The sequence below is a fragment of the Dromaius novaehollandiae genome, chromosome 6 (genome assembly GCF_036370855.1).
Source record: "Dromaius novaehollandiae isolate bDroNov1 chromosome 6, bDroNov1.hap1, whole genome shotgun sequence".
In the NCBI taxonomy this organism is placed as follows: Eukaryota; Metazoa; Chordata; class Aves; order Casuariiformes; family Dromaiidae; genus Dromaius; species Dromaius novaehollandiae.
The window spans coordinates 24,366,109-24,612,530 of NC_088103.1; the positions used below are offsets into that span (position 1 = coordinate 24,366,109).

Genomic DNA, 246,422 nt, shown 5'->3' on the forward strand with positions numbered 1-246,422 from the left:
CAGCAGTTCATTTACTTCTCCGACCCCATTAATCATTCCCATGTGTGCTTCATTTTGCAGCGCATACTTTGGGGCACGCATGGCTGTTGAGCAGATGTGACAGACACACATGAGTTGCTGGTCATACTTCACAGGGTGAACAGACCACACACAGACACAACCTTCGAAAGCTGAGAAGTCGAAGGGGCCTGTTAATTTAATATGGAGCAGGTTTTTAAAGTCAGAGGAGGAGGGGGAATACTGACTTTGTTTTTGCCCAGCAACTGATTACACGGTGATTTATTTTAAGGGGAGACAGTGGTCAGATCTCTATTGATAATGTATCCCTAGGAATTCATTTTAGTATGTATCCAGCATGAGGCTAACCTCATCAGTTTAACTGGAGTTTCACAAGACAGGGGTTTAGTCTGTTGTTCTTTAAATAAAATGTGCTTCACATAAGTAAATGTGAATCTATTTGCACATTCCAAGACATGTGTAAATAACGTGTAGCTGCTTTGAGCTGTTCGGTTGGTTCCAAGAGCCAGGTTGCTTAATTGTATGGTTCTTCTAGGTTTCTAACGTGTCTTCCTGCTGCAACAAAGATGAAACAACAACAAAACCCTACGTAATGTGCTGATGTAGCAGTAAAAGAAATACTTTTTCACATAGCATGTAATTAAGCAGTAGAATTTATTGTTGATGAATGTCATTGAAGCCAAGAGTTTAGCAAGATTCAGTGACAGTGAATTTTTATATGCCACTCCTATAATTACTGTGGCTAAGCAAAATAAAAAAGACAGAGACACCTGTGAAAGGTTCTGGGTTTCATGATGAAGCCCAAAATTTGCTACATTTTTAGGGTGTGAGCTATAGAAGACATTAAGTTATGAGGCTTCTGCCAAAGCATTCTGTGTTGCTGATGGCGGCCTGTCTGAAATCTGAGTCCTAGTGTTTTTCCAGTACTGACTATTACGCTGTTAATGCATCCCAATTACTTTTCGTGTATTTATATTCTTATCTAAAAACTAAAGCAATGAATTGTAGTGGATTAAGTTTTATAAAAATAGTAGAATTAAAATGTTGTGTGGCATGTCACCAGTAAGTATTTATCATGATATTTCTTTATATAATCATTATTTTATAAGCTTTTTTCTTCTTTTCTCATAGTAATAATCCAAATTGATGCATGTGTAAGAAGATATTGTTGTGTTTCAGGAATATACACAATGTTATAAACATTTAGAAATGTTAGGAAAAGGGGTTTACTGAAGTGTGCAGCATAAAACCAATAAGAAACAATAAAGACTTTCCCAATCATCTGTGTATGCTTTGCATGTCCTGCCAGGGCCCCTGGGGGCGTGCAGTTCAGTGCTGCTGGGTGCTTACTTATGGAGGGGCCTTTCTCAGTGTGCTCTCGATCCATCCATGCTCTGAGGGTGAAGGAAGCTCTGGTGTAGGTACCAAGTGCATAAATGCATCAGCGCCCTGTTCAGTGTGCAGCTTGCTTAATGTGTGGAGACAGAGCAGTTTTGCCCAATGTGAGGAGGTCCAGAACTTTGTTCTTCTGTGGTGTCTCCTTAATACTGCTTATGGTACTGGTACAGAGGTATCGCCAGGTCTCCAGCAAAGATTGAATTGCATCATCTGTGGATTATGTTGAAGAAAATGTGGTCTTTTTCATTCTCCAAGCAAAGGCAGCTGTGTTGCAGTCAGTTCTGCCATGGCACACTTGTACAGCCCTTCATTTTCTTGGGCCAAGTAAAAAAGACGTATCTTAACCTAGTGTCCCAAGTTCTCTCTACATCTCAGGAACCTGGGTGTTTGTCTATATGCAGCTGCCCAAACTGCTTTGTGTGTGCCAGCTATGCATGAGAACTTCCATGCAGGTGAACATGTGCAACGTCATTCTGGCATCTCCTTCTTCATGGTAGTGGAAGGAAAGGCAGGCCTTAATGCATGTGGGTCTGCAGCATGCATCTTGACCATCCGCAGTAATTGTGTGTTCACCTTCTACAGCCAGTTTTGCGATATTTTTTTGGAGCAAGTAGCAGAGTTCAAATTCTTTGGTGGTAGAGGTTTGAAAAGCTTCTTAGCTCCCTCATCTCTCCTGCTTCTGGTCTGACCCTTGAGACTTTTGGCAGCATGAAGAGCTCAGTCTACAATCCTGCTGCTCTGGCTCAAAGGTGTGACAGAAAACATAGCATAGTCATTACATGTGTAATCAAGTTTCAATGTGTTCACTAATGTTGCTCCATCAAAAATGCTGGCCTCAATGGCAGGAGTTATACCTTGAGGTTGAAAGTTGCTCTCCAGAGTAGTCATCAGATCACCTCTCTTTTTGCCAAGGTGAACTTTTTCCATCCTGTTTTCTTCCGTGGACCTTTGAAGTTTAATCTCATAAAGCTTGTTGTAGCAGGGTTTCTGTCAGTGACAATTGTTCTTATAAAGTCTTTTTCTAAATCATTACCATTTAGTCTCGCAATTTCAGTGTACATGAACAGGACATTGAAATTGTGTTTAAATCTGATATTTTCTGCAAAACACATTCAGTATGATCCCTTTTTGATTCTAGTAGAGTAGTCTCTACTGCACTTTTGTCCTCCTGATGATGAGTATGTTTACCCAGGCAGTGGCGGCATGGAATGACTCTGTTGATGTACCTGGCTCATGAAGAGATATGCATCTTTTTATTTGTTTGAAGCCCTAGTAAAGTAGTAATAGTCTTTCTCTACTATATGCAGTTAATTTTCCCCAGCCACCGATCACCTTTTACAGACTCAAAGCTGCAATAAATATAAAAGAGAAAGGTATTAAATTTTCCAAGGCACCATTCATTTTAATCTGTTTATCATAATAGCTAACACTCAGGCAAATTAAACAATGGACGGCAGAATGATTTTTTTAATCAGTGTAGCTTCAAGCATCACCAGAGGATGATTTTTATGAAGTGTAATGATTTTCACATAATATGTTGTGTGGCATGGGCACGAGAATATGCATACATACATACACAGATTTTCAAAAAAGAATATACCCGTGGGGTTATTTCTTCATATTTTGGATTGTGACTGTGCCCGACTGTCAAAATTACTAGCGAACGTGTCTGTATATTAATCACAGTGAAGTTCTTGTTAAAGAAAAAACACGAGTGCCTTCCTTGTACAAAATGCTATAAAATGACACATGGCAAGGTGTTTAAAATGGTTGCCACAGCCAATGTGGCATGAGTGGTACTGATGCCATATCTGAGTATATTTATTAAGCCAAGCTGTATGACTGATGATTTTCATGCCTGTTACATTTGCATATATGAGCTTAGTTAATATGCAGAGGCAAAAATCAGTCCCCAAGTTTCTGGGTAATAATGGCAAAAAGATTGACTCGGCACATGAGATTCAGCATTGTAGCCCAGCACCTAACTTCAGTACCCGCCGGCTTTGCTCAGTAGTCTTCAACATTGTTACCCTCATTTCTGGAGTATAAATGTGAAATGATAATCAGTTTGGTTTCCTTTGTCGATCCCATCAGGGTCAGCATAGCAAGGTGACAGCTAAATAAGGAAGGGGCTTATTTGTTATGAATAGTCTTGAAACAGCCTGAGTGCAGAGACAGAGTTCCAAACCCACCACTGAGATACTGTGATGGCAACAGTCTGTCGCTGTTTGACCTTATATGGTTTCAGATCCATGACCCTTAGGTGGAAGCTCTATACTTTCCTCCTTCAGCTGTGTCTTATTTCCTGTTTGAAATATGTATTGATTTATTTCCCTTAGATGTAGTTTATATTGATAAAAGTTCTCAGACAAGGGCTTTTGTGCAGGCAGATTTCCTTAAACACTGTGCAGTCCCAAAGGAAAGCATTAGTTTAGTAACTAATGGAAGTGCTGGGATTGTGGAATGATTCTGAGTTTATACTAATGACTTGGAGATAATGAAGGGAGTTTCCTGGGTAGTTCATAGGTATGAAAGGACAGGTTTCTATTCTGGAATACAAAATGTATCTTAGTTTGAGTAAGAGAAATAGTTATACTTTGCAGTCAGTGTCCAGTGATGAATATTTTGATACAGAAGGCCTCAGACTGGAAGTCCGAATGTCATGATTTCTGTCCCAGATCCATGGCTTGATTTTAACTGTGCTAGGCATTTAATTTTCTGGATCTCAGGAACAGTGAGCTTTATTTCCACCTGAAACTGTTTTGAAAGCTACATAGCAAAGATGCTGACTTTCAACCCCAAATAAGTCGGAAGACTATAGTCTGAGTCTCTGCTTGGTAATTCAGTGTTCCCAAATTATACAGCAGAAGCATCTCTATATGCTTCTAAGGTATATGTCATAGAAATGTGCCTCTTTGATCCTTTGTGTGTACAGTGTAAAGCACTGACGCTCCCAGAGTGGAAAAGTTTTTTCAGTAAACAAATAACAGTGAAAGCCCAGTGACTCAGGGTATGTCTTTCAGTAATTCTCTGTAATTTGTGTATGTTTATTTCAAACAAATGGTAGCACAGTGACTTTATATAGTTTAAATATTTCAGACCATTAGGGATTCCATATACACAGCTTAATTCTCACTCAGCATTTTTAAGCCTCAGACTGAGACAGGTACTGATTGTGTAGCCAAACACAAATATGATAGCATAGAGCTTTGGTGGATTAGTTGTGATAGCTTAAAACATCACTGCTTCCAGTTGTCCCTTCTGCCTTTTAATTGGAGTTAACCACCCTTTAAAAGGGGCAGCAGAGCAGGATGTGTGCTCTGTATATGTAATACCTCATGTACCCTGGTTCAGTCCTGGGACTTTAATACTGCCATCTTAGCTTAAGCCATTTGGTAGATAAGCTGATGGGAAACAAGTCCATGTCTAAGGTTTGTAGATAGTACTTAATTTATCTCAGTGGGATTGTGGCTACTTAGGAGACTAGAAAATCCTGATTTTTAGAGTCTGGATTGCAAAAATGGTTTGGGGAACTGGGAAGAGAAAGTGGATGAGTCAGCAGGGCGTTACACTGGAATTTGCCAGGTCTACCATGAGGAACACACAGGCGCAGAACTCATACGGGTCCTGAGAACAGGCCAACTATGGCCGCTTGGGACTCAGCAGGAGGTAGCTTACCCGGCTTCAGATGACTTTACCAAAGGACAAATATCTGCAGTTACTACTTTACCCTGTCCCTGGCATTATACAGGTTTTGTGTTAGATGTCAACCCACGGGGTTAAGAGGCTGCCCTGGAGGGGAGGGGAGCATTTGAGAGCTTGGGAATGGAGGAGGACTCTGCAGCATCTTCAGTGTGGGAGTAATAATTTCTGTCTATGTAACAGGTGAAAATCAGTTCATTGATGCCCCCAAAATACCTTCAGAGCCTTTGATGGAAGCAATAATAATTACTGATAATTTCAAAAGTCTGAATGTTAAACTTGCCATTATTTATTATGATTCTTATGCAAGGCAAATCTAAACCCTAGATTAATCTAACATTTTTACAAGCTTAAATCTCCCCGAAGAAGGAGAGATAAAGGCATCTGATTCAGCTAAAACTAATTTCTTCTCAACCTTAGCTTTATTTCTGGTTTTCCAGTCTGTTCAGTGTTGTTGCACTCAGTTCTTTTACACTGCAAATGTTTTAGGTTTGCTGTGGGTGGATGAAGATTCATTTCTAGTTGATGGAAATACAGGCAGAAAACAAATTAACTCCCAGCAGAGGATAAGCACTTTGCTGCTCTCCCAAATTGCTTTCAGGACTTAGTTTTACAAGTGAAGATACCAAGAAGTAAACCTGGCTGTCAGTGGTGCTGAGTGAGAATCTACAGGTCAGAGATGAGATGATAGGCTTTGGTCTAAAGAATTATAAGCTTAGGTTCTCTTGCATTATTCATTTCTAAAGATGTTTGGATTCAGCATGTCTCTTGGGTTGTTTCTCTACCTACCTTTTCATTAAAACCAGGCATAAAGAAAAGCAAAGAAGGTGAAATCCTAAAAGAAATAAGACAACAGGACTTTTCCAGACCTGTTCAGTTTAATTTGCATTTAAAATGAAAATTTGGGCTGGATGAGTTGAATTGGCATTTTTTCCAAAGCAATCTGCCTTAAATTGTTCTGACTGAAGTAGAAGGGAGAATCCATCATCAACCTCACTTTTGCTTATCTGTTTGTCCATGCCGACAATTAATGCGTCTCTAAAGCTACATTGTTCCAGCAATTCTACTTTTCACATCTGTCCCCAACAACCACAGCTCACCTTTTTCCTACAGATTTTTTAGATTTTTCATTTCTTCACTCTCCTTTCCCAGGGTAGATGGAGCAAGAATGGGCAGAAGAGCCCTGACACTTCTTCCATGAGTGGAGGGGAAGAAACTGGCCTGAGCTGCAGACTATTTTGACTCCTGTGGTAGGAATAGCAACTCTTGGAAAGAGGGGAGCTGGGATCATAGGAAAGGCAGCCAATCTGAGGAAGGTATTTTTTATAGCCAGCCATGAACATTGCACAGTTTTATTGATCGTTTAAGGGTTTCCAGAACTGTTGACTTTTGGTATCTGGTACACTTTATCTGTTGCCCAGTTTTAGTTTCCAGCTAGAAGAAGGTATGTTGCTACCTGTAGAAGCAGAGGGCAAGAGTCTGCCTACTGGTGAGGGCAAAACTTGCTGTTCACTATGTTAGATCCGATCACTCGTTAGGGCTAACGTCTCTATGGATTCTGATTAGAGAGGAACAAACATCAGTGGAAAAAATACATAGATTTAGATTTGCTCAGACCGAAACCTGAATTGCACTTGGACTCTGTTCATGCTCTTTTAATGTTATTTAATATTATTTGCTCACAAACATTCTAGTCTGTTGTCAGAACCATTCTTCAAAACAAAAGCTTGAACCATTATCATGTATTTGTGGAAAGCATTTTAGATTCATAAATTATGTATGGAAAACCTTATTCTAAGGCTTATCTATATTTTACCAGGGAGTACAATATTACTTGTTTAAATAATAAGCTGTTTTAAACTGTGTATATGTACATGTGTGTGCTTATATTCATATACATATGAATGCCCCTGCACAGCCTGCCAAAGAAGAATTGTTTGTTGAAATGGTTTAATGATTGACTAGGCCAGACAAAAACATATGCCCAAACACCCTGCCACAACAGTGCCTTTGGGGAAGCATGGATTTCTTGTACGTGTAGTCTGCAGAAGACTCAAACACAAACTTTATTGACCTTGTACCTGGACAGTGTTAGGGACAGGGAGCATGTCTGTGGAAACTTGTGTGTCTAGCAGCCCTTACCTGAACTGAAGAGGCTAGAAAAACAGGCAATGTCACAGAGTGGACAAGTGCTTTGTATAGGGCTGAATGCAGAGGTAGTGCCAAAGCTGTCAATAGACCCAGGTCTTTCGATGGCTAGGGCTGTACATCCTCCTCCATATTACCCTGTGTCGCAGGCAGAAGAAAGAAATAGGCTGCGATGTTGGAAGAGAGTGAAGGACAAGTCAATCTGCATCTTTGCTCGGAAGAAAACTGCCTTGATTCACAGGGCGTGCTGCTTCCCTTTACATAGTTTTCAGCAGTAGAAGTGTTAAAACTAGCATTGTGAGCTCTCATTTCTCCTGGGATTCAATATAAAACAACAGATATCAATGTTATCGTTGTCCTCTCTCTCCAATAAGGCTGTAGAGCAAGCACAAACAGAATGCTGCTTTCTTCCCTTTTTACTGTCAATATTAATAAGAATTACAGTTCTTTGATGCCATTTGTATTATGAAGAATAAAGGTAGTGGGACTCTCTGGAGACTCTAAAATGCTTTAAAAGTAACTGAGTCTTTTGGGGAGCAGATAAAGGCTGCCCACTGAATGAATGCAAATTTTGTTTTAGAAGGATTTCTAGAAGATGGTGCCTTCTTGACATCTCCCATATCAGCTTGGAGCCTGCAGAATTTACCACAGCCAGCCCTTCACATGACAAAGGTTGAAACCTGTGATACAAAATCCCTGAACAGCTGTTCAAGATCACTTCATGGCTGAACCTTTCCGGAGTCTAACTCCTCTGCTTCCCTTGTTTGTGTGTACAAAGTTGGTAGAAATTGCTGTCATCCTAGTTTAAACATTTGTAGTGGTTCTGATGCAAAAAACAAGGCAGTGCTGCCTAGTGGACACATGATGAAATTAGGACTTAGAAAGACTGGGACCTCTGCTTTGCTCTGCCACCAGTTTGCTGGGTGACCTTGGTCATGTTACCACTCTCTGCCTCAGTTTCTCCATTTATAAAATGGAGGCAGGATTGTTCCCTTCGCATTTGCTGACCACGGATGTGTATGGTGGGAGGTAAACCAGATGGAATCTGGTTTTTAGTCTGTTTTACGTATTTGGGCCCCGATCCTCCACAGCTTTGTACTTCATCTTGTCACTTCCAGCCTGCACTTTCATTCAAGACTAAATGGGAGAGGACTCCTTCCCTGGTAGTAGCTGGTGCTCATTAGCCGAGATACAGTGTGGACAGAAAAAGCAGGGCAGTGGAGATCCAGGCTGTTCATCCTGACAGCAGAGACATACGTATCTCACTTTTGCCCTACCATTTACTCAAGCGTAAAGCAGCATAATAGAGGTGGGAAAAGGTCTGAAAGAGCTGCCACAGAGCAAGTGCACCATGCCAATAATTTGAAGGATTAAGGACCCCAAGCTGTATGTACTGACACAATAGTTGGGGCCATCCTGTTCACTGGGCTCATGGATTAGAGGGACGCTTCATATAATTCTGGTTTTCTTTTCAACTCTGGTTGAACAAACATAGCCTGTGTGCTCGCAAATCCCTTGTTAGCAATGCAGAAAGTCAATACAATTTCTCTTTCACTACATGCTATGATTTTGCTTTTGGAAAATGTTGCAGTTGTTCTGTCTGGGTGCCTTCCCAGAATCAGCATGACTTTGTGTCTGGTTTAAACAGTGTGATGCTGAATGGGGGGAGCCCTCAGTGGTGCTTGGAGCTAGTATACCTGTGTTATGGCTGTGACAGTGAGAGACTGACCTTGGCTACATCACTTGACTTGTTCGTCTAAGCTGCTGTCTATAAAGTGAGGTAATTCACCCTTGAAGTGCACTTCTGCTCAGGCCTGTACCTATGGAAGTGGCAGGGTTTGGGATTAGTGGTGTGACAGATTTTATTTTAAAAATTTGTATATTTTGCAAATAAAGTGTTGCTTCTAAAGCTGTGTAAAGTTGGTCTGGGTTTGAGTCAAGCAGAGATTTTTCTTCCTCGCACATCACTGCCAGCATTAGGAGTGCCGCTAGCTGGGCTGGGTCGCATGCAGTGCTTGTGCCATCTTGCTCAGGGGAGCAGCCCTCTGCTGTTACGCAGGAAATGCTGGCTTCTCCTAGACAGCCTGAGTATATGTTTTGATATATGTTCTTTTATCTGTATGAACTAAATGTTGCAGGCTTATTTTCTGACTTTTTTTTGAAAGATCTCTGTTCTTATTTAGGTACAGAAATCAGTGGCTGGATCTTCAGAAGAGCTCACCAAGTTTTGAAAATTGGGCCATGTATGTAAGTATGCATACATTTAGTATCATAGTTTCTCCACCATTTGGCTTACAGTTTCCTGCTGCTGTGCATGGGATTAGACTGGTGACCATGTTTCGGATTTAAAAGCTAAACTTAAATCATACCAGACCTGACTCCTCTGTTGCAAGAAGAAAAGAGCTTCATTCATGCTTTCCCTGTGATCCCATTAAGTCATTTATACTGATGCAGAGGCTCCATAAGGCAACTATAGGATCTTTCTAAGGATAGCAGGGTTGGTACCTTAGCAGTGTAGATATAAATATGGTTCAGCGCTTCTTGCGCTGAGCAGCACTAAGGGGGGAGGAGGGTACAGCCTGCTTTGCGTCCCTGGTAGATCTGTCTCTCATTTATAGACCTATCCTGCTAAGCACCTGTCTCCCTTCCCCACGCAAGAGCCTGTAACAGAACAGTTACTCTAGACTGGCTGACTGACATTCCTGTGTCCAGGGATGAACTAGCAAACCCCTAATCTGCTTAAGAAATTAAAGGTTGTTGAGCTGGTCCTTAGAAGCCCTCTTACAGGAGCAGAGACATGCAAACAGCCCTTCCAGTCCCTGGACAGGTCATGGGAGATCAAGGCTACACTGATTATCTGGCTGTCTGCTATGTGTTGGTCCTGAGCTCTGCCTCTTTTGCATGGAGATACATCTACACACGCACACTTGCACACATTTTGCACTTCAGTAAATCTCTAAATTGAAAATGAGCCTTTCAGATATTAGGTCAACCTAATAGCCTTAGGCCTTGCTTTGAATTCTTCTCACAGACTGCCATGCTTACAATGCAGAGAATCTTTTTGGGGGGGGAGGGGATGGGGGGGAATCCGTGAATAAAATGCCAATATTTTTCTTCCCCCGATGATATTCAGCATGAGTAGGATGAGATTTTGTGCCTGCGCTGGCTCGGTGGTTTTGGCAGGATGCCACAAATTTTATCCGCCTTCTCTCCATTAGGTGGGTGAGAAATGTGCAGGTGTGGCAAGTTATCTCATTTATTTTCCGCCCAAGCTGGATTTCAGATTTGAGATGTCCCGGCTGCCAGTTCTGCTCCTAGATGACTGTCACTCTCCTCTCCTGGGGGCTCCAGGAGGCAGAGGGCTGCCCGGGATCATCGCGCGAGCTTCCGGTTCCCATCTGGAAAGCAGACAGCCTGCCTTGGGTATGTATTCATCTCTCTTTATTAAGGAGGTTTTCCCAGCTGCCCGTGAGAGGTTTGTGCCCTCTTAAATGGAGCGAAGTTTGGTGCTTAACTTCCTTAGCATCTTTTGGCAAATGCAGCCAAAATATGTTTTGATCTTTTTCAAACTAATTGCCGGATTGGTATCTAATTCATTTCCTTTGGCAACTGCTTTGAATTATTTTGGAATATTTTTGGTTTGTGGGTAGTATTGAAGTGAAGAAGAATGCATCAGATTTATATGGCTGTCAGTACGTTAAAGAGAATTTTGAAGGTGAAAGAGAGAGCTGTGACTGCTGAAGAAAAGGGCACAAAATGTCACGATAGTCTGAGAAAGACAGAACTCCCTTTATGTTTGCTGTGTTTTCTCTTTACACGAAGGAGGTAAAACCAGACCTTGCTTGGATCGGTTCATTTATGTGCTTTGTGCACATGTTCTTGTGAGTATAGACTGCGTGTTCCTTCGCTTTCGGTAGGGCACCGGAGCCGGTGCAGGAGCAGTGCTCCTAGGCGTTACTGAAACCTGAATGGTGATGATAATCCCATGTAATGCAGGGCGAATGAGGCAGGGATTTGTGAGGATTTCCCCTCTCCTCTATTCGATCCTTTTTTCCAGATGAAGCCGTCACCGTCAGTACGTTACCAGTCAGTATATCGCTTCAGCTCCTCCTCCTCGTTTTCCTGCGAGTTGCATTACATAAAATAGACACAGCGGCGGATGCTCTGCACATCCCTCCGTTTACCACTTGCTGCATGTTCTGACCCAGCGCGTCCCCCCTGCGCGCCGCGCAGCGGAGCCCCCCGGCCCCGGCCCCGGCAGCACCGCCAGCGCCCGCCGCACGCAACAAGTCCCGGGGCGCCGCCGCCGGGCCCCGCCGCGCCCGCGCGCGCCGCCGCCGCCGGGGAGGCGCCGCGCGCGCGCTTTCCCGCGGGGCCGGGGCCGGGGCCGGGGCCGGGGCGGGCGCTGGCGCGGCGGCGGCGGCGGGGCGGATGCTTGCAGAGCCATTGTAATGAGGGGGGAGGCACCGGCGCCCATTGGGCGGCCGCCGCCGGCCGGGGAAGTCGGGGCTTCGCGGCGCAGAAAAACAGAGCTGCGGAGCCGCAGCATGTAGTGCGCGCAGGGCAGGGACGCGGCCGCCTCGCCTCGCCTCCGAGGTAAGCTCGTCCGGGCGTTTAACTTTGCAGGGCTGCCAGAGCTTGTGCAGCCGCGGCAGCTGGTAGCACCCCCCCCCCCCCCCCCCCCAATGAAGAGCTCTTTGGCTCCATTTTATTTTGGGGATTATTTGTATCCATAAGGACTAGGCGTTTTTTAAAGGACCATTATGCTGTAGGATAAGAGCTCATATATGTGTGTGTGTGTATATATATATACACACAAATATAGATATATGAAGGTCTGGTTAGCGTTAAGCTACAGTTTTGTGTAAGCCTTCGTTCAAGCGTTGTTGTTTGCAGGTGAAAAAGACTGCAGATGCAGAGAAGTAGATTTAGGAAGGACTTTCTCGCGGTCGTAAATAGACACGTTTTTCCTCCCTCTGGGGGAAGGGAGAGGACGTAACATTGCTTTTAAATGAGAGGAAACGCGCACAGGCATATTGTTCGTGTGCCGTTGGACTCGGCGGACTCAATCTGCTGCGGGGAGCCTGCGCCCCCGTGTCCCGGGGGGCCGGACGCAGGACGGGTGCGTTACCGCTGCTCATTCATCAGCGGCCGCACATAATGCAATTACCGAGTCAGCAGCGCCGAGCGCTGCCCCGCGTGCGGGGTTGTCCTGGTTGTCCCTGGTTGGGATAGGGCAGGAGCTGGGACCGGGGCGGGGGGGAAGATACAGTTGCCTCTCTAGGTGAAGAAGAGGCTGTTCGTTAGTCTCGGCCACGCCATCGTTTCTGAGGACTTGTATTTTGTGTGCTTCTCTGCCGAGGTGTAAATAGCTTGTGTAATTTGTTTATAAAAAATTCAGGAGTGAAAAATAATCAGCGACAGCTTCGGGTATCCCCGTTGCCTGATGAATGGTGGATGGTTCAGATGCCTGAGAATTCTCAGTAGCTTTAATTAAATCCTATCGCAGAAAGAGCTTCATTTAGGTTTTTTTTTTTTTTTTTTTTTTTTTTTTTTTTTAATTTACATATCAGATTCTGCAGCTCTGGTATGGTTACCTTTCTCCTAAGGTGTCTTGGAAAAGAAAGGAAAAAAAAAATCACCAGCAGATTACCATGGACACAACTATTCCTTATTTATTTATTAGGCTATTAGGATAATGAAGAAAAGCCATGCATGCCCTGCTGTGCAGATCTCATTTCAGCAAAACTGCCTGTGCTCCTGCTGCTACCCACGTTTGATTTTTAACCAGTAAGTGCCCTGTACTTGTGTCAGTGCCGTGGCTGCTACACTACCACGTTATGGCTGTTGACTGTAGCCCCCAAAGCAAAAGGATCAGAGTGGAGCCCAGAAGGCTGTTAGCAGGATTTGTGTTAAGCAAAATGTGCTCTTGAGCCTTTCACCCAAAGGACAACGTTTGCTTACTTGTGGTGTCTGCCTCTGTACTCTGCCTAGTAATGCTTTTTGTACTGCTGTTCCAGTGCAGCATTTGGTACGGTATTAGTGTTTCATTTTATATGACTTAGGCTACTGAAAGATTGATCTCTTCTTGTATTGGTTGCTACCGTGTAATAAAAAGAAACAATAACTGTCCCAAACAGCTTCTCTACTGGGAAGCTACAGCTAAAGCAAGGGGATATTTAGCTCTCTCAAGGTTACCAGCAGAGCTGGTACCTCCTGAGCTCTAGGCTAAGGACAGGACCATACTGGTTCTGTAACACATACACACACGCATATCTACATGTATGTGTGTATATATCAAATTAGTGTTTCTCATGACTTCTGTTTCTCTTGCACTCCTTTTCTGATTCAGTAAGAGTGCTTATTATCTTAAAATAGGAATACTCTTTTTAAAGATAATGCTGCTCTATAAAGGCAATACTGATGCATAATACCATAAAGGCAGACAGAAGTAGTGATATTTAGGCAGTCAAAACACAGTAATTGTGCCTCCTTTGGAACATACCAGATTTTTTGCAAACATAAGTGTGCACATCCACCCCATCTACAAGAAGGAAGAAATGGTGCCTAATAAATTTCACGTGTCCAGAAGGCTAAGCTAAGAGTCGGGAAGGTAAGAATTATTATGTGCTCCTTGTGAATACGATTTGTAGCTTTCTTTTTCCTCAGCACATAGGTGATTCAGAGAATACAAATGTAAGGATTCCTCCAGTGGAAAATCATGTGATAAACAGGTCTCTTGTGTTTTCTCTGTTTGCAGGGGATGGAAGTTATTTGGGATAGGGGGAAAAGGAGAGCTCAGTGAAACTTTGAAGCACTTTGCAGATGTCGAATGACTGAGTTTACTGTTTTTGCTAAGAATGAATCTGGAGAAAAGACGGCAATGTTAACCCTTCATGTAAATTACATTTCCTATTTTTGAGAGTGTGCCCTGTGTATTGGTACTCGGGTGTACATGTGTGTGCACAGACATGCTGGTCTCTGTTCAGAGATGACAAGAGGTGCTGGTCATAGATGATGTATCCTGATGTGTTACTGTATCTAATTTGCTAATCAATTGATGAAAGTGATTTGTCTCAAAGGTATCCCGCAGCAGTGAACTCCACTGGTTAACTACTTGTTCCTGTGTGCTTCTCTGGGGCTTTTTCAGTTTTCTGGTCCTTAACTCACTAAATGCCTCTCTGTTCTGTTACAGAACAGGGCAGATGCGGGTACCGAATTAGTGCTGTTGACTTTTGTTTGTTTTGTTTTGAATTGAGACTACAGCCTATATTTCCTAGGATGGATGAGCTGTCATTGTGCTTTAGCCCAGTGCTCTGCAATGTGTGAGAGAGGTTCTGTTGGTCTGATCCTGAAGTCTTCAATCCCGTCCATAATCCCATTAACTTCAGTGGAGCCGTACCTGTGAATGAGGCTGCGGAATTAGGTTGTACAGCATGTGTTGTTTGTGGTGCACGTGTTAAGACAGGGTCAGCACTTTCATTGCTTAGTGTAATTTATATCATAGAAGAAGCCACCTACATGATTATGGGAAACTGCTTGCACCTTTAAAAGGGGACAAGAAGTTTTCAACAGAGAAGCTTTTTTTGCAAGATGTCTTGCTTTGGGCTTAGCCAGCATTGGGAAATGAACTAGCAGCAAAGAATAATGCTCAGTGTTCTTTGAAAATTGTTTTTAATTCAAGCCTTTGAAGTTCTTAGTCATGGGTAGGTTGTTTTATTCATTGCCATTGTTGTGCAGAAGAATATGCTGGGGCTTTTGCTTGCAGCTCAGGATTTCTGAAGGAGGATCCTAACAAAAGACTGGGTTTTCAACAATGCTGAGTATCCAGAAGCTTCTCTTTACTTCTTTCCTTTCCCGTGGGTGACTGGCACTTAATTTGTATACCTAAATAGGGACTTGTGAACCTGACCTTGGGCTTAGATATAATTTCAGCCTTTCTTCCTGTGCAGACTATTCTATGACCCTTCTCCATGCAGCAATTTAAGCATGTTTTTGGCCAATCTGGCATTTGGATCAGTTGGGGGAGAGGGTTCAGGAAGTGACAATGTCCTGTGCTCACACTCAGCTGAGGTATTACCCACTCAAGCATGGCTGGAAAGGCAAATGTGCTCCTTGAGATGTCTTTCAAAGACGATGTTGTGCTGATGTCCTGCATGCTCTGGTTCCTCAGGACTCTGCTGTTCGTTTTGCGTGAGAACTGATCCATGCCAAACTGCAGTTTGGGTAATTATGATCAGCCATTTTGTCATATCCCTGCTAACTAGATATAGTTATGCCTCACTTGCTCTCCTTGTTGTTGTGTACTGTTGCTGAGCACTGCTAAAACAGGCACTACTCAGAGGTAAATGCTTTTAAAATAAATACTAGCAGGAATAATGCCTTTATATAAGTCTTCTCTTGGTCTGACAAAGATGTCACGAAGCACAATTAATTTTGGATCCCTGCATCATAGATGCTGTTCACTGGAATGTGTTTAAAAGAACAAATGGTATTAGATGAGAATAGTCAGGAGGCAGAGGAACTGGTTTCGTGAAGCGCTTCTCAGATCAGACGCTTCATGTCTGAACCTGGGTGTGTGAATGCCTATATGTCAGTTGGTGTCGTCTTCTCTCTCTTCTTCCTTTACTTTTACACCTGTCTGAAGTGTACAGTATAAACCTGCATGTTTGGATTTGCCACCCATTCACAGTGAGAGGAGACAATATGGATTGATTTATAGGCAAGTTTGTTCCATATCCTGTATGCAGTCTCCCTAGCAGCAGGATTATAACGTAGCACTAAATCTAAGGGGTTTCTTATCTGCAGGTGCCAGCATGGGCAGACGGTTTTTCCACCATTTTACGGCTGAGCGAAATAAGATGTGGAGAGGTGAAGCAGTTTCTACAAGAAATGGTCTTTTATATCCATAGCCTATCTTGTAACAGTTCGTTGATGTTTGCCCTCTTTATAAACAATACAGGCTTTGAAGTGAGTGGCCTTATCTTAGAAAGCAAACTGTTGCTTTAACTATTTTTGGTTGGGATGACTACTGGAATAATTCCACTTCCTTGTATCCTGAGAACCAAGAGAAAATTATTCAGTACTACAACGACTGGGGATTTTCACTGACCCTATAGGAAGGGCTAAACAGGAAACACGGTAGCATAGGTAAAAACGTAGTTTGCCTACAGGTTTGATTTATAGCTGTTCTGCTCTTTCAAAGAATTATTTACACTATAGCAATGAAACTTGCATTCCCCTAAAACCAGAAGGCTATTCAGATCTTGAATAAATACTGCATCACTCACTCACACAAGGAGTAAAAGTTACCTTTTTTTCCTACAACGAGATGAACACAGGATGAAGCTAATTGTGTGGAAAGGGAGACTGATAACAGAATATGGGTCTATTTTTCTTTGTTTCTATGTCTGTATTGATCTTAGCATGTAAAGGGCAAAAGTAGCTCCTGTTTAGTTGTTATTCTGAGCTTTGTGAGTTTGAGCCCGTTTTCTAGAGCCTCCAACGGCGCCCTTGCAGGAAAGCCAAGCCTAATGGTCCTCACAGCCCAGGTCCTTTTATAATCATAGGCTTGGTTCTTCCAAATCAAGCAGGGCCTGTTAGGTGTGTGGTGAAACCCTAGGGCAGAAGAGAAGAAGAGGCCAGATTTAGGGACTGCATACTTGGAATTTTGCCCAGCTATGTCAATAGCAGAAATAACATGAAGGGGAGAGTTAGCTCTTGCTTAGCTAAACTCAAGCCCATAGATTAGAAAAGCTGTGGAAAAGTTATTTGAGCCCTGGGATGGAATAGCATCTTATTTGATGTGATGTGGGATTTTAGCTGTCATTATTGGCGGGGGGAGGAAATCAGATCAGCTTGTCCGAGAGTTTAAATATACAACCTTAATGGTAGATCATGATATATGCATAAAACTGTCCTGTCTAGGTAAATTTGTAGATCATTCTCCATTTATCGTTGGTGGTATTTAAACTAAGGATAGTACTAGATTGTGGTAGATCTGTTTTTCTTATAAAGGCAACAACTGTTTCCTACTGCTTCTGTTCTTTTTTTGCAGTATGCTCTGTGTGAGCTCTGTAAATGCCATGACAAAATATTTGCAAGCAGTTGTTCAAATAAGACATGTCTATGCAATGGTGGTATCTGTACTTTCCTTTTATTGGCTAAATTTTGTAGCAAGTTAGGGAATACAGTTTTGCTCTTACGAATGGTTGTTTTTCTGAAAGCTTGGGTGTAAATTATTTGCGCATGAAGTACCTGTCATCCTCGTCAAAGGCCATTCCTGTGTTTTGAGGATAAGCCAGTCAAAGAGTACAAGTTGTCCTAACAGAGTTACCAGCCATGCAGTACTGAGCTCACAGGCACTTGGTGGATGTTGAAGTGCAGTTGGCAGTCTTTCACTCAACTCCTAGTTGAGACCTCTATGGCTGTGATAGGAGGCAGCCCAGTCAGTGCTAGGTAGGGGTGAAAAAGTCAGATAGACTAATGTGATCCCTCTGTGTCCACGTTGTGCCTTAGAGGATGGCCCAGGTTCTGGATTCCAGGTAGCCCACCAGCATCTGGGGTCTGATGTTGTAGCATCCCTCGCAAGGAGTCTGAATTCAATGTGAGTTCAGGTAACTTGAAAATCCTACCTGTCCTTGCATCAGGTGATGTGAAGCTCTTTTTAGAAAGGACTGTGGGGTATTTTCAAAGGAAGATTCCCGCTTCATCTTGCCTGCCTGAAGTGATCGCTATAAGGACAGGTGGTGTGCCTAGAGGCTGTACAGTGTAGGGTCTCCTCACAACGCTGGCAGTTTTCCCTGGGAATACCAGTAGAGTTCCTTAACCCCCATCCCAGGGTTCCTGCGAGGAAGTAAGCAGAGAGGCTGCTCTATACAGCTGTGAGGATACAGCCTCTGTCCCCCGAAGCTTTAGAGAAGATCTTTGTATTAATTACGAGGAGTCCCCTGCCTTGTGTCCTGAGAGAGATATTGCACATAGTATTCTGTATATCCATTTAGAGTTACTGGTCGAGTCTTTTGTTGCAAAGAGAGTTGCAGTGAATTACTGCTTGGCACCCTGTACCAGTATAATGTGTATCTCAAGAAGAAATCTCAGAAACCTGTTGCATACAAGACATCATCGCAAACTGGGAAAAAATACATCACATGTTAGATGGCAGTGAAAAGCTATATATGCTCCAGAGTTAGAGCTTCGGGAAAAATATGATTGGGTATCACTGTTTCTCCTGATGCAGTGTGACATTCTGAGGACTGGAAATAGCACTCTTATAACACATTTTAATAGGTGACTAGATACTTAGTTTTGTTTCTTCTCTTGCGGGCACAGCCAGACCTTTCAGTACAGCTAGACTGAAAGCTCTTGGGCTGATGAATTATTAAAAGAGCATGCTAAATATTTTACACTTTCTTTTTACTTTTTTATTTATTGATTCTTTTTTCTTCCTCTTTTAAGAGCTTACAACAGCAGAGGAAAAAACTAATCACAATATATGCTAAGAATCTATATGGCTTCCTATAAAAGGTTCAAAAAGAACAAAGCTTGTGTAAAACACTTGTTTCTTCACTGTAACCATGTTTCAATTTCCTCTTTCTCACTTTCCCTGCAGTATCTCTCCTAATCTGTTTTATTGATTAACTGTCACCAAGGAAATTTTTTGGTGGGTTTGTTTTTTTGTTTGTTTTTTAATAGAGATTTCTTTTGTTCATCCATATGTCCAGCAAATCTGAGCTTTTCTTATGCAGGGTGTTATATGAACGTAAAGTAAATGCAAATCCATGTGCCAAAGGGTTATTCTCTAGAAGATGAGACATAATAAGCAAGGCTAGTATGGTGTGGTAAGATGAGGGTAGGCATACATTTATTGAGAATTCATAATTTGTCTCTTCCCTGGCCATATTCTTAGGCATATCTGTGAGTTGGGAGCCTTTACAGCCAACTACACAGGTGTACCGAAAATCATAGAATCAGAGAACCCAATCCTGAGAATCACATTTCCTCAGACACTGAAGACGCTTGGATCTGAACTTAGTGCCTTAACCACATTAACAGAATGCTTGTATGGTCTTTGCTTGCCGTTCTAACGTGGATGTTTCAAAGCTCTGTACAAACTGTGTTGCTGTTCCTTCAAGGTGGTGCTTAATTACACACACCATGGCACTGCTATAATACCTACAATCTATCAGAGTAACTCTTAGGTCTTCATGACTTTTTTGCAGCAGGTTCTATTTAATTGCTTGGATTCAAACAGCACTGATACTAACTAAGATCAAAGTCCCCATGACACTAGGCCTTGTGCAAATATGCCAGAGACAGCATTGACCCAACATGCTTTTAGCCTAAATAAGAAAGGAGACCAGAACTGGGAGAGCTAGAAGAAGGACAGAGGCAATGGGGTATAGTGCTGTTGTCAGGGACTCTTGTGTGAAGAATAAAATATGACCTTGTAGACTGGTGGCCACCTCTTCCTTCCCTTGGCTCAGTAGCTAGGTATTTGGCCCCTTTGGCCTGCGGTCTGGCATAGTTGGACAGTTTGCATATTCAGTAGTGAGCGTGGTCCTACCTCAGGTAGGTATGAGACAAAACTAGCCGTAGAAAAAAACACAGCTTTCTAACATCTTTTTCTTAGCAAGCTGTATAGTTTTATGAGACTTCCACTGTAGAACTAATATTTTCATAAATAATACACTGCTCATTCAATCCTGAGATATATTATCTATAGCAAAAATGCCAGAAAGTACTTAAAAAGAAGACAAAACTATTGATATCTTAACAGACGCTAATAGCTATCTTATTGTCTGTAAGGTTGATACTCATGATAGAACAGATCTTCAAGCCTGACTATCCTTTCTCTTTATTAAGAGTAAGTTTGTATTAGGAGTGTTCTTAAAATAAAATATGTATCATTTATAGCTTCAATTTGCTAGGCACTTTCTGGAACACTGTTCTATAAACAGTGTCAATATTTTTATCATAGGGCCATGCTTATTTTCTTAAAAATTATTTATACATAGAAAAATGAAACAAAGAAAATCCCAAAGACTGTTTTATATTATAATTCCTGGGTCACTGGGCCTGTCTATATAGCAAATGGATATGAATGGGGGCAACAGCTGGCAATCAATCTTTGTGCTTATGATACTGAACAAGAGATTATTATGCTTAAATTATGCTGTTCATGTTTTATTTCTAATTAGCAGAGAAATGTGAGGAATAGATCTTGATGCTATGGTTATGATCATCTATAAAGATGCCAGTCTGTTTGTTAGTGCTAAAAATAAAAAAAACTCATAAGAGAAATGATATATTGAGCAAATAAATTAGCTGGAGGTTCTTGTGCTGGAAGTGATGGAGGGACAGAAGGGAATCTTTTCATTTAGCTCTGAATGATGGAAAATGAGATAGCCGTAGGTCACATATTCCATATAAAATCATTCTGTTCAGTGTAGGAAAGGAATGAGGCAGAGGTGTTCCTTCTCACTGCAGCTGGCTAGAGCTTGTGGCACTCCTACCAGCAAGTTTTTTCCTTGATTTACGTATTTTTTTTGTATCTTTGCATGGAATTTTAATGAACAAGAACCTAGGTCTCTTGTTTTGCAGTCAGATTGCTGGCAGGAGTAGAAGCACCTCCGTATCTCCCCTTGCATGTGGACGGAAGGGTCGTAGGATTAATGTCTCTGTGTACAGTCTAAAGTTGGGAGATTGCCTCTGGAGAAGCAGCTGCTGTTTTGTAAGGCAGTGCTGCAGCATCATTAAAGAGAGGACAGCAACCCCTTGTCATCTTGCAGCCTTCGTGTTTGTTCTTTCTTGCTCTTTTGGTTTGTCTTTTACTAGAACATATAAACTATTAGAGCACTCAAATTTGCATATTTGTGCTTATTGAAAAGCATAGTGCGTGAACTATGAAAAGCATAGGCATGAACTCACTGTGGTGACCCAAGCAAACGTCGTGCTGCTGGTATTGCAGTCAGTAGGGCTCAGACACAGTGTGAGCTGTGGTATTTTGTGACTCATGCTTCTCGGCGTTCTTCCTCAGATTCTCCTTGCCAGAGCAAGATCTAATCCAAACTTACTGGAGTTGATGGAAACAATGTCGTTGGCTTCAGTAGACTAGATTCATCCAGGAAGGTTTTGGGCTCAGTTGTCAGGACTGGATGTTAAATAAATTCTCTCTTTTGGTTTTTAAATTGAAATAATTTGGCCTGGAGTTAAAAAAAAGAGTGAGAAAGAATGTGGAAATTCTGCAATAGCATTTTAGTTCTTTATTGCTTTTAGCAACACTTCAGGCTCAAAAGACAGAATAGTCTCTTGCTGCCTTACCACAAGCCGCATGATTCACAGCAGGTGCCAAAAAGTCCTGTCAAACACCCAGCTGTTTGCCCTGTGACTCTCCCTGCCACTGCAGAGATTGTCTACTCTAAGGAGGAGCTGTTGGGACCTTCCGGAGGCCATTCCCTGGGGAAGGCCAGGCCACTGGCCACTGAACAAACTATTCAGTGTTTCCTGTTAGCCCAGGGCTTGTACAAGTTCCTTAAAGGCAATTCTTATGGAGAGTTCAAAGAGGGCCTAGGACATTCCCAGCTCAGAGCCCTGTAAGTGAAGACAACGTCGCATTCCCTATCTCTCTCTCCCAAACCAGAGCTTGTGGAATTTTTCCAATCTTAACTTGCTTGCACAAACATTTTAATTAACTTTTTGATTGCCACTGAAGCTGGGTGGTTACTTTTTTTAAAAATTAAATATGACATTTTTGCAATTTTTTGTCGAACTTTGGTCTGCTGCTGCCTTAAGTGAGAATGTGTGGCAAGAGAAATAGTGTGTTTTTTCTTTTTCTTTCTTTTTTTTTTTTTAAAGCTAATTATCATCTAACTTACACACTGTCATACTCATAAAGGCTTGCAGTTCAGCCATGTGAAATCCTTGATATGTCCTTCTGTTAAGAGTATAAGCCTTTGGTCAAGATATATCATGGATGCTTCTACATATATAGTTTATTTTATTTTCCAATAAATAATTAAAAAAACCTAAGACTAAAAATTAAAGACAAAAGACTAAAATTTTATGATAAATGATTTCATGCCTGCCTGTTGTAGCTTTTAGTCCTCTGCTAGGATTTTCCAGTACTCTAACAGTTCTAGGCTGTTAGGTTGTCCACCTTTGTGATGAAGATGGAGAAGTCTGTGGGAACTTCAGGCTCATTACCAGCTTTAATTAAGACCCTTGTGCTCTGATAGGTTTCCACCATGTAAGCTAATGGAAAGTCATTATCAGTAGCTCACTGCTCAGCAGTTGCACTCCACCAGGTTATGTACGCACATAAGCCAATTCAGTGAAGTTTTTACAAATGAAATCTAGCTGTTCCATAAAAGGAAATCAACCATAGTAATTTTTATGTAGACCCATGACCTTCAAGAATATCACACTGCTTCTCTGGCACATCAGCTAAGACAATAATTCAGTCACCTGGCAATCAGTGTCCTTTGTGAATCCCAAAATATGAGTACAAGGACACGCTGGAGCCTTCTGATAGCCCAGTAACGCTGACTGACAAGAAATTCTGGCTTCTTGAACTACTGGACATGACAGACCTCCATATCCTAGGTGACTCCTTGATGCTGAGCTAGTTACTGGTTGGTCATTAGCTTCTCAGACAAGGCTTAATCCTGTGAAAAGTCTGTTTCATTTGATACCTTGCCAAACTCTGGTCTGGCCTAATATTAATTCAGAATTAATTAATTCTTTCTTATGGCTTAGTAAAGTAAGGCAAAATCTGAGAGTGCAGTTCATTTTGTATTTGGGAAGACTCCACTGAAATGAAGACCAGTTTGCTTGAATAAAGAGCCTTGGGATTATGGCCTTTCATTACTAAGGCTCTATTACAGATAAGGAGGTGAGTCACTGTTCTGTTGCCTCTCCTTGCCATCATGTAGTGCAGATGGTATGATAAGAATTGGCCTCCTGCAGCCTGCTGACTGCATGCAGGGTGGATGCAGGGGAAAGCATTCACCAGCAAGCTGGCTGAGCCTGCTTCAGCACACATCCTTGCCTCTCTCTGACATTATGGCCATGCTCTAGTTTACATGTGCCTTGGAGCAGGGCTCTGTGAAGCACCTGTCATACCACTTGATGTGGTATCTCTAATAGGGGAGGTTTCTATTTCCAGCTCTGTGACTGATTTAGTGCATGGTGACAGGTAAATTGCACAACATTCTTTTATGTTTCCCTTTTCCCATTTATGACATGGCTGGAGAATTCTTGCTTGCTGGTCAGGGTTGTTTTCTGTTGTACAGTAAGGACCTTATTTTTCTGTGCTAGTGCTCAAGGCAATTGTTCTCATTTTGTAGAGGAAGGGGATGTTGCTTCTGCATCTAATATTTGAATTTACATGAAAACATAAATGATGCAGGAAGCAGTGTTAATGGCTTAGAGCAGGGCGCTCCTGCTAGATACGTGCTGAGAGTGGTACTGTCCAGTACAAGTAGTTAGTGGACTCATGAGTGAAAATGTGAAAGAGAGGTCTGACCATCTCTGCCTGGCACTTTGCAAGTGTACAGATGCATCAGCTTAGGCTTTACCCCCTGATTTTGGACATGACACAGAGACACAGTTCCAAGCATCTGTCGAGACCTACCCCAGAAGTGTCTAGGTTCCTGCAGTGGGCACAGGAACTTTCACTGCCTGTGATTTGCAGGAGTAGTTTTGAGTCATTATGAGTGGAAAGTACAATAGATGTGTGAGAAACAGATCTTTGTGGAAACAAGACATTGCTGGAGTTGACTTGATGATCTTCACTACCATAAGCTTCAGCTCTAAATACTGGAGCTTTCTTCATTTTCTTTGTTCCATATTTTGTGTGAGTTCTGTGCAAGTGAAAGGATTTCTGTTTCCATAAACCATTCTGCATGTGTACTGCATACCTGCTGACTTGAAGTGCTGTGTTGTAACCCTGGCTGGGTACAGTGTTGATACCTGATGTTGAGAACCAAACCAAAATGCACAGCTGGAATATCTGGAGCCAAACCTGAGTGCAGATCTGGATCTGAGTGAGGAAAATGATTTAATTGTATATAACAGAGAACACATGCTGGAAGTGTCCTGGAATTTTCAAGGATAGAGGACCTTTATTTATGGTCTTGGATCATCTAACTGCACAGTAGGGACTCTAAGGCAGATACATGGTGTAATAAAAGGGCATCCATTCAAGCTGCTGGATACCCAGGACAGTAAAAGAAAAGAACTAAAATAATGAACTGTCACTTTTCCCAAGCCATCGTATACTTCAGAACACTCCTCTGCTATGTCACATAAATAACTTAAATTAAAAAGTCCCATATACCATCCCCAGGGTCTCAAATGGTTCCTATATTTATCATAGAGCCACTGTTTCCTGAATTTCAGACAGGGTGATGCTGAGTTCACCCAATACGCACACAGCAGTCACATCCTTGGGTATAAATTACATGCTTGAGCCTGTTCCAAGGTCCCAATATAAGGTTACTCCATTATTTGCATTATTCTAATGAGGGATGTCCCTGTGGCTTGTAGGGTATTTAGGTCTATCAGTTTGCTTGGGGCCTTTTTTAAGGGCTAACACAGGATTAAACTGGGATGTGGATGTGGCAAAATTAACTGTTTTTGCTGTGGTAGCTACTCTTATAGCATGCATCATAGATCTGTGCTTATATCAAGAGAAGGGCTGTGCACAAAGCCCACTGCTGCTATTAAAATAATGTGTGTAGCCTCCGTGCTGGCGAAGTTGGGTTCTCATGACCAGGGGCCCCAACTGTAGACCAGGAGACTATTGTGCTTTGTGCTGTCCCAACCAGAACAAAAGGATAACCCCTCTTCAAAGAGTTCAGTCCATATATTACAATGTGGAACAACAGAATGGTAAAAACGGGTGTGTTGCTGCTTACTGCGCTGCAGCCTTCTGTGGCAGCGCCAACTGATGGGTTATCCCAACTCCATTTACTATAGAAGGAATCTACATGACTAGTCCTTGGCTAACTTTTGGATGCCCAAATTAGGAAAACTGGATCCATGTAAGTGAAGGAGCGCAAGGAGGCAGAAAACAAGTGTCAGTTATCATAAGGTATTGGAGATTCAGTACACAAACTGCTGTCAGCTGGACTCTCAAACAGCAACTGTTTTTCCTTCCTTCATCCAAAAAACCCACTAGATTTAAAAATGATATGTTTTTAACCCAAAGAAACTTAATTTGTTATGCAAATCTTATGATTTTCTTTCCTGCCATTTTAATATTTTATAATAATGTAATTTTGAATCTAAGAATTCTGTTTATGATCTAATAGCAGAGTAGCTAACTTCCTGCTACACTGTCATCCTCAAGCAGAGAGAAGTTTTATTTCTGTACCCAACATATGCAAAGTAGATGAAATGAATGCAAGATTTGCTGTCTCTGTGGGGACTTTTGCAAACTATTATCAAGTGATCTACAAAAGATAAAAAGTAGCCTTATGACTTTTGTGGGTTTTTTTCCTCTTCTGTAGAAAAAAGAAAAAAAAAGGCCCAGAGGGCCTCTCTTTTTCCTACCTCTAGTTTTCTTGTGTATGAGAAGCATGTCTTGTTTTCTCCTTTTCATTTATTTATTTATTTATTTATTTATTTATTTATTTATGCCAGATTGGATGCATAACTGATGATCTGGTAGAATTATCTCAGGGATACCATGAGAGTGAAAACAGGTTCTCTGTTGGGGGAAGTGATATTTTTAATAAGATTGCTTAAAAGTCTTAAAACCCCCCGAAGCTCACACACCTGAATAAATAATGGGAGAAAAGTTGTTTTCTAGAATTGAACGCCTTGCTCAGATGATGCCTGAAGCAGCTCTAAGTCTATACTGAAGACCTCTAAAGAACCACGAAGCTCAAAATGGAGACAAGTAATATTTTAGATGAGAAGAACATGCAGCAAAAAAGTCCCACATAACTCTGTCTCTCTTTTTAGACAGCTTTCAGGCTGTTAGGAACTAGAAAAAGAGGGTACAATATTCAAAAGGTCATCTTTTGTGTATTTTACCATAGAAGTCAATGTTGGATACATCAGACTGATAAGCAAGATGTTATTTGTAGTAGTAAATATTAACTAAATGAGTTGAACAAGACTTTTTGTATCAAATTAGCTAAGCTGCCACTGTTTGCTATGAGTAAAAATGAGTGACAAAATTTTTTCCTCACCAGTCTTGCTGATCTCTTTGCAATTTCTGTGGCATTGGAAACAGTTGAGTATAGAAAACTCTTCTTTTTTTTGTTATTGATTAGTTTTTATTCTGGTTTTAGGGAATGATTACATTTGTGTGTGTTGTTTTTATCGGGTCCTCATCATGCCACAGTGGCTTCTTTATAAAAGCTGGCGTTGATAAGGGGTTTGTGTGTATGTGGGTGTGCTTGTGTGCCTGGGGGGTGAGTGGGATGCACAAGGCTGAGGTGGGAAGGGCAGGCTGGCGGGGCTGCGAGGCAGAATCTGTCTGGGGATACAGAGCAGGGTTGTTTTCCCTTCATAGGAAACAAGTCATAAAGTCGCACCCTGTCCTTCAGTTCCAGACAGAAAACAAACTCTAGACTCCTGATTCTCTCTTACTGACTCTACGTATCTTGTTAATCCTGTGAATATATGTCCTCTGGGAAATGTTTTAAAAATGCCTGAAATTAGATATCCAGGTGAATTGATTTGATTCACTGAGAGGCTTAGGAGAAGTATTAAAACATTAGATTTCTTTCTTAAGCTAATTCATATAAACCTGAAAGCCTTTCTCATTAGATATTATTTGGGATTATGCTTATTCTGCTCTGCAGGATAAATGGGACTATTTAACCGTGTATCCTAACTCCTCTCCTGCCTTTGGAGTAGCTGTTAGAGAATGTTCATTATCTCTCAGTTTAGGAGCAAGAGGGATGCTTGCTTGCTTCCTTAGGGGACTTCAAATGATACGTGTACTGTGTCATCAGTGAACACATGGGTAACTCTTGTGTTGCTTCTATAGGTGAGGATGTCGCACAGTGTTAGTGCTTATTCTTTACACAAGTTCTTTGGTTTACAAATACCATGGGGAACATGTCTCACTGTGCTTTGTTATTTCTGTTTTGTCTGTGGGAAGACGAGGAGGAGAACGTAGAAGTGGGGGAGCAGAATCCTAACTGAGACTTTCCAGCCTCAGCGCTTCCCCAGATTGTTGCTGCTTTCTTTTAGGGAATGGATGAGGAGGTGATGCTTTTTCCTGGACCTAGTTCTCTTTAAACTGAGGCTTAAATTCAAGTCTAGATTAGGAATAAGTTTTTGATCTGGATTTGAACAAACTGGTATCACTAGAGTTGCTTGTGTAATAGCAGTAAAATAGGCTGTTACTAACACTGCTAGTACTGTCCCAGGGAGACATGAAGCTAAATTTCCTTTCCGTCTGAGTTTGAACTGGAGGCATCTGGTCTAGTTTTTCACCTTTATAATGCTGTGGGTGTAAGTACACACTGTGTGTGATGTGGTATGTCCTAGGGCATCAGTTTTTGAACGTACACAGAGAAGACCAGAGACTGCAAACTGCTGGTGTAAATTATCATAGTTCCTCTGAGCCAATGGAGAGTGTCAATAGATGTGAATAGGCAGATGAGAAATCTGGCCCCAGTTAATTAGGTAGAATAAAAACCAATATTAACACAGAACAAGAAAAGATGGGCCTATCATGGGCAATACACCCATCCTTGATTTCTGTCCCTCATGCTGTTACTAGAGCATGCAAATTCTTTGTTCACTGTTACTGATGAAACTCTGCTTTAGGACTTGGAAAGGGGTCCTGTTACGTCCTCTTTCTTAGAGGACCAGACTTCTTCCTAGTGACGGCTTACCCAGTTCTTGCTACTTTCTGCAGAACCAAACAGTATAATTGTGGCCAGTGGTTTGATAGACTAAGTAAGGAAATAAAAAATGTGATTGTAGGTAATTGCATTTGATTACCCTAGTGGCACCTTTCAGATCTGTGGTTCTGGGGGTCACTGATGCCAAACTGGATGAGACCACCTTGAAAAGCTAATGCAAGAGGACAGCAATGCCTTCTCTGTATGAAATGCGTGATACTGGTGTGTTGATCTGTTAAATCACTATAGCTCAGAGGAAAGGAAAATATTTGAAGGGAAAGCAATGTTCTGAAACAAGTACTGCGGTGTGTATCGTGTTGCTGGAATGCCATTAAGACTGATAACTAGCAAGTTGTTTCTTATGTATGCTGCGCTGTCTTTCTATGTACTCCAAGATAGGCAGGAATTCCAGCTCCCTCTGGTCAAGAAGCGTAGGAACAGCGGAAAGGAGCTGTGGGTTTAGTTCATTCTTTCTCCTCAGCCTTAAGGACATCATCATCGTGAGTCTGGAATGATCATTAGCGTGTGTTTTCCTGAAGAGTACTTCGGCTGTCCATTTTCTCTGAGGGAAATGCCTTTGGTTATTTTTAGCTTCTGCTTCAAGGAACCTCAGTGTTCTATGTAGGAATAATATTTTGTCCTTTCTCTTTCTGAGCCATCTCAGGGCTACTAAAGCCCTGTCTTTATACCTGTACAGAAATTTGCATTCTTCTCTTTGCCATTAGTTTTCTAGGGCAAGCTCAGATGAGGCTGTGTGAGGCTCTCATGAAAGGCCTGCCTAGAATATGGTTCTGAGAGACTCAGTCACACAATAATTCCATTTGAGTAGCAGTGCTGCTGTAATTGTAGTATGTAAGTAAGGTATTATTACAGAGCCGTGTTACTCACAAATGCCATCTTTCACTGGGGATGTATGACTATTTAAATTTTCAGATGAGATAATCTAGCATAGCCACTGACACCTGCGACTGAGGCAAAAATGCATCAAAGGTCAAAAGACTATATTCTTGGTTCTCTTTGCCTGACACCATTTCATTCTAATGTGTCTACCACTCTACTCAGAATTCATGTTAGACTTTAAATTGAATGGATTATTTAAATATCAACATATTATGTTCACAGCCTTAGACATTGGTCTTTTTATTTCCCCTCCTAAGCAGCATGATGGTAAGCAAGGAAGAGCTGAGTGGCAGAGAGAAATCGTTGAATGGTTGTGTAAAGTAAATCCAAAAGTTCTTTTATATGCGGGTATCTTCAGAGTCAATCCCCCCCAAACAGTATCCAAACAGTATCCAAACAATGTGGTTGCTCTCAGAATTTCTTTGTCTTCTCTCTTCTTTTGCTAGTAGGGGCTGAACCAGAATCCCTCATCCGAGTATCCTTGAAGATTGCATATATGTGGCATTTTAAAACTAAGATCAATGCTGGATGGCTCAGGCTCAAATGATCAGATTAAAATTGATCTATTTGATGACTTTCAGGTACTTAAAATAATTTATTAGGTACTTCAGCTGATTTCAATATGGTCTTTTTCTCCTTTCCTACCTCCCTCTTGACTTCCTTAGAAAAGGAAAAATGAAGAGTTATTTTCATGACAATACTGAGGTGTTCTAGGGCAGGATTATTATTTCTTTGCAAAAATGACTAGATAAGGAGAAGAAATTCTTAGAAGCTTCTGTAACCCAAGTGAATGAGCACAAGGGCTCACAGAAGTGCTGACTCCCTGACTGTATTGCCAATGTCACAAACGTCTTTTTTTAAAGCTTTCTTCCTTTCTTTTGTCTTTCCTTCCTTCCTGTCAGCAAAATTTACAGTCCTACTGGTTGCAGAGGAAAGCATCAAAATGTGATTTCTAAGAACTTGGAACCCAAGAGGTAAAAATAAACTATAAAAATTCAAAATGTATTGTTTATGAGGTCATCTAAAAACAAAGCAAAACCTCATGATTTAAAAAAATTCAGATGACCTGAGGGGACCCACTCTCCTCATTTCTGAATGTTTAGCCGTAGCCCAGATTTCAAAGTGGTCGTCTTCTAAGATAGGTGAACTCTGCAATTTGAAGTCTGGAATCTCTCATGGTACATAAATCTTGATTCAGAGCTCACTGCCATAGCTCTTGCAGCTTTAATGAGCTTTAGGTCAAGCCCAGACAGCAGGTACTGCCTTGAATGTCTTTTGTGAAGTGAAAAAATCATTAACTAAAATTATATAATAATGATAAAATGTGTATCAGACCAAGTCTGTGGGCCGCATACCAGTGGTTACACTTGCCATCTCCAAATGTTTTGCATGCAGTTTGTCTTCTAAAATACTACGGTTGTGTTCTCTAGTCCACACACTGGAAATCAAAATTTCCTGCCTTTGTAATTCTTTGCTGGCACAAATGTACCTGTATGTGTTTGCTATTATTCTGAGTTTTTATTCAAGATAATATTTAGCAACAGTTTCTTGGTATTTCTTGCTATCGTGCTGGCTAAGCTTAGGCGTTCCGTTTCTCCCAAACTCGTGCCTGTCCTGATGTAGCATTTAACCATCTGCTAATTTTTCTCTTTCATCACCCTCGTTCTGTTTTTTTTTTTTTTTTTTTTTTTTTTTTTTTTTTTTTCCCCTCTCCAGACAGGCTTTTTCAGTCTCTTAGTCCTCTGATGGATCTGAGGTGCACGTTGCTGATGAACAGACCCTGTTAAACATTTCTGCGCTTGCAGATAATAGGCTTTGGCAGAAAAGATCCACGTGCTCCCTGTCACGTTCTGGTGTACTGTAGCATGTGATGTACAGTTTACTGTCACATATATTTCACACGTGACAGTAGAGAAAGAAAGTGGTCTGATGCTTAGAGAAAGGAGCTGCGCATCAGTGTTTGGTTCTGAGACTTGCTCTGGGAGTCCGGCTGCGTCGCGTTGGGCAGCTTCCCTCATTCGCACGCCTCCCCGGTTGCGAGCACTGGTGCCGCGGCAGGCAGCGATGGGCAGGGGCGGTTGCCCGCGGCCGCTCCGCTGCCTGTGCAGTGACTTGCCAGCCTCGCGGGGCTGTCGGGCGCCCCGTGCTGAGCTGCGCTCCCTCTGAGGGGTGCCGTGTGTTCACCAGTGCTGCCTCCTGCGTTATGCCTCGGTTACACGTGCAAAACAGAGGAATATGACTTATCCCACCAAATCCACCCACGCGTGTAGAACACGAGTTGAAACATGCTTTGATGAATGTCTGTAACGTGCTGTGGTGTCTTCAGCTATACAATGCTGTGCCGGACCAGTGCAAGAAGACAACAGAATATACCTGTCTCCCAGACAAAGGTGTCAGAGGTAGGCGAAAGCCACCGCTGAGGACTGTGTTTCAGATGGTTTTGGTCCTGCATATTAAATCCATGCAGTTCTAGCAGTTCTTGTTTAGACTTTTATTTTCAGATGTTCCGGAAGAATTATGAAGTAGAACTAAAAGATGCTGTTGTTATCTACAGTCTGAGGTTGTGCTGCGTGTTTCGTATCACATGAGTTCTTTTGTTCTCCGCTCTGCTCCCAGATAAAATGAGAATCGTTATATATAGTGCAGCAGGAAGTTGAGAGGGTTAATTAGGCATTCCCCAGTGCTTTGAGAACGTATAGAGTTCTTGAAAGGGTTTATACTTTTAAATACAAACTCGGACTTTTTGATTTAAGCTAGAGGATACAAGCAAGTATTTTGAAAAGCATTAGTCTGCATCTAAGTCATGCATTCTAAGAGTTTTATATATCTATTGTTAGGAAGTTTATTGGAACAGCAGTGGGAGGACTTATGGCACCAGCTAAGTTGCTTGAACAGTAGAAAGGACAACGCTTTTGCGCTCTTTTTCAGATGGGTAGGGCTGAAATTCTGCCTTTGCTTTTACTGGGCCTGGCATTGTTTGGTGAAATCTAAAATAGGTTATGAAAGTGTTTGTCATGAGAGATAAATTTATAACTGTTGTATTCAATATATTTCCTTTTTAAGTAGAAACAATATAAAGAGTTTAATTCAGCACAGAATAAATCTCATTTTTGTTGCATTGATTGTATAAAACTAGGCAGCTCTGCTCTCCATTTGCCACAAACTGTTTATGTTACCTAAAATGTCATTCCAGAGGAGAGCTTGGCTTAGGACTGCAGTGAAAGCCATTTTATTCCATGTATGGGCCTGGTCTCCCAAAGCTATTTTAGTGGGTAGCTAGAAAATATGTTTTAGTGAGCCATAATTTCATTTGTGTTTATGTGCATTGGCCAATTTAATGAGGGAGCTACATTGCTCTGCAGTTCTGCCCTGTGCTGTTTCAGGGAAAAGACAGGAATTTTCAGGTGCAGGCTGGGGTTGTGTTTTTTAAATGTTTCGTTTAAAACTACATCTTGAAGTCACTGTGTTCTCAGTTTAGCTACTGAGGAATAAAACCCTTCTGTGTCTAGCAAAGGCTCTGTTAAAAAAAAAAAAAAAAAAAATCACATCTCGTGTTGGTGTTAATCAACGCTGGCTTTAGCAGAAGCAGACCAGTCTTGCGCGTTTGCCACTGCTCGCTCCAGCTTTCACGTTTCAGCCTTCCGAGACTCATTAATTCCTGTTGTTAGAACTCAGTCATGGAGGGGGGAAGATCAGCTGGTTCAGCAGTGGAATTGGAAGTCTGTATTTGAATTTTTGTCCTTGGGACTACATTGCAGTAATTCTCCAGAAACCCAGTGTAAGGATATGGTAGCACTGTGCTGCTCTGGGAATGGCAGCTGCGCATTTGTTTGCAGGACTGCTTCTCTTAGAGTGGATCCCCTGTGAGTGGTTAGGGAGGTATATTTCCTCCACTGTGGTTTTAATTTGGCATTATTCCATACTAAAGAAATCATTTTGAATCTTTTCACATCAGAGATACCATTTGGTGCTTGTTCAGAATACTCCCTGATAATAATTAATGCAATGTAACCTTTTGGTTTAGGGGAAATATAAAAATGATATTTATAAGAATATGTGTAACTAGAAACAATAGTCTTCCATGCCATTGAATACTCATTTGAAAGCACAGAACCAGTACCTTCTTCCTCTTCTATAAGTAGCAAACAGTTGTTCCAATATGGCTGCCTAGTATCCTCCATATATAAGGCCCTTATTACTCTTCCAGGGGATTTATCTCTGGAGTTAAAAGGCAAATTACACCTCTGACTATGCATGCAGCCTTTACATTGAGGCTACCAACTGCTGTCATCTGTTATTATAATCTTTATACTTTCAGTGACCTGGAGCCAGATTTTCAAAGGTATTTATTTGCTTAAGAGCCATTAGACTCTAAATGGGATTTCAGAATTGCCTAAGTAAGTTAGCCACCTAATTCACACTGTAAATCTGATTAGGAGGCTTCATGTATCTCAGGGTGCCTAAATACCTTTGCATAGCTTTCTGCTGGAGACTAGTGAATAGCCTGAACGCCTTATTGCATTCCCTCAAGGCCACAAAAACAATAATCAGAACACAATGTTTTTTGATAGCTTTTGAAATGAGTAGGACTTAAATTGCTGAAGAAGAGGTGAAAGCTTTGGATTTTGTTACTGATCTTTGTCTTCCAGAGCACTATGAGTCACCAACTTGACCGAGTCTGTAGTGTAGGGCTGGGCTGTAGTGGCATTGGCGCTGACAGAACATGTTGTCCATGCCACTTTCACCACTAGCTGGGCTACAGTCTGAAGCCATTTCATGCTCCTTCCTTTGGATAAAAATAAAGATTTACAAGAGACATTAGTAACTGTCAGAGAATTTGCAGTAGCTGTCTCATCAGTTTGAACCTTAGTGTCTCCTTAGAATATCACCATTCCTTGCATTGCTTTCAGTCAACTTTAAGTTCTTGCAAAAGTAAGTTTGCCTTTCAGGCATGTGTTCTGTAGTAGACTAATTACTCAGGACCTTCTGTTTGTTTCCAAACAAGTTCTGTTCAAATGTGTATAAGTTTATCCATTTGACTGGGTACTTATGTTGATTTGTCTCCTAGTGGAGAAACGAGAAAAGATTCAAAAACTTCAGAGGTTGCAGGACTGGGGCCTGTAAATCCTGAACATATCTTCAAAAGGTCAATCATGTAGCAGTCTCATCTTAGATATTTGGAGTTATTATGAGCATTATTGATTTCATGTGTCTCAGAGCGTTACTAAGTTCTTAACAATTAACTGAGAAGGTTCTTGCACAAGAGAGAAGTTTCTTTTCAAGCATATGGTTATATTAAACTAAGCTGTAAGTTGATCCAACTGATCTACCCTTCAATTTACACTCACATATATCAGAGTTGAAATTCATATACATTACATATTTTGGGAATCTTATGACCTACCTGGATATTACTTATGGCCGTGTTCAGATGCCAGCTATAGTTGTGTAAGGTAGACATTATGTTTACTCTTTTCCATTGATGGTGTGAAGAGTGAGGCTTTGGCGATCCTGAATTTTAGGCAGTTTAAATTGCTTATTGCTGTCTTGAGCTTAACTGCTGTAGTAGTCCCAACACCAAAGTTACGCACCTACAGTGAGCAGTCTGAATAATGGCCTTTGTCTGAAAGCTCGTGAAGCATAAGTTTGAGAGAGACTGATCCATCCCTAGTCTGTGTGTGTGCGTATTCACCAAGACTGTTTAAGGTGGGCATTGAATTCCCCAGGGAAAGTTTTGGAACTTGTCTTTCGCATCAGTTTGGGTTTTTTTGTTGTTGTTTTCAGGAATTCAGGACAATTGCACCAGCTCTGTTCAGCTCACTGTGTGAGTGGTCTGTCTAGGTCTTATCTATTCTAGCATCACATAATGGCCACAGTTTTTCATTTTCTTGTTAAAAATTCTCTGGAGATGAATGCAAAACTATTCATCAAAACCCCACTATTTAGAGGTTTTTTCCTCATCTAATTTTAAATGTCAAGTATTGGGCTTTCCTCTGCAACCCTTGGGAATTATTTCACTGTCACATAAACCTAGGATTCACTGGGTACTAAAGAACACAACTATGACTACCATTAAAAGGGATTAAGATAGTGCAGCCAATGAAACCTTTATTAGCACATAATAATGTTATGCTAGAATAGCCCTCAGTAGTAAATGGTGGCTCTACACAGCCCAAAGCTAGACCACATATATAGATTTTGGTATTTGCTGCTGCCTCTGAGCTTATGGACAAAGTTTTCTAACCTGAAACGGGAGAGGTTCCTACTTTTAAGCAAAGGGTTCCAAGCTTCAGTTTCTATGTGGACAATACTCCCAGAGATTTTTTGGGGTTTTGCACAAGGAGAGGGATAATGAATAGCAAAATAGCAGCAAAAAGTTGTTACACAGAAGCACAGTGATGTTGAAAGAAATTTACCATGCCATAAAATTTAAACCTCAAATTTCAAAGAGCTATTTTGCCTCCCAAACTAACTTTTCAAAGTCAAGACAAATTTCCTTGTTTATGACTGGGAATTTCACAGGTACTGAAAGGCATGAAATTCTTAAGAACAGTTGGATTCCCAAGTATCTTAGGACTCTCTGAACATCATGAATAGAAAAAGTCAATAACCTCTTCTGAAAATGCACCATATGGAGAGGACAAAACACCTTTTTTTTGAACAGTGGTATGCAAAAGGCTATAAATACAGCCAGGAAAATATGATTATATTCACAGTTATAAAAGCACACTTCTGTCGTTTGAAAATGCTGAAACTCTGGTGTAAGCTGTTAAGTGAAAGTCCATTAATACACATCTTAAAGTATTCCACTGCAGCTTCTTGAATGCATCTGCTTCCTTTTTTGCTACAATAGGCAGTTTTGGTTTGTGCTAGGTTGCATACCAAGTGCAGTCAGTTAATGCATATTTAATCGCCGTTAATGCAGAGATTCTTGTTACATAACAAAACTATATTGTACAAGAAAAGCCCTTAAGACCTTCTCTCGCACTAGAAGTAGAATTCTGAATATTTACTTTAAGTCCACTTTTGGCAAGTTTGCCAGTTTACTCTAGTTTGAGTTATCTTTGAAATGGCTTGATGTGGAAGCTCCATGTTTACTTGGTTTTCCTTGTTAGCCTTTATAGGGCAAAGTGCTGCTAAATTCTTGAGCATGCTGAAAGGGGATCAAACACAATGAAAAAGGTTGAGGTGTTTGATTCTTAGGTTGTAACTCCTTCAGGCAGGACATGTTATGTGTTTGCACAGTGTTTCTCAGTACTGTGATAATACAAACAATGAATAACTCATTCCAGCCTTTATTACTGTCTAGAGACTCACGGAAGCAGGAGAGGAACTAAACATTAAAGGTTTGGAAATTAAGACGTAATAGTCCACCTCAATCCTCGTTGCAATGTCAGGATTTGGAGCAAGTGTATGAACAGGAAACACACTCAAACCATTGGAAATGGGTTGTACATCTTTAATGCCTAAACCCCCAAATGAATGTGTCCTTGAAGATGGCCTTTCTCTCCTGCATGCTGCTTGACTTTCATCCTCTTGCCAGATGAGAGGGCATTGCAACAACAGGTTGTGCTGTAGTCTAACCAGCCTGGCCCACTGCTTAACAGGCATCAGGTTGCCTGTGGCTGTGGATCCTGAATTAGTCCAAAGTCCCAACAAATAGGGCATTCAGTGTTCAGACTAACAAGGTGTTTTAGTGAATGACATTGCAGCTTGAGAACAGAGTAACTCCTGTGTCTGTTAGATGTAGTGATCTGTACAATGTAGTGATCTGTCTGTTTGATAGCATGCTTAGACTGTCCGGAATATCACATTTATTTGTTTGACAGGTGTTGTGCTTTCCTGTCAAGAGCTCGAATGGTTCATCAACAGTAGCAATCAGTCTATAATAATCTACCTGCAATAGTTTGTTCATTAAACATGACCTAAAATGTTGGGGAATCAGAATGAAAAGCCATTTATATTTAAAACACTGGGAGCAAAATTGCTTTTCACACAAGTTCCTTCGTAGTGTCTTCCTCCTTTGAGCGCTTTTTGTAGTGCTATTCCCAGAGAGATGAGCTCACTAACAAGAGGCAGGGACTGTAAGATTAGAGTCTAAAGCCTTGATCAGATACCTCAGTGTGTGCTGTGGGAAATCTGTGTATCATGGAAAAAACAGCTTAAAAAAAATCCCAAAAAAACTATTGTGATGAAGATCCGTGGATATTATTCTTTGTGTAATGCCAAGAACAAGATCCAGACTCAGGAAATGGTATTTAATTTTATTTGTTATCTTGGAGTTTAAAGTCCTTGAGCTTTTCTCTGTAGAGACTGAGTCAAAGCAAAAGAGCAGTTTTCTCAGTAGATACAGTAGCTTGCAGAGTTCTCCAAGAGGCTTTTTTCCCACGTCATTCAATTTATCTGGCCTTTGACTGCTAGCAGCGAAATGATGAACTGTCTTTTACTGCAGCCTGGATGTCAACAAGGGTGGTAAAGATGAAAGGGTGTTATATCTCCAATTTCCATATGTCTGCTTCTGAAAGATGCAGCACCTCGTAGTTAGGAAGAACAGTTGAAGCTAGTTTTGACATACTGTAATAAATAAAAGTAAAGACCCATTTGCATCATTGGTCTCCTTTCTGTCCATCTGTCTGTCTTTTTACCAGATCAATGAATTTACATGGCACAGCCAAAGGTTATAAGGACAAATTCGGATCCTTCAGTAGAAGTGTTCCCGTCTCTGACATCAAATTCTTGCATCTGATTCTGTGGGTCTGAAGAGGCAGGCAAGTTTAATTAGGGAAACTGTCCCATCATCCTGTTACCCTGTAGAGAGCACTACCTAGCTGCATTTCAAATTCCCATCATTAACTGACTTCTCAGCCAAAGTTAACACTGCCAGAATTTCCCCTCTGTGGGGTGTCAGGAACTTATCTAATGAACTAGCTGGAGCATTAGGCTAATGGTATCTTTCTGCCCCCAGTGCGCTGTCCTGTTGCATCTCAGCAATCTGTAGCAGGGTTGCTTCCATCATACAGTGCGGTTGAATATGTCTGTAAGGGAGTCTTTCTAAAACTTGAGTGTAAATAAGTTAAATGAGTACTAGTAAAGATACTGGGATGGCATCTGAGCTAGGGTAAATCTGCATGGTTCAGAGAGCGATAAAGTTCCTAGGAAAATATGGGTTACTTCTCTGTTGACATAAGTACAGATTCATCAAACCAGACTGTACTTTACTTGGCTGTCTTTTATGCATTGTTCCTCCAGGTTCTCTGGAACTGTATTATGACTTTTGGGCAGTGAACAACTTTTAGCACGTAGTCCCAGAGTTTTAGTATGTAGCCTGCTGTGACTCAATTTCAATTGAACAGGAGGCAATCTTAATATTTTATTATTTGTATCGCAGTGGTGCCTGCAGGACAGTCAGGATCAGAACCTCCATTTCCTAGGCTCTACACAAAAGTAAATTCATCTTCTGCCCCAAATAGCTTACAGTCCAACCAGACATTGTAGTGCACACACACTTTTTATTTGTGGCCAAAAGAAACTGTCTTTGTTTATCTGCCTAGCTGTAGAATAGTATAATGAAGTGCAAAGTTGAGAAGAAATGGAAAGCAATTTTCACTTGGCCTGAAACAATACTACGTAGGTTCTTCCTGACGTTGTCGTTGAATGGTTTTCATACACTCTTGAACTGTAGTAATGACTGCTACGCAGTTTATCCAGTTTTGGCTCAGAAACATTTTTCAGATAATTTATTCTCATTTAATTTGACATCTACATCCTGAATCTAAGCCTATCTACCTGTTACAGTCAACAAGCTTGTTATTAAAGTAAAATGTTTTATTGGCTCAGTTCATAACTTAGCAATGGAAGTTGGATATATTGTGAATTTGAAGAAAAACTTATTTGAAAGTTTTTCATCTTCTCTTGTTATCTTGGCTCACTCTGCAGTATATTTTGAGCAAACGTTTTACAGTGTGTGCAGGGCCACAGTATAGATAAAATGAAAATAGTATAGATAAAATGAAAATATGGGTTGAAATATGGTTGTGCTATTAGCATCACTTTTGCATGGCATTTTTCAGTGTGTCATTACAGGAAGAAGATTTAATTTCAGTCGTGCAGTAGGTCTGCTTGACTTGGGCATACCTTGAAATACATGTAGTGAAACAAATTGATTTCAGTCACTCATGGCTTTGAGAGCTTTCGGAGCAAGTATAACATTCCAGGTATTTGATGAAACAGTATACACTGAAACAAATATTGTAAAGAGATAGACAGGGGAGGGTATTTTTTTTGCATATTGAATTCACTCAGCAAACTACATAGACTTTGTTTTTTGGCAAATGACCAAACCTCTGCAATGATATAAATAATGGGAACAAATATTTTGTTAGGATGACAGAATTATAATGTCTTAGGTGGTTAGTAAAAAGCATATTAGTGTTGCCTAATGTTGCGTTTTCTAGTACTGCTACAGTACGTTCTTCATTTTCACTAAAATTTGGTTTAGCAAAATGCTGAACGTTTTTCCATAAGGAATATATTGTCATCCCAACATTGAAGAAGCTTGCTTTTTTTTATGGCGTAACTGGGTTGGTTGTGGTTTAAATCCTATGAATTGGTTGAAGCCTTTTTGTCTGAGATATTGAACAGTATTAAATGGCCTCTGTTATTTACGTGTTGCCAAACATGGGAAGCATTCTAGCTCTGATGGACTTCTGCCAAGCAAAATGTGCACTAGCAGCTTAAAAAAACCAGTATAAATCCCAAATTCACTCACCAGAATGAACATTCTCAGCCTGTGCATGAAACTAAGAAATATCCTGCTCATCAAAGGGCTCATAATGTTAAATCTACAAATGCTATCTGAAACTTAGCGAATGTTGATGCACATGAAAGTTCAGTACAGTTTGGTTCCAATGACTAGAACGGGTTGGAAAAATTCCAGTGCAGTATTTTTAGCAAGTCACAAATTCACCGAAAATGAAATATGCTTCTGAGATGGCTCGACTTTGACAAAACGTTGACAGGATCCTAACTGCCAGGCACACTTCCTGTCTGGGTCCCTGTCTGGTTCTTTGGTAGCTCGTTTGCTGAATTATGCTGTCTCCGAGTCGCTACCTATGCGAGATGCTGAGCGAGCTGCCTCTGAGCTGGAGACTCCAGGCATCCAGGATCCATGGCTTGTCCTGGGCAGTACTCTACCCTTTTGCAGCGAATGGACAAAGATTTGATACTTTTTCAAGAGACAAAAATAATTCAAGATAGAAAAATTCCCCACGAGTCAGGACTGCCTTTCAGCGCACTGTTCTAGAGTGTGCATCATGCTGGCAATAAACAGACAACTTAAGTTGTTCTGTTGATTTAGAGACTTGGATCACCGTTGCCTTGCAGAATCAGGTATCATATCCCTGCAAGACAGAAGATTAATGCTATCCCTGCATTTTAGATGAGAGGAGAGAGGCTCCAAGAGATTAAATGATTTGTCCAAGTCGTTCAGGAGCTTCCCTCAAAGGAAGCTGAACTCAACTCTTCAGCCTTCACCACTGGGTCAGCCTGCTTTCCCATATGAAACAAAAAGAGCGTGGTCTTCAGCACTGAAACCTTTCCACTCCTCCCTGCCAGTAGTCACAGTGTGTTTGGTGGTATCTTCAGCTGTAATGGAATCGCTCATGTTACAAAATGGAACCTTATTTTTGCACTTGAATGCTGGCTCCAGGTGCTTGTGTGGGTGTGATGACATGGTTTTGGGTGATGGTCTGAACTGTAGCTGAATTAGAAGCTCTGTTCCTGTGTGCTTCAGCTATAAAAATAGGGGTCTTCTCTTGTTATGCAGGAGCCGCTCTGTGCTTTGTTTCAGGCACAAAATGCTAGAGGGGGTAAGCATGTGGGTGCAACTGTGGGAGACTTTTTCTTTCTTGGTTTTTAAACTAAAAAAGAGTAGAGTAGAAGATCACAGTTTTTCTTTAATATTATATTTTTATTTAGCTTTACCAGAGCTTGGCAAAATCAGGAGATATCCTTAGAAGATGCTGGCTTCTACCGTAGCATTTCCCTTCTCTCAGCTGTACTAGGGCTCTCAGCAATGATAGCTACTAGTGTTTGAGTTGCTGCCTAGTATCTTCTCGCTGTCAGCATTCTTGGATTATTTGGTGGTCCCAGCTGGTGACTGTGGGCCACTAGCATTAAGAGGAATGCAAGCACAGCTGGTCTGGGTCAAATCCCTGCAGGCTTCAGTGTGTGAAAATTTCCGATGGCCTCCAGTATGTGGTAGAAAGGATATAGCAGTTAAAAAGTATGTTTCATTATCATAGACTAATTAGGGCTGTCCTAACTTCCTGAAGGAATGTGTAGTAATACCCAGTAGTTAAAGGAGATTAAAACAGGACAGGAGTTATTAGGCCGAGGAGGAGAAAATGTGCTTGTTTCTGCTTCTCTGTCCTTTGGCACCTGCTTATACCTTAATGAAACGTAAACTGGATGAAAAGCAAAGCTGAGGAAAAAATGAGAAAACATTCTCCGTTCTTTTGAGCCTGTATAGTGAATCTGTAAAGGAAGCTAGAAGTGTTTGCTTTCTCTGTCACTGTAGAAGGCTGATTGCACATCAGCTTTACTTTTTAAAATTTGGGGATTTTGTTTTTTCTGCTTGTTCATTTTTATTTTGCTTTTCACTTGCACTGCTGAGGTTGGTGGTATTTTGCCTGCATCTCTAAAGAGTGAAAACAGGCTTTGCATTCATGAGCTCCTAATCAGAAGTGATGACAAGCCCTTCAGCGCAGCACTGTTGCCCTTGTCCTTGTGAAATATTTTATCCTCTCTGATATCACTGGACATGTTAACTGTAATGAAGGCAGGATTCTGCCACTGGATATGCACAGAAGTTGATCCCTATTATCTTTGTGCAGGAACACCTCACAGTGACATCTGTGGCTGTGCTGAGCATTATTTCCTCCATTTCATGGGAATAAGATGATGCTTGTACATTATTAAAAGGGCCTAACAGGCTTGCTGGGGAGAGACTGTGAAATGCAGTGTATAACAGTATTTATGTAATTAACTCCTTGGGATTTTAATGAAAAATGCTGCTATTTTGCAACCATAACTTTTCTGGCAGCCTTTGTGTACCAAGGAACCTGTAAACTGCACAGGGTTCCTAAACTGTATGGGAAAGGCAGACAATTTTGCTATCTCGAAGTGATGATGAGCTGGGATCTAATCATGATATTAATGTATAATCAAAAATATTTAGTGTAATGTCACCAAAGAGTCATTCCAAGGATGAGATGTAGTAGAAAACTACCCCCCCCCCCAAAAGGTTTTTATTTGGGGAACAGAAAACAGGCAGCAACAGGTGAAACAAAGTATGTATATGACCTCTGATTTCCCACTAAACTCCATTTAATGTGGAGTTAACTTGGGCACCAGTAACTGTCAAGTTGAGGCAGCCTGGCCCTCCAGCTGGACTAACTGCTTGGATATTCACGTCACCTCTCAGGCTGGACTGGCAGCTTTCTCCAAGCTCACTGCTGTCAACACCTGTGCTAGCCGAGTGAAAGCTGTCCTATGCATATCAGTCGCGTTAGTGCCTGAAGGGCATATGTACATACAACTCCCTCTCATTTGATCTTCAGAAATGCAGTCTCCAGCAACGTTGTCCCCAAGCTTTGTTGAGAAGCTGTGAAAGCTCTGAGATACTGCCAGGCTCTCTACTCAGCCTGAGTCATCAAAAGATGTGTAATCCTAAAATTGACAAGTACAATAGAAAAGCACAAAGCCAAGTAGATCTTACGCTCATTTTCCACACCTAACCCGTTATGTCTTTAGACTGTAATTTCTATGGGATGTGATTTGTTCTTTCCACAATAGAGCTGTGCTGAATTTAGTGCCCTGGACCTGACTTCATTTAGTGCTATTGTTGTAAAAAGAAAAAAAAAAAAAGAGAGACTGACAAAACCATCTTCAGTCTGTAGCTAATCTTTAGTTAGGGACCTGAACATGGTGTCTCTTCCTACTGTGATATTCTCATGACAGTAGGAGTTTTTTATGTGGAAGCAAGCTTATGTTATAATGGTATACTTGACATTTGACAACAGACTGGTTGTGGGGTCTTTTAGGAGAGCCCTGGTATTTGGCTTCCTTACAGAAAGAGGTAAGGGAAGATGAGGGGAAGAACTAGTTAGCTGATGGCTAACCAGGAAGGTAACCAGGCCTGCCCAGAAACTAGGGCTGCATGGACCATGGGCTGGTAGGGCTAGAGCAGCCAGCTTAGGAGAGCCATGGTCTGGTAGAAAATAAATTGTGCAGGCTTTTTTCTATGGAGGATGACATTAAGGAAGGTATGTTTAGTCCTAGGCAGACATGTCCAGATGATCTTTACAGATCTTACAGTATGCCTTGCGTACAGTGCTTATTGTATTTATTCCATGTGCATTTCAAATGCTGTGTGCAATTCATTCCAGGATGTTTTTCCTTCAAAACAAATTTTCAGGGGGCTGCCCATCGCATGGTGATAATGTGCAGCACAGGCTGAAAGAGGTGGTCTGGAAGGACTCAAGAGATTCAGCTAAAACCTGCCTGGAAGCGTTCCATTTCTTGACAAAGTTCTGCCTCTTTCTGTCCTCCAAAGAAACTGGAACTGTGGTCTCGTTTTGTGATGATAGGTCTGTTTTTTTGAGTTGCAGCTTTCTTACTCTTCAGAACAGCTTAAATCCTTTCAGTCCCCAGAGAATTTCTGGGAGAGTTTCTCAAGTGAATGATTTACTGTCTCTTGCCCTCTTTCTTCTCCAGGAGCAGAAGTTTTCTAGTGACCTCAAGGCTAATGCACTCCAGTGGCTCTGGTTAGAGAAAGCAGCATTTTTGGCAATGTAGTTTTGGAACATTATTCTCCTTTTCATTCTTAATGTTTTGGGGGATGTCTCCTGGAAGTATCTGCTAGAAGCTAACACCTCCAGACACATTAGAGAGACTAGTTTTGCTCTTCAAACCATGGTACCCCCAGTGAAGTCGAAGCAGTTTCCTGTGGAAAGCATGTCATTTTCCAGCTAATTATGAACTTTATCTGTATTGTTTTAATCAGACCTCTGAAGTTCATGTTTGTTTACTGAACTATTTCATAGTATGTGATTAACATATGCCTGAAGGTTTAGCAGCAAGTTTTGTTGTGTCACTTCAGATCTGAAACTTTCAAAAATTCTTCTGTAGCGAAAAAATATTTGGCTTAAATTCCTATGCTTTTTGTTGTAGTCTTACCTTCCCAAATCTCCTTTGGATGTAACTATTTATTTGCCAGGTCTTGCTCACACAAATGTAAACTTTGAGCTGAGTATCCCAGTGTTGTGAGTAAAAGGACTCTACGTTATTGAGATAGATACAACCCATAAGGCTTGTTGAAATGACGAATAGTTGAGTCTACTGAGACGGACAAGGAAATGGGTCAGTCACTGGCACTGGTACAGTACCAGTGTGTGCTGAAGAGTCAAATCTATAGGTTTAAGATTTGAATTCTGTGATCTGCGCAGTGCTTCTGTGGTACTTTTGTATGGAGGATTGTTTTACCTGGAGTCATTTAAGGAATTAAACTAGTTACAGTGCTTCATGTATTAATGATATTGCATCAGATTCTCAGTTACACTGTTGTAAATCTGAAGTCGTGTTATTTAGAGTGAAGATGGTGGATTCAGTGCAGTGAAGATCAGAAGCTTGATCTATAGTTAACAAACTCAGCTATTCAAGGGCTTGAAATTCTGATGTTGGCAAATAAAAGCAGGAGGAAGAGAAGTAAAAATATATATTAGTATTGATATTACCGATATAAACTGGTGTAACTCCACTGACTTCAGCAGATATTCTCATTGTACCAGCTGAGGATCTGGTCTTTCAAGCCTATATATACTCCAATTAATGCTGTTAAGATCATAATAAATTTTCTTAATTACTTCTAAAAGTGTTCCCTTCATTTTCCAGATGGTACCCTGGTTGTGATGGGAACTTGCCCAGTAAATTTTGCCTTTCATGGAATAATAACAATCTGTTTATAAGAGAGGTTTAAAATCCTCTCCTCCAACATTCATATTCTGCTTTGGCCTTGTTTATTCACATCTGAATGCTTCTGATTATTTTAGCTGTCATGTGCTCAGTATTTGATGCTTTGCATAGCAGAACTGGAATAAGCTGGCTGTGCTGTAAAGATGTTCAGTGTATATTTAAGATAGCTAAATGATCATTGTTTTATTTTGTCAGCAACGTTTTAAAGATTAATCATAGAGGGTAGTGTAAGCCAAGAGAGGGATATTTGGAGTAGATCAGAAATTAAGTGTTTTTTCATAGTGTTTGTTTGGACTTACTATTTTGATAACTTGCTGCAGAATTCACAACAATAACTTGGTTTTGTGCCTAAAATTTTGATGTGTAGTGATAGAGCAATTCTCAAATGTGGAAGGCTAAAAGTAGCTGAGCCCGTGTCTTGGTCTTTGATTTGCCTGCTGTAAGGGAGACACATAGTACCAGTGGCAGAAGTGGATATGTTTCCCTTGGGAACTGGAGGGGTGGCCACTCGTTTAATAAACCCTGGACTGAGTCCAGTGATTTGCTGGAGTATGGACTTCTGTGCAGCTGAAGCAGCACCCTCCTTAGTGTAGGGGAGAATGTTGTTGCAGTCCCTGTATACAAGACCCCCTGCTTTTTCCATTTAGCAGCATTTTAAAAAGTAAGATGGCTTTAAAGTATCTAGCTGTGGTGTTTTGTTTTGTTTTTTAAATACTGCTAAGTGCAAAAGTATCCTTGCAAATCTTCGCCACTGGAGTTTGGTTTCTGAACTGGTTTGATTGTCATATCACCAATTTCATGAGAATCATTTTGGAGCCCAACTTTTCTATTAAAACTCAGTAAGAACAGCCTCAATGCTAAAACCTTATTGCCTATGTCAAAACCACACTAAACCTTACTGCCCATGTCAAAAGGGCATTAAGTGTTCTCTCTTTCCTTCACCCAGGGAAACAGGTATAGGCCCTGCTGGGAGAGATGCCTCATAGTGAGTCATGACTCACTTTTGCAGGTTGTTTACTAATTCCACTGTAAATGTGAGAATGGGGAATGGTTTCTGCTCTCTTGCCTCTGAAATAATAGATTGTTTCTCTTTTTTTTTTTCCCTCCAGGCTGTCAATTAGTCTTAACTGAGTAGCTTTAAGGGGAGGGATCCTGGGATCAGCTAAAAGGAGGAAGATGGTTTAGGCTGTAGTTCATACAGTTTGTCTTATGTTTAATTGCTTAGTAATACAGCAAGGGAAGATGGAGGGAATTTTGGTCTTGCCTGGTGTGCACTTGGCTGTGTTTTCAGGAGAGATAGCATGCCATAGGGCATGTTAGCTGTTTTTAATCTGAAGGCCATGTATTCAGTTCCTGAGCGAAGGAGACATCCGGGAGAAATCTCTAAAGTTCAGTGAGGCCTGGATTGCCTATCTGTGGCTAAAGACAGCTCCTTTGAAAAGTCTACCTGGTCACCACATTAGGGAACAGACCTCTGCCTGGTTTCTTGACAGGTATGCCTCAGCTGACTACATGGACCCTTTGAGCAAGGCAGAAACTTGACAACTAAAATGGTGCTTTTCATGCTTCAAATCCAAGCTCAAGCACAGATGAAGTCTTAAACTCACATCTGAGAAGACATGAGCAAATCAGTCTTCTTCCTGAATGAATGGGTTTTATATTCTGGCCTACTTTCAATATCCTCTATATAATGTTACATTTTTGGATATATATATATATACATTTTTACTTAATTTCTAGGATGTATTTCACATTGCTTGGTGCTTTATACATCAACATAAAGAAGATATTAAATTCTTTATTCTCACTAGGTGTCACTTTATGCTCATTTTGCTCCCACTGGGACTCTCCAGAAACGTACTGGTGTTGTACTAGATAGGGCAGAACCAAAGTCAAGGACTGTTACCTTTGAGGATGTGGCCACTGTCTTGTTTCAGCGCTAAGCTTAGGAATGTGGGACCCATGTGGCATCTCTGCTTTCATTGCCCGATTTTGTAGTGCTGAGCCTCCTTGGGATTGCAAAGTTTTACAAATAGGTGGGGTAGTTCCCTTCAAAGCTTTTCAAGTGATTGTTTCAGCCTGTCTGCAAACTCAAGTAGGGATCAGTTACACCATTCACACTGTTGTTTGCCATTGTACCTAGGGGTGTGTAACACTCTTTCATGGAAAGCTGTATTTATTTTCACATTGTGTTACTCCCGGTGCTTAGGCTTTAGGTATTGATGTTTTGTGTTCAACCCAACTCTCTGTTTGGTGATGGAACATATGGTCAGAGTTGCTGGGGCAGAAACAGTAAATAGTTTGTAGCTGTCACTTCATTCCAGTGACTGCTATTTTGCACATGATAAACTGTTTCTTAGTTATCTTTAATTACATATAATCCTTCTATATTATCATTCAATTGTCTGCATTATGATGGAGTCTAGAGATATCTTAGCCTTGAGTCAAGATCTCCTAATTCTAGGATTTCCACAAATGCCAAAAAAATAAAATAAAATAAAAAAAAAGACGTGGACTGACTTTGACCTGTCCTGCTCTTCATGTAGAACTAATATGAAATTACTATAAGGTACAGCTCCATCAGTTTCGAAAGTGGATTTTAGTGCTAGCATCTGAGAGTCGGAGAATCCATGGTCTGTCTGCTTTGTTATTCAGCTGTTTGATACTGCAGTTGGGGATGCGGAGGCCATATACAATGTACTCTCCACAGGTGAGACAGAAGATTTTGTTCATCTGGGGGCTGTCTCAAGCTGTCACAGGTGTTCTTCTTTCAATTAAAATAGCTCCCTTAAAATATAAATGACTGCATTTATTACATCAGCTCTTTCTCCTTCTTTGGAATATCCCAGCTTGAGTTACATTACACATAGCAAATGTTCTTGCTCCCTAGAGAATTAGTTTAATTACTGATGTAGGTGGGTAAAGGATATATCGTGTCTGAGATACTAATTTTACCATGCTTTAATTAAGAGGACAAGTATGAAAGGCTGCAGAATACCACCCACTTAAAACATGCTGAACAGAATGGTAGTAGGAAAGAAGGCTGTGACATTAGGAGGGTTTTATGCTGTCCTTAGGAATATTGACCTTTCCTTCTGCATTTCATTACACTGAAACTTACATCTGGAAATACATGTCATCCTTTATTCAGTCATTGTGTTTTCTAACATTAAAGGATTTTTTTAGTCTGGTTTGATCTAAGCACCAAAATAATGTGTCTCACCTTTCAAATGTGATGGTCGCCCCTAGGTTTCCCGGGTTTCCAACAGAGTGGTCAGCACCGTGTCCTCTTGGCCAGCGTGTTTGAAGAATGAGGCTGCAACTCGTAGATGACAGTGGTGCGGTGGGGGGCATGGAGGAGGACGTGGAATGCCTGTTTCCTGGCGGGTCAGAGGGGCTGCCCCCTCTGAACACCCACTTCTTGCTGCCTTGTGTCTTACTGTGAGTGTGAGGGGAGTCCTTCCAGCATTTAATTGGAAAATCTTGTTTCTGGCTAACTCAAAATCAAGGAAATGGACCTGGAAAACATTCAAGAAGAAATCAGCAAAAAAATGGGCAGGCATCAGGAAGGACTGTCTCATAACAAGATTACAGAGAACTAGACAATAGCAGTGCTTTGCAGTAGGGTAGCCTGGGCATCCCCGAAGAAGCGCCAGGTATGCTTGCCCTGGAACTAGAGGCAACATCCCTATAGATATGTAGCTATAGAAATAAACAGATATTCATTGGCTGATAGTTGAAGGTCTAGCCAAGATTACCTGTTGCACTTTCAGAAAGACTAAATGACTAAGTAGATCAGTGCTGTTTCCCTTCAAATGGCTCTGAGGAGAGGAGCTGATATTTTAATTTGCATCTTTTTCATCATTTATTGTCTGTGTGAATTGCTGACTCGCTAAGATGTTCTCTTGATGTGTGAAACAAAAGTTTCTTCTCAGAAATGTCTTTACTTTTGTTGTGTATTTTCTGTAGCCGTTGTCTCTCTCTTTCTGAATTCTTTTCTTTTCCCTTCTTGCTTTTAAAGGAGTGTAACAGTTCAGCTATGGTGTTGCCTTCCTCAGTGCCATTGGAGGAAGAATGGTGTAATACTGGGAAAACACAGAGTTAAAAATTAACAAGTACTACTGAATGTTCCCACTGAAAAAATCAGGAACATTTCCAAGCAGTGAAAGCAGACTTTCCTTCCTTGCAGTTAAGTTTTGCTGCTTAACTTTTAAAACTACCGCTTATTGGTCGTTATTTTAACATGATTAAAAGTTAGAAATCTGGAGTGCTCAGTTTCTGAACTGCTGTGACCTAGGCTGCTTCGCTTTTCCAGGTGATAGACTTAAGGGAAAAAAATCTCATGTGGTGAATTAATTCTGAAACATGCAGTAGGAGTTTTTCTGTACTTTGACTTAGAAGTGAAAGCTCCACTATTTGTTTGTTTAGTCAGAGAGGTGGTGGTAATAGTAATAACTGTTGTGATTTGATATTGATGCTACAGTAACTCCCTAAGGCCTAATCAGAATAGGGGTTTCCATTGTGTTATGAACACATATAGCAAGCCCTTTTATATTAGTTGAGGAGCTGATCCAGGGGCAAGACTATCAGCTTTTTAACAAATCTCTTCCTTGTGTGTCCTCAAAGCTGTGTTTGCTTTTTTCTTTTTTTCTTTTTCTTTTTTTACTGACAGTAGTAGGATTTTATATTATATAATCTTGTTGGACTTTGAGTGTTGGAAATAGGAACTAAATTGCACTGGCATCTTACATCATTAGCAGCTTTTCACCAAGTTTTAATTGCAGCCTGTTCTGTAAGAGTGCATGAACCAAACAATCAATCTCCACTCTGAGAGTAGTTTCTTGAAATGAAAATACCATTCTTCTGGTGATACTGCACATACATGATTTGAAATCTCTGAGGAAAAGTAAAATGGGATCCCGTGGGGTTATTTCCCTGCAGTCACTCTGCAGTGTAGCTCAAGTAGGAGTAAAATGCTTAAGAACTTGCCCCAGGTTTTCAATTTAGAGTTCGTTACTGTTTTAGGGTGCACAATACCCATCCTAAAAATGATAGTTATGTGTCTGAATCTGATGTGTGTCCCTGAATTGCTTTGCTGATTATATATGTTTTTCAAGCACAGAAATATATTTGTGATGGGACCTGGTAGGATCAACAAATGCTCTCTTCATGCTTTTTTTGTTTCCTCGGTGTGCTTTCAGAGAGGATTTTGTGTTTTAATCTAATTCAAGGAATGCAGTTCTGTAAAACTAGTAGTTCTTTCCTTAAAAGTGACCCATAATTTGCTTAGAAATCAACCCCTCACATGGAAAGCCCGTAAGTGTAACGCACACTCTCTGTTGTGTACTTATTTCTCATTATCTCTCCTTGCTCTTACAGTAGTAAGCAAAACAAATCTATCTAGACAAAGCTGTAGGTACTCCCTAGGGCAGGGTTTGTTACTCGGCTCTGAGTTAACCGTACCAAAGTACCGTCCCTAACTGCTGCTGTAAATGGGCTCTCAGCAAACATGTCATTTTCTTCTGCTCTCTTGAAATGTCACTGCCAGTCTCTGCAGAGAAAGAAGGGGTATGAAGGAAATAGTTTTGGTGAAGAGGGGGTTTTCCACTCTGACGGCGTACTGTATTCGGGACGCGTGTTCATCACTCTTGCTGGCTGTCTCAGGTGTTGAGACGTCGGCCTCGGTGCCCTGGGAGTCCCTGCCCACGCTGTCGGAGCTCGGATCTTTGCAAAGCAGCTCAGATATCAGCTGTGCTGAGGGAGGAGCTGTCAAGCCTTTGACTCTGAACTGGAAGGGCTGAATCGTTTAATGTGATATTTCTGAGGTGGTATTGCTGAAACTTCTCTCTGTATATGTAAATATTATGCATTTTGATATGGAGTTGATTCTTCATGAGGAAAATACTGGGTTTTGTTTTAATTCTGATTACTTGCATTTGCACAATAGCATCGCAAATAAAGAGAGATCTTGGCATTCGTGTGAGGCATGTGCTTCTGCCCACAAACAGCCAGTAAGATAGGGCCATACAAACAAGCCATGCAAGGCGTGAATTGCTTAGAGGTGGAAGAGACCTATGAGGCTGTCTGGCCCTCCTGCACCCTGGCAAAGAATTGTTTCAGTTCAATTTGTTTAGAGGATCCCATTTTCTGTGTAATATGGTACCAGCCTCTCTGTGCTTCACTTCTTACATTTGCGTCTAGCTTCGAACCACATATGCAAACATTTCCAACAGAAATTTTCCAAGGGCATCTCATGTGAAGTGTAACAACAGTCTGAAAAGAAACTGTCCTGATTGCACAGATGCAGCAGTTTCGCTCTGTGGTGATTTTTATTTTGTGAAGGAGAACAAGCAAAAAAGGCAAAAATTCATGAGTACGGGCATCTATGAGAGCGTGAGTATGTGCGGGGGGGTGCGTGTCTGTCTGACAGAGATCTGTCTGTATTATATCAATTGCGAGAGCAAAATGGCTGCTCTGCCTGGCTACAGGGAGGGAATTCTGCAAGGGCAACGCGTTGCAGGAGAACAAAGGCCTCGCCGCGTTATGGCGATGTGCAACACACTGTTAATGCTAAAGCGAGCTACCATTTCCTATTAAAGTAGCGTCTCTCCCGCTCATGAAAAAGAGGCTGTCATGCAAAGTGATTTAGCTTCCTGGGAGCTGATGCATCTCGTTTTGGCACGGACATGAGAGGTCCCTGTGGTCAGAGGCAAACAAGCATGTTGGTGCTGGTGTCTTAAGCAGCTTCATCTGGTGACTGGACGGGGAATTGCAGGCACATTTGTTTCATTGCATTAATTTCTTACATTATTCCCCTTTTGACTGTTATTGTTTCTTTACCAGTTTGTATTTGAATAGAAAGAGTTCTGTGGTAATGAAAAAATTATGGGCAATGTCCTGCTTCTTTCCAGGCCTGACATGTTTATATATACAAAGAATTATGGAGGAATTAGAGAGGACCAAAGAAGCTCAGAAATTCTTTGGAAAAGCTTTTCAGATTTTTAATTAATGGGCATATAGCAGAGGGAGTGAAATCTGTTGCTCAATACCATAATAGGCAGTGCAGTGCTTCTGCTTCTCTCTGTCATCCTTAACAGACGGATTTATTTTTGGTAATGAGACATTTATCTCCTTTGCATCTATTAAAAGCCAGTTCCAATGTCAAAAAATCAGTTGGAAATGACATGAAAAAGTTAAATGGTGAAATGTGTTTCTTTTGGATGCTTGCCCATCAATTCCTGGGGATCCTTTTTCACTTTATTTTAGTATATTTTTGCCTTGTTGCTGTTTGTGTTTCTAGATTATTTAGGTGTTGTTCTGATGGCACCAAATGATGGTGTTGATGTACAGATTGTGTCAAGAGGCTTAATGGAATTACTTTCAGGGGCAGTAATTAGTATACTAAGAGTGAAAATAAGCGTTTTTCAGTATTTTTCTACGTATAGACTCTTTAATTTTTTTTCAGTTAGTCCCAGATCCCTGCCTACCCAAATCAAGCATAATGATAGCAGACTTGCTTCTGCTAACTGTCTTTCATGGGCATCCTTGAAGCAGTGATGCGTACCAGTGGGTGAGCGGCAGCCTGGTTCAGCTTGCCTAGTGCCATAGAGAAGGAGTCCACACAGAGATAATTGGGAGAAAGATGCCTATGAGTCAAAAAATATGGATTCTGCGTGTAGTTCTTGCCCTGAGATTTGAAGCAATTCAGTTAGAAAGTATCTTCACACTTGCAGACCAGGTAAATTAATTTCATATTTAAGCAGGTCAACAAGCAGGCCACTTTTCGTAATGCTGTCCATAGAGGAGCTTGCGTGGGTTTTAATACAGATGAATGTAATGCTTTTTGTAGACATTTGGTTGAAATCCTGTGGGATTTATACAGTGCTTCTTAATGGGTTTTCAAATTGTTCTATAGCATTTTGCAGGTGGGATGTAATTTTCCCAGTGAGATCTGCAGGAGCTTGACAACTGAGAAAAAACCAACTGCTTTCTTTTAGATTTGTAAATAAGTCAGTTTAAAAAAGAAAAAAAACACAACAAAATGTCTCATGCTTTTGTTTACCTCCATTTTGCTAGCTATAAAAGAGGAAACAGCCACGATTTCAGGAAGGCGTAGTAATACGAAATGACCCAGAAGCTTATTCCAGAAAGTATATTTTCAGAGCGTTGCGTATTCATACTCTGAGAACTCTTAAAGGTATTTGTGATTCACACCAGGCAGTTCTTTCAGTCTTGCTTGATACCCATCTCAGAAAGGTGACGTAAGGCTAAATGGATTGATGAGCACTCTGACTTTTTTTAGCCCATGAAGCGCTAATTATGAGTAAGAACTGCAACTGCTCTGGTAACAGAACTACAAATAACATTAAAAGGTTACTTTTCCAGATGAGTTATTTCATCCAACTCCTGTCTTTTCCGTGGAAGAAATTGCATATCACATAGAAGGGGTTCTCTTCCGTACAGTACAAATCCTACAATTGTCCTTACCTAGCCATTTCCTTTAATTCTTCCGTTCTTGCATGAAAGTTATTCTCCTCGTCTGGCTACTGCTGCAGCCTCTATTTCTATGTACTATAAACAATGCTACCCTTTCTTTCCCCCATCCTCCTACGTATGCTTTTGAAAAACTCTGGTTGCTAGGATTGTAGCCCTCATAAAGCTAGAGGGGGGTGGAAATAGTGTCCCTTCGTCATCAGCTTCCTTTTGAGATCTTCTCTTCTTCTTTGCATTAGTTAAGTCATTTTTTCCAAAGGCATGTTTGTTGTACAACCTTTTAGCAGCAGTGCTGTTGCTGCTGCTGTGCTTCTCAATGCTTTTCCTGGCTCTTTGCTTGACAAGCATTAGAAAATCAGTCTGACTAAGTTGGGGAGAATAATTCAAATTCATTTTACGGTGTGAGTTAAATCTTCAGTATGTTGCATGGGGAGTACTTCCGCTTGTGATGAAAAGGGACGAGTGCCCCACAGTGAGGGGACAGTGGCATCGTGCTCTGTTCCCTCTCCGGCTCCCTTTCCCTGGTGCTCCGGTTTTGCAGACATGGATGCTGACTCTGTGATGCATCACGTACAGTGCAGAACGGGGCATGTTTCTCCTTCACGAGAGGTGTGTGGAAAATGACAGCCTTCATTTTATTACAAGTGGCACAGCAGCCATCCTATGATGTGCCAGACTAATTTTTGCAGGCAAGAGGTGACACTGAGTTAGATTCTTGTGGGTGAAAGAATGGATATACGTATTCTGTACTTTCTGATAAATGTGTGTGCTTCTGTACACCGTGGGCGCTTTTTTCCTTATGTGGAGCCTCTTTATCAGCATGCTTAACAGAGAACAGGAGCCACATAGTTCAGCTCCAGAAAGTTGCAGTGCCTATTCCAAGCATCTTACTATAGTCTTTTCCTGAAGGAAAAAAATACAGTCAATGCAGGAGCCATCTAGAACCTTAAGCCTGATATGCCTTCACGGTGGTCAAAATAGTACAGGATAGTCCTCAGGTCTCTGGAGCCCACTGGATGTATTTCACATGTCAGGAGCTCCTTTGGGAGAAATCTGAGCCCCTGGGGGTCTTAATGCTTTGCCTGAGATATGCAGAAGGGGCTTGCTTAATAACAGTGCTAGGGTCAAGTGATCCCTCTTGGTCAAAAGGCCCAACATACAGCTGCTACAAGGAGTGAAGTTTTGAAGAGCTTGACACCATTCCCAGCATCCCACCAGCCTGGCTGATCCACATCACCTGTGGCAACCTGTGACAGTGGGCACTGCTGAAGTCCTGCCTCTGTATCACAGAGCCATGTACTCTGTGGAAGGAAAGGACAAGGGGCAAGATAACATGTGGCATGCTTGGAGATATGCTGTGGTTAGAGAGTGGCAGACATTCAGCAGTTGACACTTGGTGCAGTAGATTCAGGACAATGTTCACTGCTCATCAAAATCCAAGAAGCTCAGGGAAATGTTGCTACCCTTTCTGTCACACAATATAGCTCATATTAGGGATACAAAACATCACTGTTCAAGCTCACTGTTCTCCGGGGCACATTCAGGACATACATACATACAGAAGGCTTTGTCCAGATTTGTCGAATACATTCTCTCTGTCAGATCTGACTTGTTTCTGCTTAAATGCTTAACAGCTGTGGCAGAAGTGTGTGGACTGAAAGGTTGAGTAGAGCATGAGTGAATGCTCATGGCGAGAAGTAATTAAAAAGTACTGCAGAGGGCGGTTTGAGAGGAGGCAATGAAGTGGAATGGTTATGAATGGGATTTCTATTCATGAGATGCAGGAAAGATTGCCCAGAATGTCTCCTTCCAGCACCTTTATTGTTGGTACCTAGGATATGCACTTTAAAAATTGCTACTCGCACCTGGAGATCCAAATATTTCCACAGTTTAGTCACTTAGAAAATTTACATGAGCCCTAGAGTAGTGCCCCAGTCAGAACATATGTTGTATATGTTTTGCATGATATTTAATATAAAAGATAATCATTCTGCTATTGTACTCCCATCTTTCTCAAGCTGTCTGGAAGCTGCATGGCTGCTACCAAAGCAAAAATTAGACCGTTATAGTTGCAAGAAAGGAAATCTTTGTATACTTTGTCCTCACCAGGCCATTCTGCAGGAATTGGGCAGCACCCTGGATGTTGTTTCTTCAGGCTGTAAATCAGCAGTTTAAAAGCAGAATTTTGTTTTGTTGTGCTTGACTTTCTGTTAGGAATGTAGTAGGGCAATGTGTGTCTGATCCTTGGGGATATCCGTAGGAAGCATGTGCTAGTGATTGAACTTAACTGGGCTCTCAAAGAATTTCTGCTCCATGGCAAACTCATAGAAACAACAGTCCTTTGGCAGTCTGAATTAACATTAGATAAGAATGGTTCATGTCCGAGTTACTTATCTAATGGTAATATTTACTGTTTTTGCTATTCATAAGAATGTGTGTTCCAGTATACTGAGGCATTCCAGTATAATTGCTGTCTTCTCACATATGGAAAGTCTATCATTTTCCTTGAGTATTGTTCTTGGAATCAGGGTATACCTAGATCACTTCATGTTCTCAGCCTTTGTCTACATTTTAGCCAAAAATGTTCAGATGTTTTTATTTATTTATTTTTGAAAAGAGGTCTGGCTTCTCTTTTTTGTTTCTTGCTTTACTAAGGCAGTTATTGTTGAAATGCAGCTGTGGATAGGGCATGATGTGATTAAAGCAGTTTTTGTGTAAGTAAACAATTCAAGTTTGACACGTTATAGGCAGCCTGTATTCAGCATTTCCTTTGGATAAATTAATACAGGAAAAAAAAAGTATACTTCCGTATTTTCCAGTTGACTTGCCTCTGTGTCCAGAAGATAGGTGTTCAATGTGGGATTTGACCAAGAGTAAGTAGAAGACAGAAAGGAAAGATACAGCTGTGCCACTGCTAGCATGTTGTCTCTTTTTTTATCAGAGGCTTTTCTGTAGGGATCTCAGCACCTCACAGCACCCAGATGGATTAGAACAGTGTTACTGGCAGTGTTTTTACCAGCAGCAACTGGGAAATGAAGAGTTGAATACCATGGTCTCTTTTTTCCTCCACAGGAAGACAGCCAAACAAAAATGCATCTGTTGGTGAAAGAGGCTTTGGGGTGTCAGTGATACCAATATGGTATCTTACTGGAGTACTCAACAGCGTTATGGCATGGCTGTGTGTTGTACCACCCAATGCGGTGTACTTTATATATAGAGTAACAGTGAAAATGAGCGTCAGAACCTGAGGAGATGGGGACAAAAGGGATGAAGCATGCCTGGAGCCTTAGTCCTTACTCCTAGATTACAATAACTAGTGAGGTAGATTGGTTAGTGAGAGGGAAGAGTAGGTAGGAAAGGCAAAGGGAATTTTACTTAGGCAGTTTAGTGAGAAGGGAAAAATTCATCACCAACTGAGGTACCCACAAGAACACATCAACACGTACCTGAATGTTATGACTGAGAAAGGAACACTAAGACAGAAAAGGAGCGATGCACTAGTGTAGAGTAGCTCCCTATAAGGTCGTCTAGTGCACAAGATGGTGGAATAACATTTGACGTTGGGGGTTACCTGCCAATGGAGGTGAGAGCCCTCCCAGTGATGGAAGGTGTGTTGGAGAGACAGGGGCACTCTTCTTCTGTTCCAAGACTATACCTGTCCGACTCAGATAAAACTTCTAGGATCAGAAAAGGAGGTTTGGACATAATATACGCAGCAAATGAATACTTTCTAGTGCTTTTCGCATAGGGGAGAAGCTGGCACCTTTTCACCACTTAGCATCCAGAGGTGCCTGCTGAGCTACTGTTTGAGAAGCAAACAAAAAAGTAGGGAGGGATTTTGCAGTTTTGAAAAGCTTCTGCTTCTATATTGCAACCTGACAGCTTTACACTCGGAGTTTATAGAGGGCATACATGTTCCCTGCTCACGATCTAAATACGATGATGCAGAACTGTCAGCTCTAACCAAGGTGAGGCTCTGTAGCAAGGAGCAACAGGTGACTTGGAGCACAGGCCTTACTTGTATCATCCACATTGGGCTTGGAGAGTAGGAGGTGAGTTCTGCTACTCGCTGGTGGGTCTGGTTCCTGGTCTTCGGTGGCAGCAGCGTAGAATGAATCCTCCAGAAGAGACTTTTCTGTTCATGGATCTTTTTGTTCTAGTTCTGACTCGCATATGACTTTGTATTGAATGCAGCATAGTAAGAGTAGTGTTAAAATGTTTGTATACATCAATCAAGCTGTCATTTCTGTGACAAACCAGGAGAATTTAACTGCTATTTACTAACTTTTATGGTGTTTTTAGGATGCTTAGAAGACTCTTGAAAATTTTCAATGATGATGAATAGGAGTTATCCTGTACAAGTTGCATAAGGTGTTTTCATATTTTGCACTATTTTAACCTGTTATGAAGCTGAGTTTCTTCTTGTTACCAAGTGTGCCTGTGTCTGATATATTAGATCAAAACATATTCCTGTTTTGAAATGCTAACAGCAGCACATTCAGTCCTCTGGATTTCGGCAGCTGAAGTGGGTGTTGCAGGAAGTTTGGCACCATTTCCCTTTACAGAATAATAAACACAGATGATATTGCTTTGGGTTTCATATAGACATGGATGCTGTTGCCTCATAAAAGCTGCTTCATAGACAAATGGTTACTATTAGCTTTTGAAAATAACAATACTAGTTGAAGTAGGTAGGCTAGAAATAATTGTCAGATTTCCTACCAGACCTCAGGGCAGTGGTTTCTTCTATTTAACACTGAGAGAACGTTTTGTAGCTTGTTTTTCTAACAGCTGCATTAGACTATTATATTCTACAACATTTATTGCTCTTCTCTCTTCCAGGAGGCCAGAGCATACCTGTAGAGTTGTGGCTTCTCTTTCTCCAAGCTCTGCCAAAGGTACATACTTTACGGCCTATTACTCTCTCCAGTATTCATGTTAAATGCAGTATGGAAACTTTCAAACTTGGGAAAAGTGAGATGCAAAGCTATTGGCAGAAGAAGAATACTTGATGACTTTCAATGCAATATTTTAAACACATTACAAAGCTCTTCCCCAGTAAGTTGCACTGAATTAGAACTAAGCTTGAAAAGTCAGGCTAATGCATACAGCAGTGACCATTTTGTGGGTACTGCCTGCTGCTAGTAGTGTTCAAGACTGGGCTCTCTGGTAATGGATAAACCTTTTGTTGGCTCCAGGACAAGAACAAAGCTCTTTAATAGCAGGTCTGCACTGACTTCAGAATCATGGCCAGTATCTGTTGTTTAGTATGATTCCTCAAGGTCGTGCCCTAACTCAGTTATCTCGCCTGGGCGAACATATGACCTGCTGGAAGCAGTGCCTCCTTCACTGACTGGCTGAATCTGAGAGTCTTCCTAGCTCTCTGTAAGGAGATCTTGTTTTCTAATCAAGCACTGAATCAAGGTTGTATCTTTCCTCAGTAGCTTGGTACCTGAACCAGTGTTCACTAGGAGAATTGCCTCAGCAGGAGAAAGCACTTTCAGCAGATGTGTAAAATCTTGGCCTAAAGATAGGATAACAAAGTAAATAAGAAACTGATGTTCAAAGCTGTCCCTGCTGTCTAGTTTGTTGTATAACTTGGAAGAACTGAAACAGCTTTTGTGATGATAATTGTTAACATATGATTGCAGTGTACTTAAAGAATAGTGTTTTTTCTATAAATGTTACTATAAAGGCTGTAATATAAGATGGTATTTCCACAATTTTTCTGAACTAATGCAGAGAACTGTAGCCTGCTGATCAGTTTCTACATAATTCTATAGAATGCTCCAAAATTTTGAGTAAAATTCTGTTGTTTCTAATGAACTCTGCTTAGCTTTCCACGTCAGCTTGGCAGGGTCTGTGGGGTAGCACAGAAAACAGTGGATGATGAGGAGCAATAGCACTGATTACCCCGCAGCCCCCTCTCAGTAGAGGGCAGGAAGTGGTTCCTTGAACCGTAACACAGGTACCCCTGAGTACTGCAGTTTGTACTCCCCTCTGTACCAGCCCCCCATCCTGAGTTGGATCTGATGGTGTCCCGGTTTCTTAATGAACCATGGACAGGGAAGATGCTAGTTCTCTGTGTGAGTGTTTCGGCAATCATAAACACTTTCTAGTTCTGCAGTTGGAAAGCCAGATTCCCTGGCCCTGTGTGAACTCCCCAGCGTTTCTCATGCTGCCTAATCCCTCGCGTTTCCATGTGGAAGAAAGAACTGAGAATATTTCTGAATGAATTTACACAGTTTTCCCAAGTAATTCTCAGCCTCCCATGGGTTTTCTTGGAGGAGTAATATACAATAGGCCTTTGTCTCCAAATGGATTTATTTATTATTTTTGAGTCTAAATGCCTAGTTTGACCCCAGTCTTAAAGAGCTTTTTATTTCCTGAGGCTTATCAGTTCATCCTTGAAACCTTTTGAAGATGTGACTCCTCTGTGAATATACAAGGTGTCATAAATCTGTTCAGTACTAGAATTAATTCAATTATTCTAGTTATATCTGAGTCAGTTTGTTATATTTTAAAGAAACTAGAGACAAAGCAAAATGACTGTAAAAGAAAAAAGTTTTATAGTTTCTACAGAAAGATGCGTTGGTGAAATAGGTTTGGGTTCCTTGACAAAACCAACTTTGATTTTTGCACTGTTTAAAAAAAAAAAAAAAGAGGAAAAAAAAAGACATATTCTAAGCTACAGGTTTGTGGTTCCTACAGGATGTTGCATATCTGTGGCTCTAAATTAGTTGTGTCGGATTAATTCAGTTAACTTTGTTTAGATACTTGAAACCCTGATCTTTAGAGGTAGAAACAACAGTCAACAGATCTCGTTCTCCTCTTCTTTGCTTCTAATTAGTTTGAGATAAACACTGAAGGCACTGAACCACTTTGTCCAGCTGGTGATGCAAGAGCTATTTTAATTTGAAAGTAATGTTGCTCAGGTAATGAGGACTTCACCAAGAGCTTTGCAGTCTTCTACTTAAAAGTCTTTTCTGCTGGACCCTGACTAGGCAGAATAAGAGAGCATGGTTTTAACTTAGTCCGTTTAAAAGGAACTAAAGTCCTCAAGCTTTTATCAGTTTTAGTTTGGCTCTAGTAAGTAGTTTGGCCTTGTGGAGCACAGCTTTCCCTTGAAAATCCTCTTGTATGTGAGCTCTGGTATTTGATGAGCTGCAAAGTTCATGAAAATTATTATAGATCCAGGGGAAGTGTTTCTGACACTAGTTATAGTAGGTAGAGAGCTGGGGTCAGGCTTTTTCAAGAGCTGAGCGATCACAACTGAATGGGAATTTATGAAAGGGTTCAGCTTTCCAGTCATATGAGGGCAGATTTTCTAAAATGTTTCTGATCCTTCTGAAAGTCTTGGTCCCTAATTCTTCAGTAGTAATTAGCTTTACCTTTGCCACCTGGAACTGTACTACTCTTCACTGGGTAAATGGTGTACACCTTTCCTCCCAAAGAGACATTAATTGCACAGAACTGGCAGTAAATCCAAACTTTGAGAAGTGTGTTTGTCACAGGTAAATAAACTTTTACAAGTACTGAAATCCTGTCATGTGCACTCCTAATAATGAGAGAAGAATGAGAGTTAATAATGAGTCATCCATTTTACTGCCATGTTGATATAACACTTATTCCCCTGGGATATAGCTCCTTTTCTTTTTTAATGCATATTGCATACCCTCACTATTACAGATGCAAGAATGCAGAAATATGCACACTGACAATCATCAAAATCATCTTAATTCATTGCTTGGCCAAATCTCTTTTAGGGATAAAATATCAAGGGTGCTGTTAGCCAAACTGCATTAGAACTTACCAGAGAGCTCCAGATCCCATGCTGCAATGTTGGAGGTAGATGGCTAGACAGGGGCCCCAATTCACTCCTTGTTTCAGAGCCCCTACGAGCATACTGCACCATCATTTCTTAATGTACCTCTGGATTTCATATCAACAATGGATGAAATTTTGAGATTATGGGTTAAGACTTGTCATCACCAGCTTTACCAGTAAGAACAACTAGATATGGAGAGAAAATGGACAGAACAAACCATAAAGATTTCTGTCTGGACAAGTTGTGGAAATTTCTGATGTGGTTTGTTGATGTCCATCAGTGTTAACCTGAGGCTAGATGATATAAAGGCCTGAGTCTCTAGCTCCTACACTGGATTTTCTCCATTAGCATCACCATATTTTATTCGTTGACCCTGAGGCCAAGACATCATACGTTCCCTGTTTACTTGGGCAATCACTACTTCTGTGGTGCCAGTGATGAATCATCCAACTTCTATTTAGTCCCTGAAATAAAAACTATGCTTCTTTATCTGCTGCTGGTTTTTCTTTCAGAATTAATACCAACACAGGACTTGATGCAACCAAAACCAGAGAAAAATCATGTCTAGGGCAGTACAATAAATGGACAGGACCCTTCTAGAGTCCCCAGCCAACATTAAAAAGAAAGCAGAGATTTGACATATTTGTTTAAAATTATGTTAACTGGAGGTAGATAACATAGAAGAGGTGAGGGACGTTGTAGCTAGGCATAGCCCCATACCTTTAGTGTTGAGCTCCCAAACTTCCTGCTGGTTCAACAATGGTAAGAGTAGATGTTGCCATTCCAGTGCTCTGATGGAAGTTTGTTAGATGACTTTAACTTACTTCCTTTAAGACTGCAGTGTCACCGAATACCTACTTTTTTTTAATTCCAGAAAATTCTTATAATCAGCAAGGATTGTATCCAAACAGTCTCATTGAGTAGGACTGCACAGCTTGTTCCAGGAAATGCATTATTACCTATTAAACATTTATATGGCAGCATAAAGTTAGACACAGATTCTCAAACATAAATAAGACCTATTCCTTGCTCTGTAGAGCCTCCAGCCTAAATGATTCCTAGGTGATGATATACAGCACAGCTGCTCGTAGGAGGAGGAGTGCGAGATTGTTGAAAGAAGAGTGATTTCTGAGAAGACGATGACTGCAGAAGGGAATTTGCAGGTCTAAGAACCAGCAAAAGTTGTAAAACAGAGTGGAAATAGGAAAAGAAGTAATATAGCAAGAAACTTAGCAGGTAAGTATAAAAGGGAAAAGCTGTTGTTAGCTGAGAGAGAAGTCTGAGTGCAAAAATAGCCGGGAATGAATAGGAGAATTCTGTTTTTGCCACCTTGTGAACATTCAAGCAGAGATGGCTGCAGCACCCAGATCTGCTTACAAGGTTCTGCAGATTTTGAGGATGGGACACTTCAGTTTCCTGCTACGGTTCTCTGCATCCCAGCAAAATGGAAACAAGTCTGTGAAAGTCTGTCTTGAAAAGCAGTAAATATAACTCCTCCAGTCTGCACTGATCAAAATGCAACGACGGTTCCTCCAATACCCTTTTATCTTCTGAGTGCTGTGCACATTCTCTCTCTTCTGAACAAGAGTTTAAAAAACTGAGTGGATTGATTCTCTCTAGGTTAGTACTGAATTCTTTAGGCTTTTCTCAGTTTTTCCTCTTTTTTTAAAAACAATATCAAGGAATTAAAAAAAGAGTTGTACAGATGGTTGTATCTGTTGCCTGGAGTCCATGTCCTACATAGGAACTGCATAATGAGCTTCCATCCAAATGGAGTCTCATTAAATCCCTAAGTGCAGTTGACTGTATGGGAAAAGTGAAATAATGATATTATCTGGGGCTGGCTCTAAGCAAAGTTATCTAGGGCACTAGATTGCCTATGGCTTAAAAAAAAAAAAAAAAAAAAAAAAAAGTCAGAGCCTCTCTTGGTCTGTATGTGAGCCCTGGAAAACCAAGCTGACCCCACTGCTGAGGGCAAGAGTGCATAAAACAGCAAGATCGTTGGTGTTGCAAAAGGAGTGGCACCTCCCACCTCCTCTTCCTCCTTGCCATCTCTTGACGGTAGCAGGAACAACAGGGCTCCACAGGACTTTCCTTCCACTTGTGTTCATCTTGGAACCGCTTTGTGTTCCTGCCTCTCCTTTCTGTGGCATGAGTGGTTTTGGTGCAGCCAGATCCGGCCTTTGTGTATGCATTCAATTTTGCCTCTATTGCTGGGAAACTGTGAGCCTACTAAAAACCAACTAGTGCAGGTTCTTAGTACCCTCTACAAATAGTTATATGGTGGTGCTACCAAATTCCATACAAATAATTACATGGCATTTCCAAAACATTTTGTAGGTTTCTGCCAATTTTGTTTGTATCACAGTGGTGCCTTGAGGTTTTGTCTGAGATCTGGACACAGAGTAAAACACAATCGCCATTGTGAGGAGTGTGCGTGCATTCTTGGTATACATCCTTGGTATATGTAGCATTAAGGTAAACTTCTTCCTGTTTTTGAAAGACCAGAAGATGAAGGGACTCAGCTGAAGTCATGGAGAGACCCTCTGTGTAAGGCTGAGAATGAAACTCAGGTTTTTGCCCATGGCTTTTTAGTGCCTACAGGCCCATCCCATTCCTGTAACAAATTTGTATGTGACATTTGGAAAGCAAAATCTTTCTTTTGCCCAGCACTGCACTTAAAGTTCTCAGGCCATTACATTTCTTCCTTTCCTTTCCTTCACCACTGCAGTCATTTTTAATGCACAGCTATCAGAAGAGTTACTCAACATTTGGCTGAATTCAGCAATTGTTATCAGAACGCTCGTGGAATGTGAGAAATCACACGTTGGAGAGCTACTTGCATGGAGATCACAAATTCAAGAGTAAGCTGTCAGGAAAGGGACGTCCTGTCACCAGCTTTTGTTTTCTGACACAGCTACCAGTGAAGCGTGGGGGCTAGTTGCACCATCCTGCCTGGGTGAGTCTGCCAGCTCACGTCCATTTGTGAGCACTTCCACAGGGTAATGAGTTTCTTGGCTGCAGGACACCGAGAAGCAGCACAGCTACTCACTGCTAGTGTCTGGTGTGAAGCCTCCAAAGAATGAAATCCCTGTCAACAAGTACTTTGTGGATTGTCTTCCTGTAAGCTTCTCCCCATCAGAGGGCTTTGACCTTGATTTAGGCAAAATCTGCATGATTTGAATCCTTGACTTCATATTCGTGGGTGCTTGGGTTCTTCTGTTGATCTGATCTATTGGCAGCTGTTAGAGCTTCACCCTCTACTGCTCGCCCCTCCGTGTTCATTGCGGCAGGGCTGGCCAGCCAGCCCTGGGGATGTGGCCGTGCGTTCCTTCTGCAGAATGATGAGAAGATTCAGGACTTGGCCTAAACTAAGTAGTCTTGCTCAGAGTAACCTTATAGTCAATGGGAGGGGACAGAAGTTCTGTACCCATCCATCTCCCCCCAAAACCTAGCTCTTCATAACAGTGAGCAGAAGTTGTAACACCCTAAAATTGGAGTTGCAGTATCATTGTTCCAGTGGAGTGCTTGCTTTTTAGATTTGATGTACACTCAGCACTACCTTGTGAAACTGGCCTGAATTGGCTTGATATGGAAACTGATTTTGGAAACATGAAGCAGGGGAAAGGTAATTTGCATAGAGTCTAGTGGGCACTGGTGCCAAGGAAAGGCAGCTGGAGAGAGGCAAATGTCACAGAGAAGGAGATGGGGCCAATGAAGTTGTGGCAAATAAGGCACATGTTAATCCTGCTTAGCAGAATATTGCCAAGAAATAAAATTTCATCTCTGGAAGGAAAACAAACAATGCCAGAGCAAAAGCTTATGATCTGAAGGTGGAATGGGAACTGAAAGCTATGCCAGAGTTAAACCTTGTTTTCTCCCCCAACGTGATATCGCAGGCAGAAGGACAGGTACTGCCATTTTTTGCCTGCCCCAGAACCAATCTGGGTAGCTTGATTAAAGGACGTTTGTTCTATTTCAGGTTTGGATCTGAAAGATCAAGGAAGTAAATTGTTACTTGCATTGGAACAAGAAGGGGTGTGGGATGACAATAAAGGGGAAACACATGGGAAACATCTGCTACAAGGAGGTGTTTTAGAAATAAGCTTCAGCAAGAGGGAAGGAGAAGCAGCTGTGTTGCATGCAATGGACCGCCAGAGCTGTAGAGAGAAAGAGGGGAGGAGAGGAGGCAGAGTTAGTGATAAGGCTTCAGCCAAATCCCAGGAACAGACAGCATGGGGACCCAAATTGCAACTTTGTGGCTGGGACCCATCTCTACTCTAGACTGAAAGTGAAAATTTAGATCCTCCATGGCTGACCTTTAACCTAAACCTAACTCAGGGGAGGGAACAACATGCTTTGGATTCAGGCAGAGTAGTCAGTAAGCCTGAAGAATGATTTACTGGAAGCATAGGGTCCTTCATGGAGGAGAGCCTATTGCCCTGTAATCAGGGAGGATTCATAATTGCTATAAACTGATCCAAGTCCTGGTTGCTACTGAGAGATGTTCCACTTTACTCCTACCCCAACTTCACCCTTACCTTGTGTTAGCTCTAGTGTTGATGGGACATGGTGAGATGCATTGGGAACTGATCCAACTAAAACCTTACCCAGCAAAGACAAAATACTAACTTTTTGACCTGAGGAAGCTGCTTTCTATCTTTTTATCTCATGGAGAGATACCCAGCTGCAGCTTCCCCAAAACTGCTTTCTGATAGGTTTCTTTTGTGTGACCCTGAGGCTTCTGGTATTAAGTAAATCAATGATCTGATCAACTGTGGTATATCCCAGATCCTTTTTCTGGAAGATAATGATTTTCCCATAAATTGCTAAAATGAGGCAGTCCCTTGTTTCTCTAGATATGTGACTTCATATCCTTTTTCACATTGCTCCTTGGGAGACTGATCCAAAGCCCATTGAAAGCAATAATAGGATTCATGTTAGTGATAGCAGACTTTGGATTAGAAATAAATTCTGTTACTGTGCCTGGGGGTTGTACTATTTATACTTCACAGCTCAGGCTCTATGCCATAAAATATACATTAAAGAGAAGAAGTCGGAATAAAATTCATCCTGTATATCCAATTGTCTTTATTACCCTTTGAATTTATAGCAAGTCTTCCTACACTTAGAGACCATGATTGCCCTAGAATGGATCTAGTCACCGTTTTCATGAAACCCTTTTTTGGATAAAAGTGCCTCAATGGCTCTACAGTAACTTTGCTCAAACTATTCTAGTACAACTGCACCGTCATTTCCACATGGACTACAAGAAACTGCAGTTGTGGGATTGCTTCTTAGTGAGTTGAAAAGAACTATCTGCAGGTGGACAGAGTCATTAACATTGGCGTTTGGTTGGGACTAATATTTTTTTCCAGCCTAGGTGGGCTGGAGAAAGAAAAACAGCAAAATTTTCCATTAGGCACAGTAAAAGGAAGTTTTGCTTCCCTGGTGAAAAAAGCCACTCCCAAAGCAGAGCACTTTCAGGGTGGATGGCAAAGTTAGGTGGGAGGGAGAGGCTTAATGATCCAAACAGATTCAGACTGTCAAGATTTTGTTCAGTGTCTCTGAAGCTTGACAATGTTGGTTCAGGCCTCCAGACTTCAGAGTTAGGTCAGGCCCAGTTCGGTTCTGTAAAATATGTACATTTTTTGAATGGTCCTGAGAAACTAGGGCCCTCTGTGCTCAGGATGGGTATTGAAACATCCAGTTGGACATCTGTGTAAAAATGGTAGTTTGTTTTGACCTCAGTCAAAATGAGCCTTATCCTCTATGGTCATGAAAAATGCTGGACATGGGCAACATGTTGGTCTCTGTTGAGGAAATGCTTTTTTTTTTTTTTTTTATTGTGAGACAAGAAGAAAACTCTGAGGAGCTGGACCGAAAATCCTGTTGAGTTGCAACTGCTGCAGTAAACTACATTAAAGCTGTTCCAGCTTGTGCAGTTGTAACTCCTGTTGTCACCTGGGCATGCTAAGGGCTGTCTGACTGGACACGTGGACCTTGTAGTGACGCTCCTGATGTGTACCACACTGTGTGTGAAGGCTTTATGCTAAGGCACTTATTCAGAGAAAAGCATCGCTTACTGAGTCACCATCTCTCTCCATAGCACCTGAGGGACTTCCTATCCAGCTATTGAATTATCTCAGTCTGCTTATTTTAGGAAATTTTGACAGAGCTGCTGCACAAGGAGGGATACCCATGGGCAAAGAAGCTTTCCAGAACATGTCCCATTAGTGTATTGACCTCTCTGTCTACTCAACAGAATATCTGATTGCCCCCTGGCAGTTTTTTGGATAACTAAGGTTTCACTGCATCATATCTACATGAGTTACTCCATCAGTAATTTTCTTAATGTTTTCCAACCTTTGAACAGTAAGAGCTTTAATTTTAAATATGTACCTGCAACTAAGGGAAGAGAACAAGATTTCCTCTAAAACCCTCTTGATTTACCATGCAGCTCTTAACTAACAGAAGGAAAGAAAGGGGTGGGGGGAAGATCAGTTTCAGTCTTGAGCTGGAAGAAGGGAAGATGAGACTGCATCTAGGAAAGGATAATTGTCCCAAAATGACTTTTAATTCTGCTGATTCTCTGGCAGTAGGTACCTGGAAAAGTGAAAGAGAGAAAGGATGGATCTGTCAGTCAACAGCGGTGAAGGAGCCTCAGGATCACAGTTTGCTGCCATGATTGGATCAAAGATCAGGATTATCAACTAGGGCCTGTGCAGGAGGAAGGAGCATGTCTGCTCTGGCTGTGTTGTCCCCTCCACTTGCTAAGCGTCCTGTCTAGGATGTGTGCCATGAGAGAGGGGAGAGGAGTAGCAAACAAATCCTGTTTACATCCATGTCTTCATCTTTTCTCATGTTGGTAACAGTTGAATACCCAGAATTTTCCAAAGGGCTCTTTCAGTGTTGATTTGAAGTTTTTCACAGGAAGGAGGCACTTTTTCAGCTAAATCAAAAGGTCGGTGATTTGATTACCTCTGGTGATTGCACCTCTTGCACAGATAGCATAAGGTCTCTACCAGCCCAGGATTTATAAATCAGGTTTCTCTTTGTGAGGCTCTTTTGCAGCTTAAAGGAACTATATGGCAAAAATGGTATCAGGACTTTCTTTTTAACATGGAAAAAAAGAATTCTGACAAAGAGAACGGTACCAGGCTTTAGCCTGGATTGCTTGAAAGAGAGGTAACCAAAAATAGGCAGCATCTGTACTCTAAAATATGTACAGAGGGCAGTAAATATTTATCTGTCCTTTCCTTCCCTTTGAAATAAACACTGAAGACACTGCTGTCATTCAGATAGAAGCTCTGTTTCTATACTAACGCAGCTCTTCAAAGGAGACATCCATTTCCTATTACAACTGCATAGAGACCCTGAACTAAAATACTTTGCATACTTTCACAGGTCTGCAGGAAACATTAAACACACAAAGGCAGAAAAACAGCTATTTATTAAGGCCCGGTTTAAAATTAGGAGTGGAGAGGGAAGGGAGTTTGTGGCTGCTTTTCTCAGACTCAGTCTGAAAAGGATATCAACTTATTTTGCATAAAAGTATTTTGTTTCTGAATACTAATTAACACCAGCTGTTGAACCAGCAGGGCTATCGGGCAGTTATGTTTTTTGCCACACAGTGAATGCTTGGCCACTCTAACGGTATTTTTAAAAATATGTCTCTTATTTAAAACAAAACAAATCTTGACTGTACAACTATTTGCTAATTGCTGCTAGGAGAACAGTCATTACCCAGTGACTGTCTACTTGCCTTACACTGAAAAATGCTATTTGACAATATATAAAAGCAAGTATTTAAAATAGCTTTGTTACGATCAGATTTCACTACCAGAATGCATTAGCTTTTGTAATTGTAGGCAAAGTGGGAACAGGGTGAGAGAGCATGAAATAGGAGTAATACCTCCTGAAATCTGATTATGGAAAAACTCCTGTTGGTGAGTAATTTTGCTCATGAAAGTAGTTATACTGGAATGAACAGGACTGTGTCTCAGTGAACAGTCATGTATGCAGGGATTTGAAGAACAGGCAGACTCAGGTGCTGCCCTTGAGAAAATCCAGAGTCATTTCTTGGCCACAAGCATGGCTCAAAGATCCTTCTAGTCCCATCTTTTGTCTCTACTGGTGTCCAGCGTCAGAGATTTGGGGAAAGGGTTAATGCAGGGGGCAAATGTAACTTGTTACTTCCCCTGAGATATTCCTGCCTTCCAGTAACTTGCGGTTCACTACTTCCCAAGCTAAGACTTTTAGCTACATGGTTTCTGTTAAGAGCCTGCAAAGGATCTCTCTTTCATTTTCTGAATTACATTTTTTGAACTTGCATACACACTTCACCACCACAAAATCCTGTAGCAATGAGTTCTGCAATGCAATTATGTATTATATGAAAAAGTACTTCCTTTGGTTTGTTTTAAAAATTCTGTCTAATGATTTCTTTCAGTGCCCCTTAGTTCCCGTGTTACCAGAAGCAATGAACCATCTTTTCCAGGTTAGGGGTTTTGATGCACTTCAAGATTTAATAACACACTTTTATTTCCTCTCTGTTAATGCATACCCAGACTGAGGAATCCTTCCTTGTCTGCTCTCTGTCTCCTTGTAAAGAAACAGTTCTGGAGCTCTCATCGTTCTTACCGCTCTCATCTGTTCCTTCTCTAGTTTTATCTTTGAGGCGCTAATCTAGAAGAGGCATGATATCAATTCTAAATCTTGCTATTCATGAAATACTTTGAGGGGTTTTGGGACTTTTTGGTGGGCAGTCATTCTGTGGAGTATCACATTACATGTAGATTTAAGTCTTGTAAAGCACGTGCATATTCCTCGTAGTCCTTGCAAGGAGGGGAGGGAAGATCTTTTAGGGTTCTGTTTTCCCTAATAAAATGTAATGATTTAGAAAATGAAGAATTGACTGTCCAGCATGTTAAGTTAATTCATTTCTGAGTTGAGTTAGAGCCATTTTTTTAAGAGCAATGCAGAGGAAGAATATAATTCAGAAGAAAAACCGTTGGGTTTTCTGCCTATTCAGATTCCAGAATGAAACCATTTTACACCCAAGGAACTTAATCAAAAATTGCCTGGACATCCTTTTCCTTTCTGTAGCAGCTGTTTCCACTCAGTATTTTAATGAGTGGGCTGAACTAAAACCTTTGGGGAAGGGCTTCCCCCCTTGGCATCGCTGCATAAAAGCCTGTGCTACAGTATCATGCTCTGTGCTGGTGTTGAATGAGTAAATGCCTGTGGCTGGACAGTCCAGAGGAAGGGCTACATCATGTTCTCAGCTGGCTGATCTCCTTAATGCAAGCCTTTAAAAATTTCCCTGGATATTAATCTGATGTGATTTTGGCCACAAGAAGTAAGTATGCTCTGAAGATTTAAGACTTCTCCAGTTTCTTTTGTTTCCCACTGTAAATAATTTGTGGAGTGTCTGTCGTCTTTGGAGGTAGATTCTATTTGAATTATTTCATTTTATGTTTCTTGTTAACTGTTCATATATTTTCTGAATGATTTATAGACTCAGAGCTAATGTTGCACACAGATTCTTGGAGGAAGGTAACTCAATTGGTGGTGTGCATGATGTCTAGTGGAGAGTATTATAACTAAATGGGACTTACTTATCGCTACAGATGTTTTTTTGGAACTGTTTGAGTCTCCTTTTTCTTGACTTAGCCCTGTCTGCTTTTTTTTTTTTTTTTTGGTTGTATAGTTTTTTTGATGTCTAATCAGTCCCTCTTATTTGTGCTGAGCACATCTGTTTTGCAAGTTTCTGTCTGCTTTCACAGTAATGTAATAATTTCTCTGTCCTTTGTGTGCTGTCTCATGCTAAGCAGAACTGAGAAAATGGTGAAAGCGGCAGTGCTTTTTTTGCTAGTTTTCCTTCGGCACTAGATTACATTCACTAAACTCAGCAAATAGCAGAATTCCCTCTAGAGTACTGGGAAGCAGCCCAAACGCTCTACAGTCGCGTTTTGCTGGACTGTTCTTGTAGCAGGGTTTTCTTTCTTCCTTTTTGCTCTCTCTCTGCCGCCCCTGCCCCCCACCCTCGCCATGGTCTGGTGAAATACTTTCTGTTGGAGCTGCATTCCTGATTGATTCCACTCTCAGATAGGCATCTCTGATTGTTAAATTTCCCCAAATGAACATCCCAGAACAAAAGAGGTGCCCAGTGGCTAACTGCAAGTTCAAGTTAAGAAATACTTGACTAACTGGGGAATAAGATGGGCTCAGCTTCAAGTTTTCTCGATAGCTAATAATTTGGGGCTGAAATTACTGTCTGTCTTTAATAGAAAATTGAGACTGACATTAAGCCTTGGACGCTTAATGTTTGGGTGTGGTCTTGGACTTCTCTGCTACAACTGGAATCATCTAGTGCCAGACTCCAACTTGATGATTTAACTCAATTAGTAGTAGTAGACTTAAAATATTTCGAGAGACTTACGGCTAGATTCTTCCCATGGTTACACTGGCATAAATACGAGATAATTCCTTTCATTTAAAAACTTCCGGTCTCTGTAAGGATGCAGACACTTCGACTTTCAGACAAGTAATGTGGTTCTGGATCTTCAGTGTCATATTCCAGTTTTGTGCTACTCTGGCAGCCACCTGCATCTGTCCTAGTACTATTCACCTTGCCTAATTTTGCATGGCAGTAGTAGCCTGTCCTTCCCCAAAGGAGAGCACAAGTACTGTGTTTGAGCATTCTTACGGCCATAGGTGGCCATGCGTTGCATAGAGCAGCCCAGCAACTGCTGTCAGCTACTAAAATTCTTCTGTGGGCTTTGATTTAAGAAATGAAAACTGCACCTAGTCTGGTTTTCATTATAATTTAACTCCAGGTTGTGAGCATGTCTCTTTTTGTTTGGGAAAGCCAGGCTTAAATTAAGCCAGCTAAGAGAATAACTTCAAGACCATCTAAATAGCACATTTTTAATTTAGGTACACTTGGGTGATAGCTGAAGATTATAACCCTGTCTCTTTCTCAACACTGACCTCAATTTTAGTATTTCTATTAGGTAATAGCCCCTCTGAAAGGCTGGAACTATGTTATATGTTGTTGTAAATAAATGCCTACCTGCTGCTGCTTCCAAGTGAGGAGCAGTCCTGCTCCTCAGAGCTGTGTCAAGCATGCTGTGGAGAGCCTTCCCCGTTCTCCCATCAGTGACCAGAAATACCTATCATTGCCTGACCTCGGAGACTGAACAGAATGAGCGCTGTGCCTCAGCTTCCTGTTTAGTTTTTCCAAATGATTTGCTAGAGATAGTTTGCTATTCCACAACTTCCCGAGGTAAACAGTCTAACAGAAGCAGTCTGTTTAGAGGAACAATTAAAATAAAAACGCTCCTTTCCGAATCATCCTCATGTCTGTAAGAGTTTCCAGAGTGTCCCAGAAAAGCTCTTGCAAGTCCATTCAGTCATTTTCTTGGGACAGCAGTTCTTGGCTCTTTCCTTCCAAGTGCTTTTGGACAGGAGATCTGGAGTAGTCCAACTCCAAACTCTAGGTCTCTTCTCAGAGACTTCTTTTTGTTATTCCCAACATCTTTTCCCACCATGTGGTTGTTTAATAACTTTTAAACCACCCAGTAAAGAGCTTCCTATTTATTCTACAGGCAACTTCTGCAAGACTCTTTGGAGATGACTGAACAGTCTCTCCTTATAGGAAAATTCCTCTCTGTGCTACCGTGGTACGATAGTTTACCATCCTGCGCAGCCATCAGGCCATGGTCAGCAAGGGAGAATACAAGCAACTAATCACAGGCATAAGTGGGCACAACAACCTTGAAAGTCCAGCCTGCCCTGTGACAGATGAAAATTAGTTTTCGTGCTGAACTGGGGCTTACTGGCAGGAGTAAGTTTAATGCCTAACTCTGTTATACAGGCTCTGTGTGATCTTTGGCATGTTAGTTACTCTGTCTACATTAAATTTCCATACTTGTGAATGTGGATAATACTTTGTCCATTTTTGTCTGTGTAGGTTTTGAGCTACTCTGGTAGGGACTATATCCTTAAACACACCTAGCACATTAGGGCCAGGATTTATCTGGACCATTAGATACTGCTGTAATAGAAGTACTGAAATATGGAAACAGATTCTTTCAGGTAATTCCATCACCCTTGTTTATTTGCATGTAAAGCACTTCCTGAAGTACTTAAGGATCTCCTGAAAACTTTATTAGGAAAGAGTCACATCTGTCAAACACAGCGTGTCAGTTTTACTTCACTTTATTGCTAAAAATCCATAAAAGTGAGATCTTTGTGTGTGTGTATCTCTTCTTTTTTTTTCTCCCCCCCCCCCTTTTTTCCCTCTCTCTCCTTATTTTTGATTTTAAGTTCTGTTAACCTCTGAATGGAGGCAAGCATAGATTTCTGTTGAATGTCCCCTACTAGGCAGACTGCAACAATGTTTAGCACATGAATATGTTTTAACTTACTTTTATAAATTATTTTTAGATTCCATTAAAATCTGCTGGCTCCATCTGTATGCACTAAAGATTCCCCAGGGCTGAAAGTACATAACTCGGGGATGTCCTGTCATTTGAGAAATCCCATGTAGCAACTGACTTGATTAGTTTCTGAATTCCAACAATTATACATTCAGAGCTCCCAAGACTCTTAAGGGACCTACTAAATTTTCACAGAGAATGAATCCCGAAGCCTGTTTATTTTGTTTACTTCTTATCATCTTGCCAGGCTATGAGAAGCTTTTGGCACTGAAATCTGCACTAACCTGTTTTGCAGCGCACTCTCAGATACCTCTTCAGAGTCTTTATTCTCACTCAGTGTCCCAGTATCTTTTTTGTGACATATTAATCATTTTCATTATTGCTGATTGTGATGTTGCAAGCAAAAAAAAAAAGAAAAGAAAGAAAGAAAAAAAAGTTGAAGAAATAATAGGTAAACAGCAAATTTGAGTTCTCCTTAATGGAAAAGGAGAGGAAGTGAAACAGGAAAATATTTGTAGGGAACATTGTTTAAACATAGGATTTTCTGCATGATGTGTGAGTGGTTCTTTAAAGATTATATGAAATTAGTATACCTTATGAAGAATAGAGTACTACTTAGCTGTAAATGTTTTCTTGTGGGTAGTATGCTTGGAAAGATTGTTAGCTATGAAATAATTAAAAGGTGTAGGTGGATTTTGCTTTCCCTGTACTCAATATTTCCCTTCCCAACTTCTTGATGTTGTGGATCAGAGAAAGGTTTGGGGAGGGGGAAGTGGGATTCTTGGAAGTAAAGTAATTATTAGTGATGTTTTCGGAAATCAAGCAGTGCTAGGAATCACTTTGGGCCTGTCTTTAAGTCTGAGTTACTCAGTTTTGCAGTTGGTCAGCTGAAGACACTCTGTCTGCAAATACTGACATGGATCAGGTTCCATGATGAGGATGATAACTAGGATTTACACCAATACAACTGAAATTTGTGGCAACTGGTTTTGGAAGCAGTTACTCTGGATTGACACAGCAAGTGAGAGCTGTGCTCTTGAAAAATGCTGTTGGGATCAAATTGGTGTGAATGTTGGCTGAGATTTTCCAGTGTCATACAGCAAATGAATGCCAAAATCCTATCATTTTTGGAATGGAGGGGCTGAGTACCTAACACACAGATAAAAGTAGGTAGCTCTTATGTAGTATCAGTTAATTTTAGAGTGCTTGAAAAATAGACTGGTATTACTCCCATTTTTAAATTCAGAAAGCTGAGGCATAGTGCAGTCAGAATGCAGAAGGTCAGGGCTGGTCTGGGAATAAAGCTCAGGTTTCCTGTGTCCCACTTCCTCAATGATCTTTTTGAGATGTGAACCCCACTGAATGGTCATTAGGGAGGAAACATCATGCTGAATTGCATTCTCTTAGCAACACTTTGACTGGGAGCATCCTAAAAGGTTTGAAAGTTGAATATTGCCAGCAAGTCTGTTTTGCATAAAAGCAAATCTGGTATATCTGTGGATAAACATCATCTTAAAAAAACTTCAAAACCTGTTATCTCCTAATTATATTTGTATATTACAGTATTACCAAGAGCAAGATATTCACCCTTATAAGTCCCCCCTATGCTTACGGGTAACGTCACGTTCTAGTGTAAGTTTCCACACATTTCCTATATCCTGGATCTTTCCTCAAAGTGTTCTTTATTCCAAAATGCCTGCTTGTTATAGGGAAGAGGAAGCCTGCTGTAATCTTCTCTCCAATAAGGCACGTGCTGGGAGAAGAGATTGTAACTTTAAGTTGTGTTAGTTTTTCATGTGATCGACTACTCCTAAAAATGGCAAAACATTACTGTTTCATGCACACTGAAGGGTTGTAAATAAGAAACTATCCAAAAATACCATAATCTTTGGCTCGGACAAGAATATTTGGCAGAAAGTTTGCAGATAACACACAAGCCTGCTACTTTAAAACTTTGGTTTCTTCTTTTTTTAGTAATATCAAAAGGATTCCTACAGTTTTTGGCGTGATAATTTGTATTTGAACTGATTTGGGGCACACCGCATGTAATTAAAGTTTATAGACTTACCCAAAACCTCAAATCATCAGCTCCTACGCATAAATGGTAACTCATCTATCACATCCTCAGTAGTAAGGGGGAGCAGGCTGTCTCAGAGCCATTTAAAATGCTCTGCTTTCATATTTGCCAAGTTCTTCTATTCTCTGTAGATTTTAGTGACTCAGACCTCTGAAATCTCTTCCATACATGGTTAAAATGTAACCACCGATCCGGGGCGGAGGGGGAGGATGGAGGGAATAACTTGCTGAACCGATAGAGTTTTAAACAAACTTGGGTGGTTTTCTTAAAACAGCATTTCAGTCCTCTCTAAGTCATATATGTATATTCACACACAGGGCATCTCCCAATCTTAATGGTGCTGGAAGCTAATGAAAATAAGTAGTCCATGTATACAGTGCATGCAGTGTGTTCACATCTAGCCCAAACCACCATCCAGGCCCATTGTCGTAGCAGGATTCTTCTCTGAGGTCAGATTTCTACAGGTTTCCTTCAGCCTTTTACTCTTTGTGTCTGTCTGTTATTCATACTGATGAAATAACTTGGCTGGCATCATTGACTTTGTACAATGTACCCCAGCTGGTGATTCATCTGGTTCTCCCTTTACAATAGCTCCGCGCAGACAGCACTTACTGTTGAGCAGGTTGGTAATAGACGTGCAGCAGAACTATCAGAGCTCTTGCTGTCCCTTAAGTTTTTGCATCTTCAGACTTATATTTTAAAAATATCCTCTAGAATAATTTAAAATTTAGAGTAAGCTTTCCTCCAAGCAAGAAATATTCAAAGCAGGTGATTTGGTCTAGTGCTTGCTAATGTCAGACAGACTGAGTTATCATGCTGTTTGTGCCGCTAACCTCTTGTGTCATATTGGTCAAATCATCTAGCGGCTGTGGGTAGGATTTTCAGAAGTGTACAGCACTTATGTAAATCTGTTCCAGTGCAAGCTGATAGAGGCCTAATTCTTCTTTCCACTAGGGCTTCATTACACTGCTTGGCAGGGTAAAGATCCTCAAAACTAGGCTTTTTGTGCTGCCAAAGTGGTATAAAGTAGCTCCATGCAAATGCAAATCAGGCCCTGACAGTTCTTCCATTGACTTCAATGGAAGAAAAATTAAATAAACACAGTTAGCCTTTTAAAAAAATTCATCTTGTGCATCTTCATTTCCCAGTTGTTAAAATAGGCCTGATACCTACCTCATACAACTGCAGCACAGCTTAATTAATGTTTGCACAGCCATTTGAAGATGTCCGGTACTGTGTGAATGCCAGCTCTCATCATTAACTTGACCGAATTTGTTTAGCTGATGAGTGAAAGACTTGTAAGGTATTTCATATCTCTCTGAGGAACAGCTCTAAATTCAAGTAATTTAGTTTTATGCAGAAAATTAATGTATTGATTATAAATTTAAGAGCCCCATACGTGGTGTAGACTTCTGATGTGCAGGGTTGCATCGTTATAGGAGGTTGTTTTGTCCTGTGTTAACTCTGCTGTAGACCACAAGACTGTTAATCAGAGCTGATTTCTTTCTGTCACAACACTACAACTATTTAGCAGTTGCTCATGGCATTTTGTAACAGATCCTTGCTAAAGTTCACAAGGATATGAGGATCACTGTCCTCTAAATACCACATGTATTTTGTGGATTGATAATGGCCCAAAATGAACGGCCTTTTCTTCTCCTGTTGATGTTCTAAAGCTCAAATTAATACCACACCCTGTAGCTCAGGATAACCTCTCTCAATTTGTATTAAAGTGCTAACAGAAGTAAATAAAAAATATATTTTAGGGTGTTCTTGTTACATGATCTGAGACAGTTGTTAGATAAATTAAGAAACTGCTATATTAAGTGTCAATTTAATATAAACCCAGATTGCCCTACAAACACGTACTAACAGACGCCTGACCCTGCAAACGCTTGCTTGCAAGAGAGATCCCTGCTTACATGAGTAAATGCCTTGCTGCTCATGGACTTGCTCATGGAAAGGCTCATGGAATTGTTGTACGACATTGCAAAAATCAGATCCTCAATAAAGAATGCAGCATAGGTTTTCTGTGGAAGTGATGGGTTACCTTGAGGCATAGGGCTGGAGGCATGTTTCTCCTGCCTCCTCCTTAAATAAATTAATATGGTACAAAAATAATGATGTTCTGAAATGTAGCTTGAGGAAATATCTCATTCCATTTCCATTCTCTAGTGCTGTCTCTGAATTTACACAATCAATAATGTACATAAATCTTTCATGGACTTAATCTATATTTCCTTCTTTGTTGTATATTTTATCTCTGTTAACACTGGAATGAACAGGATCTGCCAGAACAGATTATTAAATATAGCTAATAATATTGACCATTTCTGGAATGCAAGCTGACTTACAATTAGAAAAGATCACTGTGGTTTGTCAACACAGGAATAGTAAAGCAGGCTAGAATTGAATAAATCAGCACTTTTCCAGTAACTGTGTAGATCTCTTGAGTTACTCCAGCTGAGAGAACTCCTTACTACCTCCATGTCCAATGCAGCATATATTAAGCATCTGATTTAATTGCATTATATTTTATCAGCTACAGCATTTTATAGTTGATACAGTTGTTCAGATCCCCCAGTGCTCCACAGAGGTGGTATCAGAGAACACCAGAGATGAATCCACTGTTTTTAGGAGTCAGGGTGCAGATACCTGCTGAGGGATCTAGACCCAAACCCTTTCTTTTTGTGAAAAAGGCCCTGACCTCCTTTGTGTTGGAGTAGAGAGGGTTGCCAGGATTTTAGAGCCACGCAACCTGCATGGCACCTTTGGGAAGGTGAAAGTGTGGCTGTGTTATGAAATTGCTATTTCAGTGCCAGACCTAACACTTTCACCACTGAACTATGCCATCTGGCATTTTATTAGTAATCTTAATATCATGGGATCCTAAGTATTCCATCATAGCCTTGTTTATCTTTTAAGAACAACCACATTTACAATCTGCAGTTGACACCTTCAGCGTTGGTATTTGTGGTTGGGTCCAAACAATGTCTATGCCAATACACAAACCACAATTTAAAGAACCACAGCTGTTAATTCTATTACAAGCTGACACTACCTACCTACATATTTGCTGTCCTGGGGAGAGAGGGGAGGAAATCTGCATGTCTAGTCTACTCTGGTTGCTTCCATCCATTTTGTAAAGGTTTTAACATCTGCATGTAGCAATGCATGAGAGAAGTCTTGTAAGTAGGGGCTCCTGCCTGTATGTTGTGCTCTAGTTAGTGTTAATTATTACCAGCTGAGATTTTGACAGAGGGTTGGTAGCTTTATTTGCTAAGGTGAGGTAAATCTCGCTCCTCCTTCCTGTGAAAAATAGGTTTCCAGGCTCTTTCTGTAGTAGATAGAGAAAGAAAAGCACTGCCGTATGGTGATTTATTCTCCCTGGCATACCTTGGGGCAGGCGGACTTGTTCTCTTGAAGCCCCTGTCACACTCTGTTGACTGCAGAGGTAGCTGTCTGAATGCCTAGTGTTCAGTTATCTCCAGTTAGGTGAAGTGGATCATGTTACTACTATTTATCCTTAATATTTGTGCAAGTGGAAATGTTCATGTTTAGAATCAATGGCATCACTAATTGTTATCCTGACTGAGGATCATGTTTTGCAAAGCCCCTCTATGTGTATGCTGGTTTGCAAGCCAAACTTTGCAACATTTCTGTGGGAGATTCTCCTTGCTAGAAAGCACCAAATAGCCAATGTTGATGGGAATTAGAAAATACAGAGGGCCATAAAGAGATAATTAAACCTGCAGCTGTCAGCAAGATCTAAAACTTCTGAAAAATCAAAAAGCTGAGAGTTTCAAGTTTCAAGCTATAAATACTTCAGGTGCATGGTGCATTTAGTGGTAATTTAGATCTGAATGGGATTTCACCTTTTTCCGTTTGTGAAGTTTTTAATTAGAAATAGACAGTTCTGCTCTGAACATTTCCCAGAATTATTACAGAAACCTGTTCTGAATTTGTGTCTCTGAGGTCTGTAGTACTCTTATCACTGTATTACTGTATTCCATGTAGCTCTAAAACTATCCTACAAATATTCTTATTATAGAGAGGGCCATCCCATGAGGTTAGTATAGTTACTGAATTTAATATTAATATTGCAATAGCATCTAAAAGATCTGATGCCAAGTCTGTTGCATAAGGTGTTGTGCAAACAACACCAGTGCTTGAAGAACATGTTCAATAACAGACTGCTTTACAAATTAGGTTTTTTTACCTGTGTGTCTTAACACAGAGGGTGGAAAAAACTTTCTAGACTTACCTATTTGTCTTTGTCTTTACTAAATACTGTTTAGTTTGAAAAGAAAAATTACAGATCTGTGTGAAGATGAAAACTGAAGATACATAATGTGAATGTGGCTCTGTTCTAGCAAAGAATGTAAGTATCCCCAGGAAGTTAGGTATGAAGTAAAAGCATTGTTTAGCAAAGTTCATAGTCACTTACACAAGTTGTTTGCTGCTTTGGAATCCATCTCTCTAAATTGCATCTCTCTTGAAATTGTTCACATGTTTAAAGTGATGTTCACACATAATTCTGTTTATTTTAGTGAAAGCCATCATATGCACAGAATTAAATAGCTGCAGGGATAAATCCTAGTTTTGTGGTTTCTTTGAAAAGTGGACTTGCTGGAATCCAAGCTGTACCTGGGATTCCTTAACAAATTTTACATAGAGAGACCTGATTTTTCACTCTGACATAAGGGCTGGAATTCTTTGTGTAATCATTGTGCTAAGGGTGTGAGAAAAGAGTTGTAACAAAATACTGCCTGTGTATTTCTTCTCCTTTTGGATTGGTGAAAAAGATTGGTTTGATTGCCAGGGATATTGAATCCTTGAGTCATGAGCCTGGTGCACCATGAGTAGTGGTAATGTCAGATGCCACTCTGCCATCTGCTGAGCTCTTCACTCTGACGTGACCTGAGCCATGAAGTTGTCTCTGTCTTTCAATCCCTCACGTCTATGCCAATGTAGGGTCAGTTTGGATAGAAGGTGCTTTCATGCCTGTGAGACAAGGGTTCCTTTTCATAACACACTGGGCAGCTAACTTGTTTTGCACAATCCAACAAATAGTTATGACATGGTGGTGACTTCTGTTCACTCCTGGACTAGTTTCAAGCTAATGTTCTAGTGGAGTGGTATTATATAGAGAGCTGTTCCCCTCTGAGTCATCCAGTTTCTTCATTATGTTGTTTATATGCTTCTCTAGGCACATTTGTGGAACATATCTGTTGAAGGGTGTCGACACTTCACTGTATGAGCATATTAATTAACTCTTAATATCTTGATTGTAGACATGAAGCCTGAAATTGTATGGGTTATTTAGAGAAACAGTATCTGGAGAGAGCTTGCTGTATTGTTAAGGATTCCTCTTGTTATTCTAGGAGTCTACTGGCAAATGATTGCACTGTAGGCTCAGTTCATCAGACTGCTTGTGACTTCCTTTGGGACTTTAGACAGATCACATCCTGCTGTGCTTCAGTTCTCTGTCAGCAGTGGGGACAACACTCACATAGTCACAGTAATAGGGACTCCTCAGCTTAGAGTTGCTATTAAGCTGTTGAGATGATATGCTATAGAAATGTATAATTTTTTGTTCTGATTGAAATGCAACGTTTCCATTTCCCTCAAACTTCTCTTTATGAAGAGTGTGCCAGGGCTTTAGTACTGATAGCAGTTCTCTTACTGCATCACAGGGCAAGTTCTTGCTGTTTGTAACAGCATAGTTTCCATTTGCCACAACAGACTATTTCTAAGCTTTGCTCATTATTTAGGACTGGATTATATCACTTTATTTGTTTCTGTAGATACTTTCTTCAGAAACCAAATCCAGATGCAGTGGGTTGGCAGTAAATCAGGTTGAACTACCCAAGGTTTTACTGAGACTAAATAAGGCTTAAATATTTTCATTCTGTTTCCTCTTCACCTTACTTATCATGCTGGCATTGACAGAAGCAAGGCTGCTTTCCTGAGTGTTGATCACCCTTCTGCATAGTCAGTAAGTTCTGTTAGCAGTGTTTAAAATACAAGTGACTTGTTGATGCAAGAGAGAGACAGGGGTTTGAATTGCTACCTCTCATTGTTTTGGCAAGCCTATTAAGATGTCAAGTAGCTCCTATGGTGCACATGATTTTGGGCCTGCAGCGGCCCAGCCCTGCTGTTTGGAACTGGCAGCCAGCCCTGAAGGTAACTATGAATTCTGCCTTCACAGTTATTCTCCTAACAGGTCTATATCTGGCAATAGGCTGCCGCTGACAATTTGCATGGCAATTTGGACTAATTGCCAACAATGCTGTCACCTGTCACTAACAATTCATAATCAAACAATGCCTCTCTGCAGCTCTGGGCAATTATCATATGTGTTACAAGATGTGCTATAACTTACCATGTTCAGTAAACAACAGTGCTGTACTGACTTTTGCCTTCTGCTTCCTAAGGAATGCCAATCGAAGCCAACTTGATGCAAGACATGGCTACCTCTGGCCCATGGAAGAAATTTTTTGTTTTCTGAGCACTGGAGCCAAAAATAAAGGATGGCTTATACTAGGGTTTGTGACAAACTGCCCTTTTAGGGGCACTGGTACCCCCTAAAAGGGCCTTAGGGTGAGGCAGTTTGACTTTGTATCATCCTCTGTAAATTAAAACCACAATCTTTAACCCCTTTAACTAAGATCTTACAGCAATGTGGGCATTACAGAAAGTGCTATTCTGATTTCTAGCAGTTGAGTCAGTAGAACAGTATGACTTCGCATCTGATTATAGAACAGGTTGGGGAAGGGTATTGCTTGCCAAGTATGCAAAGTGCTTGCATGATTTACTTCAGCTAAGATGTGAAATACATCCTACTCAGTCTGGGCTAAGAAGGAACCCTGGGGCTAGCAAAGTGCAGAGCTTCAAAAGGCAGATGGAGACTGGAAGAGCTGTGAGATCCCCAAGGAGATGCCTTGTCTCCTGTGTGCTTGAGGCCATCCTATGGTGATGAAAGACCTACCTCTGAATTGAGCCCCTAGGAAAGGTCTGTATGTGACACAGTGGAAAGATGGAGTTCATCAGGAGATGAATGTGAGCTTAGGGTCCTCTGGCAGAAGAGCTTGTGTGGTGTTTTGTCCAGTGCCGAGTGCTATTGGAACTTCCTGATGTGGTTGGGGACAGAGCTCCTTTCTTGCTGATAGGAAGGTCTCTAATATGTAATACAGTTTAGCTATGCATGATGATAAAATGTGAATGGTTCAGGCCTTGCTTCTTTCCTTAAAGCTGTTACAGGAAGCATCTCAAACACTGCAAGCTAATTAACTGCAGACATTATTTAGTTACCAGTATCAAATCTGTTGTATCCTCTTGTATATAACTTCTGAAAGTTGTTAGTCAGACTTTTTCCTTTGACTTATTTGGGCTTTGGCAATGAGCTGTTAGCATCATAGGACTGCTGAATACTTTCTCATAAATTATGCAAATGAGAATAAAACAAACCAGTGTATGTCCAAATTTGGTTCACAGAAGCTACTGGAGTGGAGTTTCCTTCCATTTCAGAATTCTGTCTCCTTCCAGGAAACACACTCATCAGTGATCTCTGCAAATCAGTCAGTGTCTTCTACAGAAGATCCCATTCTGTACAATTGAGACAAATGCTCTCAGATACATAACCTAAACTGCAGTAAAACATTTTTAGCCACCCACCTCTTCCCTGAGTGCATGCAGCATTCCTCTTGACTTTTTCCTACATAACAACTTCCCGATAGCTAAGCAAGGGGGGATTAATTTGTACAAGAATGCAGGCCAGGTCCATGTGAAGAATGTGTCACTAGTATACTGTGATAGAAATGTTTATATATCATAAATGCAAGTTACAGGAAAAACTGCACGTTTTGGATAGAAATCACTCCACCTCTCATTCTCTAAAAAGTAGCAGCAGGATCCCAGTGCATGGGTATAACTGTACTAACATAAGCACAGTAATGTCGGTCATGGGTCATAATTCTTCATGTCAGCATCTCGGCAGACTTCCTTTCCCTTCATCTGTTCCCTCCCTTTTCAAGAGCCCAGGTTAACAGATTTTCTGTTAAGCAAAGAGTTTTATCTTTATTGCCTTTTACATGGGGCTCAAGAATCCACTTACACATGCCTAAAAGCTTTGCTGCAATGAAGCTTTGGGGATGTGCTACTATTTCCCTTGAAATCGACGGATGTTTTACCACAGGGTATGCAGGTTCAAGTCTTGAAGTTCATCATCATTTCATCATTGACAAGCCAAAGAGGTGTGATAATTGCTGGCTCGAAGGGGCTGTAGAAAGCTGTGGGCCTGGCTCAAGCATTCTCCCATTATGCGGGTGACTCTGGGGTGGAGAATATAAAGCTCATTAGGCAGAGACCACTAATGTAGTTAGTTCCATGGTACAGATGTACCTTGGCCGTCAAAATAGTACATAGTTATTTTTACTATTAATGCGCCTCCATAGACCTGCCCTATTGAGCCCTAGTTGAAAAACCACAGGTAAGAAGTGACTGACCCAATAAAAGTGGGAAATTGGGAGAAAAGGTTAATAATTACTATGAAGGTTTATTTAGCTTCTCTTGACACTTAACACAGCTGGGAGCTTGTATACCATATGTGAGCCATGGAGAGTTTAGAATGAAATAGTTTTCCTTCTAAGGTTTGAACATGTTTCATGGCTAAAATATGATAGTCATGAAAACATAATACAAATGTATAACAATTAAGTGGTCACTGTCGCTGCTTACATGTCTTGCAGATTTAAGCAAAGGAATAGCAAAGAACTAATGCTGCACGTCTTTTGATACTGATCTTTGGGATGGGGATATCTACCTAACTCATTGCCATCCTGTCATGCTGAGAGCAGCTCTGTTTGCCCTGATTAAAAGGAATGTGCAGAACAATGCCGACTTACATTTGTTGAGAATAGGAATACAATGCAATGGACGCTCCCAAGATCTTAGCAGCTAAGCTAATGGACATTGCATGTCTTTGTTAGCGTTTGAACATCTGTGAAAGAGTTTAGTTAGTAAAACCCAAGACAAGTAAGTACCTTGCTCTTTTTAGGACAAAACTGATCATGTTTGAACAATCTGTTGAAAATATTTTGGCTCAGCAGGATTATAACTAGCCCAGCTGTGTTAAAATAAAGCCAAGCTCTTTATTGCTTGAATGGATGGAAGGGGGAAAAAGCATTTCTCACCGTGTTACAGGCTAAGTAGGAAGCAGCTGAGTTACTGGTCTTCTGAAACATGGTCACTTTTGCTGTCAAGTCATGGACAAAAGGCCTTTCCAGCATTTACTGTCCAAAGCACATTGTCTGCTTGAGCCGAAGCATTCTCCACTTTCAAATTCATGGCCAGACTCTGTCTATCAGGTGCTTGGCTAGAGCAAGCAAGCTGCTTATATGGGAGATTACTGCTAAATTCCCTACCTTGGTTAGAAGGATGCAGGTGTGATGGATGATGGATGGATGAAGGAAATGAGAAGAGAGTTCATCCTTTTTCCATTAGCATGCTTGTCTGTACAGCACTGATTTTTATCTAGCCTGTGAAGTTCCAAGAAATTGAGAGAGTCACATCAGGTATAAATTTCCATCCCTAAGTCTGAAGGAGAAGAGCATCTACCAATATCTGGCATGGATAATAGAGAATTCTCTAATTAAGCTGTGGCCTTCTAAATGTCAGCACTGTCTCAGATTGGAAATTTTGACTTGGATTAAATATATAAATGTTTGCAAAGACATTAGCAAGAGCAGCTAGAATTATATGGAGCACTGAATAAGAAGTGAGCTGAGTTTGATCTGGACATTTAATGCCAGCTAAGTTAGACTCACAAGTGCTTCTCACAGATTTTAATATATTTTCTTGTTTTAAAAATGGAAAAAAGGAGCAATGTCAGCTCAGAACCATTTTAAAAATCACAAGGGTACTGGAGATAATTTTGTCTTAGTCAGCCCTACAACTATATCCTTCCTCCCTTTGAAATTCTCCCACCATATTTGACTGTTCTCTCTGAGCTATTCTAGACATCTTTGCTGCTTTTGTCAAGCATATGGCATAGCTGTCTCTTGGCTCCAATTTGTAATCTGCCGTATCTTTTGTCTCCGAGTTCTTTTTTTTAATGATAAGTCTGAAGAGTTTATAGTTCATTTGAATATTTGTGAGGTGTCCTCATCTCTCAGATTGTTTAATGACCATATTAGGGAAGCTATGAAAGCCCAGAGAATCTAGTTTATAGGATTAGTCCTGAAAGTTTAGTGTCCTTAGAGAAACTGAAAAACAACTTGACTTGATGGCTTGCATTTTATGCAAAGCTGTAAACAAGAGGAGACTAGTCAAAACTTGGCTGATTCACAGACCTGAATACTTAATAATTTCTCATAGGAAATACATGAAAAGCTGAATTGTTCAGGTGCATGGATAGCACCTATTCTGGTGAATGATCTCTCTGAGTAGGTGCAAGGATATGTAGGTCATGCTATTGTACTACCCTTTCACATTCACACGTGATACCTCTAAAATTCGGGGGACCAGTGCACTGTTGCAGGATGAAGAAGCACTGATGATGTCTTTATAGCGCTTTTCCTATAGATGGAAAAAATCTGTGAGACATCCTGCACCACCTGAACAGCTGTGCTTCAGTCTTGTTTGGGTTACCATTATATTTCATATCCCATGGGGTATTTAGCTGTGAAATGTATCTGCTATTGCATTTTGATAGAATCCCAATGAATAGCAGCACCTTCGATGGAATAATGAGATTGTCATGGTTAATCTGTCAAGAAGTAATTAAGTTTTTAAAAAGTATACCGTAATCTTTCTATGCCACTCGGGTGGGTGGGGCAGGTGTTTTCTGCGGTGTTGTTTGGTTGGTTGGGTTTTTTGAGCCTTTGATATATTTTTCAGGCTTTTTTTTTCTGTAGCCACAAGCAAAGCTGAGGTTCTTATATACTCACATGGTTCCAAGAAGTGAGGATTTAACAGGAAGACTCACAGCAGAACTGTGACAACAGGCAAAAAGTTGTTTAAAAAAATGAAGGATGGTTACATCTACCCTGGAAGGAGATGGAGCTGTTCCAGTGCTCCCCTGCAGCGGGAGGACAGTGCTCACTTTTCCGGGAGGTGCAGGCAGTTGGTCAGCTCTGGAGGGGGATGCTGACAGCCTGCACCTTCAAAGGCAATAGGGCCTCGCAAGGGAAGTCTTTAGGAATGTGAGAAGTAAACACTGCCTAGGCCTAGTGTGTATTTGCAGTAGAAATATCCACGTGAACGTTTAATTGATCTCACCTGGGGAGCAGGGGAAGTCTGTCTTGTGTCCTGGGGTGCAACGTTACCACAGATACCTAGCAGCTAGCTCAGGGCTTGCACGTGTATCTCTGTATAGCCCTGCACTGTGGTGTGTAGATATTCCCAGCCTATTTTTTTTTCTTTAGTAGAAATCTAAGGTTACTGCATGATTTAACAGCAGCTCAGATTTTATGAAAAACCCCAGCTATCACAGGAGTTGCAGTCGAAGTGCAGGAGTTGACGTTGCTGAACTGGGCCTTCTGAAGAGTTCTGAAGAGTGAAGAGCAACCTCTGTAGCGACCTTAGGCTCACAGGGGGTGAAACCCTCCTGGGAGGTGGGATTGAATTCTGGTTCGTGCCTGCTGCTGTGCACTGCGAAGGGAGCTGGCCCTGAGGAGAGCAGCTCTCTTGAGCGCTCTGCCTGCTTGTCACCCAGCTCAATACGTTCTGTTTTCAGGTTTCTCCAATTATGGCTTGAACAAAGGCACGCTTTCCTCGCGTCGGGAGGAGAGGGCACAACTTCCCGTCAAATACGCATGTGAGAGAGAGATGGGAAAACAATGTCACCTGCCAAATTTAACTCTCCCTTCCTTGAGCTTTGGGATTGCTGGACACATTAGGTCTCGGTGCTAAGAGACTGCATGAAATTCCCGAGTTTGTCCAGGTTTGGCTCTTTCTCAGCTATGTCCGATGCCAGGCAGAGCTTGGTGGTGCTGGGAGGCACCGGTTGCTCTGGTCTCTGCGTGCGTGGCCAGAAGGGACTGAGCCTTGCTGGGGCTCCTAACCCAAGCACAGCTGGCTGAGCTGGCATCGCCCTGCCTCTGCACACGGAGCACCCGGGCAGCCACCAAAGCGCCTTCTCAGAAATGCGGCTGGGTATTTTGAAAACGATTCTACTTGGCAGTATTTCAGCTTCTTGCTTTATGACTGTCCCTTCCCCTGTCTTTTGCTACTATATGCCTTTGCGTTAAAATAGGATCCGTGCTTGCCAAGACAGCATGCCTGGAGGATGGTACAAAGTCATGTGCTGTGTAATCAGACTACTGCCGCTTGAAATGTTCCTGAATCTCCCTTTGGCCCTCCCCCCCCCCCCCCCCCCAAATTAAGAGATTTCACTTAAAGAATCATGAGGGGTTTTTGGTTGTTATGTTAAGAATACAGGTTAGTGGTTCTTTTATTTGCCCTCTGGTTTCTGATCTGTTCTGGTGTTCAAGTTTCTATTTACTGTGAGGGTCAGTAACTCTCGGTATTGTTTTGTTTTGAGGGGGGTGTCTTTATTTGAGATGGAAGCTGAGATTCTCATGCAATCTTCTGTTTCCATCAGCTCAGACTCCCTGTGAACATCGCGCATTGCACGAGCTGCTAATACCATACGAGGTTTGCAGTGCCCGGGGGTGCATCGGGCTGGGAGAGGGCATTTTGCGCTCTGCCTCTTCCGCACCGGCTGGGAGGCTCTGTGCAGTTTCGAGCAGCTCCGTAATTGATTGTGGGCAATTCTGGAGAGATTCAAGCTTAAAAAATCCCCCTGGGAGATTCTTTGGTTAAAGACTGAATGTTATTATATGGCTAGAGCTATGTGAGAAGACTTTTTTTTTTTTTTTTTTTTTTAACAGTAACATTTTGGAACTATTTCAATTATTAAAACAAGGAATGTTCAAAGTTTGGGCTGGGATTTTAGCACCAACACTTTGATAAAGTGGCTTCTCATCCTGTCTTCATGAGAAATGAATCTATGTCAATTTGTGCACTTCATGGAAGTATGAGTAGGAAGACTGAAGATAGAGTTTTTTGGTCCTCATCTTCATTTGTAGGGTGGGCTGAGTCATAGTTGGGGCAGACCCTCGAGGGGAAAGATTGCGATTTATGGTAAGCAACTCGCTGCTGTGCTCATTAGCTTTCCAGCTCACTAAAGGCATGGAAATAGCAGTGGTTGTACCAGACAAAACTGTGGGCTTTCCCACTGGCATTGGCACAGCCCGAACCTTTTGAGAAGAGAACTTGAATCGCTGCTCCCCCAGAGTTTGAACTCCCTTCACAGACAAGACCATTTAAGGGCCAAATGGGAATTTCACAGCCTCTGTAATTCAAACTGTGACTCAGAAAAGGCAGACCCTGCCTGAAGGTGCAAGTGCAGAGCTGCAGATGGCAGAGAGAAGAATGCCTTGGGGCTGATTATTCTTGTAACTCTTCATGTAGCTCTCCCAGCTGTGGGTATTATTTATGTTAATATAATTGTCTGATCCTTTTTAAAATCCAGTACAGCTATTAGTACCCTACAGAATCTTCCTCCTCCTTGCCCTGTGGTGATAAATTCCTCAGGCTGATTTCATGCCACTTTTTTTTATTTTTTTTTTTTTTATAAAATAGTGTCCTCCTATTACATTTATTGCCTTTTTATAGCATAGAGTAGGATAAATCAGCACATCCCAGTCTCGCTTCAGAGTTATTCATTCATTATTTCACTTGCAGCTCTGACATCAATCAGCTTTTCCCCTTTGCTTCTATCTTTTCCAGTTAAATATTCCTCTAATCTTTCCTTGTAACCTCAACATATGTTTGCCATTTTTTGGTCTCACACATTAATTTGACTTTGCTCTCTAACCTTTCAAGGTTCCTTGATATTATTTAATTATGCATTGGTTAGCGAGTCAGATTTTCTGAGTGGCTGGTGTAAGAGTCTATTCTTTTCTCCGCTGCTCATCTGGAGACAGCACTGCAGGTTGCAGACCAGGTAATGGTGTGGCGCCCAGGTCTCCAACAGCTTCCGTGTTCCTGGTCCAGGGCTGCTCCTGCCGTTGTCATAGGTGGCTTAATTTTCCGTTACTCTCTTTCTGTGCCTGAGGCAGGCAGGAATTATGCGTTTTGCATAATGTTTGCATTGCCCTTATTCTGGGCTTAGACAGGCTGCTACATGGTCCAGTAGCAATCACAGCAGCCTTGAGACAGCTGCCTGTGTTCCCCCCTTCAGTGTCCTCGAGCAGTGCCTTACCTGCAGTACGCAGTAGCTGTCAGCCAGCATGCTCTGGCCAGACAGTCGTTCTCTGAGAGCTGTATTTGGTCATCTTTAAACTCCTAGAAAGGCCTCCTGAGCAGGAAAAGTTTCCTGGGGAGTTGGTTTCACCTGTTTTAAGGCTCTCTTGCCATTATTGTAACTGCAATCATACCTGATGTAACTTTGCCAGCTACTTTTGTTGCTTGCAGGATTCAAGCATGAGATACAGAGCTGGCAGGGGGTCTCATGAGAATTTTTCTCAGAGTGATTACAATCAGTTTTCTTTCATTCTGTTCTGTATAAAGACATCAAAACAGCATGAGGTTTAAAGAAATATGAAACATGAATTTGTTCTTTACAACAGGAAACACTTTGCTTTTCCTGTAGTCCTGGTCTAGACCTTTAGCATTTGCCCTTTGTTTCGCCAAGAACAGTGTGTTTTTTCAGCATCTGAGACCAACTTTTGAATTGGGAGAATAACAAAGAAAGAAAGAACTCTTAGTAAGTCTTACTGCAAAAAAAGACACATGCACAAGCACAGATATGTAACTGTGTGTAAACACGTGCACACACCTGGATGGAAGCATACAATACGAATCTCTTCCCTGAGACGCACTTCCATCTTGGGACGAAACTGCAACTTCTGCACAGAAGAAGCAGAGGGACATTTCCTATCGGTTGCACAGCTCAAATAGACTGTATTCATATTAGCTTTTCTGTGATCCAGTAGTGACCCCATGCAGTGCACACTGTTCCTCTTCTCATTTTCATCAGTTTGTCATTCTGCAGCTTCTCAAATCACTGAAAGCCTGCTATTGATTTTGAGGTGTGTCGTAAGCTTGCTGTAAGTTTTATACGGTGACCTCATATTGCCAGAAGAAAAGATTTCGGGACACCTTCAGCCCTACATCTACCCTTAAATAAGTAGCGAATGTTTGCAAATCATTGCAATCTATTCATGACCCTCAGGGAATGCCTGGGCTGGAAGAGAATCATCACCACTTTAGCATTTATTGATATCTACAGAATAGATCTTGCTGTTCTTGGTGAAATTCACAGCTTTACCTTTGTTCTCTGTAGTTTGGTGTGTGATCCATCTATCTTCTGGTATACACACAGCAGCACCAAATCGTAACAGTTGTGTCTCTTTGTCTAGCATGTTGTGATTTCATTCGTGGCAGCGCAGTCACTGTATTAGATCAGGCAGAATCTGCTCTGGCAGCAGTGCATTAGCCTGACACACGCCGTTGCTCCTGCAACCTACAGAAGAACCCTTTTTACGACATTGCGCTGTTCCTCTTCTCATTTCCATCTGTTTGTCATTCCATAGCTTCTTGAGTAACAGCGAGCCTGCTGTTGCCTTTGAGATGTGTCATAAGCTTGTCGCAAGTGCTCTCTTTCCTTTAATAGTCCCCTTTGCCAGGCAGTGCAGTTGGAAGATACAGTAAGGGGAATTGACAACTTATTCCAGCTGTTCTGCTGAAGCTTTGCCAGCGGCTCTTATGCGTGTTTCCCCGCTTGCTGTCCACATTGATATTTCTATTATTCATGGCAAGAATTGAGGGCCATTCTCAGAGCTGCTTAAAATTAAGGGGGGCCTCTTCTCTTGAAGTGTTAGAATAAGAGAGCTCTTACTATTATGGAGATGAGGCAATAAGTGCTTGTACTTCAACCAAAAGGAAAATTGGTACAAAATCTAAGACAAGAAACTTATTCCTGTTCTGAATTCTGCATGGTTCACCCTTTCTGTGTTCATTGAGATAAAATTCATTACCATAGTTGTTAGCTATGAAAAATTATATTCACCATGGAATAAAATCATCTAACAGGATTTAAAGTCCCAGACTTATTTACAGCAACTGTTTGTCTCAAGCTGTGATAAAGATCTTATCCCTTAGGTCTTTAAATGATCTGCAGGGAGGTCAGGTAGGAATAGAAATACTGTCTTCCTCGCGCAGTGTTCTTGAGATTCAAAGGCGGGCTGTGAGAGCAAAAGGCACTGTTGCCTTCCACGGAAATACCAGGTGTTGGCTAAGGCTGGAGCCAGAACGCAGCAATGATGCAGTCCAAAGAAGGCAGGATTCTCACACCCCTCCGAGCTGTGGCTGCTGTGCCCCTTCCCAAGGGAAATAGCTCTTCCTTACTGCCAGTTTTCCAGTGCTCCCAGGTAGGAATGGGCAAAGAAGCGCAGTCTAACTGCAGCATTTTCACCCTGCATGCCCAGCTCTTTGAGCTGAGTGGTGTTGCACGTTGTGGGGATATCATTCATCGTGTTCTCTCTCTCCCCCTCCCCTGCCGTTCTTTTTTTTTTCTTTTATTTTTTTCCCCTAGGCAATTTTATAGACCCAGCCTTTACGAATGAAAAGCAGTGTGACCTCAGTAAGATTTTGTTGCACTTTTTTTTTTCTCTCTATGGTATGAGGGGCTATTGTGTTTCCACGTAGAGAAGTGTAATTAACACAGTGCCCTGAGGCCAAGTTGCTATGTATTTGACCCTTTGCCTTGGTCGCTGACCCACATTTCATTCAAACACGTTTGTAAGTAGAGGCACTTCTTATGTCTTTAAGATTTATGTAACAGACAAGGGAAGATTAGAATTGGAGGTATCTCTTACTATTTTGGGGCCGTGGGCTGCCTGCCAGTTTTGCTTCTTGAGAAGCAAGTATTTAGTTTTGTGAGTCTGAAGAGCGTGACTCATTGTCCTCTTTAACGTGCTTTAATAAATGTAATGAGTGGTGGTTTACATGAGGATGCGCTGAGGCTCTGCCTGAGCTCACTGGGCTCACTGCACTTTAATCTCACATGGGGAAAGAGGAAATGAATTCATCTGCAGTTAAATATAGAAGTGCTGAAAGAGGTGGGAAAGGGAGGGGTTGATTGTAATCTCACTGGGGTTGGGGTCAGTCAAGAGTAACCTCTGTATTTGCATACCATTACTCTGGGGCAAGTCATATGTCACCTCTGTGGAGCTGACAATGTTAGCTAATGGAAAATGGAGACAAAGTGAGAATATGTCTTAGGCTCCAGAGTCACTGCAGTGTTGTTCTTTCTGTTCACCCTCTACATGTTGCTGACTCTTCTTTTTTTTTTTTTTTCTTTACCTTTCAAGAGGTAGGCAATGGATTATAGGGGTAAGCATCTGTATATTACTGAAATTACATCTTGAGGACCAAATTTGAGGGTGGATCAGTGCTGATGTGTAAGCTTGTTTCTCTGGTTGCCATGAAGATATACCATGACTTTGTTCTTTTCTTCTTTTCTTTTTTTGGCGTAGCATATGCTTGTTTTCTGTTTATTTCTGTCCACAAGAATCCTGAGATTTGAGCTGGAGATGCAGAAGAGTCCAGGAGCTGGGATTGTAGACTCATGAGTTTATTCTCATCTAGTTTAACTTGTTCTAATGCTGTTTTCTGATCAATTAAAAGTTCCTTGAAGACCAGTGCTGTTTTTCCTGCATGTATATCCCCTTCTCCTCTCCCCTTATGTGCAGATACGTTCTTACTCTGACGACATTAAACTGAGAGCTGCCACTGACCTCTACTTTCAGCTTTTTGCATGCCTGTTTGTTGGGGTGGCCACATTATCATATCCTTTACTAGTATATATTAGCTGCTTCCGAGCAATACCTCTTTGCATGGCAAGGTGCACCTGCTGTAGCCCAAACCAGAAAGACTGTCGCGCCCAAGGGAAGAGGGGCCCTCCGTACCCAGCTGGTCCTGCTGGCGCTGCGAGACGGGGCTCTACCGGCGCTGGCGAAGAGGCAGATGGATCTTGCTGACTCATTTGGGCAGGTGAAAGCAGACGCTCAAGTGTGGGCTGAGCAAACCTGAAAGAGGAATTTTGGCGGCAGCCAAATCTGTGAACGAGGCTTGAGCTGATCTGTTATTGTGCTGACAGTGTTTTCTCCACACGGTCAAATCCCAAGTAGTCCACGTAAGGAGTTTGTGTTTGGAGATCACATACTATATAGGTCATGTTTGTTGAGCTGTGGGTGAGCAAAGACATACCGGCTTACATAAGCTCACTGAAATGATAGGTCTATCAATAAGAAGAGTTCATTTTTATACTGGAGAAAACGTAAAACAATTTAAAGAGATCGAGGTCTGTCCTGGAATATACTTGTGCATCTTTCATTGACATTACTAGGAATCACATGCTTTTGTCAGAGAGCAGGATTTGGTCTCACATGTGGGTTAGTAATAGTATTACTGTTCTCTTTACTCTTCCTATAGGCAGAAAGCAGTATTCTGTGGGTCATTCCAGGCCATAGGCACAGACTGAACACTCTGGCTGGCCATCTGTTTCTAAGCAGTCTGTATAGATCACAGAAGAACAGCTTGTTGTTTGATAAAATCTAATAAAACTATCCAGAAGTTGACAGCCAATAACATCAGAGATGGCTTATCTTTAACAGACTGATTCTCAGGATTATTATTACTTGTAATCAGCAAAAATATTGCTCACCTTTGCTGTACCAACAGAGAGTGGTGGTGTTGTATGTGATATTTACTAATCTAGAATGGTTTGCATGAGAAAAGCAATCAATGGATCTTGTAAAAAATTTCTTATCTGAGTCACCAGTATTATGACTTTCAGAGCTCAAGAACACATCCATAATCTGAGACCAAGAATAAGCATCAATTGAGCAAACAGTTGCTCTGGCTGAAGATGTTGCCTTCTCCCTCCCTTTCACATCACTGCTTGTTGCTGCACCAATATTGATGGTTACAATTTTGCTTGTAGTTTTGCCTCCTGAAAAGTGTGTGATCTGATCAGCATCAAGAAAAGCTTGAGTTGGATCAGCTTAAATTATCTTCACTGGCTGCTTAATTTAACTTGGTGGATTCTGCCTTCTGCAGATTGTGGAGTGCTCATGTGGAGGCTTCTCCTACCAGAACTGCGGGGAGAGGTAACCTCCGGCAGATGGGACAGTGACAGGCAGTTTGCAGTGGAAACATCTTCAGTCTCTAGCTAGATCCAAAAGACAGGTGTCTGCTTTCAGCCTTAGAGGCAGTATAGACCAGTGGAAAGAGCATTGTGCTAGGAACCATAGCTTTTTTTCCTGGCACTGCTCATGCTGTTATGTGATTGGGGTCAAATCACTTCTCTTCCATGCATCTTTTTCCCCTTCATCCATCTTGTCCAGTTAGACTCCTTGGTAAAGGGGCTGCCTGTTCTTATGTGGACAACAGCAAAATAATATTGTCTTGCTAGTCTCAAAGAGCTGCTTAAAGATTTTGTTTTCTAAACAGCTGTAGATCTGGTCTTTGGATCTGAATATTCTGTTTGTTTTTTTTTCTTTTCAGCCCTTTGCTTTTCAATTGTAAAGCTGGCCCCACACTGCTGATGTGTTTGATTGTTTTCATTGCCATTGTACTTGCTTTGATTTTGCAGCTCACTGCCCAAAGCATAGGGTGCTGAATAAACAGCATGATTAAGTCAAGCAGGGTCAGACTCCTTCTGTTTGTACCTTGAAAACAATGTGAAACTCATGTTTCTTTGCCCAGTTCTTGAGCTCAGAGCTGCGTGTGGGAGTTGGCTGCCCTCCTGTCCAGTTCAGGTGTGAGACCACTTGGAGAGTGTTTGCCGTTGCCGCCCGGGGCGGGTGCTGGAAGCTGTGCTGCCCCCTTGGTGGTCGCGCGAGGAGATCACACTGTGCAGTGTTGAAAACAAATGTGAGAATAACAGCACGCTGAGCTGATGTGCCCATCTGCAGGGGATTGGTAGTGACTAGGTGGCATTACCTGGGCTCAGAGGTGTACGCGTGGATGTTTTTTGCTGGCTCCTGCTTGGCTTGGGTCCTTGAATTCCTTGTCACTGTGTGTGACAGGGAATTTTCTCCTGTTTCTCACCTCCACTTCTGCTCTTGGCAGTGGTCCTTTCTCCTCGGGGATGTTGTTTGAATGAGTGTGGCCTCTATCTGTCCCATTTAAGAAGGGCCAGAAAGAGAAAAAGAGTTAGATGGCTTGATTCTGCACAACCATGGTACTGTCAGGGGTTGCGTCAGCCCTTGACATGAATAGAGCAGCCTCAAGAAACACCAGTTAAAAAGTGGACTGTAGGTACTTCCGTGCTTTGGGCACGTACCCATCTTGTTCTTGCTATTCCCCGCTTATGTCACCCTGAAAAGCCTCTGATGTCAGGTCTGGGAAACAGGGCAGACTGAGGTGCAGCTTGATACATCAAAACTATGCAAACTGCAGTTTCCCTGAGCAGCAGTGGTTTGTTTAACTGAGGATCTGACTCAAGGGGTGTTCAGACTTTGAGAAATCTCTTCTACCCTCATCCCAAAAGAAAAAGGAAAAAAAAAGGAAACCTCTTCCAGCAGATTGTGTTCTCCTCAGTTTCCTTGATTTCAGCACTTGTCTGTTACATTGCTGTGTGCATTCAAAGTGCCTGGATGGGAGCACTAGTCTGGTTGAACACTTCAGTCAGCATCGGGGAGCTGGTGGGCTGGCTGATTTTGCAGGAAGTGTCCAAGTACCTTTTGCATTACTCAGTGGAAACTTTCAGCAGATTCCTCCAGCAGATTTTTCTGTTGCAGTGGAAATCAAACTAACAGTAGATAAAACAAGACTGTGGTTGAAGTTTAACAAAATTTAATTTAAAAATGCTGAAAACTTTGGCAGTGGCAATGTCTGTCATGTCTAAAGGTAGGATTTCTAACACCACTGCCCTAACTTTGCTGCTGCTGACAGGCAGGGGAGTTTTGCCACTGACAGCGGTGGGAGTAGAGTTTGTCCAGAACTGAATCCTTTTGCAAATCCTATGTTGATTACCTTTTTGTTTTTTTGTTTTTTTGTTTTAACCAAAAATAATTTCTTATGGTCCTCCAGGAATTAATGTGGAACATATTTCCAAGGGGAAAGTTTGGATATTGGAGCTGTCCCCTCTAGACTGGGACAGGAAACCAGCCATAGTCCGCTTCCATATTCCTGTGAGTGACTGGCTGTGTTCGTCGGCTGTGTGCCAGGCAAGAGCCGCTGCTGTAACAACGCTGAGTATCGGAGGAGTGTCTTGGTTGCTTTTCATGCCATTTGTTCTCTCCTCCCCCTCCCAACCTAACTCTTAGTCCTTGTGATGAGTAAAGAGTTCTCTGCTTTGGGCAGCATTTGGTAACTGGGACTCTGGCCAGCTTCAGCCTTTTGCCAGCTCTCAAGGACGGGGCAGGTTGGGAAAGCCAAGGCACTGTGTTAATGCCAGCATGGCAGCTTCTTGGGTCGCAGCAAAACCAGGGCTTGACCTTGCAGCCAGAATATTAACTCTTTCTTGGTGCTTACTCTGGACAACTTGATAGAAATTTTTCTTCACAGTACTCGGGAATAAACCTTTCAAATGTGCTGTCTAATGTAGGAGGAGATTTGTGTCCTTTCATCTATTCTTTTTTTTACCTATTGGAAATGGAGAAATGACTAGATTGTCCCAGGCAGGAAACTCTTACTTCTTTCAGCTTGTGTTTTCTCAGAGCTATTCTAGTTTTATTGGAAAAATTATCCTGGTTCTTCTAGGCTCATCTTTCAGGATGTCTTGAGGCTTGTTAAAAATCATGTTATTACTGGGGCTCTGGGGGCATGCTCCGAGATGGCCCCCAGACAGGCTCCCCAGTACTACTTTACACTCAGACAGTTTTTACCTCCCACCATCACCTCCTTCCTTTTTTTCCATGTCGTGTTTATGTACCGCCTGTGCTGTCAGGAGCACATCTAAGTGGTGAGGCTTGTTGGCTGACTGGCTAATATCGTACCAGCCCCTTGGAGGGTCTGGGTTCACGTTGCTTGTTGAAAGAAACATGACTTCATTCCCCTCAGAGCTTGAATAAAACATGCACAAAGGTGTGTTCAGTCATCCAGCTTTTGGTGTGTAACTTAACCGGTTAGCCTCCTCAGGGTCTTTCTGAGGTTACTGAATATAGAGAAGTGCGCAGAAGACAGTGCAGAGAAGAGGCTGAATTGCCCTCTGGAAGAAGCTCTCTCTCCACCCACTACCAGAGAGCTGGAATGACTAGCTGACAAGTTCAGCGCAATATATGATGCAACTAAAGTTGAGTGGTGCCAATACTTACCTTATAAATCAAACTGGGAAGACATCTTGCTAAAGCCAGGCTGCTGTTAATGTCACTGAGTGAAATGGTAAAGCTGCACAGCCATCCGTCAAATCGATGTCAAATCTAACCATTTAGATTTAATGCTGGGTTGCAGTTAAATAGTCACATGTAGTAACTGTCAATGTATGCAAAAAGTCACTACAATTTCTACCCATGTGGCTATATGTCTAGTTATATACCCTAACCAAAAAACGTGCCCAAAGACAAGCTGATGTATGCATCTTAGTACATACCTGCTATCTACCCCATGGCTTCTAAGCCATTGTAAGAGCCCTTCCTTTTCAGGCTCATACTCCTGGTAGCAGGGGGTTTTTCTCTCGTGGCTGTTATTGCCCCTAGCTCTCAGCCCAGGCTCCATATCGGACAAGAATACTTATGCATCAGAGGTAGCTGAATAGGATGTGTTATCCACATCTCTGCTTCTGCATCTTGCAAACCAGCACATTAAATTAAGCTGAAATCAGCAGTGATTTACATCAGTAAACAGACTGTAGGTTGTGGGGAGGCGTGAGTATTTGTGCTCTTCAGCTGTCCCTGCTACTTGGCGGGGAAATCTCTGGCAGAGGGGCTGGAAAACAGATGTGGTTTCAGCCTTCCCTGGAGACATCCTTAGATTTCAGTTCTTATGTAGGAGATGCTATGATGTGGATCTGGTCAGCCTGCTGTTTATACGAACTGTGCTTCCTGCGTGGTAAGCACAGGGAATTGGTTTGTCTAAAAGTAGCTTTATTTCTGATGTAGAGTGATTCTTCAGTATAGACCTCTCTCTAATCACATTGAACGCTGGGACCAGTGGCACTGATGGCACGCTGCTTCCCCTCTGCCTTTTGTAGGTATGCGCTATTATGTAACAGTTGCCTGTGAGAAGAAGCTGGAATCGCTAGCGGAGAATCCTGTCCCTTTCAACTGGGCCTGAAGAGTTCAGCCAAGCCGATCAGCGTGAGTATGGGGAGGGGAAGGAGCATGTCGTTAGGAGACCTAATCCTGACTTGGAGCACCAAAATCACATTTATCTCTATCATTTGCAGTAAGGGATATTTTCTTCCCAGTAATAGCCTACCTGCACTGTGTAGCAGAAAGCTATATTTTGGTGAGAGCACCACTGTATTATATATTTTCTTTTAGGTGAGCCAGTCAAAAGCTCCAGCACTCAAAAAAAAGATCAAGCTCCCACTGCTATTTTGTGGTTAATTGTGGATGCATTAAGTGAGACATAGTAGTCCCCAACAGGGATAAAATTCACCTTTTCCACCATCAGATATGTTCCTTGTTTATTATCTGCATTTGTGATGTCCTTTTCTGCGTACTTTGTTGCTGGTGTCAGTAAATACTTCTCGTTTCAATCTAGGTCTGGAACACACAGTGGTTGTTGGAATTGGAGTCAGGGTTAGGATTTAGGATGAGAAGACCAAGGCTTAGCAATTGGCCTTGAATAGGCCACAAATCCAGATACAGCGATGGAACTTGCATGTAAGTTTTAGGTTCAGTCTGGGACTATCAGGTATTGGATTTGAGTTACAGCAGCGAAGTGCTAGATTCATTGTGTCATCTGGAAGAGACCTCTGGGTTAGGTTTGGGCTGGTGTCAGAATGTGTCGCTTGATGAGGTATAGGTTTGGAGCAGACAGGAGCTGCTGGGCTGGGATCAGAATTTGGAGGGAATGATGGAATTGATGACATAGGATAAAGTCATATTCCCAAAGAGATGCTGGGCTAGATTTAGGGCTGCTACAGACAGGGGACAGCTACAAATACTGGTGAAGATTTTCTTTTTTTTCTTTTTTTCTTTTTTTCTTCCTTAAGAGGAGTTTGTACAAGGTCTTTGGTACCATTTGGTCTAAGATTAAGACCTGGTTTGAAAGACTTGACAGTTCTGAGATAAGGTTTGATATTTTTACCTGCCTGAGGCAAAAGTGCTGCAGGCTTTGAGAGCTCTTCATTGAAGCAGAAGACCTAGACAGGATCAAGGCTGAGGCTCATGTGTCAAGCTCCTGAGACCCTTTTTCCCCGTAGGGTGACTCTGATATGGAGCCTGTTTGTGGGCAGGAAGGCGAAGGTCAAAGCAGCAGTCAGAGAAGACTGAATCTCTGGCATCCGAGAAGCAGCAAAGACAAATCTTTTGGGCTACTTTGTTTATTCCTTAAAAAGGCTGAAAGTATCAGGGGAGTGGTTCTCCTGTCTCTCCTTCCGTTTCCTCAGCCCTGGTGCTCTAATCATGGTTTCAGGTTTCAGCTCTTTACAGTTGTCTTGACTCCTTTCCCACATAACGCTGTCTATACCTGATGCTGGTCTCTGTGCCAATTACAGATCATGCACATACTGACACAGTGATTCAAGGGTTGCTTATATCCCTCTCCTTCAGTGATGCAGAGCCCTTCCAATAAGGAGGGAAAAAAGGAGGTTGCATCAAAGTATCTTGCATGCTGAATGTGCAGAGGCTGTTTTCAGCCTGACCATACTATGTTTTCTATGAACTAATCCTCTCTGAGGAAAGAAGGTCTAGGTTGTTGAAGAGGAAACTGGAGAAACTTTTGCAATGTATCATGCCCAGTTTTATGTCATTCTGCTCCTGCTGCCTTATAAGCAGAATCACTTGGCCCTGCTGTTGAACTGGCACAGTTCCTTGGACATTGCTAGAGCTGAGCCATTTCACACCAGGTCTGAATTTGATCCTCTGCTCTGGCTACATTTTTATTTGGAGTGAAGGCAACCAAGTACTTAGTCTTCCTCCAGCCAGAAAGATGCAGTGTGCTTTCAGGCATGGATCTGGATAAAGAATGTCTCTAAGAAGCCTTGATTCTCTGAGGCATGCCTGGGAGTCACAGTGCTTTCTGCTTGCACTTTATTTGTGGCTGGTCTACACCAACAATCACATGATGACACCACTTTTCCTTCTTCCCTTATCCACAATACCAGCTCAGTCCTGCTGGCCATCAAGTGACATCAAGGCATGGCACATCTTTGCATTGAGATGTGCATAGCATCAAGTACTAAGGTCTGGTTAGCCTGTATAGGAGTTTGAAAGAGAATGGCTCACTCCTTAGTCCACCTTCCAGGTTAGGGGAAGCTTTAAATGACTCTCTTCATTTGATCTTTTTATGTGAGAAGAAATTTTTGCTCTACTGTAGTCTGACTCTTTTCCTTTTGCCAGAGGCTCATAGGAATGCTGGGGAGTGCTCGTATACCATACTATTTTGGTTTTTTGTTTTGTTTTTTTTTTGTTTTTGTTTTTTGTTTTTTTTAAGAAAAAGATCTAATTAGGGCATTTTGTTGTGTGTTTTGTTTTTTTGTTGCTTTTTAATGCAACCTGCAACACATGCTGCAGAACAAATACTCACTTCGGACCTCCAGTCCAGGCATCTGGCACTCTGCTGAGAGAAAACAGTTCCAAGCCTGACAGTCTGGACCAAAGGCACTGAGAGAGGGAAAAAAAATCTAAATGATGTTAATAGTTTGTATAGGTGCTGGATCCTTCTGGCTGTTTCTGCTGGGGAAGAGATCTCTAGCCAAATAGAAGGACTGCATAAAAATACTTTGTCTAGCCAGGGCAACAGGAAACAAAAATAAGTCTATGAAAACACACGTGGGGAGATCCTAACTATATGTTTTGTCCTTGTATTGGGGGACAAGGAATGGAAAATATTACCAAGTGGGTCTAAGGCTCTTCATTTAATTCTTTTGTTTCTCCCCCGAAGAAGAGCTTCCCTCCTACCCTTAGTGCGTGCAGAGGACTGATGTAAAGGTTGCTAGAGAGTTGCTGTTTCAACTGGTGGGACTAGTTTCCCTAGGGCCCACAGGTCAGTGGCTGCTGCCTTATTCAGTACTCCAGTTCACTGCATTGAGTGAATGCTGAAGGCTGTTCAGACAGGCTGCTGCACGGTGCAAGGAGTCCTCCTGCCTTTTATCATCTCCCCTAAGGACAAGGCAGGCCAACTCCTGGAGGAAGGTGTCACCCAGAACATCACTTTGGCTCCAGCCAACTGGTCACACTGGCTCTGCCTATGTTAGACTATAAAAAGGGGTTTAAACAGTGCAGTGCTGCACCAGAAACTAGAGCAGCAACAGAGTGAAAGTGAGTTTATAGACAGCAGGAAGATGGGATTTTCTTTTTTTCTGTTGAGCTTTTGGGAACAGATGGAGAGTCAATGAGGCAGAGATGCTGGAAGGGACAGGATGTTTCGAATGTTTTCCTTAATGTCTTCCCAGTCTGCTCATACATTCATAGCTCCTGCCTCTTCTGCACAGGGTAGTACAGGACACAAATTTCAACGCCCCCAGGCCTCTAGAGGTGAGCTTTCCCTGAGGCCTGTTGAGCTGTGTCCTTTGGGCTCAGAGGCTTTTGACACAAAGGGCCGTGGGAGCAGCTCATGGCCTGATGGCCATTTGTATTTACTTTATTCCAAGTTACCGCAGTGAAGGGGCTGAACTTTCTGGATAGAGACACCGACACAGGAGTGTCTTGATCAGGCCTGGTACTGAAGCTGATAAGCCAGTCCTGCCTCTCTAAATGGCCAATGTTTGTTTTAATCTGGTTAGAAGCCAAAAAAATCAAATCAGAATCCCAGCGGTGCGTTGAACAGCAGTCGTTATCGTTAGTTACTCATCCAGTGGCTATTTCTCAGCTCTGATGAGAAACTTAGTGTGGTGGGAGGGGATGGGTGCTCCTCTCTTAATTGGCTTCTCTCTTCATCTCCTTGAAGAGGTTCACACACATTTCTTCTCAATACACCTGTACCCTGGCGTTGCCCTTAGAGGACAGATCTAACTTCACAGATGCCTTCAAAACTCTCTGTGTGGCAGCCAGAGAGTTTGACGGAGAGGAATCAAGGAGAAGGGGCTGTTAAATCATTATTAACTCCCAAAGGCAATGACTTCAGGCTGTGAACTGTGAGATTTGATTACTCTCCCATTAGCTTTCATAGCTACGTATGCAACTGGTTAATAATTCCAGCCAGCTGGCAAAGTTAGAGTCAAATCCGAATTTCTCCTTAGCCTGGTGTTCTGGGCTGGATCTATCTCTGTTAATGATATATACAGTAAGTACAGGGGGCAGAGCTGCTCAAGCTCCATGAATGCTCAGGCTTGTTTAGTGGAAGACATGTTGCCTCTTTGAGGCTTGTGGTTTTGTTCCCAGAGAACAGGGAAGCAGCTGTGGCTTGATTCTGCGTTCACTTGTCTTTAGCAATTAGGGTGCAGGAAAAAGCATTGCAGGAAAATATCAGGATGGACAGACAGCACAGTCTGAATTTTCTTTTTGTGGCTTCTGCTAGTTCCCTTCTTTCTGCACTCCTGCCTCTCCTGTTTTTCCCTGGACTACTGCTCAAATCACTGCTGTTGGTATGAGCAGTAAGGTCAGGTCCTGAGCCAGGCATTATGCCAAATAGCTGAATATTTTGAGTCTGCAAAACGAGTGGGAGAACTTTATAAATGTCCATTTCTTTGCATGTCATGTAGGAGATGATTTTCTTCTGACTGTACCTTAAGGTTAATTTAAGCCCTACAGCATGACAGTTAAGAGCACTGGTAAATAGCTGGTACGTCACTGCGGAAGTTTTAAATATTGATTGGGCTTCATGGTGTTACCTTCACAGCCAGCAGTGCCATTCATTGATTGAGGTGCTGGTTGGATCAGTAAGGATGGGAGAGTCAGACCTTGACTAAGCTTGACTAAGCTTGTTTTAAGAGGAGTCATTGCTGTGCTTTTCCTGCAAGGGAACAGAGCCTGGGTTCTCCTGCTCCATACAACCCAGTCATCACTGTGAGCCTAATGCTTGTGTCCCACACCCAACTTTATCATATATGCCACAAATCATAGCATGAAAGTTTTTTTTTAATCTACATTTTGCCTGAGCAGAAGTGGCAATGCAAGGTGCAAAGGGATGGAGAAGTTGATGTGCAGGTGAAGATGCAGGTGTTTCCTTGATTGCATGGTGTAACTGCCACTCATTTTCTTGGGACTTGGGTCAGCATAGTGTGGCCCTAAGTTTTTCTCCTGTAGTGTGTTTATCAGGCCTTTAATTAGACAAAAATGCTTAGACCAGGGTCAACAACTATTCAAGGGTGTTGGACAAGGGTTATACTTTGTTTTCTACATGAGAGTTTAAATAGATTGGTAGAAATTCAGTGGGAGCTGGGAGAAATTGCTGTCTAAGAGGCTGCCAAACAGCTGATCACTCCCAGCTTTTGTTAGTGTCAGGCCGTGTTTTCCAGCTCTTGCTGAGTTCTTGAACAAGCAGAAGACAGAAGTGGGATCCGTGCCTTTCACAGAAGCCTCCATTAAGATGCTGCAGATCTCAGATCTGGATCAACCGTGACCCTACTGGATAATATTTTTGGCTGGTTTAGATGAGGTGTCAACAGCCTGCAGCATATCCCTTAGCTAAAACAGCCAGAAGGGACACTTGGATAGTTCTTCGGCCTTCAGCAAGGAAGCCAAATTATGTGTTTCCTTTTCTCATCTTTTTGCGAAAGTCTCCTAGCTGCTCGTCTCTGAGGCCATGCTGCTCCCTCTGTACTTTTAGCGGGTTATGTGCTTTCACTGGATTAATAGGCACATTGCTGTTACGAAGGCCACTTGCTAGTCCTTAAGTTGTTCTCCCCTGCAGACTTGCTCCTGCTAGATACAGAGGCGGAAGGTTTCTTTAGGAGAAGCAGCTGAGGGGGAATGTTTTTGTGTCAGATTGGGTTCCTGCCTAGAGCTCTTAAAAGGCCAGTACGCCTCTTTAGGAGGAGTTTTGCTCCATGTCTAGTAACAGTCTGAACCCCTTTGTGCCACACAGATTGTGCTGCAAGTGCTTCCTGCATCCGTGCACCTTTGCAGTGAGCTGCCTGGCAGGTCGTAGGGGCTGGTGGCTGCAATATTTCCTTCCCTGGTAGCACTGATTCGCTTAGCTTTGGGCTGGGGAGGACTGAGCTGCAGAGTTCCGGCTCAGATCTGAGGCATCTAAGGGGATCCAGAAGCTGGGAACTTTGGGGCAAGCTAGAGCTCATCTGCAATAACAGGGCGAGAGCTGTGAAACTGTCCTAACTGGAACTTGGGTGGCTGTTTTGTAACAAAGCAGAAGCTCCAGCCTGGCAGGGTGAGGAGTCTGGGTGAATGATTTTGTGCTAATTTACAGTACTGGGTGGAACTCTAGCAACAGCGTGTTATTTTGGCTGTTTTGTTTTGCCATTCAAACCCCAAAACTCAGATGGAATTGAACTAAAAAGCATGAGGATGTTGTAAGTCTGCTTCCCTTCCTCCTCTGTCTGCAGAACCAAATAAGCTCTGTTATTTTTAATTAATATCTCCCTGATCTATCAAAACTACCTCCTCTTCTCAACTGGCTTCCAGTGCCCCTGTTTGTCCTCTGCTTAGAAGGCCCAGCCCCATGGCATATTGGGGTGGTATGAAAGAACTAGGATGGCTGAGTGACTTTATCAAAACACAAAAATGGTATAGATTGTGCAGCAAACTTTCCAGGCTAGCTTAGAACTGGTCAGACATCGGAGGTCATCCCTTTGATGAAAGGATTTGTGTATGACTTTGATAGCAAAACAGAGACAAGATGAGGGTAGGCTTGTCTGGTGGGTAGAGCAGTGGTCTAGAAAATCCTAGAAATGGCCTCTGTCTCTGTTATGCCAAAGACTTCCATTGTTGTGCACACAGTTTTGTCCGTTTGCTATTTCCTTCAGCTATAATAATGATGCTACATTTTCCAAAGATATGGGTACTGTAGGGGGGAAAAATATAGTGATTGTGGAAATGTCCCAGTAAAGCAGTAGGGACCATGTAAATGCCAGGACACTTACAGCAGAAACTACACTATTACTACAGATTGATGGTAAAGCAGGAGCAGAAGGTCATAAAGCTTTTTATCTTTCGCTGAGGGTTGACTTCAGGTGCAACCATGGTAAGTGGCTGTGCAGAGCCTGCTCCCCAGTTCTCCCTTCACCCATGTGAAGCAGCAGATTTCATGAGGGTCCTTCAGTTTTTTGCTGGCTGGGTGTCCACAGTACAAACTTCTGCCAAGCTGCTTGAAGCTTATCTGAGCTGGATCCTGTAAATCCTAAAGACAGAAGCGTTTCTGACCTGCTCCTTGACCTGAACTTTCCCATCTGAATTTGGATCTGGAGTGGCCCCTGGATCCTGCCCTACTTTGCCTCTCCCTAGGAATCATTCTCACTAGCTCCCTAGCTGTTATTTTTGCAGAGTATGGTTTCTGCTCTCTTGACATTTTAATGATGCTCATTTTTATTACCTGAAGACGAACTGTCAGAGACTTGTTTATAAACCCCTGGTACACAGCAGGCAGGGGCTTCCAACTGTCAAAAACTCTCATGCCGTCAGGCTCCAGAACAGACTTGAGAAGGAGATCAAAGAGGGTACCTTTGGTGGGGGGTCTCCTGGTGTGTACTGTTGTATAAACAAGTATGTTTCAAGTAATTGGAGCTGTTGATATCTGCACAGTTTACTTTGGACAATGTTGTGTGTTTTCTCGTGGCTTTTCTGGTTTGTTTGAGAACTTTTTTTTTTCTTCCAGAGGGGACACTGAGGTCTGACCACTCAAAACACAGTTTTCCATCATCATTTGTTCTGACTGTTGATATGTCTGAAATAACCCTCTTCTTCCTCCAGCCAATCCAAACACACCTGTCTCGTAGAGGGGTTGGAGTCTAAACCTAGATCCAGAATCAAATTTCACAAATAGCCTCTGATATCTGCTGGGGTAAATGAACCGAAAACTTATTAAAAGCATTAGTGCTCTTGGGATCTCATACTAAATCTGGGCATGGGGACCCCTTGTTAACCTTGATTAGGTACTACCAGTGGCATGTTCACACTGAGGTACGGGATCCATCTTAAATAAAAAGGTAAAATAGAGCAGTATTTTCCAACCTCTTTTGGCCCCTTAGCCAATTTACCAAGTCAGGACTGTGCATATATGGACTGATGATTAAATGTTCCCATTTGGTGGGAGATAGGTACTGGGTTGCTAAAAGTTATACTGAGGAGGAGGGGAAAGGGCTTCGTTGGCAAATCAGAACCTCCGTCAACATTTCACAAGGCATCAGTATGGTTTTGCATGTGTAGATATTTGGAGGCATTCGTTCTGTGTCCTTTGTTAACGTCTTACTAGAAGAGTCTGAGGTTAGAATAACCGTTGACCCACGCAGGGGGCTTTGCTCTGTGCCCTTCTGCAGTCAGCAGCTCTCTCCAACTGCATTGCTTTCTAGGTCTTGACTGAATGCTGAGACACTTGCCTTACAGTGATTTAAATGAACATTTTCAATCAATGAATTTGGCTGCAGATCAATGCCTATACATGCATGCACAATTGAGGCATCAAAATTGGAGGAAAGCTGCAGGTGACTCTGAAGTGTCAGTCACAAAAGCCTGCAGTCTTGGTCCACTGGTTGCTGTGATCTGGTGACAAAGGACACTACCAAGAGACTTGGATTCTCCTTCAAATTAATTCTGCTATTAGACTACCACTTGGCCTTGGATAACCAAACTGCAAACTCTGATTTTGGGAAATCTTAATCCCAGTCATTCGTTGTGCAGGTGCTCATAGTGGAAGAAAGGATGATGCTGTGCTGCTACCCTCCTTTCCAACAAACCGCCCAGACTAGGGCGGTGTGAATATACCCTCACCCTCTTGCAAGCCGGCACAACTTCTACTCCAGTTTCCGTCTAGGGCTGGACAAAGGGGAGCCAGGCTGCTCTGTGGTGGGCACGCCGAACTCTGGGGACACCCCAGTACAGCCTGTGGCTTAAAAGCTTCCTTGGTGCCTGTTACGATGCTCAGGGAGCGTTATACCCGCTCATCCTCATAGCCACACAAGTGGACAGCTTCTCTTTGTATCATGTTATTTGTGCTACAAATCTCAGCTGCCAAGTGCAGAAACTTTTGCTTACCCCTCAGCTCCTATCCACTGAAACAGGATATGCAGTGGCCAGTGCTAATGAAAATCTTGTCCTCCCCGACAAGATAACACTCCTTGGCTATTAAAAAATAAAAAAGAAAGAAAGAAAAAGAAAAGAAAAAGAAAAGAAAAAGAAAAGGAGGGGGGTGCTTTTTAAAGCACTTGCCATGTGTTTTAATCAACTGTTTCTTTCAAGGTCTGTCTGTCATTTTGCTTCTCTAGAGTATCCCATACCCTTGCTCCTGTGGACTCACCTCCCAGCTTTCTCTCCTTTTCCCAGCTCCAGAGCTGCAGGAAGCATCAGTGTCTTGCATGATGACAGTGGCAAGGGAGTGACAGGCAGACTGGGTGGGGGTGGCTGATGGTGAGCAAGCCTAGTGACAGCATGGTGTGACTAAGAGCCAGCTGGCTAATTAAAGCGCAGCAATAGGAGGAGCAAAGTATTTAAGGGTGCCAGAGAGAGAGAGAGAGGCCTCCACAAAGTTCTTGTTACACCTCAGCAAGCCAAGTGGCTGTGTGACACAAAGAAGAGCTTCCTTAACTCTTTCATGCCTCCTAAGGGGTGAAACCAAGGGACTGAGAAAATGGCACCATTAACTGAAAAGCCTAAATCAAGGTAAGGACACCAATATCTTTTATCCAATTAGTCAAAAGGTAGCCATCCTAGAGCTGCTGATGAATTGAACTCCCAGGACTTTACATGACATTGGTACATGCTGATGTGCAGTGGGTAGTTCTTTTGGGGTGATACAGGTTAATATTCAGATTGCTCCTTTCATCAGGATAGGTGTTGCTAATTGCTGCTTGGAAAGAGAGGGGATATCTACATAGACCTTACATGGGTTTGTGTTGTAATTAGGGAAATGGGCAGGTCCTTGTTTCCCTACCAAAATGACTGGATCTTTCTCCTGACTAATTTTACGGGAAGGAGTGGTTAAAGGTAATTCCCGAATGCTGAGTCTGTGGCCTGTTGCTAAAATAAAAGTGAGGAGAACGGATGGGGAGTTCTCAGCAATGTGCAAATTCGGTCACGTTGGGTTGGAAGAGTCAGAGGGAAGTGAAGATGAGGGTTGGTTTCTGGAATGTGGCATTTTGCTATTTTTGGAGACGCGTGGAATCTCAGCCCGTTGTTTAAGCCAGCAGATTGGTTTCCTTGGCTCATTTTCAGTCTGAGATAAGGAACAATCACTGTGTTCTTAATTCCAGTGTGTAGGTGACTTCAGAGCAGCACAGTCCAACCAACCGAGTCCAAGGTTAGCGGGGCCAGGGCTCCAGCGTGAATTCTCTGGCAGACACTGGTTTGCTGTGTGGCCTTGGGTGCGTGACAGTGGCCAGCATTCTGGATTTTGCTGGGACCTTTTTGTGCCAGATATAAAGGTGCATGAATCTGTTCCCTAGGAACTCTTCTAGCATAGCCCTGTCTCCATGTTGGCAAAGACCAAGGCGAATGACTCGGTCTCACCTCCCCTCGCACCCCAATGCTTGTCAAAGGTGTGTTGGAAGAGATCCTGGTGTGTGCCTGACTCCCCTTATGCCTTGGCAAGACTTAGCTTTTGCTATAGTCCCCCAGAAGTCATTGCAGTTGTGTGCAAGTGTCAACAACTCTCAGACCGTTCCTGCTTATTCTGGCAACATCATATAACACCCCAAAAGGCTGACACATGCACCCTGTGCCAGTTCGGCTGATTTCAGCTGCTGCATAGAATAGAGACCAGTATTTTCCATCTCTGTGTGAAGTAGGAATGACACCTCCATACCTCAGAATGTGGTAGCAGCAGCTTAGTGAGTGTTTGTACAGAGCTTCAAAACAGCTAGTGCAAGCACAGCTCACCATTAAAAATTAATGTGTGATTATGGTTGCTACAGTGAACACTTGGCAATACCTGTGCAATTCCTCTGCCTGGTGCGCAACTAGGAATCTCAGGGTTTGTCTGGGATGGCATAGGGTAATCTGTAGCAATAAAGTATCTATTTTATACATCAGAGGTGCATCAGAATCTTCTCTCTGCTCTCATTTTTGTGAAATGTTTGTAGTCTGGATCTGAACTCTGTGACACTGTTCAATCTCTAATTAGCATTTCTACTTAATGCAACTTCCACTTGTTTACTACTTCCCTGTTTGGGAGTGTGTGACAGCAGTGAAGACAGCTTTTGTTGTCTTTGCTATACAAAATCATGTCAGGAGAAGCTGCTGGATGTTGTTCAGATGATCTAAATTACTGTGTTTATAGAATGTCATTCACTGTAGTAAATGCAAAGTAGTGCTTGTCTGTCCCTCAGTGCTGTGGTCAGCCGAATGGGCCCATTGTCGCCCGTAATTAGGGCTTCTGGAATTGGAATCTGTGTATGTGCAGCAATTGTTCTGCAGAAACAAAAATGGCCTCGAACCAGGGGTGTACACAAAGTTGAGTGCAGTACACAGAGTGCACCGGTCGCGCAGGTCTTACCAGTAGTTTCAAAACAGCTTGACCCCAAGGAATATGCTAGGTACGTACGCAAACTTTCTTCCAGCTGAAGCAGAAACCAGCATCCTCTTGCCTAGGTGTGGCCATTGCAGATTCCCCAGAAGATTTCCCTTTTGCAAAAAATAAATCTGGTGTCACTGAATTAATTTCCCCTTATTAACCCTAGACAAAATGAAATTTCGGTAGTTAATGTGCTCCCTGCCCAAATTCCCCAATGAGTCATGGTAGAACTGAGTGTCCTGAGCTGCCTCATGTTGCTGTGTGGCAATTATATTATTTACTGCTTTCCCTCCATAGTTGGCAGTCTGAGAGCTGTGCCCAGTTGAGTTCCCTTGCACAGGACATACGTCGGTTTGTTTGTGAAGTGCTTCTGTTTGTGAGGTGTTAGCATACAGATCACAGCGACTTCTGTGAGGAAGTCTCAGCTTCTAATGCTCCCAGATGTTGTGCCTTGGATCTCCTGCTAAGTTGAATACAAGATTTTATTTAAAATATTCCAGAATTTATTTTTCTCTCTAAAGTTTCAAAATATATATGTGGGCTGTTTGGACATATAGGTGTAGCACAAAGGCATTTGTTTCTTTGGTTGACACAGATGATACATAGCCCACAGCTAATGTCACCATCATTTCTGATAGCTATCAAATGCAAAAAAAAATAGAAGGCAGTCTTGACAGAGTCAGGAGGAGGCCAAAGCCCATTTGCAGTGTATTGACATCTATTGTCATGGGAAGAAATGGTTTTGGCTGTAATGCTACTGATAAGAGCTGTTAACTTAACCAAAGGGAACCAGTCAGGCACATCATGTCAAGCTTCTCTTCTGTCTGTTGTGCCAAACCACCCTCTTCTGGACTGCTCTTTCAAGCACTGTGTCTGTAGCAGGACAGGGGCTGGGGGCTCCAGCAGGAGCCACCCTTTACCCCCCGCCGCCCCTGCAGCTACTCTTGTTGTCATCTCATGAGCGTTTCCTGGCTGATGTGAAATTATTCCCATTTCTTTGCAAGGGAGGTTCCTCTAGACATCAAAATCACTATCTGAACTAGCACTGACTGCAGAAATTTAGTAGGCAGGCCAGAATTAGAATGGACCGAAAGAGCTGATTCGTCTCTTAAACCTACAGATTTCCCTTCTTTTTCAGCTGTTGAGCATGTCGGTTGTAGGCTTTGCTCTCTTTTTCTGTGACATTAAGCAGAGTTCAGACTTAGGTCTTCCAGTCTTTAAAATCTTCCACTGTTTTCCAGATTAGGATCTCGGATATATTTGCTGTAAGTCTTCATTTTAATGAGGTGGATGGCAGTGTGCAGGCCAGTTGCTTTGGAAATGTTTGTTACAGGCTTGCAAAATGAAGACTCACAGGTGCAATAGCTTTCTAAAAATGCATGGGTGGGGGGGTGTATCAGGAGGGAAAAGAGCTACTTAAACAGAAAAAATAGTGTTGGTGCAAAACAAGTTAGTCCTAGCTAGTCGTGGATTAAATTTAGGCTGTAGGTCAGAACCTGCATTCTAACTGGAAGAAGAATGAGCTCTGGAATAGCCTTCAGGAGGAGCAGCGGAGGCAGAAAGCCGTACTGCTTTTAAGCTGGGACATGAAATGTTCTCAGACAGGATTGTATGACACAGTTGCCTGCAATAGCATGGGAGTCGACTTGATGACCCAGGAGATCTTTTTCTGCCCTATGTCCCAAGTGGTGACCTTGAACCGAGTAAAGTCAGGTTGTGGGTGAGCTTTGTTTACTCTGAAGTCGGTGACTGAAAGATGACTTAATTCAAAAGCATCGCTGAGTTCTTAAAGCCACATCTCCTAGTTTAAATTTCCTACTTGACTTCTGTTTTTCTGAGTAATACATTCCTGTTAAATTGCACAAAAGTTAGCTGGGGCAGATGTCCCCATCTTAACTTTGCAGATTAGGAAGGAAACAAACATGCTTCATATCTAAAAATAAATAAATAAAGCCACGATATTGCATATGAAATGTGCTATGTTTATTTCTTCTAACAGCTGTAAGCTCAATTATTTATAAGAACATTTAATGCCAGCTTGTGTTCTGTGCTGCCATTTGTTTCATTTAGCGAGCTTTCATGGCTCCCTCTCTGCTGTTGTAACACTCGCTGCAGAGCGCGGGAGGCCCTTGTGGTGTTCAGAATTAGTGCAATTCTTCTGTGCACTGCTTATTCATAGTCTTTTTGTGAGATTTAGTCTTAGGAGCATAATGTCTTCTGAAGGAGTGACAGGATATTCTTTAACCCTTAAACTTAGAATGACAGGCAGCATATTTCCTTCAGTATTTCAGGGTAAGGTATGGTAGTAGGTGGTACTTGGAGAGAGAGCTGGTTGCCTGGGTTAGCGTGAAGCTGCCTCCTGTATTCTGCTTATTTTCTCTCTCCGTGCTTTACGTAATATAATGTGAGAAGAGAAGAGGTGGTATTGTAGCCTTGATAACTGCGCTTCAGATGCAGGAAGGAAACTCAGTTGGACAACTCACATGTTTAGACCATTAACTTCAAACCAAGCAAGTGCCAAGATGTTTCTCTGGGCCTGGGGCAGAGCTCTGCAGGACCGAACCCCAGGCGCGATGTGGGCCTGCTGTGGGGCCGGGCAGTGGGCAGTGGGCCTGCTGTGGGGCTGGGCAGTGGGCAGTTTGCTAAGGCCTTCAACACCATAGGTGTATCAGGAAGCATCGCTGAAAGAAGCTGCCGTACACTTTATGCCAAGCTTTTAGACACACTTTGAACCCACCCTTGGGTAATGGCAGAGGCGTGAGCAGCCATCTCTGTGGGCAAACTCAGCCAGGCGCCGAGGCTGCGGGTGACACTGGCAGCAGCCAAGCTGGAGCGGCTGGGGTGTCCCAGAGTGAACGAATGCAAACTGGGAATTTCAGTTGTCTGGAACAAAAAATAAACTTGACCAGTCTGATTTTTCTCCACTTCTGCTGACCTACAAAAATAATCTAAACTGCAAAAATTTCTCTACTCTAGGCATGAAGTGCTATGTCGGGTGGGGTTGTTGGTGTGACGTGAGGCTGTGTCCTGGGAGCTGTGTTTGCCGGCGCGTGGCGGCAGTGCGGCCCTCTTCCCCCTTCCCAGCTCTGGGACTGCCTGTTCCTGGCACGGCTGCGTGCGCAGAGCATCTGAATCTGGCACACTGCTGGCAACGCGCGGAAGGGCCTGAGCCGCGGGCTAAATGACGGAGTGTTGCGAATGATACGCGAGACCTGACCACATGAAAAGTAAATGTTATGATTGCTGATCCTCCTGGTGTTTATGTAAGTCCCAAAGCTTGGCATTTTTCTGAAAGCCTCAGCTCCTAGATTATACTAGTATAAATAACAATTTCAATTTTCATTTCAAAACAACCATAAAACCCTTAAAGTTCTTGTGCCTGGAGAGAAAAATTTGGAGGTGTAAAAGCTCAAACCTGAGAAGATAAAGCAGGGGGCCAAATCTCAGGAATTTAGGGACCTGCCTCATAAATTTTGAACGCTTATGTTTAGCAATTTGCATCTTAAAATCGTATATGAATTATCAGAGCTGTCAGTAGTAATGAGAGAAGAAACCAAAGGAAATTACTTCTCCACACACATTTGACCACCAAAAATAACTACCTCCTGCGACCCTTAACTAAGATACCAGTGACTTAAGAGCATGTGTCCTTACTCGGAACTATTAATGAGCTGTTTGTTATTCCCTGCCGTTGCAGGGGAGTACTTGAATGTTTAGAGCCTGTGAGATAATCCAGAGACATGCTGTGCTGCAGTAGTCACCACTTATCTGCATTCCTCCTAAATAGGCTTCCAAATCCCCTGCTCTCTTTTCCACACCAAGTAGGGAAAGAGCTACAGTCTTGGAAGAAGCGTGTTGGGGATGAAAGGGAAGAAGGAACCATTAAACGTCTGTCTAGAGTGCCGACGGAACTGGCAGGGACGTGGTGGACGTTATGTACAGACATTGGCATGTGCAGAATTGCAGCCTGTGGCTTATGCCCTTAGGAATTCAGTACCTTTCATTGTATTTTGAATGTCTGCAACTTTGAAGCCTTTGTTGTTTTTTTTGTCGCATTTCGGCAAAGGCATGAATTCAGGTCTGGCAAGGAGACAGCCTGTCCACTGTTTGGAACAGGGAGCTGGAAGGAGGAACTTTTTTGGTTTTTTTTGTTTTGTGTTGCCTGATCTGGCAGTACTAGTTTCTCTGGTTTTAAGATTGACGTGAGGGATCTCACTGTTGGTTCCCTTTGAAAGGCTCTGTGCTGAAGTGCAGCTGCTCACGCGTGCACGAGTGCAGGACTGGCTCAGCTATGTCTGCAGGAAGCTCTCCAGGGCACCCGGGAGCAGAAAATGTTTCCAAATCCCTTTCCTTCTGCGGCCCGCGGGCAGCCTAGGGACAGGCTGTCTGGCCAACCTGGCAGGCACTGCTCTGTCTAATGATGCACTAGCCCAACGCTCACGGCACACTAACGTGCAGTATCTATATTCCCAGGTGTTGCAGAGGGCAGCACTTTGCCTATACTAGGGCCATGGAGATGTGCTGCCTGGCTGGACCATGTATCTAGTCCCAAGAGCGGCCTTAGGCTACTTCATAAAATACAAGATGGGCCTAATCAGACTTCAGTATGTGGTTTAAGTTAAACATATGTGAGATAGGTAGAGTAACCCTGTAGCCCTAATGCAAAAAGCTGCTGAAGCATGTTCTAAACTTGAAACATGCACCATAATTTCCTGAATCTAAAAAGCGATTATTTCTACCTGCATGCAGCAAATCTGCACACAGATCCTCAGCTGATCTAAATCAACTTTTAAATGGAGTGTCTAGAGTTGCACTCATTCATATCCACCAAGCACTGTGAATTTAAGCCTTTGTGTGAGAACCTGCATTAGGTGTGAGTTCAGCTGAGTGCTTAAATAGTGCTGATTAGTTTCACAGTTAATAAACACTGAATGCTTGTTATTTTAATTAAATTCCATAATTGCTAGTAAGTTTGGGGATATGTGGAAAAGTCATTTTCTAGATGTAATTCTAATGAGTTTGTCCGCCTACTTCATTTACTTATAGCAAACATTTCTTTAATTACCACTTTAATCTCCAAATCACTTCCTGTGAAAAGTAATTTGTTCTTTTAAAGCCAAATAATTGTGCGTTTTTGTGAGCTTTTTTGTTAATGCTGTTCTTACATTGCAAGTAATGTCAAGACTCCTGAGTCTGAATAGAAAAATTGAAATCAGAGATTTCTTGAAGTTGTGGTGCCAATATTTCTATGTGGAGATGAGATAGTCTGACCAGCACAAAGCATGGCTCCAAGTTTAATTGCTCGAAGACCACCATTATGGGAGGGCCCTGTACTGCTCTAGGACTGTAGCAGCAGCGGGCTCTGTCTTTGCCCAGGTTTGTGAGCTGGCATTCCTGTTTCCTCTCTAGAAAAGGTAACACACCAGATTTTTTTGCCTTGTGTTTTGTATCTTGTATACTGGAGGAAAGCATGCAACCTTTGGGGGATGCTCTAAGTGGAGCATCTTTCTTTCTGTTGACTTGCATGGAGCCCATGGAGAGGAGGGCCAGTGCTGAGTCAAAACTTCTGGGTACCTGTGATCTCCTCAACTTCAGAATGACATTTGCGGAGGCTTTAATTCTAAAGCTGAGTTGGGACTTGCTTCAGTTTTGGCCCTTCTTGTAGTTTTCTCCCTGCCGTACAGAGGGACGTATATTTATCCAGTGAGTTTAACTCTTAACAGTTTTCCATACATAGATTATAATATTCCTACATATATCCTTTGCCTGGGTAGCCTGTAATTTGAGCCCATTTCTTTCTCCTTTACCTGAATTAAGGCATCTTCCTGTAATGGAAGTCTTACTGAGATGAGAAGAACATTATTAATAAATACATTTATCCAAATTCTCAGACTGTGGCAGCCATCTCTAGTTCAGGGTCTTTACTCCTCATACAAAATGGTAGAAGCAAAAAGCAGGTATCGCATTGGCAGGCAAACTCAGGCAGCAGGCTCTTAGGTTGCGTTCAGCTTTCGTTCTTGGCTAGTTTTAGACTACATCCCCCACTTTGCACTGTGTTTCACTGGGATCAGCTTAGAGTTAGGCTGCATCTTGCTGAGCCTTCACCAACCCATGGTGTATCTCTTATGTGGCTATTTCAACAACTAAAATGTTTAAAAAATTAAGTGTTGGCAGCTGTCGCTGGAGTGGCATGCTTGAGAGACCAGATACTGGCTAGTTTCAGTAGCGAACAGACTAGTCTGTTACTGTATGCGCTTCTTGAATTTTCCTTCCATTCCTCTTTTGAGTATCTGTCGAACACATTCATTATGTTCTTGCTGGTATGAAACAAATGTTAGCTAGAAATGGGGACAGTTCGAGCAGGAGAACAAACTTAATTCCCTGAAGGCAATTTCCACCTCTTACAATATACCACTGCTGCCTCCAGTTCATGTAACAGGAAAACAAATATCTCCGACTATCTTGTTTGGTTTCTTATTTCTCTTAGCAGCTTGGAAGCAGGGGAGGGTTTTGTACCCCCTTTTCCCCATATTTCACAGATCAGGGTCTTTATCTATGCATGATTGTGCAGATTCTGATACCTGTTTCTGTCTGTGTCCTGGAAGGCACTTAGCTCGGGATCTTTTGGTCTAGAAGTGTGAGTGCTGGCAGAAATAAAAGACTGGGTCTTATCTTAGCTGGAGTTATGTTTGGTCTTACTCTCTTGAGTGCTATTTTTTGATGAAAATGAAATAAAATGAACACAAAATGAAAGGATTTTTAATGCAATCTAGAACCCTTAGAGAGTCAGGAGACCCTGGCAAACACATTTCTGTTTTGCAGAAATTCTGCTCTTTTGCTGTTGAAACCAACATCTGCAGTGTCATGTTGAAACCTGTTTGTTGCTGTAGGTATCAAGTCCTGACAGGAACGGGCACTGAGTATGAACAAGCCCCTGTACTCCTCTGTGATCATAAATATTGACTTTTTCTCCTCTGATCCCAATCTGATAGTTTTTGTCTTGGGCTGGTGATTCCACTGCCTTCGGTCCCAGAAGAACTGAAGCTTCTCATTTTAAGTCTCACCTATAGGAGACTATTCCTGAAAATAACCAGTAGCACTGCTATTTTACTGCGTGAATAAGGAACAGCCGCACAGCACACTTTGTAAGATTATTTATCCCACTGTGTACCTGTGTGTCAGGACTCTTGGTGCTGGGTCTATGCTCTTGGTTGGAAGGATGCAACATCCATGAGTGCTCTTGCAACCTGTGCGTCCCCCACCTGAGCAAATATCTTTGCAGCTGCTCATGCAAAGGCTTTGTGCCTGGGCTTTGCCCTTTGGGAAGGCAGCTCACACACATAAAGCAAACTACTGAATCTATGCCAAGAGAAGTGATCAGGGATTCCCTGCTATATGGAAAGTCTCCTAATAGAAATGGAGATGAGTTATTCTCCCCCAGGATAAGGTGGTCAAGGAGAATAACAGAATGCTTGTTTAGCTAGAAACAATAGCTAGATAAAAGAAATCCATCCATAACTTGAGTCGCCTTTCATTGGTATATCAGTACAAGCTTTGTAACAGAAAATGCTAACCTGATCTTTGTATGCTTTTTAACTTCAAAAGGGGCAAGCAGGACTGGAAATGATTGGGCAGGAGTTAATATGAGTTTTTATAGATGACTCTTCTGTATTGTAACATCTTCCAAAAGAGAGACGAACTTTGGTCTGAACAGATCACCTTGAAATCTGGCAATGCTCTAGGTTGAGGGCCTTTGCTTAGAGTTGGTATCACTGAGATAGATTTTTAAAATGGCGCACGTGTCAAAGATTAGAGACTAGCCAGATTTGCGGTTTGCCAAATACAGGCTCTTATGTTTTAATCAGTGTTTTGTGATTTAATTTTGAGGGTTAGTCTGAAAATGTTTTTAGTAGTACCTATATTGGGTAGGAATCCTGCTTAGTTTCTGGTAATTACCAACAAAAAATGTAACTAACTAAATAAATCCATTTGAGTTGAGAAGCTAAAATTTTTGAAGACACTGTGACGCCTACCTTGACTTCTGTGATGAGTGTTCAATATCAGGTCCACTGCAGTCTGGGCAGACATGAAACATAATGTAATCATTCTGCCTTTTACTTTAAACAGAGACAAAGAAAATCAAGAAGTGAAAAAGGCAAGTCCCTCGGCCACAATGAGCTCTGGTAAGTCTGTGTTATCTTCCACTTACCTTCACTGACCTATCTTTTTACTGCTAGAATCGTTCTTGTCTGTTTGTGATGCAATTTCTTTTTCTGTCTTCTTTTCTGTCTTCTTTTCTGTCTTCTTTTCTGTCTTCTTTTCTGTCTTCTTTTCTGTCTTCTTTTCTGTCTTCTTTTCTGTCTTCTTTTCTGTCTTCTTTTCTGTCTTCTTTTCTGTCTTCTTTTCTGTCTTCTTTTCTGTCTTCTTTTCTGTCTTCTTTTCTGTCTTCTTTTCTGTCTTCTTTTCTGTCTTCTTTTCTGTCTTCTTTTCTGTCTTTGTTGACTCTTCTTCTTCTCAGTTCTCAGACAATGCCCTCTGCTCAGGGAATGCTCAGGGAATCTGACTATTGATGAAACAGCAGAACAGCTTCTTAGTGAAAAATGCCTTGGCTTGATTTTTGTTTAAATTTGGCCCATAAAGTTCAAAAAAAGACTAAAAGGTCAGATCTGGAGCTGGAGTAGGTCAGTTTAGCTTCTTTCATTTTGGAATACAAGTTTGGAATTCAAAATCATGTTAATTACCTGAAAGAATGGTTGGAAAGAATTTGGTATGTTTTAGTAGGGGCAAATGCCAAGTTTAACATCTGGATTGGAAAAAACAGCTGTTCAAAGACGAATGAGGGAACAGCAAACAGGGCCAGTTAGGCAGTGGAGAACCTCAGGGCTTGTCTGTGTGACAGACCAAATCAGACTGAACAATTTTCATATTGTTGCAAAAAAAAATGCAGACATCATACCAAAGTGTCATATGTCGGACATGTAGAATAGTATTTCTGCTGATTTTAGCACTCCATCCGGTCTCAGCTAGAGCATCATGTCCAGTTTTTGGCATTAGAAAAATGTGGATCAGTTGGAGTGAGTCCAGAGGAAAACTGGGGGAGTAATCAGAGGTCTGAAAAATGTGAGCTAGGAATTTGGCTTAAACATTACTAAAGTTCCAGGTTTGAAGCACGGGAATACATTGTTTTGGGGTGGTGCTGGAAATTCGTATGAACTGGTTAGACAAACACTTGTCAGCAATGACACAGGTAGGTTTGCTTCTGCCATGTGTCAGGCAGATGGTTTAGATGACCTTGGAGGTCCTTTCCAGCACTCTCTTCTGTTTCACAAAATTCACCAGAGCAAGGTTTACTTGTGTCAGCTGAGAGCCCTGCAGTTTTGAAAACCTCTCTCTTCCACAGAGATCTTTGGAATCTCTTTACTGGCCCTAAATCCTGCAAAATGCTGGTTTCGCATTAAGCTGGATTTCATGTTAGGCTTCCTTCAAATCTCTTCAGATAGGAATGTTTTCTAGTTCCTGAATCATACAGTGCTGATCCACGACATCCCCTCGTAGTCAGAGATTAAATTCAGTTGCAAGTGTTTTAACCCAGAGGTAATCTGCTTTTTTGTTTGTCTTTCAGAACACGAAGAAATTGGTGTTGCAAAAACTGTTGTCAACGGGCTAATCTCAAGCAGCAATGGACAAGAAAAAGAAAAAGGTGGGTTAAGAGCTTCAGACGCATCTCTGCAGCTCCCCCTGCATGTCAGCTGAGTGATGTGGCTCATTTTCCCCGACCTTCGCTGTAGCAGGGATTTCCAAATTTAGTTTGCCTGGGTACTGATACAAGAAAAGCATTGTGCTGCACCATGCCAGCAGCAGCAGCATTGAGTTGAACAAATATTCTTTGTCCCTTGAGCAACAAAATGTGGTAGGCTAGATTTGCCTGTCAGTATATTTTTGAGTGCTGTTTTGAAGAAGGTTGTGTACCTCTTGCAGTGATTGTGAGAACCTGAGCCTCAGGATCTTAGCGCATTCAGACAGCATGGATTTGTGGGTGCCTATGTGTGAATCTTGTTAACTTCAGTGGGAGGTGAAGGTTTGGGCCAAGGATTAAAGAGTAGGAAGTAACCATTTAAGTAATAAAGAAATCTGTCATTAGCAGCAACAATTTAGAACTGAAACTCATCTAAACAAAACAGTCTTTATGTTAACATCAGTGGGTTTGGAGTGTGCTTATAGCATCCCATATTGTACAGTGATTACATATATTTTGGCAGGGTGAAAGTGTGAGCTTGTAGCTTGTATGGGTGTTCTTCTGCAGGGTTCCTTTCCTTTCTTTTCCTTTGATGCCTTTTTATAGCACTTAGGATTTTGACTGCATTGTAGGTGGCTGAATTCAGTCAGTTACAGAGCAGGACACAATTAGGGTTGTTCCCTAAACCACACACTGTTTGGATTTGGGTTCAGCTGTATTCACAGAGTCCCTGGTGACCAGGAAGAGGCTTGGAGAATAGGCTTTGATTCCGCTTCCTGTTTAATATAAATGGATTAAAAACCATTTCCTCAAATTAAAAATTGTTTTATCTGAGGTTTGGAAAAAATCTGTCAAGCTCTTCCCCCATCCTCTTAGTTGAGAGCCCTTTTCCAGATAGGTGAAGTCTACACTTTCCACTTTTGCCTTGGACCAAAAAGAGCTGCCACAAGAGGGGGATGTGCGTACAACCCGGGCGGGAGTACCCAGCACCTGCATGTCAGTGCCTCACTCAAGCTGGCAGAGCTAGCCAGCCTGCCTTGCCTCTCCTGGCTCCTATATGAGGGCCAGCCAGATGCTGTGAATTACGTGCTGGAAGAGCCTGTCCCTTTCCAAAGGCTGTCCTGAAAGCAGGAGATTAGATGCTTACACCTAGTGCTCTGCATTGGGGGAGTGAAGAGTAGGTTCCTCTTGACCCTTATTTTGCAGGCCAGGAGGAGGTGGAATAGACCTCGAGGAGGCAGCTAGCATTTTCCAATTAGTGTGTGCAGAAAACAAATGGGTTTTAAAGGAGAAAGTCCTGGCTCTGTGGAAATCAACAGCAAAACTCAAGTTATTTTTATGAAGCCATGATTTACAAGGTGTTTGTCTTGGCTAATCCTGTTGAGCTTCACCTATAAGTGATTTTGCCTTTCTTTCTCTCTTTTGCTTTTTGATTTTTTTTATAAATAGACTTCCACATTAGCTGCAATATAGAGTTAGAGAGGAAGTATGAGGAGTTCTGGAGAGTTTTTGTAACAATTGCTAGAGTTTTGCACAGTGCTATATACAGTTTTCTCCTTTAAAAAAAAAAAAAAAAAGTGTCTGATGGTAATGTATCCAGTATAATTAGTATACTAGCTGATGGAGTCCAATAGTAATCTCTTTGATTAGCTGTTTAAAGGAATGGATTTTTCTAAATTGGTTATTTCGATAATTGCCCTGTGGCGTGGGCTTGTTTTCCAGATTATCTTATGTGTCTCTACTTTCCATTGCTGGTCTCGTAAAATATATACTGTCAAATCCAGATTTCATATAATGTGGCTGGTGTAATGTTCCTCTCTGAACCTTTCACCCTTTGTTTTTTCACTTTACCTTGTTTTAACTGAGCCATTTTGATGTTGATTTAACATTTTTATTTTTGCACGTAGTGTATCTCAGCTAAATGATTACACTAAACTTTATTGATGGCTTCTAAAAACTAATGCTTCCAGATTCTTTTCCCCTGCTGCACAGCAGTTAGGCAATTCAGTAAGCAGTTCTGTACGCTGCATAAAACAGGCATGTCCTGAATTAGGGTGAACGAGGGGATATTTTTAACGATTGCATCACTGCTCTTTGGACTGCTTTTGTATCTGAAATTTCCTGCTATTGTGTCTCCAAGTACATCAGAAAACTTTGTGGCATGCTTCCCAACTCTGTTCTTCCTTTTTGGATGTGCCATTTACACTTTTGTGTTTGCAGCTGTTGACGTCCCTTTATGTACACGCTCTATTTCTGCCGTTAAAATAATCCCTGTGAAGAAAGTGAAAAGTTCTCCTCACCTAGTGCTGCCTACAGGTATCTTCTTCTCCCTCCCCATATGCATTAGTTGGCCATCATTCTCTCTCTCTCTCTCTCTGTCTCTCTCTCTCTCTCTCTCTCTCTCTGTCTCTCTCTCTCTCTCTGTCTCTCTCTGCTTCACCCACTTGCTTGAGCTAGTTTTTAGCTCCATCCTCTTTTCACTGCTTCCAGAGCTGTAGATTTCATCAGTAGGTAATAAAGTTAGCTCACGATGACACGATATGCTGCTCTCAATTACACTGCTCCTCTGCAGACATAATTGAGTCTACCTGAATCTGGGATCATTGTAAACTCTTCCACTAATGCTTGGTTATGAATGAGATAGTTATTGCAACCTCATTTTGAGCCAAACTCTTGATGAACCAAAGAATATTTCCTGTATATCTTTGGTCTTTATGAAAGTAAGTAGATATCAGAGATTTTATTTTACAGGTTCAAGCATAATTCAACATCTGTGGAATGGTTTTGTTTTTGTTTTTCTGTACGTACACTGACTTTACAAAAATTTTATATGGATAAATGAGGGTGATAGGCTCACTCTCACCCCTTACCCAAACACATGTTTTCCAGCTAAAAGTACACAATTATTTTTTTACTTTACTTTTACTGAATTTGGACAGTCAGACTAGTTTAGCTGATACTGCTTATCTTTTCTGGTCTTTGTCACATGTGTGTGCCGTTGCACTAGTACAGTGCTAATATGTTTGCTACCATCTGCTGAATTTCTATACTGAGAGATTCAGATTTTTGTTTTCCTTCTTTTTACCTAAATTGTGAGGAGATTCAAAACCATAGGTATTTGTCCTCCTCTCCTAAAATGAAATATTCTGATGATATTTCATTTTCACACCTTTTCAAAACATTCTAATTTTGTTGAGTTCAGAACATTTTTTCTTACTGTTTTGACTTTTGTCATTACGTTTGTAACGTAATGTACAAAAATAAAAATATCAAGTAAAAATAAAATGTCTGAATCTTATCAAAATTAAATGCTTTGATAGCTTCTCATGAGAATTTCCATGAAGTTGATTGGTTTCTTCATAGTGTTTCCATTTTGTCAAGTCATCATTCTCCAGTGGCAAACACTTCTAGTGGAAATTTTTCAGGCAGATTTCTGTGAAAATGTAGTTAGAAATCAAGACAGCATTGCCTTCAAGAATTGTTTCTATATCCAGAATTTTGAAAACTTGAAGTCCAGAGGTGGTTGGATTTGAGGGGAGAAATTCAGTCCCATCTCTAAGTTTTTATGTGTTTAAGAAAATAGTTAATAAATATATTTGTGTTCACACTGCAGTAGACCTTGTAAAAGGGCTGTTTTACAGAATCTGAAGGTTCAGACTGTGGGTGAATTTTCAGAGGCATCAATGGTGGATTCTCAGGCTAACCATCTGACTATCAACTTTACCTTTTTTCGGTCATCTCTGAAAGATTAATGATTAGCAAAACTACTGTTGTTAGTAACAGTGGATGAGATCAAACTGATACTTCACCAAATCACAGTGTATGCATGATACTTGCAGAAGAGCCCAACAAAGCTGGGCAGTCTGTGGTATAAGCAAGGTGAGTGTGCAGCATTGGCCACGTAAGCAAAAGGGGAAGGCTGAGCACGGGGGAGCACCTTAGGAAGCAGCTGCATTTTGGTGCTGGTTTGTGGGTGGGAACCTCAGGCCTCCTGCCTGCAGTGCCCTGTTACTGTTTGCTGGATAGCACGGGAGAAGTGTTCGTGTCCTGTCCACCTCTGCCCTCAGTCACTGGGGAAAGGTTAGTCCCTGCGCTTTCCGGTGTGGTCTGGGTTCCTGCCCCCAGAAATGTGCAGAATGGAGCAAAGAGCAAGAGCGGAACCTGGCCCAGAAGCTGCCTGGTTTCCCCTCCTCGAGGTTTATATATCCTTAATACAGAAGCAAGAAATGTCAGTGTGCAGCGCAAGATGTGCACTCGGTGTGACACCTGCCTATCAACCAGAAAAATATGGCATTTAACCCCCCTCCAGCCTTCTCTGTTATTTACTGGCCTTATTTGCTCAGACTGCACTCTTATGCTCTGCTCTGGGTATGTTTATTTTTGCCAAAATGATCAAGAAAAACCTTTTCATTTGCTCAACCACTTAATGATCAAGGAACAAAATATTGACTAGAAAGGAGAAGGGGGGAGAAAAGGAAAGGAACTGAATTAAGCATTTGGTGAGGAGGGGTTTAGAAGAAGGTACTCTTCTGGGATATTTTCTGTTTTTGCCTGCTTTGCTAGCCCTAGGGCAAGAATAGGCTGTGTAGTAAAGAGCGACCAGCTGCATCCCCAACCTCTGGAGCCGTGTTTCAGGAAGATGCTGATGTATCTGTCTTGAGCTTTAAGAATGTTAATAAGATGTGTGGGCTGTGGGCAGCTTTAACCTCTCCAGCACACAGGATTATCTGTAGGATTTCTCTCAACAAATACTGCTGAACTAGATGATGGAACTCCTACAGTCCTTGGAGAGAAAGAGGCAATTTTGGGTCCTTTCTTCTCCAATGTGATGGAGGCATTTACCTTGTGGTGCACTCTAGGTGTTTTCATTTCTCTTCAGTGCCTGTGAAGAGAATCTGGGTGAGGAGCGCAGAAGAACAGTGACCCTGTGGATGCCTGAATTAGGTCAGGTGACTACCGCCAGTGTGTCCCCACCTCACAGAGTTACAGCTCTCTTAAAACTGGAGTTCTAGGGCTTAAACCTTCGCCCTCTGCTTTAAACAGGGGTTGGTGGAGTCCTGATGTTGTATGTTGTGCTGTGTGGATGTGAATGATAGCTAGAACTGAAGTCCTGGGCAAGAGCATCTTCTGATCATGCTTGGATCATGTGAAAATCACTCAGAAGTCAACATCCATTCTGACAGCCATGTGGGTGACCTTAAGGCAAGGCATGACCAGCTGTGTGGTAGGAATGCAAATTTGCGTCTGAAAACAGGGTAAAGCGCTATTTGGTTTTCTGTGCGCATATAGCCTTTCCCTTTATCGTTAAGGGCCACCTCAGTGCTGCAAATTAACTAGAGGCTGAACTGTAGACCTGAAAGTCTCCTTTGATTCCCTACTTATTCCATCTTTCCTCCAGTTCCAAGTATGGACCTGCTACCTGAAACTGTCCTTTTTGAGAAGGTCCTAAGGCTCTGGAAGCTTATGCAAAAGCTTAGACACTGGTAATTCCAGCTCAGAGGACTTCCAATGTGAACCAGATGTTTGACATTCATTGAGTCCCTTCCCTTATTGCTGTTGTCCATCTGATACTGGTGATATTTCTTTATTTTGTGGCAGTGTTTTGGAGCCTTGGCTAAGGTGTTGTCATGGTCTGTAGGTGCTGTACTGGGGTGGGTTTATTTGGGTATTTTCTTACTGAAATCAGCCAGGAGATGCTGTGATCTCCACGAACATGGGCTGTTGTCTGGACAATAAGCAGCAGCCTTTGCCCCTCTCTCCAGTCTCTGGAGAGAAACTGCATCTTTCCCACTGCAGAGATAACATGATCCTCATCCTGTAAAGATAAAGACCATCTTGTGTTGCCATTTGTGAAACACAGCACCTGCCCAGAACCTCTTCAGGCTCCTTGTGCATTGGTAGGATTGGCAGCTGATTTTAGGTAGGTCAAAGTGAAAAAGCTGATGGCCATTGCAGGGTCAGTAATAGACAGTGCACGAGAAGGGGGAAGGGGTGTGTTTTCCAGGGGAAGTAGCTTGGATAAGTGAGAGACTCTTTAGGCTTATTTTTCCAATAGATGTCTTTGAGGAAACAGCTCTCCAGAAACTTTTTTAATAAGAGGAGGGAGACAGCCTTGAAGCCCTGATTTGTTATTACTTAATGGGATGGCATGAGAAAAAGCCAAAATGTGTGGACTGAAACGTGCAAGGATAAGCCCACAAAGAAGCTGTGCTGAATCAGACCTCAGCAAGGAAGCTGACATGATGTGGTGTTTGGCTCACAAGGTGATATGAACAGGTATATGTTAAATCTCTTTCTAGTTTTTGGGAGAGTTTCTGTGTTAGAGGATTAAACACAGCCATGAAACGGGGAAGATGGTGAGAAAGCGACTTGCAGTGTCTTTAGATTATATTCAGCATAGTTATGAGATTTTGTCCTCCAGTAGTCATAAGACATTTTTTCTCTTTCAGTCCTGCACAAAAGGCATTTGTAAGGCCTCAGCACACAAACTGTGTTGCTTTGTACCACTGGGACATCCCTTTAGCAGAGCCACAGGTATAACGGTAGAAAACTTTACTAGTACAATATCTCCATGGAAAGCAGACCTAATAAAGCAAATGGACCTGTGAAATTTGGTTCAAACACTCATCCTTTTTCTTGCTTTCTTAGCTCTGTTACACTGACTCAGACCTTATTTCTACATTCATCAATTATCTGAATACAAAACTGCTTTGATTTCTCAGTGCTTTAAATCCAGAGCTAATCTTCATCCGCATAAACATTACTAGATTGATTCACCCAGAGGCAGCCATGCTGCAATTACTCCATAGAGCTCTGATGGCTCCTAGTAGTGTTGTATCATCTGTTTCAATGTGTTGCCTTTGTGGGTGTGCATTTCCTCTAGAAACAGATCCCAGCAAAGTCTGTAGCGGAAAAGGAGCTGTGACCCTCCGGGCATCTCCAGCCTATGAAGAAAATCAGAATATCTCTTCACCATGTCCTCAGGATGTTGAGCAACCTGAAAGTAAGTGTCATGGGTAAAAGGTTAACTGGAATGTGTAACTTGCAGTAATGTCATGTGAGGTCAGTCCAGGATCTTGGGGTGATCTTTTTTTGACTAAAATCTAAAGCCCTAAGTCCCATAGTAGAGTCATAAATCTCTTGCAAGGACAAGACCAGTGGAGGGAGACAGAGTCCTGTTCTCTGCTAGTGCGGTTTACTCATGGGGTAAGTTTGTTTACAGCTCCCTATTGCTGTAAGGGGCACCTAAAACTATGAACTCCTTTTTTTCCTGGCAGGCCCATATTGCCTCCTTTTATCCCAGGCGCGAGGTGGAACAGAAAGAGGCCGGGTGGCATTGCTGCCGCAGCAGCATTCACTTGCGGTTGTCAAGGGAGCAGGGATGGCGTCCCAGACGGACAGTGTTGCCACAGAGCTCTACAGTCTTTCAATAGCAGATGTGTAATTACTTAATTGTAGGAGACAGGCAAAGCATAACAAACCTGGCTAGTGCCGTGGGTCTGGCAGAGAGGATGAACTCCCAAAGGCAAGATGCCGTTAAGGGGGAAGGGGGTCAAACTTGCTCCTGAAAGCAAAGCATACATAGTTTCAGGATTTATTGTTATAGGAAGGGTTATTCCATTAATTCTAGCCCCAATGTGCTGCTTTCTGCCTCCCTCTTCTCCTCCCCTTCTGCTCCACCTGTGACCTTCCCTCTTTTCATGCTTGCCATTCTCTGTTTCTTCATTCCTGCCCCCTATTGCCTCTCTTCTCTCTGTTGATGGCTTCATAAATTTCCAGCAGCCTGAATGGCAATGAGCCCATTACTATGGAAATGAGCTCATTAATACTTCCTTTGCTTACTCTCTCAATCACTTTATGAAATGCACTTTGGAGCTGGAAGAGTTCTTTGCATACAACTTGAGCAGCAAAATGACTAACGTGAGGAGGGGTGGTGGGGAGGAGCGCAGTAGGACGTGGGTAAATAGGCGATGAGACCAACTTGTCTCACTGCATGCAGCTGCAGGGGCTGGGTTGTAAAGTGACATCATATTTTTACTCCCCCCCCTCTTAGGCACATAGTTAGTCTGCAAAACCTGATCTATTTGTTGACAGTCCTCTACCCAGGTTAATCATACATAGCAATGTTGATAAGGACAGATATGTCTTTGCAGCCTATGTTGTGGCTGAATATGGGGTCTCGCATTTCTAGTAATGTGTGGCGTTTGGACTTCAAGTTGCAGCTTTAGAAAGTAGCTAGCTGGGCTGCCTTTTTGCCTCTGAAATAAGAATGTCAATGAACAATTGTTTCTTCATTGCTCTGAATGAATTGCCTTGTGTTTACAAAGGTCAGAAACAGGGAGGGCATCATGTTTAGGGCTGGTCTCTATGGTAATTAGGCAGCCCTGTCAGAAAGAATTTTATGTGTGAAATGAAGTTGCTTGACTCTTAACTTCAATTGGTACATGTTTTCTGTAAATGTAATTGTTTGTTTTTTTCCCCTTTCTTTTCCATTATGCCTACCCTCCACCCCACTTCTTCCTTCCCTGCTTTCTGTGAAATGCTTAGGTCTGGAGCCAGAAAACCCAGAAACAGGTACAAACGTTGGCTGTTTATATTGTTGCTTCTGTTGCTTTCTTGGAAGTATTTCTTGTTGCCTGGCAAAAAAAAAAAAAAAGTCCCCTCCTTTCACTTCTTCAGTAGCTGGAGGGAATCCTCTGTGATTTGAGGTTTTCCTTCCCCTGTAGATGACTGCAGATTGTCGTCTAACACTGATGCCAATGGGGATGCCCAGCCGTCTTCTCTGGCTGCCAAGGGTTATAGGAGTGTGCGTCCAAACCTTTCCTCAGACAACAAGCCACAGGTAAGCCTTTCTTTTGCGACTCTGAGGGTGATCTTCTGGGTTCAAGCACTGGATTCATGGTCAGGAGTCCTGGGTCGAACTCCAAACTTTGCTGCAGAGTTGGGTAAGTTGCTGCGCCTTAGTTTTTCCTACCTGATGTCAGCAGAGTGCTGTGATGATAGTGTGTTCAGGCACACTGCAGTCTTTCCTCGGTGGATGAAGAAGGAGGACAGTGCTATTTGTTTGCAAGGAAATGGTAAAGTAGCCATCTATTACTTTTCCTCTTTTGTGTGTGGACTATTTCCTTGAGGGTGCTGCAGGAAAGCTCTGAAAGCAGAGTTACACGCACCGCATTAAAAACAAGATATTGGGGAAATGTCTTTCTGTTTTAACACTAGAACTGATACAAGGCTTTTAAGGCCATCAAGGGAAATGTTATTCATACCGTAAGGTAAATTGTTAAAGTTGATCTGTTAAGAGAAGCGTAGCTTCATCCTTTCTCGTTTAGGTGGTTGGTCTGCAAACAAGCAGTCTGAAAGCTAGTAAGGAAACCCTTCTTAGGAACTGCTTTCCTGTGTGAAAAGGAGCCCCCTTAAAGCCTTGTCCTCAGTCACAGTGACTGCTTCCATCCTCAGCCCCTAGCAATGCCACAGAGCAGACACCATGCCTGAAACTGTAAGTGGAGGTGGAAGAGAGCACAACTCGGATGAAGGCATGGGAAAGGAGCAAAGATCTCTCCTAAAGGAGAGATCTGTTTACTGCCGGAGGTGCACAGCTGTCCTGTAGTCACTTTTTGGTCATGTCGATGAACAGAGAGAGTACTGTTGCACATAATTTTCTTACAGGATTCTCAAGGATAATTGCTTGAAAAATAAGCTGAAATGGAACAAATTGGAAACAGCAATCATAGTGAATTAATATTTCCCAATGATGGCATGTAGTAAAGTGAGGCTTAGCCTAACTCGAGGAAATACTGAGGCACCCTGAAGTCTCCATGCTGAATCCTTTGGTTAAGGATTAAGGAACAGAAAGGGATGAGCCTCTTCCAGAACCAGAAGGCCTCCAGAAGAAACACTTACCAACTCACTTCTCTATTCCTTACACATCCGGGAAGTGGAGGAAAGAGGGGCATCTTGAGAACAGTAGATCTCAGGATGGCAGCTGTGATTTTATGAAGCCATCCTAGATCTATATCCATGTAACACAAATACGTGCTGGCCCAAAGCTGTCATGCATGGATGAATTTTAAAGGAAGTATTTATTCAGATTTGAACATTGTGAACTGTTATGGCATCCTTATTCTCTGATTTGGGCCATTTTAGCAGTAGTTTAGCAAGCGCTTGCCCATAAAGATGTGGCAGTGGGGTGTGTGTAAAACCCACTTTCGTAGTCTTCCAAGGGTTAATTTGCAAGAATGCAAGGCGCTTCTGTTCAGTAGGCTGGTGTTTTAGTTCTCCTCCTTTCAGCAGTTTATTGTTTTTAGCTGCTGGCAACAAAGCAATAAATAAAACGAAACCTCTCTATAGCTAAGTTATTTATTTTGCTTCAGAACAATTTGGCTCTTGGCAAAAATTCACTGTAATAGGAATCAGAGTGGCAGTCAGCAAGCAGTTCTGGAGTGGCAACCTTTATGTTGCAAAGCACGGAAAACTGTAAAGCATTTCTTTTTCTTTACCAGAAGTAGGATTTCACTATCAGCAGTCTTGAATCTGGAGGCAAATTCTTGTGAATTCATTTCCTTGAGCAACTTTAATTGTTCTGGTTTTGCTTAAAGCATTTTTAGGACTGAACAATCCTAAAGAGAATTCGAGTGCCAGCTTTTACTGGGAACAAATGCTGACTTTTTATTTAGCTAAATGTGACAAACTATAGCATTCATGTGACATCTGCTTTTGTTAGCAGGGACACAGCTTTGTACATTTTTTGAAACATTTTGGAACAACCATTTTTCAAAAGTATGGCAGAGATTGTCTAAAGCCCTGAATTTGGTTTTGCAGTTCAAATGTCCCCATTGCTGGGAAGAATTTGATTACACAGTCGTGAGTCTAGATTTAGTTAACCAAGATGTTTAATCTTTACTCGGGCTTTCCTGGGGGAATAGTGAATCTCACTATACAGGCCTGTCTACACAATACTTAGCTGAAAGTTAGCCCGCAGAGAAATGTGTGGACAGGGATCTGAGCTGGGACTTGCATGCTGCAGGGAGCAGTGCTGAGAAAGAGAGAATGTGTGAGATCATGGATGCGAGCGAGTTCTGCACTGGCTTTCTAGATACTGTATTTGCTTTTTGTTCTTGCTGTATTAAAACCTGCTTAACCCAAGTCTAATGACTAAATTCATTCTTTCAATTTGTTTATTTTTTCCCTTCTTCCTTTCATTCGGTGCTGCTTCCTCTCCTCCTCTCTTCTTGACTCTGCATGGGCAGGCCCTTGCTCCTCCCCGTCCTCCTCTCCCCAAAGAGGAAAGCTTTGCATGGCGTCCTCGCACTGACACTAAAGCGTCCAACCTGTTGCCAGTGCCCATCATGGACTGCGTGTACCTGAATTTACCCAAGCCTTATACGCAGCGTGCATCACCAAATGCCAGTGCACGGTGTTATTTCTCGTCACCTACCCCCTATGGGACAGTCCCCAGTGGGAAGCAAGGCTTGCAAGCAGAGCAGCCCCCCTCTTTGAGCCCCAGAGACAAGGTGCATGCTGGGCAGCCGCTCTTGGGAAGTTGCTCTGTGTTGTCAGATGCATCATCCATACAACACAACCCTGCTAGGGCAGATCCTAGTAGTAAGGCTGGAATGAATTCCAGTCATGAGACGAAAGCGGATAAAAAGGTCAGCAGACTATATGTAGCTTGTTTATCTAACAGCACTTGCTCAGCTGCATCTGAAAATTCCACTGGCACCGCACATGACCCAGCAGCCAGCACCAGTTTGGGCGCTGAGCTCACTCAAGCACCAGCCACCGACATTGTTTCCTCTGTAACAGATACTGGAAAATCTCTTCCTCCTCCTCCTCCTCCTATTCCTCCCAGGCCGTATTTTCACATTGTCCTCAGTAAAGACGCACTTAGTTTTGGTGCGGGCCATCCCTCCTGGACTCAGTCGTCACCTTCGCAAGCTTTGAGGGACAAAGTGGTAGAGCCCCAGAGCACAGCTGCCAGAGAGGACAGGATGAAAAAAGAGCCTTACCTTACTCAGCAGCGGCAGCCACCATACAAGGCAATGGGACGCAGCATGGTACATGTTTTCTCCATAACCTTGTTTTCTTTCAGCTGTGTGAACGGTTCTCTAGTTTATTACAGCCTTTCTTTAATGCTTTATCCCCCTATTTCCTAATTTCTGAACATCTGTTGGTCCACCTGAATCCTGTGGTCTTCTATGCAATAATACTTAACACCCCATGTCCCCCCAGTATTGATAAGTGTGTTTGCATGTGTGTGTTTGTAGGAGCTTGGGTTAGGCTGGGTAAGTAGGCAGATGTAAAAGAAGCAAACTGTGATGTGATGGTTAATGCTTCTCAAGTGATGGGGAAATGCAGAAGAACTGGTCTATGATTTGATTTAGCCTCATTGCAAATGAGAAGGGAGCGGGTGGTGAGGGGAAAGAAGGTTTTGTGAAATACCCTGCATGTTCACAGAGGCCAGGGCTGCAAGGCTGAAGAAATGTATCTTCCTGAGGAAAGAAAATCTATTGGGACTTCATAGTATTTTGGGTGCATCCTTGCATGACACTATATGGCTGCATTAGTCTCAAGTGCCAGTCTTCCCCATTGCATAACAACACCTTGTTTCCTACAGGATGCCACTGCCAGCACCACTGCTCAGCCTGGGGTTATAGTAGTCCCCCTCCTCCAGGTTAACCCAGACAGACAGCAAGAAGGCAGCTCCAGCACTCCACCACCGCCTCTGGTTCCTTTTGGGCAAGGCTCCGTGTTCCCCGAGACTGTTTCTCCCGGCTCACCCTTGACTTTTCCGACTCTAGACGATTTCATTCCCCCACACCTCCAGAGGGGTCCCCACCATAACCAAGCACCCTCCGTATCTGGCACATTACCCCCTGTTTACCCAAAACTGCCATCCTTCTCATCACCACCTTCACTTGTCCCTCCAGTCACGGGGGCTTTGCACAGGGGCTTGAAGCCTGAAATCGCTGGAGTCATCTCATGTACAGTAAGCTTGCCAAGTACCTGCCTCACCCTTTTCCTAAATCTGTATTCCCAGATTAAAATGACTTTCTCCTTGGCATACTAAACTTGAGAGAGGAGTGCTGACTCACTCCCTGCCAGCAGCATGACAGCTGAAACCTTGTTTATGTCCTTGTACTAGTGCATGCGAGTTGCCTGCCTTATGCAGCTTGGGACTTTTTATCGACTTCTCTCGCACAACATTCAGCTGTCTCCCTCCGTGCCCGTTGTGCTAGGTGATGCATGCCTTTAGAGCCTTCATCAGGATTTGCTCCCCAGGATAATGAATTCTGTCTAAACAGAATAGTTGCACCTGGCTGCTCGCTTCAGACTCTCTGAATAGCATCCTTCAACTGTGTTTGAATAACATTTAAAGCAGCAACAGCGGGGCGGTTAAAAGTTAGGCTGACTTTCTGTTCCACTTGGAGCTACAAGACCATATGGTCTCTATGCAAAAGCCTGCTGAAATCAGTATGAGATTGCTGCCAGTACCCAATGACCTACAAGCAGTAATATCAGTTACTGACCTGAGAGTCCTGCAAGCATGGAGGCACCATGGAGTAGTTTAGGGAGAGAGTGTCCCTTCAGTTCGGAATTGCCTGGCTCTGGTTGAATTCTTCAAAATTTTCAAAAAGAGCTGCAGCAATTTTAGCCTGGATTTCACTGTGTTTTTCCTAGATTAGGTTTCCATTCTCTTTAATCTCATCACCCTTCTAAAAAAGTTCTGGGGGGCAAGGAGGGAAGTTAGCTTTGAGTTAAAGATGCAGAGGAAGCAAAGACTACTTGACCCTCCTTGTAATAGAAGTCTTAAAACCACCAGGTCTTTTACGTGATAGCTGGTGATGGAGGGGTTAGAAGTTCTGCAAAATCACCCTTTGCTCGTGATGATACCTTCTTGTCTTTTGATGATCCTACAGAGGTCTAGCAACAGGCAGATGGGAAAAAAAGAGAAATAACCAAGGATGAAATTTTCAGTAGTTTTCAATGTTGGCCTCTTTCTGCTCCTGTTGAAATCAGTGGGATTTTTACTGCTGAGAACAGCTGAAGTGTTTTTTTGGAGACTAACTCCACAGTCCATAAAAATTCAGCAGGCGTCCAAATCATGGAGGACTAGTGGAAATTTTGTTGTACCGAGTTTTGGTGAGATGAGAATTTTAAAGGATTATTTTAAGGGCATGCTCACTTCAGGCATTTGGCCACAGAACTGTTTTCCACAATGATCTAAACAGGTATCTGTTCACCCACTTTGGTGACTTAGGCAGGACTGCTGAGCCTGTCTGACCTGACACCCGTCATCTTTGATGGGTTCTCTGTATGCTATTCATCAAATGGACCTCAAACCCAACCCCTCTAGCTTTTCCCGACTCCCTCTCCTTTTTCCAAGGGCCATTTTTTGAAATACTACCACAGCCAGCAAAGTGGGGCTGATTGCACCTCTTAAAGACTTACATTTCTGAAGACTGTTAATTAGAACCTGCTATTTCATCATGAAACATCTGTGGCCTGATTAGATGCTCCTTGGAGCAAGGTCACCTCTGTCCAGCAGAACGGACTCGTTCTTCCTTACTTCTCCTCTGGACTGGAGTGACTGTAGATGCTTGTTCTGATTATGGCCAATTCTGACCATGATTTCTCTCTTGAGTTCTGGTGCCAGCCCTTGCTCTGGGGCATATGAGTTTCTGATCCTGTAAGTCTTTTCCACTGATACTGGTGGGTGTCAAGGGTACTGGGTTGCGCTTGGCAAGAAGTCAGGAACAGGGGCTCTTCTGGAGCAATATTCTGTGTGGGGAGTTTTTTTGGGGGGGTTTTGGGTTTTTTTTTTTTTTTTTTTTTTTTTTTTTTTTTTTTTTTGAAGAGTGATGAAAATCCTCCTGAGTGCTCAGCTCTATTTCACAGATTAGTGGCCTGTAGCATTTCAGTCTGACAGTGGAGCAGCAGGAGTGCAAAAATCTGGTACACCACTATTTCACACTCGCACTGTTTGGATGCTTATTCCCTGTTAACTTTAATGGTAATTGTGTGTCCAAATCCCTTAGGAAGTTTTGAAATATCTCAACCTAAACAGGCACACAGAGTCTTAGGCCATTGTCCTTTCCTTATCTTTTCCCTTTTCCTACCAAAAAAAAGCCTGATATTCCTGAACTGAGGGTTTTCAAATATGAGCGAGTTTTTAAAGTCTCTCTGCTGACACAGCCTTTATTCCTACAGAGTTGTGATGATACCAGAGGTGAGTTAAAAATAAATAAATAGCAGAGCCAGATGCTTTAGGAGAGAAGAGCAGCTTGCTATCCGTGCTCTAGCAGCAAAGCCATGTTGTGCATCTTCCTTGCTAGAGTCCTACTATTTACCCTCCATCTATTTTTTGCATAATTTTAACCATGTTGGCATCACGCTGTCTGATGTCTACTGAGTGAGGATGCTAACTTTATTTCTCTGATCTTCCTGCCAAACCAGGTGCAGTAATCATGTTTCACTCAGAATTGCATGAGTTTTGCACGCCTTGATTTCTTGCTGTGAAAGGAATTCTTTTAAAACAAAAAACAGTGTTTGTGTGTGTGCGCGTCAGGGGAAGGAGGCCTGTGTCTTTCCCCATAACCAGAATAGCTCATTCCTGCCACCCTGTGTTTGCTCCAGAGAGTCTGGCAGATGAATTTAGTGCCTCCTCTTGGGGGATGGAGTTGAGAAACCAACACCAAAGAATTGTAGTCCTGCCTTAGCAAACTAATTGCATTAACAAGGAGCAGGGTCTACACAAGGAGCAGGGTAACATTCGTGCTTATGCCTTTTTACTAAAATCTGCTGTGATTATTTTTCTTATTCTGCTTAAAATGGCTTTTTTCAGATTTTCCCAGGGTTGCAGCAGCACTAAATGCTGATAATGATGCCTTGCTCTCCTTTACAGGACCCTGGTCCTGTGCTAGATGAAGTGCTGCAGCCTAGCACTGGCACTGACTATCCAACCTCCTTCACGTCAATCAACAAGCCTTCCTCTGCCTATCCCTCTACCACAATCGTCAATCCCACCATTGTCCTCTTGCAGCACAACCGAGGTAAGGAGACTTGCAGATAGATCTTTGTGGTTCAGACTGAGCAAGCTGTTAAACTATAAGGAACTGGAGCATGGGTGTGCCACGGACTCGTTAAGTCCAGACTACTAAGAGATAACAAAGATACCTTCAGGAAGGTGTAGTAGCTGAAGTACGCAACACTCAAGTAACAACAGTGCTTACATGGTTAGAGGCATGGGACAGTGTCTGCTTTTTCTGATTAGAATCTGTGGATCAAAGGCCACTGTGAGGTTGAGGAAAGGTTTATAATTGGGCTGTGGATATAAGAATAGGTTATTGCAAAATGACAACCTATCACCTATTAGGTGTTCTGTAATGATGGCAAGGGTGTGTGCTCTTGTCTGTCAGGAGAAGCAAGATCAGCTTGAGGTAGGTTCTACCTCACTTCTTAGCTACTGCAGTGTGAAAATGGCCATATTTACAGTTATTTCAGAACAGATTTGACCTCTGGATTCTCACTGTAACGTACCTGACAGTAGCTCATCCATATGCCTGTACTCTTCAGCTTGACAGTTCCTCTATCTATAGCTGGAAAAACTCAGACTCTCATTGCAGTAGTTCTTGAGCTCCGGATTTGCGTATGAACAACCTTGATTGAGCACTGTCCTGTTTACTGATCTAAGACTTTCTCTGCCTCACAGCAGCTCCCTCTGAATGGATAGTACCATCCCTTTACCTCTGATATTAGGGGGAAACTTTGCTTCTCCTTTTTAGTTCTCCTGATGGTTGGCATTACCCCAGCCTCCCAGGTCAATGGTTATACATCACTTAATACTGTAGCTTATAAAGGGCCACACAGATGCAGCTCTGGTTTGCCTTGATTTCCAGTGGCCTTGGGAAACTCCAGGACAGGCAGGTATCAACCTGCAATGCTACAACTTATCTTTTGCAAAGGAAATTTAAAAAAATCACAAAATAGGGGCAAGGCCTGCTCCCCTCTTATTTTGGTAGTTCTAATTACAAGTGTTCATTGGTGCATTCCTTTGCAACCCCCTTGTATTTTGTTAGGTGCCTTTGTAAAACATACCTCAGTTTTTGGCCCCAAAGATAGTGACCCCACTGTAGCCCTGCTGATTGTACCACTCAGAGGTAGTAAGTGGGTTGTATCTCTTCCTTTCTGCCAATGTCTGAAGCAACTTGGCTTAAGTGCTTCTGCATGAGGGTGTCTGGATTACAGAGCTTTTTATCTGCTTCAAGAGAAGAAAATATTACCTGAGGCAGTCTTTTCATCTGAAAGCTTTTCGTGGTCTTTCTTGAGAGGGATGCTGTTTTTGTTGGCTTTTACATTAAATCTGGAGCATTTCAGTGTGCTTACTACACAAGGACATTTTCTCCCTGCAGATTTTAAGAGCAGAAGGGGCAACTGTGTTTAATATGATGATCCACACACACTGGCTTTGGGACAACTCATGTTAAATTGTTCTGTTGATTAATTGCTTTCACAGTTAACATTTGGAACCTTAGCTTTAGTCTGAATATGTCTTGCCTTTGACCATTTGCACTCAGGATACTGTAGCCTGCTAGACTGAAGAGCTTTCTCTCATTACATTTTTGTTAACTGTAGTATAGATCACAGTGTAATGAGCAACATGATTGAGTTTGTGGAGTATTTCATTCTAAGGCATGTTTTCTAGTCTTTAATAATTATTATGGGTCTTCCGCTATACTTTCTCCAATTCTCCAATCTTAAAATGTTGTTTTCAAAGTGTGGACACTAGAACTGAACATTCAGTTTCAATATTGATCAAACCAGTACAAAGTTTAGCAATAATTTAACTTCTCTTTCCTACTCGTTTTCCACTCTTCATACACCAAGGATCACATTACGTCTTTGGGCCATGATGCTGTATCAGGAGTTCATGTTCAGCTGCTTTGCCATCATTTTCCTGGGGAATATATCCTTTTAGAGTTACAGCTTTCCAGGATAATCTGAAGTTTGATTTCAGGGTGATTTCTTTTTTTTTTTCTAGGCATATGATTTAGATTTGATTGGATTTAAAAAATATTGTTGGCTTGTGCCCAGTTTTACAGAAGATCCATGTTGCCCAATACCTTATTTACCATCTCCCTCCGAACTTTGTATAAAAATTCAGGTTTATCGATACGTCTTTTCATATTCTTCCTCTGGTTTTTGATTTAAAAAAATTCGAAATATGAAGTTCTTCGGAGGCCAGAAGGAACACAGCCACTGGATGATTATCCATCAAAAAAATCATACTTTAAGGCCAGTTCTAATCTACCTCAAGTGTGCCACATTGATTTCATCTTCATCTGGCTCAGTTATAAGAAGTTGCATCACATCAAATGCTTTTCAGGAATCTAAGTGTGTTGTTTCTACCATGTTACTTTTATCAACCAAACTTGTAATTGCATGCAAAAATCATATTGAACTAGTTTGACAAGGCATCATTGTCACAAATCTGTATCAGCTGACATTACATGTGTCACACTGTTTTTATTAATGAAATCCCATATCAGCCATTAATATATTTTGTCTGGGATTATTGTCGACTTGACAGGCAGATATCCCAGCCATCACATTTGTGGTTTTCAAATGTCACAACATGTGCTTCTGTCCCATCCTGTGGAGTTTCCTTTGTATTCCGAGTCGTATTGAAGGCGACTCTCAATGGCCTTGAGAAGTGTCCTCGCAGCTGCTCTGAAACTCTTCAATACGGTGTATATGAACCTGGTGGTTTTCAAGCATCTGACCTCAGTTGTTGTCATTTAGCATAGTAGTTATTTACTGTTGAAGTGGAAAATATTTCTTCATCAGGCAGTAGGACATCAGCTGTTCTTTTTTTGCTGATATAGAGTGGAAATAGAGATTTTTTTCTTCATTCTTATTAACAATTTTACTGTGCTTATTTGGCAAAAGACCAAGAAAAACTATTGCTAGGTTTCTGTTTATTCTTCGTGTACCTTGAAACCTCTTTTTGAGTCTCCCAAACATTCTGTGAATCCTTTTACTTCCATTATCATTTTCTTTTACTTCCCAGCATCTATTATCTATTTGTTGTTATCAGTTTTCTTATTTTTCCATCTCGTTATGTACTGAGGGTTTCTTACAGCTCCTTCTGCTTCCATTCTTAGTTAGGCTTTGTCACAGCATAGCTTTAAGGGTTTTTTGCTGACCTAGTGAGTTTTTATGATTCTCAGATCTTAGTTATCTTTTACATTTCTCTGTTAAAGCTTTTTCTTCCAGCTGACATGATTCATATTTGGTTTCATTTTTGTGGGCCTTATCCATTGAAAACTGTCTTGGTTTCCTGGCACATAAAATTGTTAATAGGTTATGATCCACCTTTCCCTAAATGGTTCAAAAAGTTTTGTTATGAGATCAATTCCTTTTTATATGTCAAGGTGAGGTTTAATAAAAATTCCTCTTGTTTGCAATGTAATACTCTTTGAGATAGAAATTTCAAGGTCATTTTAATACCAGCAGTCTGAGATCTCCAGTAGTTCAGTTTAACTTCCAGATGGATTAAGTGGTTTTCTTTCCTTCTCCTCAATGGATTATTGGTTGCTATTTAAGGAGCTGGTTGTCTTATTCTCTGGAGTAACTGTTGTACCTGACATCACTTACTATCCCTTCTTGTGCTTTACCTGTTAGTACATTAATCTATAATCATGTAAAATCTTTTGCTTTAGAGTTATCAGAGACTTAGGAACAGGTAGTGGCATTTCAAGCACAGTATCATCTAAGCTACACTATATCCTCTTTTGCCTGTTTGACTTTCCTCAATAAGTCATGAGGAGAGATCTCAATTATTTGTGTCAGATTTCAGTTATACCAGCTAGATACGATTTATGCTTATAAACAACTCATTTCAGATCCTCTTGTTCATTCCTAGCACCATGGTAAGAATTTCTTCCCTTCACATCCATTGGCACCTTCATTAATTTTGTTTTTGATGTTTTAATTTTGCACTAAACATGTACTTTGTTTCCTTTTCCCCTTTTGTTACTGGTTTCAAGTCTTTCTTCGAATGCTCTGCTGGGAATTCTCAAGGCATCTTTAATGATTCCTCTACTGCTGCTGGCAGTTATATTCCTCTGCTCAGCCCCTGCTCTGAATAGCCTACAAGCTTTTGACCTTTGTTTACAGTGCCAGGACACAAGATCAAGGATGAAAGCCTGAGTCAGCTGGTATGTGCCTGGGGCTACAAGCTGGCTCTGGGCAGGCAGGACAAACAAATAGCAGGCACCTTTCTGTCCTTTAGCTTTCATCTATCAGCAGCTCTCTTTTCTAGTAAGAGGTACAAGTAAAGAGGAAACCTTCTCTTCACCTGAAAAATATAATTTCTGTCATGATAAGTCCACTCATCCATAATATCCTCTCTTCTGAGGAAGAAGAAATAGGGAAAGTTCCTCAAGCATAGACCCTTTAAACCACCTGTTTGTGCCAGGAGATTAGTGATTGAGCACAACAGTTCTCTGCAGTGAAGGTGATGGCTGAGGCTGAGACATCCTCACTCCCACCCTTTCTCCTCTCCTGTAATACACCACATGTGCTCCTGATGGTCTATTCAGAAGAGTGAACCCTGCAGTAGGTAGTTCCCATTTGCTTCTCAGCTTCAGATTACAAACTCTTTTTTTTCTCCATTGCACTTATGGGTTTGTTTCGTATGTTGACATCTATCACAGTAAGGCACATGAGAAGCTTTCCATTGGTGATTAGCAGAGCAGAAATGCTAGGACTAAAAAGCAAAGTTCATAGATACTGGTGAGGGAGCTGCACTTAATGAGGAGAAATAGCAGCTTCCTTTCTTGACTTGCTCCAATAAGTACCAGTACATAGTGAAGTCTGGTTCTCCTAGCAGACAGTGTACAATTGGGGGATTCTTAGCTACTGCACACTTGCTTGAGTGAAGATGAGTGTCCCAGGCCACCTCAAAGCACAGTCCTGGATGGTCATTGCATGGCATGGTTTAATATGAATATATAACAGGTGTGATTACATACATAAAGTTTTGAAATCTTTGCACTAACCGTATGAGTTTTCAAGGGTGGCTGCATTTTATATGTCAATAAAATATTTTATTCTTTTAAAATGGCTTTCATGCTTCAAATAAATGGATTAATTGTGAAGGAGTAGATAGGGCAGAGAACTAAGAATCGTTGGTTCATTCCCAGCTGTGCTGCTGGCAAGTCATTTAGGCATCACTTTAGAAAGCACTTTTGATTGTCAATTTTAGGGTGGCCAGACACCCTGGAAGATATCACAGATGTTCCCATCTGGGAACTCCGTAATAAAAGCTCCTCAAATGAGGGGACCATTCTGAGAATCATATCCTTAACCTTTAACTGTATCTGTGGTCAAATCACTGAATCTGTAGCTCAGTAGGATGTGCTAAGACTCAGCAAGCACCAGCATGATCCTTTCCTATATCCCTACAAAATACTGCAGCATTACCTTTTAATCATGTACTTCATGTTAATGGTAACTGAGTTATTTGTCAAGTTTTTTGACTCTGTGAGTCTCCACTGGTTTCTAAACTGTCTGCTGTCCAGCTTTTTTCCTTCTCTCTGATGTAAAGATAGTTGCTCTTTGCAAATGTATCGGTCACTGCATCATGAGATTGTATTATTCAGCAGTGCTCCTCTTTGGAGAAGGGACTGTGGGTTGTCACTTTGGCAGGGTATTTGAAAACAGAGATTCTCTCCGGCAGCTGCTGCTGTTCTGTCTGCAGCGTATTTCTTGCCTGTCAGAAATGCAGCACCAGAGCACTTGCTGTTTATGTCTCACCCATTTGTTCTGTATTTCTTTTTGTTTTGTTTCCTCCTTTACCACAGAACAGCAAAAAAGGCTTAGTAGCCTGGCAGGTATGATGTGAAAGGTCTGCTACCCTCCCACTGCTGCCTCTTCTGGAGCAAAGCTCTGTTAGCTTGTGGGGTACCTTAAGCAAACACACTTCTCAGGAACTCAAAGGAATGAGTTTGCTCTCCCAATGAATGTTTGTCCTGGCTCAGTCTGGGTCACTGAATGTTTGATTTCAGTCTTTTCTCCAAATGCTACATGTTAATATACCTAACCCCTAAATTACTAGTCTGTTCCTCCCAAATCATAAGATTTGCATACATTTTGATTGCTTTAGTTGTCTTCTGCCTTTTGGGCCTTTAAGTTTATTCCCTTGGGGCATATCCTCGTGTTTTTCTTCACAGCCATGAGAGTTAGTCTTGCTTTGGGGTGGGGGTGGGGGGGGTGGAGGGAAGAAAATAAAATCAGTGTTTACATGACTCCACGACCAGGCAGGAATACTTGTGCCAGATCTCAAGAAATATATGATAAAATTGTAGTGTGCAGGTAAGCACATACACTGCCAGCCCCCTTTCCCCAGGCAGTTATATGATCTTGCAATAGATCTGCAAAGTCTCTGCTTTAAAAGACAGTAAGTTGTTTTTTTGTTCATCTTTCCTCCCTCTCACCCCAGAATAACATGGGCCAGTCTGTGATATGCTGCAGGAGCCAAGTGTCATATAGTGCTTACCATATTGCTATTCTTTGATGACTGCCCTGAGGAGGAAAAGGGAAAGGAGGGTGAGAAGAGAGTCACAGAGAGTGCCTAGACACTTTAAATATTACAAATATAAACACAGGGAAGACTATATTTCTCTCTTGTGCCCTGCTACATGGGACCTGGACTAGCAGGGCTCAGTGGAGTCTGCCCTGAGGTCAGGTGCTGACCTGCTCTGACTTCCACCAGGCTCCTTTGGCTGCTACACTGGGAGGGGATCACCCTCTTGGGATGACACTGGGCTGCAGAGGAGTTTACACAGATTTCTCTCCTCTCCTTCCCTCAGTGTAGGTGGTGTAGGAGCAGAGACGTCTCAGCTGTGAGTTTAATGCCTGCCTGCAAGTCCAGACAGAGGTTTCCTGTTGGCTTTCTCTTTCCCAAGGTGTTTCCCCTCATGATCACGAGCTCTTTTGTTCTGTAAACTAGAGATAGCCTGAAACCATCCCATCTGGCTCTTCACAGACTATTTTGCTCCAGCCCAAGCGATCCTTGGTCAGGAGCAGTGAAGTATGTTATGGCACAGCTGGGTCTGCACCTGCTCTCAGTAGATCAAAACAACCACACAGAGGTGCTGGTTGCCCCCTCTTCCCCATGCTTTTGGTCACAGCAATAAAACTCTGCTGCTCTATGATCCCATATTGCCACTGCTCTTGGAAAAAGATGCTTCAGAAGCCACAGGGTTTGTTACCTGATGCAGTCTGGTTATCTGTGCAATCAGGCACCAGGTTCTACATGTGATTTTAAATACGTCAGAGCCTGGTATATACCTCTGCTAACTCTCCTGAAATCATTTGAGCTATGTGGTGGAAAAGTCAGAGTGAAGTTTAGCCATTATTCTCTGAGCTGTAGGGGATTATAGGAAACCTATGGTGAAAGATGTCTGCTTCAGTTTCTCTCTCTGCAAAGATACCCTTGCAGTAGGTATCACATTTGCGGTGTCAGCTGGGCAGCCAAACTGAAAGAGGCTAAATTGGCCTTCTTTGGTTGAGTCCTTTGGACCTGGGAAGGGCTTGTCTAGCAGCACCACATGGGAAGAGCTTGCCCTAATGATATTCTTGCCATCAAACAGATTTTTTCTGTTTCCAAGGCTGTCAGCCCAGCACCTTTGACTAGTTCTAAGTGCACTCCAGAAAATACTTTTGAAAACCCCTTCAAAATGTGTTTAACTAACTGGTGGTTTTCCCCATGGCTATGCCATCCTAGAGAGCTCTCAAGCCTTCGTGTGACAATATTGGAATGTGACTTTATGGTCAGGAGATGGCTGACACAGGCCAGATGCTCTTTTCTTGCTAACTCAGCAAAATGAAATTTTTGCTTATATCATGGCCATGGCAATAGGAAATCAGACCATGATATATCTACCCTGCTGTTTCTGTCTGTTCCAGGTATTTTGAACGTCTTCCTCATAGGTCCATCTGGTAAACAGAGAACCACTTTTCCAGTGATAGGGAATCAAAGAGAAAATCTGACCAGAACCCAGAAATTTGACTATGGAGTGGTCTACAATTACACACTTCTGTTAAAGATGGATTTAATGACCTTCTCTGGCAGTGAATTCCTTAGGTTGCAGAAAATAATGTCTTTTCTAGCCCAGAAGCTCAGGACTTCTATCATTAGCAGTGACAATGATTTCAGATAATCAATGGAGAAAAGCTGTGACCTTTTCCAGAGTTTACATCCTCTCACGTCCAACAGTGTGCTTGCCTTTGGTCTTCAAGGTCATGGAAGAACAGTCTAGTTTCACTTGCTCTTTCCATGCTCTGTTTCTGGAGGCTCAGTAAGAAGTTTAGTAATGGAAATGAGCCAAACACTTTGTCAAAATATAGAGAGCCCTGATCACTAAGCACACAAAAAGACCAAAAGACAGTGCACCTACATTCCTAGAGGGGGAAAATATGTTGCACATGCTAAGCAAGGATTTTATTGAAGCTTTGCCCCATTTTGACCATTTCCAGATATAATTTCTTTTCTTTTCTTTTCCTTTTTTTTTTTTTTTTTTTTTTTTTTAGAGGAGAAAGACTTGAGTTTGACAGTAATTTCAAACCAACCACTCAAACAGAAATCCTTCAAATGCTGAGTTTTGCAAGGCAGAATTGTGTTTGCTCTGGGTACCAACAAACCAATGCTTTGTTATGCATGAGCCTTCCCTCTGCTAACTGCCCCTTTCAGATATCTGCACATTTAATGGCTTTGGGCAATATGGTGATGTGCATGTGGATAAACATCTCCTCTCTCTCTCTCTCCAATGCATGCAGTGATATAACAAGGATTAGGACATGGCAAAATCTTGATGAGGCAGACTGTGAGCTCACAGATGTTTCCTTCTCCACATAGAAGAAGTCCTCAGCAGAGCCTACAGGTTGCTATGCTGCAGCTCTCCAGAGCATAGGAGAGCTTCCGAGCAGCCTGCGCTCCCTTGGTTCCTTGCCAGTTGGTGGTCTTGTGGTGGCTGCTGCCACCCGTGCGTGTCAGCCAGGCAGCAGCCAGGTGTTCCAGAGGGAAGCAGTGCGATCTGGAGTGTCAAGTCTGCGACTGTAGTCGTGTCTTGCTTGCTGTCCTGAATAAATGAGGGAAACCTCCATTTTGTTGAGTACCCTTTAACTGTGATTATCCTGTAAAAGTGCGGGTTTAAGCACAAGGAGAGTGAGATGTTTAATGCTGCGAACAGTCAGGGCTGAAGTACCTCAAATTGTGGATCTGTGAACTGACATACCTCTTCCTTGGCATTCCCCGAAGTAGAACGAAAATAATAGAGCACGTCATACGAAGGTTGTATCCCTTTGCAGGAAGGGTGCAGAGGGCAAGGCTGTTCTGAGCTGCCTTCTCCAGTCAAACACAAGTGCTGAGGTCAGACAGTGCCCAGTACTGTAAGGAAACAAAGCATCTCCAGCATGGTGTAGCACTGGTGGCTGTGATTAGTTGTTTGCCCCCATCTCAATGCAAACTTGCTGTGCAAGACTGACCATGCTGGAGTTTGTAAACAGTAAATTCCACTGGTTAGGGCACAGAGATGAATCAGAAGGGTCGGGTACCAATCGTAACAACCAGGATCCTAGTCAGCCTGGCCAGCACAAGCTGCTGTAACAATAGGGACCTGCTACCTTATAGGATCCTCCATTAGGTAGCAATCTCCGGAAGAAAAGGAGCCTTCAGAGAGTGTATCACTGAGGAATTTTGATGAAGAGTAAGATTGTAGAGTTACTAATTATACAAAAAGAGCAAAAAACAAACAGATCCCCAAACCAAAATCTGCTGCTATTGTCTTACGCAAGTGATGGCTGAGCCTGTCACAAGACCTGTGAAGTAGAGTACCTGAGGGATGCTAGCCCATTCTTGCCTGCATCAAACATTTTCTCAGTAGATTTCCTTCAGTCCAGACACTGAACACAAGTAGCTGTGACACAGTCTGTCTCATCAATTATTTGCCAAGATTTTTCCTTTAAAGGGTGGAGTATGGTGATGTGGTGAAATGCTGGGATAAGATAAGAATCTCCCATTTTCATTTCCAGATCCAGTGCCGGACAGACTAGTTCCTGATAAAGTAGATTCGGCACTCACACAGGACAAGCCAGTTCAGGAGACAGCTCCAAGCGAGAAAAGAACAATGGAGGAGAAGAGAAGAACTGTCAAGAGCCCTCAGCACATGGCTGATACCTCCGTTGATGATATTGGCATTCCACTCAGGGTAAGACAACACTGGGCATGTGGTCAATGCACAAAACCTGGGCCAGATTTTGCCTGCCTTTAGACTTAGGGAATTCACTAAAGCTCCAGAGACTGCAGAGATTTAGGAGAAGATAGAATTCTAAATCTCACATATTCTATTATAAACTCTTCCCTTCGATGATCTGTTTCAACTGCTCTAGGTGAAAAAAATTAAAAAATGAGTTTCTCTTTTCATAATATTTGAGGATTTTGTTTTCCGCTCTTCTGTTTCATTCACTGCTAACAGCTAAGGCAGAGATTCATCTCACATTATTCTAACCATCTGAAAGGGAGATATCTCTTCTAAGCTACTTATTTAAGTTATGATTGAGGGAATTAAAAGGAAAAGAACGATTCACCCTCTCTTAACATTAGTGCCTGGAATGACTTGAAAACTGAATCTTTCTGACTCTCTGTTGAATATAGAGGAAATCAGTATGTAGGACCAATCGAGGCAATGTATCTACTTTTAGATGAATAAAATCAAGTCAGATTAAGTCCACTCTAAAGCTAATCAGCTTCATTTCTTCCACAAAACAGAATAGTATCAGGTTTGCTGAGTCTCTGTTCCACACTAGCCTGGTGTCAGCAAAATCCTCTCCTGTGAGATCTGGCCTGACTTCTTATAAGTTTGTGCACAATAATTAACTGAAAAACAAAACTGAAAAAAGGTCTGTATTCAGCCAGTGTAACTGGCGCCTAAGTGTCTGCGTCAGTAGCATGTCTGAAACCCTAAAAACAGTCAATAAGAAACCTTATGCACACAGATTCAAGTCAAGGCTAGATGGTCAGATGTGTATAGTCTTAGCAATGACTGCAACCCCAAATGTCCCAGGAGTTTGGCATATGGAATTAGGATAAAATTGTGCTTCATATGTCATTAAGTTACTATGGAAAACCTTCCACACAATCTACAGTTCCACACAGGTTATCACAGATAACCTGTGTTAGAACTTGCTCCTTGAAAAACTTGCAGAGTAACTTGAGTCAGGCATTTAGCTTCATTGAATATGAGACATCTGAGTGAAATTACTCATATTTTAACTATCAATTAAGTAGTAATTGCTGAAAGATTCCTAAAAACTTTGAAAGGCTGGCAGAATTCACATTTGTGAATATTTATGTGTGTATTTATTTTTCCAATAGAATACAGAGAGATCGAAGGACTGGTACAAGACAATGTTCAAACAGATCCACAAGCTAAACAGAGGTACTGTAACACAGATTTTTTTATTTGCTTTAAAAGGTCACCTTGATAACATTTTGTTTCATACACATGAAGAATTGTACTGGATGTTAAATAACAGCATTTTATATATTAACTAGTGACTGCTCTGGAGCACACAACCCAACTAATGTGTTTAAAATCTCTAAAGTCAAAGGTGAGAAACGAGTAAAATTCAAAGAAAAGTATGAATTGTTCTGAGAGGTGAACTGCAGTGCCCTCATGAAATCAAGAATACTATTTGAGATGCAAAATCAGAAAGTTGCTAAAAATTCTGTACTTAGAGAAAACAGATCTCTGAACTCTGGTGTTGGCAAGTAAAAAAAACAAAAAACAACCTCCTTCCACTTTTAAATGATAGCAGGTTATCACCAAAACTGTTCTGTGCACAAAAGAAAAATATTTACATTATAAAACTTTAGTACCTACCTAATAAAGCTTGATTTGAGGCTCACTGAAACCAGTGGAAAGATTCCCGTTGATTTCAGTGGGTTCAGGATCAGAATTCTGCTTTTCAAAACCCCAAATTTTCTGCTTTAAAAACCCAAAATTATGGTGAACACTTGCAAACTTTGTAGTGGTGCATTGTCGGGGAATCCGCTACTTCGTGGCACTTCTGTACCTGCTTGTCTGGTACGTTCCCGTTCTTCTGTGTGAGAAATGGCTGCAGTAGCGTTTGCAGATGGAACCCTCCAAACAGCCTGAGGAACAAGCAAATGCCATTCAGAACCGCGCTTATAAAATGAAGCATAGAGCATGCAAAACTTGAGCTGTATTTGCTGCTGCAGGTGCTGTCATGATGAGCTTTGTGCATATTTAGGCACTGCATTGTATTGGATGGAATGGGAATGAGTTAAACTGTGTTTCCTAATCCCAGTGCTCCCTAACAGAGGTTCTTCTTCAGCTCAGTTAGAGCTCACACTTTAGGGAGGAGAATGAGTTCAGTCCCTACTGCTTCCAGGATCTCCCACAAGGCCCAGGAGTGCAAGGCAGCAACAAGCAAGGAGACATCTGGGCCATGTCATGCTGTAACATCAGCAAGAAAGAGACCATTCTGCAGCTTGCGTGGATTCTTGTCTCATCCTTTTTCCCCTTTAAACATTTCCTCTCTGTTCTTTTTTCAAATCGTGTTCCTCTGCTTAGACACTCCTGAAGAAAATCCTTATTGCCCTACGTACGTATTTCCTGAACTTCCTGAAATCCAGCAAAAACCTGAAGGTACCAGAAGCTTAGTCAGAGTATCTGTTGTCTTGTGCTTTGAGTTAACTGTACTATAGCACCATAGTATTAACTAGATTCAGGTTCTAGATTTCCATTATCCATTTGTTACACTGACTGGGAATTCAGTTACCCCAGTATATCTTCTTGTATGATGTATAAAATAATTAAATCCTTCTAATCCATTAATCTGTTTTAAAGTATGATGCCATTTACTCTAGTATGATTAAAGTAGACAGTAAAATCATATGGTGATAGGATATTGGGGGATGAAACAGTACCTCCACTTCACTGTGGATAGTCTCAAAATCCACTGCTTTTCTCTGCTGCAGAAGACAATCCTTATTCTCCTACATACCAGTTTCCTGCGTCCACTCCTAGTCCTATCTCTGAAGGTAATAATTAAGGACCATATATACTTTTCTGCGCAAATGCTGCCTTGTCCATTTATTTTCTTCCTGGAGTTTTTTCTAGTTGCTGAGCGTTATGCTGCCTCCTAATGATTTGCTGCACTCTAAGCATTGCCTTGACTGTGTGATGCCTTTCTGGCTTTGCAGTGCTCCTCTGGCTTTTTAACTAGACTTTGACTAATGCTACAGTCCTGGAATTTGCTTGGTTTTGTGTGCTTAATCAGTTGTATTTAGCCATGTGTATGCAGTGATTACTTAACGTGCCTACAATGCTGACTTACAGATAAAGACATGGTTTAACCGAGATTTCTCCTGCCTCTCTTTTGGATCAATACGTTTCTTTAATTATTCACTTTTGGTTTTGAATATTAACATAGAATTAGGGCCAGACCCAAAATGCCACAGAAGTCTGTTGGAGAAATGGTCGCTTGCTTCAGTGGGTTTTGGATCAGTCCCTCAATGTTATCTTTTAGAATAAATGTAGCTTGGTAACATACATTCAGGGTTGGCCTTAGGTGCGCTGCCATATCTAGGCAAGGACAGAATTTGACAGTCTCATCAGCCCACCTGATTTACAACCTGGAATAACACCATCTTTCTTTCACCTTACCCTCCTCATGTGCTCAGCAGATTCTTTTAAACTTCAAGTACAATCCAGAATCTTTTGCATTCATGTTTCAGGGACAGTGAAGAAGTATCTACTGCAATGATAATCCTATAACTGTGTGTAGATGTGCGTATGCATGAAAACACTTGCATATGAGAAACACTGGACTCTGCTGCACACATTGGACAGACAGAAGCTTCCTGTTTGGGAAGCTGCTTTTGGTGTTTTGGTACTGCTTTTGATACTACAATTTATGAACTTGCCTACTTAGCCTGTGCCTCAAGCCATCCCTGGTGAGACTATTAATTAACTGTTTCAGTGCTTATGTTAAACATCTGGTGGGTACTGTGAAGGAAAACATACAATGTGGATTCCAGCTGAGATGCTCAAGAAGAGTAGGAGACGTGAGGTGCATTTCACTGTTAAAATGAATGTGTAATGGTTTTATACAGATATCTAAGATATTTGCTCATTTCTTAGTGAAACCTGAAGGTGAAGTGTCCTGCCCTGCAAATCACAGATGCAATGTAAATTATTTTCAGTTGGCAAAATGGTATGTGGGTATGGATGTGAGAGAGACAAAAAGCCTCAGTAACTGTTTGATAAAGAAGTTGCTTACAATGATTCAATTTTCTTGTTCATAATGAAGTTTTAGAATCCATTTTACTCTTGTCTGAACTAATGTAGTTTGCAATAAACCAATGATGTTAGTGCATTAGGAGTCTGGTTTCCCATAAATATCTACTGTGCATTTACAAATGTGCAGATGCAAGTGATATGTTGTTTTTAGCTATTTGAAATTTTATTGGACCAAACACTTGTTCTTTATTCTCACTACATTGGGAAATGTTTTACTCTCTAGTATCTGCTTGGATTCTTTCCTTGATAAGGAATCCAGAATACTTGATGATGTAGATGGGTTGGAGTCCATGTTTAATGTTTTGAAAACCTTTCAAAGCCGTGCATTCAATCACAAAGTGTTTGTACAGAGATGGGCTCAAGTTTCAAATTTCATACAATCCAAATGTCAGAGGTTTTTTTGCTTTGGATTGATACATAGGATCTCCTAGAAACATTAATATTTGGATTTCTCTCTAAAATATCTGTAGAGTCTAAGAATATTGAGATTTGGGCCAACCCTTAAAAAATGACATTTTTGCAGATTCTCTAGGAGCTGCAAGGGAACTGCCTCTCCTCACAAAGGGAATCAAATTTAGAAACTATGAATTTGTGATTCCCAACTCCATTGAGGAAGGTCTCACAGATGGAATGCAAGTCTGAGAGCTAGGATGTCTTTTTAATGATCATCTCTGATTTACTCTTCAATCTTTATTGGGTCATTCCATATTTCTGTGTTTCAGTACTCCCTGCTGTAAAATAGGAAGAAATATAAGCACTCTTGTTCATAAGATACTTGACGGGACAAAACATTATATATGTTCTCCTTGTTATTGCAGATATTAGGATATTTGAAATTGGAAACTAACACTTAACCTAAAGTGCATTTTTTTTCCTATATGATACCCTTGTCTGAATGATGAGCTATAATGAATATAGACATTTTCCTTCAAGTAAGTAAATCAATTTTTTCATTTTTCACCAGCACTAAAAAGTACTGTGAGACGTGAATGGCTGTGAAGATAGTTTTAGACTTTTGTTCATCTGTATTTGTAGGATCGTACCCCATTTGTAGAGACAGTTTTGTGATATACCAAATACTATACTATCTGGGAAAAAAAATCTTTTATACAGGAATACCAGTCAACTTTCTGAACAATTCAGTGTAATAACATTAAATATGTAATTGTTTGTTTTCTGTCATTTGGGTCTAAAATGTGGAAATTGGCCTGAAAATAGACCTTTACTATTATTTAGTCTGAAGACTATCATAAGCACAACAGAGTCAATAACCATGTGTTTGGAACTTAAACCTTCCAATTCTTTCAGCAAGAGAATTCAGCAGAGGGTTAAGAGAAATTAAGACTTCTTTGAGCTTTTTTGAAAGGCTTGTTTCAAGTCATGAGTGTAAGTTCAGGTTAGCTGTATTATCCCAAGTAGTCGTTCCAGCAGAGGAGAGTGGGTGCAATAGCTCATTGATGTCCTTCAGAGAGAAGTAGTGAATTTTTTCAGTGATTGATTGACATCACTAAGTTCATGTAACATTTCTTTACTCTGTTTTTTCCTTCAGATTTCTTTATCTGTTTTGTTTTTCTGTCTTTTTATGCCTGGAACTTTTAGTTGTTTCTTCACAGAGATGTTCACAGTTCTCTTTGCAGCCTTGGATGAAGTCACAAATCTCTCTGGCCATCATCTGTGAAGTGGGGGTGGTAATGCTGCCAACCTGCCACCCTGCTTTGGGGCATGCCTGCCTTGTGCAATGCAGTACCATGTTAGCTTTGAATGAGATAGTAAATAATTCTATAGCACAAGGCATCAGTTGAATCTTGGAAACAATATAGCTTGTTAATGCAGTGCAACACTTTCACTATCAGTGAAGGAAAGTTAATTAACTTGGAGTCCAGGCCACATCACTCAGTTACACTTGTGTCATTGCTAGCTGTTTTTGAGCTGCTTGAGTATCACTATTGCATTCTGTAGACATATCTTTCCTATTTAAAATGTAAGCTCTTCAGAACAAGAACAGTCTCTTGGTGCAAGTATTCATGTGTCTTTCATGCCAGGAACATTATCTGCACTTAAAAGAGAATCTGAGTGGGTGAACATATTTAGTACAGGGAAGAAGGCCCAGTGATTATCATATGTGATTGGGAACAGGACTCCTCAGCTCTATTACTGTGTCTAGCACCTAGTAGGTTATTTTAGGCATGTACTTTGGCTTTTAGGTACTCAGTTTATCTTTCAGCTTTTGATAAAGCAGATCTAATAACACTTGCTGCAGGGGAGTTTTGTGATAAAAAGCGATTGTCTTTTAAAGTGCTTTGAGAGCCCAGGGAAAGGTGTTAGTGCAAGTACTACATGAATATTTATGTGTAATCTAAGAATTATTTTTAAATACAATTTAAACCTCATTCAGATTTTCTCTTTTAGGATCCTCTCTCTGTTGTAAGTATTGAATATATTTCTCTGAATTTATGGCCAATGAATTAGCAGAAGAAACAAGAAAAGTCTCTGGTGTTCCTTCTTTGGGGCTTTTTCAGCTCACTTGCAAAATGCTTTTGTCTTTCAGATGAAGATTCTGATTCATATTCTCCTCGTTATTCCTATTCTGAGGACAGTAAGTAATTCACATTTCTTGTGCAATGTCTCAAACAGAAAGGGTACATAAAGAATGTTTTTATCAGCCTCCTATCCAATTCACCTACATTTCTATGTTTAACTTATTCTGCAGCAAGAACCCAGCCTTCAGTTCCCCGCTCCAGGAGTGAGATGGACAATATCGACTCAGAGAAGGTTGTTAAGAGGTCTGCTACTTTGCCACTGCCAACCCGTACTTCATCGCTGAAATCAAGCCCAGAAAGGTGATGTGAATCAAGATCTATTTGGATCGGTATTGGAAGAATCTCTTCAAGCTGTGAATTGGGAAGGGGACAAAGATGCAAAATCTAGGTTCACAATTCAAGCTGAACTTTTGGGGGGGATGTAGAAATATAATTGTAACTACAACTCTTGTAGCAGGCACTAGTGAGCTCCTTCATTGTCACAGCCCGAACCCCTGTTGTGTCAGTCTTTTTCACCAGGCATCACCCCCTCTGTCACGTAGCTCGTTTCCTGCCTGGGGTGAGCAGTGTTCCCTGTGTGTCATGTCTGTACAGTGCCTCCCACAGTGGAAGCTCTTGGCTCAGTGTGGCACCATGAAGGCACCTCAGAATACAAGCAAATAGCAATAATTATGGATAAGGAGAATTTGGGTTTAGCTTGAGCCTTGGTAAAAGTTTTTTTTCCATTGTCCATCCTTGAGAACCACCCACGTAGACTTTATTGGAAGTAGGTTCTAGTTAGCTGTATTAATTCTTATCTTTCAGGTTGACTTCCCTCCTGTTTTTTTGCTTTGTTTGTTACCATGTATTTTAAACTTCTTTGTAGCAGTAATGAATGCATTTACCAAATGGAGGGAAAGCAGAATAGCAATGAATATTTTATGTACTGCTCAATTCTCCTAGCTTTTAAGCTACTCTTCCCTTCTTCTTCAATTTCCACCTCCTCTTACGTGTTGCACTTATTGCCTCAAATGAAGAATGCTGTACTTTGAGATTGTCAATTCAGTGAGCATCTTGGGCCACCAGATTAGGAGACCAAGTTCACTGACAGAACAGCTCTTCCTTGCACAGCAATTGAAGTCATAGTACCCTGGCCCTCTGAGAAAACTCTTGTGAGTGAAAGGATTAGAATAATTAGTTTTTCCTGTTATTTAGTGATAAAACAACAATGTTTCACCAGGGAGATGTTGGAATCTTATGCAGTCAAGTTAGTTCTAAGCAGCAGAAGTTTACCTCCTTGAAGTCCCTACAGTGTTTGTGGGCCAGTCAGGTTGGCTGTCATCTTGCCTTACTTAAAAAAACAATTAGTCATCTGTGTCTCTCCAAAGCCAGTGGAGAAGGCTGGGCATCTCACTGGGCAGTTCCCATCCTATACCAGGTCAGTAGGGTAAATGGGAGAAAGCCTGGGGTAGCAGTTCAGGTTAGATGCCTCACTTTGGGATGGTGAATCTAGGTGAGGTAGATCCAAACGCCAGTGCCAATCAAGGGGAACGTATTAACAGCAAGTTCAGAATTAGTTGCCAGCATGGGTATAGGCAAGGTTAAATGACCTGATTTCTAGTCTTTTTTCACAGGCATTGATTATCCTGCACAACATGTTTGAATATACTACTTTTCAGGGAGGAACTGGACATTATAGGATGTGGATCCTGAATGTTTTATGACTAATACTGTCTGAATAGTGCCCGTGTGGGGACACAGCACGAAATTATACCTGTTTGGATTTAGTGGAATGTTCTTAGCCATTTTTATGTATACAAGTCTGAGCTAATTGGTTCATGTCTCCAGTAAAGACCACCTCTTGGACCTCGCCCAGCGTTAGAAAGTCAGGAGTGCCTCCAGAGTCTAGATCAGTTCCAGCTGCTTCTCAGTACTCAAGTAATCAGTGGCTTGGCCAAAATGAAGAAGTTTAACCTGGGTTCAGCTCAAAGTTTGGACATGTTGGCATTTGTGAGCTTAGCTGAAGCCTATCGCCAAGCTGTTTTCAACAGTGAAATGTACAGAGGTTTGGTAGTTTGTTAAGGGTCCTTGGAGGAACTCCTCTCTGTCTCTTTCCGTGGTTTCATCAGCTGAGCCTTGTCAAAGTCTGCCTGCTATAAATGAACAAATATATGCCCAGAGCCCTATCTGACCCGTTCCTCTTGCAGCAGGCTTCCTTCCTAGATGAAAAAAAGTTCCCTGATTAAATCAGGATTAACAGGGGAAGGCGCCTGTCAGAGGAAAGTGCTTGTCTCCATGGAAACCACCGTGTTTTAGGCTAATTGTTTTTGTCTTTCCTCAGGAATGACTGGGAGCCTCCCGACAAGAAGGTGAACACTAGAAAATATCGTGCAGAGCCCAGGAGCATTTATGACTATCAGCCAGGAAAGTCCTCGGTTCTGAACAATGAAAAGATGGTAATGTTTGTCTTATCCTAGTCTGTGGCTTGATCCTGTGATTGTAGTGCACTCCCCAAGAGCTTGTCCAGTTCCATTCCAATTGGATTCCTTACACTTATGTTGCTGTGTATTTCCTGTGTATTTTGTTTTGAAACTGTTTTGCATAACTTTTAACATTGTTATTCTCTATAAAGCAAGGTCCAGGGGGACTGGGAGGCTTGTTTCTTTTTGGATGTGTTGTTTTCTCTGTTAAGTATGGGTCACTAACCCTGGTTTTTAATCCATGTTTAACACTGTGACCTGTTCAGCAGCTGGTTTGCCAGCTGTACTTTTTCTAGGGCACAGCATTAGTTGATGTAGTAGGAAGGCATTATGCAATGAAGTAGGCGGGTTCAGTTTCTATTTCTATTCCTCTTACGCCATTGATTTTAAATACATAATAACTATTTTTTTAAGTGCCTGTATTGTGCCCCTGGGGATACCTGCTGAGGTGCTTTAGGAGATGCAATTTCCCCTCAGCTGCCCTGTTCCTCTGCTGGAGCTCACTACTTCTATGGCAGGACTGGAGGAATCGAATATGATTCCACAGCTCCACAGCTACTGTGATACATAACTTGGAGTATTAACTGAGCTGGCACTAATTCCAGTTTGAATTAATAAGTAGTGCTGTGAATTGTGACAGCTAGGGGACATACAAAAGTCCCATTCTGCAGGCTTGGCTGAGGATGCTTGGCAAGAGGCAGAGCAGAGAGGTGGTGCTAACCTCATCAGCCAGTCCTGCATAAGTCACCAGAGCTCACTGAATAACCAGCTTGGTACCTGAAAATGTAATTGTTCTATATGGACATTAATTTGGCGGATTCAATCTGAAGTGCTAGCTGACTGTGAGATTCAGAGTACAAACCGGACTCTATGCATTAACAGCTCAGATGTTGATCTGTTCATGGAGTAGTAGAGGAGTGGTCCTGAAAAATGTGACATGGATTTTATGCTGAACACAAGAGTAAACAGAAAGTTAAATCAGTAGAAATATAGAATCAAGTCTGATCTGGGACATGGTGTTTGTGCTTAGTGTTTTAGTGGGTTTTCTTTTCCTCCAAGTAACAACCAAAGTCCATCACTTTTTAAAGATCATGAAACCAAATTCCTTTCACACCTGTGTCACTTCATGGACTTTAAAAAGTCACTCCTAATCAGAGCATGATCCATTGCCCATTGAAATGAGCAGTAGTTCTCTCTTGAGTTCACTGGGCATTGGCTCAGCCCAGTAGAGAAGTGGCAGTGAGGAGTGGTTTCAGCACAGTATCACAGCTCCAGTCCTGCCGTCCATCCTGGAGCAAGATTTCTGATGATTTCAATGGCAATTTTGTCTCCCAGAAAACAGACAGGATTAAACCGTATGGCAAAAGGCCTGCTTCATCAGTACACTCAAGCCTTTTTGAAAGGTCTGACATAACTAATGGTACTGTTCACATGTTCAGACTTCATCAGATGCTTAATTGAGCTGTTGAATAAGCATCTAAAAGCCACAAGCAGGACCATGACCAGTATAGTTGAGAAAAGTCCTACAGAGCTCATCAAAGATAAGAGGATGCAATAGCTCTGTTACTTCCAGTGTTATGTTATGAGCTTTAATTCCAAATCATAGATCACAGACATGGAAGAAAGGTCTGGAAATAGTGGCTTCATGGTCTCTCTCAATACCGTTAAATACCACAGTAATACAGTGCGTAATGACTAGTACTTGCTTCGTGTTTCTGAGGAGGTTCTATGAGCTGTGAGAGATTCATGGATATCTCTTGGCAATCACACGCAGAGCTGTGACTATCAGGAGCCTGATTCAAAACTAGAGCAAAGAAGAGCCGTTCATCGATGTCAGAGGGCTTTCTATTGTCTTCAGTAAACTACAGTGGCATGACGAGATGAGTAATTTTAGTCAGAAGGCAATAAAGAAAAAATTGGAGGCGTTGTTTCTGCTCTGCCTTTGAGAAATGTCCAAATATTTCTTTAGGCCCTTAGAGATCAAACAGGGTGGTAACCATTTATCTTTGAGATCTAAGCATGTCCTCTTTTCAAGCATCAACTTTGAGCCTTTTTGCTAGAGTTTTTTTTGTGTGTGTGTGGCAGACTCCAGGGCACCTAGAAAAGCCTGGGGCTGTTGGAAAGTCCCCCCTGCTCCCTTGCCTCAATAGTCCCATGACACGAAGATGTGCATCAGGACACTTATGTAGGCCATTTGTCTCTGTGTGGCTCATCACATGTTGAGGTGGGGCAGCTGGGTTCTCACTGGCATATTGGACATAACGTATTTATATTTCTAGTGTACTGAGAACCATTATGTCTAGGGCTAGGTACATTGAAATGCAAGAGTTAAATAGATATCTTTTGGGGAATGGCACCTCATAAAGCTGAGCAATGGACTTTATTCTGTTATGTCTACGTCACCGGTAGTGGTGTTAAACAGCTGCAACTGTTTCGACTATTTTTGTTTCATAAAACAGATACTATGAACAAAATGGAATTTTCTTTTCAACTGTACTGTTATCTGTCCTGTCTGGTTTTCCTTCATTTTAGTTTTGTCTGATTCTCTAACATTTATTTGTGAAGAAACAAATTATATTGTCTCTGTATCCATCCCTTCAGAGATCTTTCAGGAATGCACTCTTTCTGATTGTGTCCCCTTTGATTTAGAAAACCACCTTTCACTCTGTTTGCACTGTACGGAACAGGGTTTCTCACATATTCATGTGCTGTTAAAGATGCAGTATTTTACAGTATTTGATTCAGGTCTCATAAAATACATTTTTTAAGAAACCTTCTCTTTTTTGGCCAATTAAACATTAAACAGAAGTTTGAAAAATACATGCAGCTTTGTACTTTTGCAGTGAAAATGGCTGCCAGTATGACTGGGGAACTGGTTGATTCCCAGCTCTTCCATTGAGTTTCCCCATGATGCTGGGCAAGCTGCATAATCTCTTTCTTGTGGGTCTCCTGGTCTGTAAAATGGAATCCATTCATATTCATGTCTCTCACAACGATGCCATTAGGCTTAACTGTTGTTTGCACAAAGAAGTTTGTGGCCTTTGTGGGAGAGGTACTATAGAAATTCCAAATTATAAAGCTAAATATCTACATTTCAAAATGGAAACCATGGAGTCTGCATCTCTAACAGTCCCTTTCCTGTGTATTCTTTGCATAATGTTATACTTCTCTTTCTTCCATTCCCCTATCACCAATTCCTTTAGACTCGGGATATAAGCCCAGAAGAGATAGATTTAAAGAATGAACCTTGGTATAAATTCTTTTCGGAATTGGAGTTTGGGAAACCGGTAAGTTTGATAGCTGCAATGACCAATAAAGTCATCCTGCCTTTTTTAATAATTGTCACATCTCTTTGCTACGCCCTAAACCTGAAACCAGCTGCCCTATCCATTTAAAAATGTGATTGTTCATAACTTAGTCCTGGTGCTAAGGCAAAGCACTTTTCCATGAAGCTGTTCACAAACTTTCCCGACCTCACAGCCCAATGGACCAACAAGGTAGTATTTTTCACACACTGCCTTTTAGTGTTACTGGTAGCAGCAATGCCCTGTTCTCATTAATAAAAGTCCTCTTTCAAAGCGCCCATTCTCTTCCTTCCTAACAAGATCCAGGATAGCTGCTACTTTCCCTGCTAGGTAGCTTTAAATCAAGGAGAATTACTCATTTATTCTTGCCTTTGGCTTGTAAGCTGTAGGTCAGTAATTTCCAGCTATCTGTAAGCCGATAATGACCCTATTTCTTGCTCCTTCCTTTTTGCATGTAGCTGCCCATTACCTGAATGGGGTGCCTCAGTCTGTGTTAAATAGCCCTGGCCATTCCCTGAAATCAAGAGAAGAGTCTGAGAGCAGCATGCTTTCTTTTCAAATGCAGCTGCATTGCTGTGTGTATGAAAGACACCTTGCTTCATCTTTTTGCAGACTGAGAAATCAAAGCTTACTTATTTGATAGGGCAGAGAACATTTTGAGAGAGGAACCCGTCAGTGGACAAAGCTACTGGATGAAAATGTTCTAAGGGACTTCTGTAGCATTTTATGGCCTGGTTCTCACTGGTTAAATACTATTAACTTCATTATTAAATACTGTTACCTCCTTTTATTGCACCAATGTGTCAGTATCAGCTTCTTACATTTATTCAAGTGTAGTGTCTGTTTCCTCTTTCCCCTTGAGGTCAACTGTCAAATGCCCTTGCAAAAATTTTTTGAGCATTGCTCAGATTTGCTTGCACGTACAGCAAAACAAAAGTATGTTTTAGGGCTCAGTACTACCTTCACAGGCTTGAAAGGCAGTTGCACGTGGACACCAGAGGGCATTTTTCCCTTAAAACTAAGCTTTGTTCTCTTTTCTCACGGAAGTGACAAAATTCCTCTGCACTGAATGTAGCTGCCTAAAGTCAGGTGCCCAGTGTGAGCACATCATCTAAACTGCTTAACTTTTTCTGAAAAACAGTTGTGCTCAGAGGGCAGGCAATCCCCCCTTGTTGTAGATAGCTATGTTTTGTAGCTATGGGCCTTCTATCCCAAGCTAAAAAAGGAGCCTTGGCAACGTCTGAGGTTAGACCGCCATAGCTTATAGGCATCAAAAGTCAGGTGAGGTGAATCCTATCCTGTCTCATTGAGGCTGTAAAGAAATGTCGGTCAGAGGGTTTAACTTTTCACAACTTGTCACAGTTTATGATTTCCACAAAGTAAGAAGAAGCCTGCCTCTCTCTGCTCCCGTGTAATAGTCACATACCCTTGCAAGGGACAAAGGTTTGTCATCTCTAGGATGAGGTTCTTTTGAATTAGTGTAAGGTATTGGTTCATGTGTCAGAGAGAACATTTGTGCTCTCAGGCCTTTCTAGAAGTGAGGGTATATCTGTTCCTTAGAAGTGTTTGTGCTTGCAGTCATTCAGCCTTGGCCTTCCTTCAGAAGAGGATGTCTCAGACTGCATTAGCGATCCCATTCTTGTCCAGCAGAGCCTCTGTTCTGGTAGCAAGTTCCCCACCTTGTTCATGGCACTAATGTTAAGGGCGGCTTTCTTACTGCTTACCTGGCAATGATTTCCCATGTCACCTTCCTCTAGCTCAAAGCCGTGCAAGCATGCTCCCTGATGAGCTACGTCAGCCCGTGAATATGATATTAGGGGTGTTGTGCTTTGACATTATGCCAGGCAGTGGAGTTGAAGATGCCATCTCAGAATTTGAGGGAGAGCTGACCCTTCCTGGAATCTGACAGAAATTCAACAAAGCTCTGTATGAACCAAGTCACCAGAGCCAAAAGAGACTCTTGACATGTCTTTGCCGTAGTGCTCACTCCAGCCTTGAGAGAAGCAGACTTTTGTGACCAGCTTGTGGCTAAGCCCTGTGTCTAACCAAAGCACTTCAATTTGTGTTTACCAGGGCCTGGGATTTCCAGAAATTCTCTGTTTGGCCCAGCTTTTTTTTTTTCCCCCCAGTGCTGCAGATAATGCGTACCTCTACAGGCCTGATTTCCATGGCTTTGTGACTTTATTTGCAGTTAAATGACATGGCTGGGAAACACCCTTGGTAAGAGGGAGCACAGGAGTCTCGTGAGCTTGTGGCCGATGCTCTCCGAACACACCAGGAAGACCAGGATGTGGCTCTCTGCTGAGCAAAGCACAGGCGCCAGCCTAGGGCGGATGGAGTGACACTGCTGGCTCAGCATCACACATCCCTTTCTAGGCAGCTCCGTGGACATGCGCGTGCCCTGCGGACAAACATCCGGTTGTTTCAGGGAGATTCTAGGTTTGGTCTCTGCAGCATAGATGCTTTCTCAGCGTGCTGCTGAGACTGAGTCCCCACACGCTTGCTCTTTCCTTCCTTCCTTCCTTCCTTCCTTCTTTCCTTCCTCCGAGCCCGTGGCCCCACAGCGCCATGGAGGCCATCCACAGAACCTGAGCTTCAGTCAGGCTGCGGTTCTGTTGCCTTTCGCTGTGATTGCGGAGGCACAGGCACGGGGCGTCTTCTCCCAGCCCCTTCTGAGACCACTGAGTGAGCCCTTTGCTTTCAGTGGAGAAGGAAGGGCCTGGGAAAAGGGATGTGTGTCCTGCCGTCTTGCTTCCTCCCTTCCAGTTCCTCCTTCCAAATCTCAAACCTAAATCTCTGCAGGACCATCTACCATACAGAGCAAATGTATTTGGATTTCACAAAGCAGGAGTAAAGTCTCTTTGAGCGTATCACTGAGGAGCATTTCTGGTGAGATGAGGATATTAGCGTGGCATTATTTGGATAGGAATACCAAGAAAAAGGTCTTTCACTTTGAATGGTCCTCCCCTGTTATTTACACATGCATAAAACAGTAAAATCTTATTTTGAAATCCGAGTCTTCATGTGTAGGTTGAATTTTAAATAACTAGTTCCCGAAATTCCCTGTGTCCCACCCTCTCCACCAACCCCACCCCCTCCACAAACAACCCGCCCAAAACAGTGAAATAAAAAATAACAACTCTGCGTTCTCATTGCCCCACAATGCCAACACTGGAAACTCAGCCATTTGTTCACATGGTATGTATTCAGAGTCTGCTGGGGGTGGGAAGGCGATCTCCCTTTTCTTTATGAAAGGCCCTTGTTTTACCCTTTCCTTCTGAAAAGAAGAATGAGCAAAGCAAATGCTTTTTCTGACTGTTTTTTTTCCTCCTCCTTTTTTTGTTTTGTTGTGTTAAGAATGCTTTAACCACCAGCCGTGGGCTCCCTCTAGAGAGTGCAAAATCCCTAAGAGCACCTTGCAAAAATAAAGGTGTCCTTGAACAGTGTTGAGAACAGCCCCTCCCAGACTGCTTGCATGCTCCCTTTTACCTCCCAGGATCTCTTGATATTTGTGCTATAGCAGATTTATCCCTCTTTCTCTCTTTCTTTGTTCTTTTTTTAAATTTTTTTCAGTGTTGATGCAATCCCCCTGTTGTATCCTCCCTCTGTTCTAATCCAGTTTCCATATTCTTTGTGATGTCTTTCCTTATCTTCATTTCCTCATTTCCTTCCTCTGCTTTCCATCAGCCTCCAAAAAAGATTTGGGATTATACTCCTGGAGATTGCTCTATCCTTACTAGAGAGGATAGAAAGGTAATTCTGTCTCGCGTACGTTGTACTACAGCATCTAGTATGTATGTATGTGTGCGTGGATATATTTTTTTTGTAGCATTGCTTGGGTTTTGTGTGCTTGTGAGTGATTTTTTTTAATTGGGCTTGAGCTCATTAGCCTAACAATTAAGTGACTAGTAAATTGATTTAATAATTCTTAAAGCATAATCAGCCATAGTTTAGAGTGGTGGTTTTGCTGTCTTGACCTGCAATGATAATTACACTAACAGCATATTGCATATTGTTACAGTATCTTTTTTTTTTTTTTTACAGGTGGGTTTTATAACATTATGGTTTGTAGAATTAGATTCTAGCAGGCCTGTGCCTCTCTTGATCTTAAATGTTGAATGCCTAAAGCAGCTGCCTCTGTAATGATTGAAACACGATTGATTAATTACTAGTGAATTTCTGTGTATTGTCCATACCATCTTTGTCTATTTTTTTCAATTAAAAAGGCTCTTTATTTTTTTTCAAAATTAACATTCCTTTGGTTTCCCCTAACCCTAAGCATTATTTTCCCATTCTTCTTCTCCTTCTTTAACCAGACTGATCTAGAAAAAGACCTCTACCTCTACCAGACTGAGTTAGAGGCAGATTTAGAAAAAATGGAGAAGCTTTATAAAGCACCAGATAAAAAGCTACAGAAGGTATTTCCTATTCTTTTCATGCTGCCAATCCCTGTTTCCAAACTCTCTGCTCTAATCTATTCACTGCTGGATGATTATTAAATGAGGTTGGGATAAATAATGGTTCTGACCATTCTGACTGCATGGCTTGCTGTGTAGCTGTCAGAAATAATAGAACATGATGCTGAGAATCCGGCTTGAAATCCATTTCAGATACAGTGATTTCCTTTCTCCCCTGCTCCCCTTCAACCTCTCCCCCCGCCCCGTCCCCCCTCTCAGGGTTTGTTTTGAGTTCGTTGTCTGCAAAAACCCCTCTCTATTTTTCACATGAATAGGCAGCAGCAATCAGCTTAAAATTCTTGGTTGGCGTCACGTCATCATCTCGTGCCTTTCAAGCGTGTTGCCATCTACCCTGCCTTCATACAAGCCCTGCTCTCTGTTAGGAGCTCACGCCTACCCAAGATTTGGATATTCTCAAGAGATTTTACACAATTTTCTTTAAGCTGCACCTTGTCGTGGCCTTCCAGGGCAGGTTGGCCACCGCTGCTGTTCGGAGGGTCTGCAGGACTCAAACCGTGAAATGATAGATTAATTTGGTAACACGCCAATTTTTCTTCTTTTTTCTTTTTTGATTTTTTTATACTGTGGTGTTTCACCAGGACTTGAAAAAGATGCTTTTTCAAACCCAAGATTTGCTTTTTCTTCCTGCATAGGAATCCTCAGATAGACAAGGGGAGACCAAATATAGCATTTCTTCCCAAATTGCCTTCAGTTTTTTTAATAATGTGCCTAAGAAGTGTTAGATGGATTTAAAGCAAGCGGATGAGAACTGGCTTTTGCTATTGAACCTGTGCAGCTGGCATTGCTTCTCTTAAGTAAGGAAACTGGATTGAAGGATTGCTTTTCTTGTTAGTGCTATGATATTTATTTGAACTCTGAGGAATGTATTGTGCTGCAGAAATGTAATATACCTTTAAAACAAAGGGGGGCAGTGACCGGTTGGGGGAAAAGCTTAGGGAAATAATTTTAAGCATGTGTCTCCTGGTCATGGCCCAGCTGGTTATCTCTTCTTGCTTTTGGCTTTATTCTCAATGACTCATTTGCAGACAAAAGAATAGGCACCGTGAAAGGCATCCGCGGTGCTAAAACCTGTCACTGCCCTGAAGGAGCGCAAGAAAATTGTCGCTTTTCTGCAGAGACATTGACATCTTATATTGCATTTAGACTTGAATCTCAATGTCTCCCAAAAGCTAATATTCCAGCAATAGATGGAAAATTACTTATGCAAGGCTTTTTCTTTCTCCTCACACATAAGTGTGTATCAATGACTCCTTTGTTTGGACTTTTGCAGAATACAGCAGGTGTTACTCCTTTGGAAACTTCCACAGACCATTCTTCCTAGTAAGTTTTCAAATTGTTTTTTCATGTAATTTTTACAGTCTGAGGGTACGTAGGATAGGGTTTAGGATGTTGGAAGAGGGTTGGCTTTATTTTTTTGGTGATGCATATAAACAGATGCATGTATCATGAGACTTATGTGTGCACTTTAGCTGAACCCAGTGTTTGCTCTTTGGTCTTGAGTAAAATTTGAAGTGATTACATGAATGATTGCACTGGCTAGTTAAGAATTGCAAATTGTGCTAGACAGCAACTTTTTAAAAAACAAACATAACTTTAACTCCTTTTTGATGAAGTTTACAAATTGACCCTAACTTCATGCAAGTAACTTTACTGCCTGGAAGGAACAGAGGTGGTTTCTGTTACTCAGGTATGATAAATTAAAAATGTAGGTCCTGTTAGAAGTTCCCAGTTATGCACACCAAATCAGAAGGATGCTGTTAATGAAAAGCAACAATAGTCTAGCTTCCAGGAAGGAAAGAGCAGTAACAGTAACAATATTTCTCAGAAATGTAATGTGGTGCTGCTTTTGCGGAGGAGTATGTAATAAGCAGCATACTCTGTCTGAATATGTTGTAGATGGAGATAGTTTGTTTTGAAAGACGAAGAAAAAAAATATAGGGTCATATTCTGAGCTGTGCTGAGTTACAGGAGCTGTGGCGCTCCTCCTGCGAACCTGCTGCTCCCTTTAATTGGACTGGACACTTAACGTTCCACATAGGCACAGTGATGCCCTCTGCATGAGTGCGTTGTTAGGAAAAGCATGTCCTCCTCCAGATGTCCATTAAAATCACATGTGTTTGCCTCCCCTCATGGTTTGCCCTAGAGGTCTCCTGTACTTACTTCAACTCAGTTCCCTTCTGTCTGTATTCATATTGCAGGAAAACTTGCACTGTTCTCATTTGTTGGTTGCCTCATCCCTATAATCAGATGCTCCTATGATTTTTTGGTTTTGTTTTGGTAGGAAGAGAGCAAAATAATAAAAGGAAATCTCAGAGATTAGCATAAGAATAATCCTAATTCCTGACTGTCCTAAAAGAGTTACAAACCTTGTGAATCTTATTTTTACTAGGCAGACCAGGTTTGCTCCCCTGGGTGAAAGTCTTCTGCTGGAGCCCATCCTGGTTCTCGCCAAAGACTGTTAGCCCAGGCTCCCCCCAGATGGCTGTAGGAGCTGAATAGGGCCTTGTAGGGTGTATCTGTACATACAGAATTACAATTTTTAGCTCGTGTCAGGAGAATTACCCTCCAGATAGAAGATCTGACATATGTGCATTACATTGTCATGTATTTTAACGAATAGAAAAGCAGTGTCATCTTTGCTTTTCAGCACACAGAGCACCATTCTCTTCTGAAAAGCATCTTCTCTGTGCATAGACCGATCTCTTAGCAAATGAGAAGATTTCCACTGATGGCAGCACTGCCTGTGCCATTTCTGACACCACCCAAAGCTTGCAGTAGTGCCAGCATCTGTGCTAGAGGAGGGGAAGCAACCTGGGTAGCCTGGAAATGGGAAAGGGCAGATGGGGCCCAGTGGATTCACATGTTCTTCTCTTCCCAGCCTGTGGAGAGTAGGGAGAAAAGATGCATGGAGTTTACTGTCTTTTCTGCAATGATGCTCTTCCCTTTGCTCACCTGATTCAGGCCTTCTTGCAGACTACCTTAGCCTCATGCAATACTATTAGCTAGCCCTGATGAGGGAGCAACCAGTGATGGAGCTCTGCCAGATGCCTCCTCTTGCTCCCCTAGGTGTTTGCCCAAAAGAGGATCATTTGAACCCTTTGTTTTTTAATAAGGAGGGTAAAATACTTCTACCTCCCAGGTGAGGTACCTCCGGGGAGTCATTATCCCCTGCAGCAACTGGTGGGGTTTCCTCAGGAACCTGGCAGATAGAGGCACTTGGATAACCCACATAAGACAAAATAGCTCTGTAGCTATGGCTCTGACTCTTGCTCCCACTGGAGCATTGCCTAGTTTGAAAAAGTGACAGTATTACCCTCCTCTTTGGTGGTGTTTTTCAATACCTATTTTATCGAGAAAGCAATGTATGGGTCTGCACTCATATGACCTGATTTTCTTTGTCCGGAGAGTAAAGCCTTCTTTGAGATCCAGACATTCTGTAATTCCACCCCCATAACCAGTCCTCTGATGTATTTCAAAGCTTTCTCTTTATCCTGTAAGCACAGTATCCATCCAACATAACCAGGTACATGTACAAATTTATTCACACACAAGCATGCATAACCACAAACACCTCCACACTCACTTAAATTTGAATCACCAGTGGACATCAGGATGTAAACCAACTTTCAAGAAGTTTTCCATGAATCAGTGAATGACCTATTTTTTAATTTTTAAACTTTCCAGCAGCCATGCTTTGGCCCCAGAATAGCTTTGTGTGTGAGACTGTATCTTATTCTGAGAGTCTGGTTGAGGATGCACAAGAACTGGTATCAGGTGAATCAGCTCTTAGGAAAACACTGTCTGCTTGATTGCTCAGCAAGTCTTTTGTAGCTGGAAAGGCCTTTTATACCATGGCAGTGCTGGTTATTTTTTTAGAGAGAAAACAACTCTAGATGTCAGATGTGGGACCAAACTGGCGCTTAGATTCATGACTGAGGAAAGGAATTTGTAATAAATTTCTTCAGTCTTTAAAGGCCTAACAAATTACAATTGTGTCTATTTTTAATATGCATCTCAGAGTCCAGCATTTTGTTTGTACGTCTGTATGGTAGTGCTAGAATCCAGAATTTTGTTTTCCCTACAGTGAAAGCCTGAGGCAAAGCTGAACTAAAGAACTGTGCACATCTGGGAATTTTCTTGGAGTAGTGTCCATAGCATGGTACTGCTGCTTCTTTGCATAGTCCCTTACTGGTGGGCTTGGACAATTGCCCTGGCAGTTTTGACCTCTAATGTTAGCTGGGAGGCTCGGCTCGTTGAGGGGGACTCTTGAGCAGCAGTGCTTTGTAACCAAGAGGCTGGAATGGCTAGTGTTTAAGGAGAGAGGACTGGGAGCTGCAGGATGTATCATCTACTTGCAGCTATCCACTGAGTTTCTGGGAGTCTGTAAGGAAAGCATGTAGCTGCTCTGTGACTCTTGTTTTCTCATCTAAAAAATAAAGGAGGAATGCTTTCCTATCACCTGTTTCCTAGGGGCTGAGCTGAGAGAGTTCCACTGGGTGGAGACTGCTAGGGTAGTGCAAAACCTAGAACATAGTTGCAGCATATTCATAACCTCTTCATTCGGCTGTTCTGCCAGCCTGAAGCATCAGTTCCTTATGCACAGTTCAGCCTGGGTTCATAAGTGTGGTTTCTTCTTGCTTTCCGTGATGCTCTCAGCAAGCAGAAGTAACCCACTGGTGTTCTTCCCCCTTTTTCCTGTTTTGCAAACTGTTTTCCAACTCCACATGTTCACCCAGCTACCACGCAGTGAAGAGAGAATCAGAATTTGCACCGGGGGACCCTGCTGGCTTGGAGAATGAAAGGCAGATTTACAAGAGTGTGCTGGAAGGTGGAGATATCCCACTGCAGGGGCTAAGTGGTCTTAAGCGACCTTCTAGCTCCGCTTCCACAAAAGGTAGGTCAGCAGGACACTAATCTCTGTCCTCCATTCTGCACAGGGTATCAGAAGCCAGGTGATACAGGGCTAGCTCCTGCAGGGTTTGAGGTCCTATTCAAGCCAACTGAGGTTTCCTCTGTCCTTCCTCTTTGCCATCCGTGATCTTCCCTTCTTTTTCCTCTCAGCCCACACTGGCCAATATTCTTCATGCCCCCTTTATCTGATCCAGGTTCCTCTTCCTAGCAGGGACCAGCTCCCTCCATTCAGCACTGCAGACACCTACCAGTATTTCCCCACGCCCTCATGCTCTTCCTCTGGGCTGCTTAGGCCTGGCCTTGCTACCCATCTGCTCCCTTGGCCTTGTCACGCTAGAACCTTTCCCTGCCTTTTCTGCTTTTCCCACTGCAGTATTTCAACAGGCCGCACCATGCCTACTGGCCTGGCTGCCCTTGCGTAGCTGGCACCATGGGCTGAGCGGCCTCCTGCCTGCAAGCGGTGTGCAAAGGCACTGGACACTGTAAACCTGGCAATGGCCGTGCAGTTTGTGAGAGAGCAATGCAGCAGAGATTGCTGTGTTCTCCTCCCCCTTCCTTCCCCCCATCTCTACAAGATTAGGAGAAAGGAAGAGCCTGACTCCCATCAGGGAGTTGTGATGGGGAATGTATCTCTGAGCCAATTTCAACCTAAAAATGGCTTGAGATGGGGAGAGGACTGGGGAAGGAATGCATTGGGTTTCTGAGCTGCTCTCCCTAAAAATAGTATATCACACCAAAAAGGTCTCTTGCTGTCTCCATCTTCCAGCTGTTTTTCAGCATTATGTCAGGCCTGTAGGGCAGGGAGTCAAACTGGATCTGAAAAAAAAAATCTGTTCAGACAATTACTGTTCCTCGAACTTCAATTGAACCTGAATGGTTATTTTGATGTTTTAGTTTGAACTCAGATCAGAAACAGACCTAAAAAACTGCAGTTACAGCTGAACCCAGATTGGATCTGACCTGAAAAATGTCCTGATTTGACTCCCTAATTTTTAAAGTAAACATGGCCAACCACACTATCTGGAAAACACTCAGCTTATTCCTACTATGGAGAATCTCTAAGCAGGCAGCTCTTGGGCAAGGCCAGCTGGTGGGGCCTGCTTGTGCTAGCACACTCAGCCCTTGATTTCCTTCTACCTCCCAGGAATAATCTGTTTGGCAAGTACTGTGGTGAGACCAGAGTAGGTGTGACTGCAAGCTTGGTATTAAGCCATTTTTGCTGTGTTAGTGCCTTTGCATTCTTGCTAACACCCTGATCCTTCCCAGAGTTGAGGGGCCCTTCTCCATGGTGCCACAGCTTTTCTGGAACCTGAGGATATTCAGCACTTTCTAGGATGGTACCTTCAAAGTGCTTCAGGCCTGCTTCTGGCCATGCGTCTCATTTTAGAAACATTAGCAGCACTACACCTGCTCCTATGAGCGCAGCTTGCTGTGCACTGTCCTTCTGCTTTTCTTTATTTTTTGGAACTTTGTTTTTTAAAGTGCATTTTATGAAATCCAAGCATGTTTTCTCTCCTTTCTCAGTAGCTTTCTAACATTTGAGCTAACAGGTTGTATTTATTTTATTCTGCATGCTTACCAGTGGATCGTAAAGGTGGGAATGCTCATATGACTGCACCCTCTTCAGTTAATAGCCGAACCTTTAACGCTAGTCATACCGGTATGTTAGGTCACGCATGTAAACATAAGAAGCCTTTATCAGCTGCAAAAGCCTGCATTACTGAAATCCTCCCTTCTAAATTCAAACCCAAACTAGCAGCTCCAGCTGCTCTTGTGCAGGACAAGAAGGGTATCTTGCTGTCTCATGAGAAAGCTCAAAGCTGCGAAAACCTTCGTAGCTCCATTGCCTTGTTCGATAATAAAAAAGCTTTCATGGTAGACATAGGGGAGGGCATAGAAAACATGCTGATGAAGTCGAAGCAGGAGTATGCCATCAAATCTGGCAGTACCATGAGCCTGCAGGAGTATGGCACCAACTCTAGGAAAGGCTACCTGTTCCCTGCCTCCAGGAAGAGTGGGATGGAGTTTACAATGCTATATAAAGACATGCATCAGATCAACCGGTCCAGGATCCATCTGGGCACAGTCTCCTCCTGCAGCGTGAGGGATATTGCGTCTCAGTTTGAGAATGAGGCAAAGGACAGGATGGAGCACAGTCTTAGCCAGGAGAATTCAGAGCAGATCCCCAAACACACAGTTTCCTCCCGTATCAGTGCCTTTGAGCAGCTGATCCAGAGATCCCGATCAATGCCCTCGCTTGACTTTTCCATTGGACAAAGCAAATTCCCTACTTCTCTCCAGTCTAAAACTTGTCTGAGTTCTGCCTATTCTGCAGAGTCCATTCTGGATTTGCCAAAATCCCACCAAGAAGAGAAGGATGCTGCCAGCTTGGCAGATAAATCCTCTCATTCCTGCAGCAACGTGGAGGACACGGCTTCAGATGTCAGTGATGCCATCCCTATGGACACACTTTCAGCTTGCACAGATGAGATAGATCTCCTCTCAAATGCATCCAATGACAGCGGCAGCAGCAGCAGCAACCTCAATGGGCCTCAGAAATATAAAATCAACAGATGCAAAGGCGCATGCCCAGCTTCCTACACCAGGTTCACTACCATCCGAAGGCATGAACAGCAGCAGTCCTGCAGGAACCCTGATTCCAAAGGGGATGTCTATGGGGACAGACACACGCTCCCCAGAAATGTCTACCTAATGAGCCCTCTCCCCTTCCGATTGAAAAAGCCTTTCCACCACAATTCCAGGAGGACTCCATCCCTGGACTGCCCGGGAACCCCGTCAGCACCCAGCCCCGAGAGCCCAAATGACCCCGTACAGCTACAAGGCAGCGTAGGAGACAAGAGTCACTACTCCCAGCACGGACCGTGCTTCAAAAGCAGGCCTCTAGCCCCAAAGCGCTTGTCTTCCTTTGACATTGTGGAAAAGCTTAGCCACTTCCCCACCATGGGAAGTAGCCGAGATAGCTTCATGGGCCGGGCTGGTACTCCTGAGTCCTTTAACAATGGCAACCCTGTTCCATATGCTCTCTATCACAGCTTGGACACAAACAACAACCTGCAAAGTGAACTTGGGACGTACCTAGGAGGTGGCTTTTTGTGTTCTTTACCAGTGTCCCTTCATCTGTCTTCTTGCTTTACTTTTTCCTCCCCTTTTCTTCACAACCCCTGCATTTTTATTCCCCACCTTTGCATCCCCTGACTCTCTTTTTTTCCCAGTATGTCTAATGTCCTTTGCGTGTCTTGCTGAGAATTTATGTTCAGGACTTGTTAACAGCTGCACTTCTGAGAAACGATTTTCGCTGCCTTTCTAAACACAACAGGCTCAGTTTGTCTCTCATGAAACTCCTGGGATAGAAGAATCTCAACATGATACTTTTAGTCCTGTATCATTTGCACAGTTGGGAATATAAAAGAAACCCAGATGATTTGCTTTAAGGAGCAGTTTCTCAAGGTCTAGTTGTGTGTGTGTGTGTGTGTGTGTGTGTGTGTGTGTTAAACTTTTCTCAACAATAAAATGTTAAATCCTATTTTGATGGCAGCAAATCTTTTCTTCACGAAGTCCTTATATGTTTTTACTCTTTCCTGTACCTTTATTTTCTCCCTTTTTTGGATCTTTGTTCACAAGTACAGCCCAAAAGGGAAAAAAATGAAAATGGATAAACTATCAACATTTGATTGGCTATTTAGTCAACAGCAATTGAGAATTCTTGCTGCCATAATGGAAGCAAATTGTTTAAAAATAGCTATTTTTTTTCCTTTCTGGTTATGTGAAATAATCCATCTGTATTTTAACTTCCTTATGTTGTTTCAAAGTAGATTCAGAATCACCAAGGCATTTTGCACCAGTTGATTACATGGAAACTCCAGAAGAAATTATCCGCAGACGTCATGATGATAAAGAGGTAATGCCCTCTTTTATAGCCTAGAATAGTAGTAGCAGCTTCACGTGCAAGAAATATATTGGAAGTTAGAGCAACAAGTTGGAACTAGTATGTTTGAATCTTAATACCACTTCTGCCACTGATTTACTGTATAACCTGTGTTTCAGTTTATCTGTTATTTAAAATGAACCTGATAGTTCATATCAATTTCACAAACATGGTATATGGGGACCTTAAAGAATGTAAAAAGGTTGGAGATGTGTGTAAGATGTGGTACAACACATCAGTGTCTCACAAATGAAATGGTTGTTTTATAAGTGAGTATGTTTTTATTGCTCTCCAAGCAAGCCATTTGAGTTAGTATTGATCAGACTTGTCAGAACTGATTTTTCTTGTGGGGAGCCTCAGGTTTTGAGTAGCCAGTGCAAAGTATTTAAAGCTATCAGAAAATGTGACATTCCCCTTGAGTGAAAACTAGGATTCTTCATGATGTCTCAAATTGTTGAATACAAAATGTAACAGTCCCTTTTGAAATGATTGGCCAACATACGTATAAGCTGAAATACTAAGAAAGGCGTACGGTCTTTTCAGCACTGGCTATATTAAAACTGAGTTAAAGAAATTATAAAGTAATTGCTTTCCAGGAAGCTGCTAATTTTCATTGCCTGAAAAGACCAGAAAATTAAATAAAGTGATATTTTTAGTGAATAAGCACGTTACTCTTTTCTGTTCAAATAATGCTTGTGTGTGCTTTGAAATATGATAAAACTTGCTTTTAATTCCTATGTGAAAAATATATTTTTGCTGTCTTCTCCCATGAAACAGCTAACAATGCCCTCACCCACAAAATCCAGCAAGAAAACTCATGGAAGTCAATGAGAGAAATTCTTTGTTGGCCGAAGGAGGTTTGGATCAGTCCTCTGCATTATCAGAAATCCCCCCCTTATCTTAGAAACTCTCAGAACCTGGCCCAAAACATTGTTGACTTCCATCAGCTTTGGATCAGGTCCACTGTATGAGCTGGATTTCAGATATGCCACAGATATGTACTTTCTATGCTTGCTAAATCAAAGAGGAGCTATTGTGTAGTGAGTAGAATCAGTATTTCATGTTCCTGTAAAGCCCCAGCTATTTGCTGGGACCTCAGAAATTTAATTGAAGTCACATTGGTGGCAGCTGTCGAATGCCCTAAACTAGATGATTTACTGCCCATTTTATGCAATTTTATGGCAGAAACTTTTAGAGGACCAGAGACGGCTTAAACGTGAGCAAGAAGAAGCTGATATTGCAGCTAGAAGGCACACAGGGGTTATTCCAACGCACCATCAGTTTATCACTAATGAGCGATTTGGGGACCTCCTAAATATAGACGATACAGCAAAGAGGAAATCTGGGTCAGAGGTCTGTTTTAGTTACCTCAGTCTGCTGCTTGACCCAAAGCAATATTTGCCTCTCACAATGTTGCGCTTTAGGCCGACATTAGCTCTCCAGAGAATGTTGTTTGTTTTTTTCCCCCTTCCCCTTTCCCATTCTGGCTTCATTTAGACCCGCTTTGACTCTTATGCCTGGTAAATTAATTGATACCTCTATACCAAGCTGCATATGTTAAAGCATGCCTGCTGAGAATTGCTGGTGCACACCTGTGATGCATGTCTTTAAATATCAGCTACTTTTAGTGAATCAAAGGCATTTTACATCCTCTGCATCATATTCCTACATTGTCTTCTTGTTTGTGCCTTACGCTTAGAAACTTCATGCCTTGTTGATCCTGGCCATGTGACTCTATCATAGTTTTTTGTAGAAATAGATTGTTTCTTCTCCTTTTGAGCAATGCTTAATGTCCTCTAGAAACGATTGGAGTAAGTCCCAGCATGTTTCACTAAGTACAACATGATCAGTCTTTCTGAAAGAGACAAAGGAGGAGATGGTGGGTTTTTCCTTGAGCCCAAGGCACTTTGCGCTAGGGCTGGTTGTGAGGCTGGGTGTCCCGGCCAAAGCCCATTCCCTGCCCTGCGGATGGCTGCTGTGGCGCTTAACTGCTGCCGTGTTTCACCCAGAGGTGGCTGTGCTGGGGAGGTGGGTGATGTCGTTTCCATGTGCATGGAGGACATTTATCTGCCCTTTGTTTATATAGTGCCTTCAAATCCTTTAGTGCCACATGAATGCAACTTCTTCTAATTTTTATGCTTTATTACCATAATGGCTTAAAAATTACCTGAATATTTTAGGGCTATTAAAAGATCAGCCAAGTAAATCAAGTTTTAAAGCCTAGGCCTTCTGCCAACATGTCCTCTTTGGTTTTATAGCCACAGAAAACATTTTTTGGCTTAATTTATTCATACTTTCTCCTCACCTTTGTCTCTTTCCTACCAGTTGATACAGAATACTTGGGTCCCTTTGCAGGATTCAGTAGGGCCAGGAAATAATCGAAGTGCCACATCAAAGAAAACCCTGCTGCTTTTTTTTAGCTAGCAGATTTTGCCTTCTGATTCGCATGTCAAGGGAAGTTTGGTCCCAAAGCCCCAGTAACTAGTTGCTGGAGCAGTTGTTGCTTTCAGCAAGGTTTGTCACATGTAAAAGTTTACTACTATTAAATCCCTTTCCTTTAGAGCTCCCTAGCTACTATTATACCAGAAGTTGGCACTTTTGCCCTGGTGGGGAAGACCCATCTAGCATATCTGGACTGTGGTACCAGTTGCAAACACGCTTGTAGCAGAATACCTGCATTTAATTTCATCCCCAGACTAATGTTAGTTATAGAAGAATTTGGGTGCTTTTCCTCAGAAGAGAGCTGAAAACCTAATTATTATTTTAATGTGTTGATTTTCTTGATCTTTAGATGAGACCTGCGAGAGCCAAGTTTGACTTTAAGGCACAGACGCTAAAGTGAGTATAGCTCATTGTGACTGCCTTTAGTGTTTTTTCTCTATCTTTTCTCACAGGATGCAACATTTATGAAGTGTCATACAACTGGATTCATTTTTCGGGAGTCTTTCCAGCATCTCAGTCAAAGCAAGGTGTCCATAGTAAGGCAGGGGAGAGTAATTCAAATCTTGCAGGCCATAGCCTGTAAAGGACCTTTAGGAAAATGTCTTCTTTCTCAGTGCATCTATATCCCATATGATTTTTGTAGCAAACCCACATTCTTTACTGAAACAAATAAGTGTCCTGCTTCAAGGTTGGTCGAGCTGTGGGAGAACCCTCTGGCTCTTGTCCTTCCTCATGCCTTGTAAGCAGAATGGCTGGAGGAGGCCTGTTGGCAGCATCACTATCTCTGCTGTTGTGTTGAGAGACAGAAAGAACTTCTCTGCATGACATCCCTGGTTGAGCTCCAATTTAGGAGTTGGAAGGACTGTATTAGTCACTAGCTTGCTATGTAAATCTGACATAAAAATGGTCAGAAGAATATAGATATAAAGTATCCTTTTACTGAATTCACTGTGTATAGCTGAAGTTAGCAGGGGACTTAGATGCCTAATTTTAAGCATGTAAGTGGGCCCTTGAGTCAATATTTTGCTGAATCAGGACCTATAAGAGGACAGACCTGGAGGTATCACTACTCCCCTGATATCTGTGGATATAGCAGGGGATGCTTGTAGTGTGAACAGTGACATTGTTGTACCTTTAAGCTCTGTTATGACTCCTCTGATCAGTCACTAACCTCTACTTGTTCTTTTTTGGAAACACTGCTGTGAACAAAAGGCCTGTAAGGCCTTTCCTCCTGCGTGAGCCTGGAGAGGCTCTCATTTTAACATTACGTAGCGGGGAAGAAAGAAAAACAGAATTCAGTGAAGGACCTGCTGTTTTTCCTGTCAGGTGCTAATGTCCTGGGAACATTTTGTTATATGTTTTATAGGTGATAATTTATAAAGATTTGCACAGCATCTCCCCAAGACCTATAATAAAACTCAAGCAAACATAAGGAGCAACTGCTGTGTCCTTTGAGCAGAACATAACAGGGTACCAGACAAAAGTAAAGGAGAGCTTGTGAAAGCTGTGGTAGGACAGGCTGGGGTGGTTGTTTTCCTGTGGGGCTCCATGTAGTAGATACATGAGCCTAGTACAAGGTGCCCACAGCAGGAGTTCCTCAGGCTGCAGGCATTCATGATTTTAGCGCTGAAGACTCTAGGTTGCAATTGTTAGTCCAGGTGAGGTCAGTGATTGCCCAAGTGCTGGCTAATCAGAAGCGTAACCTTTACAAGACCCTTTGTGTAGGAGAAGGTTCACTGAGTGAACTAACTACCTTCCAAAAAGAAGCATGACTTTAACAGAAGACAATCATGACATGACGTCTTTCAAAACAAGAGCACAAGCACTGCCCTCTGTCCTCCTACCATATTCAACATGGAAAGCAACCAGTGGCATGTTTTGCTTGAATTTGTCTCCATTGCTGCTGAAGGGTGCATGGTCAGCAGGGCCCTCCCAGGACTGCTTTTTTTGCAGGACACCCAAAGAGCAAGAGAGCCACTGCACATCATGGTGTGAACACGGTGGTTCTTGTCATGTGGCTTTCACTTTGGATATTGATTTGTATCAGTAGAGCTAATACAGATTTCTTGGTACCTGGGAAGTGCCAGACATGTAAAGCACACGTCTGTCCTCCAGTGAAATTCTGATGGATGTGCGCCATTCATTAGTCACTTGTGTTGTTAACAGGGAGCTTCCTCTGCAAAAAGGAGATATTGTTTACATTTACAAGCAGATTGACCAGAACTGGTATGAAGGCGAACACCATGGCAGAGTTGGCATCTTCCCACGATCATACATAGAGGTAGCTGCTTCCCTTGGAAGTGTTTTCTTTGCCCACTCCTTTTCTGACGGTGACCAGTTTATGGGCTATTTGCCTGTCCCTCATTTGATTTTGTTTGTTCATTCTAGCTACTTCCACCAGCTGAGAAAGCTCAGCCCAAAAAGTCAGCACCATTGCAGGTATTGGAATATGGAGATGCTGTTGCTAAGTTCAATTTCAACGGGGATACCCAAGTGGAAATGTCCTTCAGAAAGGTAGGATTGTTGGCGAGCTAATGAATTGAATCCAGACAAATGCTGAAGTTTGTTAACACTGATAGCTTGCAACATTTCCAAATGAAGGCTCTAATAAGTTTAACACTTTTTTCCTGAGCATTTCAATCAGGAAGGATTCCTTCTTATGACCCTTGTATTTACCCCATAGCTATTATGTAGTGCATTACAGTAAGAGTTTTGCAGGCAGGCTGGCTTAAGCAGTGCTGGTTGCTTCCTTAGGGCTAGCCGAGAAGGTTGTTTGAGCACAGTGCTGGAAGCCTGGCTCTGCAAGGCAAGTTACGTGTTTGGTGACACTGTCTCCAGGTTGATCCTCTCTGGCGGCAATGCACATAGTCAAGTGAGAATGGTAACACAGAAAAGAAGGAAGCTGGGTTTGCTTGCTTAGGGCCACAAGCAAAATCATTGAGCAGAGGTAACTGAGGTTGTGTGCTGTTGAAATGACTGCCTAGACCTCTGACTGCAGAGACAAAGAATAGGAATGGGTTTGGGGTAATGGCTGTTCAGAGCAAATTCAGATATGTTTAGATTAAGCAGCAGCAGCATTTGTCCATCTCAACCAGCTTGGTTTTTTGGTTTTTTTGTTTTTTGGGTTTTTTTTTTTTTTTTTTTGATGTTCAGATTAGATCTTGTCTGGCTTTTTTTTTTTTAATTGTAAGTGAAGATGGGGCTCGTACTTTATATGAAGGATCTGAAAGTCACTTAATTTGTCAGCAGAACAGGAGAGTTAGTTTAAATTATCGACCTGTGCTTACTCTCTGTACACCTCATACCCCCAAGGGTCTCACTGTCAGACTGAAGACTCTGGTTTTCATTTTTTAAACTGGCTCTAGCAAATATGGTCTTGAAAATGTGAGATGAGCATAACTGTACTGTGCTTGAGTTCGCAGATAGCCCCAAAACAGCACCAGAAGCTCTGCATTTTCTCCTCCTCTGAACAGAAAAAAAATCATTCCCACCCAGAGCTTGGGCTTTAGATGACATAACTGGGGAATAAGAGAGGCTGTGAGCCACAGATTGTTTTAAATCAGCTGCAGCAAGATTAAAAACTTCATCTGCTTTGGAATTATGATGTACTTTACCATTTCTTCCTGCAGGGTGAAAGAATCACATTGATTCGACGTGTGGATGAGAATTGGTATGAAGGAAAAATCTCCGGCACCAGTCGCCAGGGCATCTTCCCGGTCACTTATGTGGAAGTGCTCAAACGGCCTGTGGTCAAGAATGCGATTGATTATCCTGACCCACCAATGTCCCTCTCCCCTAACCGCAGCATGACGGCTTCCCCACAGGTATTTGGACTAGATGCAGCCAGTTATTGCACCTTGCAGAACTGTGGGATGTTGCCATTTCTGTGCAAGAAATAATAGCTAAGAGAAGCTCTTGCTAACACTAGTGTTTTGCGCAGTAAAACCATGTGTTCCCTGCAGTATGCTGCAACTGCAGGAAAAGGTCATGCTTCATTTACCAGAAGGGTTAATGACTGGGTCATTTGGGGATTTGGAGACTCAGCTTTTCACCTGTGATCTGTAGCTTGAATTCAGGTCAGAGAGAAAGGGCTACAGTTCATAGCCCTCTGAATGAATTACACTGCCAGAGATGGGATGAATTGGTGATTCAGTACCTGCTGGGTGGGTGTTTGTACTTTACACACCTCCACAGCGATGAGTGAATTTTCTATGATGATTATTAAGAGGCCTCGTGGAATGTTATAGTGTGTTGAGTCATTCTGTCTATCGCAGTCAGCCTGAATCAGGCCCTACCCTTACTCCTAATTGTTCCAGATCAGGACCAAGGTTTTAGGGTACGGGATCAGGATCGTGGCCTGCGTTAATTGCACTTGGTGCTAAGTGAACTTGGATTTTGAGAGCAGGCCAGTCTGGGATCTTTCATGACTATCACTCACTTCAAACCATACTGCAGTTCAAACCAGAAAGCAAAATGGCAGCAGATAATTGTACAGGGAATATGGGAATCCCAGAATGTTTGCTGTGGAAAACATATCAGGGAGACAGCGAGTCTCTAAATCCTTTTGTTTTGCTCTCATTATGCAAATATGCATCATACTCATCCTTGAAGGTCAGTATATGTGTCTAAGCAGGGGCTGTGAGGTTCTGGTGTGTCCCCTCTCTAACCCACAGGACCAAAGCAAGGTCATTTTTAGGTCAAGACTGCAAGGAATGACAGCAGAGAACTAGGATCAGGAGGAGGGGAAATACGGTACAGGATGTATGGGAGAGACTGCCGTGGCTCATGTCCAGTGTCTGTCTGGATCTTTCCTAAAAGGAGTGTTTTTATTCTTTATTTTATTTATTTATATTCTTTATTTTATTCCTCTGTAAAGAGGAGAAACCTTTTGCTTTTTCTGGGTTCCCTGTCAAAGTGAACTCCAGCTGAGCTTTACTATGTTTGGGCTTGGCAGTCTCTCCATAGTTGTCTGTCCCGTGGCCTGTGTGCCACTAGCTCTCTGCAAGCTTATCCCTTTGATGGAAGGGATTGTATCCACCTTTTTTGGTTTCCTCTGCTATTCTTTTGGTTCCTCTCTAGTAAAGCTGTTTTCTTCCTTGCTTTTTGGCCTAACTTGGCAGGGCTGCGTGCCTAACTGAGAAACACTCCAGTAAGTGCAAATGTTGCTGATCTCACTGATGTTGCTGGTGGTGACAGCCAAGGCCAGAATTTGGTCCTGTGTTCTGCCTTTCTAAACACAGAGCTTGCTTTAATCATCCAAATACCAAATAGCCACATTTAGCTCTTTGGATCCTTTCTCTTCCATGGCTTCAGCAATGCAAGTTTCTTGAGGAGCAGGTGTTACTCATTGTAGAGCTGGATTCAGTCAAAATTCATTGCAGCCGTGAATTCTGACTAGGTCCACAGCATGAATTGCTGAGGGCCCTTTTATGGGAAGTGCTGCCAGGCCAATCAAGTGCTTCATGCTGCTGTCATGGGTGGTGGCTTCAACTGCTCCTTGAGGGACTTAGGGTATGGTAAGAGATAAAGGGTCTTCCACAAGACACTATGTGTCTGGGATCCTGGCAAAGGCTGGAAAAGATATTAGCAACACAGATATGGGCTGGACTCTGTGGTTGGAGTAGCTGTGGACAGCACGTTCTCCACCAGGGTGGACCTGTCCATGGAAGACTTATGCACCATGCTTGGTCACAGATCTGCTCCTCTCCACTCTCACTCTCTCCCCTTTCACTTTCACTTAGTCATTTTGTATTTTCCTTTATTATTTTTTGTTCATTTCTTTCTTTTTCTCTTCTGCTTTTGTCTCCTTCAAGTCTGCCAGCTCTGAGCTGCTCCATACACCAACTCCTCCGCCTTTGCCTTTCACACGCCGCGCCTTGTCTCCAGAGGTGCAGGCGATCACATCTGAGTGGATCGCCCTGACCGTGGGAGTGTCTCCTAGCACCACTCCTGCCATAACTCCTCCATTGCCTCTTCCACCTGAAGCCTCCCTCTCTCGCTCTGACTATCTCACGCCTTCTGCTGCGGCCAGCCCTTCCCCCTCGGTCAGCCTCCACCATACTCATCTCTCTGGCTCCTCGACGCCCAGGTCCATTAAATCCCCATTGCCCTCTTACCCATCCAGGCCTCAGTCCTCCACTCGCAGTTTCTATCAGGCAACTCCACAAAGTGAAGAAAAGTTTGTTGGCTCCCCTTCTCCCAGTATGAGCTACTCTAACTCCCCTCACCGGGCAGCTGGGAGCCCCAAAAGCATCCTCACAGAGCAGAGCAACACCATGGGCAGCCAAGGCTGGCTCCAAAAGACTAGAGAGGGCAGCAGTAACCCTCAGCGGGCGTCTCACGCTGCTCCCAACATCTCTGTGGAGGGCTGCCTGAAACCATCCCAACTAGACATGCGTGTCAGCCCAGAAAAGAGACCCGTGGGCTCCTCTGAGGACCACCAGTTGTGTCAGGAGCTAATGGCTATTGTGCAGGGAGGTAAAACAGAGAAAAGAGGCAATGAGGCAATGAGGAAAGGTGATCTGAGAAAGTTTCAAAGCGGGGAAAAGAAGGTACTTTTCCTGCATGTGTGTGTGCTACTCTGGGTCCCTGATTTAACTGGTGTGTTGAGATTTGTGCTGCTCAGCTGGCCAGGCAGAGCCAGTGGCTACCACATACTCTTCTGAGACTCCAAAGCCCTTCTTCCAGGGATCACCAGTGGCAGTCTCTGGAAAGCAGGTCAGAAAGCCTTAGAAGTGGGCTCAGGAGTAGTGCAGGGAGAATTATTTAGAATAGATAATAACACAGGACTAACTTAGTTGGTCACATCTAATGAGGTAATTGTCCCAGAAAATGGCTATAACCAGATGTGATCACATGGGCCCCGTGCCTGTATATCTCACTGCCAGCTGTGTAGAATACAAGCAATTCCTTGCTATTAAAAGATTTTCCCGTGTGCAGTGGACCATCTTTGGTGCTGGGCTCTATTTATTTCCCCTAAAGCCAAGGATTGAAAGTCCTTGTAAATGTCAGCCAGGTTCCCGGAATCCCAAGTGCTGTCCTCTGTTGTGGCCGCGCAGAATGGAAGATCCTGGAGCCTGTGATTTAGTAAACCTTAGTTGGGGATTTGTATTACTAAGTCAGGGAGGCTTGATTGTCATCTATGCTTTGAGTAGATTTTATTAATTTTGCATTTCCAAAATGGTGTGAAAGGGTCCAGGCCCAAATGAAAATTAGACTCAGAGTCATTTTCCTCCAAGAGTGTTCGTTTATATGTAGCTGCAAGTTACAATGAGAAGGAACTTAGGGGAACCCTTAAGTGGCTTCTGTAATCTCTCTTCTGCTCCTCATTTTGGTACAAGAGATCTGCCTTACTTTGTAAATGCAACCCTCAGTTGGCTTGGGGTCCCTTACAGGCCACAGCCAGCCAAAGTGCATTAGAGCACTGCTACGTTACCTTGCAAAAGAGTGGGAGTTTGGAGACCTCTAAATCACAGCATTATAAATAACTTCCCAAATGTATTGTGATAGCCTCCATGACATACCCGATCTAGCCAATGTTAAATAAAGAGGGACTGTGCTTTCTAGGATGATACATTTCACACTGGGAAATCTTACGACAAATTGTTTGATTTCTGCTTCATAATCTGCAGTCATAATCAGGAGTGTATCGAAAGCTGTATAAAACTGTGCTGTTTCCTATCTGGATGCATTTCTAGTTTTTACAGACATAACCTGCATGTTTAAAACATAATGAGGTGGTAAGCTCAGACAAGCCAACTAGAAAGCTGCATCTGCCCTTGCATGGAGTTAAGTTTGCTGTGTATGCATCAAATTTAACTGGATAGTAGATGCTCTTATCACTGACAGTGATTGTGATAAGAGAGTGTGTGCCAAGCTGACCAACTTTTCTTTTCTTCAAAAGACTGCAGACTCAAAAGCATTCTCTTCATCTGCTCCTCTCTCTTCCTCTGCCCTCTCTTCCTCTACTGTCACAACACAACCACCTCCCAGACTTACACGCAGAGTCAATAAGCCACAGGTAATCATCTTTGCTGATTACTCTTCCATTACTCAGAGTTGTTTCCATGCCATGCCATTGTTTTGTCCTACGCCTGTTTCTCCATTCATCGATTCCACAAGTGAGATACTATTCTTGCCTTTAATTCAGTGTTGTCATAAAAAGTTAATTTTAAATGACTTCCAGGCTGTGCAGAAGGGCAGGTGTGGGCAAAATCCTCAGCTGGTTCAAATCTGCAGAGCTCTGCAAGTCAATGGATTTATGCCAGTGCGTACCAGCTGAGGTTTTGACTTTCTGTTCCTCCAAAGGATTAAACCAAGACTTATTTAGCACTTCCAGTTGCTAATAGGTTCTGACCTTGAGTGCCTACAGCTCAATTTCATTGGGAGCTGCAAGGCAGGATCAGTGGCCTTGTTAGCAAGAATGATATAATGTGATATGCTTTGGCCCAGGTTTTGTTTAACTACCTGCGATCAGGATTCAGGGTTTGAGTGGCTCCAAGCTGGGTGTAGAGCATACCTCCACAGTGCTGGAGACATGTCCAGCCTTCTCAGGTAGGATACCGTTATTTTGGAGGTTCCCAGCACTGTTGCTGAGAGCTACAAACATCTTTAAAGAGGGACACAGTAGTGTCTGTGCAGCATACCGAGCTCACTTCAGCACTGCACAGCTGGGACCTCCAGGACTGGGGGAATGAGCAGTGCTTGCAGCTGCTCTTGCCTCATCAGTCCTTCCAGGCAGCATCCACGAGATGGCAATATTTGAAGTAGAAAGTTCACAATTAGCAAAGATTGGACTGAGCTTGAGGTGGTGGGTTTTGGGGAAGCAGTCTTGGCTTGATCAGTGAACCAAGCAGGTTGCTCATGAGGGATGAGTGTGGGAAGTAATTGCCAATGTTACTCATTTTCCTGAGCAGTCACTGAGAGTGAGACACAACTTTAACACTGAAATTTTCCTGTTACCTTTAATTACCTCATTCCCCTCAGCGCAAGAGCTTGGAAAACTTTTTGCTGAAAAACCACCTCCTGCTTCCCTTTCAATTTCAGTATCTGAATCCAATAGGATACATATTGTGCTTCACATTAAAAATCCAGAGAAATTTCTGTATTGCCCTTTCGCCTGACCTCCGATCTGCTTGGTCCTGCTGATGCTTGCACTGGATATGTGCTGCAAAAGAGGAGTAAAGTGGCATGTTTAGAGAGAGATGTTCCTCCTGAGCACTGGCTAGCATGCAGTTCTATTTTGGATGTTGCACCTGGTTGTAATATGACTCAGTGGCCTTTCTCGGAGTCCAAGTCAAGCCAAAATTTTTATTTTGTATGCCTGGACGATCAGAGCATTGTTGGCGTCAAGTTAAAACTGTGTGTGACATTATCAGGAGTGTCAATCTCCTGTTTCCAATCCTGTTTATCCATGGTGTTTGAGGATATTTTACAATTTGGAATTTTAGGTTTGTTCATAACAGAGAAAGCCCTCAGTTATGAAATTCAGATCCAGGTTTTATTGCAAATTTAAGACCCCTTAGATACAGGGCTGGGATAGGGATTGTGTTCTTGCCTATTCCCAGCAGTAATACAAAGTACAATTTTTTTTTTAGATATTACAAAATTATTCCCTTTTGTTTAGTTTCAAAGTCCAGCCTGCAAAATAAAGACAAAAACCAAGTCTTTAAGTGTAATTTACAGATAAGATTATTCCAATATTGCAGTAAAACATGAATATTGAGCACTAATGTAATCAATCAATTGAATTCATCTCAAGGAACCCTCAGGAATTTCCTGTTTTGAATCCTGTTTTGCTGTGAGATCCTGTTGCCCCAGTGTGACAGTCAGCAGTGGGGTTACAGGGTGCTCAAGCGGTGCAGGAGCTGAGGCCCGGCAAGGTGCCGGCGCCCGGCGCTGGCTGGGGAAGGCAGGGCTGAACGCCAGCGGTGGCTGAACGAGGGTCCCCGCTTCGCACAGGCTGCCTGGCGGTGCAGGGATCGGAGCACGGGGCCATCTGCTCGTTGCCACTGTGCAGAGTGACTCAGGCACAACGGTGAGGGATTTCACCCACTTTGTGCCGGTGGGAAGGAGAGCGTAAGAGGGTGCGGGCTGGGGAGAGCAGGCCTGCTCCTGGTCAGACCCGGTGATCCCCAGAGCAGGCCAGCTATGCTTTATTCATTTTGTAACCCTGTCTCCACAGTAAGATTTTATCCCCTCTAGTGCTTTTTCGCTATTTCACAGGTTCAGCACTGCTGCATTTCTGCCCGGTGTATTATCCAAGCCAGAGCTGCATGTCCTGGTGATTAAGAAAGCAGGCGTTGGTACCTGGTCCCCATAGGAGATTCATTGTCCTGTGGTAGACACAGCCTTCGGCCTCTGATTCAGGGGCCAGGGAGTCTTTCCGTTCATTTTGACAGCCTTTAGCTCAGGCTGCTCTGTGCTGCAGGCTTTTCAGCGTCCTTTGTGAGAGCTCTTTGGCCAGCTTTCCCCTTGCTTTCACCAGTGTGGGGGTTTGACGTGTGCTGAGATTTTCCTGTACTCCCTCAGCTGAACTGGGGAATCCTTGCTGCTCACGGCTCTCCATTCACGTACGGGAACATTGCTGCTGATGTGTCTTTCTTTGAAAGGATACCAAATTGTCTGCCTCTGTCTGTCTTGTCTGTTGGTCTGTTCTGCTCTTTGCTCATGCAGCCCTTTAGCTCCCACCAGAAAGGGATGGAACAGGGGATGGGAACAAGAGCTGTAGTGGGTAGACACACTGATGACACTTGCCTTCACTAGGAACAGGAAGAGGGCTTTTGAGTAGCCCCGGGATCTTTCTTCCTGACAGTAAAAACGTATCTCAAGTCTTTTCTAGGCTTTTAGCGTAGAACTGTTCTCTGGTATTCTTACAGATCTGTGATGTTTTTTAGATCCATCCTCAAACTGTATATGAGGTGGAAACAGTAGCCAGCTGTGCTTTGGGACTGACTATATCACGTATTTGTATAGTCTGTAGATACGGAGACATGAACACTGATTCAGCAAGGCACTTAAGCACCTGCTTAAGTTTAGGCCCTTAATGTTAACAAGGCACTTAATATAGCGTAGGGGGTAGGAGTTGAGCTGTCCTGAAGTGTTCTGCTGAACTGGGGGTGTATCACCCAGCACGCCAGAAATTAGCCTCTCTGGTGGGCTGTGAATGCATAGTCACTTTTAGGACCCTCAGTTTAACCTTCAGCAGGAGCAGTGGTGCTGGCTCGGTGTCAGTTGGGGAACCTCTGTGGTTTATACCTAGGGAGCTGGGCCCTGCCCTCGGATCCCTCAGTCACCCTGGCATGTGGAGGCAGCAGACAGAGTCCCACTGCCCTGGTACAGGTGGTAGCCTTGAAGTGCTCTTCCCGTCCTGCTTTCTGAAACTGTGTTTGAAGAGCATTTGGATCGAAAACATCTTTTTTTTTCCTTTTTCTGTTCTCTCCCCACAAGAATAATGTAGGGGGGAAAAAAAGATATCTAGGCCATGGTATCAAGGCTATTTGTTTGGAACAGTGTGGTGGTACATCTACAGCTTGCACTTACAGGATCTTCTCTGCTCAGCTTTTCATCATCTTTGGATAATGCTGCCTGGTTGCTAACGTAGGGGCGTCTCATCACCTCAGTTTAGGGCTCTGCTGCAGAGCTTGGAGTCGGGGCAGAGACACCCACTGCCCCATGGTTGCTGGGCTGGGCCTCTGGGGCAGAGGGGCTGGGGGGCTGGAGGAGGGCCCCGTGAGGCAGGGGGTGCGCCCTGGGGCGGGAGGGGATCCACGTGGCTCTGCTTTTGTCCGGCTTGGCCGCTGGGAGGGCAGGACGCTGCGTGGCCTCTGCCCCTGCCCAGCTGCCTTCTGGAAATCCCCTCCGGGCTCCTGCCAGCGAATAGGGAATGCGGCCAGGTTTCTGGTGCTCCGGGCAGGCTGCTCCTGCTGGTATTACAGGTCTGAGTCTGCACCAAGGACTGTTCAGAGGTAGGGCCAATTTTTTAGCTTCAAATAGCCAATTTAATTCAGTGTTATTAATGGGTTTTGGAGAAAAGCTGTTCAGGGAGGTCACAAATAATCATTGAGAAATGGACCACACTACCTGAGGAGCTCATGGAGCAATTTCCAGCTGTCAGTTTATTAGTATGGAGTGGAAAAGCACTTTCTTGAATTAAAAAAAATCATTCTTTCAGCTGCTACTCTCTGCAGCCTGCAAACTGGCTTTTCCCAGCTACGTTGCCTTGATTTCGTCAGATTTGATGCATTATATCCAATTGCTGTGCACAATATTTATTTTAAATTTCTAAGTGTCCCATTAGCCTTTCAGGGCTGATGGTAGACTGGCAAGAAGGACTTCCGAAATTTCTGTCATGATTTCAGGCTCTATAGTAAATGCAAATGAATGCTAATTCCACTGCAGTTCGTCTATGCAGATTACTTTTTTTTCTCTGAACCAAAACATTCGTGATAATCGAACACTGTTTCTCAGGGCAGTGATCCCACTACCCTGATCCCCATGGACTCAGATCCCAGCCCTAGAGGGCAGCGTAGATTAAAGAGAGGTTGCTGTGAGTTTGGGCTGGTGGAGAGCGGGTCACAGTCCTCAAGAAAAGAGATGATTTTCTTTAATACAGAGATAGGCATAGTTCCAGAGGTCCAAGCTGTGGTTCAGAGGAGCTTTGGGAAATAGATAGGCATGAGCTCATCACCCCACACTTTAAACTCTTTGAGCAGGCTTAGGCTGGAGGTGGCATAAAGCTGTTTATCCTCTGCTTCTGCTCTGTCTTGGGATGCCGTGAGAAAAGAGAGCATTTTTCCTGAGACTGTGGTGCATCCAGGTCTTTGAGAGCCCAGAGGGACTGAAGGGCATTGTTGAAGTGAATAAATAAGAGAAGGGAAAGCATGAAATTAAGGCTTTTGGAATTTGGGTTGAGTAGTTTATTGAATGGTCACAGAGGATGGCAGTGCTCTGTATCTTATCTGATCCAGTTTGCCCATCAGCTCTGCAGGCAGTAGAAATAACCCTACGTGGCTTCAGATATCCTGTATTCTTGTGCATGCACACAGCATGTAGGAGTTTGACTATGCCAAAAGGATGCACAGCCAGGCTCTGGATATTTCTGTGCAGCTTTCTCAGTGACGCCCCACAAGCCTCAAACCCCCCACGCCCTGATTCTCCTTGCAGCACCCTGGGCTTGACATGTGATTCCCTGTGAAAAGAGGTGTGTGAGCGGGGAGAAAGGCAGGGTAGGGTCCAGAAGGCATCACAGCTGGTGATGTTTGGAGCTGGGCTTTTCAGTCAGGGCCTCCTCTGACCTGAAACTCAGCCTTGTGCAGAGAATTAACACAGCAGCTCAGATCCTCACTTGGTACAAGCCGGAGTGATTTTGATGGGGCTACATTGCATTGTGTCTTCTGAGGACCTGAGCTGGTCGCTTTTAGGAAGCAAGCGGGTTGCCGGTCTCTCCTGTGTCAAAGTCACAAAGGGCTTTTCTGAAAACAGCAGCAGTTTCCTCTCAGCTTGGTTTTGGCCTTTCAAGTCTGGTGCTCTCAATGTGCTTCTGTCCTTGTTTCCCCCCTCCCCAAGGAATGCAATATTGCACTATGCACCATTTCTGGTTGTAGCTGTGCTGCTACTCTTCCGTCTCATCCTCTGACTCCCTGCTCTAATCTTCAGTTTGCTGTCACCCTTCTCTGTGCAGCGCACTGTGTGCTGCGATGCGATTGCATTACTGTAGCTTTAATGTCCCTTGCTTAAATAAAAAACCTTGTTGTCCAAGAAGAGTGGTGTGTGGGTGGGGGGTGGGGGAAGAGTTGTTCATTTTCTTTTGTTGTCTGCACACCATTTAAAAATTTTTAATTCTAAGCAATATAACGTCTGCTAAAATGTCTTCCTTATCATTTGCTTGGTGATCACACAGCCTTCCCACCATTCATTGAGAGCTGGACCAGATCTCACAGAGTCTGAAAAGAGCTATGTGGTAAGGCCACTGTTTAAATCAGATGTGTAGTCCTAGCCTCTCTTCACCCAGACAGTAACACCTCAGTAGAGTATAAAATGCCAGCACCATTTTTAGCTGCAGAATAGGTACATATTTATCTTTTTACATATATTGTTACGTTTGCAACAGAAAAAGGGAATTTAGCACTTAGAAAAACTGCCATTGCCAATGAAGAGTTGGGCTAACTGTGTTGCCAGTCTCTGGATATAAGTTAAAGAAGGCAAAATGCATGAGTGGAGCAGCCTGCCTTGCAATCTTGAACTGATTCCATAGCATTTGTAGTGGTGCCACTGCATAACTAATTGCAACCTCTTATGCTGCTGCTGCTTTTTAAAATATATGTATATGTATTCGTTACATATCTTCAAACTAAATGCCAAATTCTTCTGTATCTTGCCTGTTTTTCCATGCTTACACCTGGATCCCTTCTGCACTCCACTACCTGGATATTTACCTGGATCTACAACTCTTTTTTTTACTGGACTTATGTGCTGCATCTGGAATGTCCCATCTCCTCCTGTCTATATTTTCCCCTCCCTCTCCCCTTGTTGACTGTTCTTTGGGTGTTCTTGGATGTCAATGCTGCCTACCACGCAGGAAGCTGTTTGCAATGAGATCATAAACATTGCAGAAAAGTCTGTTCATTACTGCAGTACTATTTCTCAGCCTCTTGACTCTCGCCACAAGGTGACCTCTAATGACAATAAACCATCTCTCATCATTTCTCAGCAACCTCAAGCACAGCAGCAAGGAGCCAGCCCTGACAGAAGTCAAACACCACGAGACATGTAAGTCGTTTTGGCTCCCATCTCTTCCAGGGGCTTCAGCGTCTCAGGAGTTAGGTTAGAATTATGGGAAAATGTCAGCTTTTCTTTAAAAAAAACAAAATACAACAAGTTTTAAAGTCTCATCGTCTTAGTGAGAAGCCTAAAACTGGGACCTTTGTGTTTGTGTAGCATGTGGAACAAAGATCTCATGATCCAGAACTGGGTCTCCTTTGGGTGCTGGTTATGGAGACTATCTCAACATCTTCGTATCTGAAGTTGGAGATGAAATACCATCCACTAGCTCGCTGGCTCATATGACATGAGTCAATGGGCGCGCTCCTGTTCTTAATCTCTCACAATGCCAACTGGTGCGTTGTCTGGCAAGTCTGCTGAAGAACCAGTGGCTGAATGATCTAAGAAACTAAGGTTGAGATTTTTCGAAGCTGTCAGGTGGGTTTAGACGTGGAGCTGCCATTAAGCTCAGCTGGGCCTTTCACTGATGGTTTTGAGAATATTAGGCTATGATATACACGGGAGACTGAAGTTCATTGGTGGGTGGCTCCTGAACGGAGCCTTTGCTTCCCACCACCTGCTTTTACGCAGAATGGGAAGTCCCACACCAGCCCTATTTCCACTGTCCATGGCCAGGGAACCCAAACCTCCCAAAATATGCCCAGGGATTGTTTCCACTCCGTAATGTTCCTTTCTGATAATCACAGGTGCAGGGAGTATCTCAGAGCAGGATTCAGTTGTTGGTTTTTGTTTGCATTGTTCCTCCTTGGCCATGAGTTATTCAGGAACCTTAGTGCAATAGACCAGGCAGCACCTTTTCTAAAGTCGTTCGCTGTGTCAGCCATTTGCTAAATTGTGGCCCTGCCTGTGTGTGTGGGGAAGGGAACAGAAGTCTTGTTTTGCTCAGGAATTAGTGTATCCAGGTTTTGGCTTGAATTCAGTAGGGTGTCTGCACTCGTACACTCTCCTGGTGCTGCCTTTCGCAAAGTTCTGGTGGTCATAGTCTGTGGAGGCAACCACATGGCAAAATGGAAACAGAAGCTCCCACGCAGTGCAGACATGACGCCCTCTACTGTTACAGCCCTGTGACAATAGCCAGTTTAATGCAATTGGCTTGGACCTCTCAAAGGGAAATCACATGAGATCCAGATTGCACTGAACAAAATATTGTGGAAATTAGAAAAGGGAATGGGGATGTCTCCTACTGAAAGGATGTCAGAAAAATCCACCGGCTAATGTGTAATATCTCTCTGTTTTTAGAGTTAGCTACCAAGCCCTCTACAGCTACACTCCTCAGAACGATGATGAGCTGGAACTGAGGGACGGTGATATTGTCGATGTCATGGAGAAATGTGATGACGGCTGGTTTGTGGGTGAGTGTGAGGCTTGCCTGTCAACAGGGCTCTTTGAGATGCAGACAAGCACTTTTGCAGAGCATCTGGAAGCTACCCTCATTTGCAGGGTCAAAACAGGGGAAAAACCCACCTTTTTTCTCCTCTTTTCCTACAAAGAACATTAAAGTGAGGGTGCAGAGTGGTGGAGTTTTACTTTCCCTGGAGCTATGACAAGTTACAGGAAGTGGCAAGTAGGGAACAGATGGGAGCTGCAGTCCCTGGAAGGCTAGCCTCATCTGTAGCTGCAGGTTTAGAAATCTAGCCCTCTACCTTCAAAGGATGCAAGTCTGGACAGTGTTCTCCGTCTCAACAGTGGAAATCTAGGCTTAGTCCCTGTTCTTTAGGGAGATTAGCTCATTTAAACTGATAGGAATTTGGCTCTTAGCCTGTAGGCCCAGGAGCTTTCACCAGCACCTTATTAATTGTTATTTATGTATGAAAAGGAAAAAGCGAAGATGATTAGTAGCAGAACTTGCTCTGCAACCAAAAGGCTCTTTGACAAGGACTTCTGTTTACTTTTAGAAAGCAATGCCTGCAAGCAGAGCAGGCTGCCACCTCTGCCTTTCTAAACCTCTAAGCCTTCTTGCTCCGTCTTACTCTGGCTTTCTTGTGTTTTCTTTCCCTACAGGTACATCCAGGAGAACAAGACAGTTCGGCACCTTCCCAGGCAACTACGTGAAACTTCTGTACCTGTAAAAAAGCAGTGATCCCACAGTGACAAGGATGGAGTTGTTTCCAGAGTGTTTTTTTGAATAGCAAAGGAACAGACAATTTATGAATGTAATAGACAAGAGACGAGAGTGTTAGGAGGATGTGGTTATGTGGTACAGTACTGAGTTAAATGTGTAGCCCTACTTCCACTGATTCAGGGTGTGATTTGTTCGATGAAGAAGAGACAAAGTTTCTAGTTTACAGTGCTGCCTTTGTGTATTCCTCTCCCCTCCCCAGTAAGAGTTCTGGTGATAATCTTAATTCATATGGAGTATTTACCTCTGAGAAGGCTTCAGGGAAGCACATGGTATAGGTTTTGTTTGTGTGCTGAGATACAATAGTGCGTTGGGCAGTATGCGGTGTTGCAGCTGCTGCCTTTCCCTGACAAGGTTCGAGAGGCCAAGCTTTCTGCCTAACGAAGATTCGTTTAATTCTGCCTTCCACTTTCACGGAAAACTCTTCCTTCATGTCATGCACCTTAAGACCCAGCACAGGGAGAAGAAAGCTGATGTGGTTAAACCGCAGAGCTCTGTGTGAAAAAGGAGTTTGGGATTGGTAGCTGAATCCAGAGAAGTCAGCCAGAACATAACACAAGTACGAAAATTGCCCAAACCCTTTAGTACTCCTTATTTCTGCAGGGTTTTCTTTTTTTCTTTCGTGCAGGGGGTGTGTGTGTGTGAGTGTATTGTGTGCATCAAAACAGTGATGTTTTGCAAAGAGAGATTGGCCTAGCTTTGACGTTTATCTGCACAAAGAGTAGAACCAATAAACAAAACATCCGTGAGAGCAAATCCTGTTTATAAGTCCTACGGCCGTTCACTTTCCCTGCTCCTCCTGCCCCGTTGCTGGCCCTACATGATCACACGCGTTTTGAAGCATACTGTATGGGATGAAGACTTCGCTTCCTTCCTGGCGTTGTATCTTAGAGGCTCTGATAGACCCGAGCCATGTATCACTGAGGGTGCCTTTTGTTTTTTTTGGTTACAGTGTTGATGGTAGGTCTCAAATAAATATATGCATTTTGGCTGCCTCTTAGTCAAACAAGAAAGCCTAATCAATTTGGAAAGCTGTGTTTCCACAGTTATTACCAGCTACATATATTTGTATTTCCTTGAGGAAAAAGAAGAGGCTTGCCTGTATGCTTGCCTATAAATCCAGTACAAGTACTCTTTTGATAGATGTTTTATTACTAAGAAAAAAGCATAAACAAAACCAGTTCCATCAGACTCTGCTTCCTACAGTTACCATACAAATAGCAAAGGGTTAGATTGCTATTTTGTCATAAGCCGTATTTAATAATATAAAATGCCTATTTTTATGCTGATGCTTTTATACAGATTTATTAAGTGTAACTGCAACTAACTGTTAGCACGACTTGCAATACGTTTTGATAAATTAGCCATTCTCCTGGGTTTAAAATCAAACAGGCTTGTCTTCTGCCTACGTCAGCGGAAGAGAAGACTCAGTGTCTCAGAAGTTTGACTGTAAATATGTATATTTAACTTTGTACAGACAATGTACTTACCTTGTATAGAAAAATAATTTAAACACGTTAAGTGAAGGGAGGAGGAAAAAAAGGCAGTTATGAAAGGTTGGGATTTTTTCCCCTTTTATTTAAATGATGGAATTCCATGTATGTTCACATGAAGAGTTTTAACACAAAATATCCACTATGAAAGGTTACAAATATGACACAAAGCACCATTGTTTCTTTTCCGCAGGAGATAACTTTAATCCTGCTTCTTACTTATGGGTTTGTTTTTCTGCTTTGGGTTTGCCCTCCAGCTATCTGCAGCAATATTTAGGCCTGTTGCTAAGATTGGATAAGACCAAATTTAATCTATCCAGCAAAGTAACATGATGATACTGACTGTATATAACCTACTCATTTAAAGGTTTATTTTTTGTTCTTGCTCTTGCCATTTTTAGTTATACACACACACACACACACACTCACTCACTCACACACACTCACACAAATCACAACTTATTTTTGTGTTGAGTTTTGTTTCTTATTGCAGTGGATTACCATTTGACAATTAATAAATGGAAGTATTGAATTCCTATTGTGTTCCTTGTACAAATTATTAAATAAAGTCTATTCCCGCTGTTCCTGTAGCAGTGCACTTTTGTACTGGGGCCCCTCTTTGGTTGTCTGGCTGTGTCCAAATGGAGCAGTAGATGTCTGCCATGGTCTTCCCTGGCGACCTGCACCCCAGGCATCGTGCTCAACCTGGCCGGAGCTTACCAGTTCTCCCTTGCGAGCCACAGGCAGTCCTTGACTCCTTCCTGAGGAAACCAAGGTGCAAAAGTGGAGGGAAGGACTGGTGAGTTACACCCAGATCCTGTGTAACACGGAGTCACGGTGCAGCTGCTGCAGCCTTGCAGGCGGGGAGCCCAGGAGCACACCTGAGTACACTGTTTTAGAAAGGATCTCTGTGAAACAACCCTAAAATCCACAGACTTAACAGGAGGGAGATCCTGCTCTGCTCTTGTGCCTGTGAAAGTCACAGGGCCTTTGCCAGGGGTTTCTCCTCTTGGCCCCCATCAATCAACTTGGAGGTGTCCCCTGGGTTTGGTCACTGACCTCTCATTCCCACCCCTGCCCTCATGGTAGGTGCAATATGAGGGGTTTGCAAAGCCCAAGCGAATTCCCCTTCTGGGCTCCTACATTAATCTAGCCGGGTATCTTGTTTGATACCACCAGCTTCCTGGGTCCTTGCGGAGCTGGGAACTGTCTGGCTTCTCTTGGCTGCAGTCTCCAGAGGCACAAGCCACCTCTTCAGTAAAGGCTTGTCTATCAAAATTAGCTTTTAGCCTTGTAAAAGCAGATTCAAAGACTGCTAGAAACCAGACAGGTAGAAAAAGGCCAATGTCAACAGAATACTAACACCAAGCAAAGTCTTCTGATGTGAGTGAGCACTGCTCTATTGAGACCACTGGAAATAATTGCTTAAAAAAAAATCCAACTCAGGAAATGCCAAAGTTCATGCTATATCTTCAGCATATATCTGAGGCAGGCTCTTGCTACAGGATCCCTCAGCTGTTTATCAGTGCCAGTGGTCTGTCTTGGCTAGATACGCTGCTTTGATACATGTTTTCGTAGAGCCATTTGCCACAGAAGGTTTGGGGTTGTGGTATGGGTAATTTATGCTTCAGTTTGAAGCCCATTGCTGTGTGTTACCAGACTTATGTAGCCTTCAAAGTACCAGGCCTTCAGCTGGTCTAAGATTCAGGATCTTTCTGGGCATTACTGCAGCTCTGGGATAAACCAGTTAAAGGCAAAACTAATGCTGAAAGTTGGTCTAGTAAGTGTCTTGTGCTGACTAGCATACGTGTACCTTTTAAATTGCTGTTCATATGAATCTATAGCATATTTGGGAAGTAAATGATGTGCACAACACACCAGAAAGTCCCTTGGGAGAAGCAGCTGGTCTAGCGTGCAGCTTTCGGGGGGGGGGGGGGGGGAGGAAGCCCGCTGGCACTGCATGTGTGTCTGGATTAGGAGGTGCTCCTCAACCTCACCCTTGGCTTCAGTCCTGAGCTGTCCTGCCAGTCATCCTCAGCAGGTCTCGTTCCTGTTCCTCTAATGTCAGCGGTATCACAGGCAGCAGATACACCCCAGGGGACAGGCTTTCACGTCTCAGTGAAATATCAGGTCAATGTAGAGGTACCCCCCATCCATAGGTATGACCTGCCCACAGGAAAACTGGGCATTTGCTTTACAGGAAGGAGCCACTGGCTCCTGCTCTGAAGGATGTTGGCTATCGACATCTCAGCAGCGCAGTGGTGGTCCCTGTACCAGGCAGGATCCCCCTAATGCCCAACCACCCAAAGGTCACTGGTGACAGAGCCTTTCATGCTCTGCACTGATGCTGGACCGGTCCCGTTTTCCTCCTTCTCCCTCTTCCTTTGTAGCGCCCAAAGAACACAGCTAAAGATCAGTCCGGCTCTCTCACAGGGCCTCAGAGAGCAGGGCAGCGGTAGGGGGAAAAAAGCTGCTGCAGGAGTGTCTGAGGGAGGCAGATAAGCCAGAGCCTGGTGAGACCTGTGGATGAAGGTGTCCTGAGCGCGGTGTCCAGGATGGAGCCACCCCCCAACTCCCGCAAGCATGGCCAGGTGTGCTACGGGATGGCCCTGGTGGGGCTGCCTGGTGGAGTGGGGCTGCCAGAGCGTCACCTGCCCCTTGGACCACTGTGGGCAGTCACTAACCAGGGGCTGAGGTCACTCCACTTCAGCCCTTCCCTTCTGCTGCTGCCACAAGTCATGCTAGAAATAGGTGGTACGGAGAGGACATCCTCCCCATCCTTGTCCCCATCCCCAGACCTTCCCTAGTGTCCCCAGACACTGCCACTGTGCAGAAATCTTTCAGGCCAGGAGGGACATGTTCCCATTTCTTATTTGTTGTGAGCAGCTCACTTTTCCCCAGGGGATGCTAGAACTAGTAGCTGGGAAGCAAAAAAAATCCTCCTGAGCCTGGAGGAAATTTTGGCTTAGACTTAACTGCTTGGGTCCTATCAAGAAGGAGATGCCTCAATTCCAGCACCTAAGAGCCTTTCCAGGGAGAAAGTTGTGGTTATTCTGGACTGTCTGGTCTAGCAAGCTTGCGAGCTGCAACGAGATGAACTCTAATGGAAATAACACATTGCCTTTTTCAAGGCATGAGGATGAGCTGCTCTCAGACCAGCTGTGGAGAAAGTCCCAGGAGCCTCTCTCGGTGCCTCTGGAGCAAGTTCAAGGCATCACTGCAGAAGGGATCAGTGGAGGCGTAGAAAGATCTAATATTCTCTTCTAATCCTGAAATCCCTGCTTCCTTTGTATTATATTTACCTGGAATACATCCTCGTGCTTGTGTCTAAGAGATTTTAGCTTGTCATGTTTGTATGTATGTGACCCAAGAATACAAAAATCAGGGCTGTGAGAGGTCACCTAGCCTGTGCTCTCCCTCCAGACCCGTTCACAGTGCCTATATCATTCCTAGCCCAAGCCAGTCCCACCTGCTGCCAGAGACTTCCCGTCAGGGGGCTGCAGAGCTCACCGTTTCACTGCCCACTCGGGGAGAAAGTTTTCCCTGATGTCTAAGCTTTACCTGCTTTGCTCACAACTGCTCCAGCTATATCAGCCCATTAATTACGTGTGCAGCTAATAAAAAGGCTTTTTTAAGTCAAGTGCTGGAAGTTGTGGCTTCGTTGCTAACTGGATTGAATCATTAGGTGACTGGTGAATCGGATCTCCCTGCTGGAGACGATGAGCGTGTGGGTGTAAAGCCACCACGTGTGATGTTCACGCAGGATGAGCCGGGCAGCAACAAGCTGTGGGAGCGCGGCGAAGGGGGTGGCTGGCACAGATGTCCGTAGCTGCCATCTTTCTGCTCTGTGCCCCAAGAGGTGATGACCGCCGCAGGGCGAGGGCCGCCCTGGCCAGCGTCGTCGTTGGGGCTGAGCCATCCAAACCCCACTTTACAGGGGTTTATGGAGTTCACTACCTCTTAGGGGGTGCAGTGCTGGGGCGGGGGGGGGGGCTTGCTGCTGTCTGGCAACACACAAGTGTCATGAGAGCCCCCCGTTCCCCACCCCCTTGGCAGCCCCCCGCCTGCGGCTGGGAAGAGCTCAGCACCTCTGAGCCCCCCACCTTGGACCAAGCTCAAAGTGTGCGATGGATGCAGAGTCTGCCGTGAGGGGACCGGGCGGAGCGGAGGGCAGCTACACATAGCAGCTGCAGTCGCAACCATTTTCGGAAGTTACACTATAAACAAGCCAATCCTAAAAAACAAACATAGCGGCCAGCAAAAGCCCTCAGGCTGTTTTTTTGCATCCTAAAAATGCAAATACATGCATGAGCCTGTTTTTCTGTTTCACAAGTCACTTATATATGCAGAGTAAACTGCCAGCCTGACCACCACGTCGCTGCAGTTATTAGTGTCACCAGCCATTGCTTCGCAGCACCCAGGGCAGCAGCGCGGGCGTGCAGGGCCGCCTCGGGCGAGCTGCTGTCGCCCCGTGCCCCGTGCCTACATCACCCTGTGCCCGGCAGCCGTGCCACCCCTGTGCCTGGCAGCTGTGTGGGCGGCTCCGCGGCTCCGGGGGAGGAAGGGGCCTGGACCCTGCCGGCACGACTGCTGCCCTCTGCCACCCTGACGCAGGCGCTCATCCCTGTCACAGCGTGTCCCCACGCTGTGGGGGCCTCAGCATCCCCCCCCCCCCACCCCGGGAGATGAGCAGAGGCAGAAAACACCGTGGATGTCTAGGAGGAGCTGGTAATACTCGTCCTTGCCGGTTGTCTTCTGTGAGGCCCCAAAGGGCCTGTGAGGAGCATGCACACGTGTCCAGGGAGGAGAGAGCGTGATCTACAGCTTTTGCAAGTTTTCCAGACCTTGCTTTTTATTGATGTCTCCCTGTAGCCTAATATATTCTTGATAAGGGACAAGCTAGAAATGCCTTTAAATAAAATGATCGAAGACATGCCGTGCTAAAGCAAGGCAGGCAGTAAGGGAGGTGCACGGGGAGTCCCTGAAGCTCCCCGGAGCCCAAGGCTGCTCAGAGGCGACGCTGCTGGCGGGACCGAGGCCATCAGCGATGCTGTCCCTCTGGGACGGGGTGACGTGCTCTGACACCCGGCTCCTCTCCTGGGTCAGCGGGATTGTGGCAGCAGGGCTTGCCTGGCTATGGGGTAATCTGTGGCCGTTTCTTGTAGGGCCAGCGCCAAGGTGATCCGCCTCGTTCCCCCCTTGCTGGCTACTCCTGGGAACTGCTCCGTGCTCGCCAGCCACGGCCAAATCCCAGCTCCGGCGCTGGTCCTGGGCTGCAGCGCACCGTTGCTCTGCACCGTCTGAGCTGTATATTAGCGCAGAAATGTTTTCTAGAGGAAAAGATAACAGAAACGTTGCTGAGGGCCTCCCCCAACACATGTATGCGTATCCATGCACAACCCTGCTTTCAGATGTGCATGCACTGTTGAATATTGCTTTATTTTCTAAATAAGCATCAATGCTTGAACTCAGCCTGTAAATGCCAGTGCCGTTATTGTAACCAGTCATCCCCACCTGACCACCACCAGATTGGTGGTGGCTTCTTATGCAACTGAAACACCTATTTTTCCTGAATCTTGGCTGATCAGCCTACATGAAGAATTCCTTCTTTTGTTGGCCGTACCATCCCTACAGGGCTGGAGACAAGCAAAAATCTGCAGAAAGCAGTGACTAGTCAGAGCTGAATTAGGGAAAAGGCAATACCCTCCTCAAGCTCATAAGCTCCCTCCAGTGCTGCTGTCCAGCTGGGAAATCACAAGCAGTGCCAACTTATTTACATTGGCACCATTAGGCTTCAGAATTAACATGGCAGTCGGATTAAGCAGGACAAGGCATGTTTGCCTCAGAGATGCCACACTGAGGCAGTCCTGCGTGTGGTTGCATTCCAGTGGTTTGCTTTGTAACCATTGTGTTTTCTTTTAATGTCAGCTTTAATTAGGGCAGAGGCAGAAGGGGCCAGCAGACAAACGGCTACAGCGCGCTTGCAGGTACCAGTTTACCGCACGCTCGGCAGGGAAGGAGGAAAAAGCAGGAATAGGACGTGAATTGCAGAAGACTGAAATCCTCTTCCTCCAGCAACGGGCTCTGCGCTGCAAACCTTATCTGGGAGAATGGAAAAAGAAAAAAAAATCATTTAAAAAGTGGTGGTCGGCTTTTCATGCAGGAAGGCAAAGCACAGCCGCTGCTCCGGCACGCCCACGCCCACGGCGCGACGGTCGCGGCCGGGCCCCCGCCGCCGCCGCCGCCGCCCCCAGCGGGCCGGGCCGGGCCGGGCCGGGCGGGCGGGCGGGCGGGGGCGGTTCCCCCGCGGGGCCGTGCCGGGGGCGGGCCGTGCCGGGCCGGGCCGTGCCGTGCCGGTGCGGGCTGCGGCGTCCCGCGAGGTGCAGCGGCCGCATGGGGACCCTCCGCATCGCCCTGCCGGGCCCCGGGCCCTGGGGCTTCCGCCTGGTGGGCGGCCGCGACTTCGAGCAGCCCCTCACCGTCTCCCGGGTAGGGCCGGGACCGGGGCTGGAGCCGGGGCTGCCGTCTGGGGCCGGCGGGAGCGGGCGGGCAGGTGGCTCGCGGGTACAAAGGCGGGTTGGGTTGGTAACACAGCCGCGGTTTTCTCTTTCTCCTTCCTTTTTCCCCCCTTTTACTTTTTTCTCTGTTTTTCTTTTCTCTTTCTTTTTTCTTGTATCTTTTTTCTTTTTTGTTTCTTTTTCCTTTTTTCCTTTTCTCCTATTATTTTCCCTTTTTCTCCTATTATTTTCCTTTTGTCTCCTATATTTTCCTTTTCTCCTTTTCTTTTTCTTTTTTTCCCTTTTCCTTTTTTCCTTTTCATCTTTCTTTCCATTTTTTTCCTTTTCCTTTTTTCCTTTTTTATTTTTCTCCTACCCCCCCTTTATATCTTTCCCCCATCTCTTTCCCTCTTTTTACCCCCCTCTTTTTCCTCTTTTGCCCCCCTCCCCCCCCGCTTTTTCCTCTTCAGTATTCTTGGTGGCCCCCATAGTCCGTGGATTTTCTTGGTATTTCTGCTTCCCAGGTATGAGCTCTTTTCAGCTGTCAGTAGCAAACCTCTGGCAGTAGGCTGAGGGGATCATCCCTGCTCCGGCTGGTAGTTTGGGTTTTGCTGCCCGGCCTATGGGGAGTATTCCAGTACGTCGCACTGAGGTGGTGTTGAATGCTCACGTGCTTTTACTTGCCATGTATAGTTAAAAGAAAATCCTTTGTTTACAGAAGCCATCTTAACCAGTGTTAAATTCTTCTCCCCATTTCTGTTACAAGCCCACCTTACCCCCACTTAAGGAAAAGTAAGTTAGGAAGTGACAAAGTTTGACATCTAGAAAATCTTAATGTCATAACTTAATTTGCCCTCTCTGGCTTAAGTGTTTTGCCAGCCAGTTTTTAGGGTTGGGCTCTACCTACCTTGCTCCCTGCTGTCCCCGCACACACCTGCATCCGAACGTGCAGCGCCCGGGTGCTTACGCCGCGGGCCCTGCTGCCAAATTCGAGCGGGGTCGTAGCGAAGAGGTGCCCCTACCCCAACAGTTCGCCCCAGGACCACAAAGAGCCGGGGCACGCGTGCATGTCCCTGCTGCACGGATGCCCGGTCGGTCCGTGGGGGTCGCGTGGGCCCGGGGAGGGCTGGCTGCGAAAGCCTGGCGGGCGGCGTACCTGAACTCCTGCTGTACCTGAACTGCTGCTTTCGGGAGCTGCCCTTTGAGACAAACGGGATGCCGAAACTTGCGGGTTTCTGCATGCCGCCTGCCCGGGGGCCTCCTGCTGCCCCAGGGACCCCACGGAGGCTGGGGAGGCCGCCCCGCTCCCCGGAGGTGGCAGGCTGATGCCTCTGCCCTCAGACTCGCCGGGGAGGGAAAGAGATTAATTTTCTCTCTAATCCCTTTCAATTACAGTAATAGTGCCTCACCCTTACAAAGCATTTTTGGACAGGACAGCGGCTTTAGCCTGGGGGAAGTGGTATTGACTTCATTGTTACGGTAATGGGTGTCATTTCCTTCCAGCCAAGGCTCGTAGGCAGAGGTATGTCTGAAGTCCTGCCTCTGCTTTTACCTCCTCTCTGTGGTCGCCTCTGTCGGTGCGCGGGGCCGCGTACCAGGGATGTAGCTCAGCACAGAGGCAAAAGTCCCGTCTTATGGGAGAAATCGATTGCCACCCTGGAGACTCAAATGTGGTAAAATAGCCTCTCTTATTTTGGTGACGTAAATGCTGACAGCTGGCAGCTCATGTTACAGCTTTCTCCGGTGGCCTCTGACATTTTTAATTCGCCCTCCAAGGCTTCAAGCCGTTGATCTTTCCTGTGGTTTGCTCCTCGCCTCCTCATCTCCCCTGGGGTCGGTAGCAATGATAGTAGTGATCTTCCACCTTTATCGTGTAAAAAAGAGCTACTCCACTTTTTTTCCTGTTTTGTAGAGTCCGAGTCTCCTCGTGTGAGGATTTTACGGGGCTGTAGCTTCGTTCTCGCCCACTGTGCTTGTGACCTGGGCTCTGATGGCCGAGCCCTGTGAGCAGGGAGCCAGCCAGGCTGGGCCGTGGGGCCGGGGTCTGCCGGGGGTCTGCGGTGGGGTCTGCGCTCTGGAGTGGCAGCAGCTCCTTCCCATGGGGGCGGCGGTAGCGGGGAGCTGTGATCCCAGGGCCTCTGGACCCACCGGGGCTGAGGAGGGCAGGGAGCACCCGTCCCATGAGCCGGCACCCAGCCAGCAGCGGCCAAATGCCACCGACGGCCTGTCCGTGTTAACGAGAGGCGGATGAAAGATTATGGTGTTTCCACAGCTCTCCTTATCTCTTCTTTCCTCCCTGCCCTGCCCTGCCCCCTTTCCACTTAAACTGGATGTTCAAAATTGCCTCAGGCTCGGATATGTCAGGAGCGTCGTGTCCGTACAAACGCTTTTGGTTTCTGGGGCTCGTGGGAGCAGTCTTCCAAGCGAGAGCCGAGCGCAGGGATTTCACAAGCGCGTCGTGGGAGACTTGCTGGTGGAATTTCCCTTTCTTTTTCAAAGGGATGCTTTGCAGATGTTTCTGCATTTATGTTTCTTTTTACAACTCCAGGGTAGCGGTGGACATTTTATCAAAGCCTTTGTTCAGAGGGAACATTATGCTGCTCTCTGTAATGAAGCCTAGATCAAAAACTGCTTAATTTTCTTACGGGAAGAAGGAAAGACCTTGGTCTTTATCACTCTTCGGGTGATACAGTGCAATGAAATGGGCTACAGCTTTTCTCAAGTCCTTTCCAAGCTGTGGGCTGACACGCTAGAGGATAATAGTGTCTCTGTGGCTTGCCTGTGGCTGGGGCAGTTTCCAGCTAAATTCCTGTGAGATTAGTGGATCTGGTGGAGGAGCAAGCAACCAAGCGCATGAGGAGACATGCTGGCAAAGTGAAGCTGGCTGTAAAGCCATGCAGTTAATAGACCCCATCCCCCTCCATCCCTCAGGTAAGAGCTAAACACGAGCTGTTTCCTGTCTGCTTCCATTTTATTTTGGCCAACAGTACAGATTTGGGGTTCTGGCTGAACGTATGTACGGAACCCACCGACAAACCCCGTCCTTCATCTGCTTTTTGTATTTTGTGCTCGTGGTGTGTTATCTGGAGTAAGAATGACCAAAACGCAGGCGGAGAGGAATTTGGCTTTATATTTTGTCATGTCAACAAAACCCCAGCCTCATTAAGAAGAGATGTCCGTCAAAATCTGTGAAACTGGCCAAAGCCAGTACATTTTGGTATGAAACTGGGCATTTCCCCACTGAAAAAGCAGCCTAAAGACAGCCCACTTGTGCAAGTATATTAAAAATCTGAGCTCTCAATGTTATGCCTCTTGCTGACTTTGACCACAGTAACATGAATTCAACCTCTGTATGTTTAGTCTGATGCTTTATCTATTCATGATATTTTAAAAGTGTAGAATTAAAAGCAAGAAAGGAATTGGAAGATAAACAGATATTTCCTCCTTTTTTTTTTTTTTTTGTAGAAAGCCCTCCCAGCTGCTTCTATAAACTGAGAAACTTGATTTAGTTCTAAAACTGGACTTAATGGTCCAAAATCGGACAAGGGGCTGAATCCCATGGTGTGGAAGGACTTTGGGTTTGACATTGGTTTTGGCTGACCTGCCTACCTCCGGTCTTGGTCTGGCCCCTGGTTAGGAAGCAGCCCGAGAAAGGTGCAATGGAGCAATGCAGTGCGAGAAAGTAGATAGTGGCTACAGGACACGGTGGTAACGGGGACGGAGCCGCTTGGTGGGATGAGCGTGGAAGGAGATGCTCTGCTCCGGCCAGGGGCGTTTGCTGGGGAGAACTGTCCCTTCGGGCCGTGTTGGGCAGGGGCCAGCCCTGGAGCAGGGCAATCCTGGCTGCTTCAGGCATGGGCACGATGGCCGAGGATGCTGCATGTGCTGCAACGGCCGTGGCCGTGCTGCCTGGCTGGTTTATGCCGAGGCATGAGGAGTGGTGGCCACCCCGGGGACCATAGCCCATCTTGCAGTCTCGGCAATGGGAGAAGCGAGATGGACAGCACAGGCCTGTCTCTCGGTTTCTGTCCCACCTCCGCTCCTCACTCTTCCCTGGGCAGGAACAGCCTGGTCCTGGCTCAGCTCCAACCCCTGCGGCTTTGGGGCAGCAAAACTGCATTTTGCCTGCACCACCGAGAAGCTGTGCGGCAGGCAGTTGCCCTACAGGCAGGGCCGAGGGTCTCCCTCACGAGCCGACTGCTTTCTGTGAGTGGAGTTTCTTTTCACCTGGTCTTCTGACAGTCTCTGGGTTCATGTAAGCGCAACTGGAGCAGCCTGAGGGACGCCGTATGTGGGAGCAGCCCCTGTGCTCGAGACCTCGTCTTCCCACCGCAAGAGCAGCCTTCCCTAGGCATTGTGCGAGACGCCCTGTGTGTGTGTGGGGGGGGGGCGAAGGAATTGCCTTTGCTGTTGAAGGCTTTGGGAACACCTCTGTCTCCTCCACAGCATCCCACGCTCTCCAGGGCAAGGCGATGCCAAGCCGCTTCCCGCTGCAGGCACACCAAAACTGCCCTCCTTACTCACTGCGGCTGTTGAGTGCCGAGTGCTGCCAGCTTGCACTGGCAGAAAATGGAGAAATATCTGTACGGTCCTGACCTGCTCTTCCCGAGGGGTTGCTGGGAGCACGCGTTGCGGAATGGGAGCACAGGGATAGCACCATCCACATGACAGGCATGCCGGTGTGCACGGCAAGCGTGCCATCGGAGTGGGGGAGAGCCCTCAGAGCCATGTCAGATGTGGAGAGCACAGCTTCACATCTGCACCAACAACCTGACGGGCTTTGAAGTCAGCTCAAGCCCAGGCACCTTCTCAGGCAGCTGCTGGCTGGACAAGTTGGTGCCTCCTCAAAGGCATGAGGGGCTGCCATGGAGAGGAAAGGGGTTAGCTGGTCACCCTGGCTGCCAGGGTCCGGGCCAGAAGTGGCCTTTAGCTGTAACCAGGAGAAATTAGCAGAGTTTTCCCACAGTAAAGACAGTAGAGCACTTTGGGGCATAGCACAGATTTGATATTTTCCAGTCCTGTTTCCCGAGCCGATTATCAGTACTTTGGGCAACATCTGGCCCACCTTGTTCTCAGTGAACCTAAAGAGAAGAGCTGAACATCAAGATGAGATGTACCCACTCTAATCTTGTGCAAGACCTTTAAACTCCAGAATTTTAGTTGAGAAAGGTAAATATTGGACTTCTTGGAAGAAAGAAAGTCCTCTTTGTTTCCTGATTGTCTCGCTCCCAGATGCTGGATTATGTGCGGTCTTAGGCTTCCTGGTACCTTTCACCCTTACAAATCACTTTGTTCATCAAGAGGTGTATTTGGTTTGTAAAGTGCTTTGGGTTTGAAGGATACTGCATCAAAAAAACTACAGCAAATGGATTTTTTTTGCAATATAAAGATGGAAATTAAGGATGGCTTAACTGCATAAACAGTTGATATTCTGGACAGTGACACAGTATCTTAGGTAGTTGCTGATTACTGGACATGTTTTATTTAGAGGATGAAATAAACTATGCAGAAAGGCTCAGCTAATAAGCAGCTTTCTTTACATAAAGTTTTTCAGGTCTGGTAAGAAATCTTTATTTTTTTTTAATGTGGTTCATGTTACAAAATGAGCTCTGAGGCTGAATAACTCCTTGACCACAGGTTGTGCATCCATCTGGGCAAATCATAGGTGTCTTTTTCCCCCGTAGGTTGCTTGAGGTCTGTGCTGTAACACAGTGTCCAGAGCGTGCAATTCCTGTGAAATAAACTGGGACTGGCCTGTGTTTTGTGCCGCCTGCCTGGGGCCAGCCCTCTCCGCGCTCTGCCTGACGCCTTCCCTTTTCGGTGTTGATAATCCTCATCTGCTGGTCGTAACCAGGCAGAGCCGGAGGACAGTGGGCAGGTGCCTGCGAGCAGGGCTGCCGGACGCAGTAGTGCCACGGGAGCCCTCGACGCACGGGGACGTTGTCCATTGTCCATGGGTTGCCCTTGCTGCAGGACAGCGGCAGCAGCGTGGAGGGAAGGTCTCTGGGCGCTGCTCGAATGGCCCCTTGCCATCTCCCCCTGCCCTCGAGAGCAGGGGTGGGGAACAGACCGGCCTGCATTTTCTCATAGCCTCTGATCTCTGCTGACCCAGCTGCGTGCTTCTGCTGGGAGAAACTAGCTGCTTAGCATAGTACTGCAGTGCTGAGTGTATTATTCATGGCAGACCAGCAGTGTGCGTGGGTGGGGAGGATTAAGTTGAATGTCGGCGATGTCTAGTTGCCGGTGGTGGCCCCATAAGTATGTTGCTGCATGTCTGTTCCGTCCAGCAAAGACGCAGCTTGATGTTCCTCTCAGCCTGGATAGGTGCTGTTTGTCCAGGCCTCTTCCCTCACTGTTGTTCTTGATTTTCTTGTTTCTTACCCCTTCATCACTTTGTGCTTTGTGTGTCTGGGTGTGGTGTGACAAATGTTGCTGGAGGCTGTGGGGTCTCTGAGAGAGTATGAGGTTGATGGATAGGGGGGTGTAGGCCAGCAAAGACATTGTATTTTAGACTATCCCATATCTCTTGATTAGCCCAGAGCTGCATTATGCTGCTCTCCATAGAGCGCGTTCACCTCTCTCCTTTGCTGTGGGCAGCAGATTCCCGTAATGTGTCCTTTGCTGCCTCCAGATCCTTGTCTGCAGAAGCAAAGGCGGCACTGTCTGGACCATCAGGAACTCATGTCCGGGGACCGCAAAGCTTGTTAAGTAGTTTGTATGGAGTTAATTGCGTTAAATGCAAAATGTGGTTATTTGTCTGGCTGGCTGTGGGACAGTTTTATAAAGTGGGCCTGGGAGCTGGGGAAGCAATGCCTCTCCTTTCCTCTGATAAATCAAAGCATTTTCTTCGTCTAACATGAATAACCTTGCCCAAAGATGCTAGCTGAAGGCTTGCCATGTCATTGCCAAGTTCTTCCTTTTCTGCTTGGCCTCCAGTGCAAGGGAATGAAAGCAGGCAAATCCCCTGGAAAACAGAAATCTGACTTTTGTAAAATTGTGGTGGCTTTGGTGAGGTGGAGCCCCAAGTGTGTATATGGGGAAGGCAGGGGAGCTGGATTCTTCTCTGCCGTTTTCATGATTGCAGAACTTACATGAATGTGTGCAGGCAAGCATGTGTACACAAAATTTGGTTTTGCCGCATGAGAAAATAATGCAGGCTTTTCTTCTATCCATACCAACCCTGAATCGGAGGGGCATTTTTAAAAAGTGCATCCAAGCCTACAATTATTACTTGGTCAAAAATATTATCTGTCTACTTCATTGAGCTTTGCCTGAGTGAAGAGTGCAGGATCAAGCCCATGGATTACAGGGATTATTTATTTGCTTCTTCCATATGCTGGCAAATGTGTCTGAGCTGGTGCTTAGTCCTTCTGAGCTAGTATCAGGGATCCAGTTTGAAGTGCCTGGTTGAAGTGTCTAGATTATTTCTGTGGCAGCCCAGGCTTTATATGCTGATGGCTGAATAGAAGTGACAGAAGCTTCTGGGAATGTGTGAGGCTTGAGTGTATGTGAGGTTTTTCACACAGAGGATGGGCAGATCTTGCCTGGCGTATCTCCAGGCTTTGGTCCTGACGGCTGGCAGGGGTAGAGGTGTGCAGGCTGCTCAAAGCCTCTCCCAGACCCAACGCCGAGGGACGCTCCCTGACAAGCCAGGCACTTGTGTTCTCACCTCACAGCTGGCATTCATTTTTGGAAACTGCTTGGCGTAAGACAGCTTCACTTGGATGGATTCATCCAGGCCGGGTACCTAAGCCAGCCAAACCGAGCGTCGTCGGTGTTTCCGTAGGCTTGCTCTGGTGTAACGCGCAGGAGGCTGAGCTCTGGGCGCTATTTCAGGTACAGCATCAAGCCGTTCTGCCCCGCCTGTCTCAGCATTGTCTTTTAAACAGTGAAATGACCTAATGGGAAAGTGTTAGGCTGCTGCCTTGGAGCAGACATGCCAAGGTATGGCTCAGCTTGCTTCCAGAGGAAACCGCCTCTGCGCCCGGTGTGCTGCTCGCCATTGCCACCCCTCCCCAGCTGCGCCTTGGGGACGAGTGAGGCATGCGAGAAAGGTAGAAGCAGAAATCGATCTTCCTCGTGGCAGCTCTCTGCTCCTCCTCGAATATCAGAAACGCTTTTTGCTTTGCTGACTTAATTGGTGGCAAGTGAGCAAATCTCAGCAGCAGCGCTGACAGGACGGAGATGAGCCCAGACCGTGCGGCGTGCCTGCGGGAGGGAGGTGTGATTAATAGCTGTTAATCATCCTAAAAGGATGGGGGGGTGGGTTCCCTGCAGTAACGCGCTCTTGTGCAGACACGTTTCCTATAAGGAGTCCTGGCAGACAGTACAAGCTGGATTTTGCAGGGAAACAGTTTATGGAAGGTTACGTTTCAGGGCAAGTTATTTCAAGAACTGAAAAAGCTGGGTTTTAAAGCATGTTTCCTTTTGGCAAGTTTACTTATCTCCTTCAAGCCCGTGCAGCGTTGTGGTTTTCCCTCGGGGAGAGGTTTGTAGGTTACCTGAGTGGCTGTAACCACCCTCGTGCTACCAATGACTCTTATCTGGGCAAGAGCGGCACTCAAATTTCAGGTTCTTCTGAAGTGGGCGCAGAAGGGGAACGTGACACCACAAGCGCTGACAAAGCGCAGAGGTGTCTCCTGCAGACATCTGTCACTCATCCCAGTGGGTCCTGGGGTTTTGTGAGGAGGCTTGGATACTTTAGTGTCTCTGGCGGGCTGCTCGTGCTCAGCTGCTCCTCGTGGTACAGGATCATTTCTAACGGCCTGCCAAATGTTGCATGTGTTACCCGCCTTTGAATATGACCCACATGGCCAAGCCTCCAGCAGAGTGCCAGAGGTGGCGTTAATCCACCGTTATTCTTGACCTGATTGAAAATGAGTGATAATCACAGTGTGCTGAGCTCAGGCCCTTGCGCAGAGGTGAATAATGTGCTCCTCTCTGTTCTCTGGTAGCTGAGGAAATAAAAGGCTCTGAGAAATGTAGTGACTCGGCTAAGGTCCACTAACCAGAGGAGGACCCAGAACTCATCTCCCATAAGCCCCCGCCGGTGTAGTGATTTCTCAGGGATCTGTCTCAGTTTCTAAAGCAGCAGTGCACAAACTCTGTGGGACCATGGGCCACTCTCAGCCCTTCGGAGTTCTTCATGGCCCGATAGCTATCCCTGTCACAAGTTTTGAAATGAAATACTGAAAATACTGTCAGGGCAATGGTTCCCATGGAGCGGCAGAAGGCTGCACTTGGTGGTCTCGTAGGCCACCAGCGGGCTGCATGCCGCAGCTTGGGAGGCAGTGATCTTCACGCTGAAAGCAGATTTGCTGTATCCATGTAGCGTCTTGCCTGGCATTTTCATTAGCACGTCCTCTGTCAGTTTGCAGTCTGCTTGCAGCATTAAAGGTGGCAAGCAGGTAGGTGGGGACACTATTCTGTTGACCCATTCAAAGGTCTTTGGGTTAATGCTGAGCACCTTGGCCAAGCTGGACATCTGTGATGTACTCCATCCTTCTCTCTGACATGAAGCATTGTCTTAGAAGAGAGATGGAAGGGGGAAAAAAAGCATCTTGTGATCTCTCTCGTTGAGGAAAATGTCCCATTGTAGCTGTGAGGGGATGTGCTGAACAGCCTCATTTTTGGCGCAGGGAAAGCAGTGATTGCAACAAATGTGTCACACCTCTAGGAGGTGGGCATTTACCTACGGGAAATGATTTGCCATGTAATTCTATAACAGAAGCACTCTCCAAATCCTATGAACAGTGTTTATTTATGTCTGACAGCTCTATTGGGTTTGCTCAGCTGCTTTCTAGTCCTTCCAGCATGCTGAAACCCAGCATGAATGCATGCAGTGAATACCGGTTGTGACAGACTCATAAATGAGGTGTGTCCCCGCTCCAAGGCATGTCCTAATCTGTACTTGTGTGTGGGAGCAGTCCACCCTTCCCATTTCCTCAGCCTATTAAGTAAGTGATTAAAGCACACTGCAGTCGTGGTGCTTCTCCCTCAGAGTCATTAAAGCTGCGCAAAACCTTACATAGAGTTTGCAAAGCCACAAGCAATTGTGGCTTCACCCCCAGCCCAGGTATTAATTTTGGCTCAAAGAGGTCTTGGCTGTTAAAAGGACACATCTTTAGTGGAAGTAGTAGTGAAAAATGATTGAGCTGTTTGTTAGTTAGCTTGAAAATGTCAAGTTTTAGCTGGAACCTTCCTTTTTCACTAGGGGTTTTATACCAGTGGCATTCTTGCATAGTATCTCTATCTGGGGTCTCAGTGAGATTGCCCCAAGCCCTTTCCCATCAGTTATTTCTCAGGCAGAGCACAGCAGCTCTTTAGCAGTGCGGCAATAAATACGGGAAGCAAAGTAACCGTACATAGAGATGAAAGGGAGATGTAAGATGGCAAAATGTGTCAAGGTGAGCTCTGCTCAGACCAGGGTGCTGGGGATGATGCTGTCACTTTTTCAGAAAGTATTGTCAGATGATAATTTAAAGAAGAGGTTTCTGATGCCTTTCTGCCTTCTCATCTGCTTGGTAGATCAAGCACTGCTTTGGGATTTGATCCCATTGAAAACAGAGAGCGCTAAAACCACTTGGGCCCAAACTTTCCTTCTGAGAGCACAGCAAATGAGACTGATGCAGAAGAAGCTGCTTGTGACTGCTGTTGGCCATACTGGAGTGATTCTAATTCTCACTTTTTCCGGCATCTCTATTCTTAAAGCATCAGACTTTCCAGCTTTTCTGAGCGCTTTCTGGTTTGGAAGGCACTTCTCCATCCAGCGAAGAGCAGAGTTGCTGTCTGTAAGCGCTCTCTTTCCTAGAGAAGTGTACTACTTGTTCTTTGTTAGTACAAAGTCAATCTCCTTGAATGAAAAGTCAGTTTTTGTCATTTTAACCCCCCCCCACAACATCCCACCCCAAATTTCTATCTAGGGGTGCCAAAATATAATCCTGCCCCTAACTTTAATACTCAGGAGTATCTGAAGTCCAGATCCAAACTCCCATAGGCCAGATACATTTCTTTTGAGAATCTGTTTTCATCAGTTTTTACCTCCTTGTTTCCAGGTACCAGCGAGAGAAGCCCTGAGGGCTCCAGCCGTCTCTGCAATGTCGGTAGGAAAACTGCTCCCTGAAAAGTCTGGTCACTTTTTTTGTTCTCTCTTAGGTGACTCCCGGCAGCAAAGCTGCGATAGCCAACTTGTGCATAGGAGACCAGATTATAGCCATCGATGGAGTGAACACAGACAACATGACGCACCTTGAGGCGCAGAACAAAATCAAGGGCTGCACAGATGAGCTGACTCTGACGGTCAGCAGGTACGTCCCTCAGCGAGGCTGGGGTGGGGAGAGGGAGGGATGCCGAGTGAGTGGTAGCTATGTTTTAGGCTGATAGCATACCTTCCCGTCTGGTTTGTTTAATTTGATCTCTTGGTGCTGTGTCTGGCCAGGCTTTGGACTGCAACAGGGAACCTCAGTTCAGGCTTTAATACTGCTTGCATTTACTGCACTTTGACCTTATGAAAACAACCTTCCCAGTGAGAAATTGGCTGATAATTTGTGACACAGTCTGTTAGCCTCTTCTGTGGCTCCCAACAGCAGGAAATTCAAGGCAGGTCTCATGAAAACTTCACTAGCAGCAGAGGAGATATGACCAGAGACAATACTTCTTCCTGTTGCAGTAATTTAGCAGTTAAAATGTGTGGTTGTGTGTTGTCCAAACCATTAACTGACTAGTTTTTGCCATGCACAGACTCAAAAGGGTTGTCTTGGCCACTGTCTTGATCACCAGTGTGGGGTGAGGGATGACTTCAGCCTTTCTACCATCGTGACCTGAGGGGCAATGGACGGCTTCATTCTCTTTCCCACCCTTGTCTCACGCTTGGGCCGTATCTGCACAGAGAAAGCAACGGCATCTGGAAAGGCGAGGGTCTCCTTTTCGTTGACCCATTACTTCTTAAAAGTACTGGAGCCTGATTTTTCAGGGGTGCTGGAGACTTGTGCTTCTCGTTGGTTTGAATTGCAGCCATGGATACCCAGCACTTCTGGAAGTCAGCTGCTAGATGGCAGCTTGGCATTTCTCGTTGTTCTACCATGAGCTTTTCGGCCGGCCGCCTTTCCCCACAGAGCGACTGAACATCGGAGTCGTGGCAGGGGTAGTGCTTTGGGATGAGGTGCAACAACATGCCTTAAATGAGACGTAGTTCTGGTGTTCAGGCTGTTCTGTGATAAGCAGAAATCCTTTATTGTAGTTTGGATACAGCCAGTAGTTCAGCAGGCATTTCCCAGTCAAGCAAGAAGTCAAGGGTCTTGGCCAAAAAAACCTGAGAGTTTGGTCAGGGAATTCATAAACGGAAGAACGGGGCATGGTGAAGGCTGTACGAATGGGCGGTAAGCATTGCAGCAGCATGATAGCCCCAGCTTTCTCAAAGTGAATTCTAATTTGGCAGCTTGTAATCTTCCTGCAAAGGCATGCTCATTCCCCTCTCTGCAACGTCTGCCTGCCTGACTTAGCAGCCCACTGCCATGTGATCCTGCTTGGGCGAGAGGAGGGGAGGGAAGGACTGTTTCAGCCTCTGGGCAAGCTCGCTCTTACAGATCATTGAGTTTGTAAAATGTGTTTGCTAATGTTAATTACAAAGTTGTTAACTTTATAGCTACCCCATGTGCATTTAATTATCTGTGAGTAGGACGCTGCCCAGGACAGTTCTAGCTGGATGCGCAGTCATGTAAAACTGTGCAGTGGCTTTGAGTTAAAACAGTCCAATTATTTTTCAAGGCCCTGTTTAAATGAGGTGGCAGGACATATGTGACGGACACTTCTGCTGTTGTACTGATTGATGAGTGCCACTGACAACATGGCCGAGGAAAGCAGCAAGATTGCAAGGATAGGAAAGCAGTGATCTAACTACTCATCCGTCTTAGGGTTTGATATTATTGCCTATCACTCTATGTTAAGTCCATTGTAAATGGTTCTAGGGGACTTTGTGCGGTGTTTGGTTCTTCTCCTTTTTTGGAGGTAAAATTCTGCTTGGGGAACAATTGCCTGTTTATTTGGAGATTTGATAGCTGCTGGAGATGTTTGTACTGGGAACATGATAGCACAGGGCTCTGCTTTAATACCTAAAGACAGTCAGGGTGTTGCATCATGTGGTCCCTCCTGGTTGTTCTCCATTGAGCGTACTTTATCCTCTCAGCTGTCTTCTTCTGGGTTTTGGTTACTGTGTTGTCCCAAATGCAGCTGGCCTCGGTGGTCAAAAATGCAACATAGTCTTTGCTGCTGAGGCGGGATCCTTTCCTGACTCCACAGACTAAGGGTCAAGACCTTAAAATGGAAGATGTCAGGAGGAGGCGTTGAGGGGTGATGGAGCAGGCTTTTTGTATCTGTTGGAGCTTGTGCTTCATCTTTCCATTCAACTTGGGATACTGGAAATCAGCAGGGAGGGCAGCCTGAGTGCATGGTCAGCTCTCCTTCCTCACAGAAGGGAAGAGCATCTCTACTGAGGTGGAGGAGGTGGAAGGCACTTGGGAAGACTAATGTCACCTGGCCCTATAGCGTGGCCTGGGCTTCCTGCACCTTGGTGGGCAACCTCTGTCAGTAAGGCTCGACGGTATAATCGCTCAGCAAGTCAGCAAGGTTGACAAATACAATCAGGCCAGAGTTGGGAATTTTTTCCTTTCTCTGTGTGGCTCTATAGGTATTTGGCTGAGTACGAAGGGGAAAGTCATGTGTGCTTCAATGCCACCAGCTCTGGGGTCCAGCCTCCGCGCTCTGCAGTCTTCGCTCGTTAGGGGATCGGTTGCACGCAGCAGCCTTCCTGGCAAGGGTTTCTGGTCTGCTAGTGCAGCCGCTCTGCCGGCTGGGGCGTCGGGCGCAGCCCCGGCCGTGGGCGTGCCTGCCTGCTCCAAATTTTCTAGAGAAGTCTTTCCAGTTCTTCTTTTCTGCTTACTATCACGGAGACACCTTATGAGAGCATAGATCCTTTGTGATTTTAATTTCCTATCTGATTGATTTTGAACGATTTTTTCATGGAGCTCCACATCTCTTCTGATAGTCTACAAAATGTTCTCAGACCTGCATTTGGGGTGGCAGCAGGGTCGTGCCTGGAGGGATTTTACAGCCGTGGATCTGAGCCCACGTCAGAGATTTCAATTCCTCTGACGGTAGTGACAGTGGGGACTTTATTTGTGACCATGCTGTGAATGCTAAAAGTGTACATGGTAGGAAGAATTCATGGAAGGAAAAATCTGTAAGGGATATTAAATGCCAAGGCAGTATCTCTGCTGTAGAAGGCGCTTAAGCTGCAAATAGCTGGAGGCTGGGAAAGTGCTTTAGAGAAGTATCACTCTACGCTCTTGTGCTCTTTCCCAGACCTGAACAAACCTTATATGTACGTGTTCAGTATCATGCAACTCTCCTCTCTTTTAATGTTAGCTGAGTGGTTAAGTTTTCCTTATCTTTGGCTGTACTTATGATTATTTAAGAGAAGTATAAATGTAGAGAATTGAAAGGACTTTAACACTTCTGGTAAAGGAAATGCTGTTTGCACTGTATACTCGATTGTGAATATCAACAGCATTCCCATGTTTCCTGTTTCGGTATTTTCCTTAATGATGGTAACAGTCCAAAAATACTTCAGATCAGATTGTAGGCAGGAAATCTAGTCTAACACATGTCACTGTTAAAAATGGATCAAATTACTAGCAGAAGAAAACACGCCCGGGCTGCTTTTTCACCCAAAGGGGTGAATTTATCGCTGGTAGAAATCTGTTAATTTTCTAGGAGCTAAAAGCAGCCCTGAGTTGTTTTCTCTGAATGTGCTTTTCTAAGTGGCATTGCCAGGTGCTCTGCTGTTTGGCGTGTGAACAGAGTTAAGGGTCTGTCTTCTGCCCCAAGAACGGGTGTTCGGCAATGTTGGCGCATTCACCGAATTCCAGCTGGCCTCGGCGTGCCCGGCGGAGCACCACTCCTTTCTCAGCCTGTTTGTTCATCCATTTTGCTCTTTGTTTCAGGCCAGAGTGTGCTTTTAGGAATGCAGTTCCCAAGAAACCAAAGCAAAGGTCCCGATATTGTCTTGACTGGTATATGATCAAGCTCTACGCCTTGATTTTGCTTAGTATACTTAAAAAGACTGACCCAGAGCCGGCTGCCTACTCCAGCAGACTCAAAACCACATGATGATATGGACATAGAGTTTATATTGCCAAACTGAGAATTTCACAGGCAGAGTTTTGAGCCTCTCCCGTTCACTGGAAAAAGGAAGTTTTGGATGTTGAGTCTTTGAGAAGAGCTCTTTTCCTTTTTTAATTAGGGTGTGTACGTCTTCATGCTGAAATGCTGGGGTCAAGCAAAATCTTCCCCCAGGCTGCATCCGGTCCAAGGGGACCTCTGATTTTCCTGTAACAGGGGGTAAACAGCAAGACATGCCCAGCAAACTGGAGAAAGCTATCAACTTGCCTCGGGAACATAGTGTGTTTTGGGAAGGAAACTCACTTTGACAGGAGAGCACTCAAAGGGAAAGCTCAGGAGGAACAAACTCTCCTACCGCAAAATTCACCTGCTAGACAGAAAGTCCAGGCATCCCCAGTATCACTGGCAATGCGCGTGATGAATTTGGCGCACACAGCTCTGTGTAGCCAGAGCTGTAGAGTAAAACAGATTAACAACACAGCCAAACACAACACAGCCAAACAGGCAGGCTATTAGCAGCATGGATGAATGTTAATTATAAAACAAATGGCTTTTCCCTTAAGTCTGTAGTCACCAAATGGGTAGTGGAGTTGTGCTCGTATGCAGCTGTGGGCAACTTGAAGGTGGATTGTGTCTGTTCTGTTAACAAAAACAAGCGTTCCTGCAGTGAGCCGACCCTTCCTGCCGTGACCGGAGGCAGGTTGGGGGCGGTAAGATGAGAGGAATATTTGTGCAAAGGGATTGCAAACATGTCATCTCTTGTTCCACTCCCACTGTCCTTTTCTTCAGATTTCAAGCTGCTCTTCTGCAGCTTGGCTGCCAGCGTAAAATATATTACTATACCTTTTGTGTTTGCAAAACCAGTCTGTTACTCTGCTGAAAGTGATGCCAATGAGTGAAGCTGTGCATTTGTTCTTTAAAAACTGCCAGGATCAGGGAAGTCAGACCTGCTAACAGCATACGTTAAATGCGTTGTCAGAAAGGCTCAGGAAAGTGAAAAGGAGAGAGAGAAATGTCCTCCGTGTTTTATTCGGCAGGTTTGGCTGCACAGGAGGCTCCCCGTCCGTGTGCCATGTGTTACCGATTTTCAGCTGTGCAGACAAGCTGTGCAAAGCCAAAGGCTTGAATTTGTGTTCTAGGAAATCTGTGGAGTCCGTTGACTCACTTAGGTTTGTTTTTTGCTTCCCTGCCAGCGAGAATTTTCCAGCTCTGTCATCTTACTAATAATTCTTTTGGCCCTGGGAAAAGCCCGACGCTCTGCGTGCAGCTATATATGGGCATGACCCGTAGCGGCTGCCCACGAGCTCTCGGGCTGGCTCGGTGCTACGCAGCCCTCCCGGGGGCATGCCGGGAGCTTTTACTGATGACTGGTGCATTCGAAGTTATTCTGCAAATAAAGCCTGTGGCTTGCCATATTTTTACAGCTTCTTTCTAGGAGGCAAAAGTAGTTTACTCTAGAGCTGACTGGTGGAAGAACAGTGCAAGTCTGAGCTGTCAGGTGTGTTAAGACTTCATAGCTTTGTAATGAAGTTGCTTGTGCTGCACTTTCGTTGCTTGCTTTGCATAGCCAGGGTTGCATCCAGGCCTTTCGTCTCTAGGGGCTGTATGAAAAGAGCCCTGAAATGCAAGGAGCAGAGGCCTCTGCATAAAGAAATAGATCTGAGTACTCTTGTCCCCAGTAAGCTCTCAGTAGTGTTGTTGTTAGACCTGGCGATCGGTTGCACGCAGCCCGAGTACAGTTATTAAACAGGCTCTGCTTGCCAAAGTGAGCCTGCCCGTTGATGGAAGGCTTGCCAGAAGTGGCCGCTCACGTTTAAATCCAAGGGTAGGTGCTTTGCAGCTGCTGCAGTTAAAAGGCTGGTTAAACAGGTACCTTTCTTTTTCAGTAGCCTGAAAGCTCGTGTTGGTAGTCACTGACCATGGTTAAAATGCCTGTCTAAAACTCGGGAGGCCTTTGTAAGAGACCTTCCTTAGGTCTTCCCTCATTTTTCAGCTATCTGTGCAAAAATGGGTTTGATGGATACCAAACCTTGTGTTGCGCAAGAAGCTTTCCCATATTTACGGTTTTAGTTGCTTCTTTGGTATCTCACGGTCATGTCCAGTCCAGTGTTTGAAATGGGAATGTAAATGTGCCTCTCTCCTTCTCTCTGCACTTATTTACGCAGTTCCTGACGCACGGAGTTAGAACCTCGTTTTCCAGCCCTGAATTTTCCCTCGAAGCTGTGGCCCCGGCTCTGCATGCGGAACATTGGTAGCAAAATCTAGGCACTTGTGGTGTTTATGTTACCCCATGTTCAAGCCAGGCTTCTTGAAAAATGTTATGTTTTATAAATATCTCTCCAGATTCCTGTGTGACTTGCATGCAATTTCCCTCCTCTCCTTCCTACCAGTTCCTCACAGTCCAAGCTAGCTGCTTCTACGCATGTGTTTTAGCATCAGAGAAAATTCCTTCTTATCTGAGGTCTTCGTTTCTGCCTGGATGAAGCAGCAAATGCATGGCTCCTTCCCTGGCCCTGTCACGGTTGCTCTCTCTCATGTGGCATGGAAATGTAAACTGCAAACGTGGTGAAGTTTGTACTATCCATTAATTAGCCTGGCACTTGTTCCCTGGCTTGTCTGAGTGTAATGGTTTTTGCCTTCTCTTTCTGCACCAGCTGGTTGAATGTTGCTCTCTGATGGAGTCTTGTTTGAAAGACTATGCAATAGAAACCCACACTCTTAAAAAGAAATTCTCAGCAATTTAAGCAGAAGTCTACGAGATGCTAAGGGGACGTTGTGGGATCCCTGGGCGGCGGGTGCAATTCCCCGCAGGCAGCGGGAAGGCTGGTCCGGCAGCCCTGCTGGCGGCGGATGGCCCGGGACGGTGTTTCCCTCTCGGTGCTCCCCGGCGGGCAGCGGCGCGGTGGGAGAGGGCACTCGGCTGGCCGGCCCGCGGGAGCCAAGCTGTCTGCTCTTTGCACCGTGTCTGGGGCCTTAAATGGCCCGTGGCGAGGGCGACCAGCGGGCTCTGCTGCAGCTGCTGTGCAGACAAAGGGGAGCTTTATCCTCCCCGGCCTTAGCGGGATAACCGCCCGGACTATTTAACCTTTCTGTTTGGATAACTTTTAACTTGGCTAGAAAGTAAAGCCTGCAGTGACCTTGCTGCTTCCATTTATATCCAGTGACAAATCAGAATGGCAGCAGACTTGGAAACAAACATGTATTTTTGCATTCCTATTAAAAGGGGAGAAAAATCTGGTCAAAACCCCATTGGCTGCAGTAGTTGGCCAGCGCCGCTTCCCCTAATCTGGAGACCAGTGTGCTGCGCTGCCTCGCGCGTGGTGAGCGAGGGCCCCAGGTCTCGGCAGGAAGGCTTTTGCCCATACGCGTTGCCTTGCCCTGGGCATATATTTGCAGGCTGAATAAGGTGAAAAAGAAAATGCATAAGGAAATGCTGCCTCAAAAGCAGCTAGAATTGGCACCGGGGGCTGCGTGCAAGAAATAAGCCAAACCATTTGAAGTGTTTAGTGCTTTCTGGAGCTGCGCTTTCCTCTCCAGGCAGTGCCCACTTGCTTACAGCCTGGCTGGCAGGTTATTTGAATTCCCCATGCTTTGCTGTGGGCCCTGGTTCATTTTTCTGGTTTTTGCTTTTTTCAGGTGAGATGAATACTTGATCGCATTGGCTGCGATTTGGTGAGGCTGGAGAGCTGTAATCTGAGTAAAACCTCTGATTCCTTAAGCACCTTAAAGCACTGGTTGCTGGAAGCAGGGGGAATGATGGTTTTGTGCTCGCCTTGTGTACATTGTATGTCCACTAATGGCGGTTGTGGGAGACAACAGATTGTCATAGATCTGATCCCGTGCAGCCATTACATTTATATGTGTTAGTCCTGCGGTGCCCCAGCTCATCAGATGCCCGGGTTCAGATAAGGCAGGTTGTCGGGTGTTAGTGCTGCAGCTGGGCTCGCAGGAAGCGATAGTCTGGAGCCAAAGGCTTGCTGTAGCTGAATCACAGCTTGCAAAGGATCGTACCTGGTGTGAGCTGTGTCTTTGCATTTCTCCATGAAGGGAGGTGCAGCACACCAGACTTCATTCAGAGGTTTTACTGTGTAAAGTCCAGAGTGCAATAGATGCAATAGCAGGTAAATAAATGCCATATAAAAGTTCTGCCTCCCGTCTCCTCCCACTGAGCTACCCTTTAGATTTAAATTTTAAAATACTATTTATGCAGTAAATGTCTAAAATGTATGCATGCATCACAGTTAAGTTTCGGTTGTTTTTTTTTAAAAAAGTGCGTTGGAGGGCTTTTAGAGGAATGATGTGGACCAGACTGGATTTTAGCATGGATAGCTCTAGTCCCCGTTTCTCCTTCCTTGTCGGTTTTATCTGCCTTTTATGTTTAAAGTCTCTTGCAAGTCATCCAGTTAATTCCCAGTGGAAGCATGCTTGTTCTGCTAAGCGAATACTTACACCACAGCTGGCCGTGGACCCACAGATATGTAAGTCCATCTATCTGCAGTTGCAGATTCTACAAAGGATTCTGTCAAAACAGGACGTGGTTTTCAAAACTCATCCTAAGAGTTTATCAGCTGTCTAGTTGCCACGTTAGGCAATACTTAGCAATGAGCAATGGTTTTCATTCAGCGATACTGCAGTCACTCGTTCCCTACTACTAAGAAGTTTGTGGAAAGTAGCAGTAGTAGTCCAAAAGGAGTCCCTCCTAAAGGCTAACTATCCTACTTACGAGAAACTTAGGTAGTGTGTGTTTCCTGGAAAGTATCTTGAGCGGATCTAAGTACTGTACTTCTTTCTCATTGCTCGTTTGTCTGTTGTTCTTTGGGGTCGTAGCAAAACTCCAGAGTGACGATGAAAAAGCAGTTGTTTTTGGTCACAGATCTTGACTTGTGTTTCAGGCTGTTGTGAGTAATTGGATCAGACTGCAGATTGGCAACAGTTATGCAGACTTTCTCCTTGGGCATATTACGTTGTCTCTGTTCTTAGACTTATTACAGGCTTGGACCTGTCCTTTCATAACACCCAAAAACCTCTGTTTGTTCAGCATGGACATCACTGTATAAATAAGAAGAGAATTCTAGAGGCCAAAAGTAAAAAAATATATCCAACTTGTACAAGGCAGCTCAGCTTCAAGGAGGACACATTCTCTGTATGTTCAGTACGGAGAAGAGTTGTTCCACTTCCCTGCTACCCAGGAAAGTTGAAACACTCAGTAATCCAAGTTGTCCCACTTAAGTTAAAGGATGCGCATATAGGGGGATATTTCCAGCTTCTGTTGTTGGATGCCCTGAGCTGGAGCCCATGCTTGTGGTGCAGCCAGCAGAGTCCCAACGGGCGATCCAGGAGGATCACTGCTAAGATCCTACCTTTCTCCAGGGACCTCCTGCAACATAACTGAGACCTCTAAGTTACATGCCTGTAATGAGTCTGGATTCCCTCCGAGTATGGATACAAAAGGCTGGGGGAATGTTTTTAACTGATAAACTTTAAATCCTTTAATAATGATAACAATGCCCTGTGATGAAAGTAGACTATTAAACTATTAAAAATTGTTGTATTGCAGAACAGAGTCAAAAGTCTGGTCACCACTTGTAACTGAGGAGGGAAAGACACATCCTTACAAGATGAATCTGGCCTCTCAGCCCCAGGTAAGTAACAACGTATCTGCATGCTCTTGTTCCCCGCTTACTCCTGTCCCCCCGGGCCAGAGCGGTTTCTGGCCTGATCCTCCAAAGGAGCTGAGCATGTATCACTCCATTGGTTGCACTGGGACTAGTGCATGCTCAATACCTCCCCGAAATCCTGTGGCCCTTGGAAACCTTCGGAGAGCAAAGAGGCTCTCGTGGTCAGGAGGAGGCCTGCTGCCATGGAGAGCTAATCCGAATACCTTACCAAGGGTAAGCTGTTTTGGCTCCGAGGTGACATCTGCTGATGTGTGCGTACACCCCGACCTAAGGGGCGCAGAAGGCACTGTGTAGGTGTGGCTTAGTGCAAACCATAAATTACCACTACCATTGCTAATCCTCTTGATTTACGTAGATAAGAAAGGTCTTGAGAGAGGAGGAAAAGGATTCACTCTTACAGTGTTTTCTGTTTTCTTTTTCTTGTTTTGTCTTGGGCTTTTTTTTATAAATATCAAGGCTCTTACTAGCAGTCTAGCCCTGGAGAAAAGGGAAGAGAAACACATCAGCCTTTTCTATTCTTTATCTGTATGGCAGATCTTATAGCCTCTGTCTAGGAGATTAGTTTTGTAACGTGTTAGTGGCCTTGCTTCACTGGTCTGCTGCCTCTATCAGGTAAATGTAGTAATAACTGTGACCTGTGCAAGGGCATTGCCTGGGCTAGGTTTAGAGGATTATGCTGCACAAATCTATAATAACTACACTAAAATCAGTGGTATTACTCTGGATTTTTACTGGGATAATGACTTGGATTCTGGCCCTAGTGCATCTGCCCTGTGAGTCTTTCTAGCAAAATGAGTAGAGATAAAAATAAATTGACTTTGCAACCAATTAAGTGCTAATATGTCTGTCTGGGATGGAAAGGACCTGAATCTAAGACAGCATATGTGCAGCGATGCCTTGCCTGGACCTTGGCCTGGGATCTGTCCGTGCTGCCTTTCACGCTAGGCTGCTGTGTGTTGCTTGGCACTAGACCGTGGTGCTGCCTTCTCCAGGTCTTTTGTAACGTAGCCAAGGCACAATGCGAGACTGAGCCATCTGGATGTAGGTTGGGCTGGGGGTGTGCAATGACGCCAGCCTGTGACATAGCTGGAGCTGGGATCTGGTTTGTCTTCTGCAGCCCAAGCCCTGCAGAAGTTCTGGAAACCTTGAGACTTGGCAGCCATCCCTTGCTGAAGGAGCAGGGAACTGTTGAACCTTTGAATACAACCTCATCTAGTGCTGTCCTAAAAGGCAAAGACTACCCTGTCCCCTGCCAGCACTTTGTCTCAGAGTGAAAAAGGGGCTTTGTAAAAGCTGATGTTGGCAGGTAAACCTGCCTGTGCAGTTACTTTGGCATGGGATTTCACTGCTAAGTAAATGACTGAAATATTCTAGAAATGTATTCTGAATAGATCCAGGAGTGGGTTTCTTCTGGACTCTGTGCTGAAATGCTCTGAATTCTCTGCATATAGAGGAAGGGATGTGTGCGCTTCTGAGGTGCAAGCTGGGCAGCACTGCAAGGCAAAGACAGAGGTGGTCCAGCTGTAGGACCTATTGCCCGTCACTGAAACAGGAAATTCATCCGGTCCTATGGAAATCAAAGAGAAAGCCCCCACTGGTTTTGAATGTGCATATCACCTCCGGGCTGCAACCCTGATCCTCCTGGGTGGTCCTTGGAACAACATTGAGAGGATCAGGAAGAACTGGCTATAGAAATCTCCTAATGCCTGGCTCTAGGCAAACCTAGAAACAGGCATTTGCTGTGGTCCAAAATCTAAACCTAGGTGACCGATCTGATGAGGCCAGCCCTCAGCTAATGTTAATGTGTCTGGCAGAATTTAGGTAGAAACAGCCCTGCAAAACATCCTCTCCTACTGTCTTGCACTGATCCTTACTGCAGTGCCAGTCGGGATGACAGATGGGACCCTGAATATTGCATGAGACATTAGGGCATTGAAGTCTCTGCATAGGCACCTTCCCCCTACCCCAACCCAGCCTAGGTTGGACATCCACTGGGGCTCAAATACTAAACATAGGCTATTTTAGTCCACTGGTATCGCCTTTTAGCTTAGCTGGTTTGCTCTGGCAGAATTCAGCAAGTAGCTTAGGTTCAGGAAACTTCTTTTCTGTGAACCCTGTTCTAGTCTTAACCCTAATTAATGGCTGTCCTTCAGTCAAGTGCCCTCGAGATGAAGGGTTTGAATGTGAGCCAGCCCTGGACTATTTCAGTGAGCCTATCACAACGCAGCAAGAAACGTGGGTGCTGAGGGATTAATCTTCATACTAGTCTTAGTCATAGGTCATGCCCTGCTTTCTAAAATCCAAGCATAGGCATCCGGAAAGAGCATTGGGAAGGGCAGACCGTGCAGGATTTGACAATAATTCTGGCTGTGGAGCACATCCTCTCCTAAACCCTAACCTTAGTCCTAATCCTAGCTTTAGTTTTGGCTATAATATAGGGATCCCAGTGGTGCCAGGAGGCAAGTGTGGCACAACTGGATTTGTTGTACAAAGAGCTCAGCTGACTTCAGCAGCAGGATTTGGTGAGAAACTGACTGCAGAGTGATTCCTGTTACAAACCCTGTCCCTGAGCAGAGTGACCCTGGTTTTAATCTCACTCTAGGCACTAACTGCTGCCTGAAAATTAGGCACCGAGCCCTTGTGATTGCTGATACTTGGAGAGTTTGTATTTCCTGGTGTAAAAGGAACAGAGTCGAGCTTGGTCAGTCTGGTCTTCAGAGATGTTTTGTCTTTCCTTTTCTCTCCGAGTTTGAAATGCAGCCAGCGAAGTCCCACGCTGTGGCCTACGTGAACGAAGGAGCTGGGTGGATGGTGCCTGCTGTTGCTCAGGGCGAGGGCTTTCTGCTAGATGCCGTTGTGCTGCCGTGTGCTCGCACGGGAAGTGGCAGCGTGAGGGAAGATGTCCGTCTCGTGTCTCCAAACCTCAGCTCCCATTTACCCTCCCTGCTTACCAGTGCCGGACCGTCCCAGGCCAGTGTGCCAAGAAGTGTCATGACCAACATCAGGTCTTAAAGGCTTATTTAAATACACACCCGTTTCCTTTCTCAGTAACTGACTGCAGCAAGTAACGTTTTGTGGTGGAGTCCGTCTGCTCTGAACGTGATGTCAGCGGAGCGAGCTGATTTCTGCCAGAACCGTGGCAAGCTGTCGGCTGTGCTGATTTGGGCTGCGTCTCTGGGCTACTGCCAGAGATTTCAGTCAGGCCTGCTGCGAATAACCAGCACAGCAGCAGCGGGCAGGACATGCTGTGTACGCCGGTGTGGCAAACTGCTATGAATTTTACCGCAAAGATGCTGATCTCATTTTCCGGCAGGGCTGGCGAAAGTCAGGAGCAGAGCTGAATCTTTGAAGGCGAAGGCAGTGCTGTCTGAACTGTTCAGGTTTTTCTAACTCACTTGCCAGTGAAAGCAATACATTTGCTTTGCTTGGCAACACTCTTATCCTGAACACTTACTAATTCACTTACCAAGCAAACAGGACACACTGAATCCTGTAGTTCATTTAGGGCCTGATCCAGGGTCCACCAAAGATGATTCTCACTGTTCTTGAGCACATTCCTTGAATGCAGAAGTATGTATTTATACATGTGGATAGCGTTACTGCAGGCGCAAAGCAAAAAATGCGCTAAAGCCTTTGTTGTAGAGATCGAATTGTAATTATCCAAATAGTTTTCCCCCTTTCTTGAAATTCAGTACTGTTTAATGGTTTTCCCCCACCTTCAGTGTCTCAACTGAAATTTCTCACAGCACTATGTCCATCTTCTTTTCCTGTTCCCATTTTATTTTTACAGTTAAATAGCTAAAGTCTTTGCAAAAGATCTTGAAAAAGAAATTAATTTTCAATGGGTGTCGAGCTATACGACTAAAGACAATTTAAGATCACTACCTAGACCCTTTCTACCCCATTAGGCTTTTTGTTTACTTCTCTAAGCCTTTCGGAGGCTGATCCTTGGTGGAGTGTTGCATCCTTCTGTACCAGTATTTTCCCGAGTTTGGAATGCAAGTTCAAGATATTTTATGCGCTGTTGAGAAAAAGCCGTTCCCCTGCCTCCCATGCATTCCCTGCAGTCCTGAGTCCCGAGGCTGACTTCATCGTCTAACCTGACCTTTGGAAAGGAAGGAGCTGTAGCTTTAATACTATTTCGTTATGATTATCATTATCCCTCTAAATTAGTTTAGACTGAAGCAAGAGTGATGATAAAATTGCGTTTCAGGGCAAGGCATGACAGCTTGTCGGCGGCGAGGGCCCAGCAGGCCGAGCCGGCTTTGTTTTGGGTGCGACCATGGCAACGCTGGAGGAAGGAAATGACGGAGGCTTCGTGGTGAATTTTCTCAATTATTTCACTTGCACTTCTCACCCAGCGCATCAGGATGATGGCTCCGTGTCATTTTCCCATGGAGAACTTTTCCTCGCCGCAGCGGGAAAAATTAAAGTAACATGTCTGCCTGCCACTTCTGCTTCACTTTTCTCCAGAAAAGTGGTCACAGCAGGAAAGAGCAAATTACTTCAGTGATTAAGATAATTTTAGTGCTTGTGACACTGACCAGATCTCTGCCTAACTTTCATGCTCTGCCACATATAATGTTACCCTCCGGTAACATCTAGATCCAGACCCTTTGAGGCATGTAGCTGATGCTGGCCTAGGTGGCCGTGTCACCCAGGGGTAGATGAGCCATAAAGGTCCTTGTCGCTCAGGCTGTGCCTCGTCGGACCCAGGCTTTTCTGGAGAAGGTCTTTCTCCTGTGGTTGTATGACACAGAGATCGCCGGGGCCTGGCTCTGTGGCTGAGCCCTTTGAACTCATGGGAGAAACGAGGGGAGCGAGCCCAGCCCGGAGGCTGGTGGGCATCAGCAGGGGCTCCCGCGGGCGCATTCCCCGCTTGCAGCGAGGCACGGGCATTAGCACAGTCCCCCGCAGCAACGGCAGTGAAAACTCGTGGTTTGAGATAAATAGGTCAGCTTTTCTCTAACCACAAAAGATACGGGCTGTCAGACTCAAGAACGGATTTTTTTTTAGTGAGAAACAACCTCCAGGCACGCAGCCGGGGAAGTTTAGGAGGTGAATCACGGCATTTGTGGGATGACGGAAGCAGACAGCTACTTTTCTCTTCCCAAGGCTTCTTGTGAGGTTGCCCGCCCGCCCGCCCGCCCGTCCTTGAGGAGTGATGTAATTGTTTCCGTCTTGTGTATTTTATCTCCCTGGATACCAAGGAGGCCGGGGCTATAGAAACTGGGTGTGAGCCTGGCCTAGCCTTTGATAAGGCCTGGGTGCGTGGGCAGTGTATGAAGCAACAGGTATATAGAGCAGCGATGTCCAATCTGGGATGCGTTGCTCCCCCTGGTTTTGGATACGGGGCCGTGACAGCACGGACGTGGGATGCTGGCGGGGAGCGGAGGTGGGAGGGCAGCCTCCTGCTGCCGCCCGCCCCCGTCGCCTCCGCACAAGGACTAAACCCCAAACCCACCCTGATTTCTGACCGGATTTCAAAGCATTTCATAAGATTTTTTCCCATAGCTTAAAACCCCAAAGCAACAACAGTGAGAGAGGTGAAAGCAAAGGCACTTGCAGTGTTTGTAATCGTAGCTGCTGGAGCACAGACCCGTGTAGCAGGAAGACTTGGCCACAAAAATGTCGTCTCTGGAGCTCTTGCTGGCACGAGCAGCCTGCCCAGCTGCGTTGCCATGCGGGCACCAGCTCCGCGCGGGCAAGGAGCGGCTGGGGCCAGGCTGCCGCTGCGGGAGTGGGGCGCTCCGGCTCGCCGGGGCTTGGTTGCGGGCCCGTTTTCGTGGAGCTGAGTAAACATTTGCAAGCAGCGGTGTTTAATCTTGTTTCCTCTTGGCGTGGCTGCCGAGGTGTGCGCTCCAGGATCGCCCGGACTCTGACCCGGGCTGCAAAAAATCCCGTGCTGCCGAGGCCTTGTGGGAGAGCGGGTTTTGCCGGCTGGCTTGGAGCTTGCAAGGCTGTGTGGTTTTTTTTTTTTTTAGCTTTTTCTTACAGCTCTAAAGGCCCTGTGCATATTTTGTTTTGTTTTTTAATGAAAGGTGGGAGTCCCTCGTGCTCCTCTGATGCTGAGAGCTGGAGCCTTAAGAAATAAGTAAGATGCAACTGTCTAAATTCACAAGTGAGCGTCCGAAACGAGTTTTCCGTGGTTTCAGGGAGCACCTCACGGGCACTCTTATGCCCAGGGTAGTTTCGTAGACTGAGTCGAGGGAGCAGCAGCTCTTGCCGCCAGCATCGACTCTGTGGTGCCGCGCAGGTTTGGCAGGACTTGCTGGGGGAGCAGCTGTTCCCCCCCCCCCCCCCCGCCATGTCTAATGGCCGCATCCTGCCGGTCCTGCCAGCTGCTGCAGCCAGATGTCACCTGGAAGGGGCGGCGGATGAGCGGAGGAGGTGCCGCGGGCCGGGCGCCCCTCAGGCTAGGGGTGTGACAAAATACTGAAGCAACAGGTTTGCAAGGAGTGACTTGCGTCCTCCGAGGTCTAAATTTTGTTGGCTCGCTTCAGGCGTGACTGTCAGGAGAGGAAAACGCTGCTTCGGGGAAGGGAGTGTCCTACCCCGCAAGTCTTGTTTTCTTCTATTTAGTAAATATAAAAAGCCTCCAGATTTTTCCTGTTGCTTCTGCTGGTGAGGTCAATGCTGCTGCGAGCAGCTGGGGTACAGCTGAAACGGCCTTGGCAGTGTCACCTGGGAGACAGCCGAGACCCCGCAAGCGCCGTCACCCCGAACGACGCTGGACCTGCCCGAGGATGCCCATGGCCACCGGGGCAGCCGGCTCCCGGCACGAGGGACGTGGCCAGGGTGGGCTTGCAGGCGCGCTCTGCAGCAGCTCCCAGGCCTGGCTGCCTCGCCGCCAGCTGGGAGTTTCCCACGCGCTGCTCCCGTGGGATGAGCCGGAGGCGGCGGAGAGGCCGGGTGGGTGGTGGCGACTGCCTCTGTCTCCGGTGGGTGACGGGTTTGTCGGGGAAGCAGCTGGCCCGGGTGCGCGCCGGGCGGCCAGCCTGCAGCGCGGAGGTCGCGACTGGCAAGGCCGGGGATTTTGCAAGCCAGGCTTCGGTTTCCTTGAGCGGGGCCTGGCACACACCGGGCCGATGGGAGGAAATGGCCGTTGTTTTCCCACGTAATTCCCCGCGCAGCCGCCTCCAGCCGGCAGAGTAGGAAATGCCGATCCCCTTCCTGCCTTGGCCGGGAGGCTTTTTCCGTGTCGCCCCACAGCCTGGCATCGCGGCCGGCAGCCGGCCGGCTCCCACCAGGAAAGGTCGGCCTCTGCAGCCGGTTTTTCCCCAACGTGCTTTGTTGGGGGCAAACCAAGGACATGATTTTCCTACCCCTTGATCTGCGAGGCAGCGTCTCTGTCGTCAGTGCTGTTTGAGCAACACAGCTGTTGTACCTAAGGGGAGGCAATAAAAGGTGGGAGCATGAAGGCCACAAGCTAAACATTCCTTTCATCCTTGGGACTGGAAATTAAATTTTTCCCTGGGATGGGAGGATTTGCAATAGTCCCTGAGAGACTTTGGAGCACGTGAACTCATGCTACAAAGCCACTTAGAGCTTGTCCATATAGAAAAGGTGATTTCAAGCAGCGAGGAATGGCTTTTCTGGAAGTAAGCTTCTAAGAGGGGGTTCTTTCAAAAATTAATCTGATTAAGTGTGTAAACTGAACATGAATTAGTGGTACTGCAGCACATCTCTGTTTGTTCAACAGTTGTCTTCTGGCTTAAAGTGTCCTCATGTTGATGTAGCTTATTTTTACACTGAACATCCACTTCATTTTGAAAGTGGAGTAAGAGGAGGCCATTCTGAATTCAGAAGGGTGCTGGCAGAGAAGTTCGTGCAGGTTGCTAATCCATTTTAGCCGGAGCTGCCGTTGCTGGATGGCCCTGTAAAGCCGTACCACGGCGAAGGATGGATGAGAGGGAGGCCGGTTTCAGTGCAGCTAAAGCAGTTCAGCTATCACAGTATCAATTTATAGTGGTAAAACATTGCTCTTGAATATTGAACGTTGCTCCCAGAGGTGTGGGAGCTTCTACCCCTCAACTGCGCACTGAAATAACCCCCGGCAGCCCCCTGCTTGCTGTCCCCGGGGCTGGCAGTGGGGATGAGGCAGCACCATTGCAAGTGCGCCTAGGTCTGCCATGGGGGTCTGCGAAGACGTCTCTGCGGGATCTCCTATCGGTCGCACTCCTCTGTGTTACTAGGAAAGAGCAGCTCAAGCTCTGCCCAGATAAGAGCATTTCCTTCATCGGACACTCTCACATAAACACGCGGTACCAGGAGCTGGGGCTTTAAAAAGGCCAGGGCACAACCCAGAGTCCGCGCTGGCAGTGCTGGCCAGGCCCTGGGTAAAGGCATTTGACAGTGAGAACGAGTTATCTTTTGATCTTGGGTTTGCTACATGAAAGCATTTGTTCTTTACAAATTCATCCCGCAGCTCAAGCAGAAAAAGCAGCACGGCATGAAGGAAATTGCCGTCAAATTTGGGTTGTCCAAATGGGCTTTATCTTATTACTTCTGTGATATTTGTCGGTAGGACTCTCAGGTTATATAACTTCTACCATGTTTTTAAGGTGAGATTTTTTTCCAACCTAATGTTCAGATGCCACCTTCAGCACCAATTTAAGCTATTATAAGCTCCATTATAGTCAGTGGACTTTATCCATGCCAGAGCCACTACAGATGTCCTAATGCTTTGAAAGCTTTACTTACAGTCTTGTATCTTATTGCACGGCAGAAAACCTCCCCGTTGGCTGAAAGCAGGGTGGCAATATCTCCTACCTGGGTGCTGTGCTGGAGCTCACGTTGCAGTTCTTCTTGGGGTCAAGGCACTGCTAGTGTGACTGCAGTCTCTTTCCTCTGTCTGGCGCTCTGTTTTCATGACACTTGAAGGAACGTAACCATCCTAGAGGACTCTGTCCCTCTGTCAAACCGAGTTGAGCTTGGCTGACTGGTTCAAAAGGTCTTGACGGGGGGTGGCAACATACCCGTATGCATGTGGAGTATGTATTTGAGATGCTTCACTTCCTTAGGAAGCCAGAGTTTAAACATAAAATACCCTACATTACTTCCCTTTCTCTAATTCTTGGTTAATACTTAAATGTTTCTGTAATACAGTGTGACATGATTAAAACTTTGCGCCTATCTGACCTAAGAGTGTAACATCTTTAGCCTAAAACTTCTGCCTCTGTCTTTGATTAAAACAATTATTCGTATACACATCTGAAAACATTTCCTACTTGCAGCCTCTGAATGGTGTTGTAACATATGTATTTAATGCTGATATAAAGTCACTGATACTTTTCCCCATGGTGTGATTTACAGGCTGAAGTAATGAGGTTTTTTTGCTAACATTCACTGTTTCTACCCTGGGAAAGGCTGTTTTTATGAGTGCTGCTATGTGCCTTGAATGAGATTGTAACAAAGGGAGATCAGCTAATTACTCCGGGGTCTGCCTTCCGTTAGTGCGTGGGAAAGCTGCACGGCTGATTTCCGTACGCATTGGCCAGAAAGCCGTGTCGGAGCGGTCCCACTACCCCACACCTGAACAGCCTGGGCTGCCCCACAGGTTTCTAATGACTCGCAACTCTTGGATGTGTTTGGATCTATTCTGCCCTTCTCTGAGGGACCCTTGATGCCACAAATAGCACTTGAGGGCCACGAGGCAACATGACTCGCATCTGTCTGTTTGGGAGCACTAACCAGCTGCCTAAGGAAATCTGGGGACATAAAAGCAATTTAAAGAAAAATCTGTAGGGGAATTTAGTCATATGCATTTCTAATGAGTGTTTATTCTGTAACTATAGCTCTCAAATGCCATGAAATGTTCAAAGGGCAGCGAAGGCGCCTGTCGTTGCTACAGGAGTGGGAGGAGGAACCGGTTGTGCTAATGAGAGCTGGGCAGTGTGGGCCCCTGCGTTAACAAGGGCTGCGTTTCAGCCTGTGCCGCTGGGTGTTAGCCCAGTATCGAAGCCTTTCCTCGTCTCTAGAGCTGGCTGCAACGTTTCAGAACACGCATTTCTGTGCCATCTTTTTGCCCCGGATATTTCAGCCATCTCAGTGAACGTTAGTCCTTTCTGCTGCCTGCTCGAGCAAGGCCCCGATGTCCTTTCTCCTTGCTTTGATCTAGCATATTCTCTGGGTGGAAATAAGCCCTGGACATTGTTATTGCTGCCCCAAGGCTGCAGTTCCCAGTGTGCTGAACTGGTGATAGGGTTTATAAGCAGTTTCACCATTTTCATTAGAGCCACCTGTGAAGAAATTTACATCGTGTCTTATTTAACTTGGATTTGGTCCCTTTCTTATTAAATTATAACCACTGGTTCTAAGCATCCCCTAATACTACTGGAAACCTCAGGTTTATAGCAGACCTACAACTCATCGGTCTGGCATTGAAGCGGTCTCTGGTCTTGTCAAGGTATTTAACTCTTGCCGCCTTTGGAAAGTCCTTCGTACTAACAAGGATTGTCTTCCCTCCTTTGCTGGAGGAATTTCTTGTCCAGAAAGTCTGATTTTGTTTGTCAGAGAGGACTGCGAGCCCCAGCTGATTAGCTGAATGGGCAGACACACTCCAGAGCATTTTCAGTAATGATAAATCCCTTCTTTTTGGGGTGCTCTTAACTCAGCAATGCCGAAGTTTCAGATGGTGTTGAGCAGAGCTCCTCTTTTGGCCCCTTATCTTCACTGTCCCATATAAGTCTGCCCTGCTTTCAGGAACTGCAAGGAATGCTTAAAATCTGTGGTGCGTACGGAAAGGTAGGGCCTGTGGCTTGCAGGAGGCTTGCAGACGCTCCCAGGCATGTGGCAGCTTGAGCTAACACCTCCGGCGGCGCTTCTGAGCTCTCACACGGCCAGCGTGTCAACTCTGAAGCTTCTTCAACACCAGCCTTGTGAGAGCCACCTTAGCGACCCAGCATGGGGCTGGGGACACCCGTGAGGTGTGATGGACACCCTTCTGCTACAGCGGTGTGGCTCTGGGTCGTGTGCTCCCTGGCTGACACCACGCACCAACGCAAGCGTTGCAAGGGCTGCACGCGCCGGGGCTGCCCCGTCACTCCCACCTGCATGCCCGAGCACCTCTGATTTTTGCCTTTGCTCCTCTGCATGCAGGAAATAAGGCACATAGGAAGCGCACACAACCGGAGCGCGGTGCCCTTCACTGCTGCCACGGCTTCCAGCTCTGCCCCCAAAGTCATCACTGCTCAGTACAACAACCCAGCAGGCCTCTACTCCTCAGAAAACATCCAGACCTTCAACAGTGCCGTGGAGTCAAAGTCATCGTCCGGGGCCCCGGAGCCTACCAAGCCGTAAGTATCTCCCTCGCCTCTGCCTCCCTGCCCTGCTCCCCAGGGGAAGGCGCCCGGAGGCTGAGCTCGCCACAAGGGTCCCGAATCTCTAACCTGGAAACGCTCTCTTTCAGGACAGGGGAAGGAGCGGCGGCGTGAGCGTGGATGTGGCTCCCAGGGCAGGGCCCAGAGGAGCGGGGGACATTTTCTGAGATGCAGAAGTGAAATTAATGCTGTTGTGTTTCTTTGTTTAGCAGAGGCCGACGCAGTTTCAGCGTGCGTTCAGCTTGACATACCAGCCCTCTGGTCTGCACAGGTGCCTGATAACTTGTTACGAGCACTTTGTAAAGTTAGCGTTTTGTTTTGGCTTCGCGGGCGATGCTGGGCAGGAAAGGGGCCGTCTCGTGCAGGAAGCATGTGCGTCCCCATTCCCGGTGGCCTGTGATGCTTACACAGGCTCTGTCTAAGTTTGGATCTTTCTGTTTTTATTAGTGAACCTTCTTTTTCACATGAGATTTAAAAAGTAGCTGAAACATTCATTCCTATGTGAGCAATTTTATATATGGAATTGAAATGGTCCCAACCTGCAAAGGGGCTTTTGGTTTTTGCAACAGCCTCTGAGCTTTGCCAGAGACATTACTTTTGGCCAAAAGTCCAAGGTTCCTTCTCTTTTTAGTTGAAGCTGTAAGTCAGGAGCCAGGAGCTTTCTGAAGTCTTTCTGGCTGTGGTGGTAAAGTTGCTTAGCTGCCCTAAGTCTCTGTATAACAGTACCAAAATGCTTAGAAGATTTTGGCCACTTTCGCAACAAAGGCTGCAAAATCCATGCTTTGATGGTACTTGGCTGAATTCCTGGGTTGTGAACGGGGAAGCAGAAGGAACTTAAGCCTCTGCTTTTGCAGCACCCAAATCGCTGAGATTGTAGTTTAACACAAGCCTGAAAACTTGCTCCTGATCGAAAAGGGCTTCTTGCACTTGAAGCCCAATCTGCAGCACAGACCCTTGTAGGCAGAGCTGTGATGCTGCAGCTGGGTGACAGACACGTTCCCCAAATTCACCGCTGATGGACCTCCAGGGGGTCACTCAGGGGCTGAGTTGGGGCAGAGCAGGGGCAAGGGAAATCTGGCTTTGTGCTAACCTGGTGGTTTTCAGTGGGAGCCTGGGGCCACCCTCTGCCGTGGAAAGCCCATCCTGGTCTCCCCGGTGCACGTGCAGGGATGTGTAGGTTTGCCTCTCAGGCAGCCTTCCCATTGCCTTTACACTCCTGCCCGTGTGTTTTGCTGAGGTATGTGTTTGTGGCAGAGCTTGCTCTGGCTTTGCCTGGCGTTTGCCGGCATCCCCGCCCAGCAGACACACGGCTGGTCTGCACCCAGCGGCCCGATCCTGGCATTGCACGAGCAGACCGGCCCCACGGTCCGTCCGCAGCGGGGGTGCAATCGGGGCTGAGCCATAGAGAGAAACACCAGCGACCATCTTCCTCGTGTTTGGCCTCGCAAGGCCGGCGGGAGGGCAGGGAGCGCCTGTCCCGCTGAGCACGACTGCTGGGTCCACAGGGCGACCCCAGCCCCGCGTTCCTGCTAAGGCCGCGGTGAAGGGTGAGGGGCTGAGCTCTGCAGCAGGACCGTGGGCATGTGCTGAGGTAGCTGATTCACAGCACATCCACTTTTTCATTGCTTTTGTGACCCTGGTGTGCGCTCATCTGTGGAGCGATGGTGTTTGGGTTTGGGCTGTGGACACCGCTGGAGAGTGAGGCTGGAGCCCCAGCATTAGCCAGAAGTGGTGGGTCCCTCCAGCAAAAGTTACAGTCACTGTTCTAGAAGTGCTTATATTGTCGCTCTCCATTAATTTCTTCCTTCTCTCCTTTCTTCCTCCTCTGCCTTTTTCTCTCAATTCCACCGTGCAAAAACCAAACGAACCCCCCCACAAACACAAACTGCCCTTGCAAACGCCGTGGCCCGTAGCTGCCTGGCGCCGCTGCAGGCGCCTGTCGCCTCGGTCTATAACCCGCTGCAGGCGCTCCCCGGCAGGCCCCCGCTGCAGCGGCGGCACAGCACCTCCTCCGTCCCCAGCGCTGTCCGCGTGGGGCCCGAAGAGCTCAAGCGCGCCGCCCAGGCCTGCCCCAGCAGCCCCGTGGAGCTGGCGGTGCCGGGACTCAGGGTGCTGCACGTGCAGTTCAATTCGCCCCTGCAGCTCTATTCGCAGAGAAACATCCTGGACTCGCTGCAAGGGCAGATCTCCTCCGTGAGCCCCGATTTCCCCAGGTAACCGGCCGCTGCCCCCACGGCTGCCTCGCCACGCTCGCTCATCCGCGCCCCGCGCCCCGGTGTCCGCGAGGGGCTCGTCCCTGTCCGCGGTTCACGGCGTTGGCCTGACGCAGGGCAGCGGGGAGGTTGCATTTCACATTTTCCGTGTCAGTGCATGACTCTTGTCACAGCCGCTTTCTCCACGTTGTGTCTCTCTGTGTCCAGCGCCACATGAAGCACCGAAACATCATTTCGGTCACTGTTGTCCGTTGCGTCCTCCATGCCCGCGCAGCAAAGGCATCGACCGCAGCTGGCTGTTGTCCTGGAGGAGCTGCTCGCAGCGAGCGGATGTGCTGGAGGGGGGAAAGGGCCTCGGTGTCCCCATGCGCTGTGGCAGCTGCTCCTTGTGCTGCCGCGGACCGGCTGCCCATGCCCCTCGGTGGCAGCCAGCAGGGGTTTGCAGCGAGGACGTCGGGGCTGGCGTCTCGTGGGAGCGCTGCCAGGCGCGGCTGTTTGGAAAGGCTGAGCCTTCGCAGGAGTTACCGTGCTCTGTGACCGTGCAGCCCCGTGCCGTGTGGCCTGGGGAGCCGGCCGCCGTGCGTCGGTGCACGTCCCTCCGTGGGAGCCTGCTGGGAAATGCTGGGAAGCGCAGGTTTACTACCACCCTGTCACTCAGCCTAATTACTCGCCGTAAGTCTCTGCTCCGGCTTGTGATGGCTGCTGCGTGCCCCAGGAGCAGCCTGGCTGGTGCTCCGTGCTGATCCAGGCAGTGATAACGCTCACAAAAGAAACCCGGGCGTCAGCTGTTGTTTTACAGCAGAAGCCGGTGCTTGAAGTACTAGGCTGTCCTGTAGCCTCGCTCAAAGATCCTTGTAAAAGTTCCAAAATGTGCTAACATAAAGTAGTAAAGTCACATTAGTAAGAAATAAGCTGTGGTTTCCTGAAGGTACTTTGCAAGACCATGTCTTTATGGTTTTTATTACCACCTGGCTATACTCTTACTAATTCTCAAGCTCAGTAAGGCAGTGTTACTTGGTGAGCATTGCAAGGTGCCCAAGGTAGGAGCAGTGAAATCCGCTGAGGCTGTTGGAAGTGCCGCCTGCAAAGTCTCTGTCTCGAGCAAGTCCTGCGCATGGAAAGGGCCGGCTCCGGGGCTGGTGTTGCTGCAGGGTCGGTCGCCGCAGAGCAGCAGCCGCCAGCATCAGCCACCGTGGGGGCACTGATCACCCGCGGGTGTAATTCACATGCCTGTGTCCTTCCTATTTGAGAGATTCACGTGGGTTTTTTTTGTGTATCCCTCTGCCCTGCCAGCTTTAGGTGTTTCACTCTTCTGGGTACAAATTCTAGAGCTGTGGTTCTTTTATAGTCTGTCTGAAGTGTCTTGTACATGCAAGTATGTCTATATGCTGCATAGCCGGAAGAGCTGATCTGTGTGTTCTGCACACTGGCACAATGCATGGTTGAAATGTGATGGCTTTGTTTGACACTCGTTCTCTTTAAGATGATTTAGTCCTTGCTTTTTGAATGCATGTTAGTAGTCTTAGTATGAAAACTGTAGTGACGGGCTTCTCAGCCTCATCTTTTCATGGGTGGATAGAGTGGTGGGAGGATATCAGTTTACATAAACAGAATGTAATGTGTAGCATGGCTTCATTTGAGATAATCTGGGACATTTTCTGTGGAATAGAAAAGACCTGATTTTATTTTTGGTGAGAGGCTTTACTAAATAAGATTCATGCTTCAAGAGTTCAACTGCTTGCAAGTCTAACGTGCTTTGCACTCCAGTGAAAATTACTAAAGATGGAAATATTTTATGAATTTTTTTATGGGAATAGCATTTTATAACATGTGCGATCACTTTACCTCTGATGCTTGCAGAGTTTATTTTGTAGAGTAACTCCCAGATGACTCGATTGCACATTGGCATGGAAAGTATGCAGTTGCCTTCTCAGGAAAAAGATTTCCCTCTACACTTTAGTCTGAACTTCAGGATGTTTATGTACATTGCAGGGTGCAGGAATGGTGAAACGTAGCAGACCATTTACATTGAGAAGGCTGCGTTATATAATTGAGCAGTCAGAGGAGTGTCAGTTGTCTCATTTTTCCAGAAGTGTTTTATTCCAGCCACAGAATACAAGGCCAGGAGGGACCTCCAGTGTCCTCTAGTCCATCTCCTGACCAGCATTTGAGCAGCTCGACACCATTCCCAGCAGATATTTGTCCAGTCTGGTCTTAAATCCTTCAATATGGAGGCGCCTCATCTATCCATGGCAATCTCCTGTGACACTTCAGTGTCCGTCTGCTGGAAAGCTTTTCCTAGGGGATATTCAAATGTCCTCCTGTAGTTAAAGCCTATGATTTATCCTGGACTCACTGGACATGGAGAAAATCCTAGCTAATGTCTTCAACCCCCCCCCCCCTTTTTATTTCTTAAGACCCTTCTGATGGCCTAATGACCACCAGTGTGGAGCCGCTCCTTACTGTGAGAAGCTGCACATGCAGCACCTCAACCTTTCGGCTGAGGGTGCAAGTCTCTTGGGACGTACGAGTGGCAGCAGCAGCGCCTCAGGAGGCAGCCGAGATGGGGGCTTCGTCTTAGCAGGCAAAAATCCAGCTCTGCCATTGACCAGCTCATTAACCTTAGTTAAGTGCTGTGAAAGGGCTGTGGCTCAGGGTCCGCATCTAAATGGAAGAAATAACACCCACTTGAAAACCAAAAGAAACTGCCTGTCAAAGGATCTTTTAGCTAGAGCCTACAGCTGCTACTGTGTGGAGGTGGTCTCTAGGACCAATTCATAGGACACTTGTAAAGATTTTTTTTGAGGGGGGGGGGAGGGACATAAAGTTTACTTAGTTTAAGATTCATGGTAGTCTAAGGCAGCAGGCTGAGGAAGGGTGGGCATGCAAGGAACATGCGTATGTGGCACAGTACCATGTGGGACTCCCATCCCTGCACAGCAGTTCTTTATTTTTCTGTTAACAGAGCAGTTATTTCCTGGACAGAAAGTTTTAATTTCTGGAGTGTGTGATAACTGCAAAGCAGGGAGAACATGTGGAGACCGGCTGGAGTTGGGCGGTGGGGACCATTGACAGTGGCATGCGCGGCGAGCCCAGCGTGCGCATCCCCCCAGGACCACAGCTGCCTTGCGCGAGCTCATCCAGCACCTCCGTGTTTCATGGCGTCCTGTTGTGCCTGTTTTGCACGTTCATATGATGCACTGTGATGATTTTGCTAGCGGGACTGACTTTAACTGTTTGCCACTTAACAAGCGTGCGCTCTTCTTCCTCAGCTTAGATCAGCACATCCAGCCCCCGAGCGGTATCGTCATAGACAGAGAGTCTGAGGTTTACAAGATGCTCCAGGAGAACCAAGAGTCAAATGAGCCACCCAGGCAATCTGCTTCCTTCCTGGTGCTGCAAGAGATTTTGGAGTCGGAAGAGAAAGGTAAGCAGTCGGTGTGTGCCGTGTCCGAGCGTGCCTGCCCTTCTGCCGTTCCCTGCTCTGTAACGCACACCGTGTTTCAGAGCAACATCTAAAACTTTATTCTCCTTTCTTAGCTGCTGCTTGTTCAAAGTGGCAAGTGTAGAGGGTTTCTACAAAGACCTACAGACTCTTTTCACAAGCTTCACCCCTAATTTTCCTCTCCTTGTTTAGTTTCAATGTCCATGAGTGCATTTCTCATTTATTGAGTGAATGCTTAAGAAATAAACCTCTACAGCGTTTTGTGGTTAAGAAAGAAGGAGTTAAAAAGAGTTGCACAAACCTTTCTATCCTTTCTAAAGCTTTGCTCCTTTCAATTAATATTCACTGATAAAGACCATTTTAGATTCAAGTCTTTGGGAGGTAAGGCAAGATAGCGCGCTTCTGCTGAATCCTAAAGCTCCTGATTTTCATCCTGCTACGCAAGGAAAAAGGATTAATTTCTATAGCTGAATGTAAAAATATGGATCTGGGTTATGGCAAGCAGTTGAAGGTTTTTAACATCTGAAATTTCACTCTGCTTGGCATTTTTGATCTGATATTTGGACTTCTGCAGTTCAAGACTATAGACTTTATAGTCAAATTCCCGTTAACTTAGGTGGGGACCAAATCATATTCCATTCTCTCTTTAAATAAAATGAAATAAACAAATAAATAGGAAAGGAATTCCAAGAATGACTTCTTTTTTTCCCCAGACCAGTTGAGACTTTGTCTTTTTTGTTGTTAGCTTGGCAGTGGGGCATTTAATTTCATCCAACAAAAGCCTGGTGCTAGGATATTCACCAGAAAGGAAAACAGATCAGCCAAGGGCTGTTGTTGAAGTGATCTGCGAGGAAGCAGGAAAATGAAAAAATTAAGGAAACAACAGGAAAGAAAGAAACCAGGATCTTGCAGTCTTAATCTGCTGTTAAAATACCTATCTGAAAGCATCTTTTAAATGCTGTGTGTTTGCTTCTTGCCCCTCGGGGCTCTGCTCCTGCGTGGAAGGGGAGGGAGCAACCGGGACATCTCACATCTCATGCACCGCAGCACCCTCGGGAAGTCTCCCCCCCGCTTAGCAGCTCTGAAGAAGATAAGAAGCAAAAACCTCTATGTTTTATCTTTCTTTTGAAGATTTGCAGCATTACTGGGATTCTCTGGCACGAGCTTTGCCTGCCTGGTCACAGGCCAAAGTAGGCTCTGGCACGGTTCCCCCGGGAGCTGATAACCATCGATGCGGAGCAGGGCCGGCGGGTTACGCAGCCCCCCAGGAATGTCTCTCGCTGAACAGGCGCTTCCCCCGCAGCGCGGCACGGCGCGGCACGGTGGCTCCGGCCTCCCTGCTCAAACGCCCGACGCTGCTGAGTCAGATCATGTTCGTGGCGATAAACGGCACTTCTGTCGGCCTGCTCCTGCAGCCTTCACCAAGGCAGAGCCACGTCCGCAGGCTGGGCATGTCACCCACCGTGGTGAGACCAGGGCGCTCTGGCCTCTCTCCGCGCTGCAGCACAGCGTCGGGACGGGCAGCTCCTCTGCTCTCCTCCTCTGTTTGTCTCCCAGTGGCACTGTCCCAGGCTGTGACATGTCTCCGGCATTGCTGGTCGCCAGGTTGTGCCTCAGCGGGATTTCTCCTCCCTTTCGCCAGAAACACTGGATGCCATTTGCTTCTGGCTTGACACCAGTCAGAAGGGTTTTATCAGCCTGTCTGAGGTGGCCTGGGTCGGCCCATCAACCCCAGCCCTGCAGTTTCTCTCATGAGCCCCTCTTCCACATTGCAGCCTCTCCACAGCAAGCCCAGTCTGAGTTTCTGCCTGTCCCTCCTTGCCCCTGCCTGCTTGTTCCTCTCCCTCCCTCCCTGCATTTCCACTTGGGATGATCTCTCACTTTTGATCCCTGTGGAGCACTGCACTGGTCTGGGTCACAGCCCCACTGCAAGGAGGGTGGCTCTGCAGGGACATGCAGCATGGGAGCCTTTCCCGTGAGCTCCACTTCTGGTGAGCACGCCTGGGCGGCTCTGCAGCCCTCCTGCCACTGTTGCCTGCTATTGAATCTCTTGCAAAAGTCATACAGATAACACTAGCCCTATCGGCGGCATCATTTTGTAAGATGCTCCCTTTTCACAGCAGGTATTTAAAGGCTTGACTGGGATCCTGCACCTAGGATCCACTGCAGCTGTAGGCATGCACGTCAGCAGGTGCCTCTGGCAAAGGACCTGCAGATCATCCCTGCCCCAGAGAGGCTGCACTAGATGAAGTGCCATCGCTAGAGCATGCCCCACAACCGTGGGACCGGGCGACGAGATCACCAGTGCCCCCAGGGCCCTGCAAACACAAGGAGTTTGTTAACCAAATCTTCCAGGAGTCTCGGGGGAGCCAGCCCTGCTTTACACCAGACAGCTGGGCAGAAAAAGACTTTGACAGTCCTCTCCAGTCTGCTGGGTCTCTCGCCTCCTGCTTCTGAGACAAATCTGGCAATTGGCCTGGCTCCGACTGTGTGGTCGGGACATGCGAGGCAGACTCCAGTGCTGCTGAGGACAGGGCCGAAGCTTGCTTTGCTTTGTGCTTCTGCTCATCAGAGACAAGTTAGCCAAAGTCTGGTGACCTTTTCAGATGAGAAGGGACAATATCTTGTCCAACTGCCTGCAGTCTCAGGCCCTTGGGTTTCCAGGGACATGTTCAGCTGTGTCCCTCCTTCCTCCCCTAAATCCCAGCCTCCTTTCTGTGCATGAATCCCTGCCTCCGAGCCGGGGTTAGAGGGAGTCCTACCTCCCTAGCTGAGCATCTGCTTTGGGGGGAGAACCTGGGGCGATGCATCCCACATGCTCTGAAGTGCTCTCCTCCACCCCTAGGAGATCCCAACAAACCGTCTGGGTTCAGGAGCGTGAAAGCGCCCACCACGAAGGTGGCTGCATCGATCGGGAATGCCCAGAAGCTGCCCATGTGCGAGAAGTGCGGGTCCGGCATCGTGTAAGTAACCCTGCCCCAGGCCAGGGCTGTGGCCGAGCACCATGTGCCTGCGCGGGGGCTGCCTGCCAGGCAGGGGCTGCAGCCTGCTCAGCTCGCCCAGGCGCGTCCGATGCATCCGGGAGCAGCTCAGGGCATGGTCATCCCTCGCATAGCCAGTCTTGCAAGTGCTTACTCTGCGAGTCACTGCAGTGCCGCAGGAGCTGGGTTCCCCTTTGCAGATCGTGTCGATGGAAAACAGGCAAACCCTGATGAGACACGCCGAGACAGTTGTGACTGCAGAGTTTCACGTGCTACCTGAAATCTGTTTACAGCATCCAGAAACAAAAATGGCCTTGCCACTTGGTGCCTGGGTATTTGGCTGCTTTCATGCCTTAGTCCTTCCAGCCATGGAGGCTTGCCCGGGCAGACAGTGGCAGTACGGGCTGGGAGAGCTGCGCTCTGTCCCCGCTCTGCTGCAGGACCGCACGTCTCTGTCGTGTCCATGCAGAGTCTGCCCGTGGTCAAGTCCAGCTTCTAGCACAGCAGGGGCTTGTGTTTGATACAGAGCTGCTGTGCTGTAAGCATAAGCATGAGGGACCTGACCCATGGTTTTGAATCTCCTGGTTTCTCAACCACAAATTCTTCTACCCTCGTTTTCTCCTTCGCATTCCTTTCCCTGCAGCCCCCTCAGCTTAGCAGTGGCGCTCCAGCGGGCGAGTGCTGGGACCCCGCCTGCCTCTTCCCAGGGGAATTCAGATTTCTGCCATGCTGGCGCCCCACAGGCAGCTGTTAGACTGTTGCACCACTTTGCTGAGACCCACTACGCTGTAACTGTGTGGCCTTGGCATGTCTCGATTGCCAGGGGATGGTGGAGTCATTATGGAGGCAATACTCAGCTATGAATTAGGAATAAAGACAAATGCTATGATTACTCTGCCAGCTGGGTAGATCTGGAGAGAAAGAGCAAGACTATGAATAGCACCAAAAACTAATGAATTAAAGAAAATACAGATGGCTGCTGGAACAAAATTATACTCCTGGCAGGTTGTGGTGGTTGTGGTGGTAGTAGTTAACAAGTTACTATGTAGTTTTCCTCATCATCTTCTGATTAAAGTTGTTAAGTTTTCCGATAGGAGCTGGAACAGTTCACTGCAGCTGCAGCGCCTGAATAGCAGCATCTGAAAATACGGTGGGATCTGGTGTCTGTGCTTCTGCAAATAGCTGGTGCTTAAGTTGCTAGAAAGAGGGCAGTAACTGGTTCTGCAGCCTTTACCCCCCTCCGTAGCTGGTGGCACTCATTTCTGCTCTGTTTGGGAAGCCAGTTGTTCTGGATGTGGATTTTGCTCTCCCAGATGGTCAAGCTGACTGCCACCACTTGGTGCTGACCCCTGTGAAGGCTGTAGCGCTGTCTCCAGCTGTTGGCCACAGCAGCCTTGAGAATGATTTTTGCCACCACAGGAGACAGGCCTGTAGAAATTAAGACGACCGTTGCTAGAAAGCACTTCCCAGAGGCAGGCTCCCATGCGGCCGGGCAGTAGCATCTGCCTGACCGGAGCTCGGGGCTATACTTTGACTTGTTGGGGAAGACCCTTTCCAGGTGAGCGGGGCCGTGGGTTGGCGGGGGGCGGCGTGGGGCCGGGGGCGGAGGTGGTGGCGGTGGGAGCCCGGGGGTGGGAGCTGAGCGGTGCCGGTGCCTCCCCAGGGGGCCCTTCGTGAAGCTGCGCGACAAGCAGCGCCACCCCGAGTGCTACGTGTGCAGCGACTGCGGCACCAACCTCAAGCACAAAGGACACTTCTTCGTGGAAGACCAAATCTACTGCGAGAAGCACGCGCGGGAGCGGGTGATCCCCCCGGAGGGCTACGAGGTGGTCACCGTCTTCCCCAAGTAACCCCTGGTGCAGGCCGTTTCACTGCTGCTGCTCTTCCTTGGAAAGCATCGTCCCTGCCCCCCCCCCCCCCCCCCCCGGCGCCAAATCCTGTTTGCACGGAGGAATGCTAGGCACGGCTTCGCATCTCCTTGCCGTATTAATCCTCCATCTGTTCACATGCGGTGTCACTAATTCTTCAACATTCTTTCATCTTCTCACTTTTTTTTTTTAAATACACAGATTTATTTTGTTTTCCTTCCTTGCGCTGTCAGTCACACAGGAAAATCAGAGGCCAAAGCCAGGTTACAGCTGTTCTGCGTCTCAGTTATTTGCCTTCTGTTTGCATTCAATAAACAGGGTGAATCCAAACGAGCCGTTTCCGCTTTTCTCTGCGTGCGGTGGGCTGGGGGCAGGCAGAGGTGCTCACCGCACGGCTGCGTTCGCCCTGCAGGAGGAGTGACCGTGGGCCAAAACGGTCCAGCTGGTTGCCCCAGCTGCTGCCAGCAGCTGCCTGCGGGCAGGGCCAGGTGGGCACAGCCGACGCTTGCTGTGCCCCACGGCTGTGCCCCATGGCACCCCAGCTCCGGCATCTCCGGCCGTGCAGCTGAGTGACACCGCTGCCGGCCCCGCGCTGGGGTGCAGCAGCTCCCTGCCTCCTCCAGGATGCAGAAATAAATGGTTTCTGAGCTGTATTGTCATCTTTGCTTTGAAACAAACCAACACACTAATGAAGTGCTGGGACTTGGGGGGGGGGCGTGTCACCCCAGAGTCTGTGGGTCCCTGTCAGCAATAGCCATGGAAAAGGTCATTTTCCTGCCCCCACCAAAATCTGCCTCTCTCTTCAGCAATGCAGCACCCTGTGTTTCCAGCCCCCTGGTGCGCATCACACGGCCGCACAGCTGCCTTTCCAAAGAAATTCCCATTGCGGTGAAGCTGAAGTATCACCAAGACTACAAGCCTCCAACTGTGCAGGTTTTTTGGAGGGCTGGGAAGGGGGTATAATTCACAAACCTGACTAAATTTAGCTCATCTCCTCTGTCTCCTTCTATGGGCAGCAGTGAGCGGCGGGCAGACGAGCTCCACCAGCGCCCGCTCCCAGCTCACCCCTGGGGAGCTGCCGGCTTGTAGGGACCCTGGGGCCCGCAGGGGCTTGTGGCGAGGGGGAATGCCCTGCTTGTGCCCAGCACACGGGGGCACAGCACAAACACAATGGTAGAAACTCAGGCCAGCAGCTTTATTGGGTTTTTTTGCTGTTTTCTTTTTTCTTTTTTTGGCCTGCTTGGGTGGCATCTCCCCTCATTGCTGGTTTTTTTTTTTGCGGGGGGGTAATACTCTCCCCTCTGCAGGACATTTTCCCTGGGATTGGGGTGTGTGTGTGTGGGGGGGGGGTGGTGAAAGCTCCTGTTGCAGCAGTGGCCTGCACAGGCATGGCTGGCCTGGAGTCCCGCCGGGCAGCGCTGCATCTGACCAGCTCAGCTTCCCTTCCCAAAGGCATTTGCCAGGAAAGCCTGGGGCACCGGCCACGTTTCCTACAAACGATTCATCACATGTTTGGAAAAGGCCCAGCCATTCTGCCCAGGTCCTGCAGGCATGTTGAGCCCACGGCTATAGCTAATGAGTCTAATCAGGGAGCCAGGCAGGGCTCGGTGACAGCATCAGATGACAACCAATATTCCCACAAGCCTGTTATTCAGGGGTTATAAAACCAAGCTGAGCTCACAAACCTTGCTCCCTTCTGTGCATGAAAATAGGTTGCTTTACAAGAATGTGTGGGTGTACAGTAAGTTTCTGTCACTGTAGGGCTACCTGTGCCCCAGACTGTTTGTGAGAGACTTTGGCTGTGTTGGGGCCCTGCCAGCATGTGATGGTGCTGGGGCTCATGAGCTCCTGCAGCCCCAGGCCCCATCCCGGTGAGCAGGCGTGGCGGGCTCCTCATTGCCCACGGTAGCGGGGGCGCAGGGCACCCGGCTGCCGGCCACCCCAGCCGTGTGTTTGCTTTGCAGAAGAACCCGCCGGCTGCCGGGGCCGCCTGTTCACTGCACACCAGCGCCAGCGCTTGGCCCAGCCCTCCCGGGTGTGCAAAGTCACTAAATCTTTTCACACTGTACAGACATGTGTCAGCGAAAAGTGGCTCGTTATAGACAACCTCGTTAGCTGCTTCCACATCAGGCTGGAAGAGCCCGACCCACGCGTGGCATTTCCCCTGCCCTCCTGGGGCGGACGAGCCCCACGCTGTCTGCTCCTGCGCCGTGTCGTCCGGCCCCGCTCCCGCGGCGGAGGCTGGCAGCTCTGCTGGGAAAACACTGATCGTGCCGGGCCTGACGCACGCGTTGGGGACTACAAACGGCTTGCGGCCTGGCCCTGGAAGGGGAGGTTTCCAGTGCAGATAGCAGTGTTGGTGCAATTTATTGCTATGGGAACAGGCTAGCCAAGGCAATCCACGTCCATTACTCAGGCAGGACTTTGCTCAATCTCTGCTGTAGCTTGATGGGAAAAAAAAGGATGGATTGGGTTTTTATGATGCAGGACAAAATATATGGCAGTTGTGTTCACTGTAGTCTGACTTCCCAAATTCCTCCCGAGTTTAGCAGTTGGCCTCCGGAGCTTGTCAACAACATCAGCAAAGGGAAAGTGGGGTCAGGCCTCCAACCACGCCGAGCCACCTACTCAAGAAGTTAAAAATAATGCAAGAAATATGTAAAAGGTTACTGTCTGAGCAGTGTCTGGCGGTTTGCAACTGAGCTAGCATCCTCCCCAAAAGGGACGGTCTCGTGTAGGTGTGCAGCGTAGCACAAAGCACAATCTGTCATTTTTAAACACAAATTATTTGGTTTGGAGTTCTGGCTTCGCTCCTTGCTGCTGCAACAGCTGCCATTTCTCGTTACGCCGCATTGCGCGCTGCTGCTCCCTGTCGGCTCGCAGGAGCCGGCCCCGAGGGGCGAGCGAGGTGCCAGGCTGGGTGCCGCGGCCACAGCGTGGAAACCTGCGCCCGGCTCCCCAGGCCGAGCACGGCCACAGCGGGCTGGGACGGGCCAGGGCAGCACAGTCCCCCTCTGAACGCAGGGCATAGGATTTTCTAATCTGTTTATACAGTTAAAAATGCCAAATTGCTGCCTTTGACCCTATAGTGCTGCCCCCCCCCCCCCCGAGACCCCCTGCACCAAGGAGATAAAGTAGCTACAAAAGGGTTTAAAAGAACCTAACGGTGTAGTTGAGAAAAATCATCTGCTTGCCCCTACCCCCACCCCATGCAAAGCAACAGCACTCTGCAGCATGGCTTTTTTTTTTTTTTTACATAAGCCAGTTGCTCTAACTTGTGCATGCAAGTTTAATTTGCTAATGGTACCCCTGTGAGCGCAGAGGGTTGTCAAGGTGTGGTCTTGGTGGCTGATACATCATCTTTGCTAGGCAGGTGAGTAAAGATACCTGGATGACTAAGTGCATAATCAAGTGCTGGTGAAATGCCATTAAATAGATTCTAACTTTTGAGATAAATTTAATTATTTTGTGTCATCACCTGGAAAAACCATCTCTTCCTTGCAAATAATGAGCTACTCCCCAGCTTCAAAAAACAAAACAAAACAAAACACAAAACAGAAAGGCTGCAAAAGTGGACCCACAAATACGGACACAGAAGCAAGCTGATGCCTCATCTTTCTGTACATGCATTTGGTGTCAACAACTCAAACATTTCTTTTTCCCTTGGCTGAGAAGTGGGATGATAGTTGCACATAGTTGGGTAAAACATGTGAGAGAAGAGCACTGCTTCCAAGTCACCAGGACATAGTTATGCTTCAAAAATTTGGCTTGTAACAGCTGATAGAAATACTTTTCCCTCTGATGGGCAAGCAGGGGGACACTATTTCACTCAAAACAATTATAAATGTTAGGTCAAGCCCTTGTTTCCCCCCAAAGCCCTACCCTTGCTTTCTCACATTATCCTTACCCCATTTAATTGGGGCTCTTCCCCACCTAGGAAAAGGGAAGACGGCTTTCTGAAACACCAGCTGCCTCAAACGGCATG

At 44.2% G+C, this 246,422-nt stretch overlaps 4 protein-coding genes and 1 long non-coding RNA gene across 29 annotated transcripts; 4 read left to right on the forward strand and 1 right to left on the reverse strand.

The window, feature by feature from the left end:
- The first annotated feature begins 11,717 nt into the window (after nt 1-11,717).
- Nucleotides 11,718-193,839, forward strand: LOC112980249 (sorbin and SH3 domain-containing protein 1). Of its 23 annotated transcripts, none has more exons than XM_064513902.1 (32): nt 11,718-11,862; nt 118,786-118,841; nt 120,281-120,358; nt 122,615-122,710; nt 127,278-127,397; nt 128,942-128,968; nt 129,121-129,236; nt 131,641-132,447; nt 133,008-133,379; nt 136,296-136,443; nt 142,258-142,287; nt 146,489-146,664; nt 147,831-147,894; nt 149,053-149,127; nt 149,460-149,522; nt 153,332-153,379; nt 153,494-153,623; nt 155,644-155,758; nt 158,986-159,069; nt 163,404-163,505; nt 164,836-164,885; nt 168,302-168,459; nt 172,307-172,395; nt 173,608-173,775; nt 175,214-175,260; nt 177,031-177,145; nt 177,253-177,378; nt 178,494-178,688; nt 188,765-188,824; nt 189,575-189,633; nt 190,885-190,997; nt 191,647-193,839. In XM_064513902.1, exons 2-32 carry the CDS (start codon nt 118,832-118,834, stop codon nt 191,712-191,714), a joined length of 3,909 nt encoding a protein of 1,302 aa, XP_064369972.1. In that variant the 5' UTR covers nt 11,718-11,862; nt 118,786-118,831; the 3' UTR covers nt 191,715-193,839. The 23 variants fall into 23 exon arrangements, with proteins under 23 accessions (XP_064369972.1, XP_064369963.1, XP_064369968.1 ...); XM_064513893.1 differs by lacking the exon at nt 11,718-11,862 and adding an exon at nt 70,557-70,750; XM_064513886.1 differs by lacking the exon at nt 11,718-11,862 and adding an exon at nt 108,648-108,809.
- LOC135328707 (sorbin and SH3 domain-containing protein 1-like) lies at nt 168,466-172,300 on the forward strand. The gene has a single exon (XM_064513925.1). The coding sequence runs from the start codon at nt 170,085-170,087 to the stop codon at nt 171,690-171,692; it is 1,608 nt and encodes a 535-aa protein (XP_064369995.1). The 5' UTR covers nt 168,466-170,084; the 3' UTR covers nt 171,693-172,300.
- LOC135328781 (sorbin and SH3 domain-containing protein 1-like) lies at nt 180,378-182,795 on the forward strand. Its single transcript, XM_064514448.1, has 2 exons — nt 180,378-180,428; nt 180,606-182,795. Exons 1-2 carry the CDS (start codon nt 180,378-180,380, stop codon nt 181,527-181,529), a joined length of 975 nt encoding a protein of 324 aa, XP_064370518.1. The 3' UTR covers nt 181,530-182,795.
- A 4,243-nt stretch (nt 193,840-198,082) lies between the features above and the next one.
- LOC135328708 (uncharacterized) lies at nt 198,083-202,203 on the reverse strand. The gene is made up of 3 exons (XR_010389712.1): nt 200,911-202,203; nt 199,249-199,359; nt 198,083-198,587 (listed from the first exon to the last, which is right to left on the reverse strand). It is a non-coding gene; the product is annotated as an uncharacterized LOC135328708 (long non-coding RNA).
- PDLIM1 (PDZ and LIM domain 1) lies at nt 199,546-242,767 on the forward strand. 3 transcript variants are annotated; one of them, XM_026094930.2, is made up of 8 exons: nt 199,546-199,746; nt 210,909-211,060; nt 220,489-220,573; nt 232,140-232,201; nt 233,844-234,143; nt 237,416-237,570; nt 240,434-240,551; nt 242,233-242,767. In XM_026094930.2, the coding sequence occupies exons 1-8, from the start codon at nt 199,651-199,653 to the stop codon at nt 242,417-242,419; spliced, it is 1,155 nt and encodes a 384-aa protein (XP_025950715.1). In that variant the 5' UTR covers nt 199,546-199,650; the 3' UTR covers nt 242,420-242,767. The 3 variants fall into 3 exon arrangements, with proteins under 3 accessions (XP_025950715.1, XP_064370004.1, XP_025950714.1); XM_064513934.1 differs by having other exon boundaries at nt 232,143-232,201; XM_026094929.2 differs by lacking the exons at nt 232,140-232,201; nt 233,844-234,143 and adding an exon at nt 231,710-231,906 and having other exon boundaries at nt 199,555-199,746.
- The last annotated feature ends 3,655 nt before the right edge of the window (nt 242,768-246,422 follow it).

Coding starts and splice junctions, on each gene's coding strand:
- LOC112980249 (XM_064513886.1), top strand. CDS start 108,778: ATGGCACCATTAACTGAAAAGCCTAAATCAAG. Junction 122,711..127,277: donor TCACCTAGTGCTGCCTACAG/GTATCTTCTTCT, acceptor CATTTCCTCTAG/AAACAGATCCCAGCAAAGTC. Junction 153,380..153,493: donor TTATTCCTATTCTGAGGACA/GTAAGTAATTCA, acceptor CTTATTCTGCAG/CAAGAACCCAGCCTTCAGTT.
- LOC135328707 (XM_064513925.1), top strand. CDS start 170,085: ATGACTGCACCCTCTTCAGTTAATAGCCGAACCTTTAACGCTAGTCAT.
- LOC135328781 (XM_064514448.1), top strand. CDS start 180,378: ATGGTAAGAGATAAAGGGTCTTCCACAAGACACTATGTGTCTGGGATC. Junction 180,429..180,605: donor ACTATGTGTCTGGGATCCTG/GCAAAGGCTGGA, acceptor ACTTTCACTTAG/TCATTTTGTATTTTCCTTTA.
- PDLIM1 (XM_026094930.2), top strand. CDS start 199,651: ATGGGGACCCTCCGCATCGCCCTGCCGGGCCCCGGGCCCTGGGGCTTC. Junction 234,144..237,415: donor GTGAGCCCCGATTTCCCCAG/GTAACCGGCCGC, acceptor CTTCTTCCTCAG/CTTAGATCAGCACATCCAGC. Junction 237,571..240,433: donor TTTGGAGTCGGAAGAGAAAG/GTAAGCAGTCGG, acceptor CTCCACCCCTAG/GAGATCCCAACAAACCGTCT.